The sequence below is a fragment of the Toxorhynchites rutilus genome, chromosome 2 (genome assembly GCF_029784135.1).
Source record: "Toxorhynchites rutilus septentrionalis strain SRP chromosome 2, ASM2978413v1, whole genome shotgun sequence".
Taxonomy (NCBI): domain Eukaryota; kingdom Metazoa; phylum Arthropoda; class Insecta; order Diptera; family Culicidae; genus Toxorhynchites; species Toxorhynchites rutilus.
In genome coordinates, this window is record NC_073745.1 from 263,456,006 (window position 1) to 263,744,363 (window position 288,358).

General features: G+C 39.4%; 3 protein-coding genes and 1 long non-coding RNA gene across 5 annotated transcripts in view; 1 reads left to right on the top strand and 3 right to left on the bottom strand.

The window, feature by feature from the left end:
- The window catches only part of LOC129766859 (uncharacterized protein K02A2.6-like), a 4,236-nt gene extending 281 nt beyond the window's left edge, over positions 1-3,955 (top strand). The window contains exon 1 of the mRNA XM_055767461.1: positions 1-3,955. This exon is cut by the window's left edge and continues 281 nt beyond it. Coding sequence (XP_055623436.1) covers positions 1-3,955 — 3,955 coding nt within the window.
- Positions 3,956-19,033: 15,078 nt separating this feature from the next.
- On the bottom strand, positions 19,034-235,928 carry LOC129768839 (protein rhomboid). 2 transcript variants are annotated; one of them, XM_055770761.1, is made up of 9 exons: positions 235,338-235,928; positions 212,668-213,329; positions 212,432-212,605; positions 27,132-27,244; positions 26,842-26,959; positions 26,406-26,548; positions 26,201-26,322; positions 25,985-26,131; positions 19,034-21,395 (listed from the first exon to the last, which is right to left on the bottom strand). In XM_055770761.1, exons 2-9 carry the CDS (start codon positions 212,917-212,919, stop codon positions 21,085-21,087), a joined length of 1,380 nt encoding a protein of 459 aa, XP_055626736.1. In that variant the 5' UTR covers positions 212,920-213,329; positions 235,338-235,928; the 3' UTR covers positions 19,034-21,084. The 2 variants fall into 2 exon arrangements, with proteins under 2 accessions (XP_055626736.1, XP_055626737.1); XM_055770762.1 differs by lacking the exons at positions 212,432-212,605; positions 212,668-213,329; positions 235,338-235,928 and adding an exon at positions 71,228-71,971.
- A 38,204-nt stretch (positions 235,929-274,132) lies between these two features.
- Positions 274,133-276,205, bottom strand: LOC129766860 (uncharacterized). The gene has a single exon (XM_055767462.1). The coding sequence runs from the start codon at positions 276,203-276,205 to the stop codon at positions 274,133-274,135; it is 2,073 nt and encodes a 690-aa protein (XP_055623437.1).
- A 7,902-nt stretch (positions 276,206-284,107) lies between these two features.
- On the bottom strand, positions 284,108-285,751 carry LOC129768890 (uncharacterized). The gene is made up of 4 exons (XR_008741757.1): positions 285,674-285,751; positions 285,534-285,598; positions 285,402-285,464; positions 284,108-285,335 (listed from the first exon to the last, which is right to left on the bottom strand). It is a non-coding gene; the product is annotated as an uncharacterized LOC129768890 (long non-coding RNA).
- Positions 285,752-288,358: the final 2,607 nt, after the last annotated feature.

The following is a 288,358-nucleotide window of genomic DNA, read 5'->3' on the forward strand; positions in this document are numbered from 1 at the left end:
CAAGTTCCTTGTGAGTCCAAATAACCCGGCAGATGTCCCGTATGATGAGCTCCGAAAGACGTTAGTCGACCACTTTGACCAAGCTAAGGATAAGTACGTAGAAAGCATCAAATTCCGGGAAATCGTACAGCAAAGAGGCGAGTCGATTTCCAGCTTCGTTCTACGACTCAAACAAGGTGCTGCTAATTGCGAGTATGGCGAATTTCTCGATAGGATGCTCATCGAACAGCTGTTGCACGGTCTAGAATCGCGAGAAATGTGTGACGAGATTATTGCCAAGAAACCAGTGACGTTCAAAGACGCTTTTGGAGTTGCACATACCCTTGAAGCTACTCGCAACACAACCAAAGAAGTGCAAATAGCCAGATCATTGTTGACACCAGAAGCAACCAACAAACTTGGCTACGAGCGGCCAAAGACACGGAGAGTACATCCTAGCAGCTCATCCTCGTCGTATCTACAAATGTCACACAAACCGAATTACAACGAAAAAACATCATTCGACCAGAGTGTGTGTGGTGGATGTGGCGGTAACCATCCACGCAACAAGTGTAAGTTCCAGAGTGCGACGTGCTTCAACTGTGGGAAGACAGGCCATATCTCTAAAGTCTGCAGAGCACCAAAGCGGAATTTCCACGATCAATCCACCTCACAGGTACAATCGGAGGAACCTGCCATGCAAGTAGACGTCGTGCAGTCTCTGGACAAAATTCATTCCATCGCCACGTCTGGAAAGCGAGTCATTAACGTCATCATCGACGGACGGATGCTAGAAATGGAAGTGGATACCGGAGCTCCTTGCGGAATCATCAGTGAAGCGAAACTACGGACGCTCAAACCCTCCTTTACATTGTTACGGACAGATCGTCAGTTCTCCAGTTACACTGGTCACCGTATTCAGTGTTTGGGTCGACTACCAGTAAACGTCAGCATCGGGAAAACGACACGAAAGCTGGATTTGTACGTCGTGTCCGGTGACTATGATACGCTGTGTGGAAGAGAGTGGATTGCCAAATTTTCGGGTGAACTGGACCTGAATGAGCTATTCGCCCAAAACGACGCGGTGCATTCACTTGTACCTACCGCTCCTGTGTTACTGAAAAAACAACAACAAGCTCTATCGCAGTTGCTCGCAACTTATGAAGATGTCTTCAGCGAAACTCCCGGTAAGCTAATAGGACCTTCCGCATCAGTGCATCTGAAACCGGGGACAGTTCCAGTCTTTGCCAAAGCTCGTGACGTTCCGCTGGCATTGAGAAGCCAGTATGCCCAAGAAATCGACAAAAAGCTAGCTGCTGGTGTATACGAGAGAGTCGACTATTCTGAATGGGCGTCCCCCACCCACATCGTAGTGAAGAAAAACGGGAAACTACGCATCACCGGTAACTACAAGCCAACAGTAAACCCTCGGATGATCATCGACGAACACCCGATTCCCAAGATAGAATCAATCTTCCACCGAATGAAGGGAGCGAATCTATTCTGTCATCTAGACGTGACGGATGCGTACACTCATCTAACCATCGACGCGGAGTTTCGACATATCCTCACACTGAACACACCAACACATGGGTTGGTCCGTCCGACACGAGCAGTATACGGAGCAGCGAACATCCCAGCGATCTGGCAACGTCGCATGGAAGCTGTGCTTCAAGGTTTGTCCAATGTGATTAATTTCTTTGACGACGTTATAGTCTTTGCAGACAACTTCGAGAACCTGCTAATTGCACTCACAGCAGTTTTCGACAGAATGAGGCACCACGGTTTACGCTTGAACCGATCTAAATGTGTGTTCGGCACCCCAGTCCTTGAGTGTCTGGGTCACAAAATCGACATAAACGGTTTACACAAATCGGACCAACACATCGAAGCCATTCGCAATGCACCCCGCCCGACCAACGCAGATGAGCTACAGCTGTTTTTGGGAAAAGCCACATATTACAACGCTTTCATTCCCAATCTCTCCACCCGATCTCGTTGTTTGCGAGACATGCTGCAAGAGGAATCATTCGTGTGGGAGTCAGAGCGAATTGCCGCTTACGAAGACATCAAAACAGCGCTCATCTCACCGCAGGTCCTAATGCAATATGATCCGGACCTTCCCTTGATATTGGCCACGGACGCCAGTAAAACTGGTTTAGGCGCAGTTCTCTCCCACCGACTGGGAAGTGGCCTGGAACGACCGATCGCTTACGCAAGCTGTGCTATGTCTCACACTGAACAGCGCTACCCACAGATAGATAAAGAGGCTCTAGCCATCGTATGGGCAGTCAAAAAGTTTTTCAATTACCTATACGCTCGCAGATTTACATTGGTCACCGATAACAAACCACTGAGTCAAATTCTACATCCGACGAAGTCGCTTCCAATTATGTGTATAAGCAGAATGGCCAATTATGCGGACTATTTGGCGCACTTCAATTTTGATGTTGTGTTCAAATCTACGAAACAGAACGTTAATGCAGATTACTGCTCTCGAATACCTCAACTACTTCCAAGATGCGAGGTTAACAAAATGTTTTGCTGTGAGGCTAGAGATATTGGCGAAGACGAACTCGATGTTTTTGCTATTCATCAGGTCGAACAACTACCAATTCGCGCCGAGCACATCGCTCGTGAAACGCGCAAGGATCCTAGCCTTGGTAAGATCGTACAGCTGTTGGAAGCCGGCACCGATCTAACCCGATCTGGCTACAAATCACCAGAGTCGAAGTACACACTTGCAGCTAACTGTCTTTTGTTTGAGCACCGAGTAGTTGTACCGTCTGTTCTACGTTCGACAGTGTTAAACGATCTTCACGTCGCACACATTGGTATGGTTAAAATGAAAGGAATCGCTCGTTCTTTTGTTTACTGGCCGGGTATCGATGTGGACATAGAAACAACAGTGAAATCTTGTTTCGTGTGTGCCCGACAAGCGCACGCTCCTCCGAAGTTCAGCGAACACCATTGGCAATATCCCAAAGGCGCATGGGAACGGATTCATATCGACTACGCTGGTCCGGTGGCAGGCTCAATGCTGCTGATTGTAGTCGACGCCTACAGTAAGTGGTTGGAGGTCAAGGTCACCACCTCTACCACTGCAGAAACAACTATTGGAATTATGGACGAGCTGTTTTCCCGATACGGAGCACCAATCACAGTTGTATCTGATAACGGTCCTCAATTTACGGCCGGCGAATTCAAGCTGTTTTTGCAAAAAAGTGGAGTGAAGTTTCATAAGCTGTCGGCCCCGTACCATCCAGCAACAAATGGTCAGGCCGAACGATATGTTCAAACGACGAAAGATGCACTCAAGGCCATGGGAACAACTGCATCTAATTTGCAATCGAACCTGAATAACTTCCTGCAGCAGTATCGTTTGGCTCCACACGCAACCACCGGAGAATCGCCTGCCAAGTTGTTTCTTGGTCGAACCCTCCGCACACGATTAGATCTTCTGAAGCCAGACGGCGTTCACCAGAAAGTTACGATAAAACAACAAGCCAATTTCGAGCGTACTTTTCGGCAATTCTGTGTGGGTCAATCAGTTTACTTTCTGTCTGGAAACTCTCGAATGGACAAATGGATCCGTGGTGTAATTGGGGAACGAATAGGTGATCTGCACTACGAAATCGACTATGCTGGGAAACGGTATAAGCGTCACATCGATCAAATTCGTTCGAGGCTCGATGTAAACGGGCGACTAATGGATGAAGCACCAGGAGCTAAGGAGATTAGCCAGCAAGACACGCCACGAGCAACGGTTGTGTTTTTCGACGATGATAGTACAGGTTCGAGAGATCCATCAACTCCTGTAATTGCGAAAAATTCAAGAAGTGTTCTAGCCGAACCATCTTCTCCAGAATTCCACACACCAACCGGTGGCCCGGTTCATCAAGAGGCAAATTCACCTCCTTTCACCTTACGTCGTTCGACAAGATCTCGCCGCCCTCCCGTGAAGTACACACCGTAGAAGACATTCCGAGAGGAGGGAAGAAATGTTGTGTATTTAATTTTTTACATTCGAATTCTGTTACTTTCTCTGGCAACACTGCCGTTCAGTTTTTTTTAGTAGACTTTAGACTATCGAAAAGAATACCACTTTTTGTCGGTATATGACAATCTGAATTAAGTCTGTTTAGTTATTTGTAATGCAAATAAAAGTTATAAATCGCATCCGTCGTCGTCTCTTCTACCTCTAAAATCCCGAAGATATAAAACAAATAAAAATGAGTCACCAAACAAGTTCAAAACTCGAGAATGGCTTGTCCGATTTAAGTTGTTTCATTTTGTTGTGTTCGTCTCTGCCCGTAGATGCTACGACGAAATGATTGGAAAATTATGAAGGAAAATGGAAAAAATATGATTCCCATATGTTCTACACTGCCCATGATTGCATAGGAGACGTAATCGACAACACCATTAGTGTTGGGAAAACACATTTTTGTTGTTTTTTGGCCTACAAGCATAACCATGCAAATTTCCGATGAAATGATCTGTCCAGTTGAAGGATATTATCGGCAAAAAGAGGGCCTAGGTGATTTTGCGGATTATAACATATTTTTTTCCATTTGGAAAACGCTTGCGTCTGTTTATGTGGACAATCAATCGTTTCAATGAACATTTGTCCGCATAGCTAAACGTAATCACCAGGTTGCTCTGTTTGTAGCGTTAGTATTTACAATTCCGATAATAGTCAAAACATCTCCATCTGTAGTTTCAGCAAAATCACGAAGGCCCTCTTTTTGTCGATAATATCCTTCAACTGGACAGATCATTTCATCGGAAATTTGCATGGTTATGCTTGTAGGCCAAAAAACAACAAAATTGCGTTTTCCCAACACTAATGGTGTTGTCGATTACGTCTCCTATGCAATCATGGGCAGAGCAGGTTCGTGTTTTTTCAACTAATTGTCAAGTCAATCTGCAATGTTGGTAATTTCAGCAACATGATTTACCGATATCACGATCAATCGCATAAAGACTTGACTTACTCCAACGGTATGAGTGAATGCCGAGTATGTGGAATAATTCGATCTCGAATCCGAGGAGTTATAATGCTAAGAACCAATATTATTCTAATTTTACTACTGATCTGACTGTTTCATTGTCTACTTGAAGATTCAAATGCAGAAATTTAGATAATTATAACATTAAAAAACACAATTGTTCCTTTTTGTTCATCGTGTACAGAAAATAGTAATTATATGAGCAGCGTTTCAATGGTTTCTTATATTCATCTATTAGGAAACATTAAGAAATAAGACACTATCGTGACACGCATGTTTGGACTCTACAAAGAATGTGATTCAAATACAGATTTAGCTTATAGCACATAATACAGACAATTGTTGATTTTCGAACGATGTATGAAAGCTGTATGGAACTACGTCTGTTATGCAAACAGCAGTGCTTTCACCATTCATTCAAATTTGAATGAACGAACAGTAAAACAGTTCAGCTGCTCTGAAACTCTCACACTAACACACCGAGCAACTGATGTTTGCGCTGAAGATGCCACGCGAGGGAAAAGAGCGAGAACGAATGTTTCCATGCGTATGTGCTGAAGAACTTGTACTCATAACGTTAAACAGCTGTGAGAATTTTCGGAGAGAGTCTAGCAATACTCTCTTCTCCTCTGAACGTAGCCTGTAAGCTGTATATTTGGTTCGGTAGCATATAAGATTCACGGACCGGTTTGCCGTTGAATCATTCAGATTCAGAGATGGTTACTGAGCAAGGATGGAAAACAAGGGAGCATGATGTGATTAACGATTAATCTCGAACTGCACAGATCGCAATCTGTACAAACTGCGACTAACTTTGAATCGACTCCCATCGTAACAAAATAATGTTGTCTAGGTAACTCTGAGTTCACCAATGCGTTGCTAGACTGAATCTAGATCAGATAATTGAGTTACTCTCCTCGTTCGTTTTGTGTGCACCTTGCAGCAGGGATTTGCTCCACGAGAATGAGTATCTTCATGTTTTACGATTTGAGCACTCTCGCTCTTTCTCCCAGACATTCTATATTCTACCCCGAGTGCATTTGCTTTGACCAGAAAGAAGAAAAACAATATGCGCTTCAGCAGACATTTATTTGTAAATGTAATAATGATTGCATTAGGATTAAACGATTTAATGTTCCATTTGCACTGGCCTCTAATGCGTTTGCAACATCAACAACGACATCGAGTACGTTTTTTGGTCGTGTGAGGCAAATGTTATCGTCAGATCGAATTTAGAAAACTTCCTTGGGCCAGAGGGAACAATCCAATATTCCAGTGGGGGATGTGTTGGCTAGGTAAAATCCGGTCGGATAACAAAAATATTGGTCGGATAGGCCGGATAACTGATAGTTACCGGATATTATTTTTTTCGTGTGAAAGATGTTTTCTTATTTTAAGGGGATGAATCAAAAATTAAATTCATCTTTTATATTCAAAAACAAAACATACATGCATGAAAAACGAATATTTTTTTTTGACTCGATTATATACAGGAATCAATTCAATATAATGAAAATAATGTTCGATAAATATTAAAAAGTGCATACTGCTGCTGGCCACTACGAGCTAGGATCCGACATAGTATGCAAATTTCACAAACATTATTTATAAATATAAAAAATATATAAATCTCGTTATATCTCGAAAATGGTTAGTTCTAGTTAGTAGAATTCAATGTAGACATTTTGTATTAAAAAAATCGCAAAGTATTGAGAATTTGAGGTCATTTGAGAAACACAAGTTTTTTTTATTAAATTCACTTTTCAAAAAAAAACCAACAGTGTATTTTAAAATTTATTTTCACTAAATAGTCATGAATATAGTGGCTGATTTGGCGTAAAATTGCTCTTATTCTATTGAATATTATCATTCTAAATCACTAATTTTATGGTTGTCGTCAATGCTCCAATGTCAATCAATTCCAGTGTTAAAAAAAAGATAGATAAAAGTATGGAACCCTATTTGTATGCAGATATACTTTTCATAGTTTGTCGGGAACAATACTCCTAACACTCGAATGAATAATGACAGGCTTTTATCAAGCAATGTTAAGTTATTCAAAGTTGATATATTCTATAAGGTTATTTTCTACTTTCAACTAATGTCAACTTAATGTTAGTGTTAGTCGATCTCTAGACTAACCAGATTCAACTGCTTATAAAATTGAACGCTAACTCCAAGGACAGCTTTGTTCATTTTTGATGTACAGTCAAATTATAGAGAAAGCAGTTGACCTTTCACTTCTGCCTTGATAAGATTTACTATAGTGTCACTGGTGTTGTTGATCATTGACACTATGTTATGACGATTGACCGTTATTTTCAGCACTTGAAACATTGGATTAATAATGTCACGTAAACCTTCCCACTCCATGGTGGAAAAAGGGCAATTATGCACGGTGCATAACTTTATGAGCCCACCAACTAACTTCTGGCGATAAACACGCACTAAAGCCGAATCATCATGAGCCCCCCCAACCTTAGCCTTTATCTTTTTTGAAATGCCCTCAATTTCTTCATCTGATACCCTCTTTCCCAAATTGAGGATATTATACTTCAGTGGATGTTGGTCCCTCACGTGCCTCACACAGTTCGAAATCATGAGAGATTTCGGGTGGTAACCGCAGCTTTCACCTGCGTTACATCGAAACTCTCCGTTTCGATGTGCGATGAAAATTTGACGGATTGTTTCGGAAACGTTTGATTTATTCATTTTTGAATGATTTTTTTTAAAAATATTTAATTGCACCGATAAACTGCCTGCGGGGCGAGAGCAATACAAAACTGAAACAAACAAAGTTTATTGCACGACACTCACTCCGGTCAAAGCAGAGGCAATGCAAAAGGAGAATTCAAAATCATAGGGCTAACATCCTATGATCACAGTTGTTCGTGAGATGTACATTGTCGGAACAAGTGCTCATCGCAGGCTTTATACTCTGCGATTAATCGTTGGTAGCAATCACTCTCGATAAAGCTTGCATAGTAGAAGCATTGCGCTGGAGAGTACAGGCATCAGCGAATTACTGCTCATACTGCTCTCTTGAGATCTTGGTAGCTCACCGTTCAAAATATACTCTCTGTGGGAGATTGACGAGTGAAAGAGTGTCGCCTGTTGATGGGGATGTCAATAAATCCGATAAGAGAAATATACCTATTCATTGATCGCATGATGCGATTTTTTACCATCACTGTTACTGAGTCTGAATGTAGATATTTTTCTCTGTCCTATCAAGCGCATTCCATTTGAGCCAGCTAGAACTAATATGTTAGAACTACATGCAACCCGTGGGTCGTTTCTTTAAGTTGTGCGTTCGCTAAATGTGCCTATTTTAAATGGCTCTTAAACAGGGCTTGCGTTGACTAGGCTGCAGCCCATTTGTATATCAATAATAGGCGTCATATTCAATTCGTTCTTTTGATTTCGCTGTTCTGCAGCTCACTAAGCGAGTGGAATTCGCTAAGTGGATTGAATTTCCAGCCTAGTTAGCGAACGAGTATTGTATCGTCGACTTTTTTTAAACATGTTCAAAAGGTGTTTCATCATAGGCTGTGAATTTACATAAAGGTGATATGATGCTCCCACTTTTCTTCCTTTGTAGTGTTTATCACTTTTTGTTTAACCGTTTGAGTACGGAGCCATTTTTTTGAGCATGCAGATGAGCTTGGTTATATTTATATGAATTGAAGGATTGGTGCAGAAAAATTCTTAAATCCACCGAAAAATGTATGAGTAATAAGCGATAGAATCAAGATTTGTTCAATTTGTACACCCAATGCATCCGTTCCGCCGTAAACACGTTGAGCCCAGCGTCGGGACTGACAGTTAAAATAAAGAAAAAATAAGAAAATAAAAATACATCTGGTTTGTTTTCGGATGTTTTACAAAATGTGACTACTTTCTAGTCGAATCCCTGACAAATTTCTATTTATACAATAAGTATCTTTGGGAGCTGGGACCGACACTGATATTGTGAAAATGCTCTTGATACAGGCTGAATGGAATGCTCAGCAAGAACAATTCGGGGCTCAACGTGTTAAAAAGTGCCAAGTCTAAAATGTTAACATAAAACGAGTGGAGCGCTATCGCGGTCCACGTCCCAAAACGCTACATATGGTGGGCCCCTCTTTCTTAAACATTCCTATAGGAATTTCGCCGTCTCAACGTGTTACTTGCGTCATTTTTTTTTATCAATACTTGAAATTTCTATGCCAAATAACACGCCTTGAAAGCATTCTGAGTGGTAAGCTCTAGAATACGCATGACCACAGTTGCAAATCGAACGAAATTTCTTTGACGAAAAATTTCTCCGACCAGAACGGGAATTCAGCCCAACCCCCGGCTTGTTAGGTGTGACGCTAACCACTCGACCACGGGTTGGTTCCTCTGAGTATTGAATTTTTCTTTTAGTTGCCATTTTTATCAAATTCCACTAAACACATAGCCCAAACACGTGTCCAACGTTGAATTTTAATATAGAAGAATAAGAAAGTAACACAAGCAATGTAATCTGCTGACAGAGCACAAGTAAACTTGCTTTCCGCGATAAGAGAAAAATGCTTCCGTTCAATTATCGATCCGTGCACCACACATCATGCTTTCATGCACCACAGCTCACCCGATGCCCGCTAAAAGAGCACATGCGACTACATTCTATTTATAGCTGAGAGTGGTGACGTCCACTAGAAGGTATTACACGAAGAGAAGAGAGAATGAGCATTGAATGTTCCCCCTCCACGTTTAGCATTCAAGCTTCGAATGTTGATGGTTCACCGACGTTGGTGGTAGTGAATCAAGGCAGTTCGCCCGGCATCACAGTGTTGGATGGTTCAAAGAGAGTATTGTTCATGAATGAATAAACTAATGAATGGCATTGGTTCATATTCAGTTCATTCAATATCCAAGCACTGGCAAACAGTGATTTTTTGGGAACGTTTTTTTCAAAATTGCTCAAAATGTTTTCGAACAAAAAAATTTTTGTTTGCGTGTTGAGCAAACGTATTACATTGTGTAGAATGTGAAACAGCGAAAAAGTCGATTTTTTTCATTTTGTCGTTTATGTCTCCTATACAAACATGGACAGTACAGTGATACTTTTAGTCTAATTGAAATTCGCGTTGGCGGAATTTAAATTCGTGTTTCGTTGCTATGAATCGAAAATAGTAATGCAACCTCAAGTGGAATAACACATTTCTTTTCATTTATTATTATAGAGACTTTAAACTACAAAATTCATTCGCCTTTAGCCTTGAAAAAGGCCAATTAGATGATCAATCATTGAATAGTTCTGGGATGAAACCCACGAACGATCGTTTAGTTAGAAACGCGAATGGTCAAATGTCTTCATATAAAAGTGGGAGAAAGTTCGCCGGTTTCCAATCATGAACTATTTGGTTCAGTCTATGCACGGCGGATGACGCATGTGTAATTTTTTATGGTTAAGTTTGTGGGAAGATTAAAAATCAAACTAGTGTCGACTACAGATTCTGACACTAGACGAGACTAAAGCGTCGACGAAAGCTCCGTTGGTTCTCTGATTGATGATCAATGTATACACGGACGTACACTGCATTAAGGCTCTCTATTGCTCATTGGTACGCTCGATCCTTGAATATGCATGCGTGGTTTGGTCACCGTATTACCAGAATAATGTTCAGCGAATTGAGTCGATACAGCGAAAATTCGTTCGTTTCACCTTGCGCAATTTACCGTGGAATGATCCAATAAACCTACCTAGATACGAGGATCGCTGCAAATTGATTGGACTGGACTTTTTTTAGCTTCACGCAGGAACGTTGCCAAGGCCCTATTTACCTCCGACTTGATTTTGTCGAACATCGATTGTCCTGAGCTCCTTCGGTTGATTAATTTCAACATAATTTACGATCTCAGAACTATTTATACATCCCATCAACCCGAACAAATTACGGGTATAATGAACCTATATCTAGCATGTGCCGCGTATTTAACCGTTGTAGTGTCTGTTTCGATTTCCATCTGTCTCGTTCGTCCCTCAAAAAAATGTATTCTATTGCTCTTAATTAACTTGATTAGTTACAGTAGTATATATTTACATAGTTGTAGTTTGTAGTGGTAGTATTATAAGTAGTAGAAGTAGTTATGAAGCATTAGGGCATCCATGTATAGCCTGTTGCCTTTGTAAAATAAAAAAATATATATAAAACATACAGGTGCACTACATTTCAATAATAATTAAAAATAAATCCTTGTGAAAACACTCCTAAAACCTTACCGTATTGTGAAAACTTGCACAAAGGATGTTTACAAAAAAGTCCAATTAGATGATCAAATGTTCAGTTATCCGTGTCGCATTACAGGTCTGTCCAATTAGCTAGATGTCCATGCCAAACCGATATAGTAATTCTCAGATTTTCGTGAAAAGTGGCAGTCTTGTTCTTTATCGCAAAATATTAGACCCGTATTGACATAGGATTATGTCTTTGATTTCTATATAGGGGAGTCACTCTACGAAAAATGTAACGATTCATCAAGAGTTTTCAAACGCATATTATGCAAAATCCTTATTGTGATATATGTTATGTTATATACCATTAGATTGGAAATTTATCCAGTAATGCGTGAAACATGAACAGAAAATATAGTAAAAAAGTTAATTAATATGACGATTAAAATGGGTTTGGTTTTTTCGATTGCGCTAACCACTCGCTTTCCTCCCTGACGTACCGAGCATTTCTTTTTGCCTACATTCGGGCGTTAGTTAACAATTTGCCGATAATAGGCATTTATCAGTTGGCAGAATCAATGGTGGAATAATCTTGGAAAATGGTTTTACTCTATTCTCCCCAAAGTTCAGTCAATTCGAGTTCAATTCACGTCTTTGTCGTGTAGATATTGCTACTAACAATTTATGTAATTGTGGTCCAGGATATCATAATATCGAGCATGTTGTTTGGTTATGTGAATAATGCAGTTAATGAATTTAACTGGCTGCTGATTTATAAGTTCGATCTGATATACTTACGTATATCAGATTATGATAGCTTGAGTAGTCGCGATCCTAATATTATGTTCCCCATATATATCTTCCTCAGAAGCCCGCTTCACTTCTTCGCATGCACTTGCCCATTCTCCTGCCCTTTTCCTGTACATAAGCAGAACTAAGCACCCAATGAGATCAATTCACTACAGCAGCTACACGAACTTACGAAGAGAGCACTCATGCCCATAGGATACTCAATATACATCACATGGCTACCCCCTACAAACAATGTTCCGGACAACGTGGCAACGAAGGATATATGATAATTTTGTGTACATTTTTGAACAGAATGTGGCTACCGGTTTCTACCACGTTATCTCATCTATCTTGTTTAAAGGATACCAGTTCATACAGGAACCGATTTTTTTCAGAGCTTCCATATGATATGTCAAAAGAGAAAAAAATACAGATGTTGAACAATGAAAAAACTCAATCCAAATGCTATTACTACAAACAATTACAGTCCTATGTTAAGATCCCGTCCGTGCCCTTAGGCCCAGACACATCAACTTTTTTTTTATTTTTTCGTTAGGCTGATCATTTCTATTTTAGGTTGGTCTTTTTTCCACTTTTTCACAAAAATGACTTTTTTCAAAAATGCATAACTTTTGAACCACTGAACCGATTTAGATTTAGATTTCAATTTAGAAAAATTAAAGCTACCCTTTTATTGAAAAAATATTGGACTTGCAAAAAAATGGATTATATTTTCGTGATTATTGATTGCAGCCGTTTTTTATTGTTTTCATGAATTTGGACTAGAGGACGCTATATTGTTTTATATTTTTTCTTGAAAGCTGATTTTGACGTAGGACTACGTCTTTCATTTCTATACCGGGGTGTAAAATCAAAGTTTCGAAAACGAAAGCGTTACGTCGGAGACCGAGATTTTGAGCGTTAATAGCTCCTAAACAACTGAACGAAATGGTATGATAAACACTTCATTCGATAGATAAAATGTCTACGCGTTCTATACTTGTTACTTTCTGAGCTTGAGCTTGGGTAGACTGTACAATTCGTAGTTGCTCTCCGTGATTGACCTGAACCAACCAAATTGCACAAAGAACACACAGAATGACGCTTGGGACTAGCAAATCATTCTCGTTGTGCAATTTTCGGTGATTCGAGCTTTAAATTGTCAATAACGACGCCGGCCACGTCCTTACAGTCACCAGGGGAAGGGAAGGAATGTTAGTATGATATTCGCCGCCCGAAGGCCAGAAGGGTCGCCTCTATAGCGTGGTTCCCTAGCGCTTATCATGGAAGGGATAGTTGTTAGTGGGAATGGTTAAAAAAAATCAGGATTCACTGCGGTAAGTGATGTGATTATCTAAGCGCAAACTCTTGATCACTCGACGAATTGGAATTCCGAAAATCATCCATTAGTTTTGAGTTATCCAACGCGTGCATTCACTATCCTTGAGCAATTCTGAAAAGGTCCGAGAGGGCTTGTCTAAAATTAATCGGAGCAACGATATCTTATTCAACGCGTGTACCCCTTATATAACTCCAATCACGGCGAAAGAGGTCTATCTTTAGCCAACCTGAGAAGGTCACAGGGAGAACTCTTCTAAAATTGGTCTGATTTCAACGCGCGTACTCCTTATATGAATACAATTGTGACGACAGACAGTCATCTCCGGGAAATCTGAAAAAGTCACCGAGAGAACCCGTCCCAAAAAAACAGGAGCGGCGACCCATCTGCCATTCAACGCGCACTCCCCGCACACATCCAATCGTGGGGAAGATGGACCATCCCTGGGTAATCAAAGAAGGACAGACACACAAAATTTAAAAGTTGAATATCCAAAGCATCGACAAATTGAAGAATGAAAGGACCCAACAATAGAAGAATCAAAAATTGAAGAACTAAGGAACCAAGGAACCAAAGCCACTCAAATCCAACTACCCTCCCAAATACAACAGACAACCAAGACTAACACGGAAACAGAACCGCACCCCCCAAAACACGACAGTGAAAGACATCACTAGACAACCAAAAGGACCAAAAGCCCCCCGATCTCCCGGAAATGCACAAAGACACACAACAAACCAACGGGCAGTCTCCAGGCCACACCCAACCCCCGCACCGCACACACTTAACAGTTAAGTTCTTTATTTCCACAATCCGCGCAACACGAAAACCGAGTGCAATCCAAAAACCATCCGTTGGCCCACTGTACATCTGTATGCACCCCCAAAAGACCGAAAAACCACCAATCCCTCCGGCCATACAGCGACATCCCTCACAATCGTGCCCCGAAAAACACCGCTCCAGCTCCATGACCATCCCAACCATCCGCTGCACTTGAGAAAATAACCGCGCGGGTATACACTAGTACTAGATCAAGCCCTCAACTAGACCTGAGCAGTGTCGGCTCTCCAACTCCCCAACTCCCACTCAACCCCTCCCCACTCTTCAACCCATTAACTCTTCAACCACTCAACCCCTAAACACCACATATCATCGGTCCCTCCCAAAACACCCAAAGACAGTCCTCCTCTCCCTCGACCAGACACATTCAAAGAGCACGCACTAAGCAACAGAAAACCATCGCCTCTACCTATAGAAGACGAGTTCCCTCGGCGGCCCCCCAGGCCCCCCAAAGACAACCACCCGTTGTCACAATTGGATTAGTTAAAGTTATTAATACATTCAAGAATTAAAGAACTAATTTATCAAAGGATTAAAGAAGGAAGCATTAAAAATTTAAATAATTAAAGAAACACGACGTACATTACAATGACGTCACATATCTACACACAAAATACCTGATCATAATCGAGTGAACATTGTCTTGTTTTGTTGCAGTCTGAACAAGATAACGCGGCGCGAAGATGGAACGTAAACGACATGCTCTCTTTCTTCTTTATAACGCCCGTCACTCACTCAGAGAACTGTGCAGCAACAAGCACATACACACTGATGTATCTACGAGTGTCCCGAAACAGGAGCAAACATGAAACGCGCGGAATGGAAACCTATGAGTGAATGATTTTGTATACGTTATAAAAAAATTTAGCACACCTGTCTTCAATTTCAAACAACTTCAGTTGCTCCCCAGAGAGATAATATATGAGAAAGAAGAAAGAGAGAACTTAGCTTGCACTGCTTTTCACTCAGCCATGCCGACGGTCCTACTATGGTGATACACACACTACGACATAGAAACTTCGAACTCGATATGAAGAAAAAAACACACACTCACACCCATTCACAACACATCGATTGAATGAAAATTTCGCTTATACACGCGAAGAAAAAATGGCTTCGCTCGATTTATGGATTTATTTCCAATTTCACAATTTATCCATATTTCAGTGGAATGTAGTTCGGTCAGAACACTGGGTAATATAACACAAGACGTTATTATCATACACACTTGCACTAGAAACACCAGATGAAAAAAAAGCTTATCGCAACACAATCGACGCGGCCACACTTTTATATTTTAAAACAAATTTTCTCAGCCAAACACTCTTTTAAACCACAATTGTGCGTAACTTATTCAAGGAAAATCAACTGTATTCATCTTTTCGGAGCTTGAAAGCATAGTTTCCAATCGAAACACCAAATACACCGACAAAACTTGAAGACGAAGACAGAGCACAAACAAGCACGTCTTGTTCGCACCGTCGATCAACCCGAACTCCCTCCGTTCTATACTTGTTACTTTCTGATCCAAAAACTTGTTTCAATAGTCTTAAAATTGCTTTCAAAACAGGCTATTGAAATCACCAATCGGTATATAAGCGAGCGCCGCTCGGAAATCCACTCAGTTCTAATTGAACAGCGATTGGAGCATGTTGTCGCTGTTGTGGTGAAGCTCTTCGTTTATCATGAAAGCGCGAATGAACGGTGTCACCAAGAGCCTGTTTGTGCACCTTAGGCCAGAAGGGAATCCATCAGGAGGAGAGTGATGCCACAAACTGTTCCCCGGGAAGATCTCGAAGCAGCCGCTACACACACACACACACATACACGCGCGGAATTCCTTCCGTTTGGATGCCATTCAGCATCGAGAAAGATCCGGAAAATAATCTGCCAGTTCCTCTGGGAATTTAAAAATACATTCATGTGAAAGAGTTTATTTGAATGTTTTCTATGCATGTAACACTGTGACCAAATATGTTTCAATCAAGTGATATTAACAGATGGTTATCGAGTTAGCATTAACCACTGGTGGGCTTCCAGTATCAAGGAAAATGTGGAAATATCTAATCGTTACTGAAAATAATCTGCCAGTTCCTCTGGGAATTTAAAATTACATTCATGTGAAAGAGTTTATTTTAATGTTTTCTATCCATGTAACACTGACCAAATACATTTGGTTTTGTGATTTTTCAATCAATCGCAATTAACAGAATAGCTTCTGAAGATTATTCTTCCCCATCAGTAGGATATTTCCGTATCCAATATTGGATGCGCCCGCAATCGACTATTGCTCAGTCGCCGAAAGTTTCGAGCTCAGAGAGTTCATTCCCCTCTAGTTTGCCTTCCAAATTGCCATCGTAAACCACGCCTTCTCACGATTCAATCACGCACAAAAAGCATACTTAAGCGATATTCTTGTGGTGAGACGCATTCATTTTTCGTGAGGACATCGACGAGACAACATCGTTGCTGAGGGTGCTGGACGGCGAAGGATCGAGATCTGCCCTGAAACGCAGGCAGTTTGTTTGAACCTGTGAGGGAGCACAGAGAAGCCGATCCTTCAGGAGAACATTCTTTGTGTGGACACCGACTGGACAACATCGTTGCTGGACGAGCTGGACGGCCAGGGATCGAGTGCCTTTCTCAAGGCAAGAGGGCGGAGGTGGTAGCGCTGGAGTAGAGTAGAGTTTTCAAAGGGCCTTTCTCAAGGCTAGAGACGAATGAACTGCAAAAGTTTAAAGTTTCTATAATACAAGACCTTCCTTCCTTCCTTCAGGAGAAGAGAAGGTGACCATCGAAGCAGCCGCTACACACACACATACACGCACGGAATTCTTTCCGTTTGGATGCCATTCAGCATCGAGAAAGATCCGGAAAATAATCTGCCAGTTCCTCTGGGAATTTAAAAATACATTCATGTGAAAGAGTTTATTTGAATGTTTTCTATCCATGTACCACTGTGACCAAATATGTTTCAATCAAGTGCTATTAACAGATGGTTATCGAGTTAGCATTAACCACTGGTGGGCTTCCAGTATCGAGGAAAATGTGGTAATATCTAATCGTTACTGAAAATAATCTGCCAGTTTCTCTGGGAATTTAAAATTACATTCATGTGAAAGAGTTTATTTTAATGTTTTCTATCCATGTAACACTGTGACCAAATACATTAGGTTTTGTGATTTTTCAATCATTCGCAATCAACAGGATAGCTTCTGAAGATTATTCTTCCCCATCAGTAGGATATTTCCGTATCCAATATTGGATGCATAAAACCTTGTGCCTCCAACGTAACGCTCTCGTTTTCGAAGTTCTCCAAATATTCATTCATTCAGAATGAATTCAGATCCAACTTCAAACAAATGATCTCTAAATCAACGATAGTCCTACGTCACCCTTGCGGTTATACCATAGATATAACCCACTTCCTGTTTTTTTACATGACATATCACGATATCAGAGATGCTATTTTTTCGTTTCAGCTTTCAAGAAAAAATATAAAGAATATGGCGCCCTCTAGTCCAAAGCCATGAAAAAATAGAAAGCGACTACAACCAATAATAAAATAGAGAATCAATAGGCTAGCTCCTTGGTTTCAATTTGATATGTCGATCATCTAAATTGGTTGAGTTGTTCAAATGTTATGGATTTTTGCACAGTCATTTTAGGATAGAAGGAGAAAAAATATTTTTCGGACCACTGGTAAACTTTGAAAAATCATATCTCAAAAACGAGATATGATAAAAAATAAAAAGAATAAAACAAAAAAAAATACGAAAGATACGGGTCTAATGTTTTGCGATAAAGAACAAAATTACCAATTTTGACGAAAGTCTGAGAATCACTATATCGGTTTGGCATGGAATGACTGCAATTAGACTGATGCAATCACTGAATAATCTTTTTCCTAAAAATATATGTATAATCCGATAGTGTACATACATATTCAAAAATCATCAAATTTAGGAAAGAATAATTGGATTTATCATCGTTGCTCATCGATAAGAGATGTAATGACACTACCAATGTCTAGAAAGTCTCCAAGTCGTGGACGATAATATTCATAAACAATGAAATACTTTAAGAGTTAATATATAACTCCATCCATATGATGTCGTCCAGCGTTACGATACGAGTATTCTTCTATACATTTTCGGAGCCAAGAACCTGACCCCACTTTCATCGACGCGGACGTGAGAAAGTTAAACAAATGAATTATCACCACAGCTGGTACAAATGTACACAACCACGAATGAAAGAACGAAGCACGAAAAAAACAGATGATGATAAAAAGAACAATCAGCGCAAAGCGGACCCACAAAACAGCGTGCAATGATAATGCGAGAAGAAAGTGAACGAAGCAAAAAAATAAACGCAAAGAAGGTGCGTCGGCGAAAACCGCGCACCGAACAAAAGCGTGACAGCCTGCGCGATGACTAATGCAGCGCAACACATATCAGCGCGAGCGAACTCTAGCGCGCTCGTAGGAAGGAAGTCGCGCTCAAAGGGAAACGGAATGCGCTGCAATATGCCGCTGCTGCCAGCAGCAGCCAAGGTCCGCAGGAGCCCGGCCAGACATCGGCTGGAACTCTCGCCCACTCGTCCAGACTCAGACTCAGACAACGAAGACGACGACAACGTTCGCGAATCCAGTGTCATCTTCGCCATGATGGCAATGGAAGCGGATATAACCCACACACTTGTGTGTGTGTGTGTGGTGTTATGCTGTGGCTTTCCTCAATCCGCCGCTGCTCGAGGTAATCACCATCTCCGGAAATGGAAAGCGGAAAAGGGGAAGCCAGAGGGCTGTTGTCATCGGTGCCCGGCAGGCAGTGAGAAGAAGCGGAAATTAATTTTTTCAGTGCTTTTATCCATTTTTTCTTCTGGTATGCCTTCTTTTTTCGCGCGTACAATAATTTATTATAAATACATTCTATTAAATTTCCGTGTGTTGTTGTTTTTTTTGGAATTCTTGTCGTGTAAGATAATAATACGTGTTTTTTTTCTTCCCATTGGTTTGCATAAACTTCCGGTCACTTGAGAGAATGAATGCGTTATTTTTATTGTTACTTTTTTCGACGCCAACAGTTAGTTTTGTAAGTTGCTTTTAAAATGGTTTGTTTCAACTCTCTATACTGGCAGTGTTTTCTTAAAAAGTCTAAGAAAGTACAATTTTTCTGAACCGTTTTTTTGTTTGTTTGTTTGTACTTCTTAAAAAGTGGTGTTCTCGTTCGCTTCGATTGTATATGAGTATGCGTGTGTATGTAAGTGTGAGTGTGGGTAATGTCAGTTACCTTTTTGGTTTATTCCTATTTGGTAAGGCATGCGCGATTTTCTGAGTTTCTGAGTCGATTTCACGTAAATTTTTTTCTCTAACCAAACGCAGACATTTCTCGTGGACAGAAAAATTCGAAACACTTTTGCTGGGCGATTTGCTGCTGCTGCTCTTCAAATAATTTACGATATAAAATAAATAAATCTTCTTTGGCTTTTCCTAATAAAACAAAAATAATAATAAAAAGTCACAAAAACAATTAGGATTGTGCTAACAGAATCGACTTATAACAGGTAATTTGCAACGGAAAATGCGGCGCTAGTGGGGGCATCAAGTGCCCCCCGCGCTTGCTCAACTTCTGAGGGGACGAATTTCACTGTAAGATGGCGCGCATGCGCTGCGCCGCGTCGTCACTCAATCGTTAGAGCGAAAACAGAAAATAATAAAAAAAAATAAACACTTAATTCTTTGTGATTAATGACTTGAATAAGTTGTGTGTGTTCTTTCGTTTTTTTTTCTCTTGCAATACTATTCGTTCTATTTTCTCGCCCAAAGGTCGGATCTTTTGTCCCAGGTTGATGAATAATAATTATAATGATAATAGTTTCATAGAAATTTGACTAGAATTATTGATTTCATCTTTTTTAGCAGTAGTGATGCAGTATTAATAGGATTTTTGTTTTAGTATATAATTTATTATTTAGTTCAGAGAGTCTAACTATTTTCATTTCTAGTTTCCAAGGTTCTTGGATCGGTAGAATTTTCGGTTACCGGCGTGCATTTTGAAGTTATCCAGTGTATATACAGTTGCTCTTTCGTTTTCACTTTTGACGATTCCAAACGAGCGCGATTCTCAAATCGATAAATTGCTATAAAAAAACTTCTGACACTTATTTACACATTTCTCCGAGTGGAAGGAACGTACTTTTGTTTCACTTTTTGTTCCTTTTTGCTGACAATTTCACAGGTAAATTTGCAAAAAAATGGAGGGGTTGGGGTGTCGATTCGAAATACGACCCGGTTCGAAAAATTCCTATAAAAGAGACTGACATATTTACAAGTTTCCGTTATTCGCTACCTATGATCATCATCGTGCTTTTTTCAGGTGATTTGCTTAAACGTCATTTACAGTCTTTGGTATCTTGGATCGGAACGAAACGCGCATCACGCGCCCGCTGTTTGCTGACGTGTTACGTATGTTTGTTTGTCTTTTTTTACGTTGTTCGATAGGACGATCCGTTTTCGATCCATGTAAAACATCACACAAGTCTGATCGGCCGCGCGGCCAGACTGTCGAGGTCACTGAGCTAGTATCGCCATCCGACGCACATTCATACATACTTTCTTAAACAATTAAAGGGGGGGGGAGGTCTCTCTCTCTCTATACACAAATCACAACTTTTTTCCGAGGCCATCAAATATTCAATTCCGTGGGCACAGCCTCGATGACGCTACACTACCCTATTCTCTAAACCGCAATCGACTTTCCTCGCGCAGCAATTTGAATTTTAGACTCTTCCGCTGGTGGTGTTGGACGCGCGTTCAGAACGACGCTTTCGGGAGCATCCGAGTTTTTTCGTTTGTTTGTGGTGGAACCCGCTTTCGCACAAATCAAAAGCCGAGTTTGGGAGGGAACCTTTTTTTAAAATCCAAAATTATTGAACAGCCGCTGCTTCAGTACCTGTTCGCCTTCCTCCTCGAGCCTCTGCACGGTAACGGTGTTCAGGAGGTTGAAGACCACGGCGAAAATGGTACACGCCGCATACACACCGAGCGCCACCCACCAGAGCAGCTGTTCGTGCAGTTTCTGCTCGAAGTTTTTCAGCACCAGCAGCCCGATGGTGAGACCGGCCAGTGCTCCCGTCAGGTGGGCCACGTACGATACCGACGGAGCCCCGCTGTCGGGCTCCACCGCGTAGCGAGAGTAGATCGCGAAACCCACGTCACAAGATGCTGTTGTTATAGAGGAGAAAAAGAAGAAAACGTTAGAATTTGTTAAACCCATTTGGGGGGAGATACACTATAGGATTTCAGACGGACAAAAATATGAGATGTGACTGTCACCAATCAATTTTCCTATATTTCCTATAAAAAGTAGACACTTTAATTAAGAAAAGATCAAAATTCCAGGACTGTAGCAGGTACTTTGTGAGGCACTGATATATTGAGAAATGAAGATGAAGAATTGCAAAATTACTCTTCAAAAAAAGTGAATGCAAAAAAAATGTTGATCATAATAACAGAATAAATTATAAGTGCACTAGCTAATCCTGCAAAAGTTGTTCTGCAATATGGATTATTGCTAGTGAATATGTAGGTTGTTAAAACAAAAAAATTATTACTGTGAGCGTGTGATCAAATGTTCAAACGATCTATCTAATTTATCGAATGTGTTTAACAGAGTAGGTTGTATGTTTGATATAACCGCAAGCTGTACGTACGACTACTGTTGGCTCAATAACTTTTGCAGTTCATTCGTCTCTAGCCCAGAGAAGGGCCCTTGTGGAAAGAGACTCTACTCCATTGCTCCTCCTTCACCTGCCTTGAGAAAGACACTTCATTGTTATTCGATGCTCTTAACGTTCTTAAGCAAGATCGGGTATGGTTCCCGTTTTTGTATTGAATTCGCCTCTAGCTCGATAAAGAGCCCTTGTATACAACCTCACTCCAACCTCTCTTCGCGTCTCGAGAAAGACAATTCATTCCCGCTCGACGCTCGCTGGCAAACGTTGTTCAAACAAACTTCAAACGAGATTTCGAAAATATGCCCCATCGAAAAGCAAAGCTCCATCGAAAGCGCAATCATGGCTAAGTGGATTTCCAAGCGGGAACCAACTTATATACAGATTTGTGTGCTTCCAACAGTCTGTTTTGAAAGCAATTTTAAGGCTATTGAAACAAGTTTTTGGATCAAAAAGTAACAAGTATATGAGGCGTAGATATTTTATCTTTCAAATGAAGTGGTAATTAGACCATTTCGCTCAGTTGGTTAGGAGGTATTAACGCTCAAAATCTTGTTGTTCCGGCGTAACGCTCTCGTTTTCAAAACTTTGACCCAGTACAGAAATGAAAGACTTAGTCCTGCGTCAAAAAAGAACGAATGAAAAAACGCAAACCATTTTTTAAATTCAATGTATTTCATTAACGTGACTGACATGTTTGATCCTTTAAAAGTAATATGTAAAGTACATATATTTTTACCTTAAAGTAGAAAAATGAAATAAATCAATATGATTTTGGTCATTTGCTGTCTCGTTTGTGGAAATTACGTGCTCATCGTTTTCAAGATGGATTGACAAATTTATAACTGCTGGGTTCCGGTCATGAACTGGGAAACTAAAGATACGCCAAACAACTTCATTAGAGCTAATGTAGCGGCCAATTTGATATTGCATTACTTATCGGTATTCCGAATTTGAAACACAGCTATATTGCTTCCTCTATTCAAGGATTCACAAACTTATTTATTGCTCTTCATCGAACTGCAGAATTCAACACGAAATTGAGCTTCTTCCTAAGCTTGCGATAAAAGTTTTGGATCACCGTCGTGGGCCACATTTGTGGTAACAATATTGAACAGTCACCTATACTGCGGAGTCCGATTGATTTGAAGCTCGATCAGATCTCACCATTCAATCGAAGTCGACTTTTGCATTTCGAATCTCTTTCGACATAAATACAATCGTGCTATGTGGCAATCTTGCCTTGACACAAGAAAATTGTCAGATAATTCATCCTTATTTGTGGAAAAAAATATATTGAAAATTAATACTCGATGTTGTTTAAATACTTCGAAGGTATAGCCCCAACTATTTTTCTCTAAATCGCCTTGACCCTATTTTCATGCATAATTTTGGTTCCAAAAATGTGTCCATTTCGCCGAGATCTCATTACCGCTTCACAGAATTGGAAAACGAAGCTATGTCGAATTGCGTGGAAAGGTTACATAGTTGCACTCGATTGGACTTGAGTCGCACGGATTACAGAATACTAAATTGCAATCCGTCCTGGTCGCATCTGACTCGATCGGATCCCAGAATACAGAAGAGTAGTTGTAGACTTACTTAGGTGTTGGACCGAATACGTGTAATGTTGTAATGAAGTCAATAAAAGACTCCACGTCATGATAATGCATACGTTTTGACCTGGTAACAGCAAAGGCTGTGTCGGTGTTGCTCATGATAGCGCCTCGCCAGTGAATGTATTCATAAATGTTAATTCAGAATGAGAAATACTGTTCATAATGAATGAAGCATCTATGGGGAGTTGGCATTGAAATTTCAACCAAGTACCAATAAAAATGTCGTGAGATGTCTACGTTGAGAAGGCGAACGATGTGTGAAGATGTGTTTTCATTAACTTTAACTCCCATTCGGTTATACATAACAATCAGAAGCAGATAATGTGGTATAATCCTATGTCTCAAAGTATTCGATTCTGTAGTTCAGTTCAGTTCTATATTTTTAAGAGGCTTTAAACTTTGCAGTTGATGCTCCTCTATCGATTCTGTAGACTGCATCTATCGATTCTGTAGAAAAGCAAAGAGATCATACTTGTACAAAAAAGGGTTAGAAAAATAAATGAATGAGTTGACACCAGTTGAATTAGAACTTGCGAGTGGCAAAATGTATTTTGCCACTCGCAAGTTCACCACTTTTTGGTTTTTTGAATACTTATAAAATGGATGTAAAAAAATGGAGCATTGGGAAACCATTGAGACATTTGTATGACAAAAGAAAAAACCATGTAAAGGCACAACTTTACGAAAAATTTTGAGTGAGGGGAGATCAACCAAGATCGGTGGAGCTAAAACTAGTACTACAGGAAAAAATTAACGACGAGTATTTCCCATTTTCAAACTTTTGAGCTACGTGCTGGACATTCGTGCTAGCACATGTTTTGTTGTTTTTAAGCTCATTTAATGTTATAAATCAGGATGGTAAAACATGTACTAAAAATTAACTATGGGTATATCTTCAAATGTATAGTTGGTATAAAATTCCCGCAGCTATACATAAAGTAGTTTGCTCATGCTGGAGAATTAATTATGCATTCTCCAGCATCACTTGGTACATTAGCAGAAAAGGCAGCAAAACGTCAGCATAAACAATTGAAAAAATATCAAACCTATCATGCTAGGAAACGCTCAAGGACATTTGACTTTTTTTTATTTTTAAACATTTTTAGCAGCAACTCAAAATTTTAAGGATTTCTAACTATGTGATAATACCATTTGCACCGAAGAACGTATGAAAGTTGTGAATTGAAGATTTTGTAGAAGACGTAATTGAAGACAATTATGAAGAAGATGAAACTGTAGCAGAATAAGGAAGAATTTATAACTGTTGCATGACTTGTTTTATGATATTATTTTCAAACAAATAAATGTATTTTTACAATAAAAATAAAAATCTTGGTGCGTTCTATGTTATATCTTCAAAAAATTAAATTGTATCATCTTTATCACATAATTGGAAATCCTTCAAATTTTTAATTGCTGCTAAAATGTTCGAAAATACAAAAAAGTCAAATGTTGCTTATTTCTTGTCCCCATTTTTTAAGACTGGGCACTTTAATGGGCAAATAGACAAATACTTATTTTTTTGGCTGGTGATCAAAATCTGTAATTTTGAGCAAAATTTAAGCACTTAGACAAAAACTATTTTTTGTCTTAGAATCGTTGTATGTATATTAGAGTGCCGATGAAAATGGTCACTCGAATTTTCAAACGGGACTTTCTTAAAAATGTTGAAAATATGAGCTCAATCGGATTTCATTTACTAGTGTGGCACAGCCTTCTAAGTTTGAGGTTTTTGAAAACCGAAAAATCACCCAACGGGAAGAGTACATGAAATCAGGGTTTTCGAAGAAAAAAAAGGTTTTTCACGCGATTTTAAGACATTTGGCATCAGCACATTTTTTGTAAACCTCGATTTCATGTACATGTACTGTAAGCAGCCACAGAAAGGAGGAGGGGCTGAATTCCGAACAAATCCATGTTGAATGTTCTCCTTTTTTATAAAAAAAAAAATACACGTCCCTAACAAAATTTTACCGTAATATAGTCAAAGATGATCTTAACCAACTTGATTCGATCAAAACAAGCAGAAAAAATCTGTCCTTCCTTTGCGGGTAATTCGTCCCCTTGCTATAAATAGTAGAATAAGTTGAAATGTGAATAAACTATAGATATACGAATAGATTTAAGAATTGAGTGCTCATCAACATTGTTACAATTTCCTTATATCCCATCCTTCTCCTAAAAATATGTCACCCTTCTAAACTCGAGTACACCGCGAGTAATCGGTTTTCCACCTTACTAACCATAGATGTAAGAAAATTGTTTATATATATATAGTTTTAAAAATATATTGAAGAATTCGGCTCCTTTAAACTTAAGTAACTGAGCCTGTAAAAATAAACGAATAAAAAAAAAAAAAACAGGAAAAATACCAGAAATGTTCAAAAGATAAAGAAAACATTCTTGTCCGCTTGTGCATGTATGGAAATCCCCCATAGTGCGGATAGTGCCGCGTACTTACCAAACAGAAAGATCGCCAGCAATCGGAAGATGCCGTACTGCATGCTGCGGAAATTGAGCATCACATTCGCTAGATGGGCTGCTAACAAGGCATACACACCGCCACTAGCACCGACTAGATAGACTTCGGGATCGAATACACTTGTACCTGTTTCGAAGAGAACACAAAATCTTAGAATCACGGTTTGAAATATGATTTTTGCGCATTTGAACCTACCCAACGAGCCGGCAAGCACGCCCGCAAGATAAACACAACCGATCCTAGTTGATCCATGTACCATCTCCAATGGTAACCCAACTAAGAGTTGAACGACTAGGTTGAAGCCAAGATGAAACCATCTGCGAGGAAACAAAAAAAATGGAACGAAGAAAGGATGTTGTTAGCTCTGGAGGAAATCATTGCGCGATGGTTGCAAACTTACCCGGCGTGGAGAACCATGTAGAACAGAAACCGCCAGACTTCATGTCGTTTGTCCGGGCGGTAGATAAACATGGAATCGATCGGAACCGGTCCGGCCGGATCCGCTTGGCCCGAGGTAAGTGTGTGATACGTAAAGAAACCCAACTGTGGGACACAACAAGCAGGAAGAAAAAGGGTTTTTGTTGATCAGTGAAATGTGCTGTGCTGTGGATTGAGATATTTTTGAGAGCGGATCGACGACCCGGCGGATGGAGAAGATGGGTTGCGCCCTTTTTGAACGACACACTGTCGCCGAAAGTGCGCCAGCGCTGTGGCCGTGAGAACCAACGCAACGCAGATTCTTCCCATCCCCATCCGCAACAACGGAGAGATTGTCGTCCGCGCGTTTGTATATGATATAATAAAAAAAATGTATAATAAAAAGGAAGGGTACATACCTCAACTAATGTAACTAATATCACAAATAATGGAGGCGGACAGCATGAATAATTGTCTGCATAATATTTTCGATCCCGCTCTTCGGGGAGCACTTCCATTGCAATTACGTGCACCATCCTGGAGGGGGGAGACAGAGAGAGGGACGAAACAAGAAGACAACATTGAACGATAAGTGAAAAGAAAAACGCTTTATTTCGCTCATACACACACACACACACCACAGGTAAGAGAGATGTACAAATTAGCATTCTCGAAACGGGCCGAGGAGATCAGGACCAGCAAAACTTACCTCTTGAATAATGGTGGATCTTCAAATATCAGATGAAAATCGTTCTCCGAACAAACTTCACGATCGCGATGATGTACTGCACACTTGAAGCTACGCGACCGTTTGCCGCTCATCTGGAAGAATAAGCAAAAAGAAAAGGGAATGACGTTGGAGCGATTATGATTTCTGACAACGCTAAGCTACAAAATTGAATGGTTGTGGGGGGAGGCTGGTAAAGCGACAGGTGATGAAAGGAATGGAATCGTTTAACATAAAATTGCGATCAAGCAGTGTAATATTTTTTTCTCCATTATTGCAATTATGGGAAGGAGAAACACTTAGGAGAAAGTATAAATTACAACAATTAAAATATTAGCTATTGTATTCCGAAAAATCGGGGCATTGGAGGGGAGAGCCGAGAAACGACGACCCATTTTCTCTCCGAAACAATTGTACGAGAAATTCCACAACAATCGAAAATTTCCTGAGAAAGCCACACGGCTGCTGGCACACAGAGAGCAACCTTTTGGTGTCGGTCCCCCCATCCGATAAGCGCGGTTGCTTCCTCGTTCAGCGGCAGCTGGATGCCATGAAGTTACCTATTGGAAAATCACAGACTCCCATATTTTTTGTGCTTATAAGAAACACATTATACGGTCGCATTTTTTTTTGGTTCGTACCGTGAGCATTGCACAACCTCTCTGCCAGAATTAAGTCACTTTAGTCGACGGCAAAGTAAGCGAAAAAATCATATCGGTGGGAAACAGTTTCTATTGCAGCCAGTATCCAAAAACGAAATGTTGAAATGATAAAAGCTTCCATTGAGACATCATCGTGAGATTTACCAAAAGCGTTACCTAAAGAGCAGCAGCAATGAAACAATTATATCACAAACAAACAAACGATACTTGCAATGGTTACTTGTGAGTTTACCGTATAATGGTGATATATTACAGTAATTCATAAATTCTCTAATTTCCTCCGACTAGTAATATGTCGATAGTTCAATACATCTTTATTAGGTCAATATATCCCATCCTTCTTCAGAACTGGCCTAAATTGTAATCTGAGCTACGCATTCTAAATTTGCCAGGATACTAGTAGAATTGGCACATTTTAGTACATTTTGATACATTTTAGTACGCTTTAAGTACATTACAAATGCTAGTAGAGCTTATCTGTTATTTAGGTTGCGTGTCAAACTCACACTCACACTCACACCTCACTTTGGTAAAAATGAGTTCAATGAATGTCATTGGGAACATGGGTTGCACAGATATTTTTGACATTTTCATCTGACACTTTTCTTACAAACTGGCCCAAATTATCATCCGCGGAACATAAGGGTAACTTGGAAAAAAAGATGATTGAAATATTCTGACATCGTCATATCAACATTTGATACACATTTATTAGCCCAAGAACATACATCTTCAACATAAATTGACCTAAATTTTAACATAACCAACGAAACCTACAGTCACAAGGGTGTTAGTAGAATGGGTATATTTTTGGTTAATTTTAGTACACTTTTGGTACACTTTTAGTACATTAAAAATGTTTGTAAAACAATTTTTGAGTGCCGTTCACAACACTACGATTGTTTTGTTTTGACATTGCTATATTTATCCTGTTTTCGAAACATTCTTTCTAGTGGTTTTTTTTATTAATTTACTCCGTTCAGTTGCCGAAACGCATTCCTCGTAGTAGTTTCTCTTATTCGAACAGATAAGTTCCGGAGATTTTGATGGACGATAGATATTTTATTATCTATTCTTGGATATAAAACCGCGAAGATTGCGAACTGTTGCGATACAGTTGTATAGCATAAAGCAAGAGTAATTTTCTGTGAAAAAGATAATTCGAATATTTCGAAAGAATTTGATTCCATTGATGGTTTTTACAGTGATTCCTGAATCAACGGAACGAAATGGAAACGGTCTCCTCTTTAGGATTAGTATTTTACGGTTAGAGTAATTTGTGATCCATATTTATTAGGTTAAGAACCCACATCTTTCACACAAAACTTGCCAAAATGGTAATCTAGTCAGCGAAGCCTATGGTCGGCAAGATGTCCGTGGAACGAGCACATCTTTAGTACAACTTTGGTACATTTTAGTACAATTTAGTACATGTTTAGTACATCGGAAATGCTAGTGAAACAAATGTTAGATGTAAATTACATGACCACTAATGCTTATTTTCGACATTTGACCGTGTTTGAAACATTTCTGGTGCTTGATTCCTAGTATGGCAACGGCATTTAAACGCAATCTTTTATCTGCGCTCTGTCTTTCGGTTGCCGAAACGCATTCCTCGTAGTGATTTCTTACCCGAACACACAGAAAGAAGTTCGATAAAATTGATGACTGTTAGAAGTTCTTTGACTTCATTCTCCAAAAAAACCGTGGAAAATAATGACGCTATGGAATTGTGCGTTATTATCACGTCAAATTGACGTGATAATGCTCGAAAAACTATTTCTGTTTTCGTTCAATTGTTTCCCGAAAACGATGGAAAGGCCTACATAAGTATTTAATCACTGTCTTATGTTTTAGCTAAGAAACAACCAATTATACCGTTATAATAGATAAAAATCATGAGTTTTATATGATCTCTCGTCGAAAAATATTCGCAGGTAAATGTTAAAGAGGGGAATAATAAGAGAAAAAGAGGAATAGGCAGGGTTAGAGGAAGAGAGAAAAAGAAAAAATGAAAAAGAGAAAAAGAAAGTGAGAGAGAGAAGAACAAATAAGGAGGGAGAGAAAGATACAAAAAAATGGAAAGTAGAATAAAGTGAGAGAGGGAGAGAGGGAAAGAGAAAGTAGTATAAAGTGAAAGAAGGAGAGAGAGAGCAAGAGGGAAAGAGGACGAAAACTTGATGGAAGTAACAGAAACGTTGAAAAAAAGAAAATAAAGAAGAGAGGTTGCGTGTCGGACTCATAAACCCACAGCTCGTCTCAGTAATACTGAGCTGAATGTTGGGTTGGATTCAGCTTTAGAAATCATGTCATTAGCAATTTGAACGAAGTCTCTTGGGTCCTTTGGCACCCTCTTCACTGCTGTCAACGTTGCGGAATCCCGAGTCCCGAATTACGAACTAGAATGTTTGGAACGGAGCTACGTTATAGCCCTCGGCAATTTGTGCCAAATTTATTTTAAACTTGAATCCCTTACGATGGAGTTGCCTTACAAAACCAGTGGATCATTTGCAATGTTTTCGATTGCTCGTGATAGCCCGGGTTTTCCTCTTCACATTTGAGGGCGCTAGCTTCTCTGCATCAACCTGTAAGTATGGGGTTGCCCTTCAGTTCTGTGCAAATACGCTCCAGATTCCCAAACACATCTCGTCATTGTCACTTTAAAAATTAAACAATGACTCAACAGCAATTTAGCGTCAGGTCAACTATTTTAGCAAGTGACGCAATTTTTGGTGCTGTACAAGAACCCAACCAAAACACGCGCACATTATGATCCGACCAAAGTGTGGGAACGGTTTTAAGAGGTGAAAAATTCTTCCACAAACAAAACAATAAATAAAACTCACTGTGTGAGACTACGGCTGCTGGTGCTGATCCAACCACGATGTCCAATCCTTCACCACCAATCGCTGGAAGGTGTTATTCTGTGGACCCCACCGACAACCGACAACAGCAACTAGGTTGACGACAACGACGACGATGCGGAGGGCGACGTGATGATCCAGAACTCTCGTGGGCGGTCCACCGCGCGCATATTGCAGCACACGCATTGTAGAGAGACGCCGGGAAGACGCAAAAAAAAATGAAAGATAAAACAAAACAACAAGCACACCTATTGTTTTATCAATCTTTGAAGCGTCTTCCCGCGGTGCCCGCGCCCGCAATGAGAGATGTGAGAAGGCGCTGGGGCACATGACATTTTCCGCAGTGCCGGTGAGTAATGGACCGCGCAATGGAAAAGAGCTCTGCAGGAATGATGTTTGCCGTCTCCCAGGGTTCGCGAAGACGACATCAACGGACCGTTGTTAGAAAGGAGGCAGCAGAAGATTGAAATTCCAGCATAAATACCACGTGCTAGCCAGTAATTAAGGTGATACGCGTCAAATACGCTCCCCGGGCCGGAATTCGTTAGCGCACCCAAGCAGCCACCTCTTACGGGAAGGTATTGTACACCCCTCCCCCCATATGCTGCGGTGAGTTGCTCGCTCCGCTCGGTTGACCACCACCAGCACTCGCTCTCGGTGGGTTTGCTTCTGTTTGGACTGGTTAATTAAAATCTTTCCTCTCTCAAATATGCCCGGGGTTTAATTACAGCGAAGGGGTTTATTAGAAGGGTATAACTAGAACATCTATTTTGCTCCGTAATCTTCATAATTGATTATAGTATACAATAAACAATGGATCAGGCTAAAGGCGGATCAGCGTGAGAGCGCAGCGGCGCGTTTCGGAGGAAAAATTGACGTTTTGATGCGTTCTAAAATCTAGATAAGCAAGCGCGGCAACGAACGTGCGGCGGAGAGGGCAACAGGAAAAAAAACTGAGCCCCGCGATACGGCGATACAGTAAAACGGTTCTGCCCCGGCAACGCCGCCGCAATTATATCCCTTCTGTGGGTGCTTTGAAGTTTTTTTTCGTCTAATAACTGGCAATTATGACATCACATAATGTTCTAAGCGGGCGGCGTCCGCGATCCTTATCTGCACACACAAACACGCACCAACAGACACACAGACCGGGAAACAGGTGAGCTCAGGGGGTTATGCTGATGCTGTCAATCGCACGCACGCTATGTGTCGATGGCCGATGGCCCTTCGGGCTCGAAGAAGTGTTAAACAATGTGTACCGGAGTGACACTTTAGTTTTCCCAGATGTCAGCGCTAGTAAACAAGGGAGTCGCAAGAACAATGCTAACCGAAACCTAGCTTACCGTGAAATTACTTCTCTCATTTCGCCTCTGGGGAGGATGATGGTGGGCCTATTGTTTTCACCGTGACTAGAACTTTTTCGACACCCGCGCGCTCGCTGTAAATTAGCCCGACAAAAAATTGAAAACAATATTTTTTTTTCCTATCACGTAAAAAAATAATTCGTTCCCACTCGTTAACCGAAGCAAACCACCGTCCATCACCGTTCTGTTCCACCGCTCATGTTTGAATTACTTCAGCTAGTTAATCGCAATAATGAAGTGGGAGTCAAAATTATTGTCACTCAGTGACAACGTCAAACACCCTGTCAATCTTCGGAACTTCCCTTCCTTTTTTTATTCTACGGTGACTCAAATTACGAGCACGAATCAACGTATCCACGAACTCAATACTCCCATCGTAATATTTGAGAGAATGGACTCGAATCAATTGGATTGCAAAATGCAAAATTTGAGTTCGATCGGATCGTGAAATGCGATCGAATTCCCCAATTAAGGTGAAGCACATAAAATACATAAAGCACATGGTTTATTTTGCGATTGCTCGAAAGTTATTGATAGGGCCCACAATCCACACATGTTTGAAAAGCTTCAGGTGTGTCTAGACAAAAAAATCATTCAAAGTCCTTGATGATCACCATCACCAAAACTCACCAGATCAGAGTTGCCAACTAGAATTTTCAAAAATCAGGAAGAATAAAAATAAAATCAGGATAGCTCATATTGGGTTGTCCGAAAAGTTTGTGTCGATTTTTAGGATTTTGTTTGCATAGTTTTCATAGGCAGAATTACATAAATTCTATTTCATTTTACATTCTACATTCTTATTATTTTGTTCTGTAATTTTTCGCCATTTTTCACGCAGCTCAAAGAATTCTGCAGGGATCTTTTGATTGTTTATATTTATTTCTAAAAACCTACAGAATAAATTCAGAGCATCCCGAGTATACGAGATCCACATCACCGAAACAGCAATAGCTTGTTGTTGACTTTGAGGATTACTTCGAACGCTCTTTCGTAGGACAGCTGATTCTGTGATAGAACAGATTGGAGAGTAGAACAGAAGAAACTCTGAAATGTACCGTCAGCAGAATCGTCAGCTAAACATATGTGTTCGCTTTGAATTTGAATATCTGTTTTTACTGCTAAGTATCCGAAAATAAAGAAAGGTTTCGCGGGAACAACTACAGTGGATTGAAGAGAAAACCATATTTATAATTTCATACTTTGGAATAAATTTTCTATCACCAAATGAGGAAAGCATATCAGCAGTGGATGAATTGTTAAGTTAAATTCAAAAAAGTTTCTCTTGAGTAATCATCAACTCTGGAACGTCAATAACTCTACGGCTATTGAAACACATACATGCACTTCATACATAAGGTAATGTTTCTCCACAAACTTAATCTCGTTATTATTTCTTCAACTCCTTAGATAATCTGGTTTCATGAAATTATAAACATTCTCTCGATGCTAAAATCGGTCTAGATAATAGAGAAAGTCGCAATCTCTATTAGAATATGGTAAGAAAAACTCAATCCAGGTTTTACAGGGAATAGAAACGGCAGATTCAGTTAGTCTAGAATTCAAAAGTGCTCTATGAAATAAAACAGTTCATAAGTTAATCCTTCGTTTAAAATTTTATCGAAGACTTATATTTTCAACCAGAAATGAAGTATAATTCCCTACAAAAATTCTCATGTACGTCTCGTGTTTCGCTTAATTCTGCTGAATTTTACTGAATTTAGCTGAAGACTTCAAAAACCTGCTAGAGTCTGCCGAAATTCATTAGAATCTGCTAAAATTAGAAATCAGAAATCTGAAATCTGAAATCTGGATTCCAAATCTGAATCTGAAATCTAGAATCTGAATCTGAAATCTAGAATCTGAATCTGAAATCTAGAATCTGAATCTGGAATCTTAATCTGAATCTAGAATCTATAATAGGGATCAAGCATTTGAATCTGAATCTTGAGTTGTAGTCTGAATCTAAAATATGAATCAGGAGTCTGGAATATGTAATCCTATTCTAGAATTTGAATGTCAATCTGGAATCTGAATTTGGAGTCTGAAATCTGAATCTGGATTCTGACTCTGGAATCTCAATTTCAGTCCGAATCTGAATCTGATTTTGAAACTGTATCTGAATCTAATGTTGGATCTGGAATCAGAGTTTTAAATCAAAATGTACAATCTGCACCAGAAAATCTAATCTAAAACCCTGGAAAATCTGAATCCCGCATCTTAACATTAGATTTGGAATTGGAATCTGGAATCTAGAATCTGTATCGGGAATACTAATCTGAAATCTGAAATTTGCCATCTGAATCTGAATGTGAATCTGGAATCTGGAATCAAAATCTAGAATCAGGAATCCGGAATTCGAATCGGAGCCTGGAATTCTTCAGCCTGGAATCAGGAAATGTGAACTTGGAATCTAAGTCTGGAGTCTGAAATCTAAATCTGGATTCTGACTCTGGAATCTAAGTTCGAATCTTAATCTGTAATTGAAACTGAATCTGAATCTAAATCTAATTCTAGATCTGAAATCCGAGTTTGAGTCAAAATGTAAAATCTGCGTCAGAAAACCTAACCTAAAATCCCGGAAAATCCGAATCCCGAATCTTAATCAGAGATTTGGAATTTGAATCTGGAATCTAGAATCTGTATCGGGAATTTGATCGAAATCTGGATTCAGAATAAGCAAGAATCTGAATCTGAAATTGAATCTGAAATCAGAATTTGGAATCTGAATCCTGAAATATGAACCTGGATTCTGACTTTGGAATCTCAATATCAGTATAAATCTGAATTTGAATTATGAATCCGAATCTTATACTGGATCTGGAATCAAACTAGTGAGTCTAAATTTAGAATCTGTATCAGAAAACCTAATCTAAAATCCTGTGAATTCTGAATGAGGGAATCTGGAATCTGGAATCTGAACCAGGAATCTGGAATGAAAATTTTGGTATTTGAATTTTTGCTCTCAACACTTTATCGACCGCCATTCACTGAGTACCAACTTGGTTTCGCGCGCATTTACTTCCAGTACCGGCTAATTTTTCGTCACATATCGTATTAGGATTATTCCTTTTGTTTCGATAGAAGGTTTCAGAGGAACATTTATTGAACGTATACTTATACTATGAATCAGAAGCCGCTTAATAGTCCAACAGTCAAGAAGCGTTAGCAGTCGGAAAGCCGATTAAACGACTAGCGGTTGAAAAAATGTTAAGCAGGATCTGGAAAGTATTCAGGTCAAATGTAGAATCAGAATCAGAACACCTATCATATTCAGCGTTTGCATTCAAAATCCAATATTTCGATTTTAAAAACTCAATGCCAAAACCTAGGTCTCGAAGAAGGAATCCGCAAAGATGAAAAGTGGATTTAATTGGAGAATCCTAGCCGTCAATGCACGAGTGCTCGAAATTTTTGTCTTAGAAATGCCTAGGCTAGTGATGAAACGAATTTCACATAGCGGCGGGTCGTTTGGCTGTGTACCGATTTGATTCGGTTCAATTTCCCAACTATTTCTTCACGCCGTCAGGCAATCAGAAGCACCAGCAGGTGTAACGTGACGCCTATCGGTGTGTGTTCACACCGACAACCAGCGCGAGCAAACAATAATTTGAGGTTTCGGTGGTAAATTGCTACAGCCGGACAACCGATTACGACGCCCTTTCGGGGTCGGTCGAAATCTGCAGGTGTAAACGCGAAGGCGTGTGCGGGCTATCATCATCCTATCTTGCTGATGCCTTGGTGGAACCACGGGAGGAAGAAAAAAAGTGCACGATTTCCGCAGGAGATCGGGCGCCTTCGAAGCAAGATTTCTGAATCGGACCTAGCGCGCGTACCCTTCAAGATCTGATCTAATTGCTCCAACACGGAGGAGGAATGACGAGAATGATGTGCGCGCCCCGATGTTGTGGCCTTCGAGGATATGGCCTTTCCGGTCGACCGTGCCCCGCCCCGTGCGATCGCGTGAAACAAGCCCTCAAAACGGGGCGCTAATCCATGGGAGTAACTGCAACAGAGCCGGCGAAATAATGTAATTAATTGATGAGAACGCGTTATTATTATTTCATACTGTTTTATCACTTTTCCGTGGGAGGTAACCCGAGATTGATGAGTTCCTGAAACTTCGTTCACTCTAGAGATGCCGTGCCCTGGGTCAGTTTTACATCGAAACGAACGCAGCTCCTTTCCTTGTCCGATGTGCTGCTGTTGTTGTTTTGTTTTGTTTGATTGTCTATCGCACACCTACAACCGCTGCTTCCTTCTGACCGACAGGTTACGATGGCAGCAGCTCTCGGAATTTACCTCGTCCTGCGTCCTCTCTCTCTCGCATGACCGCCACCGATTAGTGAGCCCGTCTCATACCGGAAACACATATAAAATTCATTGAAATTACAATAACAACATGAATTTAAATTATATTTTCCTTCTGTGCCTCGTTTTATTACGATATTTTTTTCGCTCTCTCTGCTCTGTGCATGTCCAAGGCGATTCGGTGATGGTGATGGAGACCGGCAATGAATTATTTAACAGAGAAAATCAGATTTTATCACCTTGTGAGCCAGCGCTGCTCTTCTAGGCTGCTTCGTGAGATTCTCTCGTGTGACGTCACTCGAATTTGACAGTTAACTCCCAAGCGTGGCCATTGTGTTTCGCTCGAACAATAGAGGGCACAATTGCAGGCTGCGGCAACGGAGGCAGTTGGTTGGGAGAAAAAAGATTGTTTTTCTGGGCTCGAGATTCCACTGCGGCGGCGGTGGAATGTGCCCAGCCAAGTATAACGTTTTGTTTGCTATTTATTATAATAAATATTTCGCAATTTGTATACAATCCCACGCGCTTTTCCTAGCGTTGTAGACCCCCCCCCCCTTTTTTTTCACCATCTCTAGACAACGAACTTGTGGCGGCGTGTGCAGAAGAAAGTGCAACGATGAGCCCTTTTTTTGTTTGGTTAGTTGGTTGGTTGGTGTGCGCTGCAGCAAAACACGTAAGGTGTCTTCGACATCTGCGCTTGTGCCTGCCGTGTTGCCATTTGGAGCGTGAGTAGTGAGTAACTAACGATGAACGCAGGGAATCAGCACGGCTCGAAGGAAAAAAATCCGCCTTGAAGACGATGCAATGTCGAGGGCACCAGCTGAAGCGATTAAAAGTACGACGAAATGTACGAGAAGAAAAAAATACAACAACAACAGTGGGGAATTGCAGACAGGTTCAAGGAACTCTTCCCACTCGCGATCGCACTTGGCACTTGGTGATGGTGGAGGTGGGCCGGATCGCTCCCTCTCGGTGGTGTGTGCCCTTCGATGTGCGTAAATATTATTGTTGCAGCAGCGATGATCCACGTGATACAAACTTGGATTCGTACATGAAGATGGTATGTCCCTACTTTCGGAAATGGTAGAACAGTTTTTGAGACTGTCTAACCTTAAAGTCAAACGCGTGTAAAATGTATGAAATACTTTGATGACAACATTAGGGGAAGTACCATCATGAATGTGAGATACGGTTTTTAGAGCTGTGAATTTGGTCACTTCTAGCACTGTTGGAGGACTTTTGTTGGAGGACTTTTCTCAAAACTCCCGAAAATTCGTTATCAAAACAATGATAAATCACTGAAAAGATGCAAGTATATTTCCAAAGAATTCGGGGACCAATATAGGGGTTATTCATATCCCGGATTGATATTCTAAATTTAGATTTCAGATTTTGATATCCGCTTCCAGTTGATTATTTGGAGTGAAAAATTATAAGGGGTTGTATCAAAGACACGACCAAGACAGACAAAATGGCAATATTTTCAAATATCAAGAGTCGTGCTACATGTTGTCTAGTGTTGTCGCAGTGGTATCGCACCTATAGCCGTCTTTCGTGCATCGCCATTCAACCAGCACCAAACAAGCGTTCCACAGAGAACCGCACACGGTAACATACAGATGCATTGATAAAAAAAACATCGCAAGAAAAATCTGTTCCCGAATTTTCGATGAAAACCGTCAACAAAGGATAACCTTCTAATCCCACAAGAATGGAGCCGATGCGCATGAAAGCAAATACAAATGACAACTAAAATTGGCGAAGCTGCTTTATTCATACGTGCAGGATATAAAAAAAAAAAGTTTCGCGCAACGAAAACAAGCAACTTACACAAAGCCAAACACTGGTGGCTTGGAGCGACTTAATATACACACACCTATAATCATTTTGCAAACTTATCAAAACGCTTTCGTTAGTATTATTGACCTTGAAGAGACGATTGCTGAGTAAGGTGCGGTTGTAGATGTATTGCTAGAAGTCGTCCTTGGTGGAGACAGTTTGGCAACTGGAACGCGAAACTAAATCATATGTAGCATCCCAGCAGAAGAATCATTTTCCTTGTGAGCAGGCGATGGTTATTTCCTACATAATGTACCAAAAACATGATTACGCATGCTTTTCCATGGCTCGGCTCGATGTGTTGATTGCAATGCCAATTGCATAGCGAGTAAAATATTCAGATATTATACATATTTCAAATTTTGATATCCGCTTCCAGTTTAATATTTCGAATGAAAATTTATCGGGGGTTGTATCCAAGACACGACCGCTTAGGACGTGCAGCTCGAGAGGAAACGAAGATGACACAAAATGAGCAAAATGAGATAGATAATTCACTCTCGCTCGACGCTCGCCGACAACGACGTTGCCTCGATGACCGGCAAACGAGCAGTGAAAATTGTTCTCAGAGGAGATGCAATACTTATACGCTAGCGACAGCTTACTTACTATACAAGGGTGGAGTTTACAAGTATTCTCTTTTCGCTATGTCCTTCGTTATTTTTATTCTCGCGGTTGCATAAGTTGCCCGTTATAGACAGCACGGTTCGGTAAGCACACTGTTTTCTGATTTGGCACGAAAGACGTAGTCCTACGTAAAAAAGAGAGCAGCAATATTTGCCATTTGAATGAGCGTGAATAAAATGCAGCACGGAATGCAATACCTTCATCATTATGTGACGATATTTTCAATGAGAGTACCCTTGTAAGGCCCTGAATTCTGGATCCTATGTTCCAGGTACAATGATCGACACGTTCAACGCTTTTCAAAAAAATGATTCTGTGTGATTTCAAAACAAGAAAATGACTCCAATTGACAGTTAGTGCTGTCCAAATTCCGGGTTCTTGTTTACACATCCGATAAACCGCCAAAACGACGACTGTCTCCCACGGCCGAGATGGGTCCCACGATAACCCCGAACATTATTCCCGGCGTAAAGATGCACACAGATAGCACGGAGTTCGCGCCAAAGTAGCCGTCGCGTAACAGCCCGAATCGGGCACTATAATGAAAGCTTGTTTACAGAGATTTTGACACGCGGTATCGCGCGATCTTCCGCGTGCGCCCCTCAGCTATTTGCATACAATTAGAACATCGCTAGGCGCTAGGCGAGATAGCGATTTTCGGAGGGCGAGCGCTTCAGATTTGCGGAATCATTTGCAGCAGCCACTTGAAGGTTAGCCATTACCCCATTAACCAGTGCGCTTCCTGTTCTACTTTTTCTTCGGGGCTCCACAGCACAGACTCACTGCTGCCCAATTAGCGCTTTCTCTCTCGCTCCTGAAACAACCCCGAAATTACCTTAGCCTAGTGAAACAGAAACCCGCCCGAATTAAATCTCGCTAAAAACAACAGTAATAATGACGCCCTCGTGGCCTGCAATGGGGAAGAGAGGTCAGCCGGCGTTGGCGAGGCGCGGATTAATATGTTAAACAGTTTAATTGCAGTTAAATGGCAATATTTCACCCACTTTTCTCTCTTTCGTTCGCCTCATTATTCAATGACCTTTGGCTGGAATGATTCAGCCACAAGCCACACAGAAGAGAAAATCGAATGGAATGCCGAACGATTTGTTGGGTGCTTTTCAATGTTTCAGCGTTCCAACTGTGTGTAATTCAACAGATCCCATAAACTAGAAACCACACACATAAAAAAACGCATTCAACCGGCAACATCTAAATTAGAACCCGCGAAGACAGATGCAAGATGACTTGGATTCTAGGCAAAGTTTATGAGTATTTCGAGAAACTCCCGTAGTTATAGGTTTCTTCTCTTTCAACGCTGTTTAATCGATATCAACGCAACGCACATTCGAGACGCCGCCGCCGCCAAGTCTGATGTAACACGAGAGGCAGTGAAATAATGTGTGCGCCCGTTTACCCTTCTCTCCCAAACGCGCGCGCGTCTCGCGTTCACTTATCGTGTCAATCAACAATTAATCATGTGTGTGAGCAGAAGCCTGCCCCTGGAAGAAAAAACAACAGTTTAAAAAATCACTGCTGCCCGTTTGTTGGCTACGGAGATCACATTTCATCCGTGTGGCTACTGCTTAACATCTGTAGCGCTGCTGTTTGTTTATCCCCGCCGCAAGAGTGCGTGCCTGGCGCGCGTAGTCACTCTGTTGTTGTGTTTACCTCACGTACGCCAGCCAGCCAGAGTCCGAGACGAGGGGCCGCACCGCAGTTGATCTCGTTCGGGAAAAACCAACCCCCCCCCCCCCCGGCAAGAAGATATCACCCCTCTTCAGCTTTTCGTTCGAGGAGTAGGTACACTGTTGTCAATCCAGAAATAGTAGCAAAGTGTGAAATTACTTTGGGATTACACACTTACGAACAGCCAATTATGGTATGGGAGAGTAGCGAGGTCTCCGAGAGGGAGGTCGATGTTTATATTGCACCGAACGAAAGCGCGCGCTGCCCATCAATATTAGCTGCTAGAAAAATAAACGATTAAGTGCGGATAATCGTGTGCGTGGGCAACAGAATGTTTTCGGAAGCGAAAGTTGCTATTTCATCGTTGCTGTCAGAGTCAAGCAGCGAAGTTGCGATTTTCCAATCAACATACCCTTCCCCATGGAAGTATGTGGGGGAGAAATTTGGCGCCTAACCCAAATCGACTCCGTCCTTCGCGGCTGATGACAGAGCACAATTTTCTCAAGGGGTTGAAACCAAGCAGTCGCAAGCAACTTCCAACCGACTTTTGAAGAGTCACTTCGAAGGACGAAAGCGGTAAGAAATCCCCCCTTATTGTTTCTATTGTTTCAGCAAACCGCCATTTTTTTCTGAGACAGTCGTCGCGCGTGCGAAAACAAAACCACCAGATATGAATTCAATTGAATCTCACGGCTCCCGGAGGCGTTTGTCGCTCGGACCCACAGTGGCGGACAAAACATTTGTAACCTATTTTGAATAATAATAATAAAAAAACTGTCCATTCAAATGTTATCATAAATCTTCTTCACCTCTAGAGTTTGATAAGACATATCTAGAACACTTTTTATGAGATACTCTGAAAAGCAAAAACATAAAAAATGGAGAGTTGTGTTGAGACACGGCCGAATAGTTGACGTTAGGCTACACACAAAATTCAATAGTACAAATTTAGAATATAGAATATAGAAGAATATAGAAAACAATATGGAATATTAAGGCTACGCCTCATTTGACTGCTCGCGACGACCGTTGCCGCTGATGACTCTATCCTAGAAATACTAGTGTTACATTATAGAATTTTGAAACTTTTCAGTTCATTCGACTATAGCCTTACTAAAGGCTAATCAAAGGAAAGCCATCTCTTGTCACACGCACCATCAAACTTGTCACTTGGGAAGCACTAGAAAAAATTCTCACTGATCACAGGCTCTTCTATATTCTCTCACCTGGGAACGAGAGCACCTGCAGCTCGATTGATTGATTGATTGATTTTTGCTGTTATAGAGGCTTTGAACTACAATATTCATTCGCCTCTTGTCTTGAAAATGGCCCATTGTAAGATCAATCATTGGAGGCTCCAGGGATTTAACCCACGGTCCTCTGCTACATAATCGTTATAGCTACCAAGAGATGCCTGGTTTTTAAATCCGTGTTAAGAAAACACCTTGCGATCTGCGCAAATATATGGCGTTACTAACAAAAGCGCAACTGATACTATGTGAGTACGTATGACTAAAAACAGATGGTTAGAGTAAAAAAAATTGGAAGACGAGAAAGAGAGAAAAAAAACAAGAGAAAGAGGGACAAAAGAGAAAAGCAACAGAGAGACACAAGAGAGAAAGAGCAAAGAGAACTGGAAAAGAAAGAATAAAGAGAGGTTAAGAGAAGCAAAAAAGAAAAACAATTGGAAGCGAAAATGCAAACATGAGAAAAGCAAAAGCGAGGCGAAAAAGAGAGAGAAAGTGACAGAGAAAGCGGAGCAAGACAAGAGAGAAAAATAGAAAGCGAAGCAAGACAAGAGAGAAAAAAAGAAAGCGAAACAAGAACAAAATAGAGAAAGTGAGCAAGCGAGAGAGAGAGAGAGAGAGAGAGAGAGAAAAGAACCTAAATAAATAGCGAGATAGAGAGATAATCTTAATAAAGGAAAGAAATAGAGAGAAGCAAGAGAGATAGCGAGAAGCAAAAAAGTAACAAGAGCGAGAGGAAGAATGAAAAAGAGAGAAAGAAAGAGAGAAAGAGAGAGAAAAAGAGAAAGAGAGAGAGAGAAAGTAGGGAACTAGGGATTTCTTGTCATTTATGAAACTCAAAAATGAAAACGATTTTTTGACTAGTTCTTTTCTCTTCAGACAGTTATTATCCTTAATAAGTTATAATTCTTTCATGTAAAAACAAAATGCACGAATGAAGAAAAAATATCAATCTCTGAAAATGTCGATTGAAAAGTTCGCTCCGGCGTGAAAAATGAAACCGTGAATGACCGAAAGGGACGCGCTACGACATGAAATGTAGTGCGTGACAAAACACTGAAATTAATTAAGTCTCGTAAAGATTTACCGACGAACCTAAACAAATATTATTGTGGGCTTGTGAAAAGTAAAAAAACGATATATTCAGATATTTATTAAGCACACCCCCAATTGTCGAAGAGGCCGTCCAAAACGAGGTCTTTTGGACAGGAATTCGTGAGTTTTTTCCCACAAAACTGCGATAAGATGTTTCAAATCGCCGAGCAATCACATTTTTTTTTTGTAATTCATTAGCAGAACCGGTTAACTACAGTCCACCTCAAAATTGTGCAATGACAGTTTCCTCGCTGCTTGAGATTGTTTTCCACAAGAAAAAAACTACCCAAAGACGTGAGAGACTGAAATCTCTCGGAAGAAATAACAATCCTCGAGAAATATCACGCAGAACTGTACAATATTCGGAAGCAATTAGATTCGAACTAGTTTTCAGTCACCCCAATGGTTACACCACTGAGGCCAGGAGCAAATGTGTTTCTGAAAGTTCCTCTCATCCCTTGAATTCACGATCTACCCTGTACTCCAGGATTTCTCATAAGTTTTCGAACGGGATGAGTTCCGAACAACGTCATAACATCACATCTTTCAAGATGTTAAAAGCGGTATATTCTCAAACGTAAGTGTTTGACTGCAGTTCAATTGCTCAGAGACTTGAACCACACTAATTTCAAAGGAGCTAGATGTTCTTCTGAAACTGAATCCATTACAGATTGAAACTCAATCCCGTAAAGATATTTGAAGATACGCTAGAACGAGTGAATTCATTCAATCCAATTCAGACGAGGGCTCACGAGTTTGACATGCAACAAACTTCGAAACGAACGTCTTCTAGCTGAACCAAAACGATGAAAACAGTTCAAATTGGATATGTGTACTCGGAAACCTTTTCAAGTGGTGAATGAAAACGTTTAAGACAGCAATTTCAACTATTTCCGTTGAAATTTCTGTCTCATTTCTGTTCGATTTGTGACAAGAAAATTCATGGGATTTGTACCACTATTTTCTGTCTGAAAACAGACGTTATTGAATATTCTAGTTTTCAGTCGCAAATGTTTCGTCCACCACTGTTGACTTTGCCAATGTCGCGGCGATGAAGATTATAGCTCGTTACAGATGTTCGTCGCGCACTTTGGACGACTTCTATCGCGCTCCGGCGATAATTGCATAATTTCCTCATTAAGTCGAGTGGCATCAGCATCAGCAGATTTTAAGCTAAAATGAATCTTCGTCATTCATAATCTTAATTGATCAAAACTCGGTGGTGGCCAACCAGACTCGCCCCGCCGCGGCGGAAGAGAAATTAAGTCATGATGACAAATTGAAAGCTCGCGCGCAAAACTCGCCGGGCGTTTAAGTTATGAGCAAAGGTCTGGTCTGCTGCTGTCGAAACAATAAAGCGACACATTTCATCATATGGCGAAACGACGGAGACGCTGCCACGATTTACGTCCATTCATTAGTAGAGCAAGACTACGACGACGCGCGCGATGGCGATAAATTGTCCTCTCGTGGTTCACGCCGCGTAACGCGGCGCGACCGGATATAGCGACTTACTGCAGGAATTTCGACCAAACCCAATCCGCAACACGATTGCACACGATTAGTCGTGAATTGTTGCCGCTACTGACGGCGACGCGTTCGATGACGACAGAGCGTTACTGCTGCTGCAGCTAGGGGACTGCTGGGGGTGCACAGATCACGTCTAGACACACTTTTCCTTTTAATCTTTTCGCTTTCATTTTGGAAACTCGCCAGCGAAAGCACTTAATCTTATGTTCGCTGGCTGGATTTCCCCACCCCGAGCGCAACAGTGGAAAAACGACTACGGCGACCTCTCGGATGCCTTGTCGGCGCGCAGAACGCCAGCAACAACGGAAAGAATGCCATGGTGAGTAGCAAAAAATTTAATGTCTCATGACAAGACATTTCCTCTCGGGTTGCACCAGACGAAATTCTCCGGAGACTGGCGGCTTGCTGACTGCAGACACTACGCGCCCCACCGAAGTTCCACACAACGAAGTGCGAGGCGACGCGTGCGACTGTTTTTCCGTCGTTTGGTTCCGTCCCGTTCCGTCCCGTTCCGTCCTCGGGTGACGTCATTCCGAAATTTATTTCCTCATCAGAGAGAGGGTACCCTCGCTCCACACTAGCCAAGGCTAGACGCGATTTGTCATTCGATTAAACGAGCCGGAACGGCGCCACAGCCACTGTTGGCTATGGGAGAGACAAGGTCTCGGTCAGCTAATTCACATATATGCATACGGAGCGCGCGCAAGGTGCCAATTATGAAAGAGTAACCTTGGCACTGAATCACGATGACAACGATGGAGTGAGTCAATGCCGCTACCTCCGCCACCGAGCAGGAACTAATCGAAAGTCTTGCTCATCAAAATTCCGACCCACCTTCCTTTTTTCCCGACAATGATTCACTGTCCGTTCGCAGATAAACATAAACTATTTCTCCTTTTGACATTTCTTTCATTTAAAATATTCTCATTTTCGATTTTGTGGGTCCGAAAACAAAACGAACAGTCTGAAAATGCGATATCCCTCGAGTAACACCCACTTTATTATTTTCGGTGTTATTGAATCCGGAACGTGAGATTCTGGTGGATGATCTCGTTTCGGCGGTGGCGGCGGTCGCGATGCAACGTGAATAATTATTCCCCAAGCAGCATATATATATTCTGGGGAAAATAAAAGTTCATTCAAAACAAAACAACAACCGCGGAGAGCCGTACCAATTTATAATTGACTTAATTTATATTCATCAGGTTTATTCTCTGACGCTCTCGGTATCTCTCGTGCCCGGGTCAGAACCCAATCGGGAACAGGGAATGGAGGCGGCGGAATATCGTTCTAAGTGTTCCCATTTCTGGAGAAATCCGAGCGCAAGCTTTTTCTTTTCCAGCCGTACAATATTAAAATTAAACCGCGCGGACAGACCTTGAGAACGGAACAAGGATTCGATGGGGGCATATCCGAAACAAAGCCGAGCGCGCTCATCGCGCGCAAGGAGCGTTAGCACACAAAAACGCACGCAGGCGCGCGTCTGTACAAACCAATTTGCAATTAATTTTGAGAATTCCATTTAGGGAATACCTCCGCGCCACCGTGGTTCCACGTCCGCGTGGTTCGACAGCGACATCCAGGTGCTGCGGGAGGAGGAGGTGCGAGACGAGGATGGAGAATTTTGCAAACATGCAAATAAATTGTGCGATGTAAGTGCACGCGTGTGAAGATGAATACTTTCGTACCGCGGCGGTGGCTGCGGTGACTGCTGTTGCTGTTGCTGCGCTGAAGCGTAAGTGTCGATGGAGACGGATGGGGACGAAAAAGAATGGCCGGTGCGGGGGACACGTCAGACACGTCGAGAACGACAAGCGCGCGGGAGAGTGCACAAACACACAGAGGAAGGGGTGCCGGATTTTTTTTGTGTAGTACTACATTTAACAGTGAATGAAAATATTAAAAATGAATTTGCAACGAAAAAGTGAAAGATTTTAAACCCTTATAACGCGACCATTTCCTGATGGATCATATATATGTTAGCATCCATCGATTGGAAATACTTCTACGCATCTATTGGAATCATCCATAGGCACTAGCTATTTGTGGTCTCGTAGCACGACCGTCTAAAACAAACAGCTAACGTGGCGGCGAGGTACAATTTCAGTTGCACTCGACCCATTCTATTTGTTGTGGCATATGAATAGACCCCATAGATGGTTCCCATGAACGGACAGTACCCTGGCAATGTTTTCATCATTGCAAAGCAATGAACAGCCAAACAGATTGTGAGATGTCATGAAGCCATTATCATGACGACTGAGCTTCTAGCAGAGATATTTAACAGAGGTAACATTCCTCACTGCTCCCGTGGCCGAGTGGTTAGCGTCATAACTAACATGCCGGGTGTTCGGGTTCGATTCCCGTTCTGGTCGGGGGAATTTTTCGTCAAAGAAATTTCCTCCGACTTGCACTGTGATCACGCGTATTCTCTAGAGCTTGCCACTCAGAATGCATTCAAGGCGTGTTATTTGGCATAGAAATCTCAACTAAGTACTAATAAAAATGACGCAAGTAATACTACGTTGAGACGGCGAAGTTCCTCTAGGAACGTTAGTGCCATTGAAGAAGAATAACATTCCTCACTTCATCCGCTCGGAAGAAAAGCGTATTTTGTTCGGTGTTTTTCGAGATGTCACTCGTCCATACTTTCCTGCTCTTAAAAAATTAGTAAGAAAGGCAGAAAAGGAAGTTTTTTCAACTGTTATCAAATAAATCCAGATGAGAAATTTAATTTTGCACCATGTTGTTAGCTCTGTAACGATGAATCATATCAGACAACCAGCTCCAAATGACAATAATACCAAAAATTGAGGAAGAAATTGTTCGCATCAAGATAAAAAATCCGAACATGCCCGAAGGAGACGAGGAAAGCCGTCAGTTCTAAACAGAATCAGAACCAAATGTATCAAAAGTATTGCCTCGTGATAATATTCCAAAGGCTGTCGCCTTCTTTTTCCTATGACGACCTTCCGATCAATCTATCAAAGACAGCCGGATGAATATCTGTTGCGACTACTTTTTCATATACCATTTTGTTCACTCGTCTACGACAGCCTCGGTCGTTATGGTTTTCGTAGACTCGAAATGCAATCTTCTCTCTTACTGCCTGTTCGTGACAGTCTTCTCGCGACAGCCTTCTCACGAAAGCTGGCTCGGGTAAACCGAAAACGTTCATCGCTTTGTTGAAGCTGTCACAGCGACATAATTAACCGAAATAGCAGACACGAAAAAAAGGAAAAAGAACAGACCAAGCCAAAAAAAAAGTTAAGTCTCAATACGTTTGGGTCAAGACAAATTAAACGAATTCGATGAAGAGCTGACTGTGATATTTCATGTACTCGCTCTCTGTTTCCATTACACGTTCGGGAAGTATGTTACGAAAGTGTGGTTGTTAGCCTTGAGTGAAAAGTGTGGTTATTGGAATGCCTGAACAAAACGATAGTGAACAAGGAACGCAAGAACGAGATGGCTAACACCTTCCTTCAAAGAAAGTTGGAAGAACAAGACTCAAGAAAACAGATTGTTTAAAAAAAACTGAAGTAAATAGAAGAACTGAAAGGGATGATAGCAAACTTCGAGGAAAAGAAAAACGAAAGTACAGGAGGAGCCGTGAAATAAGAAAATTTTGAACAATGAAATGGAAGCGAAAGAAAACTAGAAACTCCTCCCAAATGGATGAGGAACCCAATGATCACGTTCACTGTGAATTATCAAAAACAATTTCCGAATATCATAAATACAGTAACGAAAAACTGGTAGCAGCTGCTGGGAGTAGTAGACACAGTATAACAACGATCGTTACTCTCTCCAAACGCAGCCTTTCCGACGAATTTCTCAAGTTGTTGCTCTTCTTCAGTGTGAATTGTCCGCTTCCGCTTTGTTCGCTTCGGAATGCATGCCAACTACAAATAAGTTGAGCACAAGCGTAAAAAATATAGAGAGAGCAATGTGCAGGACACGAACGTATTGTTGGCGTAGGAATGCGAAATTATTTTATTCATTATGCTTGTTTATCACTTCGGGTATTATTTTGGAATGCAGTGAAATTATTTTAAAAATATATAAACTATAAAATTCGGTAAACCTGACCGAAGGTACACAAGGTAGTCATATGTCGTAATCGCGAACGACATGGTGGTGGCGATCCTTTTCGCGATTGACATAATCTTGATCACATGTACCATTATTTCACATTTCTTAACCACTCCAATCTACCCTTGGAAACACACAAGGATAACAACAATGTGTGCGTGTGATGCAAATTTTTTTCTTTGTATCAAGCAAAACATTTTTGTATGATATCAGCATTGGGAAAGACTGTTGTCTGTTGTCTACCTGGTACAAGAGTGTGTTTCTAAATAGAAAGAGATAAATAGAGAGAGAGGAGCGAGAGAGGAGAGAGAAAGAAGTGAGAAAAAGGGGAAAGAGGAAGACAGAGAGACAGAGAGAAGTGAGATAGAGATGAGAGAGATGAGAGGGAGGAGAGAGAAGTGAGAGAGAGAAGAGAGAAATGAGAGAGAAAGAGAGAGGAAGAGAAGTGAGAGAGGATAGTAAGAAGTGAGAGAGAGGGGAGAGAAAAGTGAGAGAGAGAGAGGGGAGAGAAAAGTGAGAGAGAGAGAATTGAGAGGGAAAGAGGAGAGAGAAGTGAGAGAGAAGTGAGAGAGAGGAGAAAAAGAGAAGAAAGAGAAGAAAGAGAAGAAAGAGGAGAAAGAGGCGAAAGAGGAGAAAGAGGAGAGAGAGAGAGAAGTGAGAGAGAGGAGAGAGAAGTGAAGAGAAAGAGAAAGAAAAAAGAAAGAATAAGATACAGAGAGATAAAGAGAAATAGAGAGAGATGCAGAGGGAAATAGAGAGAGAGATACAAAGAGAAATCGAGAGAGAAAGAAAGAGAGAGAATATGATAATAGCCGTTCGAGATAGATATGTAAATTGTAAAATAGAGGAAGATATTTACGTAAAATGTTTTGCCACTCGAAATAGAATTTGTATGCATGAGAATATTTACGATACTTCAGTGTATTTCATAAAACCGATGCTTGTTGTATCGAATTACGACTTGATCTGTCGTGATTCATAACGACGAGGTTTTCGCATTTTGTACGATTTTAGATGTTTGATCGACATCAGAAAATGATAGTTATTCGATCCCACTTCTTATACGACTTAGAATATGCATTATTCGCATATTATTCGATTTAATGCTTGCTGTTTCTATTGTAATGAGAGATAGTTGAAAGTAATGGAACTGTAAAAAAATCAGGTAATATTCGACATGAATAAAAAAAATAAGATCGTAATTGGATAAATATTTGTGCTATCAAAATTCGGCTTCAAGTGTGCTGGAATTGTTGACTATAAAAAAGAAACTTTCAAATAGGGCTGCCTCGAATCCGAGATCGTAGACCCGGAAATCTGGCATCAATGCCCAATGAGAGGAAAATATTTAAATTTAATATTACAAAATTTATGTATGCAGAAACATAAAACAAGAATGCAGCAAGCAGAGCTGCACGAGACGCGCGTGAGAAACGAAGAAAAAAGCTTCCCGGCGAAATGATGGCCGAATTTGGTGTGTGATGGCAGGCGCCAATCGCCTTCAGGATACACACTCACACGCAAGAGATCCTCGCCGTCGCGTAAGGCCACTGACCGCCACTACCGCGGGGCCCCTCCCGAGTAGGGCCCGCTAATTTGGTGGTTCGAAGTGGCCGGGGTACACCTATAAATAGGTGTGTGCGCTGCTCGGTGATGGGTTTCCTACGCTATCGTCCGCCACCGCCGCCTTCGCGCCCACCTTCCACCGGGACCAGGATCGGTGCGCAGTCTAAATTATCGTTATCGCCTCCGGTTGGAAGGCAAGTTTCGCGTGCACAGGTGCAACGAACACCCCGGAGAGCTTAAAAACACTGCAACCGCAACTATTCGTCTTCCACCCTGTTTGTGTGACCACCTGGAATTTCGCAGCACCGCGCGCTCAGTCCGGAGGGTTGTGTCGGGTAGACGACGACACATGCTTTGCATGTTTGGCCGAACCAAACGAATGAGAAATCCAACCAGTAATGGCAGTTTTGCATGTTCGGGCTTTTATTTCTCCGCTGCCGCTCCCCGTGCATATCGGTTTCCCTTTTACGTACGCGACGCAACGCACGGCAACGATAAAATCCTTTAGCGCCCCCGTTTGTTTTCCTCCGGTTGTCCGGCAATCCTTTTAGTGGCTCCGCGTCACGTGATCATTGAATTATTAAATAGGCCTAATTATAGAACACTGTGGGGCACATAAATTGAACTGTCAGTCGTCAGCTCCAGGATTGGCCTTTGCACCAACGAGATCAAAGCATCGATGCATCGAGGTCTTCTTTAAGTACAGGTGTGGAGTACCATCATAATTGAAACACGGTGATGGCTTCGGAGCAGAGGACGACGAACTATTAGAAACCCGTGTTGCTCCTGCAAGTGGACGCAAAATCGATTCCCGCGACGATGATCTCGCGATTGGAGGACACACTGCCGTGGAAGTACACGTCGTACAGAAATACCACAAAAATTAAAGGGGGGCAACTTGTGTGCGCATCATCAATCATTATCTCCCGAACGAGCAAAGCAGAAGGGACACAGACAGGTTAACTGGCCGTTGCTGCCGCCGCCGCCGCCGTTGTGGGGCTGGTGTAATAAACTTTTATGTGCCTCGGGGCATCTCCTCCGCCGCGCATACAGAAGGACCGGCCGCTGTGGGGTTTAAATGCACACATAGGCTGGCTTCCTGCCCGAACCCTAGCATTTAGGGTGAGATGAGATGTAGAGCGCGCTAGCATAAACGATTACGATAACGATGCCATTTCGGGAGGCTGCGTTATAACCACACACCAAACGATAATGTCTACACGGTTGCAGTATGCGAATCGCTGCAAACGGGGTCCCACCACCAGGACTGTATGAATTCCAATACGCACGGTGATGATGATGACGACGACGTCGGAGTCTGTGCTGCGCTGCGCGCCCATCTCGTTCTGACTTTTAATTAAATATTTATGGAAATGCTTTAATTTCGTGAATTCCATAACTCGCCTCTCTCGCGCGCATATATCATTAGCTCCGTAGCTCTCGTTTGCCCGCCGCCACCAGGTTCGATTTGTTGTGTTTTATGTGAGAAGTTATTAATTTTTACAAGTATTCCCTTTGCCAATCTACATAAACGGACGATACGGTTCGGGCACCAACCAACGAGACGACTAAGGGCCCATATCTTGCTGCCATCAACATCAACAACATCTCTCTCTCGGCGAGATCATCATCGAGTCATAACAACCTTCGCTGCTGCTGCTGCTGCGTCTTCGACGCTGGCACGCAAAGGCTGCAGCAGCAGCAAAAAAAACGATTAGATTTTAAACAGCGTTAAAACGTATTTTGCCTAAAGCGCCGACCTGTGCAATAATTTCACCTGGCTCGATCCCCGAGACTCTCTGTGTTTGCCTGATATTATTACTAAAGATATATAATATAACGACGAATGTAATTATGAGAAAAATAAATAATCTGTTTTTTCACGTTCTCTCCGCTTTGCGCTTTCTTTTCGCGTCCATATTTTTTCGGGAGGATGCTGCGTGTGTGTGACGGAATCCCGGGTCATCTTGTTATTATGTGCCTTCTTCAGCAGCAGCAACAGTGGCTGCTGCATCTCTGGCTGCAGTCGGTTATTTTGGCCACATTCCTCGCACCTATTAATCTCTGCTCCCGCGCCGTCCAAGACCATTGTTATCCGCAGCCACTTGATATATTTCTAATAATCATTCTTGCTCCAGCTCGAGCTCTTGCGCGGCGGCGGCGGTTCGTTATTTTTGCCATGACGTCACAATTATGCGAATGACTCACAGCGCACTGCAAAAAGCCAGAACTGAACCTCAACGGTCCAAATTCGGAGGACCCGGCCCAAAATTGAAAGCATTCCCACGCTCCGCGATACCACGAGCAGCAACAACAGCACACCTTTTAATCAAGTAATTAGACGACGGTATGTGTGTGTGTGTGTGTATGTACACATACCTTTTATGTCACGGGCTGGCTGCGAAACGCCAAACGTCACGCGATAAATCTCGCGCGTATCTCGCCCGCCCGCTCGCTCTCGTTATGTGTTTCCTTTCAATGGACATTCATTCCTTGGCCGGGGCTGTGTACGAATCAGTGCGATGAAGGTTATTGAATTTGCTAATTCTACCCAAACACCCGTAACGGGGTGCAATGTACTCTAAAAAGAATCAGTCTATTTTAGGGTCTCGAACCTATTTGTGCGATTTGTCTACAAATCGCTTGATTTAAAAAAATTGCCTTGTTTAGAGCCTATATGTTAGAGCAAATAGTGTGTAGTTCAGAAGTGATATCATAATATAAGAAAATATGGATCTAAATGTCTCGAAAAGGATTAAATAGTAAGCTTTCTGTAAAGTTATTATCATCGAAAAATCGTCACTCAATAATGTGCCTACTTGCACCGTATTCACGCTGATTCAACATATTATTGTTCTCTTTTTCCCGCTCAATAATGAAAGAAATACCACTTCTCCTTCGCGCACGCTCCTTTCACTTCACGTTCATTCGTTTCTTTCTTCACACTGGAGTGAAGTTTTCAATCATCATTTTCAGAACGAATCATTTATCCATTCATTTATTCGAACAGATTATATTCAAATGAAAGTTTCGTTTGGCCAGTGATCATCGCTGATGGTGTAGTGGTGAGCGTAACTGCTATGCTCTCCTAGGCCTCTTTCGATGTGAAAAATCATTTTCAATTTTTAGTTTCGAAAATGACAAGCCCTGATCAATAGACAAGGTTTGAACCAAATCGGAGCAATTATTTCGGTAGGTCTCTTCTTTCGTGGAATTTATGTATACATAAAAACCATTATAACAATAGTGACTCACCAAAACTCAAAATCAAAATCCGCATGACAATGGTTTCGTTGGAGATATTTATTGGTGAAAAAATCTTGTTATCCCTGTTTTGGCGTAGATATTTAGAACTTTACATATCATTTTTGAATACAATGTGGAATTATATTGAAGTATGTGCAGAATATGCGAATAAAAATTTCATACGGAACGATTCAATTGTTCCAGAGAAATCACAGTCACCGACTGAAAAAGGTCGAACGATCGTGAATTCCAAACTCAGGGCCCTCAATTGCCGATCCTTCAGGTTCTATCATAGAATACTGTCCCGCTGTACGGTTCAACGACATTCAAAGAATGAGGAGTCTGCTTAACTAGTAAAAGAAGCAAATCACAAATCACAGAGAATAATATACTAAGATTGAGCAGATTTTCCTGAATAAGTGCATTGACGTTCAGAGATATCATATTAAATAAAAACATTGAAACATAAAACCATCAAAACAAATCATTATCGAACGACAATTTTATCCAATCATCGTGTGTTTACATTGGAAAACTGTGAATTTTTTTTTATCCCATTTATTTATTCAAGGCTCATTAGCATTTTAGATGTAACAGAGCCGAATTTTAATCGTGTACATGTCACATGGTTATCATATCTATAATTAGCACATTACACAGTTGTCATTCGCCAGTATTCCTTCTATACCATTACATATGGTACATTCACACAGTAGCCATTTAGGCGTAAGAATATTCTTTCTGTTCTTCCATTATCCAGTTGGACCACCGGACAGCGGAGACAGTTGATTGATCATTGTTGAGTTATTTATAGAACAGCAGCCCGATGTGTCTTGCAGAGCAGAGCAGTTGTATGGATGAATCGATCTTATTTCGACCGTGGATCGATCTCCATCGCTGATGATTGTTGCGTGGACGTAGCTATTCTGTAACAACACAAAGATGGTCAATGAGGGCCCTGAGTTTTGAACTCACGATCGATCGCTTACTAAGCGAACGCGCAACCAATGTGGCTACGGAGACCCCCCACTGTGAAAATTGAAAAAAAACTAAAAACATAAGTGATGGTTTCTGTCAAATCATTTCCAGCTAGTCGACAATAGCAATTTTTGATATTGAAGCTCATTTTGAAACATTTTTCTCGTGGATCGTCTTCAAGACTCATACGTCTACCGTCAATTTAAAGCAGGTCATTTTTTTACTGTTTCTAAATATGTGAAAAGGAAAAAAAATCTGCAAAAACTCCCGTTGCATCAAGCGCGAAAAAGACACCAGTGGTGGCCGACGCCCCGACCCCCCCGCGGAAGTCGCGTGAAAAGTGTAGTTTCTGGAGATGGTGTGAATACTCAAGTTTATTTACTAATTATCACCTTCACAATTTCTCTTCGTCTTTTGCGCCTCCCTTTCGTAAATATTATTACTGCCCCAAGAGTCCGCGCATCGCTCTGCTTCTGTGTTTTTTCTGCTATCTATATGTTTATTTTCTAAACATATGGGATACTCTCCGATGATCACCCGGGCTGATGCTGTTCTCCACCACACAACACCACGGCGGTCATCTTGTTTATCTTTTTTTACCGCGCTCCTCTGCTGCCGCTGCCAATGCCATGTTTCTGTCAGTGGTTTTCGTTTTCGACTATTAGCAGCAGCGTAAGAAACGTAAGATAGGAACGACCGGGTGATTGAGTCCCGGTGACCCTCTCACCGATCTAGGTGGTAGCAGCAGCCTAGAGAGAGAGAGAAAGAGCGATCCCAAACGACCCCAAATAGTTGGCATTCGCGTTCGGTCCGGACCCCGGGAAAGATGTGATGAGGCGCGCGCGCGTTCGAGAGATGAATGCTTTGCGGCGGTTCATGTCTCTATTACCTCCCCGGCTACATAGCATAGAGGAGTTTCACGGCTGCTGGATGGACCTACCGACAGACCGCGGCCACGCGTAGAATAATTTACGAGACGCTGTTACTGTCACATGCTTTCTGACTTTTATTTATTTGTTTGTGTCTGTCCGGTCTTGGGCGCGCGGGAGCCCAAGAAGATCGTTGCCGTGGTACCTGGGCGCGCTGTTGGGCTGCAGATGACCGTCCGGTGATTGACAGTGGCGTTAGGGTTGTTTATTGGATTAAACGTTCGCGCAACTGGGCTCGAGTGATGGGAAGTATACGTCTCGTAATTATATTGTTTTCCTGCTCCTTCACATTCCTTCTGAGCTTAGGACAAAAAAACGAAACCGCGCGAGGAATCTCCCAGGCAGAACGTGCATAACATCCATAAAAATTCTCGGACACAACTGCGGCGGCGGCGGCAGCGGCAATGTTTGACACGGCGGTTCTTCTCCACCCGAGAGCGAGAACAAACTGAACCGCTAGCGTCAATAAAAAGATACCAGCCATACTTTCGTAACATTAGAGAATTTAGCAATAACAATAAAAATGTTTGTATTAATTTATTCAAAAGACCATCCCTCTCCCCTCGCCTAATCACAGTTGGGAAGTCGTTTATTGCATCCCACCATCATTCAGGAAGGATGGGATGGGAGGGCAGCCTTCCCATCGTTAATTCCCAATCAAACACAGACAACATCCAATTTTTAACAAGGCTATAAAAGTGTGTACCTAACAAACGGGAGTATTTTCTTCTCTCGTCTCCCCCGCGAAGAACAAGGCTCTTCAGAACGACGATTGCATCATGGTCCCCTCCCTCTCTGTCTCTCGCTCTCTTCTCATTTATAATGATAAATGATGATATCGCCGCGAGAGCAACCTTTTTTGAAAAGTGTCGTCTCGGTCCGGCCAAGCGCGCGGGTGTGGGTGTCGCCAGGCAACACCTTCCCGACGCGTTTCTCAACCATTTCGATGGTGGTCTACTAAAAAGCCATAAAATCACGCTCAACGCTCGGCGAGAGCTGCCTTTAAAATCGATTAATGGTCGATTAAGACGTTCCCGGGTAATCCGCGGTTCAAACGCAGACCCATGGCGTTCATTAAAACCCGGGAGGTATGGTCCAGAGGATGCTGACCGCGCCACAGTCAGACAGACAGGTCAGTCAAAGTCAGAGAAAAAGGACGGAAAGAAAAAAAGCGGGAAAATAATGCACTGTCCATGTTCTCGTGATGGTCGATAACTTAGGCGAAAAAGGAGGTAACAACGACACCACACAGGAAAAAAAAAGAAGCCGAGGTCGTCCTCACCACGCTCCGAGTGTGTGTCTCCGCGCAACAACTTAATTAAATTCAAAACCGATGGTCAGTCAAGGACACCCGGATCACACCCGGTTTGGAAAAAAAAGGGGGGGGGAATAAATGACAACACACTGCCAAAGCTGCACACGGGGAATGAATCACACGCTTTGAAGTGGAGCGCGAGTCGGACAATCACAGCGAGAACGACACCCAGAAAGTCGGAATTCCCAACGGTTTTGCCCCCCGTTGTGTTGTTCCCAAACAGCCACCAATACGGGGTCCCGAATCGATCGGGCCGCGCACAGTCAGTCACTAAACACGGGAGGGACAGAGATCTAACCCTATAATAAACAAATAAATAAACTCGTACAAAAGAGATGATACCGTCCAATAATATTATTGGAATAATAAAGAATAATGCCACAATCCCGGAGACCCCGGAGTAGGACCACACCGCTTCATGACTTTTTGAGTGAGCCAATGAGCCAGCAACGACAGCAACAACAACGAGACGAACAAGTTACAAAAGAGAGAAGCGGAAAGAACTTATCCAGACAGCCTCCACGACGCTGCCACCTACCACCACCATCTACCTATGGGTCGGTCTGGACCACGCGAGAAGGACCACCAGGTGATACTCATTAATTCGTTAACACAAAAATACAATACTATGGTGAGAAGGAGGCGACGAGACGATGCCGTGCACAGACACGGACCCACACACGCGCACACCCGCTTGTTCCTCACGGGCGAGGAATGGGTCAAAAGCCGGGGGCCCTTTTGGGCCTAGAAGGAAGGCGCGACACATCGGTTGTACTCACACTTAGCCCATGTCCAGGTCCAGGAGCAGGAGCAGAAGTGCGACAGAAGAAGAAGAACCATCCATAGCAAAGCTGGAAGCTGGAAAACAACGACCTCCGCCGAGCCGAGCTCTGTTAATTAAGAAATATCTACAAGTAATTCCGCCGCCGCGCTCGCGAGAGTTAATTGTTGTGTCACATTCGAGGGGTCGACTACGATGCTTCGTATTAGGCTCACTTTGGGAATCCGTGGAAAAATAGAGATAGTAACGAACAATCGTAAGACGAACAAAAAAAAGAAAGCATGGGAAAATGAACGCGATTTTCGCGTAAAGCTCAAACGTAACGGCGGCTCTTTTGCGTAATCCAGCGTGAGCGCGCGCGCGCTTTACGTAAATTGAATTTTATTACCCTCGCTCTCCACCATCAAGTTGCATAAAGTTATTCCGCGTGGCTAATGAGACGCGCGAGCGCGTAAGCTACATCGATCCAACCTCCAAAGTTCACGGCTCGAGGTCACCCGAAGTCATCGCCTAGAGGAAAACAAAATTCGCCCAGAAATATTGGACAAATGAACCTGCGATACAAACCTTTATTTTAACGTCTTCATTCTATCATAGCTGTCCCGAGGTAGAGCCGACAATCACCTTTCGGGTCGCTAATTGATCGCCCGATGATTTACGTCCCGACCCTCGGAGCGAACCCGGAGAGAACGAGGCAGTGCATTCGTCATTGGATAATTTATAAGAACCATTCTACGTGTCATTTTCAGCGGATTTTCTCGACTTAATCCTATCAGGAATTTCTTTTTTTTCCTCTCAAACTGCACACAAAAGATCCGAGCGCGGGACGAATGCGGTGGTGACTTCTAGGAAGCTTGGGCTCGGGCTCAGGCTCGGATTCTAATTCGATTCCTCAAGCATGTAGAGACAAATTACGCGGGCGCGTTTGGCTTAATGACAAACGGCCCAATGATGATGGTGAGAAAATCAAAATTAGATTCCACTTTCGGGATGAGATTCCAGTTTCCAGGCGCGTTTCGATTAGTCATCGTGGAGCTCTAAATAGACCGTCGTCGGTCGTCGGCATGGGTCTTTGACAGAAACGGAGGCATTGAGACACATATGGTGGGAACTCCCCGCTCGGAGATTGAGTTTTCAGAAGTTTATTGATTCGATACACTTAATATCGATAATTTAATAACAAACCCGGTCGGGCTCAGGGGAGAACAGAAAACGCAGCAAGTGTTAGCAATGAAACATCGGCGACGATTAGTGTGAGTGTGTGTGATGTTAGCCAGAAGATAGGTGGCAAAGCAACAGACCAGCCGCGGGAAGCGGCAGAAAACAAAACAAACAAACACAGCCCTCCAGCGGGACCCTCTTTGGCTGCTGCTGCTGCCTTTTTCCCAATCGGTAATTACACGGTGAAATTATCGTACGAGAGCAGCAAGAGATGAAGGAACCTGTGGGCCGCGCAATGTGATATGTTTGTTTACCGGCTCTATTAGCAGCGGTAGCTGTGGCGTTCTAGCAGGAATCCTAATGTTGTGGTCACAACTCTGTGTGCACCGGTACGGTGCGGCCGCGAAGCCCACAGACCACAGAAGGTCTCTGGCCGACACCGAAGGTGAAAAAGACAATAATGGAACGAAATAAAAACCAATAATAATAAAAATGTTTTAAAATAAACATAAATTATTGCTCGTCTACAGCGCGCGAGGTTCCCGGGTTGTCCAGGTTCTCCGGTCGGGTCTCCTCGCGTTCACGACTATGTATTTTTGTTATAATTTCACAAATATGCCACCCAAAGACGCGCGAGCGCGCGCTGTGATATCATTGTTCTCATTGGCACCTCACGCAGTCCGTGCAGCCTGCCTTTCGTTCCGGACCATGATGGACCCATAGCAATCCTCGGTGTCTCAATTCCCACGCCTTTGAACTGACCGAGAACACACGCGCGCGCCCGCGATCTCGCGCACCTTATGTGTGTGCTTTTATTGTTACACTTTTACGCCTTATCCTGCTTATCCTCTTCGCCTTCCTCTCGCTGTTGTTGCTTATGTCAGAAAGGCGGCGTTCACGACATTGTCACGTTCGCGCAACCTCGCATTCGCGCAAGACCCAGACTTGTTGCGACTCAGACCAAGACCCGAGAGGCTATTTTTGGACGTGAGGAATTGGGATGAGCCATCTCTGCATGGCCCGAGCGCCCTACTGCACCCAAAACCAAATTCATTTCGACCAGGGGTCGTGCTCCATTTTTTTTTTTTTTGAAATTTCCAAAAGTTTCTCACGATTATTTATCCGGCACCGGCACCAAGATGCCCCACACTCTAATGTATCTCGGTTCTAATTTCCACTAATTACTTCCCATGATGGTGGGCGCTGAAACAAAATCAATAAGACAGCAGCAGTACACGCTCGATCGCCCTACTCTCGACGGGGAGAAATGGGAGTGAAAACAATGAAAATTACCCGGAATTAGCCACTTGAAGATAAACTCTTCCTCCCCCGCCGACCGGCCGACAACTACTTTCGGCAGGGTTTTTGGTTCCGTTTTTTGAGCGCACTTTTTGCTCGTTGATTGAAGCTCCGTCGCCGCCACGCGCCAGTTTCTTGGTTCAACCGTGCGCAACGGCTGATTACCGATGGGGTCTTACCACGCGAAACAATAGCTCAAATGCCTTTCATTTCCTACATTTTGCTCACACCAAGCGCAGAGGGCATGGAGAGGAAGCGATGATAAGGGTATGATTAGCCGTTGCGGTGCTCTGTTGATGTTGATTTTTTTGGAAGCTGTTCAAGAATGGGAATTTCTGCTCCCCGAATGGTCATTCTATCAGCTCAGGAGGGACCTGTTTTTGCTTGTCCGCTGCACTCGGTTTTGAAGGCATGCTAACAGGAGGGATTTGCCGTTGAACTTTGAGAATGGACACATTTTTGCGCCTGGGAAAATAAACGATATGCCCTCGGAATGTAGACGCGATACTCGATTGTAAATCGCTGGTCAGCAACAATCTCGTCAGATTTTCCATGATCAGCATAACTTCCAGAGTTTTTCCATTAGGTTTAAGCGTGAAGAAAGCAACCCACGGGGACCAGTTCCAGGTACATTTGCTGAATAGACATTGACACGTTGTGCGGAGACAATGGAAGAGGAAGACGCGGTTAAGGATTGAACGGTTGGATGGATTGGAAGGTTGTTTCGCTGGTCGTTTTTTTCCACTCAGTAGTGGAATTTTCTTTTGAGGAAGTATCTCCTTTTTTGAGAAGTACGTTCGCTTGCATCAAGCTGTTAATGAAGAACCACGACCACTTTTATTCTATTGTGAATGACTTTAAAGCTCTGCTTCCTAAATATTCTGAAGAGTTTCCCAAAGGCCGTAAATCGATTGCAGGAAACACAAATTTTGATAGTAAGTGAGTGAGGCGATTAACTGAGTGAGTGAGTGTGTGTGTAAGTGAAAGATGGTCGCGTTGCAACACTTATTACTCAAAATATATGTATCAAGTATGATGTAGTATGAGGTGACACTTTCCCTAATTTATGCCTTGAACACATCTTGTTTGATTCAACGGTGTTGGTGGAGAATCAATACAAAAATGTTGTTTTAAATTTTAAACTTCTGAGAAAAAATATTTAGAGCATAAAGACTGTATTCAAAAACCGGTTTGACACAATCAATCATTCGTAATTTTTTAACGCTTAGGTATACACTCCAAATCAAAACAACAAAACTTTCAAGTTTAGAATATCAACATTCATGGAGTTTTTCTCTTCTAAGTATGAATTCCAGTTCCGATCAGTTCACACGATAATGTGTTCGGAAATTACCACTCACTGTTTGGCGACTTGAAAACAATCTGAAGACTGTTAATTACCATTAACAAACTAAAAACCTTTTCCTCATGCTTGAAACTTCTCCGATTCAGCCACTCTAATGCACCTGAACTATCAGGATACTCATCTTTCTCTCTATTAGGATGAATGATTACCCTTTGCTTTGCTTTCGGGTTTTGTGCTCTTCCTCCCGCACCGTCGTTGGGCATATTTAAAAAAATTTCTCACGAACAAAGATTTGTGAGTGCGTGTGTGCGTGTGTGCGTCTGTGATGAATTCATTCGATTAATCAAGAAGCAAGCAGTCCTCCATAAATTGACATGTTTATCCGCGGCAATGCGGATTATTAGAGATCCCGAGCGTTAATCAGCAGATTAAGTTTTGACTCTAGCGAGCAAAAACCTTCTTTTTCGTCGTCGTCGTCGTACGTGTGTGTGTGGGACTTGGTCGGTTCACCTCCCACGACAATAACCACAACTCTCTAGGTGAGGAATTCCCCCACTCGATTGCGATTTGCATACAAATAATCAAACTACGAGGACTGCCAATAACGCAATCGATGACCGCGCACCCGCGGAGAGCAGCTTCTGACCAAACAAACCGAGAAGAAAAAAAAACCATGAATCTCCGAATCTGTTTTGGAAACAATATGACCACAAAACCGAGGCGGAGAGAGACAACCGGGCGAGATGCGCGAGATGAAACACAGATATACACTGATGTGAGAGCAGGGGACAGTCAGTCAGTTTTGGAGTGAGTAAAGAGCTTAATTTGTTCCGAGCACGTTATGGGAATGATGGGACTGCGGGGTTTAATAACTCAATCCCGCTTGTAAGAAGGTATGAGCGCGGCTTGTACCGGAATATATGTCCAATTTTAACACGTCAATCATCATCGAGTGGTTGTGTTGTGATCATTTCATTTTCGGGAGGTCAGCCCCTGATGAAGCAAATCCTGTGTTTTAATATCGTCCATAAAGCGCGGACAGTTCCCACCACCTCACGCCAACAAAACAAGTTGCCTCATCTAGGGCGCCGAAAAAAAAATATATAAACTGTTCCCAAGGATGATTCCTCAACGGGGGTGATGATTCGTGTTTTATGTGAGCGCATGAGTTGTATACTAAATTATGATATGAAAATAAAAACCATTGACGGGCGTTGGTGCGACTGGACTGCATGAATCATTCATTCAGCAGTACATTTTGTTCCTTTTTCCGCTATTGTTCCGTTCGCTGCTCCCCATGACCGATCAAGAAAGACTGTTTAGCACCCACACAGGGTGACAAGGAGCCGAACAAGTGGCATCGGGACATCTTTTTTCAGAACCCCAAAATGCTTCCGCTGAAGATATTTAATGACGAATTTCAAATTTACTTTTGATATTAAGCGTGATACAGAGTGGGACAGAGACATCTGTTGATTGAATTAGGCCCTTCAAATTCGACCGGATGAGAGATCAAAAATGAATACACCGAAACTAGCGTTGGCAGAATGAATTGGACTAACAAAAGCACCTTTTTCAAGAAAAAAGAATATTCGTATGTATGGGAGCAAACTTTTCTTTTTCTCAGACTGAACGCCAGCTTGGAATTGTACCCAAAAAAAAGTCCAAACTATGCAAAACAGAGATCGAACACCACATTATATACTAAAGTAGGATCTTAAATGTATAGGGAAGGTTAGGGTAAGACGCCCCTCGTAAGTAAAACAGGATGAAACATGTATTTTTACTACGTATTTAAACGTTTCTTCACATCCACAATGAAGCCACATCTGTTTTCTTTGTAATGAAAATAACTAAAACGATTACGAATAAGAAAACCAACAAAGAATAACGAAGATTCTAAACGTATTCATATTACGCCTTTCTCACATGAGCGCCTTTCTCAGCATGAAGATACCCTTTTGCCTGTCCAAAATGCATCACAACAGTGGGTCAAAATGTCAAACGACATCGAAGCGTTTCTTTTGGATGATCCTTGATTCACTGTTTATACCTTCCGCTTCCGAGGTGTTTCTGCCATTTAGAACCATCAGATGACGTCAAATTTTGGGAGGCATTTTTTTCGTCGAACATTGAAAACGTCGAAGAATATTGAATTTTTGTTTACAAACGTACCGCTGTCAACATATATATTGCTACGTGCCGCTGTTCACAAATGGGCTGCCAGACTTTTGGCCTTTATACTTATGAGTTTTAATTTAGATTTTGAGGTTTGTGTTGTTCGTAATAATAGAATGATTTTAGTAGTCAGAAACATTGAAACCATTTTTGTTCATTTTGGTTTTTATTGCATAATACAAATGCAGATATTTAAAAATGGTTTTATGCTTTTCAGAAACCATCCAGACATAAAACAATTGCAGTAAATATCTGAGTGATTTGGCACTGACTAACTCGGTTTTTAATGTCCAAACTGGGGCGATGTGCTCCATTATGAGACGGATTGGAAAATTGCATTTTAATATAGAAATGATTTTTCAACATTTGTTTATTCTAACTTAATCGATAGCTCCGGTAACATTCAAGAGTGTATTGAAGTTTGATAATTTAAATAAGTTTTATAATGCTTCAAAAGTCTTATAACAGAAGCGGTGCTTGAACATATTACTATTTTATGAAGCTAGACGAGGTTTTCGGTGCTGAACTACTCATGTGACAGAGTATGCGGAAAGCTTTGATGCGTGATTATTTGCAATGTGTCTCTTGTTTCGCTCTCTCATATTGCTCTCATTATCATATATATGATACAAATGCGGTACCGGTATGGGAGGATAGCACATTTTCTGTTATTTTTAAGCCCATTTAATGCTTAAAATCAGGATGTCCAAACATGTGCTAAAATTAATTTTGGGCATAGAATTATTATTACTTAAACATATATGCGATTTACTAAATGGACGAATTACCAAATATGAGGTAACTACTGAAGCTTGAACGGTATCATTTGCACTGAAATGATTGATTGACGGAATAACCGTCGAAATTTACCCAATTTGCCTACATCCGGCAGCGAAACTGTCAAAAAAAAAGCGTCAACATTACCCCCCCAGAATCCACCTGCAATAACGATGAAGCCACCTGTGGTAACCCCTTTCGGGGGGCTGCTGGCTGCAGTTTGCAATCTTTCAGCTAATGAGCGTGAAAATCCGCACCGAGGTTCCCCGCTTCCCTCGGTCGACAGCACAACACCAGCCGAATACAAGCAACGACAATCCGGCAACGGCTTGGCTATGGTTTCTCTTGCATTTCTAACGAGGCTAAAGCCCGTCGCGCTCAAGTGAGCTTAACAGCAAATCGCGGGCGCAAGCGCGCGTGCAAGCCAACTGAATCAGAGCGCGAAGCAAACAGCAACAGCAGCAGCAGGTATGCGCCTCCACCGACACCTGCTTCCGACCACCACTTTTCCGCAGAAATCTGTACCCAAACCGAAAATAAAAACCAATTCACACACACACTCAAGCCGGGCGGCTCGGGAATGATAATCGAAGGCCCCCCTCTCGTGCTGGAATGCGGAGACTGCTAAGCGCCGCGCCACCAGCGAAGCTGTCCGAGGACACCTATCGCCTCGCCACTGCTGCCGAATGGCGCCGCGCGTGGAAATATAATAAATGCATTGCCGTCGCGCGTCCGCGGATATTTACGACTTTCCCGGTGAGTACGTTAATTTCCATCGATTGACCCCCTATGAAACGCCCCTATGAGAAAACCCAGATGTTCGCCATAAAACTAGAATCGGCTCCCGATCTGTCAAAACAACAAACAATAGGGCAAACCGAACCAAAATGGATGATCGCGTTGGGAATTACTGCTCAATCGGTTCTTGTATGTTTTTTCCTGTCGTCCCCCACCCCCGGTTCTTGGTGCCGCGACCCATTGTTCAAAGCCCGATAAAGGCGAACACATATATAAAAATCTTTTATTGATATGTTGATTTCTTTTATCGTCGATTCCCTTCGCCCTTCCGATTTTAATCAACTGTTTGTGTCGTCTCTCTCTCGCTCCCTTTTTATTTAATCCATGAAATTGCAATAATCACATCAGAGGCAAAAAATTCGACCAAGCGACTTTTCAGCGCCAAGTTGACAATTCACTCCGCCGACCGACACAATAGGAGGCTACTGTCGGATCCCCCGTTCGGACGGATCGTGACACAACTCGTGAGAAACTGAGTGACAGCCAAAGGAAAGTGTAAACAAAAGAGGAGATCCCGAAGAAGACAAAGGACGAACCAAAAGCACAGTGGACGACGGATGGCTTCTTCTTCACCTCACCCCCCCTTCCAAATGACAAATATTTGGGATGTGCGTCTCCCACACGTCTTCTGCTGCTCTCCCGTAAAAGGGAGAGCCCATGGAGAGCGCGTTGAGAAATGGCAGCTTCTGCAAAACTGGAAGATAAATAATGGCTCTGCAAATCACGGGAGGAAAATAAATAACACTGCGCAGCGGTGTGACCAGCGGCAGCAGCAGAAGTTTGCCAAGTGCCAAGTGATGTAAATTTTTGGTACAGAAAAAACACGTAAGCGCTTAAGCTTCACACCTAGTGCGGGGCATCGTATCAATAATGTATCAATGGCGACAGCGATTTGTTTACAAAACACCGACACCGTGTGGTTTGCTGCCACATATGACCCATTTGTAAACAAACTCGCGCGGTTGAGAAAATCCCAATTCCCAAGGCGGCGATGATGGTATACCGTGCGATGTAAACAATACACACTCATTACATTGTACGGCATAATTACTGAGCAAACGGTTTAATCTGAGACAAATATTGACAGCTCATTTGATTTCGGTTCCAGGAGGGGTTCTCGCGGCGGAGGTGGGAAGCCAGGCGCAATTGCGACAGCTGTGACCCCCGCTGGAATTTGTCAACACGAGTGTGCTATTTTACGGAACGAGAGTGGTGTGGCGTTGTTAAGGTTGTTCAACCGTTTTCACACGGCTCGCGCCGCATGCGCACCCATGGAGCCCCACTTTGGAACAAACAAACCCATAAACTGTGACCTCTGCGATATCCACACAATAAATTCTCCCATTTAGGTCGTCATTTGTCAGACGACGAAATCCGCCGGCGATGTGTCACGCGATGGTATCTTCCGGTGTCGCGCGTTTTGCGCGGAACTAAACGCGAACTAAATGCTCACCTCTCGCGCGCGGATCTCACATGTGACAAGTGAATTTCGCACTCAGCACAACAGCGGCGGAAAACGGAAATTCCTCCCACGCTAGCTCACACTGGTTCTGCATCGCTGCACACCACCGGGTGGGACACAATTCATTGGAGGTGCATTTACTTCCGTTCCCGCGTGTCTCGGGAGAAAACGCACAACGTATTCACACGAGTGAAATTTCCTGTTGCTATCTCGTGCTCGCGCAGATTGGCACGCTGACGCAAGCGCATCGTGTGAATTACCTGGCAGAAGTCAGCCACGTAATCTTATTTGTTGTTGCAGCAGCAGCAGCAGCGGCAGCAATTGGAATCCAATCAAAACGAGGCCCAAACTCAGCGGCCAATTGGAGCCACCAATAACGATGCTACCTGCGATCGGTGGCGCTGTTAATTCGATCATTTCGACATAATTAACAGACCCCGCGCACGACACGGTATTGGACCCAATAATGCCGCAAGAAATAATGGTGCCGGAATGAAACAAATTTCCACAATTTAATTTTACGCGGATCGAGAGCGCGAGTCGGAATGCAATCTTCAATTTTCCGTTCAAATTGATTAAATGAGATTGCCAATTTTTTGTTTGGGAGCAGAAACTTCTCACGCCTCTTGTAATTATAGCCTCGTGACAGGGTTAATTCGTGCAAATATCGCACCATCACGGTACCACACAATCGAAAAATGTGGTGCCGCAATCTTATCTCTGCATCGGGGGAAGTACCGTCACCGCCAACGCAATCGCATACCTGTGAGCGCGAGAAGGTGTGTCAGCAGCCGCAGCTGCAGCAGCAACAAGTGGATGTTACTCATCAATGATGCAATTGGTCGGCTGGTGAGGGGTCAAAACTAGACCATCGGGACGGGTTCATCAACCGGAACTGACGCGACCGCAAATGGTGACGAAGTGCTGCCCTAACAACCGCAACGGGTCATTTGACCCGTGCAAACATTCATATGATATCAGAAAGATTTGTATGTGTGGTTGTGATACAACACCATTGCATTACACATTTTTGCTATTGCTTTATATATTTTGTTGTGTTTGTGAATAAATAGTGAATGTTTAGAATTAATTGTACTGCTAACTGTCCAAGCGAGCTAACAGTAACCATTCTAAGCTGAAGTGCTATTTTGCGTGTCAAAAATTGTAATTTCATCATTTTGCTAATAATTGTTATCCTAAAAATTTCGAAATATACAGGAGAAATATGGTATGTCACGTTTGTCAACAAAACTATATAAATCGAGCCATTGTTCACTAACTATTCATAAAGGGTCACTTGACCCGCTGTGGTAGGAATAGATATAGATGAAACATCGGTAGGTTTAGTGTTAAATTCAATTGGTATCGTGAGCTATGAGAAGTGTTCTATTCTCCAGAGTAAAGTTTGTTGGCAGCGGTGCACTAAGAAGTGGATTGATTAACAGCGGTACGCAATGTGCAACTGTCAAGTTGGGTAACCAAAGCAGCCGGTGTTGATTACCAAATTGACTATAATTATCGACTTGTGGCCAATTGAGTGTTTTTAATTTCGAGTGCGTTGGTCATTGTTTTCGAACGGATTACGAATATATAACAATCGCGCGTTATGTAAAGGTTGAGTACGAAATTATTGTTACAGTTTCAAATATCTGTTATTGGGTTTCTCAGTCGATATACAGGCGAGTAAACTTCGAACTGTAAAATCTGACTTGTGAGTTCACTTGCTGCCAAAATGAAGAGTGCCTTGGGGTAACTGATGAGTATACATCGTTCGACCGTTTCAAGGGCCCTCTAAAGGTTCCAGAAACGGATGATAGTGGACCACAAGCCAGAAATTGGACGGAAACCGAGAATAACGCGCGAAAAAACGAGAGAGTGATAATTGCCCCTTTCAAGCACAATCCGAACATTTCGATACGGGACTTGGCCAAAGCACTTGATGTTACGCAAAGTTTCATCCAAAGGGCTCGGAAATTATCCGTATTGAAAACGAACAAGGTGCAGAGCTTCCGAAATATTGGCAGACGTGGCAGACGGAATGAACCATTCGTGACCAAAGCCACCATAAACGATGAAATCTACAAATCGGAGTGCCTCCAAAAACGGATTTTGTCGTTTTTGAGACAGCACAATCAGGACATCATTGTTTTGCCCTATTTTGGCTTCATGCCACTACTCCAAACCTTGCAGGAGAGGCATGCTGCTTATTCTGTGGATTTTTTGCCGTAAGATATGAACCCATCGAACTGTTCTGAACTCTGTCTCATCAAAACCTATTGAGTCATGATGAAGTGCAAACTTCGGAGGTCCTAAGTACAGAAAGGAAATGAGTGAACGAAAAAAGAGCACTAACGGATACGTCTACTTGCATGAAACCAAATAACTGATGAGGATTTTGGAGTGCAAATCGTGCTATGGATAGGAAGGTGGAGGGCATGTCAGATCCAAACCTCTCTATTCGAACCATGGATCGGAAAGTAGTCGTGTCGCTAGGTTTCATTCTATAGTCACAGTTACTGATCGGATTCAAATCATGTAAGGCCCGAATTATATATGATTGAAAGCTGTGTTGCGACTTTTTGACGAAATATTCGCGTTTGGAAGTTGAAACTTACTTCTTGGGAGACTTTAAACAATTTTTAGGAACACATGAGTGTTTCAGAACATAAAGGCTGTTGAAGTTCATAGCAAATACCTACAAGCAAATTCATCAGAAGAATGATTTTTTTCCAGAATGATTGTAAAATTTTATCAAGCGTCACGATCAAAAATCTTTCATTTAGGCTCGAAATGACGTCATTTGTTACGCTAAAGACCTTGGTTTTTATACAAGAACACGCAATTTCTCTCAATAATTCCGAGTTAGGCCGAATCGAGTGATATTTAGCTCTGATGGAGCGAGCACTTTTTGGAAAGAAGCAAGGCCTTTTAAATGCGTAAAATTTCCCACCACTTGAAACCAAAACCAGAGCTGCCAGCAAGGTACTATTTGCCCAGTAGTCTGTACAAACCCGCTGGAACTTGTGAAACGAAAAACTCGATATTTTTTACAGCAATGCAGAATGAGAGTTTGAATATGTAAATCATATTCAACAAGTATCACATTATAAATATGATTCTTCACAAGCGTTTTATTACAATTATCCAAATTAACCCCAAAAAAATATACAAACTACTGATATACTTAGCAAAAATCAATAGCTATTTCTAAGTCGCCTTACTCATGTCCGACACTGTAGCTATGACCAGTATCTTTCCCCATGAATCAGCGACCTTGCCGATGTGGGTCTCGCGCGCGCACAAACACGCCGAAGGTAAATTCCAATCAATATTATTCAACTCGGCTCCCGCCGCTGATCCGCGTCGAACGGGTGTTCAAATATCCGCCTAACAAGGTTGTAATTTTATTTCTTTCCCTATGTATATCAATTTCAACCGCTCTAGCCACCGTGTCTCCACCACTAGACTCGACACAGAGACCCGCTGGTTGGCTCCCCCAAAAGCTCGGAAACCCGAAAACCCTCATTTCATTTCCCTTTCGCAGCATCCCAATAAATGAATGAAAGTAAACTTAATAATGGACGCTCTCTTCTTGTCTTGCGTCGTGGTCCACGGGGCTACTAGCCCACAGCATCCAGCATCGCTGGATGAAGGCGGCATGAATTAACAGATCATAGCACCTTTGGGTCAGTTCTGCTGCTGCCGCTCCTGCTCTAGACTTGAGGTTTCCGATTTGTATGTGAGCGCGCGCGCAGCCGGGAAAAAGGGCATCAGCATGTTACAACACGGTGAGTTTCGCGGCTCGCGTGCGCCTCACGCGTGTTCAAACGTGTTCAATAATGAGCCGGGCCGGGAGAGATTGAAGCAGCTCTGCGAACGCTTAACGACAGTCTCCCAGCGGTGGTGATGCAGAGACGAATTGCACAACGAGAGGAAACGAACGGAAGGTGTTTTCTGGTTTTGGTGTGTCTCTAGTTAGGTCTGGCTTTTATGAATGAATTCAGAAGAAATGTGTGTAATTGGCAGATAGGGGCCAAAAAAAAAAATGGTCCAGGAAAGGAAAAGAAATATCTATTCTGTGCAGTGCAACATTGTGGTGTAGGAGCAAACTCGACAGGATCCGCTGATGCTGGCTTGCGTTGCGCACACCTCTTACTGGAGACCCCCGCTGTTGATGGTGGTTTCCAGAGATCTTTTCCCCCGCGACATCGTCATCATCAATCGCTGTCTGAGAGACGGCGAGGAAGCGGGGAAAAATTGACAAGTGCGTGGGAAATAAACAAAATTGATTCAATTATTTATCCATGCAGTTTCAGCGCCGCCGCTGTCTATTGACGGCTCGCGGGGAGGCTGCGCTTTTTTTATTCTGCGCCCTCTCATTTACTGTCTTTTTATGCCCACTAAAGCACCACGGTTTTTTAAAGCACCTACGCGGCATCCGAATCCGAATCAGAAACATTATAGATGGGAATCGCGCGTAACTGCTTCGAAATTTCCAATCTAACACAACAATTTGCATGAATGAAAAGGTTTTTGACAGCTTTACAACCTGTTTACATGAACATCTGTAGTGAAAATAGGAGCGAGCCAATTTCGTGTCGAAACTTTCTAATCGCAAATTAAATTAAAACTTTTGCTAATGTGCCTGTTTTTTTTTCTTTAATTACACCGCCCCGTTTGCTGTAATTTATCACTTTGGAGGGGCGAAAGTCAGTCACCGTCAAGCGAGGCCGAGCTTAATTCGATTTAGGAAAATAGATGGATTTCTGCTCGAGGAGGGCGCCCTCCAAGGTACGACCGAATTAAATGGGATTGTAGAGCTTTCACAGTCCAGTATTTTTGCTTATTTATGCCCACAGAGACTTTACCGCTTTTCAGAATAATTGTCTCTTTTTTTTTCGCCCTTCCCCCGATTTACCCAATAATTCATGGCATAACTAGTGAAAAGATTCGCTAACTCACCCATTGCTACCGTGCGCTGAAGTGGGAGTGAATAAAATTTCTTGTTTCCTAGATTTCCGTTTCCGATAGTTTTTCGTCCCGCTGCTGCTGCTGTTTCCGCTTCGGAAAATTGCTTCTATTAAAATCCTGTTTGTGCTCCCGTTTTCGCTTTTCACTACACTTGTCGTTTTTTTTTCTTTGCTTGCTTTTACTCAGCCCAGATTCATTCCTTTATTGATCAACAACTTTTATTCTCTCTGCCAAGCAAAACACATCGCACAAAAACTATTTCAAGCACTGGTCTTTCTCTTTTTCTGCTGCTCGCCCCACACGTTAGCAGCTATTCAGGATATTGTTCCAATTTCGCAATAAGCACCAACAACAACACTTGCCTTCCCCAGCATGGGAATTCTATAAACTTGGCCTTTCTTCGGTTATTTACATCGATTTATGCCCGCACCGCAAGCTTCTAGCCTTTTCTTTCGTCACCCGAAATTTCCCTAAAATTCGGAATTCCTTCGCAGCACTGACTGATGATTCGCGAAAAAAAAATGATAAACGCCCGACTCGTTGACGCAGAGATACTCCGGAACAAGCGGAACAAACGACGCACCACAGACCACCAGATACAACAATATGAGGGAGACAATTTGTGAGAATGGATCACGCCTAAATACGTTCCACTCCCGACGATGGCTTACGAATAACTGGTTCGGTTTCACGCGATGCACCGAACTAATATCAGCCGCAGGAGTTTTGTGTAACCTGAAAGTACCTTTTTTGAGGAAGTAGCAACAGCAAAAGCAGCAGCAGCTGGCAGAAACTCCGCACAAAAGAAAAACATATACGGCATTACCGGCATGTGCGGTCGCTCTCCGCTCGCACCGGAGCGAGCGAGAGCGAACGGGAAGTGCGATGCGTTCCGGAGAGTCGTCTCTCGCGGAAGAGAGGACAGCTGACACCAACACATGCGTGCTAATGTAAATAAACACACGTGCCATTTAATGGTGTTCGGTGTGTACTTCCGCTCTCTCTCATTTTTGCTCGCTCTTCTCCAACCCCGGGCAGCACTCTCTGTTTATGCTTTTTTGATGTTGTGTGTGGTGCGAATGGTGAGATCCAGCACAGAAGGTGCCCGCAAGTTGGCAGAGCTTTAAGATTGCGGAGCAAGTCGTTTTCGGTTTCGCACTACGCGCTAGGTTGTGTTCGTGGCTGGTGAAACTGAAGTTAGAACGATTGTTCGATCGTCATTCGTCGTATTGATTTCGAACAGGAGTATGATGAACATAACCCCACGAATTTTTGAAAATTTCAAGTTAATAACAGGGTTGCCACATATACAGAATATTCTGTATGTTACAGATTTTCAGATACAAAATCTGTATAGGGAAAATGCGGTTAAAATGAACAGAGTTGGTAAAATGAACCGGTGCTCAAACTTCGATAATTTACCTAAAAACTAATTGATACTTCTTGATTATCCTATTCATAGGACATTTGAAGCTATTTAAGACACTATGTTATGGATGAAACTGTCAAATGTAAAAAATAATAAATAAAACAGAAATTTCTCTCACCATTCGGATGTAATTTTGCGCGCATCGTATTCAAGGAATTTCCTGTGAAATTTAAATTATTTGACCTGATATCTTCGACAAATCATCAGTTTTGACGACTCTTCACATATTCACATATTCTGTCCACATATAGTCTATCGCAAAATTAAGTATACACCTCATGCGGCTTTGTTATTTTCGAATTTTTCGGGGTTAAAAAGTAAACAAATGCGACTCATATTCATCGTGAAATTGATCCATTTTATTCAATTTACTATAAAAAAAAATTGTCATATTTCTACTTCATATTTCATATACAAACAAAAATTCTCCATCTAAGACGTGGCAAAATTTAGTGTACAGTTCAAGTTTTTCTTAAAAAAAAAAATTAAAATCAATCCCCTATCATCTGGCATGGTCCCCCTTTGGTGTCCAGCACTTTCTGCAAACGCTGTGTCGAGATTTCTGAATACTGTCGACGGAAGTGCCTCCCAGATTTCCGTAATCGTCGTTTTAAGTTTCGCTTTGTCCCCTGGATTTTTATTCCTCAGATGGTTCTTTATTGTGCTCCCGTGGCCGAGTGGTTAGCGTCATAACTAACATGCCGGGTGTTCGGGTTCGATTCCCGTTCTGGTCGGGGGAATTATTCGTCAAAGAAATTTCCTCCGACTTGCACTGTGATCACGCGTATTCTAGAGCTTGCCACTCAGAATGCATTCAAGGCGTGTTATTTGGCATAGAAATCTCAACTAAGTACTAATAAGAATGACGCAAGTAATACTACGTTGAGACGGCGAAGTTCCTCTAGGAACGTTAGTGCCATTGAAGAAGAAGAAGATGGTTCTTTATTTCCCACCATAGATACTCAATAGTGTTGAAGTCCGGTGATTGCGGAGGTGTTTTGAGTTGATTGGGACATTAAAGAGCGGGTATTCCGACACGATGAGGTCAGTTTGCTTCAGGTCATTCTGTTGAAAATAGTAATCACGAGGGAGACCTAATTTCAGAAAGGGAGACTGCAGGTTACGTTTCAGGAAGATCAATTAAGCCATTTTGTCCATCGCCGAATCGATAAACTCCATGGTTCCAGATCCAGAAGCCGCCAATGTATCGTACATTATCTGACTTCCGCAGCCGTATTTTACTGTGGGAACCAAATGCTGAACCTAGAGCACCGATACTGGTTTTCTCCACACCATCTCTGCCGTAATCTCGCAAAGTGACGCAAGCGCCAGAGGTAAGAATTTTCAGTACGAGACTTTTAGTAAAATTGCATGTATAATCAGCATACGCGTACATTACGAAAATCTGATCTGTACAAAATGTGTATTGTTGATGGAAAAACATTGCCATCGGCTTGATTTTTGAAAAAATGCAGTTTTATTTAAGCTATGCCACCAACGCCAATTTGTTTTGGAAACAGCAAATTTAAATCGCTGTTTCCACAACCGATTGGCGTTCATCCATCAAAGTATGTGAGAATCTGTTTCCAATTATTTTCTCCAACATGCTGCCGTTGAGCGAAGCATCAGGGAGAAGAATTCACATACTTACCCAACTTTGTAGCATGAGTCGAGCAGGTTAACGTAGTTGAGAACCCGATTGTAATAATTATGGACAGCACCGATATTTTCGAATTCAAAATGCAATTGAAACCATCCGTGTTAAATAACATAATGCCGTCCGAAATTATCCGAAGTAAAACAGATTCAGTTTACGCGAGGATGTTTTGAGTTTTGTTACAAGATGTGTTTCGTTTCGTTTGGAGCATTTAGAAGAGTGCAGCTGTTCACCAAATCCGACATTTATCCTTCAATCAACACTCAGCTTCAATTTATCCGAAAGAGAAATTTAACAGGCGAGGAAAGTAAACATCGTCAAGAAGCTTTGTCCCTTGATGCCTGAAGAAAAAAGACACTACATATTAGGGAATCCTTGTAATCAACAATTAAATTGATGAGTTTAAACTATTTAGTTCTAATCTTTATGAGCTATATGTGAGAACAGCAAATACACTTCAATCTAGGATAACTGTACTTTAAGATGAGTTTGATTTTATGAATATAAAGTACATGGTTTTGTGAGCTTCTTAGTACATGATTTCTAATTCTGAAACAAAATTGCTATTATAAAAGTAACATTACATGGGGATGGACTGTTTTTGATTAAAATACTTGGCATGACAAGCTTCTCAAAAAGGGGTTATTTACCAGAAAGAAGGCATGTGACTTTTAGTATGCTAAACGTTCATTACGGAAGAAGTTGTTATGTGAATATTGCAGTCCCTGCTCGTTCATCGTACACTATCAGAACAGATAAAAAAATCTCATCGCATCACTATCAAATTACATCACAACATATAGAAAATGGCGCTTGCGCCCCATCACAGGGAAATGGCGCTTGCCCCACTCCGTTTTCAAGCTTTCACGGGGTAATTTTTTCACATTTCTGTAAATTTTCACAGTTGTTTGGAAGGATTTGGCAAAAAACGTAAAATGTCAATGTTGGCGCTTGCGTCACTTTTCGAGATTACGGCAGATCTGTCTTCCTTAAGATTCAAAGAGATTGGTTTTCGACTTATCCGTATAAAAGACCTTGTTCCAGAACTCCTTAGGTCTGTTCCCGCATGCATTAGCAAACTATAGCCGTTTTTTTTCATGTTCACCTTTGAGCTGAAATAATTTTCACGGCCAATACGACCTTTCAGATTGTTCCTGTATGCTGCTCTCCGGACAGTATCTGCGCTGACAGGTGTTCTAATGATGCCGGCCACTTCGGTAGTCAATTTAGGAATGTTTGTTATAAGGTTCTTTCGCAGTGTTCGCATAATTACTCGTTCATCATCAGAAGACAGGATACGTTTGTGTTTTCTGCTGGGGAGATTTTCCATGGTTCCTTCGTATTTCCACTTGTTTATGATTTTATTTGCTGTAAAGCGTTCCTGTTTGCTGTAAAGTTCTTCCGACTATATCTGCTATTTCCTGCAATGTATTTCCACGACAGTTCATATTTATTATCCTTGTACGTGTAACAATATCTATTTCTTTTCTCTAACTTGCCATTTTGATAAAAAAAAATACAAACGTCAATAAAAAACAAAAACCAACACTGCCCAAGCAATGGTTAAGCGTTGACACCAATCATTGATGAAAAAAGTACACTAATTCGCAAAGAAACTTACTTACAAGACTAATTTGTTCGGAGAAGTTTATGGTGTACACTCTATTTTGCGATGCCTAGAATAGAGATTGTTTTCAATTTTTAGGAATAAACTTTTCTCGCTTTTCTCGAAATTTTATTGCACGTACAGCTAGGTCAATGTGTGAGTAATAAATATACATCAAAAGAATCAATGTATTCAAAATATTTCATACCAAATAAATGGAGAGTATCGTCAAGTAGCATTTGTACACTCAATTTTGCGATAGACTGTATCACGCGGTAGAGAAATGAGTAGCATGATAAAGCACATGTTTCATTTAATTTTGAAATACTTTTAAGTAAACAAGATTTTATTTGTTTTTCCATTATCAGCGAAGATATGCAGGCTATCTAGTTTGCCAACACGGAAACTCGTAATGTAAAGTTGACCAGGTGAGGAACATTCCGCATCTGAATATAAACTACACAAGTCCAAAGATTGATCTTGAGCTTTACTAATTGTGATTGCAAACGCCCATCGAATAAAAATAAGTAGGTTTCAAATTATTTTCAAATACAATTTTAGTTCAGGATTTTTCCAACACTTGCAATGAAATATGTTAATATCACATATAATACATACATACAATAATGTTAATTTGAGTTCTCAGCTTCATTTCAGAAGTGTACTTATTCCATCTGGAAATCAAATGAAAAATTATCCTTTCATTTTGGATTATGCATATTTCATGACATAACGATCGCATAGCAAATCGACGGGCAGTTTTGAAATGTTCTATACAAGACCCAGTTATTGCTTTGACAAATGCATCGTTTTATGACAGAATTACAGCGTTCCAAAACCCACTCAAAATTTTCGATGCCGCATGCTGGTCCTTTATTTTTTTTTGTTGAGTGCAGATCTTTGCTCACTCCAGAATATGATTGACCACAGCAAATGCCGATACATCTTCATACCAGATCGCCGATTCACCTTTAGTCGGTAGCGCAATACGAAACTTTTTCCGCCATAGTTTGGAGAATTTTCAGAGGGTATTGAAAGCGTATTAAAATATTTTATTATTTTTTAAATCCTTATCGATCATTCTGCAATTCATTAGCCCTTTGCGGTCGTATGTCTGCTCTCAGCCACCACAGCAAGGAATCATACTGAATACTTTATCCAACCACATGCAATAATAAATACACTTCTTTTGTACGAACTTTAATGTCTAGTGAATTTGATCACGAATTAATACGCAGTTTCGATGGATAATAGATAACGGTACTCGATGTAAACAAAAGGTTATTAGCGTGGAGAGATAAGAGGATCATAGGAAATGATAGTGCTCCCATGGCTGAGTGGTTAGCGTCCCACATTATAATACCGGGAGTTAGGCTCAATTCCCGTTCTGGCCGGGGGATTTTTCGTCAAATAAATTTCTTCCGGCTTGCACTGTGGTCACGCGTATTCTAGGGCTTGCCACTCCAGAATACATTGAAGGCGTATTTCTCGGCATAGAAATCTAAACTGAGTACTACTAATAAAATTGACGCAAGTAATACATACGTTGAGAAGGCAAAAGTATCACTGGGAACGTTAGTGCCATCCAAGAAGGAAATTAGGATGGTGGTTCATGGATTATCTTACGCAAATGTAAATATTAAATCCTAGGAATTGATGAAATTCCAATACTTTGAAAAATTGTAACTTTTCGAGAAAAATAATACAAAAAAAATATTTTACACTTAATTCTGCATGCAAAACTAGTGAATCTCAATTTGAAACCTTTCCGACAATTTCACGATGCTTCTGAAAGTGTTTCGTACGATTTCAGTAAAACTGATTTTACCGCGATGAAAAGCGAAATATCTGAAGACGAATGCTGAGTATAAACAGCTCAATAATCGTCTCTACAGTGCTTATCAAGACCGTTCTGCAGTGTCGCCTTAAGGTAAATCCTAAAGAATTTTGGCGTTTCGTCAAAGACCAACGTAAGGAATCCGGTCTACCATCTACGTTGACCAACGGTTTATTGGAAGCTGATACGACTACCGACATCGCTGACCTGTTTCGCTCTCAGTTCAGTAATGTGTTTGTCAATGAACACATCGATCCGCAGGATGTTGCTGCTTCTACCGGAAACGTACCTCGACTTCTTGCTTCTGAGCTGGATTTTGTTATCACTGACGATATGGTAATTGCAGCAACTAAGAACATGAAAACCTCCACAGGATGTGGTCCGGACGGCATTCCATCACTCGTCTTGAAAGGTTGTGTGGACACACTTGCGTCACCTCTAGCGACACTGTTCAATCTGTCCTTATCTTCCGGTGTATTTCCGAGTTCTGGAAACAGTCGTATGTTTTTCCAGTATATAAGAAAGGCTGCAAACGGAGCGTTTCGAACTATCGGGGTATTGCTGCATTATGTGCCACCTCGAAGTTGTTGGAGCTGATCGTGCTTCAGGCGTTAATGCAAAGTTGTTCACAGTATATCTCATTGGAACAACACGGATTTATGCCTAAGCGTTCCACGACCACTAACTTGACGTGCTCCACCTCGTTCATGATACATCAAATTGAAAATGGACTACAAGTAGACGCTATCTACACCGACTTATCCGCAGCGTTTGATAAGATGAATCATCGAATAGCAGTAGCTAAATTTGACAAACCTGGAATGAGTAACCAAATAGTCATCTGGATCCGATCGTGTCTAACTGGTCGTAGCATGTCAGTCAAAATTGGAGATCATGTTTCATCACCGTTCCGGTTTGGTCTGGTGTTCCGCAGGGCAGTCACCTAGGACCATTTTTGTTTCTGCTGTACATGAACGATGTCAACTTCACGATGAAATGTCTGAAACTCTCGTATGCCGATGACCTGAAGCTCTACTACGTGATACAGCAACCGCGAGACCCATTATTCCTGCAACAACAATTGGAAGCTTTTGCCGAATTGTGTCTAAAGAATCGTATGTCGCTTAACGTGTCGAAGTGCTCCGTTATTTCATTAGGGCGGAAATACACACTCTTCAGCTTTGACTATACATTGGCAGGCGTACAACTCAAACGCGAATCAACAGTCAAGGACTTGGGGATTCTGATCGACGCTAAAATGAATTTTAAAGATCACGTCACATATGCTGTATCTAAAGCCACTTCGCAATTGGGGTTTATTTTTCGCTTTGCCGAAAAATTTAAGGACGTTTACTGCATAAAAGCCTTATATTGTTCAATTGTGCGTCCTACCCTGGAATACTCATCTATTGCTTGGTCACCGCACTACCAAAATGGAACATAACGCATTGAATCTGTTCAAAGGAAATTCATTAGGTTTGCACTTCGTCACCTCAGCTGAAGGAATCCTTTGAATTTGCCAAGCTACACAAGCCGATGTAAGCTCATCAACCTGGAACTGTTGGACGCGAGACGCAAGGTAACGAAAGCATGCTTCGTTGCAAATATCTTGCAGGGCAATATCGATTGTCCTATACTGCTCAGTATGCTGCACATTAATACCCGTCGTCGTCATCTACGATCACACTCATTTCTCATCATACCTCATGCTAGAACGAACTATGGCCTACATGAACCAGTGCGGAGTATGTGTCGTGTTTTCAATAAGTGTTACTTTGTGTTTGATTTCAATGTGTCACAAGAATCGAATAAGCGCAAATTTAGACGATTTTTTTGTAAGTTTACGGTGTTGTCAGTTTTAAAAATTTGTGTTTTTAGTTTAATTTAGTTTAAGTACTAATGTCATTGGGATGGAAATCATCTGTTGGCAAATACAAAGAAATGAAATGAAATGAAGTAACAAAGCAGTCAAAACAACACGAAGTCGTACATCGGTCGTTTTGAGTTTTTGTTTCTTTCGGGTGTTGTTATCCATTTCAGTGCAATTCAACGAGTGATAACAATGATAATCTGCCTTTAGAACAAAATGCTGATATTTGGATTGTCGTTTAGTAGTTAGTTTCAATTTTTTGTCGTGCAACGTAATAAGACCAATGTACAAACGAGAGCGGTCAAAATGAGCAATGTAACATTTTTCACTCCGATGGTTCAACTTTATTCTCAAATCACGGAACAACAATTACGATTGGTTTTTCAGAGTTAAGGCCGTTTTATATTATCCAGCACGTAGCGTAAACGGCACGTACCGACACCGGCAGACAAATACATGATGTATTCATATCATCAGGCATAGCAACTTCGGAGCGCAGGCGGAGCGGAGAAATGCTACTGGTGATTGAACCGATGTCGTACCGAAGAGCGACGAAAGCACCCATACCACGAACTTCGACGTTTGATTTGTATGTATGGTGCTACTCGCCCGTGTAGTTCGTGTCCGGCACCGGCAAAATATTCTTTTCGAGAATTCCTTCATGCATTTGTCTGAAACGTGCTGTGTATGTCCGGAGCCATTCCGCTATATATACGCATACACATTTGAAACACACGCAATAATATTTGTCTTGCATGAAACGTGCCGTGCCGGTTACGCTACGTGCCTGATAATATAATATTTTTTAGGATGAGACGAAGGTAATCCCAAAATTAGGAAAAATGACATGCGTACATGAAGAAAATAAAGCGTAAAATTTTAGAAACATATAAAAACAATTTTAAATAGAAATTATGAACGAATATTGAATATACTATTTAACAGTGTATCGAGTTCACGCCATGGAATCTGGAACAGTTTATTTTGCGAAACCTAGCGACGAGCACTTATACTAGTATGACAAATAGTTTAAAACCGCAAGTGTAACGCAATCAAAGCAACCCGTTTTAGCAAGACACACTGATAGCTGTCAAAAGTTGAAAACCGGTGCGACAAAACATAGTACCAGTACCTCGTTTCGGCTGTTTCGAGTGTTGTGTCGACCGATTTTTGAAGATAATTGTTTGTTTCTCGGTGGTATTTAGTGTTTTTCGGATCCTACTAAGTATTTGCCATGTGAAGTAAGAAGTATGTATGGTTTTAATTCTCGAATTCTAGTTGCAGTCAACGAAAAATGGGTAGCACGGAAACACAGCGGATGGTCATCCGCAAAATGTTCAAGGTAGGCAGCAGCCAACGCGAAATCACAGAGTATTTGGGACGATCCAAAATCAAAACGTGTTTAATCCTCTCCACGAAAAATCAGAAACGACTGGACGCCCTAGAAAAACGACCGTGAAGAATTACTCTGCCATAAAGCGAGCCTCCAAGAAAGATCTCCTCAAGGCCTCGAAAAAGATCCGAGACGAACTTAACTTGTCCATTAGTTTCCGGACAATTCAGCGGCGGCTGGTGGTGCAGGGGCTAGGTGGTAAAAGCCCCCGGAAGGTCCCGATGCTGACGCCGAAGCGTCTGATGGTGCGCGAAAGACCACTTCGATTGGATCGGTCCGGAGAATGAAAGACAGTGGCAAAATATACTGCAGTCGGATGACACGAAGGTAATCCCTATTGGATCGGACGGGAAACTTAGGTCCATCGCTCAATAAGCTGCGCTTACATGCCACAGTATACCACAAAGACATTCAAGTATGGAGGAGGGAACATCATGGTGCGGGGGTGCTTCTCCTGGTACGGAGTTGGCCCCCTATACTGGGTGGATAAGATCATGGATCAGTGACTCTGCGCCCAAATCCTAAGTGATGTTATGCTGCCACACGCGGAGAGGAACATGCCCCCGAAATGACAGTTCATGCAGGATAATGATCCGAAACACACCGCCAAGACCGTCCTCAAGTGGTTCCACGTAACAAAGTCGACGTCATGGAGTGGCCACCACGCTCACCGGACCTACGGGAGATCGTGAAAAGGTCGGTGTACACGGTGAAGTCGAAGAATAAGTAGCAACTGTGCCAGAGGCTGGTGAAATCCAAGCCGAACCAGTCGCGTGATGTAATGCGTAACAAAGGTTACACGAACAAGTATTTACCCTAGAAGCTTTTCACGGTATGAATTTTCTTGTTTTTATTTTTTTACCATGAATTTTAAAACCGATCTTAATTTTAGTTGTTAAGTATACTTAAAACGCATTTTTTAGTGAACGACTATTGTTTCAACTACAGATTTTATAAATTTCTTCGAACAATGCAAATAAATTATTATAAACGGATTGAAGCACTGGATTGGATCATTTTTTTCTCAAAGTTTTGTCACTTTCTCTTTTTACTTGAACAATGGTGTTACATCTAGATAAGAAATTTTAATGTTATTAATGTTTGGTCCGACACTGTATGAAATTACAATATTTTGTAAAATCGTAACCTTCTAAGAAAAGTAACATAAAAATGGAATCTACATGCAATACCATATCTCCATTTTTGTAGTTCGACATGGCACCACTATACGTCAAACTGTATTAAATTGGAAGGATTTCCCGATAAAAATACACAAAAAATATCGAATGGAGGATGTTTTGGGATATAAAAGTTTAACGGCAAAATAAAAGGAATGGTACTCGGAAATTTCAAGTTTTAAGCATTTAAGTTTGATAAAGCTAGCCCGTGAATTAAATTTTTCTCACGAGAGCGTTCGTCATATTTTGGGTTGTGTTTTGGGCATAAGAAAAGTCGCAGCACGACTAATGCCAATAGAGCTCAATTTCCTTCAACAGTTCCATCACAATCGATGGGCAAAGACATGCTTGAACAATCGAATTCTAATCCTACATTCATCCAACGTATAAATACTGACGACGAGACATGAGTGTACGAGTATGACATGGAAACGAGTCAACAATCAACCGCTATAAACGAGTCGAAACCGGAGCAACCAATTCAAAGTCGAACAAAAGTGAAGGTAATGCTGACTGTTTTCTTCGATATTGGGGGGGGGGGGTTGAAAAAAAAGAGGTTAGGGTGTTCCAACATCCTTCCATCCTTCTTTTCGTGTCAATATTATGATTTTGAATCACCGTTGAATAAATTTTCATATGGAATTTAATTAAAAATTTGAATTCATCTTGAACTCTAATCTGGAATATAGAATAGATGGAATAATGTAATTCAATTGAATGGCACTAACGTAACAGGTAACAGGAAAGTTGATTTTCTTGCATCTAGAATCTATAGTTTGTAATCTGAGATTTGAGTACAATCGTTGTTGTTGGAATACACATCTACATTCTGAAACCCATTAGTGAATCTGAAATTCAAATATGGAATATATTCTCTAGATCTCGCTCTACGAGAATTATTTTCGATCTACGCCTCGGTTTGGTAATTTTCAGAGGCGTAACAAACTTTCCATACCACATATCAAATAGTAAATTCGAAAACTGATATAATAGATAGAGAATCTCGAGAAGCTCCCCAATTATCATGTTATCTACTGTTCAAAAATAAACAATTTTTTTCCAATTTTCAATTCTATGAGTCGAGTGAGATCGATTTGTTTATTTAAACCACTTAAGATATTGTAAAGTTTGTAAAACTAGTAATTTAAATGTGAAGCACTTCGTGTGTTCGGTGATTTCATTGGGGGAAAAATCGAAGAATTGGATGAAAAGCCGATGGAATGAGAAGCCATACCGAAGAATAACTAATGAAATAGTAGCTGGCAGAAGTCCAGAAGTTCATGTTATTCCCGATATAGACCCCTTAGGAAGAGACCAAATAATACTGACGAAAAAACGAACCCAAAAATCATTCTTATTTTGTGAAATAACGGATGACGTTTCAAAGAAAATCAAGATCAAATATTTTCTTACTGATCTGCCAAAAATATACGAGTTCCGCTTGGAATTAAAAATTTTAATTAAATTCAAAAACGACATCATTGTATAAGTTTTGAAGCGGCCACGAGTGTTAATTTAAATAACCCAACATTCGTTGTTTACATACCCGATCACTTGACACTAGTGCCTTAGTTAGCTAAATTTATGTTAAAATTGAATTAAGCAGCTTTTGACGTATATGAACTACAAATTAAACCACACAACTTCTAGCTCTACCTTAACGCCATACAGAGAGGGGATGCAGGTTGTGCTGTTCCGAATAGCACTAACGGCAATCTTATTACCAAAGTGTAGATTCAATCACTAAAAGTAACTTAAGTTCTGGAAGATATAAACGGCGCAAAAAAACGTATTGCTTTTAACCAGCTACTCTACGAAGCAAAGAATCGATGAACAAATGTGGTATTTTAATGAGTGTATCAACCTTTGACTCCAAATAAAGTACCTGTCGGCATACGGTTTGCATACAACTCTGCACATTACTTTGCATCAGAAACATGATAATTGAGGTATACGAGAGTGTTATCCAAGTGGAAACATGCAGTTCCGGATTCTTCGCGAAAAAATACCTATTCTTGAACTAAACTAGCTTCCGGTACTTATCTGTTCATCTAGCCAGTATCGGGCTAGATTATTTTTTGATGCTGATTTTTTTTCGCGAGCAATTGATCCCCGCCTTGCCGTGTATGAATTTATTTGATCATTTGAGGTGATTTTGAAATTCATTCGTAGCTGTGAAAAAAAAATATATAAACACATACATGCAATTCTAATCGTAATTGATGCGATCTAATAGCCAGTATGGACAAGCGGAGAGCTTCTTGACTCAACTGCGCTAACCCTTGCAGCAAGCTAATCGCGAATCGCATAGCAGGAGTTCACATGCTTATCCAATTTTCCCCCAACAATCACATCATAGTTAAGCTGTCCGTCGGTGCTATAAATGATTGGTGATGGAAGCATAGGAGGAAGGGCGGATGGTGAGAAAAAGAATCTCAAGATGCTGGAAGATGATCATCCGAGTGGTGAGAAGAAGGAGAGACAGAGAGGAAACCGAAGCATGCGCATAAACTCCGCCTTCGATGGACACAAAGCAAAGCACAGCAAGTTGCGTACTATGATTGTCTCGTTCTGCCTCTCCACCCAGAAGGGACCTGGGTATGATCCGTTTCAGCTTTTTTGTTTATATTCTCTTCTCTCCGGCTGTACTTGCGTTTGATATCGCGATTATGGTTTCGAGAGACGCATATATGGCATTCGATTATAGTAAGGTACCCCGGTCAGATTTTCGACAATGTTATGATCATTTCGTCTGATTATCAAAATTTTGCTAGAGTACATTTATACATCTTTTTTCCAATGTATCTGGTATATATGATTGTATTTTATGTTCAGATTACATTTTAGCATAGCCCATTGCCCGAATCATTCACCGAATACGACCCATAATTCTTTTTGCCAGCTTGATTGGCAGGAAAAAAATCAATTTCCGCTAGAACTTTTTCTCGAAGCTTGCAGATTTACCCTACTTCTCCAGTTTGCTCTTCACCAGCTATCAGTGTTCCACAGACGGTAATCATATTTATTCCATTTATTCATATAAATTCGGTTCTTATTTTATTTTATAAAATTCATCTTCCACAAAAAAAAAACCAATTTTGCTCAACAAAATTCAGATTCAAAAATCTAAAATCTAGATAAATATTCGTTGGGCCGCTCATCCAAATTTCAATAAAAAACAAATTTTATACTAGAGATCTCGAACCATTACTGATATCTAGGATTAATGCCTTTTATTTGCATTCGAATACAAAAAATCAACTCAGCATCGATTCTAACAGGTTTCGAATTATTTCCGTCTCTGTCCAACACTTTCAAATTGCTGCCTTTGGACTCTAGATATGGACTAAAGTACATCATGCAAACCATACTAAGCTCAGAAAATTCCAAAGGGCCTGGCCGGGTAAGGGAGTAAAAAGTGCCCGAAGTCACGAAGCTTTTGAGGATGGCGTCAAATAAACGAAAAAGTACGTTTTTCACTATAGATCCCACGTCAAATCACATAGGAGTTCAAATATCCCGCCAAAATTCCTTATTTAATATCCTATACAATATTTGCCATACAGCTGGTGATTTGGTTTGGGGGCACTTTTTACTCCCTTACCCGACCAGGCCCTTCCAAATATAAAAATAAATTACAGATTTATGCGTACAGAATATGCGTACATTTCCATTTACAGTATCGTAAGCTGTCATCCTGAAGTTCCTTCAGTATAATCGAACGCTGTCTCTAAGCGTTTTCGGGATTTATTCTTTTTTTATTCTGTCCAAATAGTCGAAATTCTTGCTCTCAAGATAATTTTGTAGGGACTTTAACCAATGATAATCTGGAGGTAACACATATGTTATGTATGGTGTGGGAATTAGCACATATCAGCAAGGCTCTAAAACACATGTTGCCGGCAGTGTTGCCACACGTATAGATTAATCTGGAAAGGTACAGAAGTTTTCGTTATTTTTGGTACAGATTGTGTACAGATTTTTTCCGCATATTAGGCTGTCAAAAAAGTCTTGCGGTATTTCCGCGAGGTGTCGTTGTAAGCGCGTAGTTCTAGTTGTATTCATTGTATCGAGTCATACTATAGCTTGTTGGAAAGGTATTTTTGCGCTATAATATAGTCCCTGACAGTGTTTTGTTTGATTAAGTCGTTCGTGAGTTATAGTGTCGCAAATATGGAGCAAAATAAATAGAAAATCCCACATATTTTACAGTACTACTATGACAAAGGCAAAAATGCATCTCAAGCTGCCAATAAAATTTGTGCAGTTTATGGATCCGATACAGTTTTCATTTCCACCGCACAACGATGGTTTCAACGTTTTCGTTCTGGTGTAGAGGTCGTCGAAGATGCGCCACGCTCCGGAAGGCCTGTCGTCGAAAATTGCGTCAAAATCGCTGAATTAGCCGAGAAAGACTGGCATAGTAGCAGCCGTAGCATCGGCCAAGAACTGGGGATAAGACATCAAACCGTTATTAACCATTTGAAGAAGCTTGGATTCACAAAGAAGCTCGATGTATGGGTGCCACACACGTTGACACAAAAAAACATCTTTGACCGTATCGACGCATGTGAATCGCTGCTGAATCGCAACAAAATCGACCCGTTTCTGAAACGGATGGTGACTGGCGATGAAAAGTGGGTCACTTACGACAACGTAAAGCGTAAACGGTCGTGGTCGAAGCCCGCTGAAGCGGCTCAGACGGTGGCCAAGCCCTCATTAACGGCCAGGAAGGTTCTGCTGTGTGTTTGGTGGGATTGTCAAGGAATACTCTATTATGAGCTGCTTCCCTATGGCCAAACGCTCAATTCGGACCTGTACTGCCAACAACTGAACCGCTTGAAGATAGCACTCATGAAGAAGAGGCCATCTTTGATAAACAGAGGCCGCAAATTCTTCCATCGGGACAACGCCAGGCCACACACTTCTTTGGTGACGCGCCAGAAGCTCCGGGAGCTCGGATGGGAGGTTCTTTTGCATCCGCCGTATAGTCCGACCTTGCACCAAGTGACTACCACCTGTTTTTGTCCATGGCGAACGAGCTAGGTCAGAAGTTAGCCACAAAAGAGGCCTGTGAAAATTGGCTATCCGAGTTTTTTGCCAATAAGGAAGCGAACTTCTATAACAGGGGTATTATGAAGTTGGCATCTCGTTGGGAACAAGTCATCGAACAAAACGGGGCATATTTGACTTAAAACAGATGATTGTAACTAATTTTATGAACAAATGAAAATTCAAAAAAAATACCGCAGGACTTTTTTGACATTTACAATGCAATAATTGATCAGTTTCATAAGGACGAAATTCCTTACAAAAATCGTCTGAAAGGATTCGCGTCGGACGGTGCGACCATGATGGGAGTTCGAATTTTGGAACTCAAGCCGCTTCGGCTTTCGTTAGAGGCGGTGGAGAAGATGCATTTCACAATTCTCAAAGTTAATTTAGTGTTTCCCCATTTAGTATGGATGTGACAAAAATCAAACTGCTTGCAGAATATTTACTGCCGCCAAAGATTTAATGGCGAAACCTCTGTTGCTTGAAGAAACTATCAGACTAATGGACAGCGAAAAGCAGATAATTCTTGAGGGTATTTGTCACAGTTCTTTCGTTGAGCTGATAAAGCAAATGAGAAAAAGATTCGATTTAGATGATCCGATGCTCAAGGTTGCGGTAATGCTAACTCCCAGAAACTTTTCTAATTTGACAAACATTTGTTAGAGGCGTTTCCAGGCTTCTTGGGCTTCGTTGGGAATATACAGGAACTGTAGAATGAATTTTGTACCCTAAAGGTATAATAACTTCGTAGGGAAATCAAAGTTTCAGAAAACGAATATGTCCATTTTGGTGGACAAAAATTGAATGCCTAGAAAAAATTAAGGGTTCGCTCGCATTTTCTGCGCTTCGATGCATTGTTTGTAACGTTCCCACTATGCCTCACTGCTCGAGCGATTTGAGCGAAATGAGCTTCGAAGTCGGCTCTGCAACGATACGATGAACGCTATTTTGAGGTCAAAAGATTTGATTAAACATCGTGGCGGCAACTAGAAAATTTTAATAAATGATAGTATGCAATCTAGATTCAGTAAAACTATGTATAAACATCATCAAACACACGAATGACTTGCAAATGTAAATGTAGTATTTGTAGTAAATGAATGAGTATTTTTTCATGCTAATGAAATAGATTTATCTCTACAACAAATATTTTCGATGGTACAGATTTTTAATAGAAAAAGTACAGATGAGAAAGATTTTTAACCCCTCTGCCACAGATTAAAATGTGGTAAAACTGGTTGCCGGGTTGCAAAAGAGACATGAGGTCTGGAATTGTTCTGGTGGAAAACGACGGCTTTCCAATTGGCTAATTCTTGATTTTCATCCTGGATTGCTGCCTTTATTCCTCTAGGGGCGAACCGTATTTGCTGGAATGTATGGAAGTAGAATATTTTCATATTACTTTTCTTAAAAGGCTACGATTTCGCATGGTATTTAAATTTTATAACTTTGTTATATTGAGAGGGTTTTCTAGAAAATATGTCACAAATATCAAAGGCGTTAGGTTATAAACATTTTTAATATTGAACTCAATTTTTGAGTAAAATTTCTCATGTTTACATCAGGCATCTATATTTCGGGTTGATTTTTTTTTGTAATTGTAAATTCAGATGAAAATTGTGGCTTTTGGTAACTGCCAAATTATAAATAATGTTTGATAAAATCGGAGAGGGTCGCGTCAAAATTGCTTAGTTTCCGACTGATTTGTCAGTCGGTTGTGATTGGTCTAATTTCAAATTACCAGGTCAATCGATTTGCTTTTTCTTTACGTAAATTAGTTTTAGAGAAAATGAACATATCGGTATGAAACAAAGGGTACACTTCATTTCAAGGAAATCTCAATTTAAATTCCCCTCCGAAGGCAGCAACAACGCAAGGTTTTCCATAAACAAACCATTGCAGTTAAACAAGATCCAATTACGGTATGTACGATACAATTTATAGGTGCATTTATGTATTCCAAATACACAAATTGTCACCTTGCCAGCCGACCAGGGCAACGTGTTAAATGGGAGAAAAATGCAAATAAGCGTCGCACTCTTGAACCTCCGATTAGCGTTCAACACATTTATGGCTGGTCCTGGAATCACGACAGGAATCATGGGATTTCCCCCGCTCAGCCTGGGAAGCAAGTGTGCTCATTTTTTATATCTCACCCACCCCAAAGACTCTCTCTGTCTCTCTTCCCAGCATAGATATGTTTACAGTTTCATCTCGTACATTTGCCATAAATCAAAACGCACGAGGTTATTTATTCAAACGAACGTTCCAAAGTTTTATTGTAATGTTAAAATATATCCTCCCAAGGGCCTGCAAGTAGAAGAAAAAGTGGAAAAACCAAAACCCGGTCCACCTCACGTACCGGAGGCAATTTGCTACTCCTTAAAGCCCGTCCCGTTCGGTTCCGTTTCGCTTGATCAGTGCTCGGTGAGAAAAGATAGCTTCGATAGCGTACGGCTCGAAGAGATGCCGAACAATGGGTGTGAGAGTAAAGGATTCGTTAATCTTTTTTGTTGTCATCACGTCCCGAAATTGCCTGGAACTGGTGGTGATCGTTGTCGGTTTTGAAATGCCTGATTCCTGATTTGTTTTTCTCCTATTTTGCGGCATATTTTCCAGTCCGAGGATGTCTATTTTTTACGGATCAGCAGATCAAATAAAAAGAGAAGCAGAAAAAAATGCACGAAAGCCGATAGCTTACCAAACATTTGCAACTAAGTGGAAAAATAAACAATACTGATTGGAACTGTATACAGCAGTAAGGACATAAGTAATAAAACAGTACAAAGAGCCGTGCCTCTGGATGGACACCGGAGAGATCAGCACAACAAATGGGACAGGCAAATCAATTATCTTCGAACGTGTTTGTTTAAGGTAATTGCAGTTGCCTTTGTTTGATCATGTACAATACGCTTATGGTTGAGTCTATTGACTGTGTGGGAATTATTAAGCCTGCGAGGAGGAGCTCAACCGTTTCAGAAAACATGGCATCAATTTTCTTATTAGCCAATGATAGTAACCACAATGTTTTTGGGAGTTGTTTTTTGAGAAAAAGGTTTAGAAGATACCGTATTTTAATCTTTCCTAATCTAATCTGATTTGAAGGCATACTGGAAAATATTTTTTCTTTGCAAAAACAGGGTTTTGTAAAACAAATTAAACACTGTAAATATTCGGTGCGCAAAAAAGTTCCCGCTATTTGTCAACAGCAGTATGTGCTGGTTGACTTCGATATATCCAAAACGTCATGAATCAAGCTTAGACATACATTCTGTCAAACATACATCAATTCCATGTCAAACCGATATAGTGTTTCTCTGATTTTCGTTAAAAGTTGAACTACTGAACCGAACCGACATATGAAATTAAAGCTAATAAGCTACTTTGAGAAAATATCACACTTTCGGCAAGACTGGATTCTAGTCGCATAGGTCTAGTCTAGTAACATAAGAATACTGAATGAAGACTAAAAACATGTTAAATTTGCAAAATAATAACTCAAAAAAAAAATAACACCTCTCTGATTTTCGATATATTATGTGAAAAACTCAGCTTTCCAGAAAAAATATGAAAAAATATCCGATAGTAATATTTTTTCAAAGAACTAACTCATTAGCTTCAATTTGATATGTCGATCATTTGAATCGGTCCAGTAGTTCAAAAGTTATGTGGACAGTGGGACATGGAAAAAAGGGGGAAGAATTGGTTTTTTCGGTTAACTTTGAAAAATCATATCTCAAAATCGAAAAAAATCTACAATCTACAATCAACCAATTCAATTTCAATAATCAATTTGATAGCTCATTGGCTTCAATTTGATATGTCGCTCATCTAAATCGGTTCAGTAGTTTAAATGCTACGAATTTTTGCAAAAAATCATTTTTGGATAAAAGGGGAAAAATGATTTTTCGGACCACCCTAAAATGAAAATGGGCACCTTATAAAAAAACAATACTAATCTAATGTTTTGTGGTAATGAGCAAAATTACCACCTTTTTAGAAAATCAGAGAACCACTATACACTGAAGTCGCTTTTTACGCGGTTTTATTTTACGCGGCTTTTTCACACTGTTTTTGGAATTTACGCGGTTTTTTTTATACGCGGATTTCGGAATTTACGCGGATTCTGAAATTTACGCGTTTTTTTTCACGCGGCACGCATCAACCACGTAAAAATTCAATATGCTAATTGATGTGACTTTTCACGAAACAAGTTTGTATTATATCACTGATAAGTAGCTAAGAAGATACAGATAACATGATTGTAGCATGTAATAAAATTCAGGTAATCAATTGTTAGAATATGGGTTGCATTTTGAACTAATAATTCACTGTTTGATAAATTTTTACACGAATATTGAAAATTACATGGTTTATTTTTACGCGGATTTTTTTGCGCGGATTTTGGAATTTACGCGGATTTCGGAATTTACGCGGTTTTTATTTACGCGGCACGTATCCCCCGCGTAAAAAGTGACTCCAGTGTATTGGTTTGGCATGGAATCGCTGTTTATGTGTTACAACTATATTGCCCAAAGGCAGTCATTTTGACTGCTTGGGAAATTTTAATAATCAAATGATCAATAATCAATGATCAATTTTTCCCGCTTCATAGCAAATTTTGTTGCCCGCATAGTGAGTGGAGTGCCATGCCCAAGAGTGAAAGGAGGCTTTCATCTTCGGAGAGCCAAAAATCGGTTTTTGTTTTGTCGTGGCATCGCCGACATTTAAATTTTCGCTCAGTCATCGTTTTTCGCATTCACGAACAGTGCCAGTGCGAGTAAGCTTTCACCGACGACAGTGTGTAGTGGTGTCTGAGACATATTTTCACCACCAACGAGCTTCCAACACGCTCCCATTCATCTGCACTGGTGTGCGCATTTAAGCGAATAAGATTAAAAATTTTAAAAAATACTAGGTTTTTTTTGTGAATTTTTATTGTTGTGAAATATTATTTTAAAAAATAATTTCGAATATAAATGCCAATTTTAAAATGGCAGAGGATGGAGGATCTTCAGATGTTGAGGTCTCTGATTCTAGTTCCCTCCTAGTTGTTGCAAAAAAAAGGAAATGTGAAGTCACTCAAATGGGTTCCTGTTTCGATAGATGTTTCTTCCGGGGACGAGTCAGTTAATCCTACCAAGCCTCCCTCCGAAATATTCGCCAACCTCTCATCTATTCCCCCCACCCTTTAACGATCCCACTTTACCTTCAATCTCGTCTTCTTCCTCTGTTCTCTCCGCTCCTACTCAACCTTCGCATTCCCACCCTGTTGTCCCCGTCCCGTCAATCCTCTCCCGGGTCTTCGCTTTCCCCCCTCTGTTGTGTCCACTTCCCGTGTCAATGTCCATCCAGAAGATGCACCTGACACCTGGGTTGTTTTCCTCAGGCCTAAACCCAATGGAAAATCTTTGGAAAAGATGCAGATCGTGAAAGATCTGACAAAGTATACCTCCGTGTCGCAAATTTCGAATGTTAGACCAAACAAATTGCGGAGGCGATCTGGCGTAGTGGTAACATCCATACCTCTCACGCAGAGATCACGAGTTCAGTTCTCACTCCCGACATTCTTCCAAAAATGGAAGTAAAAGTGACGAGCCAGCCGAAATGTGCTGAAAGTCACTATAATAGAGAAAAAAAAACCAAACAAATTGCGAGTTGTCGTGACTGATCGAAAGAACTTAAACAAGATAGCTGTCGACCTGCATTTTACAGTTGAGTATCGGGTTTACATTCCCTCTTAAATTGAAGTTGACCGTGCGACTTTTTATTCAAAAGCCAATGACTTGTTAAAAGTGCAAGTCCGTTGAACATATGGTTTCTTTTTGTGCCAATGAAGAACGCAGTGCCGCTTGCGGAGAGCAACATTTGGGTGAATCCTGCAGTGCGATTGTAAAAAAATTTCCACGTGTTCTCAACTTGTGAAACATACAAGATTCGCTGGGAGAAACAGATGCGCTCTTCGAGAGAACGCCCTAAACGCACTCTCGCGAAAATTTTGAAGGGTGCTTCTCCACTGGCTCAACAACAACGACCATTGACCACAAACAATGTCTTCGCTTCGTTGGCAGTTCACGAAATGGGAGCGGACATAGCTAATGAGGTCACACCGTTTATTTTCAAAGGTTAATCCCTATCGCAAAAATGTGACCCCTCCCAAAGTTCAAGGATAAGTCCCTCCGGTGTTAGCTTACCTAAAAAGTCACAGGAAGGTTGTGTCCGAGACACGACCGCATAGTTGACGTAGGATTCCGTTAGGCTATCTGTTGATTTTGAATATGTTTGAAGAATTACATCGTTAAACTCTTTGATAATGATTTGGTTTTAATGTCTCTGTTAAGGAACACATTTCGGAAGAAACAAAAATTCCTCCTACTTTGTATTTTCAATGTTCTTCATCTTCTTCTTATTTTCCTTTGTTTACCCCCAGGCAGCATCAAAACCAATGTTGTTAGGGACCCGCCGCATGTGTCATCAATTTCGACCGGTCAGAAGTGGTTATTTCCGTTAGGACAGGGGTTGAGATTTTTTAATTGTTCGATAGTTAGTTTCATGACATATATTATTTTCTTCAATACAAAAAATTGTTATGGAGTGCCGAAATCGATTGACGCAAAAATTTCATCAATCCATCATGAAATGACTGAGCAATAAGCGTTTGAAATTGGACAATTTCCACGATGTGCTCGGTATTCGATTTTCAATTTGTACCCCAAAATGTTCCCGAAAGACCTAATCCTACGTCAAAACTCGAGTGCAGCAGACAAGCAAAATCAAATTCCTCCTGGATTCCGTGGGAATAGTTCACCTTCGAACGACCCAGCACTCGAAGGGACATCAATCCCAACTGTCACTATTTTACCGTCAAGTACAACTTCCCAATCGGGATTTATGAAGTTGTCTGACCTGGTGTATCAAATCTCTCCGTGTTTTAATGTTTCCGACTCCATCAGAGCTATTGTCACCGCAATGTTTCCAATGTAAGAGGCAATTTTACAGAAATTGATGCAAAATTTGATCCCTCCTTGCAAATGATTATCTCTCTTGATATCTAACTCAATCCTTTCCCGTACAACATCGAGTTTCACTCGTGATGTACTTTCATAGCATAAGGCACTAGAACGCTCAGCAAAGTAGTGAAATCACTTGATGTGGACGTATTAAATAATACGGGAAGGAGTTAAATAGAGAGGTCGGAACATCAGCGTTTCACAGTGGAATAGTCATAGTCTAATCCCTAAATTGGATACATTCAAATTTTCAATTCATAACTTCAATTGTGATGTTTTCACTCTGTCCGAAACTTTCTTCGCGAGATGATCTCTCATTCCACGATTTCAATATTATACGCTCGGACCGTAATGACAGATGTGGAGGGGTGCTATTGGGGATAAATAAGCGCCACTCATTTTTGACGTGGGACTACGTCTAACCGGAATATATGGGGGTGAAATGAAAACATAAACGCAAAACATGCAGGAAAAAATGAAAGATCTCGAATGCTTATAACTCGAAGATTTCTCAATAGATCAGAAAGATGTTTGTATCACTTGATAGGAAATATTTCTACGCGTCTATCACAATTAATAAAATGTTATCTTTCAAGAGATAAACAATTGAATAATTGTAAAGTGTCAAGCATTATTTTGCAAATACACATGCAAGAAGGAGTTTTTTTGTTTCCACCGAGATGTGTTTCCCTAACACGAATTTCAAAATCAATGTACCTAAGGGAATCCGCTTTGTAAATACATGTAAGTAGGGGGTATTTTTGTTCACACCAAAATTTGTTTCCCTAACACGGACTTCAAAATCAATATGCTTGGGGGAATCCGCTTTGCAAATATATGCAAGTAGGGGGTATTTTTGTTCACACCAAAATGTGTTTCCCTAACAAGGACTTCTAAACTGAGAAGCCTGGGAAAATCAGCATTTCAGACACTAGAGGTGAATGAACTATCGCGGTTCGAAAACTACGTGAACATGATAGATACAATAATTGTGGAGGCGATCTGGCGTAGTGGTAACATCCATGCCTCTCACGCTAAAGGTCACGAGTTCAATTCTCACTCCCGACATTCTTCCAAAAATGGAAGTAAAAGTGACGAACCAGCCTAATGAGTTGAAAATCACTATAATACAGATAAAAAAAAAAAAAAGATACAATAATTTCAGAGGGCAATGTAAAATACCATGATCGTTGGACAATTTTTCCGTTCACATATTTTGGTAGTCCTAGGCATCATATCAAACGTAAAAGGACGGTCATCAAATTTACTTGTAACGAAGAACATAATCTATTACAACCGATGAATTGAACTTACATGGCAACTGTTCACTCTTTTTACTCACAAAGCTAATATGTTGAATTCTTTTGAATTCGAAAGTTGTTTCACTCAATCGATAGTTTAATCAATACAATATAAATGATTACTAAGACAACGGTAGCCTCCCGTCGCCCTTGCGGTTATGTCATATACCCGCCCATTTTTAGCATTGATCTTCCACTTATTGGAGGGATCGAAGCTGTTGCTTGTGCATGTTGCTTATGCAAACATCTGAGGCAGAGACCTCTGTATTGTCAGCTTGTATTGGCCTCCGAGAGTTACAATTAGCCGAAAGCAGCTTGCAGACATGTGCTCACTCCTTCCTCAGCCACGGTTGATCATGGGAGACTTCAACTCTCACGGAACCGCCTGGGGGAAACAGTACGACGACAATCGTTCATTGTTGATATATGTATGACCTTTGTAACAGCTTCAATATTGCCGTTTTGAACACTGGGGAAACAACACGTGTACCGAAACCTCCTGCTAACCCAAGCGCTCTTGACCTTTCGCTTTGCTCGAATTCACTATCGATAGATTGCAAGTGGAATGTAATCCAGGATCCCAACGGTAGTGATCCCTTGCCAATCAAAATTTGCATCACCACTGGGTCAAATGCTTCTGAATCTATAAACATGGCATATCACCTCACAAGACACATTGACTGGAAAAAAATATGCAGACGCGATTGTCCTAGCTATCAATTCCAGAGATGGCTTACCTCCATTGAAGGAGTGTAACTTCCTTTCTCGTTGGAAATTTCGTTCGCGCTCAAACAAAACCCATCCCCGGTTCCACCAATCGCCGACGACCTCCCAATCCATGGTGGGATAGTAGTTCGAGATTTCTTCAAATCAAAATTGGAATATTTTTCCGCTATTTTTTCTTCAAAGTGCAATAAATGACCCTCATTTTGAGTACTCAACATTATATTTCATTAACATGGTACGGAGATACATCCGTTTTTTTGCGTCAAATATCAAATGACATGAGCTTCATTTCAGCAATCTCGAGATAAAACTGTTTTCTTGAGTACAGATTCCAGTAGAGGAAAGTTTCATGTATTATGCATTGGAAAATACTTAGAAAAACGCAATCTTCAAAGCAGAATGCAAATCATCAACCAATTAAGAGTTTGCTCAAGAAAATGAATGCAGTTCTATGCTAACAAAAATAAACATTAATTGCTCATTGCTTCCCATGTATTGTCAATGGGAACTGTCCGCTATCGTGATTGTTCCGTTTCGATCGACACGATAGAACGAAACATTTAATTAATCTACAATGTGATCACGACTACCAAATCTAATGTTTTTCATAACTCGGTGTATCCCATCCCCCTATGTTCACACCAACTGGGGATAAATCAAAAATAGAGGAACCTTGCGCCCCGAAAGCATTATTTTTTTTCCCGGCGTCTTCTATGGAAAACGGAAAACCGTGACGATGATACTCACTTCCGACTAAACGGGTGGAATCATAAGCTATCATTTCACTCCAACAATGACCTTTTGTTTTGTTAATGTGCGTTGCATGATACAATAATTAATCTTTCGCGTCTGTCCGCAACTATTGGCGCTGTTGTATTCAAATTTATGCTCGTCTAGTCAGCCCCCTTTTTTCCTCTATTGTAACGGAGGCATTAAAATATGAACATAAGCATGGTGCATAAACAAATAAGCCGTCTCATTAAAATCGCCTCCGTGACGAACGTGTGCGTTCAGTTAAATAGTTTCTTGAAAATAAAAGAAAAACGAGAGACGGGAAAAACGCGAGATATGAATATCTTTCTTCCCGCAAGCCCCGATCACCGGGGGTAATAAACCTATGGGAGCAAGCGAAACGGTAATGAGGACATACCGGAGAGTTTAAAATAATTTTTCGGCGGAATAAAATTAGCGGTCGGCGGCGTCCACATCAAAGGGCGCGGTTTGCGTTTCGGCGGGGATAATTTCCAAGCTTGGAGTGTTTGCTTTTTATCGGTTTCAAGTCGGAAAAATTTGGTAAGGAGACTTTTCACCGCGGAACAGGTGGTGTTTGATCGCGACAGAAGATGAACGACAGAAAAAAACGTTACTTTTACCTCATATTGCCATGTAAAAAAATAACGGTTCAAATGACCAAATTTTTGTTTGACGCAGTAGAGAAACAGCTCTCCTCCATCATCGTGTTGCGACTGGGAACTTTTTGCGGCCCAAGACATGCCAGAAGGGATTGACTGACCGACCGATGTCCAGTCAATCTTGGAGGAAGAATTCCTCAACTGACCAGTCGGGGTGTGTAATGGCAGCGGGTCATTAAATATTTCAAGCACAAACTGTACCGAGCGAACATGAACGGGTTCCTTTTTTCTTACATCTATAGCTCTCTCTGTTTGATCAAATTAATTTTTAATTTCTCGTGTAATTTCATTTCAATCAAGTTACGTAAATTATTCATGACAACAACGGGACGTTCATTTCTTCATGTTGTACTTTGCTGTGGTGAAGCGTAAATGTTTCTTTTAACCGAACGCGAACGACACGCAGGTAAAAGCGCAGCTGGCGAGACGGGGATGACCGCGTCTTCCCCCGTGGACTGATTGAGCACACGTCAGGTGGACCTGGTGGACCTGGGGCGGCACGAGTCTGGCACAAGCTGCCGGCCATATCCGAATCGATCAACCTCACAAGAATGAGGTTAATTTTATATTCTGGTAATGTTCTTCGTGAGAACCCGAGTGTCGGACGGAGGGTATAAAAATTAACCCCTCTTCCCTGAATCGTGGAGGCACAGGAATCTCTGCATTATTAACGGTTCAAGAAAGTAATAACAGCGTAATCGGTCTCTGGGAAAGTCTGAGAATGGCAAAATGAATTTTCAATATGGGGTTCCGTTTAGCACCACACATTTCTCCAGTTTGTGACATTATTCTGAATGAATAATACACAGTATTATTGAATTCGTCTGGAGGCCGCATTACACGTTGAAGAATTTGTTGTCGCTGTCAGGAACACTATCACTGTATTATTCATACAGAAAAATGGGGGAGTGAAGCTTCACACAATATGTCAACGAGTGTCAACGTAGCGTCAACGTGGAAAAATCGATGGCGCAAGGTTGAAAGAACACATATTTATGAAGTTACTGGCTGACCCGGCAAGCTTCGTCCCGCCCGAAATTTGTTTTCTTGTTATCAATACCTTCAAACATTCACGTTTTCTTACTATGAGCAAGTTCATGGGTCCAATCGCAGTACTTTTCATTGATTGATCTTCTATTCTATTCGACTATTCGTTGAATTTACTTTAAAATTCATAATATTTCTAACAAAATTCATCATTATAATATCAGGTTATTTTCAGACACAATTCTCGTTCAAGATTTTTCAACCACTTGCAAATAACATGTTTCTCCGTTACATGGAATAAATGTTTTATACAGAAAATATAATGTAATAAAGACAGCCCTAAATCGGACAATTCCTTCCTCGAGTTCTGCTCTCATCAACACATCCGGCGATCCTTTTTTTGGTATAGATAGAAGAAGATATAGGAGTTCGTTTCATCACATCAAAATCCATTTCCAGTTTGGAACAAAGATCAATTTCGCTAGCGCAAACATCAAATGGACTAACAGCACTTGTCACTATGTAATTGTAGAACATATGGGAATTTAATTTTCCGAATTTTCCCTTTTTCCTTCAGAGATTTCCGAAAATTTTCAATTGTCATGTTTGGTTAGAATATTTTTGGTTGAAATATGTGTAATACTTTTATGGGACCCCCTCTCCATTCCAGAGGACGGAGGAGTGCTATACCATCGTAGAAACATTTCTCGTACCCAAAAATCCTCACATCCCAAATTGTGCTTGATTAATTCTCGAGTGATGCAAAATTTGTGTTTCATTTGTACGGCAGCCCCCCTTAGAGAGGGGGAGGAGTGTATTCGCCATAGAAAAGTTTTGTGCCCCGTAAAACCTTCACATGCCAAATGTGGCTCCATTTGCTTGATTAGTTTTCGAGTTATGCCGAAAATTGTGTTTCATTTGTGTGACAACCCACCCTTAAAGAGCGGGTGGAGAGTCAAACCACCATAGAATCATTTATTGCACCCTAAAACCTTAATATGCCGCATTTGGTTTGATTTGCTTGATTAATTTCCGGGTCATTTGTGTTTCATTTGTATGGCAGCCTCCCCCCTTAGAGAGGGGGAGTGGTCTCAAACTATCACGAAAACCTTCCCCGGCCCCAAAAACCCCTACACTCCAATTTTTATGTTGATTGGTTCAGTAGTTTCCGAGTCCATAAGAATCAGACAGACCGCCAGACAGCCAGACAGACAGAAATCCATATATATATATATATATATATATATATATATATATATATATATATATATATATATATATATATATATATATATATATATATATATATATATATATATATATATATATATATATATATATATATATATATATATAAGATAAAGAAAGATGTATCCGGTGACCACCGAAGAATTCATCAACACAATTACTAATATGCAAACATAGGCGCATTCCGACAACACCACGGGTGACAACGAGACCGACAGAGAACAACGCAACCGGACATTGGAATTGCCGACGACGCATCATCGACCGATCACAACGTGGACTTCGCACCTGACGACTTAGCAGCAGCGCAGCGTGGCCTGGATCTTGAACTGCAGAGTTAGGCTTTTAGGCATATTTTGGTAGGCTCGAAATTATTGTAATTCACATGAATAATTCAGTCTTAGTTTAAATCGTCCAGAGAACAGTCGCGTTTCCGAAATCCAACGCGATAACTTAATTGGTGCAGTCGGTAGGATTGCTCGTTCAAGTGTTCACGCGTAGATCCAATTCGCGAAAGTGATTTCCCGCGCGAGTGAATATCGAGTGGCTGACGATTGGAGAACTACAACGGACACACGAGTGACCTATTCTTTTATCAAGTAAGCAATTAGATCTTAGTCAATTAACAATAATTTAATCGGAGTGATACAAAGCTTACCTGAAACAAAAAAGACGTGTGGGTAATGTCAGGGACATAACCGGAGTGACGTAGGACTATACAAAGGGGACAGCTTTTGTTAAATATATATTTTAAATATATTGTTTTATTTTCTTCTCCTACGTGAATACCTACCTATCTACCTGAAAAATGGATTAGTTCACTGTTTACTCTTTATGAATATGTTGATGGTTCTGAATAGAACCTTTGGTGTTGTGTTTTTGTTATTACTCGATATTCCCATCTTGTTCGGTTAAACCTTCCTGTTTAGCTATTGCGTTTGCCACTCGCCACAGCTTTCACAGTTGGAAAATTTCTTCCCATCCAGCTTGTGACATGTTGTTCAGTAAATTACAATTTAATGCGACGTGCCGGAGAAACACTTTGCCACTCACTGAAACTAATTGTTGCCTTGATGAGCGCCGAACCGAAGCTGCTCTGTTCTTGATGCGGGTTTTCTGATTGTCGTGAGCAGCTTTGCAAGCCAACTCGAGCACTCCGACGGCCGAAACTCTATAATCGCTGTTAGGTATACTGGTGCTCCGGCACCAATCCGTTCGGCCTAGTTACCCTTGCGGAGCAAACAGTGAATGCGACCAACAGGGAACTGGAGACCTGCACGGTTCGAGTGAGACTTTGCCTTTCCCTTAACTTGTCCTCCTTTGTTACGTCCACGATGCCAATGTCGATACCACACGGGTTTACGGTTTGAAAGAAAATAAGATATTTTTTTGGGGTCCGCGTGTTTTATACCCTAGCGGTACACACTCACAGGATAGAGACAAATCGGCAAACTCAGCCAAAGAGGCGAGTCCAACGAGCCGAACGAATGAGAGTTAAAAGGAAGCGATGGCAAAAAAATACATTCATTACAATTTGTTCGCTCGTTGGATTCACATGCAGGCTAAAAAGGGTCCTTTTCAGGATCACAAAATTATCTTCAATCTAAAGAGTTTATTGTTTTGTTATCACTCGATATCCCCATCTTGTTCGGCTAAACCTTGCTGTTTAGCGATTGCATTTGCCACTCGCCACAGCTTTCACAGTTGGAAAAATTCTTCCCATCCAGCTTGTGACATATTTTACAATAAATTACATTCAATGGCACGTCGCATTACCACCACTCAGTATCGGATTGGAGGTAATTTTAACCTGTAATTGAACATTTGCGATGACAGTGGTACAGTGTCGACTTTCAATGTGGGGTCATAATTTGGACCCCGAACTCTATGTTTACAAAAATGTCCAACTAAATATGTCGCATTACAGGTCCGTCCAATTAGCTAAATGTCGAGATAAGTGTGAACAACTGCCAAATTCACATACTCATCATATCCTGGCAAACAAATTATGAAAAAATCAATTTGTGTTTTATTATTATTTTGGATATTGTTTTAGAAAGCATTGAACTGTATTTCCTAAACTCTTTTTTGGAAGGTTGAATGGCCCTGAAAAGCACCTTGTTTTATGGAATGGTTCCAATTTAGAAAACTTAGTACTCGTGGTTTTGAAAAAAACCATTTCGAACGCCCTCGATGCCGCCTTGTTCTGGATTTGCCATTGAAGCAGTTTGTATAAAGAACAAACTTTTTTCTTCTGCTACCTGCTGCCGTTTTGCGATTGCGTTTGCGTCTGCCTGTTGTTGTCTTGATGTCCACCGAACCAAAGCGCGAGCAGTTTTGCCAGCCAACTCGATCACTTCGGCAGCCGAAGCTCTATAACGGCGGCTAGGTGGACTGGTGCACTGGTACTAACGCGCTCGGCCTAGCTACCCTTGCGGAGAACTCCAGATCAACACGGTTCGAGCGGGATTTTGCCTTTCCCTTCACTTTTCCTCCTTTACCATGTCCAGACATGGCTGCTTGGGTTGGCTTGTTGATGTGTTGTGATGCGAACCGATGTGGTGTACGGTTTGAATGAGAATGATCGTTACGGCAGCGGAGCGGGGATTTTTAAGCTGACTAGCTGGCTCGAGAATTACGCATGTGTGAGACTGCGACCAATGTTTCGTTCATTTTTTTCTTTTTCCTTTCCAATCGTGCTTCATTCTATTTTGCTGCTGCTCTGGTTGCCCGTTTTGGTCGGTACGATTTGAGGAGCACAAAATGGACCAATCAAAAATGGGCACATAGGGCATTTTGACAATGCTTGATATTTCACAATTATTCAATTATTTATCTCAAGAAAAATGAAATGTTATTCGTTATGATAGATGCGTAGATATATTTCCTATCAATTGATGCAAAAACCTTTGCGATCAATTGAGAAATGCTCGAGTTATAAGCGTTCCAAATCTTGCATTTTTTCCTACTTGTTCAGTGCCTAGATTTCCATTTCACCCCCTATATCTTCCGGTTAGACGTAGTCCTACGTCAAAAAGCTGTATCCACATCCATAAAATATAATAAAAAACTACTAATTCAGAGAGACGAGCCCGGGTAACACCGTAAGCGACTCTCTTTATATCACAAAAGTGAACTACTAATCTAAAACAAAAACAAACGTAAAATCAGACAAAAATCTAGCAAATCTAACAAGAGTGATTTAATTTTTTATCTTGAAGTGCTTTGTGAATAATTGCAAAAATAATGAATCCCGAAATTCCCCCGATACTTCCGCGGACGCCTTTCGCCCCGGAAGCAAACTTTGAAAACCACACTCCCGGGGATCAATCAGACCACGAAGAAGCAGCCAGAATTGCACAAACGACCGAGATGTTTTGCAAGGCTGAAAAAATTTTAAAGGCGATGCAAACCTTAATCGATTAGAGAACTGCAACCATTCGACGGAAACCCCGTCAAGTTGCATTCGTTCATCCGGGCGGTAGAAAATCTTTTACCGTTTTTGGATGCCCTAAAAGGCACACCATTCGAGCAGATATGGCTTCAGTCCATACGTGCTAAAATTACAGGCGACGCGGATCAGGTGCTAGAAATATACGGCACCCCACCCGCCTGGGAGAATATAAAGGCAAATTTAATTGCTTATTATAACGACAAGCGTGACGCTGTTACGCTTACTCGCGAGTTGTTCCAGCGGCAACAAGCTGGAACAATCGAAGATTTCTATGGGGATGTACAGCAATTGCTGTCCCTTTTAATTAATCATACAAACCTCACAGCGTCAGAAGCCGCCTTAAGAGCTGACAGGATAAAAACGCATCAAGAAAATGCTTTGCAGGTATTTTTAGCTGGGCTGAAAGAGCCCATCGGCGGAAATGTCCGAGCTCGAAGGCCCACAACAAGAAGCATTTGATGCTGCGGTGGAAGAAAGAAACTTCCAAAATAGGTTTGATTTGAATAGAACAGATTCAGTATTTCGTCCTCCAAAACCCAATATATTAGCACCTCCTCCTCCTCCGAAACCAAGAAGATTTTTTGATCGAGCACAGCCTCAAAATAACATGATGCAACATAATCCCCGATTTCAAACATATCAAAAATACCCACACACACAACAACCACAAACACCATTGAGAAATTTCAATTTCGGTCCTCCGAGAAACTTCAATGTCAGTGCACCTCAAAATCAAAATAGACCAAACTTTCCATCTCGTAATTTCCAACCCCCGAGATCTGCTCAAATGTCGAAACCTGTCCCAATGGAAGTCGATCCTTCCATAAGATCGAGACAAATTAATTATATGAATAGACCGCAAGGTCAAATTCATTATCATGAAGGAACCATAGAACCATACGATCCACAATACATGCCAAATGACTACGAATATCATTATGGTGAAAACCATAATGACCAAGACCAAATCCTTGGCACTACGGTTGAACACGTGGCGCAAGACAATGCTACTGAAGGAGAGCCTGATGGGCTAAATTTTCATTTAGCGGAAGATTCAGCAACGAATCGGTGAACAATTTCCTACCTTTCATCAAAATTTCCACTGACAAAGGGCCCCTCAAATTTTTAATTGATACAGGAGCTAACAAGAACTACATTAGCCCAAGACATGTTAACTTGAGCAAATGTCGTCTTACACAGCCCGTTAAAATTAGAAATGTTAGTGGCTTACACACAGTAAACAGATCCGTTAAATTCAACCCTTTTGGCAACATACCAGACACAATGAAACAAACGTTCCACGTGTATGATTTACATAAATTTTTCGACGGCCTCATTGGGTATGAGACTCTTCGTTCGCATAAAGTGGATATTTTAACTGCAAAAAACGAACTTAGATTCCCCAATGGAGTCATAAAAATGTTTCGTAAATACCCCGTAAGAACAGTTGCCCTGTTGAATTCCAATGAAACCAAGGTAATAAGTTTACCAACGGATTTAAATGACGGAGACTTCTACCTCGAGGATGATATTTTCATATCACCTAACGTAGCAGTACATCGATTACAATCGATTCTCCGCAATAGTAACCAACCTTACAAACGAACCTATAAAAATAGAGATCAATGCCCCTATAGAAACCGAACTTAACAACTTCTATTTAGAAGAGCCAGTTCGTGACGAAGAAAGTGAATCCTACAGGACACATATTTTCGATCAACTAAGGATTGATCATTTAAATAGGGAAGAGAAAAATGACTTATTGAAAATGATTGCGGACTACACAAATATTTTTTATGTGGAAGGACAGAATTTGACTTTCACAAACGCCATCAAACACAATATTACGACACGAGACGATGTGCCAATCCACACGAAATCATATCGCTACCCTTTCTGCCACAGAGAGGAAGTTCAGCGTCAGATTTCTGGCGACTTGTTATAGATTATCGTAAGTTAAATGAGAAAACGATCGATGATCGTTATCCCATCCCTAACATAAACGATATCCTCGACAAGTTAGGCCGTTGTATGTACTTCAGTACACTCGATCTCGCATCTGGTTTTCACCAGATCGAGGTAGACAAGAAGGATGTTGAGAAAACAGCCTTCAGTGTCGAAAACGGGCACTATGAATTTTTGAGGATGCCTTTTGGCCTCAAAAATGCCCCATCGACTTTTCAGCGCGTCATGGATAATGTGCTGCGAGAACATATAGGTGTCAGATGTCTTGTGTATATGGACGACATCATTGTGTTCTCCACTAGCCTTCAGGAACAATTGGGAAATCTACGGAAAATTTTCGATAATCTACGCAAGTACAATATGAAAGTTCAACTCGATAAGAGCGAATTTCTTCATAAGGAAGTCGCCTTCCTTGGCCATATTGTAACATGCGATGGAGTAAGGCCTAATCCAGATAAACTAGAAGTTATCCGTAAGTGGCCTTTACCCAAGAACGAAAAGGAGCTACGTGGGTTCCTTGAAATTCTTGCCTATTATCGCAAGTTCATACGTGATTTCGCGAAAATAGCTGAACCATTGACTCAAGCTTTGAGAAAGGACGAGAAAATAGCTCATACTAAGGATTTTGTAGACGACTTTGAGCGTTGTAGAAATATCCTCACTTCGAGCGCCATTCTCCAATATCCTCAATTTGAGAAACCATTTGTTCTAACGACAGACGCCTCCAATTATGCAGTTGGCGCTGTCTTATTGCAAGGCAAAATCGGCAGTGATAAGCCCATAGCCTTTGCATCCCGGACCCTCAATAAATCGGAGGAAAATTACTCCGCTATTGAGAAAGAACTACTGGCCATTGTGTGGGCTTGTAAATATTTCAGACCATATCTCTATGGACGAAAGTTTACGCTCTACACGGACCATAAACCACTTACCTACAAACTAAACCTAAAAGATACAAATAGCAGACTCATTCATTGGCGCCTCTATTTAGAAGAATTTGATTATGAGATAAAATACAGACCTGGAAAGCAGAACACCGTAGCCGATAGTCTTTCCAGAGTACGAGATGAAATCAACGTCAATGAAGCGGAAGAAAACTCTTCTCCCACATCTGAAAGCGACACTTCGTCAGACGGAGCCGCGGCCCACTCTGCTGATACCGACGATTCTGACTTTATCCCATGCACAGAAAAACCATTGAACGAGTTCTGTAACCAGATTGTTCTAAAAATCGGACCCAACGAAGAAGAAACCTATGAAGAAATATTTCCACGAGTTTTCCGACGAAAAATTACGAAATTGATATTTGGAGTTCCATACCTAATTAAAATGTTTTAAGATTACATTGATCCCAAAAGATCAAACTGCATCCTATGCCCAGAAAAGTTGATACAGACGATTCAAATCGTCTATAGAAACTACTTCAGTAGAGGCAAACCTTTCAAAATTTATTTTTCTCAAAAAATTCTCATAGATCTGAAAACGGCCGAGGAACAAAATATCGTTATGGAACAAACCCACGAAAATGGGCATAGAGGGGTATGGGAAAATAATAGACAAACAGCAAACAAGTACTATTTCCCAGCAATGAAAAGAAAATTACGACAGTTTGTAAGACTCTGTCGCATTTGTAATAAAAATAAGTACGAGAGGCATGCATACAAAATCATGCTCGGATCCACTCCGGACCCAAAAAAAACTTTAGATTTAATACACCTAGATATATTCATAAAACAACCTAATATATTCCTTTCATTTTTAGATAAATTCTCGAGATACGCTACGTTGATTCCCATGAAATCTAGGAACATTCAAGATGTACGTAAAGGATTAACTAAATAATTTTCCATTTATGGTACCCCAAATTTGATCGTTACTGACAATGACCTCTAAATGAAATCTATCGAAATTAAAACTCTTCTGGAAAACTTAAGTATCGACATCCATTTCACTCCTCCGAACCATAGTTCAAGTAATGGTACAGTGGAGAGGTTTCACTCAACTTTGGGCGAAATCTATCGATGTATTAAACCAAATTACCCCGATTTAAACGACAAGGAACTTTTTAGAATCGCTTGTACCTCATACAATAATACAATTCATACTGCTACCAAAGTAAAACCCAGAGAAATCTTTTACGGCATAAGAGACGGCGAAGAAAGGCCTCTTGATATGAGCAAAATTCTAGAAGACAGAAACAAATTTTATGACGAAATTATTTTAGAATCAAAAAAAGCTAAAACAAAGAATTTGGGTTACCATAATAAGAAAAGAGAGCATCCACCGGCCCTCCAGGACAATGAAACTGTGTATAATAAAACACAAGGTGTTAAGAATAAAGGAAAAGAAAAGTATCTCCCCGTCAAAGTTGTCCAAGACAAAGGAAGAACATTCCTAGACCACTCTGGCCGGGAAATACACAAAGAAAATATTCGGCGAAAATGAAACCATACAAATTATTTTTCTAAATTATAGATGTTGCGGAGCCAACTTCTAAAACTAATTACGCTGACGTTCATCACGACCTCATCATCGAGAACGATACAAATACATGACCTGACAAGAAACCCAGGACTAGTGACGTTACAGACCGGAAACGTACTAATTAAGACTGGACGTCACAGGATATATCACACAATAGACTTGGAAGACTATAGACCATTACTAAACAACATCGCTATCACTATTGACGGACTTAAAATATTCACAGTCTTCAGCGACGTTTATATCACATTACAGTCCAAATTTAAGAAAGCCCAAAACACGTATATGAAATTGTTACCAAATAGAAGAAACAAGAGAGGAGCATTCAATTTTCTAGGCTCAGCCATAAAGGCGATTACAGGCAATTTAGATGAAGAAGATCGAATCCAAATAGATAACGATATAAATGACTTAAAACAAGGCAACCAAGAACTTATAAGACAAAATAATATTCAAGTAACTATCAACAAACATCTAGGAAAACGTATAAACAAATTAATAGATTCCGTTAATGAACAACAAAGAATAATCAAGCAACAAATTATATCAGCCAGACAATCTCTTAATCACCAACAAACTTGTCAATCAAAATTTCACAGCAATCCGACAGGCATTTAAAATTTCTTATCATGTCGACCTAATACAAGAACACCTAGACTCAATTTTCCAAGTTATACAACTTGCAAAAATAAATATCATTTCTAAGAATTTTCTCGAAACAGAAGAACTAAAGTTTATCTCAGATAAGTTAGAAGAACAAAATATTACCATTCTACATCCAGACCAAGCATACGATTACCTAGACATCAGAGCCCTCTTCAAGGAATCCATCCTCTACTTCATCATCGGCGTCTCGCAGATTTTACCACATCCATTCACCAGTCTTCTCCTAGAACCACTTCCAATCAACGGTCAAATCATCAAACTCCCTTGGCATAAAGCAGCAATCTACGGAAACTCCACCTATTTCATCAAAGGCAGTTGCCAAAGTATCGGCGAAAACTCCATTTGCGAAGAAGATAAATTAGACGACAGATGCTTCTCCAAAATCATACGAGGTTCCCCAGGTTGTTTTTCGAGAACTGTACAATCTCACTGAACAACAAAACTTTTAGCTCCATTACATTTCCATCGAGAACCATCCCAACAATAGTGCCTCTGGATGGCGTGAAAATTGAACAAAACGAATTCGAGCAGAACCTGGACTTTCACACATTAAAGAAATTACATTTCCAAAACCGAGAACAATTGGAGATAATTAAAACCCGATATTTCATCCAAACATCAACAAGTTTGGGCCTCTCATCTATATGTTTCATTATAGGCTTGATCGTCATAGTTTACCAATGGTACCAGAAGAAAAGGACACCCAATGAAGAAAAACCAAACATCAGTTCAGCAGACAACCATCATCCCAACACAATTGTATCGGGACGATCCAATCTTAAGGGGGAAGCAGTTAAAAAAAGATGTATTCAATTTCCCAAAACATCCGCACCGGTGACCACCGAAGAATTCATCAACACAATTACTAATATGCAAACATAGGCGTATTCCGACAACACCACGGGTGACAACGAGACCGACAGAGAACAACGCAACCGGACATTGGAATTGCCGACGACGCATCATCGACCGATCACAACGTGGACTTCTCACCTGACGACTTAGCAACAGTGCAGCGTGGCCTGGTTCTTGAACTGTAGAGTTAGGCTTTTAGGCATATTTTGGTAGGCTCGATATTTAAAAAAAAAATTGTAATTGACATGAATAAATCAGTCCTAGTTTAAATCGTCCAGATATATATATATATATATATATATATATATATATATATATATATATATATATATATATATATATATATATATATATATATATATATATATATATATATATATATATATATATATATATATATCTATCTATATATATAAAAATGGAGTGATGTCTGTCTGTCTGTCTGATTCTTATAGACTCGGAAACTACTGAACCGATCGACATGAAAATTAGTATGTGGGGGTTTTTGGGGCCGGGGAAGGTTTTCGTGATATTTTGAGACCCTCTCTAAGGGGGGCTGCCATACAAATGAAACACAAATTTCTGCATTACTCGGAAATTAACCAAGCAAACGAAACCAAAGTTGGCATGTGAAAGTTTTAGGGTGCAATAAATGTTTCTATGATGGTTAGACAGTCCTTCCCCCACTCAAAGGGGGGGGCTGCCATACAAATGAAACACAAATTTCTGCATTACTCGAGAATTAATCAAGCAAATGAAACCAAATTTGGCATGTGGAGGTTTTAGGATGCAATAAATGTTTCTATGGTGATAAGATACTCCTTCCCCCTCTCTTAGAGGGGGCTGCCATACAAATGAAACACAATTTTTTGCATTACTCGAGAATTAATCAAGCAAATGAAACCAAAGTTGGCATGTGAAAGTTTTAGGGTGCAATAAATGTTTCTATGATGGTTAGACAGTCCTTCCCCCACTCAAAGGGGGGGCTGCCATACAAATGAAACACAAATTTCTGCATTACTCGAGAATTAATCAAGCAAATGAAACCAAATTTGGCATGTGGAGGTTTCAGGATGCAATAAATGTTTCTATGGTGTTAAGATACTCCTTCCCCCTCTCTTAGAGGGGGCGGCCGTACAAATGAAACACAAATTTTTGCATTACCCGAGAATTAATCAAGCAAATTAAACCAAATTAGACATATGGAAACTTTAGGGTGCAATGAATGTTTCTATGGTGGTTAGATACCCCTCCCCCCTCTCTTAGGGGTGGCTGCCATACAAATAAAACACAAATTTCTGCATTACTCGAGAATTAATCAAGTAAATGGGCGGGACGAAGTTTGCCGGGTTAGCTAGTATATATATATATATATATATATATATATATATATATATATATATATATATATATATATATATATATATATATATATATATATATATATATTTCAATTTTCAAATATATATTTCAATTTTGTTCGGTGGAGGCATCGCGTCAATTTTCATACCGTCTTGTGAGAGTGCTTATCATCTGCATCTGTACTGGAATGCGTTTGGGGTGCAAGGATTTGAGCGAAAATATTTCTTTTCTGGCCGAACGAAGAGGTATGACAGCTGTGATGGCACAATAAATACTGAGCTCACCAACCTGGCCAACCTCACTTTTTTTTGCTACCGTGTTGAACGGGCGTGCAATATTTTTCGTCTCAGAATATGCGCAAAGAAAGCATAATGCAGAGCTTCCACGGACGAACAGAAGCGCGGTGGAAGAAAAATATTTAATATGACGACCGCGTTAGTTTCCAGACCGTTATATGGAGTTATGTGTTGAATGACACGTACGAGTTGTTGATATTATGCGTTATCAAATAAATAACGGTAGTGGAGAAATATACATCTAATCACCTCGAGCCGAACCGTTTCTATCACGAGAAGAATATTCACGATGCGTACAGAGTGTGCTACGCGTATTGACAATGCGGACACCAATCTCGTGCATTGTTACAGCGAGAACAAAATTTAATCATGGATCACCCATCTTCAGCTGCTTCTTCAAAACCACGCAAACAGATCGGTACTTTTCATGACCACGAAAACAAATTTCGCTGCATTTTAAAATGGTATCCGATGTATACAAAAGCTATTTTTAAAATTTTTTGCTGGAAAGTGCTCTGTTAATTTGAGAGTGTGTTCGAATGTATTGGTGTTACGATGATGATGTTTTGAATTGTAAAGGCATCCTAAAACTCTCAGACTTTTTCAGTTCATTCACCTCAAGCCTAAAAAAAAGCCAATTTGGGAAACTAAAATGTTTAACTCGGTCTTGAGAAAGGCCATTTGGAAAGCCTCGCTGCCGGTGCCATCTGATCGCTAGCAGGTTGACTGATAAATCGTGAATGACTAATTAGTGTCTTTTTTCGACTAATCGCATGGTTTTGAATGCTTCCAAGTGCTCGGTAATCACTATTGCCCGCAAACGCTCCGTTGTTCCTTTTGACTATTCAATTTTCGAAACTACATTACGGAAAGATAATACTATTAAAGATTTGGGAGTTATGCTTGATTCTAAGCTTACTTTTAAAGATCACATCGCGTATATCTCAGCAAAAGCGTCAAAAAGCTTAGGATTTCTTTTCCGAGTTACTAAGCATTTCAATGATATATATTGTTTAAAAGCGTTGTATTGCTCCCTTATTCGATGAACACTGGAATATGCTGCCGTTGTATGGTCCTCATACTATCAGAACGAATTGCAACGGATTGAAAATATTCAAAAAAAAATGTGCGATTTGCTCTTCGTAGTGTTTGCACAGTGTTTTTGATTTTAATTTATCTCGCTCAGTCCTCAGTAAATTGTACTATCGTTTATGTTAAATTATTATTTTGGTACTTTGAAGTGCATTGTAATTTGTCATATTATCATTTGGTTTTGTAAACTAGTGTCTAGAGTTAAGATAGAATAAGCTGTTTCTTTGTTGGGATTAAGATTGTGTCATTTGGATTATTGTATTCTGTTGACGCAAAAATAAGCAGGTTTTATGCCCATTTTAGAAAAAAAGCTTTTAACAAACTAAAATGGGCTTTTCCCAGCTCAAAAATAAACAAAATAAACAAAGGGACTTAAATGTACACTGATAGATGTACGATTTAAGCCACCAAAAGACCAGCCAGTTCGGAGATGCTTTATGCTCTGTCCGCGGAGCACACGTCTTGCCCTCACCGCTGACAGAATGCCGAAGTGCGAGAGCTCGTGCTGCGTAATTGGGCTGGGCGATGCAGGGTTGAAGCAAACCGCAAAGCGGGCGAAGTATGGGCGGCAGGGCTGCGTCGCATAGGCGCGGTATGTATAAAAGAGAAAACAACGCATTGCAAGCGAAATACATTGGATGTGATAGGAGGATCACATTCACCCTCCACACAATAGACTAATCTAATAATATGAAAATCTAAGAGTTCAGATACTTCGTTGGAGGCTCGGCAACAAACGTCTAACGGATTGTTTTGTCGAGCGAAACAAGAGACACATTACAAATAAGCACACATTAAACCTTTTCGCATACATTGCTACATACATGGCCCAGACCGAGAAGGATGTAGGATCACGTTCATGCTCTCCTTTTTATTCTTACAAAACATTTTCCAACTCCATTCTATAATGAGGTGTAATATTATCACGTATTTATGCAACAGCACCAGTGACTATGTAGATAGCGTGATCGTGTAAAACAGCCTTGCATTTCTGCCGGCCTTGATTCGATGCCCATTAAAATCGTTTGGAATTTTGATTTGGGTACAATACCAAGCTGGCGTTCAGTCTGAGAGAAAGAGATGACTGCTCCCATACATACAAACATTTCAAAACTTTTAGAAAAGGTACCTTTATTTGTTCATTTCATCCTTCAGAACATGAAAAAGCTTTTTTTTTGTCAAAGATGAAATGTTTTCTGCCAACGCTAGTTTGGGTGTACACAGGACAAATGTATGGAAAAATTGGAATACTTACAATTTTTCAAATTTGAACAATTTACGAGTTGGTGGATCGTAATGTATAGTATTGCAAACAATTCTTAGTGATTGGTAAATACTAATTCGATTGATCAAAATTTGTTCTCAACAATAGGAGTTATTCCACTCAAGATTAATTTTTAGCAAATGTTTTGACATCCTGATTTATTACATTAAATGAGCTTGAAAATAACAGACAATGTACTACTCCCCCATACTGATACAGCATTTGTATAATAATATGCCATAGCAATATAAGAGCAATATCAACGTGCGAGACAAGAGACACATTGCAAATAAGCACGCATTAAACCTTTTCGCATACTTTGTCACATATACGGCCCAGACCGAAAAGGATATAGATTCACGTTTATGGTCTCCTTTTTAGTCTTAGAAAACACTTTCCAACTTCATTTTCTAATGTGGTGTACTTATATCACGCATTTATGCAACAGGACCAGTGGCTATGTGGTTAGCGTGGTCGTGTCAAAAGCCTTGCGTTCCAGCAGGCCTTGGTTCGATCCTCGCTTGACATCATTTGGCCTTTTTCTCCGCCAACGCTAGTTTGGGTGTACATTATTGACCTATCTAAACCTACCACGGCGGGGTCAAATGACCCCTTTTGAGTTTTTTTCAAAATTGCTATGCAAGTAACATTACCTCATCGTCATTTGTCTTTACTACTATTCTTAAAAAAATCATCAGTGTATTCTTCAATATTTACTTCTTATCAAATTATACGAAATAATATATTTTAAGCTTTACATAGTAATATTTCAAATAAGAGTCATTTGCCCCGCTCTGGTAAGAATAGGTATACATTAGAGTGCCAATCAAAATTGCCATCTCGAATGTGAACTTGATTAAAAATGTTGATTCCCACGAAAAACTACCCTATGCAAATAATCAGCTCAATCGGACTTCATTTAATAGTGTCGCACAGCAGTCAAAGTTTGAGTTTTTTGAAAACCGAAAAATCACCCAAGGAAAATCGGGAAATCGGGTTTTTCGAAAAAAAAATTTTGATGCCAAATGTCTTCAAATTGCATGAAACGTTGAGATCTAGTGTCATCTCGAAAAAAATGTTTTGTCAAAAATCGACACTCTGGGACTTAATTTTTTCAGAATACGAGACGAAACGTATGGTTTTAAGTGCCAATAAAAATAATTATCTCGATTTTTCATTCGGAACCTGCTGCGAAATGTTGATTTGCACGATAAAATACCCTCTGCAAAATATTGGCTCATACGGGCTTCATTTACTATTGTCGCAGATCTCAAAATTTTAATTTTCTGCAAATCACCCAAGAGGAATTCAAGGAAATCGGGGATTTCAAAAAAAAAATTTTTGATGCCAAATGTCCCTTGGGTGATTTTACGGTTTTCAAAAAACTCTAACTTAGACCACTGTGCGACACTAGTAAATGAAGTCCTATTGAGCTCATATTTTACATAGGATAGTTTTTCGTGGGAATCAACATTTTTAATCAAGTTCGCTTTGAAAATTCGAGGGTCACTTTTTTCCCATACATCCATTGGCACTCTAGTATACATGAATATCGGTAGTTTTAGTGTTAAAATTTTTTAAAAAAAAGTTGATGGGTCTGAGCCTAGGGGCACGGACGGGATCTTGACTGAGATTGTGTGTAGTAATTACATTCAAATTGAGTTTTTCATTGTTCATAATCTGTATTTTTTTCTCTTTTGATACATCAAATGGATGCCCTGGGAAAACCGTTTCCTGTATGTACTTGTATTCTTTAAACGGGTTAGATGACATAACGTGGTAGAATTCGGTACCGCATTCTGTTCAAAAAGGTACACAAAAATAACATTAAAGCCATTACTACCCTTTTCTTCTGTTTATTCAATCATGCAGAAGAAGACAAAGAGTCATCATGTATCATTTTTAAACACAAGTCTAAAAGTTAAGACCTACATAAATATAAGCCTGAGTCAAATCAATCTATGACTACAAAAATATATTATAGATAAAAATAGCATTATCTACTTCGTTACCACGTTGTTCGGAATATTGTTTGTGATAACTCTATAGCCCTATAAGATCGGGACTACTCAAGTTATCATAATCTGATTTACGTAGGTATACCCTTTCGATCTTCTAAATCAGCAGCCATTGAAATTCATTTATTGCATTTTTACATTTACATTTTTACGTGATCTTCTGCAGTGAAATTTGCCTGTCTCATTCACCTTTGGTTCTGTAAGACGAATGAAAATGCATTCCTGATATTGGTAGCATTGGTTACGTATGAACAAAATGATGCCGATTTCCAACTAGAGAAATCGATTATACCGGAACAAGCTACCCACGCTCGCCATTTGAAATCAATCAAACAAGAAAATAAATAACTCCATTAAACCGAAAAACAGTCTCGCCAAAAAATACTCCACTCCAAAGCAGACGAGCTAACTACTCAAAGGTATTAGTTGAACGAAATCAAATGAAGCCGGTTCAATTAACTGTTATTACGTACTGCGGCTCACATTATACATTTCATACACCTGATCGGAGAGCGTGAGAGCTGCCAGCGGGAATCACACAATCATCGGACAATCAAAAGGAATCCCCGCCCTAACCGCCCATCGATCGACGCGGGCAATTCCGCGTCTGCCCAGGAATTGCTCCCAGAAATTGTTACACTCCTGCGAAGGGCAGGCGCCCTCAACTACCGAAGCCCAAAGTGGCCAACCTACACCAAAAAGGCATTCTTCTTCAGTGATGAAAGATCATGTTGATGATGTTGTCGAATAAAGCTGGATTTCGTCAATTAAATAGCATGAATTCATTCAATATCAGTCAGTCCCGCCGACTGAATCAATGCAGTGTGGTTTCTTTATTTGGATTTTGCAACAACTGTTTTTGGTAGTCCTGGTTGCTGCGGAATGAAAATTATACAGTCAAGGTTCACCCATTCAGCGACGAACAAAAATGTGATGAATAATTAGATCGCTCGAGGATGCTGGGTCTCAGCCGGGTGTTGTTCGTGTGATCTTCACTATCACAAATACCTCAGTGATAATGATGATAGTGATAGTAATTTGGGTTAAAATCTGCTAATCCTTTTTGTCAAATTTCTTAAATCAAATTCAATCGCTGTTCAGGTAATCGAATGTGCGCATGGAACGGAGCCCCGATCTCCTCTACACTGACACGATCAAGCCTAATTGATCCATGTTGCATCACTTCCCGATGCATTTTCATATGTTTGCGGCAGTGGACCTCAATTATCGATCGGCTCCGGGTGCCATTGGACAGTGTGAAATCAGCGCTCAATTATTGGAACCATTTGAATGTCATGCATGCTTTGCCATTAGTGAAATCTGCTCCGCCGTTGCAGGTTTGCCACCATCATTTTCAAACCCCCATCACATTTTTGGACAAATTTCGAGGAAATCTCGATACCCGTCACGCTCTCGCGTGGATCAATTCCAGCAGGGGGACTCGAAATTTATAATGATTAATGACCTTCAATCTGTTCGTCTGACACTACTCACAGGATATTCACCTATGAATGCTTGTGTGCGAACGTCAGCTGAGGGCGACCGGATAATTAAAACCAGCACCTAATTTTGTGTGAACTGGACAGTGTGATGTGGGCCATCAATTCTAATAATGAAACCTTACTTTGATTTTTCTCAAATCGCATTATGCACCGGAATATGAGTTCATTTGTCATTCCGTATGGCTTGTGGAAGTATTTTTCAATGAGATTTATGAAAAGAACGATGAAATTAATCAAATTTACAAATCTCAATATTTAAAGAAGAGTATAATATACTATTATTTTAAAATTAAAAAAAAATCAAATGATATCAAATAATATCAAAGAAAACAGCAAACAAAAAACAAAGATATATTTCAAAATTATATAAATAATTCTAATAAACTATTTATTTTGGAATCTATAATCTCTGAATATGCATAAGGTCGAATCCTTTATGAGATGTGATTTAAAATTCGAAGATGATTATGATTTTTCTCGTTATCTCTCGAATCATCGAACCGAACTGTAATGTAAGCATAATGTAATGTAAGCATCGTGTAAATATCTTTTTTTTATCCACGAGACTTCCAGCTTCGAAGCCTTCAGAACTCAGTCCTCCGAATCACCAACAAGTTCTCTCCTCGCGCAATTCTCTCGCCGTAACACCTTTGCAATACTTAATGACCCATTGGAAGGCTCTGTATAAATATGAAACCTGCTTCGTCGCTTCTGCCAGATGGAATTTTCAAGTTCAGCATAATCATGAGAGGACAGGAAAATAATTCTGGTACTTCGCGTAACGTGTATTGCATCGCTAAAACTCCGCACGCGTGTTCAATACATTTTTTTCTGTTTTGAGTTTGCTAGCTGGATTGCGTAAGTTATGCAGTCCATGCGATCAAACTGTGCGTTCCTTCGACGCTCCAGCTCCCGGTCCCCACTTGTCGCATAAAAAAACTTTTTGCCACACTCTCGATCGCTTATCAGCAAATGTTATTATCATTCGACCAGTGTTGGATACTGGAAGGGCATATTATGTTTTGCATCGCTGATGACATCGGCATAGCACGCGCCCCAATGGAGCTGGAGACGCGACATAAGAACTCGTTTCATGAATGAACAGTAGGGGAGAGGGGGGTAGTTTCGGGCGGAGGCAGTTTCGGACAAGGTTTTAAAAAATAGGTGGTACAATTTTCAATCAAATCAAAAATATAAGTAAGTTGCAGCCCTTCCAAAACAGCAGGCATATAGTTTGACAGCTCCTGGTCGTTTATTACTTACGAAAACATCACAGTGCCCTTTTTGATTCTTGGTCCAGGTCCAATACTACAAAAAGAAAATCGATAGAGCCAGCATCAATGAAGATGAGATGAAAAAAACTATTGAACTAGTTTCGAACGGGACAATGTCTTTCAGACAAGCTGCTGATACCTGTGGAATTAAGAGAAGCACCTTGGTCAGTCGTCTGAAAAATCATAAAAACGAAAAGTTGCTAAAATCAGAAAGCTTCTCGTCCAAATACTCTTCTCAACAAGTTTTTACAAATGTGGAAGAAAATTTGTCAGAGAAATATTTGATTAAAAGCTCCCAAATGAATCATAGATTGACGTCCCGGCAAGCAATAACGTTGGCCTTCAAGTATGCTAAGGTGATTGGAAGATGTCCCCCTACATGGGAAATGCATCAACTTGCCGGAATGGAGTGGATGAAGAACTTCATGAATCGACATAATGCTCTTTCGTTGCCCAAACCAGAAAACACGAGTTTGTCACGAGCCACCAGTTTCAATCGTCATAATTTGACTGAGTTCCAAAATAACTTGGAAAAAGCATTACAGAAAGCAACATTTACTCCGGATCGAATTTACAATCTCGACGAGACCGGTATCACAACTGTGGTTAGATCCCCAAAGGTTATAGCATCTCGTGGACAGAAGCAAATTGGGCAAAATGTTTCCGCTGAAAGCGGACAGCTTATTATCATGTGTGCAATTGTGAATGCTGTTGGAAATTATGTACCACCTGTTTTCATTTACCCAAGAGCACGTTTTCATGATTCTATGCTATTCTATGCACAGGTGGTCCAACTGGGTCCATTGGCTTTGCCAATTGCCCAACCAGCGGCTGGATGACGGGAAAACTGTTTCTCAATGTTCTGGAACATTTAAAAAATATAGCGAAAAGCAGCGTAAGTGAACCAATTTTGGTATTGCTTGACAATCACGAAAGCTATTGTACATTGGAAACAATTAAATATTGCCAAGAAAATGGCATAATTCTTGTATCCTTCCCACCTCATTGCACACATCGCTTACAGCCGCTAGATGTTTCAGTTATGGGCCCTTTCAAGCAAAGGCTTTCAGTTTCCCAGAACGATTGGCTACTGAGCAATGCTGAAAAAACTACCTCAATACACGATCTTGCAGGCATAGTTGCACCGGCTTATAATGCTTCTTTCACTCTGAGTAATATTCTAACTGGATTCAAAAGGACGGGTTGCTATCCATTCTCAAAAAACGTTTTTTCGGACAAGGATTTTGAATGCTCAGAAGGTACTAATCGTACAAAAAAACCTACCTGGAGCAGAAGTAGCAACTGACTAATCGGGCAATATAACAATGCTACAAAACATTGCGTTTACGCCACAGGATAAATTTATTTTGCCAACTTTGTCCCCGGAAAATGTTCAACTTTTTCCAAAAACTTCACCGCTTAAAAACTACCACTCGAGGACGGAAGAGGGGATATCATGTATTTTGACAGACTCTCCACAGCAAGCTCCGTTCAGATGAATATTGATGAACAAAGAAATGCAGAAAATGCTGGAAATAACAGGAAACACCAAACCCTAGAGGCAACCAAATACAAGAGAGCCAAAGTACTGAAGCTCTAAGACTACGGCGAAGCCACGGCGTTTTGATTAATATTCATCTTAATCAATAATTGATCAGTTCTTTATGTTTTGAATTGAATCTAAAAGAAATGGATAAGATTTAAGTTTTGTTAATTCATCTGATCTCAGTCTTTGTTTACACGAAAGAAATTGGTGAAAAACCACAAAATTTTCATTGGGTTAGCTAAGTTTTTTTTCGTTTTCGAAAGTGCCCCAGGGCTGTCCGAAACTGCTCCACACATGAGGCACATTCGGACAAAAAGGCAATTTTCAAAAACTCGAATAATCCATTTGTACACGCTCATTTGATACTTCGACTAGGATGAATTTTATTTGACGTTTATATAAAAATATTAAAAATCAAGGAAAGCAGGTGTCCGAATGTGTCCCCCCTCTCCCCTACAGCTTGTCTCTGGAATTACGAGACCGTGAGGTAAATGCGGTTGGCATTGCTGCGCACAGGTGGTACGGATTGGAATCGTGCATTTATTATTCTCTTGGGAAACATTTTCCGCCTCGGTTCGGTTTATCTCCGGAGAAATGACACGAGTTCATCATCAGATAATAAGAGGTAATGCGACATGAAGTACTAATTTATGTGCGAGGAGCAAGTTTGATCGATTGAACACAGTATAAAACAATGGTCGGGGTTCTGCCAAAATGAACCAAGCGCCAAAAACATTGTTTTGAGATATTTCAATTTGATGTTTGGTCTCCCACTAATCGACGTGTTACAAACAGGATGTCAAACATAGGGCCTGATTCTCAAATACACTTCACGAATGACACGAAATGAAGTGTATCCGCTATGACAACGGTACGGTGTCGACATCTGGTTTCGAGATTACTTTTCCACTAAAACTTATCAAATGCTTCAGATAAAATTTTTGTATAGATTATTTTATCACATGAAGAAAACAAAGTATTCCATTCACTTTGAACACTAATTTGAAACGGAGAAGTTAATTTGCATTGATAATTTTTATTTGAAAAGTGCTCATTCCGCGTGAAATCCATCATTATCTTTGACGCTTCACTAACTCGTAAAACGTAGTTCAATAGCGTGCCGTTTTAATCGTTTTCACCGTGAAGTGTATTCGAGAATCAGGCCCATAACACTCCCTTTCATGCTGTGAGCACACATCTTCGTCAAATTCTGTTTCAGAACCTTAATGAAAATGAAAAAAACAAAATTATGTTGCTGCTAGACACGTAAAACTTCGTTCTTTTTGCAGCCAGAGCGAACCAAGTACATGGTTTTTCAACTTTAAATTCTGAAAGTAAATTGAAATAAAACACACTTAGAATTCGAATTTCGATGAAACTTTCATTTCAAATTAAAGTTTGGTTTATGTTATGTTACCTAGGGCTTCCTCGCACACCTTGATCCGGAACAGGTAATTTTCGATGACTTTTCGGCACATATGGGGCGGTATCTCGGTCATAACTTCACGAATGTTGTCTTTCAAATGTTCAAGAGTTTGCGGAGAGCTGGAATAGACACGGTCTTTCACATAACCCCACAAAAAAAAGTCTAGCGGGTTCAAATCGCATGATCTGGACGGCCAATTGGCCATGTTCGGTCGTGTTGTGTGGCACGTGGCGCCGTCCTGCTGAAACCACATGTCATCCGTATCCATATCTTCAATTTGTGGCAAAAAAATCGGTTAACATGCGGCCATAGCGCTCACCATTCACAGTTACCGTCTCGCCGTCCTCATTTTCAAAGAAATACGGCCCGATGACTCCACCAGACCATAATGTGCACCAAACAGTGACTTTTGGCGGATGCAATGGCCTCTCAACAATCACGTGTGGATTTTCTGAACCATATACGGAAATTTTAGGTGCACATACCCACCGAGCTCGAAATGAGCCTCATCGCTGAAGAAAATTTGATGCGAAAATTCAGCATTTCGCTGCTGTTGTTCGTTCACCCAATCGACGTATGCCCGACGCATTCCATGGTCACCACGCTCTAATTTTTGTACCAGTTGGACTTTATATGGATGTAGGTGCAAGTCCAAATGCAAAATTCGCCACAATGATGTGTTTGACAAGCCCAATTGCTGAGCACGCCGTGGAATTGAAACATTCGGGTCATCCTCTACACTGGCAGCAACAGCAGCAATATTTTCGGCCGAACGCACATTACGATGATGCACAGGTTTCACAATATCCGCTACGGAGCCAGTTTGTTCGAATTTACGCACTACATTAGCAATTGTGTGCTCTGTAGGCCGTTCATGACGACCAAAATCCGTCCGTAATGCTCGAAAAACATTTGCCGGTTTTTCATCATTTTTATAGTATAATTTAACAAAATTAACACGTTGTGCAATGCTAAATATTGTAAAATGGCAGACATTCAACTAACGATATGACGCTTTGGTTGACAGCTATGTCAAACGGTTGTCAGCGCAGGGCTGTATACTTTCGGAAGCCCGAAATGGAAAACCCTGTACATGCTAACTATTAACATAATATCATTTAACAACACATTCGTATTTTGTAACGGTTCTGGACTAATTTCATTTGACTCACTGACCCACTTTTGCTGTTTTTGACAAAATAAAATCTTAATAAATGAAAATAAATTGATTTAAGAATGCATTACACTTGGTTCGTTGTGGTTGACGTAATTCTGAAAAATGCAGATCAGCCCTCTTAACATGCTTCTACACTTCATGGCAGCCCTTTGGCTATCTTACTTACCAGATCCCGACGACAGTTGATTCCAGGAGCTGTCAGAAACAGAAAAATCTGTTGAAGATTAGGATCTGCCTTCTTGGAGAAAACGATCATGGTTCGCTTTGGTTTCACACTCTGCTACTCAGAGTTTTGGCTTTGGAGCTGTTATCAATTGTCCGAATTACATAGTCATGTTACAGTTGATAGATTATTATTTTCTGCATCCAGTGGTATACATTTACATAATATTTTTATGTATAAATTATAACATTACATTTTTATGTATAAATTATCGCGATTTACATGCTCTGCTAACTTTTTTCTATTTAGAAACATGTCAAGAACTTGAACTATATCGTTATCTTCCTTTTAAACAAATAGTTGTAATTTTTCCAAAGAAAACATGAAAAAGTTGTTTATAGTAAAACTTTTTCCTTGTAAAAGTGCCCATCTTCCCATGTACGGACAACTTGTTGGAGATTGTAAGGACTAATCATATATATTTTTTTTTAAATTGAAAAAATACATTTTTGAGAAAAATATTTTTTTTCACGAAATAAAAAAAAAATATGGTAACAAATGGTGAAAATTTAAATAATTTCCTGCATTTCATCTTTCGAGCAGAATTTTGTAGGTATTATAGTTTTTGGGTTATTTTTTTTTTGCAGAAAAATCGAGAGAAAATTTTTGACCCTTTTCAAAAAGTAGTCTGCTTAAAAGTCTCATGTATTTACACCCAAAACGTTTTACTGCCATCTGAGATAGAGATGCCAACGGCCAGTCCGATGTTTTCACTAAAATTGATCTTTACATGATTAATTAAGTGCTCCCGTGGCCGAGTGGTTAGCGTCATAACTAACATGCCGGGTGTTCGGGTTCGATTCCCGTTCTGGTCGGGGGAATTTTTCGTCAAAGAAATTTCCTCCGACTTGCACTGTGATCACGCGTATTCTAGAGCTTGCCACTCAGAATGCATTCAAGGCGTGTTATTTGGCATAGAAATCTCAACTAAGTACTAATAAAAATGACGAAAGTAATACTACGTTGAGACGGTGAAGTTCCTCTAGGAACGTTAGTGCCATTGAAGAAGAAGAAGAAGATGATTAATTAATTGTTAGACACAATTTTCGTTGAATATTTTGTCAGTCACTATTTGCGATCAACATGTTATTCTATTACATTGGATACATATACGCTATTAAAATTTCACTTAGAATATTTATTTTGAAAATGTTCTAATTTCATCAGAAAATTCATTATAATTTTTGCCTCCCAATGCACAATGCACAATGGCAGAGGAGATGCATTTTAGTGGGAATTAGCATTTAGAGCTCGACAGTTATTCTCTAGACAAAAACTGTCTTAGACAAAGTTCTTACTCATCATAGAGCGCTCGTTTTTATTTTGTCAAAAATAGGGTGACCAAAATTATCGATGAAATAAAATACCTATCTTTCTTATCTTTATAGATAGAGGTAAACATAGTTCGACAATGTTGTAGCTCCAATTATTTGAGACATCTTTGTAGAACAAAGTTCTTCTCTATCTCTTGAAATAACCGATATAGCGCCTTTTTTTCTAAGTTACGTTAGGGCCACCATCAAAAAAACTTTTTTTTTTGCTCTAACTTCTATATTTCAAAATTTACATGCAAACTGTCTTCGAACGACTTTTAGAGCTTACTAATATAAACATTTTTCGATGCAGAACTTGTCAATATCTCAATTTTACTCAAAGTTATTGATATTTCTTCCCAAAAAACATGCTCTTTTCTTTTGTTTGTCATTCGTTCTGAGGCAAACATAAAAAATGTTTGTTGACGGAATTTGAAAGAACAGATTTCACTCTATATAATATGTGATTTTCAAAACTATTTTTTTTTGTGTTTGAGTAAATGAAGATTGAAATCATGAGTTTTTGGATGAGAACCCATCAATAACTTTGAGCCGGATTAAGATTTCGACATGTTCTGCATCGCAAAATGTTGGTATTGATAAGCTCTAAAAGTCATACGAAGACCATTTTGATGTAGAATTTTGAATATAAAAGTTAGAGTAAAAAAACCCGTTTTTTCATAGTTACCCCAATGCAACTCAGATAGAAGGCGCTAGGAACAACTTTGTGGAAGATATTTATTGTTTGGACAAAAACTTTCGTAGACAAAGTTGTTACATATGACAGAGCGCTCATTTTTATGTTATCAGAAATAGAGTGACCTAAATTGTCGATGAAATGAAAAATCTAACTGCCTTATCTTTATAGATAAAGATAAACATAGTTGAACAATGTTGTAGCCCCAGTTATTTTAAACAACTTTGTAGATTAAAGCTTATTTCTATCTTTTAAAATAATCGATTTAACGCTATTTTCTAAGTTGCATTAGGGTGACCATGAAAAAACGTGTTTTTCTGCTTTAACTTTTATATTTGAAATTCTACATCAAAACTGTCTTCGTATGACTTTTAGAGCTTCTTCTACTCAAAGTTATTGATGGTTTTTTACCCAAAAACTCATGATTTCAATTTTAATTTACTCAAACACAGAAAATAACATAGTTTTGAAAATCACACATCATGTAGAGTGAAATATGCTCTTTCAAATGCCGCCAATAAACTTTGTTTACGTTTGCCCCAGAAAGAATGACAAACAAATGAAAAGAACATGTTTTTTGGCAAGAAATATCAATAACTTTGAGTAAAGTTGAGATATTGACAAGTTCTGCATCGAAAAATGTTTGTATTAGTAAGCTCTAAAAGTCGTTCGAAGACAGTTTGCATGTAAATTTTGAAATATAGAAGTTAGAGCAAAAAAACAGTTTTTTTTATGGTGACCCTAACGTAACTTAGGAAAAAGGCGCTATAACGGTTATTTCAAGAAATAGAGAGACGGCGCCAGTGGTTGTATGGTTAACGTAACAGCCTCACAATCCGATCGGCCTGGGTTCAATCCCAGCTGGCGTCGTTGGGATTTTCTGAGGCGAAAAATCTCTGGTTACGTCTTCCTTCGGAGCGGAAGTAAAAGAAGTTGGCCCGGCTCATGAGTTGTTGAGTCTGATAGGTAGGAACAGGTGGAGTCGCCTCCCTGATGTCGGTGATTGGCACTAAAGTGGCGGAAATAGGCCGACGAAAAATAAGCGAAGATAAAAAAAAAGAGATAGAGAACACTTTGTTCTACAAAAATGTCTCAATTAATTGGAGCTACAACATTGTCTAACTATGTTTACCTCTATGTATGTTATGTTTCTATGATATGTTTCTCTTTATCGTAGAAGCGTGCATGGCGTTTCCCAATCCTCAAATCTATCGGGGAATGGGGAATCGAAAGTCTTATTTATTTATTCATTTTCGTCAAACAAATGTAGACTAATTACATATGTAATTTGTAATAACTTTATTGTGTATGGGTCTTGGTAGTTTTGTGAGAAGCGTTTGAAAAAGCTTAACACTCTTTTGGTCTTATTTATTACAGAGCTGTAGTGTTCTATAAGTATGAGCTTACAGTCTAGGTCTATTTCAAATTTTCTACATTTCAGTTTCCAAGACGTATTACGTATTAAAACTTTTGCCGTCTCGACGTAAGCATTAACTAGCGTCATTTATTAATACTTAGTTGAGATTTCTTAAGCCAAATAACACACCTTGAATGTATTCCGTGAGGCAAGCTTTAGAACACGCGGGACCACAGTGCAAGTCGAAGGAAATTTCTTTGACGAGAAAATCCTCCGGCCAGAACGGGAGTCGAACCCGGACACCCGGCATGATAATGTGAGACGCTAGCCACTCGGCCACGGGTGCTGACTGACTGGGACTGACAGTTACAGAATAAGAAAACAAAAATAAACATGATTTGTTTTCGGAAGTTTTACAAAATGTGACTACTTTCTAGTCGAATTTCTGACTATAAATATTTCATGGCAATATGATTTTTATACAATAAATATCTTTAGAAGCTGGGAACGACAGTGATATTGAGCAAACGCTCTAAATGCAGGCTGAATGGAATGCGCAGCAAGAAAAATTCGGGGTTAACATGTTAACGTATTAATAAAAGGGAAAAAAACACTGCTTAGTTATAACTTTTTAATTATAAAAACAATAGTTATTCTATATCGTATAGTTTGGGGAAGTAGGGTATGTGTACCAATTATGGAGGAGATATGTCACCATCTTGCAGAAATTTGTGAATAAATACTCTATTTTAGTTTGTGGAGCCGATCTGGCATAGTGGTAACATCCATGCCTCTCACGAGTTCAATTCTCACTCCCGACATTCTTCCAAAAATGGAAGTAATAGTGACGAACCAGCCAAATGAGTTTGAAAGTCACTAAAATACAGATTAAAAAAAACTCTATTTTAGTTCAAAATATATACAAAAGTATACTTTTTCTAGCAGTTTGAACTCTGTTTTTGAAGATTCTCACTGATATATCGATAGTTAATTGACTAAATTGTATAAAAAACATGTTTGAAAATGTCACTTCCATGTATGATAATAGTGTTCCCGGAGTTTCATAATAAGTGTACCTATTATGGTAATAGTCAGTGTCACATGGAAAAAGTGTTAATAGAATTCAAATAATACTTCAATTATAATTTTTAAATAAAACTCTGCCTCTATATCTTATTTCTCGTATGCAATACTATATCGTGAATTCTATACTCGACAAAAATTATAGGAACGGAGCTCGATGTCGAAATTTTTAAGTGATTTTAGAAACGCTGTAACGCTGAAAAGCAACGTATGAAGACAGGATATACATCATTTTAAAGCTTCATGTTTTGAGATGTAAAACTTGAATGCTTCTATCTATAAAATCGATTTTTCTGTAGTTTTAAGGTGGTATTCTAGAATAATGGGATTTTCTATAAATCCTTTCTAGGGTACATTCTTGAATGCCTAATCTACAGAAATATGGAGGAAAAAAATTTGGTTTTTTCAAATTTCTAGACTAGATTACTATGTTGAAGATTTTGAAGATTAACATTGTGTTTTATAACCCAAGTCAATAGTAAATCCAATTAACCTAAACAATCAGCATTCATTTGATTCCAAGAACACTCCTGTAGGTCATTTTACTACAGGAAAAAGTTTGATAGAATGAAAAATTTCCCTTTTTATAATGATTAGTTTTTCAATAATACGATTATTACCAAATCAGAAGGCAGTTGCGAAAATTCCAATCAATTCTGTACAAGACACATTATTTATCATTCATTATTCGGCAATTTTCGCCTTATTTTTGCTTTTGCTTAGATCGATTCTTTTCATTGACTTTCTTTTACGATAACTATAGCCTTCCAGACAGATTTTGTGTCACATACTTGCAGTATGCAAAGTACATCAACCAATTATTTGTATTCAAAATTAAAAAACTAAGAACATTAAGGATGATAATCTGAGAGAGAGTAAACCTAATTAACTACAAATCAAAAAAGAATTAACAAGCATTACAAGTTCCGGTTATGATTTATCTTCTGTTAATGAAAAACTATTGTTTTTTTTTCTAATATCCCGTATCCGGCCGGATACCAAATATTGACCGAATAGGCAGGATACCGAATATCCGTTCCATCTCTAGATTAGACTGCTGTTGAGTGCTTCCCGGTTGGAACATAACTGCCTGCTCCTCGTTGCTAGGGCTATCTACTAGCTGAAAGGAGAATCACATAGATGCTTCTCTTCAGGAACTGAACAAAGAGTAGGGTAACACGGGGTGATTTGGTCATTTGGTGATTTGGTCGCAGACAGATTAGGAACAATTTGATGTAGCGAAACTGTAAGTTTGATAACAATAAATGAAATTAATTGCATTTTAATTTTTGCGTGTTGTGTGGGGTGACATGGACACGTTTCTGTGGGGTGAATTGGTCCTACAGGCTTAAGACTTTTCTTTGGTCTAATTGATTCCAGATGCCGCTGAATTACAAAAAGAGGATGGTCAGACAACGTTGGAAGAAGGAGGAGCTTGAAAGAGCAACGCAGGCCATCGAGAAAGGATTTTCTTTGACCAAGCATCAAAAGTGTTTGAAAATGCTCGACCAACAGTGAAAAGATTCATGCAGGATTCAAGATGGTGTTAATCCAACTTTTCTGGTCTGGAATCTGGCCAAGACACCTGGTATCGATTCCAAAACATTGTTACTGATTGTAACATTATCCCAAAACACTTTACATAAACATAAGTATGTTTTTTTCGATGAAACACACACTGGATCAAATCACCCCACAGATGGTCCAAATCACCCCGCTTCAAATTTTAATGTCCAAAAATCATCTCTTTTATTTTATGATATATTTGGTAGATTGAAGCTTTATATAATGATTAAACATTATTTATTGAGAGAAAACAAGTGTAGCTCAGTATACAATGTGACATTTTTTATTTAGACCGTATTGGTTTGGAAATATTAGGCGATTTGCTTAGGTGGTCCAAATTTCTCTCTTTTCCCGTACTAACCCATTAACCTAAGATTTAATTTTCGACAGAGTGGATCAAACAAATATGCTTCGGTCGGACACGCATAATGCTAATTCACAACACTACTGAGCGTTTGAACGCTCGTGAAGCGCCCTATGATATGCAATTGCACAGCGTGAAACGTAAGGTAAAACCATAATAGCATAACAACCATAACATAACAACGTACAACCATAATAGGATCATAGCGGTAGCTTTCGAAATTGCGATAATTGGCACGTAGATGTAAAATTGTACCAATTATGGTAATGTAGATGTAAAATTGGTCCCATTATGGTAATACAAATACAAGTTTATTTCGATAAAATCGTGTAAATTGGTCGAATCAGAACATCAACAAGGTTGTAATGCATGCGTCTACACTGTGTGTTGCATCAAAACAGCCACTTCACATCATAAAAATCTCTTTGTTTTGATCGCATCTTCCTTAGCAAAATGCTAAGAAGCAAGCATCAATGGGACACACTATTTTGACGTAGGATTACGTCTTTCGGGGAAAAACAATCGAGCACATCGTGAAAATTGTCCAATTTCAAACGGTTATTGCTCAGTCATTTCACGATGGATTGATAAAATTTTTGCGTCAATCGATTTCGGCACTCCATAACATTTTTTTATATTGAAGAAAGTAATATATGTCGTGAAACAAACTATCGAAAAATTGAAAAATCTCAACCTCAATCCTATCGGAAATACCCTCTTTTGATTGGTCGAAATTGACGACACATGCGGCGCACAGTGGTCCCTCAGAAATTCTAAGTGGCATTAAATGAATGGAAATGCCTTGAAATTTGGAATACGGGGCTTTGCGAAGGTGCTGAATCTATTTTTGAGTCATTTTGGTTATGAACTCCAAAACAAGAGCTGGAGGAGGGAGTAAAATTTGGAATTTTCAGAAAAAAACACGTGTGGGGTGTCTAAATATATGTTTTCAATTTCCTGGAAACGTTTTCAATATTCTTTTTACCCAAAACCCAAAAGGGGGTGCAAGGGGAGGGGTAAAATTTAAAAAAAAATCAAAAAACACGTTTGGGGTATCAAAATATTTATGGCATTTTTTCGCAAAGCGGTCGGTTGCGGGCGGAAATCGCATCAAACACTACGTTGCCACGTCGTTAACGCATCGAAAATCGTCACGGACACTGTTGCCATATGTGATACTAGATGCCGTGAAGGTTATAGAACAAAACTAGACCATTCATTCGGTCAGGCATTGTTGTTCATTTTTCCATTTAATGCCACCTAGAGTTTCTGAGGGACCACTGTGCGGCGGTTCCCTAACAGCAACATCGAAACCAAGCAGCCTGGGGTAAATCGGCATTGCAAATACATGAAAGAAGGGGAAGCTTTTGCTCCCACCGAAAAGTGTTCCCTAACAGAGACAAACCAAGGTGCCCGGGTGAACTCGGAATTGCAAATATATGCAAGTCGGAGGTATTTTTATATTGCAAGTAAGGTGAGTGATACGATTAATTCTAGGAAATAAAATATAAATTTGGAACTTTTATGTTGGTTGCTTCGTAAAATTTCATATAAATGACCGATCGTGTAATGTGAAAAATTTCGCATAAGTGTAGGTGTAAAATTGTATATGGTAGCAGTTGTGTTAAAAATGACATGATATATATATATACGATTTCTTTCAATTTTCATAAATAAAAATCAAGGTGTGTTCCACGCTCGAGAACCGGTCATTCGGTTTAAGCTGTCTGTTTTGTTGTGTTCATTTTCACCCAAGGAAAGTTCATACGGTGAGAAAAATTGAAAAAGTAAAGAAATATTAGGAAAAGTGATTTCCCATATGCTCTACATCTAGTATAGTATAGGTGTTGTGAGTCCAATTAAAATTCGCTTTGGGTTGAATAAACACTCAGAAAGTAAAAATTATAAAAGAAAATTGCCTTTACCATTTCAAATATGTTTTCACTATATTAAAGTAACAAGTTTTTACTGATGAGAAAAATTGATAATTGTGTACGGTATTGGTAATTATCTTATATTACATTGATGAGTTATTTTTACTTTATTTCATCCATACATATCACAGAAGGTATCTCGTCTAGGGTCACAGAGGATATCTCATATCTCGTTCCACTTCGACATTTTTTATCTTCGACCATTCAACGACTGTTTACCATCCTTCTATCATCATCACTCGGTAAACACTGGTGGAGTGAATAAACAATACCGAACAACCAAACAAAATGGCCCTTTTCAGGGCAACAAAATCATTATCAAAGAGTTTACCGATGTAATTTTTCCAACATATCTAAAATCAACAGATAGCCTAACGGTCTAAACGGTCGTGAATCGGACACAACCCTTCTGTGATTTTTTAAATTAAATTTTTCAACAAAGAAATATATTTCGCATGGGATCAAGTACCAACATCGACAAAGAAGAGGTTTCTGATGTTTAAAAATCATACTAGGGCCATTGAAAATAAGATATGTTTTCTAAACTTATGAAAAACTCACTCATATTACCGTAATAGGTACTATTGCAATGATAGGTACTTCTACCCTAGTTAATATAATATTTTTGGTTGTTTTGGGTGAGTGAAATTCAGGTGTTTCATACCAAATTATATATATATATATATATATTTATATATATATATATATATATATTTATATATATTTATATATATATATATATATATATATATATAAATATATATATATATATATATATATTTATATATATATATATATATATATATATATATATATATATATATATATATATATATATATATATATATATATATATATATATATATATAAATGCCTAGATATATATATATATATATATATATATATATATATATATATATATATATATATATATATATCACGGTGATTTGTATGCATGACATTGGCCAAAAGTTTATTTTCATAATGAATTCAAAAAGTGCAAACATACCTCATTTGAAAACACCGCGACAACGATTTCAGTAAGAAAATAGTTTGGCTCACCTGAAAAGATAAAATAAATCAATTTTAGTATTTTTCAATACTTAACATGTTTGTCATTTAGCTTCACTTCAATGATAAACGACGCAGTTCTATGCCTCGAAAGTAAGCCTTTGTTCCCAACTACATGAGCAGGCCAACGTTCGGTCCCCCCGCTGAACGTAACGTCGGCGCATCATCTGTTCCCAAACGTTGGCGTCAGCCCAACCAGCAACATTAATAGATGCTTCGCACTTACCGCACTGAAGAAAACAATCCAACATTCTGACATTGCATTTGCTGAATTAAATTTCATATCTGCATCGGGAGATCAGCGCGCAAACAGGCCGAACAACTGGCACTGCCTGCACAAAACAGCCGCTGTCTCACCGCGCGTTGTTCGTGCGCAGTAGTAGTAACTGCTTTTCGGAGCGACCCCTACGCCTTTTTTCCGAAACGACTACGCGATCTTTGATGCGAGAACAAGATCATAAGATACGGTGCGAAAAGGTTCGTCGTTTGTGTCTGTGGTTCGCGCGAAGTCTACCAATTCGGGTGAAAAACGCATTCGCGAAACAGGAATAGTAGGAAGGGGCTGCTGGCGGTGGTGGTTGTGCAAGAATCGCCCGCATGCGCGTATGTGCAATAAAGTAAAAGTGAAATTTTTGTGTGCCCCGCCGGATGGTCACAAGAAGGACCTCTAATCGGGTGTGCGAAAACGGAGCCCACCGCGGCAGAATGAGAACGATCGAAATGATGCCACCGAAAAAATTACGGGAGGCACGTATTTGCACCATAAATTCATGTTTTGAGTTAGCTTTTCTGTACTCAAGGTAGTAATGGTAAATAAATGAAATTCAAATACAAATACAATTTTTCGGAGACATAGATTGCCCTTTCTTCGCATAGTTGTCCCATGTTACTTTTTGACAATTTTCACTTTTCTTCATAAAACGATGTTTTTATGCCTAGTCTTTCGGAAAAACACAAGAAAAGGTTATAGTTTGTTCCCAACTTTTAAAATAACAACATTAAGCTCAATTGTCCCATGTTGGTATTCTATTCATAACTGTCCCACCATCTATTTTTCGTAGATCCATATCACATAAATCGGTTCAAGTACAAGAACTTTATGTCACACTTTCAGCAGAGCTAATGTACTCATTTCTGGTTTGGAAGAACAAACTAATTCTCAAACAAATAAAAAAAAAGTTTAACAGAACACGCGTACAACCCGTATTTGAATGACTCATAACACTTAGATTTTATTCTGCAAAGTATTGCAGACCACTCCCTTCTTCATAAAATGATGTTTTTTTTATGCATAATCTTTCGGGGAACAAAAAAAAACTTATTGTTTGTTCCCAGTATTTCAAAAAACAACATCAAGTTCAATTGTCCCATGTTGATATTCTAGGCATAACAGTCCCACCATGAATTTTGAAGTCCATAACCCAGATTGATTCAAATGAGGAGATCTGTTCACATTTCATTAAACAATAGTTTCCTGCTCATAAAAAAAACCCAGTGATAAGTTGATAAACTGATAAACTGGAATGCTTAAAGCTTCTGGTAGACAAAAATGCTAGAAAACTTTGAATGCGTTTTTCCCAGTTTCTGATTTTGGAACATGGGACATCTATGCGTAGAACGGAAGTAGAACTTTTATTTGAAATAAAACACAATTAAGTAGTGTTAATTGACTCAATAAGAAACATAGCGACAATCGTTCGCAGCGACGTATCGGCTTAGACCAGAGACCTCATAGAGCCACACAAAGTAGTCCAACAGTGTTGAACCGCATGATGTTGGATCTGGGAATCTGGTCATGTGTCCATAATGCGAAATAAAGCTTGACCACGTTAAATTTCGGACACCAAGGTGATGCCAGTAAAACAAAAATTCACGTGATACAACAAAACCGATCGTTCATTTCAGTAAAATAGACTTATATCTAAAACAAGGAAAGCTTACTTCAATGTTAATTACGTTGTCTGTAAAATTTACGAACTTTCTTGAGAAAATCTGTCATTAGGTTCCGTACAGTATCCTCAGATATGCTGGCGGCGGCGCTTTTCCATCTCCTCTTGAAATCTATAATGCCATTCGCTCTTGTCTTAGTTTCGAATAGTTTTCGCTTAATCAGGGCTCAATACTTTTCCACTGGGCGAAGTTCTGGACAGTTCGGTGGATTTGCTGTTTTTGGCACATATTTGACCTCATGTGCATTATACCAATCCAGGATGGATTTTGCATAGTGTCAAGAGGCCAAATCTGGCCAAAACAACGCTGGAGAGTCGTGGCTTCTTATGAATGGTAGCAACCGCTTCTGGAGACATTCCTTCTCGTAGACATCTTTGTTGATAGTGCCGCTAGAGACGAAAGATTGGATTTTCGGCCACAACTGCATATGGCCTGCCAAGTACTTTTTGGGGAATTTAGACTGCTTCTTGGTCCGGAAACACTCGGCTACAGCATTCCTTCGCATTGCAGTATAAAAAGCGAGACCCGGAAGCTGTTTAAAGTCTTCGAGAACACAAGTTTCATCGTCTATTATGGTGCATGAACATTTTTGCAGAAACTGGGTGTAATGCACCTTAGCACGGCTTTTTGCAAAAAAAAATTTTACTTATCATCACGATTGGGTCACCGATTCTGTCAATTTTGATCTGTCCATGCGACAAAAGATCCATGGAATCCCAGATCATCTACGCTCCGATTATATTCCGCCGATATTTTCGGCAGAATATGGGAAAGTTAGATCTGATAAAATGTTCTTTACTGACGGTTCATGCATAAACGGGTCCACTGGCTTCGGCATCTTCAATGAAAATTCCAGTGCCTCTTTCAAACTCAAAGATCCTTGTTCCGTGTATGTCGCTGAAATGGGTGCGATATACTATGCTCTAGGGATCATTGAAACACTGCCCATCGACCATTATTTTATTTTTTCAGACAGTCTTAGCTCAATAGAGGCAATCCGCTCATTGAAAGTTGATAAACGCTCATCTTATTTCCTAACAAGAATAAGACATCTATTGAGTGTTTTGGTCGAAAAATTATTCAAGATTACCTTAGCATGGGTTCCCTCTCATTGCTTGATTCCGGGGAATGAGAAAGCGGACTCGCTAGCTAAGGTGGGCGCTTCAGAAGGCACACTATTTGAAAGGAAAATTGCTTATAACGAATTTTTTCACATTCCTCGTCAGGACATCCTCGTAAGTTGGCAGAGCATGTGGAGTGAAGATGAGTTCGGTCGCTTGTTACACACGATTATCCCTAAGGTTTCGACGAAAGCTTGGTTTAAGGGATTGAATGTAGGTCGTGATTTCATTCGCGTGATATCTCGGCTTATGTCCAATCACTACAACCTAAACGCGCATCTCTATCGCATTGGGCTCGCAGCAAAAAATCTTTGTGATTGTGGCGATGGCTACCTCGACATCGAGCATGTTGTCTGGTCGTGTATCCGGTTCCATGCTGCTCGCTCTCAGCTCTCTAGAGCACTGAGAGCACAAGGCAAACAATCGGAGATCCCCGTCCGGGATATCTTAGGTAGCCGTGATCCTGATCTTCTGCTTCATCTATACCTGTTCCTCAGAAACGCCATTGTCAACGTTTAATGATGTTTCCTTCGTTGTGTTCCTGTTTCATATCCCTCCTATCCGATCTATAAACTTTTACTTAGTCGCGGCAATACATACACACACTCTTTACAGATACACGGGCCAAAGGTTGTGCAGTCCACTGATCATTCAACAAGAGCCAAAGGTTGTACCGCTCATGACAACTCTACACGAGCTGATGTTTGCGCCGGCTAGTGACCATTCTATCCTGGATTCCTCGAGTCAAGAAGACGCACCACGCTAGATATGGGGTACAGACTAGGGGGGCGTTGCTGATTAATGGTCAGCTGCATCCCAATAGGAAGTATCCCGTGTCGGGCACAGGTACAGAGCATTGGAGACAGCAACATCACAATTACGAAAACACTTGTAATACTAACCGAGTAATCGGTTACATTTTTCTAAACATAGTTATAAGGCAAACATTGTCGAAATATTGAACTCCCGGCCCCGTCAGGTTGACGCCATATGAGCCTTAATAAAAATATATATTTTTTATGAAAAAACTGCGCAATTCGCAGCCGTTATTCAGATGTTAGTTTAATCATGATGATGTGGTAAATCAAACTAGACACAAAACAAGTGACAGCTCCCAAAATGACACACATATCTAAAAGTGTTGCCAACTAAAATTCATTATAGGACAGATTTATGAAAAACACATTTTATATACTCATAATAGTGGATTTTGTTATGTTGCTTTACGTGCTTCCTCAGCATTTGCAAATAATGAAACTAACACAATATAAATAAACAAAACAAAAAGAATTATAAATTGGAATTGGAATACAGAATTGTCTATCTTTATCCTATGCAATTTCTAATTTCTTTTCTATGATTTATGAAGAGTCCATGGACTGAAATTATCAACAAACAGTTGATCTTGCATTCTGCCAAATTATCTGACCATGATCGTACAGTACAGAGTAAAAGTGAACAACTAAAAATACACAAAAAAGTATAAATTTTGTGATATTTTCCGGTGCTTCCAACAATTAAATCGAAGTAAATCGTCAGAGGTGCCTAACTACAACAGCAGCAGAGGGCCGCACTCGGTGACGAACAAAAGACGAAGCGCGGGACGTGGTTCGTTTTCGGGACTTGTCCTGCGCCATATGTCGCAGGGCAGCATTAAACAACCGCCCGACGGACCGTTCGCCAGCCGTGCCAAGCCGAGAGCCAAGTGCATACATAGCAAGTCAAAATATTCCAAAGAATGCCAAAATTTTAAAACAATGCAGACGGCAAATCTAACGGTACTTTTTGTCGGGCCGTTTTTGGAGGGTCTTAGAATTTCAATGCCCTATCGCATTCGGCATACAAGCGCGAGAAAAACGGCGGCGTGCGTCTCGATCGTTCGGTTCAAATACGAACGGAAAATTATTTATTGATTAATGGCTGTTTTGATTGTGCAGTTAGAGCTTACGTTTCATTTGGTGGTCACTTTTGTACATAAAAAGTTGTTTATTAGCTGCTGATATCGAGCATAATAATTGTGAAAAATTTTGACAAATATTTCATTTTTTTATTTGCTTTTTGTTCATGTATCACTTAGTAGAAAAATATTTACACTTTGGTGAGGTATTCTGGCAAAATGTTTTAAAATGTTCTAATTTTTACTCAATTTACTTCATTCATTGTATGCAATCGAGATCTCCAAGCACAACTTCTTTTGAAGTCAAAAATAGTCACAGATGATTTAAGAGATTCAGCCAATCCCAACAAATAAAACCTCTCACTAACATAGATTGCCCGTTGTAAACAAATGAATATTCTATACACATAAAATTCAGGAAAACTACATCCTTTTATCGTGAGACACACTAGAATATTTCGATAAGTTTAAAATATGTTAAAAAATATAAAATATATATGTTTGGTGATTTTTCGGTTTTCAAAAAACTTAAACGACTGTGCGATTGCTGAAATTTTACATTATTGTAGTTCTTCGTAGGAATCAAAATTTTAAAGAAAATCTAGTTTGAAAATAACGAAGTTAACTTGTTTCCTATTGGCTCTCTAATATAGGTATCAAATGAAAGTGGCTTGACTAGTAGAACATAGCAGATCAGGGAACATCTGAATCCAAGATGGTCGCAGTCACGAAATGGTCCATCACTTTTTTGTTCATGTAACTCCCATTGGCTGGTCTTTTCGGCTCATCATATCCTCGAGTTGAGGTAGTGGATTCTTCATAAAATGTTAAATGAAATTTTCGTATCGACTACTCATGATAATAGATCCCATTTATAGCGTTCCCATGGCCGAGTAGTTATCGTCACATATATCATGCCGAGTGTTCGGGTTTGATTAAGAAAATGCATTCCAGACTACAAAAATACATGCCGCTACAAGAGTACCCCCGGCTTGCATGAATCAATAACTTCAACTTCAATTTTTTATACTATTGAGCAGGAGTGACCAAGGCGTCACCCGCGTAACTCTTACAGTGTGTGATCGAATGAATGTCAAAATCCTGTTCTGAAGACACTCCTCCTTGTAAACTTTTCCGTTCATTGTTGCCCCAGTAATGAAAACATTTGTCTTCTCTCCTACAGGTCCCTTGTTAAATCATCCACTTACGTGTAAATTCATCTGCGTAAGCAAATTTCAACATACTCGCAACACCCCCTTTACGCTTGGCAAGGTAAAATTTCTTCTTCTTCTTCAATGGCACTAACGTTCCTAGAGGAACTTCGTCGTCTCAACGTAGTATTACTTGCGTCATTTTTATTAGTACTTAGTTGCGATTTCTATACCAAATAATACCCCTTGAATGCATTCTGAGTGACAAGCTCTAGGATACGCGTGGCCGCAGTGCAAGTCGGTGGAAATTTCTTTGACGAAAAATTCCCCCGACCAGAACGGGAATCGAACCCGAACTCCCGGCATGTTAGGTGTGACGCTAACCACACGGCCACGGGAGCACCAAGGTAAAATTTGTTACCGGTTGTTTGTCCGAAATCCTTTTTTATGTATAGCTTCCGTACACGGATTTTAGCAACCAGATTTTGTTTCAGCGTCCTGTTGAGGTGTATGCTGGCAAGATACGACCGCAAGCCCTCTCGCATACAAATTCGCCAAACTGTACTCTGGCTCGCCGTGCACTTCTTCACAAAATACCTAAAGGAGAGCCCAGGATTGTTGTGGACTACTCCAATCAAATTTTCTCGTAAATTCCGGTCATGTGTTCCACCTCTACGCCTGTTTGATTCATCCGATACAACATGAGGGTCTCCCGGTATCGTCTAAGTACGGTATTCGCAGTCGATTTTGGAAATTTCTGGAATTTTGCGATCATTCCTCCTGACCACGTCGGGTTCTCAACGTGAGTGTGTCAAACTTTTTCCCGCTTTTCGCGTTCCATCGTCGATAACTTTTGAATGTGTCCTTCAATCTTGATGAAATTTTTGCTTCTAAAATATAAAATTTTTTTTTCGAGATAACAGTAAATCTTGACGAGTAATGCAATTTTAAGACATTTGACATCAACTTTTATTTTTTTTTTTTTTGAAAACCCCGATTTTCGGCGATTTTTCAGTTTTCATAAAACTCAAATTTTAACGTTTGCAATTCTAATAAATGAAAATTCCAATGAGCTAAAATTTTGCATAGAGTATATTATCGTGCAAATGAACATTTCGCAGCAAGTACCCAAAACCATACGTTTCGTCTCGTATTCGGAAAAAAAACTAAGTCCAAGAGTGTCGATTTTTGACAAAAAAAAATCCTTTGTTTCTTCCTCATAAACTTCATATTCAATTTAATCAATGACGACAATTATTTTTGTTTCCCGATCCACATATACTTCGTCTACTATTCCACTCTGTTATGTATCACCTTGATACTTATTAATCTTTTTCAATTAAACAGTTGAATCTCCTACCAGAAGCTAGTTTTGTTTTATGTACGTTACCATTCCTTTGACGATTATGAGTACATATAACAAACGATCGTTTTCAGAGCCACCATTTGGTGTTTCAAAAGTGTCAAAATAACTGAACAATGAAAATAATTACATAAAAAACAATTGCTCCGAACATTCACAGTTCTACGTCAAACTTACGTCCGTGTCCCTAGGCTCAGATCCTTCTACTTTTTTAAATTCCAAATGTCCCTAACGTTCCCAGAGGAAATTTTGCCTTCTTATCGTAGGTAATACTTGCGTCAAGCATTGATACGACTGGTAAACGATTTTTTTTTCTGCAAAGTATTGTTTTCAAAATATTTTCTCGATATTCAGAAGGTTGAGTTCCAATCAATCTGTTTAAAACTTTCCAACCAACAATAGATACAGGATAAACACGATTATATACAGTCTTCCATTTCTTTTCACCGTATATAATCGAATCATGTATATGATGGGATCAAGTCGAGACGAGTTTTTTTTAATAAAAAAGAAGAATTAATTTTTTGATTTATCCCCTTAAAGTCATAAAATACTTTTCTCATATAAAAGATCCGAATTATTTCAGGAGGTGATAGTGGATTTGGAGGATGATTCGGGCTCTGTTTGCCTTAAACTGACTCTAATTTAAAAAAATAACGCTACGTAGGACCATTCTGTTACTTCCATTTCAAAGATGAGGAAGTTTTATACAGGATACAGTTATGAAACTTCCAAACTAGTGGATTTTAGAAGCGACTCAAAAGTTAGTGGTTTTTGAGGAGTTATTCTTAATTTTATCCAAAAATTCATAATAAACTTAATGTTCCTATCAATCAAATTAAAGTTCTTTAACTGCTCTACGATTGGTCGGTGTTCAATCACACCGATCCATGTGACATTTTTATGATTTCGAGAAAAACGAACTTAAAGTTTAGTGTTTCGCAATTTTAGAAACATTTTTTTTTTTCGTTCAATATTGTCCCCAGAAATGTTAGCTACTTTCCGGCAATACTTAAACGTATGATAATTGTGAAAAACATCAAGTATCATGCCAAAAAAGGCAGTTATTTGGCTTCCTACTCATATATGGTCCACTTTGACTGTACCAATAAAGCACTTTTTAAGACGTGGTTCACTATGACAGTTGTGAGTCAATGTTTGCCATTCTGTTATGAAAATTAGAACGAGAAGGGATGTGAGAAATGTCCTGGAAAAAAAGTAATGAAGTAGTAGAGTTTCTAGCGACATAGCATGCACTGCCATAACCGCTGAATATGAGGCTAATGTGACAGCGCGCAGTGAATACTTTTGAAATCACTTCGTAAAAAACGGATAAAAGTGATATGTCCATGTGCCATTTTCACTCCCCCACGTTCATAGAAACAAGCGATCTTTCATTATTTTCACGTTACGATGTTGATGTTTTGAAGGCTCTCAGTGTCGCTGTATATGTTGTGAAAAAAAATCGCAAATTAATCAAAATTTCACCGAAAATGTTACTGCTTTCGAGAACTAACGACTGCTCTCTGGACGTTTTTACCACATAAATAATCGGAATAAGCCACAATACAATTGTCATCCGTTAAAAACCAAACAGTTGAATGATTTCATGAGAATTTTGGCTCCAATGAGTACTCTGAACATTGTTTTGTTTATTCCATATACATTCCATATTGAACGCAAATAGGGTAAATGATTTTGGTTTTTCCGAATTAGAGTGTTACTACGCAACTGGTAAATGCAAATCGATTTTTCGTAATGAACACATATAATCAAGACGAATTTGGGGTTGTTAAAAAGCTCCAAATCTCTAATTGCTAATAATACCATAAGGCGTTCAAATTATCCATTTTTTATGTTTTTAACGATTATATTGGGCATTTTGGGCATTTTAAAGGTGAACATCACTCAACACAGAGAAACTTTATTTCTGCTACATGAGAAGAATACATAAACAAACTGCAGCGCGCATTGGACAAACCATGATCAGAATTGAGGTAATCGAGATGCATTAATTACATGATTTAGATGTTTAAATCTGATCCAAATGGTGTGCAAGCATGATGTTTATAATATTTATAAATGGTCTGAATACGTACCAAATAATCATTTGGTTGTTGATTACAAGTTAGCTCAAATGATGGGCGCGTTGACAACAATAGAAGATGGACTTTATAAACCTTTAAAACATGTGAATCCGTAAACACAGGTGCGCTGAGCTAGAGCATTAAAAAAAGTGGACAAACCATGATCATATTTCCGACTGGACAAACCAACATCATTTACCTTAATTACGACACGATATTTTGCTTGCCAATACAGATATACTTCGCCTACCGCTCCACCTCGATAAATACCTTATTAGGGTGTGAGGTTTGAACTGCGTAAACATTTGGTTGCGTTCAGCATGATAGTCTCTGTCATATACTACAGGCATGAATTTGATTGCACGGCTTACATGTTAAAGCATATACTCCCCATTTTCATTCATCTCAGGCAGTATTCATCAATAGAATCGTCAAATTCGAATTCATTGTCATCGCTAGAATCTGAATCACACTCTGAAACAGTACAGTTTGCGATCATTCACACTGAAAACCCCCATTTTTCACTGATCCGTCAAGTTCATTAATAAATATACGCGAAATGTGTCCTTATACGCTAACGGATTCAAGGACATTTTAACAAGGTACCTACCTATTGACGAATTTCGTGCCAACTCGTCTTAGGAGTTGGCAACACCACCTCAGATAGTAGTAAAACGTTGTGGGTGTAAAGACATATGTCATTTATGCAACTTTGCATGCTTGAAATATTCGAAAAATAATAAACCTACTTTTTGGGGATAGCCAATTTTTTTTTCTCAATTTTTCACAACCATGTATAACTTAAAAACTATGATACCTACAAAATTCTTGTCAAGGGATGAAATGTAGGAAATTGTTTATATTACCAAAAAAAAAAAATTTGAAAAAAATTTCGCTGACAAAAAAGTTATTTTAAAAATCAAAATTCATTTTTCTCAAAAACTTTTTTTTTTAATTCCCGAAAATATATATATGAATAGCCCTTAAAATTTCCAACAAGTCGTCCATATATCGGAAGATGGGCACTTTTACAGGAAAAAAATGTTTTTCGAACAACAACCTTTTCATGTTTTCTTTGAAAAAAATACAACTTATCCTAATTTTGTTTGAAGTCAAGATAGCGATATAGTGTATTCGACAAAGTTTAAGATATTGTTAAAATATAAACTTTTGTCGAAGACATCAACTTCCTATATTTATAGTTTTTGGAATATATGTCATTTTTGTATGAAGACTCCTGAAAAAAATCATGTTTTGCTCGTAACATTTTTGTGTGTAAATTCTCATGTTTGACATGTTCTTGACATGCTTCCAAATAGAGAAAAGTTATCAGAGCATTTAAAATGCGATAATTTATACAAAAAAAATGTAACGAATTGAACATTCATAGCATTTTTTCAAAGAAAAACATGAAAAAGTTGTTGTTCGTAATTTTTTTTCCATGTAAATTTGCCCATCGTCCGATTTATGGAAAACTTGTTGGAAATTTTAAGGGCTATTTATATATAAATTTTTTTCAGAATTTTGAAAGCATATGTTTTCAAGAAAAAAGAATTTTAGTTTTCAAAATATTTTTTTTCCGAATTTTTTTTGATAATTTTTAATGAATACCAAAATAGGAGGAGTCAGGAGTCTTCATACGAAAATGACTTATATTCCAAAAACTATAACAGATACGAACAGCTTGACGTCTTCGACAAAAGTTCACATTTTAATAAGATCTAAAACCTTGTCGAATACAGTATATCGCTTTCAAAAAAAACTGTTGTTTTTCCCTGTAAAAGTGCCCATTTGGACATGGACGATTTGTTGGAAATTTTAAGGTTTCATTCGTAATATATTTTTAATTTTAACAGTAGCATATTCGCAAACGGAATTGAAATTCTTCTCTTGGAAGGGGTCAAATGTTTTTTTTTTTGTTTTGCCGCTAATAGTATTCACCATGGACGAAACTTGTAGAATACAAACAGCTATACTCGTTCGTAACTCAATCGACAATGTTTTATAAAAAACGAACCTTTTTTTTTGTTTTGAAAAATTGTCCGACACGATGAATTGCCCTCCGAGTACTCATGAATGGAACGAAATGAAGTTTTGAACGAGGACCTCTCCAAAATTGCTCTCAGTGATGATGATTGCGATATACGACCTAATATTATATCTGTTATCTCTGGCCTAGGCCAGTTTGGACGCATTGCCATGATTGCAATCGCTAAAAAAAAGTGAGCAATTATTCTAAGTCAAACCACTTTAGTAAAAATTGGTTGACTGCATTTAGATTCCCTGATATCCATAATCTTATATTGAAACGAAGTCAGCGTTCACTAACGATGGGTTTTCCTAATTGCTGTTCTGGTTCCAGATTTTAGTCGATTTTTTACTCCTGTCGGTACTCCACGGCGAGCAGCCTTGTTCTACGCAGTGTTAACAGTCGGGAACAAAAACGCCGAACCGGTCATTCCCGATGGCACAAAACAAATCATAAAATCAAATCTCTATTTTACCTCTCGTCTCATTATTTGTTTGATTTGTGGTGGCACCGAAACAAATGTTATCCTTTTCAGGAGAACAAAGGACTGCGCATGGATGTTTGGAAAAGAATCGAAAATTGCTTGGGAGCAAAATCCCGGTCTTTAATTTCGGCACTTGCCGATGTGTTGTTCTACATTTGTCCGTAGTCCCGAAACCGTTTCATCCAGTCGATATTGTGTGTCCAGACTGCAAAGCATTAGGACCACTTGCGTATTAATTACCTAATTATCCACGGATGGCTTAAGCCAACAGAAAACGAGGCAAGCTCGGGCACGCATTCACAACTCCGACCCGTCGTTCGTAGGTGATTACGGACGATCATCAGGGTCCGGGTCGCACAGGTCCTCCCAAAACACTGGGCAGGACCAAAGCGGCATTTAGAGTGTAAAACACAAGAAACTCATAAGTCATCCGAAAAACGGACGGATGGAAACGAAGGTGGAATGGGGAAGAAGCGCTAGGAAAGGCCACAAGCAAGCAAGCAAGCAGGGTCCCCTCGTGGATGAGTGGGCGTTCTGGACACACGAATTAGTAGTGCCGATTGAAATAAAGATAACATTTTAACGATCTGTTGAAATTGGCAGGTCGGCCGAGATTTCGCATTTTCTCTGACGGATTTTGTTTTTTTATTGTGGATTTTTTTATATTTCCTCTGTTTGGCTAGCGAAATTGCCAATGACATTGAATTTTTTTACTCTCCCTTTTGGGTTCTGTAGGCGGGTGCGGGTGTAATTGGAAGACCACACATTTGGTGTATCCGATAGTTATTGCCACACATCGGAATCATATAAAATATAAGACGATACGTTATGATGTTCTCTAAGGAAAATCATATCTTTTTTCTTATTATTTGTTAAAACCCCAACGGCTGTCATTCGAATAGTAGTGATTAAAATGAAATTCAAAATTCAATAGAGGCCTTTAGAGAATTGTTTTCAACGTTCATACGAGGACAATCCTAATTAAATTGACCGAATAGTCCATAGCTTCCGAAAAAGTTTTTTTTTTTCAATTTTCAGTTGTGACCATTTTTTAAAACAGATTTTTCACAATTAGGAATGGAAAGGAATTTCAACTTGAAATTAAATTGTCTTTTCAAAATGTAACCATCGACAAGATTGTTGAAAATTCATTCGAATAAACAAAGAAAAATATATTTTATTTTCACAGCTTCAAAAAAGTTATACAAAATTCAGTTATAAAAAAATATTTTTAACTCGAAAAAGGTGACCCAATTTCTCAAATAATTTACAATGAACATACAATGAAGCTGAATCGGTTTTATAAGTACAGTAGAACTCCGATTATTCGCAGAATGAGGTGACGCTGAATGAGGTGGATAGCGAAAAAGGGAATTAAGATCCAAAACACGAAAAACGGTATTTAGTATGAAAACAATGTTTAATTGATGCAGAATAAGATTAAACCTAATGAAATTGTTAAGTCTGAATGTGTCATTGTCAAATGTCATTTTGAGTAGCCAACAGCATATGGCGGATCGTTTCAAACAAATTCGTAGTTTGTCGGCTAACCACGAATCGATCCAATTTTTGACTTCATCAAAATTGGAGAAGTGCTGGTCAACCAGGCCATGTTGCATCGATCGAAAAAGGTAGTAATCGGACCGAGCAATCTTTGGAGAATACGACGGGTAAGATAGGACTTCCCATTTCAGCGTTTCCAAGTATGTTTTGACCGGTTTCGCGACATGCGGCTGAGCATTGTCGTGCTGCAAAATAACTTTACCGTGTCTTTGCTCATATTTTGGCAGTTTTTTCTACAGTGTATGACTCAAACGCATCAATTGTCCATTGTCAATTGTCGGTAGAGGTCACCCGTAATAGTTTCATTCGGTTTTAGCAGCTCATAGTACACCACACCCAGCTGGTCCCTCCAAATAGACAGCATAACCTTCTGGCCCTGAATATTCCGCGCGGTCGCCGATGTTGATGCATGGCCGAGGCATCCATACGTCGATCGACGTTTACGATTGTCGTAATGGTCCACTGTTTCATCGCCAGTAACGATTCGATGCAAAAAACCCTTTCTTTCATGCCGTTGGAGTAGGTGTTCGCACGTGAAAAAACGGCGTTTGACGTCTCGTGGCTTCAATTCATACGGCACCCAATGTCCTATCTTTCGGATCATTCCCATTGCTTTTAAACGATCGGATATGTTTGCTGAGCTACTCCAAGTTTATCTGCTAGTTCTTGTTGCGTTTGTGACGGATCTTTATCGAGTTAAATCTTCAAACTTTTTCGGCGGTCCAGAACGTTCTTCGTCTTCCAAGTCAAAATTACCACTTTTAAATCGTGCAAACCACGTCTGACACGTTCGCGTTGGAGCATGGTCACCATAAACCTTCACCAAAACGCGATGACTTTCTGCAGCTTTTCCTTCATATTGAAGTAATGAAGTAACACTCTCCGCAAAAACACTCTCGTTGGTACGAAATTCGACATATTCGAAGTGGCAAAAAACTATGTTGTTTGCGCTTCAACTTTTTGACATATACTGAAAAAGACGCGCAATGACAGTAGCTTTCCAACGAATGTCTGGAAATTTGATTCACTGGAATAATAATCAACTAAAAAGCAGTCGCATTTCGTAAAACATCCGAAAACAAACTATGTTTATATTTCCTTATTTTGTAACAGTCCCTAGGGACCAACACGGGGCTCAACGTGTTAATTTGGAGAACTGGTTCTTTTCGAATACAAATCCGGAATATCACTGTTTTCAATTTTGGCGATAGGATATCTAAACTGAAGTTCTTTTGTTTCACATTGACACATTGTTCAGAGACCTGACCGATCAACGTTGCAATTATTTTAGTTACACTGTTGTATGAATTTGAAACAAGATTTCAAAAGCTCTATGTTTGTGTTCAATTTTTAACGAACTTACGATTACTAAAAGTTCGTACTTACTTATTACTAAATTTGCGTACATTCAAACACAGAGCCAGATTCTGGACAGATTTGAGTGGATATTCGCAACCCATAATCAAATCGAATCTAATTTGCATACACCTCCGAAAGTTGTTCGCAATAATTGGAGCAGCTCATCAACGAAACAGCCGACTGGGTCACAAAAACACTTTCCTCACGCACAGACATCTGGATTCCACCGCTTAAGCCGCCATAAGAAGCCCAAAAAACTGCTGATTAAAATGCAGCTTCGTATACATTCTATCCTCTAATTTCACCATGCTTGACTCCACCTTATTAACTGAGAGCATTTTTCTTGCTCCTCTCCTACCAAGCAATATCGCATCTGGTTTGCTTTCGGGATGCTTTACCTCGGTCAGCTGGGCCGACGCTGATGATGAGTAGCGGCGTTCCGAAGTCCAGCCTCGCAAAGGCTCGAATCCGCGACTGACTGAATCCAATTAAAAGGCGCACCACAAAAACAAATCCCTCTCGGAGGCCTCTCGCCTTTCGCCCGAGTTCTGCCGCGAATGCTCCAATATACTAAACACTAAATCACAGGTCCTGGCACAGGTCTGGGCCCCAAACTGGTGCACCGCTTTATCAGAGCGAACCAGACCGGCGTGTTCCATTACGATCGCTGGGAAGGTCCCTGCGCATACCTTCAGCTGCTACTCTGGCAGTCAAAATAACAATTTAAATTCCTTTCGCGCTCACCTTCAAAGATCGCGTTTTGGTTGTGCCATAATTTGCGGTACATAAAATTTGGGTCCGAAGCCGGGGTACCTGGGCAAATTTCTGTTTGGGATTTTTTTTTCGTGTTCGCTAAAAACAGAGCCAGTTTCGATCATCAGCCGGCTCTCGAAGGGCAGATAACGATGGTAATATTAACAACTAGCACGAGTTTGGCACGGTTCATCGAAAGAGATTATTGTTTTTTTTTTGTACGAAAATGGTTCGGCGAAATGATTTCTGAAAAAACATGGAACATACGTATGATATTTTTCTTGGTATAATTTTATACATTGGAATCAATAGCTGACGAGCTTAGGTGCAGAATCTATGCAAACATTAATGGACAAAACATTTGAACAGTTATAAACTGGAAAAACACCGTTATTGTCATTAAATAGAATGTTTAGATTAAACACACTTCTAGCATCGCATACACCGACACTGTGAGCCTTGAAAATATCGTCATGTTATCATGGAAGTAATGATTTTTTTGTTGTTGCTATAGAACAGAAAACAAAAAGCACATAAAGAATACAAAATAGAAAAGTCATCAAATATGCTGGAATAGCAGGATATTTCCCAAGAACTAAACTTTGCAATTAAACGTGCACACCAATATTCGAAGGTCGAAGGTCTTCCAGGAAGTATATACCACATTTTCCGAAGAAAATCGCGATCGGGACTACTTTTCATTTTTACCCGAATATACATATCGGTGAACTATCTTTCGCAACACAAGAAATATTCTATGCATTAAATAAATTAGACGGAACGAAAGGAACAGGACCTGACGGAATAGCACCTGTATTCCTGAAGAACCTGGCTGAGGAACTCACCCTTTCCTTACATTGCATTTTCAATATGTCTCTACAAACTGGAATATTCCCAGAAAAATGAAAACAATATTTTTAGGTACCTATATGCTTGATCTACTACTTCTAATATGGGATATTTTGAATCCAGCTCCATAGCTTGTGCTAGCGGACGCGCATTTAACGAAATTTCATCTGGAAACCCATCAGCCGATAACGATAATATTCTGTACCGAGTTAGCCGAAATTGGTTATGTCTCGAGAACGGTTGGTCCTAGGATAAAATGTTATACATGGTTTTTCATGTTGAATCGTATGTAGATTTCTATTTTTTCTATTACTTTTCTGAAATGGTTACGATTTTACAAAGTATTGAAATTTCATGAATTTTCAAAAATTCATATCTCCATTTTGGTGATTGCAAACACGGCACCACTATACGTCAAGCTTTGTTAAATTAGAAGGGATTTCCAATAAAAAAAAATTTCAATTTTTGAATAAGATTTTCAAACAGTGTGTTTTGTGCAATTCCATCGAATTTATATGATTTTTTCGAAACTTCGAATTTTTGTATGTTAACAATCATTTTTAGCCACAAATTATGATTTCTGATGTGATTTAAAACAAAAAAGCTCATTATAAATCTCCTTCTAAATGTAGCCATTCTCGAGATATTTTAAAAAATATTTTTAATTTATTGTCTTTTTATAGTAAATATTCCCTTTTAATATGTTTGTCGTGTTATACCGTCATGTTCATGAAATTATATGAATTTGCTTATAATTTCCAACAACTTTTCCAAATACATCATTATGGTAAAATTATATGTTTAGGAGTTACGTTGAAAAACATTTGAAGACATGTGGGTTAACCAAAACGTAGCGATATTAAAAAAATCTTTTTTTATCTTAATACAAACTTTTAACATATTATTCGTGTTACACAATCAAAACACGAACAGTAGAATTGAAATCCCAACAACAAATACACCTTGTTGATTCAACCGGACGTTATGGGTACAAATATAATTAACTTGTTTACGTTATGCCTAGGTTATACCTGAAGTCAGGTATCTCTAAGCTACCTCTGTATAGGTATATAAAGTCAGGTATCTTTAAGCTACCTCTAAAGGGCGAACACGAAATTATTGCGACACATTCAACAGGGCATAACTTTTTTACCATTGGGTAAAAATCAACCAAATTTTGCACACTTTCTCATTGATGTGTATTGTCTACATGCTGTCAAACTCGAAGTCGTGTTTTTCGATTCAACGAAAATGGAGGTGAACCAACGCGAGTCGAGAGAACAAATTCTTTCCAAACACCTGGAATTTCCTGACCTGTCGCACCGGCAGTTGGGAAAAATATTGAACATTCACCATTCAACCGTCTCCAGACTGTTGAAGCGGTTCCAGGAGCGGTTGACGTTGGACCACGACAAAGGAGCTGGAAGAAAACCGGGACCGGAGAACAAAAAGACGGAGGGAAAGGTGAAGCGGATGATTAAAGCAAATCCCAACGTCTCAAGTCGTGATTTGGCTAAAAAGATCGGCATGTCGCAGAGCTACGTCCAGAATGCAAAGAAGAGAGCTGGACTACATACATACAAGGTACAGAACTTCCCAAACCGCGATGAGCGGCAACAATCGACGGCTAAAACTCGGGCACGGAAGCTCTACGAGAAGATGCTGACAAAATATGGCTGCTGTGTGATGGACGACGAAACGTATATAAAAGCCGATTTTAAGCAAATTCCGGGGTTGGAGTTCTTCACCGGCAAGAGCAAGATCGATGTGGACGACAAATTTAAGAAGAAGAAAATGTCGAAGTTCGCCTCCAAATATCTCGTTTGGCAGGCCATCTGCTCTTGCGGACTGAGGAGTGAGCCTTTCGTGACAAAGGGCACAGTAAATGACGAGATCTACAAATCTGAGTGCCTCGAGAAGCGCCTTTTGCCGTTCTTGCAGCAGCACGACGAAGCTCCGCTATTTTGGCCAGATTTGGCATCATTAGTCATCACTGGAACAATTATCAAGCAACAATCTATCCATTCGTTGTTTATTATAGAGATGAAAAAGGTTCTCTGGCTAATTTAAGCTTTGTAGTTATATCTGAAGTTTTAAGTCATGACACAATAGCTGTGCAAGTATTTATTTCTAAATTGGTAACATTTTTGAAACAACAAATGCAGGTAAAAAGAATAAAATTCATGTCGGATGGTGCTGCATCCCAGTATAAAAATAGGAAAAAATTTGCGAGTTTATGTCAGTTTAAATCGAAATACGACATTGACGCTGAATGGCATTTTTTTGCAACATCACACGTAAAATTATATCCTAATGTATTTGGTCACAGTGTTACATGGATAGAAAACATTCAATTAAACTCTTTCACATGAATATATTTTGAAAATTCCCAAAGGAACTGGCAGATTATTTTCAGTAACGATTAGATATTTCCACATTTTCCTCGATACTGGAAGCCCACCAGTGGTTAATGCCAACTCGATAACCAACTGTTAATAGCCGCGCGTGTATGTGTGTGTAGCGATGTCTTCCCAGGGAACCGTTTGTGGCATCACTCTCCTCCTGATAGATTCCCTTCTGGCCTAGGGTGCACAAACAGGCTCTTGGTGACACCGTTCATCCGCGCTTTCATGATAAATAAAGAGCTTCACCGCAACAGCGACAACATGCTCCAATCGCTGTTCAATTAGAACTGAGTGGATTTCCGAGCGCCGCTCGCTTATATACCGATTGGTGATTTCAATAGCCTGTTTTGAAAGCAATTTTAAGACTATTGAAACAAGTTTTTGGATCAAAAAGTAACAAGTATATAACGCGTAGACATTTTATCTTTCGAATGAAGTGTTTATCATACCATTTCGTTCAGTTGTTTAGGAGCTATTAACGCTAAAAATTTCGGTCTCCGGCGTAACGCTTTCGTTTTCGAAACTTTGATTTTACACCCCGGTATAGAAATGAAAGACGTAGTCCTACGTCAAAAATTGTGATTTCGGGTAGTTTTCATCAAAAATATCAAGTTTCAAAAAAATCGGAGAGGGTTGGGTCAGCGGCCGGACGATTTGGCGTGGAACTACTCATTATAAAAGTTGCTAATTACTTTTCGATACAGTTCTTCTTCCAGCCAAACCCCAGAGATGTTTTCCAGGTTGTCAAACAGTCATTCCATGCCAAACCGATATAGTGGTTCTCAGATTTTGGTGAAAAGTGATAGTTTTGTTCTTTGTCGCAAAATATTAGGCCAGTACTTTTTAGTTTTTCGTTAGGGTGACCATTTCCGTTTTAGGGTGGTCCGAAAAATCATTTTTTCTGGTTTTTTTCCAAAAATGAATTTAGATGATCGACATATCAAATTAAAGCCAATTAATTGGTCTTTTTTTTTTTTTTTTTTTTCATAGTTTTAATGGTCTCCGGGCCAAGGACGCTATATTTTTTCTATTTTTTCTTGAAAGCTGAGGATTTTTTACATCACATATCCAAAAATCAGAGCGTTAATTTTGTTCTTGAGTTATGATTTTTCAAAAATAATCGATGGTTTGAAAAATCAACAAACAAAAATTAATAACTTTTAAACTACTGAACCGCTTCAGATGATCGACATATCAAATTGAAGCCAATGAGCTAGTCTATTACACTTGGAAAAAAATCGAATTCTTTACAATTACAAAAATTACGAAAAAAAAATCGAATTTGTTTTTCGTAATTATTGTTTGTAATTGTTTATCACAGCTTACGTGGTTTCGAGACCAAGGGAGCCATATTTTTTTAGATTTTTTCTTAAAAGCTGAGGTTTTTTGACATAACATATCCGGATATCAGAGAGGCTTTTTTTGACGTGGGACTACGTCTAACCGGAGTATATGGGAGGTAAAATGAAAACCTAAACGCAGAACATGCAGGAAAAAATGAAAGATTCCAAATGCTTATAACTCGAACATTTCTTACTGTATCGGAAAGATATTTGCATCAATTGATAGGGAATATTTCTAAGTATCTATCGCAATTAATAAAATGTTATTTATCATTAGATAAACAATTGAATAACTGTAAAATGTTAAGCGTTATCCAAACGCCCTAACTACTTTGTTTTGATTGGCCCGTTTTACAGTTTCCTCAACACAGCCATCATAACCAAGCAGCCTTGGAGAAATCAGCATTGCAAATACATGAAAGTGTGGGGATTTTTGTTCTTACCGAAATATGTTCCCTAACACAGACTTCAAAACCAAGCAGTGTTGGAGAAATCGACATCGCAAATACATGAAAGTTGGGAGTATTTTTGTTCCTACTGAAATGTGTATGCATAACACAGACTTCTAATCCATGGGAAATTGGCATTGCAAATTCATGCAAGTCGGGGGATTTTTTGTTCCGACTGAAATGTGTTTCCCCAACTAAAATTGGGAAATTGGCATTGCAAATGCATGTAAGTAAGGGATATTTTTGTTCCGACTGAAATGTGTTCCCTAACACAGACTTCAAAACCAAGCAGCGTTAGAGAAATTGGCATTGCAAATACATGCAGGTCGGGGGTATTTTTGTTCCGACTGAAATGTATTCCCTTAACACAGACTTCATACCCATGGAGCGTGGGGAAATTGGCATTGCAAATACATTTAAGTCGGGGGCGTTTTTGTTCCGGCTGAAATTCATTTTCCCCAACACAGACTTCAGAACCAAGGTATCTGAGGAAATTGGCATTCTATATTCATGCAGATCAGAGGTATTTTTGTCCCGACTGAAATGTGTTTCCCTAACACAGACTTCAAATCCATGGAGCGTGGGGAAATTGGCATTGCAAATACATGCAAATCGAGGGCATTTTTGTTCCAACTGAAAAGTATTTCCCCAGCACAGACTTCAGAATCAAGGTGTCTGAGGAAATTGGCATTGCAAACTCATGCAGATCGGGGGTATTTTTCTTCCGACTGAAATGTGTTTCCCTAACACAGACTTCAAATCCATGGAGCGTGGGGAAATTGGCATTGCAAATACATGCAAATCGAGGGCATTTTTGTTCCAACTGAAAAGTATTTCCCCAGCACAGACTTCAGAATCAAGGTGTCTGAGGAAATTGGCATTGCAAACTCATGCAGATCGGGGGTATTTTTCTTCCGACTGAAATGTGTTTCCCTAACACAGACTTTAAATCCTAGGAGCATAGGGAAATTGGCATTGCAAATACATTTAAGTCGGGGGCATTTTTGTTTCGGCTGAAATGTGTTTCCCCCAAGCCAGACTTTAGAACCAAGGTGTCTGAGAAAATTGGCATTGCATATTCATGCAGGTCAGCGGTATTTTTGTTCCGACTGAAATGTGTTTACCTAATAAAGACTCAAATACACGCAAATCGGGGTCATTTTTGTTCTGACTGAAATGTGTTTGCCTAACACAGACATCAAAACCAAAATGTCCTCATACCAAACGTGAAAGGGCTGTCATTAAATTTACTTGTATCGAAGAACATAATCTATTGCATGAATTGATTTTACATAGCATTATACGATCTTTTTACTCACAAAGCAAATATATTGAATCCAATTGAATTTGGAAGTTGTTCCATTCAATCATAATTTTAATCAATACAGACAAATGATTGCTAAGCTAAGGTAGTCCCACGTCAACCTTGCGGTTATATCATAGATATAGCCTACCCATTTTTTTGTTCCGACTGAAATGTGTTTGCCTAACACAGACTTCAAAACCAAAGTGTCTGGGGAAATCGGATTTGCAAATAAATGCAAACTGCGAGTACTTTTGTATTCGCTTGCCTAGCCTAGAATATGTTTCCTGAACACGGTATAAGTTGAAGTTGTTGATTCATGCAAGCCGGAAATACTTCTGCATCCGCATGTTTTTTTGCACTCCGAAAAGTGTTTTCCTAACACGGATTACAAAAACGCGTACGAACACAACGCTTTGGCTCGGTTATTCAAGATTGCATTGAAGGATATGCCTTCATATCTTCTACTCACTGAATATCGGGCACTGAGTACCTATAGTTCATCAAATCAAACAAACTCGCAGTTCGAGAAGTACGTACACTTGAGAGATGCAAACTTCAGAGGGAAATGCAAAATAAAATAATCGTTTGATAATTCTTCCGTTCACATATTTTGTCCTAGGCATCATACCAAACACAAAAGGACCCTCACTAAATTTACTTGTCACGAAGAACATAATCTATCACAATACCTGAATTGAGCATTTATTCAATCTGTTTACTCACAAAGCAAATATATTGATTTCGATTAAATTCGGAAATTGTTTCTTCCAATCAAAAATTTAATCAATACAAACAAATGATTGCTAAGCTAACCTAGTCCAACGTCAACTTTGCGGTTATATCATAGATATAACCCACCCATATTTTTTAGTTTTGAGTTACATTTATACAAAATTAACATGTTTTCAGTTTTCGTTTTATATTCCTATGCGACTGGACTACATCTATGCGACTAGAATCCAATTTTTACGCAAATGTGGAATTTTTTTAAAAAGATTAACTCATTGGCTTCAAATTGGTATATCGATCGTCTGAAGTAAAGTTAATTTTGTCAAATTGAAATTAATTTCAATTTTGAAAAATAATAACTCAAGAACAAAAAATAACTCCTTGCCGAATTTTGAATATGTTATGTAAATGTAAACTATAAAAAATAAATACAATCAATAATTACAAAATCAAGAAACAAAATTTTTGCAAGTATGATATTTTTCCGAAAAATAGCTAATTGGTTTTAATTTGATATATAGAACATCTGAATCGGTCAAGAAGTTCAAAAGTTATGAATTTCTGAATCATTTTTTGGAAAAAAAAAGGGGGCAAAGTCGATTTTTCGAACCCTAAAATGGAAACTGCAACTAAAAATGAATTCTTTCTCTTCCTAACCAAAATCTGTTATCTCGGTGATCAATACATCGCTAGACTGAATATATAATTTGTCAAATATACACCGCGCACTAGTGTGTTTGAAGAACATTCTACATTTATCAACAAAATTCATACTATAGCCTTCAACATAGGCTCCTACTGAAGCAATGCACTTTTTCCAACGAACAATCCTGTCACCGAAATACTTTTTATAGCTGGATTCAAGAATTGCCTTCAGTTTACGCAGCGAATTCGTTTTTATGTCTTCAACGCTGTCAAAACGGGTTCCACGAATTTGAGTTCCGGAAATAGGAAAAAGTCTCTCGAGGCCATATCTGGGGGTGCTTGTTCAATCACAATCGTGGCATTTTTGGTCAAAAATTCGTTGACAATGCTCGATCGATGAGCTGGTGTATTGTGGTGGTGTAGTGCAAAATCCAAGTGTTATCGTTCCGCGGATCTGGTCGTCTGTGGCGAATTTTCTCTCTCAAACTCCTCGAAGCGCCAAGGTGATACCCTTTATTGACCTTTTGGTCCTCGACGAATGGACAAAACCACGAATATTGAACTTCGAATTTGACGTGGTTGTTTCGGTTTCGACTCGTTTGCGGCAGTCTGCATGCTGACGATTGTTGACTCCTTTGCATGTCATACTCGTACACTCATGTCTTATCGGCAGTAATTATGCGTTGGATGAACGTGGGTTCATAATTTGATAATTCAAGCATGTCTTCAGCCACTAGATTGCGATTGCGAACAAAATTGGCATTAGTCGTGCTGCGACTTTTTTTATGTTCAAAATATCAACCATCATATGACGAACGGTCTCGTGAGATATATTACATTCCAGGGCTAGTTCTCTCAAACTTAAATGACGAATTCCTAGCATCATTCCTTCAGTAATTTATCGATGTTTTCATCAGTTGAGGAGGTTGTCCCTGACGGAGCAAATCGTTCCTCTCTCCTCAGTCGTCAGACCAGTCATACACCCGTGTTTTCATTTGAGTCACCAAATGTATTCTGCATTATTTTCAACGTTTCGGCAGAAAAAAAATTGTTTGCAACACAAAATTTCGCACATAATTTTTTGAATGGAAATTATATCTTTGGAAACGCATGTTTCCCAAAACTTTGATGCAGTTTCTTGCAATTAAATATTCTGTTCTCTACCTAATTGGCCAAATATTTTACAAACAAGTGTTTTCCTATGTTTTTTACTGAAATTAAAACAGACCGAAAACATTTCAACAAACAATCACCATTTTTTTCGATGCGGGTAATATGGACATATAGTGGGGGTAATATGGACAGGTTTGTAATATATGAAGCGTTTATCGATCGTGAGAGGAATAATTTCATTCAACCAAGGTCTGAACTCATCACAAATGTCCGTTGAATGATGAAAAAATCGAATTAATCCACCTAAAAGTGATATCGTGCTTTTCAGCAGTATAAACGGACAGACCCTCAACTATTTTGCTTTTGGTTCCAGTCAGCTTCTAAGCAGTCCACATTTGGCGATTTGATTTTCATTTATAGCCGGAACAGATTAAACAGACTTTTCATAGTCCATCTCACTCCCACTGGCAACTGTCCGTTTTACCCCACAAGTTTTACAATTATTTCAATAAATAAAATTTTCCACTCAAAAATGAATTTACTTTTCCGTACATACCTAATATCGCTTCTCTGTTAACTCACAAACCGAAATATAATAATCAGTAAATTGAATGTTGATATTTAATTGAATGTTGATATTTAACTCAAATTTAACCACTCAAAATGCTTAATATCGAAGCAGCTAAAATTACATCCACAAGCGGAATCATGTATACTTTTCGGTTTTTGTTTCCCTTTTCTACTATTGATCAGTATTCATTGCCATAGGGTGGCCTAAATGTTATAGAATAACATGTAGAAGGTGTTCTCATTAACACAAATCTGAAATTCAAAATGTAACTATACAAATCAACCACCTGTCCATATTACCCCCACTGTCCGTATTACCCGCGGTTCCCCTACCAACTTAAAATAAAAAATAAAAAATTTCAGCGGGAAGATTTAAAATTACAAATTCCCGGTATATATTTGATATAATGTTAGTAATAATTTCAAATATTTAGTCGACTTATTGATAGGTACACTTAGGTTCAAGAGTAGTGATCTTCCAGTCAACTAATGTCCCACGATTCTCAGGATCGTCATGCATGACAAAAAACCACAGCAAACAAAGATAGCGCCACATGCGTTATGGTCCCCGTTCGAAAGTTCCGCACCGCACTGTTATTACGGGTATGTTTGTTCTGTGCGCAGAAACCTATCAACACTAGTCGTTCCCGACCAATTATCCTTCGGTCAGATCTTGTTCCCATAGCCGCCCGGGCTATTAAAGAAAACAAACACCGAGCCATGGCACGGAGCAAATTGTTCTGATCGACCGCAGGGGAAGCTTCCCACATGGGACTAATAATCGACCTTCATTTGTGCAGGATCGCTGCTCGCCTGATGAGTTCCGTCATTATTAGCACTTCTATTAGAGAAAGACAGCCCGTTGGTTGTAATTTTCATTTGCTGTTGATATTTTCGGCCCATTAGAACAAACAAAAACCGACTCGACAGTCAAAAAAAGCGCCGCGCAAAGAACCTTGAATTGGCCACCTCAAAGTGTCTTCACAAACGCCGACCGAAAACACCCCGAGCAATAGCCGCTTTTTTTCAAAAACCTCCATGCCTTACCCTTGTCTTCCGACATCAGAGACAAAACAGCGAAAGATTAATTACAGTTTCTCCCACTCTGGTGTAGCTAAATCATCAAAACTGCTTCTTTCCGTTTGAGGGAAAATAAATGTTGGTCCGATCGGTAACAATTCATATAAAAAACTTATAATCCCGTGAACAGATCTCCCTTGGAACACAAGAAAAAAAAATCGAATCTTATTACCAAAACAAGTTCATGACGGATGGTAATCAGATGCCGAAAGGTGGGCTCAACCTCTGATGCTTTTCCGTCCTTGCCGTTCATCGCTTATGTCTTCTCTAGCGCGGTCAATTCCCGCGCGAGTGTGGGGCGGATGGGAAGACCACCCAAACCCCGCGCTCCTTCGCCTATTAATTTTCGCGCCATTCACTGATTTGTTGGGTCCGATTAGAACCTTCGAAACAACGTGCAACAGCGTAGTATGTGTTGCTTCTCGCTCGCTCACTCACCTGCCGATCACACGCCCTCAGGAGGAGAGGAAAAAAAATTGGGATCATTAATGGGAGTTTCTCGGCCGATTGGCTGCGGGAACCGATCTACGAGCCGATGAACGATGAAAGCAGAGCACCGAAACATTATTGGTTGATTAGTCATAGACAAAGGCTCCTGTGATCAGAGATGGTTGGTTATTCAGGGATGGGATGGAAAAGAGCTACCGGACCGATTGATGTTGCTGGGTTACCTTTCTTATCTGTTGCGTGACGTTCGCATTAAATTTTAGTGGGAAATGATGGTAACCGAATTCCCCTTCAGAAGAGACATTTAGTTTAATTGATTTATCGACTCTTTCATTACAACTTAGTTAAATGACATAGAATTTCAACAATGACAGAGATATAGAACTTTTTTTTTTTTTTGTTTCGGACTCTGTTGCCTCAAACTGGCTCTACATTAAAAAGTACGCTACGGAAGACGATTCTGGTGCTTTCACTTGAAAGATGGAAAAATTTAGTACAGGATATAGTAGTGGAACATCTAAATTAGTGGATTTTAATAACATTTTGGAAGTGAAAACCTTATTAAGTTATTAATTTTCAATGTGTTATTATTAATTTTATCCTCAAAAATTGTGTTAAACTAGATTGTTTCTATCAATTAAATTGAAGTTCTTTAACTACTCTACGCCCAACTTCTATCTTTCTTAATTTGGCTGCAATATCGATATAAACAATTCCTGGTGAAAATTCAAGCAAAATGTTCAAAAATTACGATTTTTACCCCACTGTACATGTAATGGCCACTTAAACTTCACCTTAACGTTGAAAGGTTACATTTCTTCTTGAAATAAGCCATATTTGAAATTTAAAAAAAAATCAAACTGTATATAATCCAGTCCAAAATTGTATATAATCGAATCACATATAATCGAGTCTGTATATAATCGAGCCCGACCTGTAATATTCACATATCATTTCATTCAATTTCATAAAAGGGTAATTTATTTATTGATTTATTTTGACTTAACGTCTTCACAACATGGCCTTAACTCGGTTCGTGGCTATCTCTCTCCAATTCCGCGAACAGCCTGTGCTCACCATGTCGTGCTCCAATTGGTCTAACCACCGTTGTGCTTCTCGTCGTCTCGTACCAGCCGGATTCCTGATGAACACAATTTTTGCAGAATAATTCTCCGACATTCTTGCAACATGTCCTGCCCAGCGTATCCTTCCAGCTTTGATTACTTTCTGGATGCTGGGTTCGCCGGTGAGTTGCATGAGCTCGTGGTTCATCCTTCGCCTCCATACGCTGTCCTCCTGTATACCGCCGAAGATAGCTCTTAACACCCGCTATTCAAAGACTCCAAGTGCTCGCAGGTCCTCTTCGAGTATTGTACAAGTTTCATTGCTTCATAAATGTCTAATGGGCTCCTTGTGTTGACCAGAACATTCGTGATCACAGCAGTCCCTTTTGTGCTTCTCTGTCGCAGCATACTTCAAGAAATCCTTCAATTCTCCAAGACACTTTATGTCTTTACAACATACTTTGTAGAAATCGGTGCTTTGAGAAAGACAGCTTAGTCTGACCTCCCAATTTCTTTGGTAAAATTAGTGATGCCATCTTGAATAACTGTTTCAATACAACTAGCACAAACGAGCTTTCCAAACGAACTCAATAAAGTCAAAAAAAATTGATTGCATTTTTTTAAATCTGCAAAAATTGGGCAAAATGAAGAATGTCTGGACTAAACAAATGATGGTCTGGATATCTGGATGCTTTACCAAAGTCTGGAAGATTACAGACAAATCTGGACGAGTACTGTATATGTATTTTTAGATGTAGCTGTGAAATTTCTCTTGGTCATGTATGATCATTCCGAAGTAAATGTTCCTGTCACAGAAAAGATCAAAGTCACTTATGACTGGATCATTCACCTGTAGCTCTAACATTAAGCTATTAAGAACCACGTTTCATTTCATTGATCGTATTGTCAGCGGGAAATTCGGCATCTGATCATCACATCATGATGTTGTTCACCGTCGTTGCTCGTCATCACAGTGCTGGCAACTGCAGGCAACAGGTACTTCGTCGCGAGAAGCCGTTCCCATCAGCGGGAGGTCCGCGTCAAGAGCCCTGTAAAATAACTGGAAGCTGTTTATCCGAAACACCGCCCGGTTCGATACCAATGCTTTATGTTTTCCATCGAATAATGTACCAATTAGTGACGGATATTGTTATTGAGTCCGGATATGAGAACTGCCCATGTTGCAGAGTTAATCAAAACGCGAGCAACGAGGGCAAGGTTTTGTATGAATTCTCGTTTGACCTTTCGGAATTTATGTCCCATTCATTATTTATGCTCAATTTTTATCTTTGCCGGGATAATTCAAATTTCTTCAGAGGCACAAAGAACGCAAGCTGCAAATTCAAGTCAGATCGCAGTTCCCTAAATTTACTCTGCGCCTTGGCACTGTTTACATACCTCTGTTTTATTATTATCCCGAGCGGTGTGCACTCACAAGAGCGCGGGGCTGTCTTTCGGGGCTTCACGTGCCCATGTTTAACTCTCAAACAGCGGCTGTGCCAAACTGTGAACACACAATCATCATAACACAATATTGATGAATAATGTAGCACAATGGCGAACCATATGCCAACTACCTTCCGCTTTCTTTCTGCGCCAGGAAGTGCAAGGAAGTATAATAAATGAAAGGTGGAATTATAATAAGAATATTTAGACACGAGCCACGTCTCGTCCGTTTGGAGGACCAGCTTTCCGTTTTCAGGTTTCACTGCCACTGCAATGATGGGGGAAAAAATCTGCTGTTCGCTGCACAATGCGAACAAGAGAGGCATGTGGTTCAGATTTTTGTGCGTTTTTGTTCAATCTGCCACTTAACTTCCGCCGTTTTTGTTTGGTCCCTGAATCCTTTTTTTTTCGGGAACGCTGACAGTCAATAAAGTACTAATGGAACGGTAATAAGAGGACTCGACCGAGGGTAGATGCCGACAGTGATTTCTAGTTTGTGAAGTTATGACATTTGCTTTGAATATGGATTGAATCGTTATTGCTGTTATTTTCCCTAGGCAAGGAGACTATTGTGCTGGCACTGTGCGTGAGTTCGGGCAGTATCCATTATGAGGGTAGCTGATTTAACCGATTGTTGGTATAATAAATGCTATACAGTCGTAAGTTGATTCCGATGTTTTTCGAGTCAGTCGCAAAAAATTAGTCGTAGATTGAAAAGAAATGACTGCGTTGAGTGTTGATGTTTCAATCATGGAAACCAATTTTTTTTCAAAAAAATTGTTCAAGCGAAGGTAACATAATTATGACTCAAGCGATGAAAATCACCCTTTCAACATGTATACCGTTTCATCATTGATCATTTTGTCAGCTTATGCGTAGAGAAATTTAATGTTATACTTGAGCTTTAGTAATATTGCACATCAAACGGTGAAGGTATGTGTTATTTGAAAATATCTTGTTTTATATTGAGGTTAAGAAACTAATAATCTATGGGATAAGGAATAAGCCGAAGTTCAAAAGGGTAGATCAGTGTTGCCGCACGTACAGATTTATCTGGAATGGTACAGATTTCTTCGTTATTTTTGGTACAGATTATGTAGAGTACAGATTTTTGTCAAAGGGTACAGATTAGAACAGATTTTCATCCACGCGTGAAAATTCTTACATTTGAAAAATGAAAACATTAAGGTACAGGCTCTTTCGGATTAAAAGCTCACGGAACAAATTTTAACAACTTACACAAAAGTGAACCGATTTATATTTTTGAAAAACGAAAATAAAGCTTATTTTAGGACATTTTCGATGTGACCACCCCTTTTTTCGATAACGCGTTTTAAACGACGAACAAAACTCTTCATGCACAACTCTAACATTACGACTTCGATGCTGTTGAAAATCCGAGTTATTTCTTCTTTAAGTTCCTCCAAATTTTGTGGCTTATTAACATAGTAACGGTCCTTCACGTACCCCCAGAGGAAGTAATCGACGACGAGAAATGTTGAAACTCTTACCATAAGTGGACAAAGTTTCATTAAGGCTTCGGTTGCTCGAGTAATACGATTTCACTAAAAATACACGTTCTTGTAAATTGTACATCTTGACACTAAAAACCATCCGATCAGACTCAACGAATATCATCGTCCCGAAGTGGGAAATGCAGTATTACCATCGACGGAGCGAAAAAAAAAAGGAGCTATTCGATTTTTTTGCGTGAGCTCAGTACATGACGACTTTTAAACCGCAGTATCGCTTTTTGTTGCTGATTATACAAGCATTAACAATGCAATGATTGATCAGTTTCATGAGTACGGAATTCCTAACAAGGATCGTATAAAAAGGATTCACGTCGGACGGTGCGACGTATGTTTTGCCCCAGATCAACAGATTGGATCATTTGTTCCAGGCTGAAAAAATTCACGATGCTACATGAAGAGCTGAAAGATTTTTATTTGATCATTATCAGTAATATCTGCGAGGAATCTTACGTCGTTTCAATGTCCAATGCTATTAAATTTGAAGATTATTTGAAAAGCGGCAAGAATTTTTGGGTTGGAATAGCAGCAGGAGAAATTATCAGAACAACGGACAGCGAAAGGCAGATCATTTCAAAGGATATTTGTCGCAGTTTTTTCGTGGAGCTGATCGAGCAAATGAGAAATAGTTCAATGCTGCGGCATTGTTAAATCCCAGAAACTTTTCCAATTTGAAAAGCATTGACGTTGTGTTGGAAGCGTTTCAAGGGTTCTACAATGGGAATGTACAAGATGTGGAGAATTAATTACCCTAAAAATAAAATTACTCCGTAAGGAAATCACAGTTTCAGAAAACGAGCATGTGCAGGGTTTTTAGATAAAAATTGGATGCCTAAAAAGAATTGAAGGTTCACTCGCATTTCGGCGCCGCTGTCTTGTTTGTAACGTTCTCACTATGCCTCACTTCTCAGCAACTGTCGAGCGATTTTTTTTTCTTTTTTTTCTTCGACATTGGCTCAGCAACGATGCGATGAACGCAATTTTGAGATAAAAAAAATATGATCAAACATCGTGGTGGCAACTCGATTTTTTTGACGTAGAACTACGTCTTTCATTAAGGGTGCCAAATCAGAAACAGGTCACGTTTTTATGAAATAAAGTTAACGTTAATAACTAATTTGCCGTGAACGGATTCTGGCGATTTAAATACCAAACGAATCGTAAATGCCCTAAAATTTGTTTGGTATGCTACACACTACAATCCCATAGTTTGTATATGGTTTAAATTGATGAAAATTGGAAGCATTCCCACTTCCTCATACATTTGTTCTGTCCATTTGTGTGCTTTCCCGAACAGAGCTGTCAATAACGAGCAACTTATCGACGTACAACGAAGAGGAAATCGTAAGATGTAAAGTCTCCGTGAACAAAGGAAACGAAGAAGAACGATGGGGAATATTTGCCTACAGTATAAACAGTGGATCTTGCTGAGGCAAACTTCATTCTTCGTAAAGACATCGACTGGACAACACCGTTGCTGGGCGAGCTGGACGGCGAGGGATCGAATGGTTTGCTCAAAGCAATGGAGGTGGAGGAGTAATATGAGGAAAGAGTAGATTTTTCCAAGGGCTTTTTTGAAGGCTAGAGACGAATGAACTGAAGAAGTTTAAAGTTTCTTTAATTCAAAAAGGAAAGAAAGGAAAGGATAATTTTCAGTATTATTCTAAATACGAAACAATGAACATCGGTTGTTCTTCCTTGTTTTGCCCCGTCACATGTCTTCGTTTCGGATTGAGCTGTGGACGCGACCAAATTACTCACTCGCTGATGTTTCTGGCATTGCAATCATTGCATCAAACTGACGCCATTACATTAATGTTTTGAGCTACACAATTGTGTGGGAAATCATCAAACTAGGCTATCATCAGCTCACCAAGAAAATAAATGTTCTGGAATTTTGTCAGTGATTTGGTTTCGCATGACGGTAGGAAAACTCTCTCCACAAAGGATGACAGCTAAGCTAATCTAGACTGGCAATATTAACAGAAAGGGCTTCTGTTATGAAGAACGCAAAACAGAGATAAGTGTGTGTATATTTAGTTGCTTCAAGCCATCGATATAGAGATATTTGTGTGAGTACTTGCGTGCTTCATAACCTGTACGTAAAAAAAAAGTGCATCTTCGCTACGCTGAAACCCCATTTGTAATGATAAATAAAAACAAGGAGGAGAGATAGCGGGAGGGAATTATTTACGCTAGGGTACTAGTAATGAATTTCTGCTGGGGCAAATATTTAGCCTTTTTCCAAGCAGTTAACATTGTTTGTTTATTGTCATCATAAAGCCTTTGTTCGTGCCTTTGACATTGCATCAATGCATAGAACTGACGCTATGTTGAAGCAGGTGTTAAGTTTGTGCACCAAAAAATTATTTAGGGAATAGTTATAATAAGGCAATCATTTATTTGGGTTCGCGTTCAGATAGAGTTTATATCGCTTATTTAGTCACCAAGAAAGTAAATGTTCTGAAATTTTGTATGTCATTTGGTTTCGCTTGCCAGAAGCAGAACTTTCTCCACTAAGGATGACAGCTGCGCTAACTCGAACATGTATTGTTCTGCGAGCAAAATAATGAATCATCAAACAATTATCGTCAAATGATTCTACAATAAAAAATATCTCAGGGCGACCGAACTGGTAGAATTGTTATTTCAAAGTTTTCGTAGCATTACAAAAATAATATTCGCAGTTATAAACAAGCGACTTGAATTAAACTACAGCGTAGTTCTACGTCAACAATGCGGTCGTGTCTTAAACACAACCTCCTATAAAATTTTACAAATGATACACTCAACAAAAAAATTAGAGGAACAGAGTGCGCTGAATAGTCCCGAGATTTTTAATGAAAACAATCGTTTTTTGGGCAAAGCATTTATTATTCTTCAACATAGTTTCCTTCGAGGGCAATACACTTGGTATAGCGAGTTTCAAACATTTCGATTCCCTTTCTGTAGTACAAAACATCTAAGACTTCGAAATATGCTTGTTAGCCACTCTGCAGACTGCCTATTGGACTCAGAAGTGTGGTAAGAAATCAACGTTTCATCCATTGTCACAAAACGTCGAAAGAAGTCCACTCGATTACGCTTCAACAACGCCAAACCGGCTGTTGAATCATGAACGCGCCGCGTAACTTCACTTTACGATCGTTCAAAACGAGTCGATGCACTTGTTTTACGATTTCTGGATTTGTAGCCTCCTTTGGCCTTCCAGGGCGAGGTGCATCTACGTAGCTACGTACTAATAAACAAGCTTGTACGGTCTATTTCAAATTCACTAACCCACTGTTGCTCTCGAAGGAGCAGAAGTGGAATAACTTTTCGGCAACCACTGCATTGATTGTTGAGGAGTTCTTCGCATCAAAAACAATGTTTGATCAAAATACGATATTCTTCTTTTTCAATTTTCTAATGGATGTTCAGCTAGGGACAGTTGAACAACTGTAGTTTGTGAACAAATAAACTAAATGTCATCAAACTCCACGCATAGGCTAATGTCAGATGAACCTCTCGAAATTAATCATGATTATTTTTTAGTGGCGCCATCTGGTGAAACATCCCGGGATTTTTTAGCCCATGTAGTATGTCTTCATTAGAAATTCGTGCGAGATAATTGAGACTAATAATAAAAAACGATACGTAAACACAGATTCAAATTGGGGAAACAATATTTGAGAATTTGCAACATTTACAAAGGAACGGAAATTTCAGGAGGGAAAGCATGAGTTGACTAAGAAACTGCAATGAATGCAAACCAATTTTTTAACTAATAAACAGACATGGAATTGACACGAAACAATGTAACATAAAACATCAAAAATTCAAAAATAATCGTGAAAGCTAATTCGAGAAGGCTTAAAGCAACTAACAGTTCGGCTGAAAAGTTCATAAGGTTGACGTCTAGATGGCACCTCTTGGAAAAATCTACTTGGCTATCACAAAGCACCATCTTTCATTGGATACGTGTCAAAATTCGACAGCAATTCGTTGATTGGTTCGTGAGTTACAGCATTGAGAGTGAAGCAACTTCTGTTTTTGTGAAAAAACAGGAAGTGAGTTATATATATGGTATAACCGCAAGGGTGATGTAGGACTATCGTTGATTTAGAGATCATTTGTTTGAAGTTGAATCTGAATTCATTCTGAAAGAATGAATATTTGGGGGACTTCGAAAACGAGAGCGTTACGTTGGAGGCACAAAGTTTTATGCATCCAATATTGGATACGGAAATATCCTACTGATGGGGAAGAATAATCTTCAGAAGCTATCCTGTTAATTGCGATTGATTGAAAAATCACAAAATCAAATGTATTTGGTCACAGTATTACATGGATAGAAAACATTAAAATAAACTCTTTCACATGAATGTAATTTTAAATTCCCAGAGGAACTGGCAGATTATTTTCAGTAACGATTAGATATTTCCACATTTTCCTCGATACTGGAAGACCACCAGTGGTTTATGCTAACTCGATAACCATCTGTTAATAGCACTTGATTAAAACATATTTAGTCACAGTGTTACATGGATAGAAAACATTCAAATAAACTCTTTCACATGAATGTATTTTTAAATTCCCAGAGGAACTGGCAGATTATTTTCCGGATCTTTCTCGATGCTGAATGGCATCCAAACGGAAAGAATTCCGTGCGTGTATGTGTGTGTAGCGGCTACTTCGATGGTCACCTTCTTCTTCTCCTGAAGGATCGGCTTCTCTGTGCTCCCTCACAGTTTCAAACAAACTGCTTGCGTTTCAGGGCAGATCTCGATCCTTCGCCGTCCAGCACCCTCAGCAACGATGTTGTCTTGTCGATGTCCTCACGGAAAATGAATGCATCTCACCACCAGAATATCGCTTAAGTATGCTTTTTGTGCGTGACTGAATCGAGAGAAGGCGTGGTTTACGATGGCAATTTGGAAGGCAAACTGGAGGGGAATGAACTCTCTGGAGGGGAATGAACTTTCGGCGACTGAGCAATAATCGATTGTGGGCGCATACAATATTGGATACGGAAATATCCTACTGATGGGGAAGAATAATCTTCTGAAGCTATCCTGTTAATTGCGATTGATTGAAAAACCACAAAACCAAATGTATTTGGTCACAGTGTTACATGGATAGAAAACATTCAATTAAACTCTTTCACATGAATACATTTTGAAAATTCCCAGAGGAACTGGCAGATTATTTTCAGTAACGATTAGATATTTCCACATTTTCCTCGATACTGGAAGCCCACCAGTGGTTTATGCTAACTCGATAACCATCTGTTAATAGCACTTGATTGAAACATATTTGGTCACAGTGTTACATGGATAGAAAACATTCAATTAAACTCTTTCACATGAATATATTTTGAAAATTCCCAGAGCAACTAGCAGAATATTTTCAGTAACGATTAGTTATTTCCACATTTTCCTCGATACTGGAAGCCCACCAGTGGTTAATGCCAACTCGATAACCACCTGTTAATAGCACTTGATTGAAACATATTTGGTCACAGTGTTACATGGATAGAAAACATTCAATTAAACTCTTTCACATGAATATATTTTGAAAATTCCCAAAGGAACTGGCAGATTATTTTCCAGCAATGATTAGATCTTTCCGGAACTTTCTCGATGCTGAATGGCATCCTAACGGAAAGAGTTCTGCGCGTGTATGTGTCGATCCTTCGCCGTCCACCTCCTCCAGCACGTTAGGCAACGATGATGTCTTGTCGATGTCCTCACGAAAACTGAATGTGTCTCACTTTTTTTTTAAAGCTTAAAGTTCATTTATTTGAGGATTTTTTAAAATTACAAAATTTGGTTTACAGATCAATTTCTCAGCCTTAGGGGCCCGGCATCTTTGGTACATTTTGGATTTACTAATTGTTTGAAATTTTTGGTTGTGAGCCTAGTTTACATATGTTCCCGTAAAAAGGGATGTATTAATTATTAATTTGAAAAATTTGATAACCTACCTAACTAAAATCTAATTAAAAATTTGAAAACTATGGGACCAGTTCCCGGATGATTGTGTGCGGAGACTGCTGGCAAGACCCCCTGAACCTAGACAGGATTTGAGATTTTCGTTCTTCCAGCACCTGAAGACCAGACAGACAGGATCTCAGTATTTCGGGTCCTTGGTGGACTATCCAGGATCATCCGAAGGATCTTGTTCTGGATGATCTGCAGCTTCTGATGATGGCAATTTGCACATCCCTCCCAGATTGGCAAACCATATTCGATCGCCGGTAGAATGATCTGTTTATGTATCGCAAGCTTGTTTCTTTGCGACAGAGTGGATTTTCGCGTGATGAGCGGGTATAGCGACTTAATGAGTTTGGAACACTTCGTGGATATTTTTTTCACATGGGATGCAAAGTTCAAATTCCTGTCCAGGGTGAGACCAAGGTAGACAACCTCACTCGACCAATTAATGGGAGTGTTGCTGAGGTGGACGTTCACATCATCAGGTGGAACAAGTCGTGGTGATTTTGAGTGCGGAAATATAATGGTCTGTGTTTTCGCCGCGTTGATGCGAATCTTCCAGGATGTTAAGTAGTCGGACAGGACATCCAGGCCTCTCTGTAATCTCCTGACTAGCGGACGTATCACTCGACCCCTGTAGATGATGGCGGTGTCATCAGCGAACATCGACAGCACACCATCATCAGGTAGGGGAGGAACATCCGAAGTGAAGACATTGAACAGGATAAGACCTAGGAGGCTACCCTGAGGAACTCCAGCGATAACGTTGAACGTATCGGAGAGCGCGTTGTTCAGAGAGACCTGAAAAGTTCTATCCGAAAGATAGTTACCGATTATCTTGACTAGAAAGATCGGAAAGTTGAAACGGTGTAGCTTGAACACAAGACCATTGTGCCAGACATTGTCAAACGCCTTTTCGACGTCCAACAATGCCATGGCAGATGTTTTGGATACGGACTTGTTCCGCCTGATGATGTTCGTGACTCGTGCAAGTTGGTGGAGTGTGGAATAACCTTTCCTAAAACCAAACTGTTCACGGAGGAAGATGTTGTTCTGGTTTGCGAAATCCAGCAAACGACTGAGAATCAGCTTTTCAAATAACTTCGAGATGGACGACAAGAGGCTGATGGGGCGATAGCTTTTGGCGCTGGTAGGGTCTTTACCAGGCTTATGTATGGAAATTACTTTGGCCAACTTCCAGCGAGAAGGGAAGTAACCAAGTTCAAAGCATTTGTTAAAAATCGTGGCCAAGTGCGCAAAGAAGCGAACGCTCAAGTTTTTCAACTCGGGGTTGAGCGCACTGTCAAACCCGGCAGCCTTCATATTTCTCGTGTTACGTACCGCAGCTATCGCCTCATCAGCCGTTATTCTAGATTCCTCGGGTAGAACGATGGGGATTTCAGCGACACTAGCCACAACCTCCTCGACGATAGGCTCGTGGGGACTCACCATGGAGCGACCAATATTATGAGATTCCACGAAGTGTTGACCAAGCGCATTCGCCTTTTCGGCAGATGTAATAAGCAGAGATGAAAACGAATCCGATGATCTGAGTGGAGGAACGGGTCGCGGTTTGTTTTTTTAGGATCTTGGCAGTTTTCCAAAAAGGTTTAGCGTAATCTGGGAGGGAGCGAAGATGATTTGAGAAATGTTCGTTTTTGAGATCAACCATCCTGGCATGGATGATTTTCTTGAGACGGTTGCAGTTGGTCTTCAGGTGGGGAAGGCCAGAACGTTGGTACTGGCGTCTGATGGTGTTGCGGAGTCTAATTAAATTTTTAGTTATCCTGTCAAGGTTCAGGGGATTACTCACCAGTCTTAAAGTCGGAACGTGCCGGTCTCTAGCCCTGGAGATTGCCACGTCGATGGTCTGAAGACACTGATCGATGTCGTCAGTTGACTCAGGTACGAAGTCGTAGTCGATCTCGGTGTCCACGCACTGCTGGAACTGTGACCAGTCGACTCGGTGGTAGTTGCGTCGCGAAACCTGGAATCTGTTGGCGGAGGAGCCCACTTCAATCACCACCGGGTAGTGGTCAGAACTGAGTTCTTGATGGACGACAGGCTCCGAGATGTTAATCGTGTTTGTGATGAATATGTCAATGATCGCATGAACACCGGACCGGCTCAGCCGGGTGGGACCGTCCGGACTCAGAATGGTGTACTGTGCTTCTTGTAGATCGTTGTGCAGGATCAAACCGTTCTGGTTACTACGGCTGTTGCCCCACGCATGATGCTTCGCATTTAAGTGGCCACCGATGATGAACTGCTGTCGCCGCCGGGTCAGTTTGATGATGTCACTTCGAAGAATTGCTGCCGAGCCGTCCCGTGCATTTGATTGTCTGGGGCAGTAAGCTGCTACTATGGTGAGGGGACCGACGGGGGTAGAGACTTCCACCCCTACGGCCTCGATGATTTTCAGCTCAAAGGTTGGAAGCAGCTGACAGCAAATATTTCGCCTTAGTGCGATGGCCACGCCACCACCCCTGGAGCTGGTCCTATTAAGCCTCACGAGCCGGAAATCTGGTAGGAAGACGTTTATACCGGGCTTAAGGTGCGTTTCCGTGATAATTATAACGTCTATCTTGTGCTTGTTGAGAAAGTCAACGAGCTCAATGGCTTAGCTATACGTAGGATGTTACGGTCCATACTTGGAGACGAGGGCAAGAACAGCCTCAAGCTGTTCATTCAAAGTATTGCATGTGCGTTGAATCCTGATGACCTCGGAGACTAGCAGAACAAGCTCCTTATCATTCAAAGGTGCGCCCTCAGCGGTCGTGCCGGATGTAACACGCGAGTACGACAGACCCGGGAGGGGGGTTTGATTCTGCTGAGATGCTGCGTCCATGAGCCGATGCTGCACTGAGGAGCCGCTAGGAACCACTTGGTTGCTTGCGGTGGGGGCGGTGGGCTCGCTACGGTTCCGTACATTGTTGAGTGGAAGAGGGGGCAGATTTGGAGCTGCACGGCGTTGTTGAAGTGCGGGAAATTGCGCATCGTTGACTGCTGGTGGACGTGGGTTGCGCTTTCGTCCTGGTTGGTTATTGACGGAGGCACGCTTTCGGATCTCAATATACTCCGCCCTTTTCGGACACGTACTGCTGGTGGGTTTGTGACCGGCTCCGCAGTTCGCGCAGACAGGGACACCGTCCTTCATGTGTTGACAAGCATCAGCATCGTGGGTTTTGCCGCAATTAATGCAGCGGGATGCCATGTGGCAGTTTCGTGTGCCATGCCCAAACATGAAACAATTCGAGCATTGGATAACGTCTCTGTGGACCGGTTTGTAGCGATCCCACACAACTGCGATATAGAAGAGCTCCCGAATATTCTGGAGGTCCTTCAGGCATGTCGAGTTCTTGGCAAAATGAACGAGATAAAGTTGGTCACGGTACGTCCGGGTCTGGTCGTGCCGCTTCATTTTAAAAATATGAACTGGCTTGAGCCCGTTTTTCTCGAGTTCAGCCGATAATTCCTTGGAGTCCATATCGTGGAGACCGCGGAGCACCACCTTGAGCGGTTTCTCAGCCTCGATGTCGTGAGAGAAATATTCACAATTCCGCTGTTTCAGTATCTCCAGCACGGCCTTGTAGTGACTCATGCCAGGGACCATCAACTTGAAGCCCTCCGTGCTACGGCGGATGGTGCACCTCAAACCCTTCTCGATGAAAAAGGCAATTCGAGCATGAAGCCCCTCCGGGAAGCCTTTCACATAGATCGGCGGCAGTTTCTCCTTTTTTTTCAATTTCGGTTCGTCACCATTCTCGAGAACAGCATATCGATTGTTCGCCAGCAGCTTCTTAGCCGACGGATCAGGAGATTCCTCCGATAGTTCGGCTTTTGCCTGCGGCTTGATTCATGGGGACGTCGACGTCCAGCGCGAGGGAACTAACACTTTTACTTTTCTTAGTTTTTTTTTTTTTTTTACTAGACACACGAGCAAGCTAAAACACGTCGTTACTGCTCAACACAACAGCAGAGAGTGAATGCTCCTGAGTGGATTTCCGAGCGGCGCTCGCTTATATACCGATTGGTGATTTCAATAGCCTGTTTTGAAAGCAATTTTAAGACTATTGAAACAAGTTTTTGGATCAGAAAGTAACAAGTATAGAACGCGTAGACATTTTATCTTTCGAATGAAGTGTTTATCATACCATTTCGTTCAGTTGTTTAGGAGCTATTAACGCTCAAAATCTCGGTCTCCGGCGTAACGCTTTCGTTTTCGAAACTTTGATTTTACATCCCGGTATAGAAATGAAAGACGTAGTCCTACGTCAAAAATGGAAAAATCACAAATCAATGAAAACGATGGCGAAATTGCATGAATTGGGCTTCGAATCCGCATCCACCGTATTCTGCAGATCTGGCTCCCAGCGTCTATTTTCTGTTCGCAGACCTGAAGAGAATGCTCGCTGGCAAGAAATTTAAGACCGATAATGAAGTGATTACCGAAACTGAAGCCTATTTTGAGGAAATACCGAAAGAGTACTATAAAAATGGTATCAAGTTGCAAGATCGCTATAATCGCTGTGTCACCCTCGAAGGCAATTGTGTTCAATGATAAAATTGATTTTTGCAAAAAAAAAAAGTGTTACCTTATGAACTTTTCAGCCGAGCTGTTATTTAGAAGTAAAAAACTTTAAAGTTAGTATTCGAGACATACATTTATTTTACATTGAATTCAAAGTTTATAGTAAGATTTTAATGGAGTATTTAGAATGTTGTTTTGACGTAGAATTACGTCTTCCAGGAAGGGTTCCATATCAGAAAACAGGTCACGTTTTTCAGATATAAAGTTAACGCTAATAACTATTTTCACAGCGAACGAATTCTGATGATTCGCATACCAATCGAATCGGGATTTGTTTGATATGCTATACATTACAATTCCCTTATTCCTAAATGGTTGAAATCAATGAAAACTGGAAGCATTCCCATTTTCCATTTCCACTTTTGTTCTGCCGATTCGAGTGCTTACCTTCCCGTACCGTCAAGAACGAGCAACTAATACATTCGTTTCTGTCGGTTTTTAACTCATTTGATATAAACAAGCCATCCGCGATTTGAACCATACACCAAACAAATCCGTGTAACACGTTCGTTGTATGAGCAATGAGAGAAAAAAGAGAAACTACTGCAATTTTAGCTTCGTCATTTTTCGATAGTTCGTACCAGGGCCCGAAATCTTCGAAGGTGAAAAATGAAGACCGACTCTACTCTCCGTAGCTTCGCTTCGACTAGAACTGCTTCGGCAGTCACCCACAACAAAAAGTGACTTGACTAGAAAATGAATTGACTAACGTTGACTAGCGGGGATGACTGGTGAACTTATCCAGTCAGTGGTTTTTTTAACTGAATCGATTAATGAACACAAATCTGCCTCTTCATTCAACTGACTTCAATCCACACTTCCATTTCCTTCTGACCCTAATTTCATACCAGCGTATGCAATCTTATTTTACGTCCATAAAAAGAGGAAAGAAAACATGTTTTCTGATGCAAAAAAGAAGTTACCCCATCAATGGACGGTTTATTGTCTACCCATCGTGAACTCAAACCAACGAACTTAGACATTTATCTAGTATGCCATAAAGGTCCACGCGATAGTATTAGTTAGTATTAGGCGTGCAAAATAGCGCACACATACTGCACGCTATTTTATACGTGTGAGTAACTATCGTGTACGATACGAAAGAATCTAGCTCAGCTGTAGCGTATTTCAAACCACGTTCAACTCAAACATCGATGCATGCACACGTACATGAGAGAGAGAAGGAGAGGGACGAATTCGTTTTGGGGGAAGCCACTTCAAAATGCAATGAGTACAATTGAACTGGGAAGAATGAAATAATATAGTCGAGTCGGTAGAGGGAGATAGCGACTAAACGCCCGACTCACTGTTCAGTCGTTTTGGCGGAGAAACTGCGTGAAGAAGCCAAAAGTCATTACTAACTACGGATATAGTTAGCTGACTATCCTCAGTTGACTATGACTATGCAGAGCCCTGGTTCGTACACCCAAGCTAGTGTTGTCAGAAAGCATTTCATTTTCGGCAGAAACCATGCCATTTCGTGTCTCGAAATACATACGTACATACATACCTGGAATAAATACGTATACTGAACTACTCTAAAAATTTGGTTTTATTTCGACAACTATAGCCGATTTATCAATCAATCTAAAATGTCGCATTAATTATTATTACTAAGTAATCACTCACTCTTTATGTTTGAAAATTCTCAAATTGACATGGATAGCTACATCGGATGAGCCAGTTTAATATTTGACGTACGACCACGTTTCTCGGTAAAGGTGTCAAATCAGAAACATGTCACGTTTTTATAAAAAAGTTTTAATGTTTTCGCAGTATTCTGGGAATGCATTTTTTTTATCTCATTTATTTATTTCTTAGGCTCATTAGCATTTTATCTGTAACAGAGCCGGGTTTTTATCGTGTACATGTACATATGTTTATGTTTCTATAAATTGTAAATTACACAGTAGTAGTAGTAGCCATTAGGCGTTAGGTTTTTCTGTTCCATTACATTATGGTAAATTACACTGTAGTAGCCATTTAGGCGTAAGGGTATTCTATCTGTTCTTCCATTGTTCAGCAGACAGGGCAGTAGAACAGTTGATATTGATCATTGTTGGGTTATTTATTGAACAGCAGCCCGATGTTTCTTGCAGAGCAGAGCAGTTGTATGGATGAATCGATTTTATTTCGACCGTGGATCGTTCTCCTTCGCTAATGATGGTTGCATGGACGTAGTTATTCTATAAAAACACAAAGATGGTCAATTGAGGGCCCTAAGTTTGAACTCACGATCGATCGCTTAGTAAGCGAACGCGTAACCAAGTGGCTGCGAAGAACCCCCTATGGGAATGCATTCTCAACTAAAAAATTTTACACGTTCGTTCAATACGGTAGCAAAATATACCGATGTAAAGGCTTCTAACTACATAGTTCATTCGCTTATAGCCTTGAAAAAGGCATATTAGAACCGTTATGGCTACGGAGACCCCTTGAAGTGAGGTTGACTATACCGAAACTAATATCATATGATGGCCAATTTTTTTTATTTGTTTTTTTTTAAATTTTTTTTATTTTCCTTAAATAGAACGATGATGCACCCGTGGTCGAGTGGTTAGCGTCTCACATTACCATGTCGGGTGTTCGGGTTCAATTCCCGTTCTGGCCGGGGGATTTTTTGTCAGAGAAATTTCCTTCGACTTGCACCGTGCTCACGCGTATTCTAGAGCTTGCCTCTCGGAATACATTCAAGGCGTGTTGGCTTAAGAAATCTCAACTAAGTATTAATAAAAGACGCTAGTTAATGCATACGTTGAGACGTCAAAAGTTCCACAGGGAACGTTAACGCCATTCAAAATGTAGAAATAAAACGATATGATCAGTGCATTGTTACGATTGTTTTCGCAGTAGTATTTATGTATTCAAATTGTATTTCGTTGCTATTTGTCGGTACAATTTGAGGAGCACAAATCCAATCAACCAAAACGCGTTCAGACAACGTAAAATCATTCAAAAGTTTGTTTCAAAAAGTATAAAAGTATAATAGATGCGTCGAAATGTATACAATTTATTGGTACAAACATCTTTGCGATCTGTTAAGAAATAGTCGTGTTATAAGGTTTCTAGATCATTCATGAATTCTTAGGGTTTTTAGATTATCATTTTACACCTTCATGTTAAACCTAATCCAAATCTTCTAACAGGCCTTTTTCGATTGAATAAAATCATTTCGTAGTCCTTCGTCCAAAACGCTGTCTCATTTTGAACACAACCTCCTACATTTTTTTCAAAATCGAAAGTGATTTATCTATCTTTTATCATCAAGCGTACGCACAGTTACTTTTTTATGTATTGAAAATATACTGTTTAAAGGATATCAGTTCATATAACAAAAGACCCTTTTCTGGGTCAGCATTTGGGATATTGAAAATATTAAAGTTACGGATTTTCGAACAATTAAAAGAACTAAATTTAAAAATATTTTTTTCGAACAATCACAGTTATACATCAAGCAGGAGTTCAACTACTACAATATTATATTCCCAAACTCAAAGTTTTATTTAAGAAAACGACAGAGTACTTATCAGGGATGATTGTTAAGTTACACCACTCTCTCGGAGGACAGCTTCAACGATTTTGGGATTATTCTTGATTTGTTAGCAGTGTGTTTGCCAATAAATTTTTGCTATGGGTTGCATTTACTGACTATTACGGACGTTCATCGCCATTCTGACTTCCACCTCTTTAGCATGGCGATAATAGTTTTTCTCTCATGTTCACAATAAATTCTAACATATTATATATATATATATATATATATATATATATATATATATATATATATATAAATACATTATTTTTACATAGACCTCAAAACTTTGGGACTATCACCAGGTTTCTCAAGTTTGTATCTACGCGTTTCATACAAAAAAAAACAGGGTGTACGTAATCCAATTCTGTGTATCAACTGTCAATACTTTTCGATGCACATCCAAACCGTCGTTTTACAGAGCGAAAAAACGTTTTATTAAACGTCGATATAACGAATCAACAATGGAAAACAATTATCATCCACCGAGTGCAACCCGAACACAATTCCCGCAAAGTGCGTTACGGTTTATTGAACAACGGCCAGCCAGTAGCGGACAGAGAAGATCCGCTCAAATCTATTCAATATTTGTACACACTTCACTGGGTAATTTTAGAGCGTGTCCAAACGGAAGGCAGATGTCGTAGCGGTTGCCACCGTTCTTGTGTGAATAATTACTTTTTTACCCACTGATGCGTGCAACGAATTAAACCAATCAACTTTTTTTTCCTCCAAGTTACGGTTTGATCTGCGCCCCCGTCAAAACGGTAACGATCGTGGCGTGCTTGATCGCAGGGCGAAATACCCAAAACCGTCGGAGTGTCGGAGGCCAGTCAAAACTAGCAGAAAAAAAACAAAAGTCCTCCAAATGACGCATTTGGAAGGACGGATGTAGAAGAGACGATCAAAGACGTGATTAGGTCAGCATTCCTCAGACATATTTAGACTTCTGCTGCAGAAGTCGACCGCACTGCCAATTAAGATGGCGCTATTCAGTGTTATGAGTCCACCGTTTTCTGATACCGATCGAGAGATTTCGGGGCACAAAAAATATCCTCGCCAGCAACGAAAGGACGTGATCGTATGTGCAGATGTTGATGGCAAGCAGAACACACACACATTATATGCAAGCAAAACGATCGAAAATCACAGTTTCGTGCGAGATTTATGGATAGCATCGAACCTTCCTGCATCGGGTGACTTGCAATCGGGGATCAAAAGATATCTGCCCAGCATACAAGGATACATTGATGACTGATCGCCCCCGGGTTAGACATTTTAGTGCACCTTCAACTTTGATGGAACCGGCCGGCTGTCTGCCGTGACTGGCACAAACATCGCCGGGAAGCTGTCTTGCTCGCTGCTACACTGCCGAATCGTGCTCTGCAGAAATTATAGATAGGGTGTATTGGGAAATGTTTCTCGGTCAATTATATAATACAAGACGGATTGGGCATTTTTTTCCCTTGCTGCTGCTTCCGACTGCAAGGTCACAAGTAGGGATCGATCAGATTCCTTGTGGTAAACAAAAGTGAGATTATGGCGATTTTATCAGAAGTAGCAGTTGCAAGGATCGGATTGTTATCACATTATATCAGAATTGCATATATTGCACATACAGCGCGAACTCGATTACATACAGTCTTCGATAACTTTTCACTGTATATAATCGAGTCAAAAAAAATTTATTATTCGTTTTTCATGCATATATGTTTCGTTTTTTGAATCTAAAAGAAGAATTTAATTATTGATTCATCCCCTTGAAGTCAGAAAACACCTTTCTCACGTGGAAAAAATAAATTTATCCTGAACCTAGACGATTATATTTCATGGAAAAAATCTTTGTATGCATATGTTCGAATTTCAACAAAGAGAGAGTTATAGAACTTTTTTTCTGTATCGGACTCTGTTGCCTCAAACTGGCTCTACATTAAAAAGTACGCTACAGAAGACGATTCTGTTGCTTCCATTTGAAGGATGAGAAAATTTAGTACAGAATATGGTAGTGGAACATCTAAATTAGTGGATTTAAATAACATTTTGGAAGTGAAAACTTTAAAGTTAGTAATTTTTGACATGTTATTATTAATTTTATTCTAAAAATAAATATTAAACTTGAACGTTTCCATCAATTAAATTAAAACTCTCTAACCGGTCTACAATTTGTTCTTTGACACCAAACTTCTATATTTCTAAGTTTCGCTGCAATATCGATAAAAACAATTCATGGTGAAAATACAAGCAAAATCTTCAAAAATTACGATTTTTAACCCCACTGTACATATAATAGCCACTTAAATGTCATTTTAACGTTGAAAAATTACATTTTTGCTTGAAACATTTCAAACTGAAAAATCTCCCAATTTTTGATACCAAATATCTTCAAATTGCATGAAACGTTGAGATCTACTGTCATCTCGAAAAAAATGTTTGGTCAAAAATTGACTTTTTGGCATTTTGTTTTCGTTTTCGTCTGCAAATTCGATTTTTGAAGATTTTTTTTTCATGATAACAGTAAATCACAACGTTTCATGCGATTTTAAGACATTTGAAATCAATTTTTTTTTGAAAACCCAGATTTCCTTTACTCCTCCTTTAGACTATTTTTCGATTTTCAGAAAACTTAAATATTGAGATTTGCGGCAATAGTAAATAAAGTCCGAATGTGCTAATATTTTGCATAGAGTGTGTTATCGTGCAAATCAACATTTCGCAGGGGGTCCCGTATGAAAAATCGTTATGACGATTTTCATTGGCACCCTAAACCATACGTTTTGCCTCATATTCTGAAAAAACTAAAAGCCCCAGAGTGTCGATTTTTGACCAAAAAAAATCGAGATGACCGTCTGACAACGCATTAAAATTATCAACTTTTAAGTTTTTCACTTCCAAAATGTTATTAAAATCCACTAATTTAGTTGTTCCACTACTGTACTAAACCATATCCTGTACTAAATATTCTTATCTTTCCGATGAAAGCATCAGAATCGTCTTCCGTAACGTACTTTTTAATGTATAGCCAGTTTTAGGCAACAGAGTCCGAAACAAAAAAAAAGTTCTATAACTCTGTCATTGTTGAAATTCGAACACATGCGTAGGAGGATTTTTTTCACCAAATATCCAAATCATTTCATTGATTGATCTTCTAATCGACCCCGTTGAATTTACCTTTTACTATGAAATTCCTAATACTTCTACCAAAACTCATCATTATAATATCAGATTATTTTCAGACACAATCCTCGTTCAAGATTTTTCAACCACTTGCAAATAACATTTCTGTTTCATTTGTATGGCAGCCCCCCTTTAGAGAGGTGGAGAGGTCTCAAACTATCATGAAAACCTTCCCCGGTCCCAAAAACCCCTACATACCTATTTTCATGTCGATCGGTTAAGTAGTTTCCTAGTCCATAAGAATCAGACAGACAGAAATCCATTTATATATATAGAAAAATATATAGATAAAGATTTATATATATAGATAAATAGATATAGATAAACGAAAAATACATGCCAAAAAACAAATTTTTTTGACTCGATTATATGCAGGATTCAATTATATACAGTGAAAATAAATCAAAAACTGTATATAATCGAGTCCGCGCTGTACATGACATAGTTGTGAAACATGTAAAAACAAGTGTCAGTAACATTTTGAAAGTGATGAACCTCAAAGTTTTTAAGGCGTTATTTCTAATTTTATCCCAAAAATGCATAACAAACTTCATTGTTTATATCAACCAAATTGACGCTCTACAATTTGTTCTTTGACACCCAACTTAATTTCGCTGCAATATCATTTTCAACAATTCCTGGTGAGTCTTCCATGAAAACCTTCAAAAATCACGATTTTTACTCCACTGTATTTATTGTAGCAAATTAACGAAATGTCATAATTGAATTTTTTTTCAAACTTTATATAATCGAGTCTTAAATAGTATATAATCGAGTCCAGCTTGTATCACGTCAGTAAGGTTGGTCCGATTACACTTGGTTGGAAAGACTATTTTTTAAAAGAAGAGTCGTAAGCTGAGGAACAGTGTACTGTTTCTTCAGAAAGTTACCGCAATCATTCATGGTTGTTAGCTTTCGGTTACTATTCGCTAAATTTGTATTCAAATTTACAAACTCAAACTCAAGTTTTTTCACGCATCATTCGTGGTTCAGTCCAAGAAAAGTCTGCAGGAGAGACTTTTCTTGGACTGAATCACGAACCGCTTTCTATACGATCATATGCAACAGAAACCGCTATCAAAATTTATTCACAAACATAACCTAAAAGTAAAAATATTATAAAACAAATCACAAAATCAATGTATGGTATCAACGAGATTTACTTTGTTCATAAACCCGACTGCAACACACAGTTCGAATTCTTTATTTTCATCTTTTTTGGCAACGAACCACCTAATAGTGTAACAAACATTCAGATGAGGATGAGCATCGCACGCAGTTTATGGGTCTCGGTCTTGTGCAGCACCTGTGCAATCATCGTCTGAACTCTCTGGTATGCTCGAGAAACACCTCACGCAACGGAGGGATTCCGAAGGCGCATTGCTGCTGCACCCGGTCCTGCTATCACCACCACACCATCATCATCATTATCTTTATCGTCATCGGCATCATGCGGATCAGAAACCGGGCGCATATGCTGGGCTTGTGGCGCATCCAAAATTTACCAACCAATTTTGCAGTCTGATGATACCCAAAAATTGCATCCTCAAGTGTGGAGCGAAAAGCAAACCTGTTGTATGTTGTTCCACTTTTTTTTTTGTTTTTGGCTCACCTCTGCTCTCGATATGCGGCGGCGAAACAATTGGAAAATTTAGAGCAAATGTTTTGGGAACAACATAGAGTAGACCTCCAATTGTTGTTGCACAGTTATTTCTGTCAGTCGCTTGACATCTGTTCGGTACGGATTTCCATAACTCGATTTGGGAGAGAAATTTTTGGTCATAGAAAATTCAATTTTGATTTCCCCGGTCAACGATTGACGCGACGACCTTAGGAAGAAGCAAAAAACAGGGGATATCTTCAAAGTTTGCATGCTTAACGCGCTTGTACTTTCGTTAGTTCTAATGAATAGTAACGTTTTATGGACAATTTATGTTTTTTGTTCTCTCATTGGATTCTTTTTCATTGGGTCGCCCTTGGAAAAACGGCGAGGAGCGGCTTGTAGGCTGGCGGACTCTTCATGTGGATTACCATTTTTAGGATTTTTGCAATTTATTGCAATATTAGTGGTGGAATGTGTACCGGCTTGGATATGGATCAATCTAGTCAAACTTTCGGATGCTTCACCTCCACTTTGCCAGAAAAAAAATTAGAGATCCTTTAGGAATCATCTGTGAGTCGTTCGACGAGTAATGAGATCCATTGCTGGTCGAGTTTATTACAGAGGGTCTACCGCTTGCCTTCTTAGGTTACCCATGGATTACTTCCATCGCCGTGAAACGACACGAGAGAATACTAAGCGCTATAAGTTATGACGATATATGGCTAATTTATCATAGAGGAATAACATCACTAGCAATACCTCAAGTAGCCTTAGAGCGACTAGATAGGGAAACTGTGCAATCGCAAGCCCAGATCGGATGGTCAAATACACATCTGCGGTCTAGTTTGACCGGAAATGAATCAAGAATCATCATTCGATATCACTTTGACTTCGGACATACGGTGAGCGAAGCCATCCCCATGATTCGCAATTGTTATGGGCCAGTTGTTAATATCAAAACATGCACGAAGTGGTATGATAGATTCCGAAGAGATAGGAGTTACATGGATGTGCTGTGGTCAGGTTGCCCACATTTTAGGGATAATTCATAAATGTTAGGGATAATTCAAAGCAGTCAACGAGGTCTTAACCTAGAAGATTTATTGCACGATAAAGCACTCCAAGCAAAGTTCCTCCATTCGGTGACCGCATCGCATGGACCCATCATGCGCACTATCGTGTACACCTCTTCCACCACTCGGTGACCGCTTAGCATGTACCCTTCATGCGCTCCGTCGTGTATATCCCTCTCACGCAGGCTGACGAGACTGTTTTCTGCCTTGCGTTCCTCCAAACATGGTCAACGCTCTGTCTATTGAACAATAACCGTCCTAAGCAGTGGCGTGGACTGGGAGGTAGGTTAGCATCAACATTAGCATCGAACAAGTTGCACAATATCGTAGGCGGTGCGAATTCAGAACTGTTAAGGTAAAAACTAGCCTCCATCCGTTGCTGATGATTAGTAATATCTCTTAGATGAAGACATACTTTCTCCAACAGTTAAGAATTGTCCTGGTCACGTCCTTGCAACTGCATAGGATGCACTCAGTCGGTGTTACTGGCGTAGCTTGTTATTGCTAATAATTTAGCAGTACTCAATAATTTAATTACATTACTTTACATTTTTACTTTACTATTACTATAATTATTACTATTACTATTACTGTGATGGGCACAAAACAAAATCCACCTCCATTTGAAATCAAAGTGTTTCAATAATGACAGTTTTTCCATACTTTTCGGCATTCCAGTCTATACCACGTAAAAATAGGTAATTAATAGATCATTTGGCATTAATTTTTAAGAAAAACAAAAAAATTGTAAGAGATTCTATTTATGACACGACCGCATATTTTCGGCGTAGAACTTCGTAATTATATTATCCAATCCACTTGTTTACCACTTCGAAGATTATTTTAGAATGCATCGAATTTTTGAGATAGATTATATTCTTCGTTACAAATAAATGAACGTCCTTTTACGTTTGATATCATGCCTAGGACTCCCAAAATATCTGAACGGAAGAATTGCCAAACGATCATTATTTGTATTTTACATTTCCCTCTGAAATGATTGCACATTGCACTTTCGTGGTTCGAGAACTACGTAAACGTTCTCGAACCGCGAAAGTTCAATCACCTCTAGTATCTGAAATGACGATTTTCCCAGGATTCTCAGTTTAAAAGGGAAACATATTCCGGTCTGCACAACGACAAGCGAGTACAAAAGTACTCAACACCAAACAATACCCCCGAACTGCATGTATTTGCAAAGCGGATTCCCCCAGACACATTAATTTTGAAGTCCGTGTTAGGGAAACACAGCTCAGTGGGAAAAAAATACTCCGGACTTGCATGTTTTGACAAAGCGGATTCCCCCAAACATATTGATTTTGAAGTCCGTGTTAGGGAAACACAGCTCAGTGGGAACAAAAATACCCCCGACTTACATGTATATTTGCAAATCGGATTTCCACAGGTACATTGGTATGCAAATAATAAGAATTCGTTCACAGTGAAAATAGTTATTAACGTCAACTTTATTTCATAACAACGTGACCAGTTTTCTGATTTGGCCCCCTTCCTGAGAGACGTAGTTCTACGTCAAAAAAAAAATTATAGGAGGTTGTGTCCAAGATACGACCATTGTTGACGTAGAACTACGCTGTTATTTTATATAAGTCGCTTGTTTATACCTTCGGATATTATTCTATAATGCTGTGAAATTTCCGAAACAACTGCTTAGTAGAATAATCTTTGAAATGGTTTTTCATTGTAAAATCAGTTGACGATGTTGGCGAAAAAAGTTGCATTACTTTCTCATGCTCGAGAGAAGCGCAGCTGTCACCCTTAGTGGAGGAATTTTTGCTACTGGTAAGCGAAACCTAATCACATACAAAATTCCAGAACGACATTTACTTTCTTGGTGACTAAACAAGCGAAATAAACTCTCTTTGTTAATATCAACAACCTCGAAAACAGTAGCAATGCTTCATTATGATCAATATTAGCGCAAATGCAATCCTAGTTGAAGGCAGTTTTGCGACCTAAATAACTTATAACATTCCAGTAATACATTCAAGATGCTTGGTATTCCCAAAAAAAATTTTTGGAGCATAACCTTAACGCCTGCTTCGCCATAACTTCAGTTTAATGCATTGATGCATTCTTAAAGGCACCAAAGAAGCCGTTTACATTTTCGACCGACACCGACCGACATTTTCGAAATCGCCACTTCGCTGTCGTTCGATGCGGTGTCACACTCGCGAAGGCTCGGTTCAGTGCGAGCGCTTTTCACTGCACCAACATCGGGTGCATCATTAGATGACGCTTGCCTCGAAATTTTATTGCTCCTGGCAATGCGTTCGTTTTTTGCAGGGCCTGGAGGGAGCCTCCCTTCCTCTTCTTCTTGCACATCACGCGAAGCGTCTAATTTATGACGCGGAAAGAAAAACACACGATACGAATAACGCGAAAAACGAACTGAGAAAACCACACGACGATATCCAAGTTAGATTATCACTGGTGGGGTCCAATCTTAGATCGAAGCGCAGCGAAAGCAAAGTGAACTGGATTGCTCAACAGTCCAATGCCGAATGAAAGTTTGCCTCAGCGAGATCCACTGTTTATACTCAAGGCAAATATTCCCCTTCATTCTCCTACTTTTCCATTGTTCACGGCGACTTCAAATCCTACGATTTCCCCTTCGTTGGTCGTCGATAAGTTGCTCGTTATAGACAGCTCTGTTCGAGAAAACACACAAATGTATGGAAAAATGGAAACGCTTAAAGTTTTCATGAATTTGAACCATTTACAAACCAGGGGATTCTAATGTATAGCATATTAAACAAATCTTAGGGAATTTCCGATTCGTTCAGTATGTAAATCGCTACAATCCGTTCGCGGCAAAAATAGTTATTAACGGTAACTTCATTTCATAAAAACGTGACCTGTTTTCTGTTTTCATAAAAACGTGACCCTTAATGAAAGACGTAGTTCTACGTCAAAAATAATTCTAAATGGGTACCTTTACGGTATGACATAAAGAGAAGCCACGTGCGTTAATTTGTTTTACTGTGAAACGATGTGTTGTTCATCGATGTACCCCTCGGTTTTGACAGCTTTACATCTGACACAAACATAATTTTCGTAGCTGTTTAGTAAATTTTTGGTGTGTAGTGACGTGTTTTGGACGCTATAGAAACTTTCGGTAAATGGTGAAAAAGGGTGAAAAGCAAATCTTAACACAAGTCCGAAATTTGAATGTACGTAACTTCCAGCGTAAGGAGTCTCAACGAAACATTGCAGAGAAGTATGGGGCGGCCGATCGACCGGGAATAGGACCGAAACGTAAGACTGATGCTTTAACGGACACGCTAAACCCCACGAACGACCATTCGGGCGATCAAAGGAAGGCTGGATCTTGACGCCATTCGACGACGCTTGGTGGAACGGGACCTGAAGAGCTACTTCGCTAAAAAGCTTCTCGTGGGCTGGGTGGGAAACTTAGCGCAGGTCAACGGTATCAAGACTGCCGATGGTTACATCGACATTTTGTGCGAAAACCTGGAAGAATCCATGCTGCAAATGGGACTACACCTTCCAGCAAGATAAGAAACAACACCCAAAAACAACGACTAGTATACTATTGAGAATATATGGGCGATTTTGAACAACAAGGTGGACAAAATTGACGTTACGAACAAGTAAAACTATTATGCTACATTGAAGAAGGCTTGGGACAATCCGGATCCCCTACACCTCTGGAACCTGGTGGGGAGTATTCCAAAGCATTGTCAGTTGGTTATTAAGGCCAAAGGGGGTAATATTGACTATTAAGTATTTGGTTTTATTTGTTTTTATTATCGTTTTTTTTTAATAAACCATAAAGTGCATTGTTTTTTATGTCATACCCTAGCAGTGACCATTAAGGAACAAAAATATTTTTTTTTGTTTTTCTAAAAAATAAATCAACGATACCGAAATGACAACATGGTCTACTAATTAGAAGTATTGACTGGAATACTGAAAAGTTTGAAAAAAATTGTAATATTGGGACCCTTTGGTTTAAATGGAGCTGGATTTTTGTTTTACGCTAATCACCGTACCTTTTCTATTAGGGGAAGTGGGGATAAAACGGACATGTTAAGAAGAACTTCAATTTTATCTTTAGAAACTAATGTTTCCTAAAACTTTGATGCAGTTTCTTGCAATTCAACATACTGTTTCTCTACCTAGTTGGCCAAATATTTTACAAAAAAAGTGTTTTTCAATGTTTTTTACTAAAATTAAAACAGACCGAAAGGTTGAACCTTTTTTCGATGCGGGTAATATGGACATTAGGATGGCAGCGAAAATGATCATGTCAAATTTCAAAACCCGACCATATACATTTTGTTCATTGGTCCAAAAAAAAGGTCTGTGCAAAGTTTCAGCTCAAAGGTTTGATTTTTTGATCCTCGAAAATCTTCCAAGGAGGAAGTAAAGGAAATTTGGAAAATCGATTTTTTTGTTCGATGCCAAATGACTTAAGAATGCATGAAACGTCGAGGTCTGGTGTCTGGTGTCTGGTGTCTGTCTTGAAAAAGAATTTTTGGCCGAAAATCGACCTTTTGGGACTGGGACTAAGCCTGAGTGGCCAAAAAATCAAAACTTTGAGGCACCCCTAAATCATGTCCGATTGAGAAGAAATTTTGCACAGGTCATTTTTTGGACCAATAAACAAAATGCACATGGTCGGTTCTTTAAATTCGATATATTTTTCCATACCTTCATTGCCTCTCAGGTATGGAAAAACCTGAGACGCAATGAAGGTAAGTCCCAAAAGGTCGATTTTCGGCAAAAATTTTTTTTTCAAGATGACACCAGATCTCTACGTTTCATGCATTTTTATGTCATTTGGCATCGAAAAAAAAAATCTATTTTCCAAATTTCCTTTACTCCCCCCCTTGGAATATTTTCGAGGATCAAAAAACCAAAACTTTGAGCGCTTAGAGGCACTCCTAAATCATGTCCGATCGAGCTGAAACTTTGCACAGATCATTTTTCTTGGGTCAATAAACAAAATGTACATGGTCGGTTTATGAAATTCCATGATGAATTTTTTCCCATACATCCATTGCTACCCTAATGGACATATAGTGGGGGTAATATGGACAGGTTTGTAATATATGAAGCGTAGAGGTATATCGATCGCTAGAGGAATAATTTTATTCAACCAAGGTCTGAAATTTCCGTTGAGTGATGAAAAAAACGAATTAATCCAGCTGTAAGTGATATCGTGCTTTTCAGCAATATAAATGAACAGACCCTCAACTATTATGCTTTTGGCTCCAGTCAGCTTCTAAACAGTCCATATTTGGCGATTTGATTTCCATTTATAGACGCAGAGCATTCCTTGGGAACAGATTAAACAGACTTTTTACAGTCCATCTCCCTCCCACTGGCAACTGTCCGTTTTACCCCACCAGTACAATTATTTCAAGAATTGAAATTTCCCATTCAACAATGAATTTCATTTTCCGTACATACCTAAAATCGCTTCTTTGTTAACTCACAAACGGAAATATAACCATCAGCGAATTGATTTTTGATATTAAACTACTCAAAATGCTTAATATCGAAGCAGCTGAAATTACATCCACACGCGGAATCATGTATAATTTTCGGTTTTTGTTTCCCTTTTCCACTTTCGATCAGTATTCATATCCGTAGGGTGGCTTAAATATTATAGAATAACATGTAGAAGGTGTTCTCATTAACAGAAATGTGAAATTCAAAATGTAACTATACAAATCAACTACCTGTCCATATTACCCCCATTGTCCGTATTACCCGCGGTTCCCCTACTTTTCTCCGTGACAGAGCAGTGACCAGAATAAACAACCTCCGTCCTCCAAAATTTTTGTGACTTCGAGATTCATGTGAATCTCAGACAGATGAACATACAATTTCATCAGAATAAGTCATTTTCGGTGTTTAATAGTGTAAAAAATTGCTTGAAATGATCTTTGAAAATTTGTATTGGGTTATAAATATTGAAATCCAACTACACTAATTCATTTTGATCGTCAATACTTTTCCACACATATACCATATCTACACAGAAACGAAACGACACGAAAATTTAAATATAAAACTTCTTAGTCAATATTGCAATTGATGATCAAATGTTCAAATTATATTATTCAAAATCGTGAATGTTATAAATACACACCGGACTTTTGCATAGGGTATTTTTCCGCGGGAATCAACATTTTGCAGGAAGTCTTATTTGAAAATTCGAGATGACCATTTTCATTGGCACTCTAATCCATATAATTTGCATACTATTCCTTCTCCGATGCAGCAGAACGCCATAATGGAAGCTATTCTTCACAAAACAATAAGCAAGGGCATTAACTAGCCTGAACCTTCGGTATGTTACACTGTGCGCATTCGTTCCCCGCCAACATGCAACATGCATTTGCCCTTTCGTATGTTCAAACAACCACTAATTAGCTTCTGGCTCAAGTGACACATGTTATTCTCCTCGTCACGGCGCGAATGCCATCGTTCACGACAGGGATCAATGACAGGACGCACACACACACACACACAGAACAGGAAACCTTTCCTAGGTTGGTCCCTTCCATCCCGTCAACAGTCAATTGGTTTAATTGCTGCTTTTGAACCCTTTTTTTCCTGAACCGAAATTCTGACCGGAACCTGCTCTCCGTCAGCTTTGAGCAGGCGCACCATAATTAGAGGTGATTATTTATGTAGACAGATTCATAGAACACATACACAGTTGTCGGCACTGGGACGAAACGCTCCCGGAGGTTGGTCAACCGGTATAGAATTGATATTTCAGTAAGAAAGCGCCCCGACACATGCTGGAGTTCGAAGAAGCACTATGATACGCACCGCCAATGATCAATATATGGCGTTTATATGTTTCCGGAAACTACGGAAAAATGTAACAAAAAATGTGTAATTGTTACCGCAGCACACAAGCGAATGTTTATTTCGTGTTGCAGCTGCAGTAACTGAAGTGCAACTATGTTCCGCAACATTTTTCGATAACAACAAGCTGATATGAATTCCTCATTCTTCTCAGGTTTCAACCAGTGTCATTTTCACAGCTTGGCATATCGGACTAATTTTCTGTATTGTAAGAATCATCCATTTTCTCGGATTTTCACTGGAAGCTGCAAATTCAACAATTTTCGATATGATCACCTCGAACCAACTTCTCCTTTCGGAACAGCAGAAAAGTAGATACAGTTATGTCCATGACCCGCCCGACGAGGTAGGTAACCGTGGCCGAAGAGGCCACCGACTACCGATGTGCAATAGCGCACAGAGACACACGCCGCTTGCAGTAATTCGATCCGAAATGACCCATAAATATCCTATGTATACACAAGCGGCAAAAAGTCCTGAGCAGCTTTGAGCGAAACCCGACTGCCAGTTGTCAGTTTGTGCCACAGGCGCTCATACTTTGGCCCAAACAAAAACAGATGGACAAACTTGCAGACAAATTAACTGCTAAATGATATAAGCGTGTAACAAATTTGGGAAGCCTCCGAGATGGATGACCATGCTGCCATCCCGAATCAACGGTGTGCGAGACGACGAGAAGCTGGAGAACGTTTGAACAGCTGCTGCTAGTTGATTCTAGGGAAGAAGAGCGTTACTTTGCGGGAGATGCCAGCAAAAAAAATCGAGATTTCAGCAGAGCAAGTGACACGTGTTTGAAGAAGATTAGATTTCAACCGTCTCTCGGCGGATTCAGAGGAGATTAAGCCAGAAGGTCCTAGCGTCTGGACGGTTTGCTTTTTTCACTTATTCTATGCAAGTATAATTGGAATACTGACACACACACGCAATGGTGGTACGAAGGAAAAACACAAAATTACAGAAGACATATTGTTTAACCTGTGTACGGTCGGAGTTTTTTTATTCTCCTGCGACGTGGTAAAAAGTCATTCACTTTTTATTGATTTTCTGATTACATTAACACGGCTGGGTCAACAGCATTAATCATCGTCACCACTTGGGCGAGCACACAGCAAACACCTCGGACATCTAGGGAGGTATTATGATTACTCCACCCTTCTGCTAGCTATTATAGTTCAAGAACGGACCACCATTTTAAGCCGCCCTGTTTATTTTTTTCCTGTTCACTTTTATGATAAAATAACAACCCTTCATTTGCATATTCATAACTACATCTATCACGAACGATTTATCAAAGGTTGGCTTTTTTGCGGCTAGATTGTTACTTTCTTTTCCAGTCATCGCATAAGAAGCTAGAAGTGCACGGAATAACGAGCGGATGAAGTTTATAGAAGTTATTTAGCAAACAACTTTCGATCGAGTGGGTTGAAATTCGACGTGTTACAAAATTTATTCAGCAGTGATGAAAGGTATAATATTGCCCCAACTTTCAAGAAAGTTGTGCAAAAATACATAGCAGATCAAATAAAATTCAGAACTACCAGTGGAAAAAAAATTGAAACAATTTATTTCGTTATTTATCGATTTATCATTCAAAGTAACGGGCCTGTCATTGAGACATCATTGTAGTCTAGAAATTTGAAAAAAATCAAAACAAATTTTCTTAACATTACTCAAGTTTAGGCATTCAAGAACATACCCTGGAAAGGGCTTTACGAAAATTGCATTATTTACCGAGTTATAGCAATTTAAGTGATGCAATCAATTGCTTGTTTACGAAGCCATTTAGCACTGAAGATGATTTTCGAGATTCGCTAGAGCCCAATCGGAGAAATTTCGGTGCTTCATATGGTCAAGTAGCTTTAGTTCTTGAGTCAATCTGATCTTATAAGGATGTAGCCCAAGATCTTTCCGCTTACCACAATGAGGATTCGGAGAGGCCCAATTCTTAAGAACGATTGGAATTGAACGATTTGTCATTTCGAATGGATTGACTTGCGGCAGCGATATTTCGTGGCTTCGTGCGAGGCGGCTTCTCGTTAGCACAGGAACATCCAACGGGGAAAAGGACTCAAATTTGGTCACTAAACTATGAACAAACTGCCGGCTGGGACGATTATTACGACCGAAAATTGGAGTAAGCGTTCTCTAAGTTGCAAACACCGACTTCGAATCTCAGTAGTATTTTTTAAATAATTATTAAGCATTACTCGTTCATGTACTTCTACATGATGAAAATGATGATTTTTACTAACGTTTTCACTTTGACAGATCAGCACTTCGGTTGAAGTTGTTTCAATGTAAGGACACCGGCACTGTTGGCAGCAACAGCATTCGATGCGGAACACGTTTTTACCTTCAGTGTTCAACCAAAGAACACATCTCTCACCGCTGTAAAATACTCTCTTCAAATCCGGTTTGAAATGCGGTACTCTTCTATCAAAGAAACAATGCAAACAAAGAATTAATTCTTCGTGAAAATTTGATACTCGATCGGAATACCAACAAGCTCGAAAACACTCTTAAATTCACACAATTGAATTATAAAAGTTAATTGACGAATTTACGTTAGATTTACAACCAGATGGCGCAGCGAGTAAAATGATGATGTTTTTTTTGTATGAAATTCGTTCAAATTTGTTAGAAAAATCCAAATTTTCCTTCAAATTTCTCGGATTCAAATATTCTTTCCACGCTGAAAAAGTTAGAAAAACATCATTTTACAATATGGTATGTATATTATGAGGAATGGCTTAGTATAAGTGTTGTAACTTTGATTCTTTGAACTAGGTAAATTTTACCAAGTAGATTATCAAGTAGATAATGAAACAATCAGATCAGTAGTAAAATTAAAATTATATTGGTTCTTAGAATTATAACTCCACGGATTCTAGATTGAGTAAGTTGGAGTAAGTCACTACACCATCTTTATGCGATTGATCGTGATATCGGTAAATCTTGTTGCTAAAATTACCAACATTGCAGATTGCCTTTACAAATTCAATTAATTGGAAAACACGAACCTGCTGTTCTTATCATATTCCAGGGTATTCTTCAGGAAAAAAAAGTACTATCATAGACTCGCAACAAATCACGAGCACCTTTTCCAGACATTTCACTAAATTTCTTCCAAACCTTTTTTATTTTATCCGATAACAACTGAAACTACCGACGGAGACGTTTTGACTATTATCTATTATTGATTATATTATTATTGACTAATTGTAAATACTAACGCTACAAACAGAGCAACCTGGTGATTAAGTTTAGCTATGCGGACAAATGTTCATTGAAACGATTGATTGTCCGCATAAATCGACGCAAGCGTTTTCCAAATGGAAAAAATAAACACCTAGGCCCTCTTTTTGTCGATAATATCCTTCAACTGGACAGATCATTTTATCGGAAATTTGCATGGTTATGCTTGTAGGCCAAAAAACAACAAAAATACGTTTTCCCAACACTAATGGTGTTGTCGATTTCGTCTCCTATGCAATCATAGGCAGTAGTGTGGATGCATGCTTTTTGAACGGTTTTTTAGCAACAATATTTTTTTAATATCTATTATTCTATTTTTGTTTATTAATCATTTAAGAATACAAAAATTATATAAACGAACGAAAATTATTAAAATTGAAAAAGCTACAAGCGTGTGAAATGGAGACGGCCATGGAACGCTTCTTTACCATTCTTGACTTATTCGCATTAAAATGGAATTAATGAAATTAAAATACTGGAATTAGTAGAACAATTGTTTTTAATAAAAATTCACTGCAAGCGATGAATATCAATATGGTTTCCGTGATAATCGTCTAAAATTATTAACAATAAGGAAGGTGCGCGAATGCAGGTTTATCGAAATTCATTCGTGCTTTTTTCATTCAATATAGTAAACAAAGTTCACGCGCCATTGACATGAATGAAATGACCTCTTGCGTTACACTCACTATGAGAGATATGAACAGCAGAATTCATCAGACACTGGGAAAACCAAAAAGCCTAAACTTCAATTCAATAGAAAATTTGTGGTTCATTTTGGATCAAAATGTCGACAAGGGAGATGTCGCCAACCACGACAAACAAAAACAAAAATCTGAACATTGTCATTTGGTATGTGGGTACAAAAGAGCGTCATTGTGGTCCGAAAATGGTTAATATTACATTCTGTCAAATAATTCGAAATTCGGAATTCGTGTTTTGGAGAAAATACTATTTTTTTCTTAATTCTGAAGGAATACACTTTTCCCAACGAACAATTCAGTCATCGAAACACTATTCATAGCTGTATAATTTAAAATTTTAGAAGGAAATTGAGCTATCTTGGCACTAATCGTGCTAAGGTAAATAATTTTGGTTTGTCCAGTCGAAAATATGATCATGATGATGCCCACTTTTTTGAATGCTCTAATTCAGCGCTCCTGTGTCAAATAAGGTATTCGAATGTTTCAAAACATATAAATGAAATTGTCTTTATCATGATTTACAATAGCTTTATAGTATAATTTTACGGAATCAAATATTTTAAAGGATTATAAAATGAACCTTCTATTTGTGTCAATGCGCCCCTCATTCGAGCTAACTATTAATCGATCACCAGATGATTATTTCGTACGTATTCAGATCTTTCTGGATCATAACACTTACAAATATTGTAAACATCATGCTTGCACACCATTTGTATCAGATTTACATAGCTAAACCATTAAATTAACGAATTTTGATGAACACAATTCTGATCATGAGTTGTCCAATTCAATGATGTTATTTTGTCCACATGATTTTTGTGGCAACCGCTTGGTGCGCTGCAGTTTGTTCATTATGTCCAGCGCGCATAGCAGAAATAAAGTTTCTCTGTGTTGAGTGTGTTGTGGGTAACACTTATAAAATGCCTAAGAAAAGGTTATATTCTGAAGAAAGCCTAATTATGAATGGATCAATATGATGACAGTAAACTCAAGCAATGATAAATGCAACATCTACTTGTGAATTCGAATGTTTTCATTCAAAAATGGTGATTTCTTAAACCGGACAAACCATGATCATTTTTTGGGCAAACCATGATCAGAGGTTATCAAACCATGATCATAATTCCTCTTTAAGGAAAATCGTTAAAAAACATAAAATAATTTCAACAACTTATGGTAGTATTAACAACTAGAGACTTGGGGCTTTTCAACAAACCCAAACTCGTATCCATTATGTGTGATTTTCATGAAGAAAAGTCGATTTGCATTTACTAGTAGCGTAAAAACGCCCCAAATCGGACAAACCAAGATCATTTACCCTACTACTTTTCTCATCCCAAAACAATCTAAATATGGCGAATGGTCTCGTGAAAGATATTTAATTCACGGGCTAGCTCTCTCAAACTTAAATGACGATTTCCGAGCACCATTCCTTTTATTTTGTCGATGTTTTCATCAGTTGAAAAACTTGATGGTCGTCCTTAATGTGGCAAATCGTGTCTGCTCCGGCCGTCTTTGAATGTTTTCAACATAGTTGAGTCACAAAATGCACTTTGCACCATTTTCAACGTTTCGACACAAGAAGTTTGGTTTGCAACACAAAATTACACACAGTATTTTTAACCAATACAATTATTCATATCAAAAATCGTCGAGCAAAAAAAAAGTTAAGTTGTTCTTAATGACGCTGTAGACAAACTAAATGATAGGTCGTGCTCAAAATTGACATTAAAACCCTGACAGTAGTACCAACTTATAAAAAAATTGTATCTTTGGGAACTGGGACCGCCACTGATATTGTGCAAATGCTGTTGATGCGGGTTGAATGGAAAGCGCAGCAAGATCAAATCGGGACTTAACGTGTTAAAGAACCTTGAGTCAGTATTCGTACTCGCATTAGTTATTTATGTGAAAAACACCTTCAGACAAAATCAATCTCATACGCCTAATCTTCCATTGCGAAATGAGATTCGCACACATCCCTCTATCTGCAGTATAAGTCCATAAATTTTCCAAACAGTGAGTTCCGCAAACTCACTCCTCACGCTAACCAAGCCAACGATTAATCCATTTGCTACAGAAACAGAAGTGCTATTTGTTACGAACCAGCCATAAATCAAACTGCCTTATCAATCTATTTACCAAAAGGTGCAATCAATCGCTGTTTTGCGTCAGTTTTCCCCCTACATATGTACCTACCACTCTGCTGGCGATAGCCTTTGTTTCGTAAGTTGCGCCCGAGTGTTATCCAATAGCACGGCAGCAGATGATGTAAAAATTGGTTGAAAAACAAGGAAAGCGAAATCACTCCCGAAATGCAGTGATCATATTTCATCAGACAAACGGTCCGCGGGTGTGTATGTGCTAATGCCTACCTAGAATGTTCATGTTCCGAGAGAGTAGGAATGTACAACACAGGGCACGAGTGCAAGGCACTTCCTTCCAACGTGCATTTTGCTCTCCATACGCTCTTTTCGGTATACGGATTCCCGTAACGTAGGTACACGTGCGATTGGTTACTACTGGTGCAGGGCGAAAGCATGTGCATTTTCGTTACGTATGCAAGTCGGATGCATCAACGGTTATCCTGCCTGCCCGGAATGCCCATACGTTTCCGCTTAGGCACGGCAAAGTAAAGCACATGAGCGTGCGGGGCGCTCTGCGAACGATCTTGTGTGATTAATCTTTAACATCTTACGCGGACAGCAGCACGCCATCCAGCCGCCCCCGTTCACACCATGAAAGCATCGTCGTAAAGGCTAGAATTCCTGACCTGACTGTAATCAGATACACTTTTACTGCAGCGTGGGTGCTACTATTAGATCACCACACGGAAGGCTTTCCATATCGCGCTGTACGTTACGCCCCGACACGCTACATGGCATATATGCATACACATACCTATGTGTTTGGGTAGACGCTACCGCAGCGATATCCAATATGTTACAGCCAGTTTAAGTTATGAGCGTCGAGGGATTTCTTAGCACAGGATCAGCTGCATGCTGGACTGCTGGAAAACTCTTCCGCAGCTGGGGAAAAAGGATAGATAGGAAAAGTTTGTCGGTGAAAAACGACGGCTGAGCCAGGCAATTGATGATGGCTAAAAATATATTTGCCTTGGAGCACCATTTGAGCTCTAAAATGTTCTGTGGAAAATGTGTAGGGGTGTGAAACAAATCGCATGTCATAAAATATTTTCTATCGCATTGTTGAGATGAAGTGGATCTCCAATTTAGAGTCCTGTCGGTAACAAACTTGCACCCGTTTTTCTTAAAAAAAAGATAAATTTGTGAAGTTGTGTGAATATTGATAGTTTACCAAAACTCGACAAGTTGCACAATTTTATTTTAGTCTGATCAATCCCCTAGATTTAAGGAAAGAGTGCTGACAAAATTCAAAGGGTGCTTCCTGTTCTCGTCGGAATTGTCGGCTCGTCAGAGACTCACAAAATTTGGATGGAAAATGCTGTCGCAAAACTCTTCTATGAAAATGATCGATTAATGTTTTTCGAATGCATCGAACGCGTAGTCCTGAATACTACTCAAACATAATGGAGAGAATTCTGAAATATATCAACCAAACTCACGTCATCATCATCATTGTCAGACACAACTATTGCGTAAGGCTTCTTGACCACTTGCAGCAAACTTGATATTATGTAACATTGGAAATTTATTCTACGCGTAGAAGATAATGTTCATTCAATATCTTCATAGTGCTCATTTCCAACGAAAACCTGTCACCATATTTTGCTTCATGTTCACAAGCTGTTTCTCGCTAATTCGATTAAAAACAGACGTCGACGATCTCAGTCTTTCACTATTTATAGGCTCTTCTCGATATTTAGGACAACTCGACTTGACTTCAGTCACTATCAAGTCGAGCTAGATCACACAATACAAAATCCAATTAACGAATTTACGCAAAACTGCATCAGCTCATGCGACACCTACATCGGAGCTCAGAACCACAAAAGTGATGATATTTGTATTTCTACGCGAGATTCGGCCATTATTAGTTATATTTATATTTTTTCAATTTTTCATATAGACTTTGTCTAATTTGGCATTCGCCTCTGTACCCATATTGATTAAGTTTAGTGAGTTATCAATGATTCAAATATGATTGTACAGTTTGAAGTCTTTTAAAAAATTTAGTCCTTTTGCTTCCACTTTGTTACTAAAGATATCCCTAATATTGTTAGGTAATCCGTTTCTTCTCCTTTCAATAGCGTTTTTACAGCAAGCGAGTAGTATATGGTTCACAGTGATTGGACTGATCTGTAGCACACATCGCGGAAGCTTTCCTCTCGTGCAGATGCTTTTTATTGAACCAAGTATGTCTCAGACGCAATCCGGTCAGGACTATTTGCTCTCGCCTAGTTTTTCTATCTTTCCATATCGTAATGGTACCTTTAATGAGTTTTTGGCCTCTCGTATCTGCGTTGTTCCAGATAGTTTGATGATTTCGCCACGAAATCTTCTTACACCAGCTAGCCGCATCTTGTGCGGAAACCGAGTGACAAATCACCTTCGCATTTCGTCCCTCGCGAGCCATGTCATCCGCCTTTTCGTTTCCGTCGATTTCCTGGTGTCCAGGAAACCAGCATAGAATGATTTGTTTATCCTTCGTCTCTTTTACAATTTTTTGAATGAAAGGATGATGATTTCTTTTTCTATTTCCTGTGAGCAGCTTGCAGAATCGGTGAAAATTGCGCTTCTATTTTATATTTACCTTGTAGCTTTTGCAATTGCAAATACTTCCGCGGAATAAACGAAACATTGATTACCAATGCTTCCACTATGCCTACAATTCCAATTTCAACTTTGGATTGTGCTATCGAACCATCTGTGAACCAAAGGTCGTAATCAGCGTACTTTTTTCCACTAGTGATTGAAATAATTTTTAGGCAATAAGACGTCCTTGACCTGCTTTGACCCGCTTTTTAAAAAACCAGTCGATTTCAGGACACGCTTCATACCAGGGTCTACCTAGTTTAGTGTGAATTTTTGTGATCATATTATTTTTAAGAATTTTTATTTAAATTTATTTCAACCATTAAATGTCGTCAGTAAATGGTAAGAAAGTTAGATTTTTTGTATATTTACAATTGTTTTAACATGCGATTTGACAAAAGTCACAGATAATCTTCGAAATTTTTAAGTTTAATAATGCATATAGGTTATGAGTACTAATTTTCGGGCATTTTTCAGAAGCTCATGCTATAAATGATGGCGATGCAATCGATATCAAATGTGGTTGATTGATATCATTGTTTATACAGGGGATTCCGTTTGACCGATAAGAGAAGGATCTGCAGTATTTGAAGCGCAACATATGCCAGCAACTGTTTGCCTAGTAAAAACAATGATTTTCTAAGCTTTTCACCGTATAAAGAATCCTTGAAACCGGGTAATTTGAAAAAAAATCTGATTTTTCTAAAAAGTTCAAGCGAATTTCAAACCAAAAAAAAACCTAGCATTACTTCACTCGCTGCGCCATCTGGTTGTAACTCTAACGTAGATTCGATAATAGGCAGAATTCCGTCGTTTCTCATGAACATTAACATAGATGTCAGAAGTGAAAAAAATTATTCATATCGCGAAGAAATTAGCAGACATTGACAGAAAATCTCGAGAATGAAATTAATCAATCGATATTTCGAATTTAATAAGCCGTTTTTGGAGGCACTCAGCTAGGTAGATCTCACCGATTATGGTGCCTCTGGTAACGAATTGTTCAACTCCATTCGTCACAACATTAGGTACTTCGAAGCGAATATTGACAGCAGCTTCGTGTAAAGTTTGCAGGTGCGCGTTTTGGCAACACTCTGCTGGCGTTCGTCCCGATTTGTGAAGCTCTGAACCTTGTACGTTTTCAATCCGGACCGTTTCATGGCCCTCTGGACGAAACTTTGCGAAACATCAAGTTTGTTGACCAAGTTTCGCGTTAAAATGTTGGGATTCCGCTCGAAATGAGCAATCACATATTCATCTGTACCGGAAGGGGTAAAAATCTTTTTCATCTGTACTTTTTCTTTTAAAAATCTGTACCAAATTTTTTAACACATAAACAACTGTAGTTTGTGAACGAAATGTTATAAAACTTCACACATAAACTAGTGACAGATGAACCTCTTGAAATGAATCTTGTTCATTTTAGTGGCGCCTTCTGTTGAAAAATTCCAGGACTTTTAAGCCCATGTTATAGGCCATCGGACAGCGGAGACAGTTGATATGGTCATGGTTGAGTTATTTATAGCACAACATCCCGATGTTTCTTGCAGAGCAAAGCAGTTGTATGGATGCACATTTCTCATAGTAATTGAAAATTGTAAGAAGCTTCTCGAATTGAACTGACGGTCGAGATCCGTGGATCTGTATTTTCATTACATTTCTCAAGAAATAAAAATATCAGCAGACAACTTCAATAATGTTAACTTCCCGAACTCCTGCCGATCTCCAGTTGATTTTGATCTCACTATAAAGGAAGAAAATCGAGACATTTCAATTTTCACTGTTGGTTCAAGAATCAATGGATCCACTGGTTTTGGTATCTTTAATGAACATCACATTAGCTTCCATAAACTTGAAAACCCATGTTCAGTGTATGTTGCCGAATTGGCTGCAATATATCACGCAATTAAGACCATTGAGTCCTTACCCCCTGATCATTATTTTATTTTCTCGGATAGTTCTGGTTCAAGAATCAACGGATCCACCAGTTTTGGTATCTTTAATGAACATCACATTAGCTTCCATAAATGTACAAGTAGTGTACAAGCCATTCAATCATTGAAACAATAGACGAAAGCATCATATTTTCTTATAAAAATTAGGGATGCATTGAATATTCATGTTGATAAAAGTATCCGAATCACTTTCATTTGAATTTCTTCCCATTGCTCTATTCCTGGTAATTAGAAAGCGGATACGCAGGGCACAGTTTTTGAAAGACAAATAGCGTATCGAAAATTCTTCTCCATTTCCCGACAGCAGTCACTCACCAGTTGGCAAAACCAATGAAACAGATCTTGGAAGATGGTTATACTCTGTTATCTCCAAAGTTTCACCAAAAGCCTAACTTTAGATCTTGACAGAGATTTTATTAGAACTTATTAGAACATGTATGGGAAAAAAAGACCCTCGATATGATTTTACTTTTGGAATTAGAGTCAAGTCAAGGCAAACAGTTTGGGCTCAGGAAGTTTTTTTCCTTCAAATGGGACCCTCCATCACAGCTTAAAATATGAACAAGTGAAAATTGCTCAATGATAATAAAAATTGCTCAATGATAATAAGTACAACAGGTTTTCAGTCGTTTTCTTCAGCAAATTTATGCTAATTTTTGTCCCTTCAATTCTCTAACATTAAGGTTTCATTTGCATCGACTCGATTTCATATATTTTCAACAGGTAACCTTCAACCATCAGACCTTCTGGTTTTTCCAATCATAATAATGTTCAATCTTCACCTGTTTTATTGCGTTTACAGAATTTGAAAGCACAACCGCCTAGCGGCTGCCAATTTTCGAAACAAACAAATACCCAGGTACATTCCGACTTGATTCCGACTGCTCATGTCGTGGGAGAATCACCCAAACTTCCGTTTCCTCAATTGGCGATCAATTCAATTTGTTTGTCGATCGAATTATCCCCAATGATAGATCTCGTTTGTGTGTCGGTTCTATCTTATTCGTTGGCAATTGTTTCATGGTTACGCATTGGTGCATTAATCTAAGGGCCCTTGAGTGATCTCTGTCGATTGACGGAGGACGGTGGATAAACGAGATGCATCCATATGAATGTCAAAGCGGAACCGAACTGTGGCCGGCAATGACAATGCATTTCTCTCCGACCTCGAAGCCGAGGCCGAAGGCGATTAGCTGTCATCCTTTCAATTATGGAAAAAATATTGTGCGGAAAATTTCAAACAAAATACAAGCTGCAGACTTTACCTCGGCTAAACGGGACTAATGTTGGTAAATAGAAGGCAAATAAATAAAAATAGATTGAGACACAAAAGGATATTCTGGAGGTCCAGTTGTGGACACACAGGAATAGAAAATAAGAGGATAAAACGAGCTGCGAGAATTGCTTCTTTTTTTTCTTCCGTCCGCCGCAATGGGCAAGCAGTGAAGAAACCAAGAGGTGATGAGACACAGTCGAAAATATGGATATAGAGAATAAATAGAGGCAGTGATAAATTAACGGCAATTTCCTCCAACAAAGGGACCCCTGGGAGCTAAGCCAAAACCAATCTATCCTGCATCCGCGTGCAGAGCCGACGGCTCGACGAGGATGTGATTGCAGGAGAAAGGTGACAATGCAGCGAAAGTAGCGGGCTTAGCGTGCTGCAGCTGGCCCACAACGTGATCGTGAGTGAGATTTTAACAAAATAAAAATGTTACAAACGATGGAAAAATCAAAGCTTAAAGCACAAGCTCGATATTAATACAATAATTCGCAGCATCAAACCAACAGCAATGGTACAATACAGATGTATCTCACAACGCCTAAAGAAATATAGTGAGACAAGACAATTGGCCCAAATAACTGAGCCCATCCCAAAGCACGGCTTCTGTTGACTTGGAAGCTATGGCCAATTGTGGGATTATTGCTATTTACCGCTTATTTTGTCATGGTTTCGGTCACATTTTCTGCACAGCTTTGTTTTTTTTCTATATCTATCGTACCTCTGTTTTTTTGCTATGCGGATTGGAACGGGTCTGTGTTCGTCGTTGGGGGGTTTTCCGCAGATTGGTTGGTATACACACTGCTGCCTCTCAATAGCTTCATTCATGCGTAAACGGTTCTTAGCTTGAAATAGGATTTCCTGCACGGTTCAGCTGATCCAAGTAGTCGTTTGTTATTGCATTAGGAGAGCGTTTGCTTTTGGTAGTGTCTGTTGTTGCGCCGGTGGATCACAACTGTGGGATTTGGCAGTAAGCTCTTTATTTTACATAGCCCTGACACACTGTTTAACTGTTCAGAGCTGGCAGTGGAATGCAAATTTCCACTATTCCAAGCTTCGAAATTTTCCGCATTTGAGAATTAGTTCAGAAGTTAAACGAATAACGACAGCTATTTTTCACTAAGATAATTTCTCTCGGCTAAATTTGAAGCTGTCGGTCCATAAACTGAAATTATTTCCATAAGAATATAGGAAATAGAAAAAACATCATATTCATACATCTAACTCTAACTGGTAGGAACAAAAACCTAGCAGTGAAAGTATCTTCAATCAATCAATCATCAATCCTCGTTTCACAGTGATTCTACTTCTGTTGCTTGATCCCAATTTAAGTGCAGTCAATTTGTGTCAATTAGATTTCCAGCGGGATGCAAGGGAACAAAAAATATTTTGAACATACAAACTCAACCCAATGATGACAACTTCAAATGCATGCCCCTTCGCCCTGTACTGTGTAAAATGTGTTTATGAGTAAATGAGATGATTAAAAAGGGTTAAAAGCTGTTTGAAAGCGGATCAATCAACACCGCCAATCAACTAGCGCCGAGGGACATCGAAAATTGGAGGAGAAGTAGAACTGGCTAGGGTCCCTTAGAAGATATCACGTCCGCTACCCATCGCTTCTCACTTTTCCCAGCCCTATTTAAACTAATTGTGTTCAGTTTCTCTGGTGTACTCATTACGCGCTTTTTATAGACTAAGTGGTTACATCAATATTTGTTTATTTAAACCCATTTGAACAGGGTCGGCACAAACGGCGTCGGTGGCGACAACGGTGTCATCTGGCGTGTTGCCTTCGGTGTAAGTAATCAAATTACACGATCAAACCTCCCGGAGAGCATCTTCGTCAGCACGTGCGCCTCTCGTTCGTGCCCTAGAGGGCTTCCACCGTAGAAACCGAAATCGGTCGGTCCAACTCTACGACAAAGTGAGTGGTAGTAAACGGATCAGATTACCTAGCAGACCTTGGCAACATGTTTTAATTTGCTTAATTATCAGAACTTAACAGGGATTCTTTTGTAGCTCTGCATCCAAGGGTAACAATGTCGCCACTCCCGCCACTATAAATAAATGGAACACACACAACATGTGCGCACGTCTGCATGTGCAGTCTGCTGCATCCGGTTTTGCTCGCTGCGTACTGTCTGTCCTCGTATTGAGGGGTTTAAGGATTCGGATGCGCTATTTCCATCGCCGTTCGATCCGTCGTTTGTGTGGCTCAGAAAGGGGCGATAATAGGTTTTTGATGTTAGAATTCGCAACGGGATCACTCCTGGGGACAGACATCTGGAAACTACAATTCGAAACACGACAATTTGCCTCGCACCTTTGCTTACAATCATTGGGCAATTTTATTGATGGCTGCATTGAATGATATTTCACCCAATGATTACACAATTTAATGTTGGTTAACGTAAGTACAAATTGGTTGTTCATTTCATGCAACATAATGTTTGCGCTTTTTTTTTGTTTTGCATGCTGTTTTGACAGCCACATACACTTCTTGTTTTGCAGAATTATATTCCAACTAAAAATCAAGCTATTAAGTCATATATTGAAAACTAGTAACTGATCAATGAAAAAGGAGAATCTAATACCTTTGCGATGAATGCTATTACCACTGGCCTCGATGAAAAATATCCTGTATCGGTTTGCTAGTGCTGTCCCAAACTCCCCCATCCTAACTAGTGATGTGTCATCTGCTCATGGGCTGTTCAACTGAACCGCATCATCATAATGAATGGATTCGGATCACCCAACAATCAAAGGAACGCAGCTCTTCAACTCATAGCAGAGCAGCGAAAAATTTCACGTGGACATGTGAAAAAACTGTAAGAAATACATTCACATCTATATTTTAAAATTAAAAAAAAACTTTCACCTCTATATTTTAAAATAAATGAAATCGTTCCCCTCACCATGAGTTCTCCATATTTGTCAATAGAAGGATTGTGCTACCTGATGTTTATTTCAAACACATGCCAAATTGGATAAAAAAGAGTAGAATTCGTGATTTTTGAAAATGTTTGAATGCAATTTCTATGGAAGTAAAAGAGATAGTAATTTCACGTCAGAGAACGAATCATAGATCAGTTTGAGAGAATTAATTTGGTTGATCAAGACAATAAAAGACAATAAAAGTGAAGGCCATACACAATACAATTCATTTATTTTGAATGCGCCAACGCAAATTTAATTTGAACTAACAGCACATACCACGATCTCACGATAGAACATATGGGAGTGCTTCTCGCTGCTAGCCCGCGACTTTTATACATTTCCGATTGGCTAATGCATCACGAAGGGGTGTGGCTTGCAATGTAGTTTTCGCTTCTGCTTTCTAGTTCTAGTTTGGTATCAATCAATGGGTAGGAATCCATACAAAAATGATTTTAAATGATCTATTCATCAAAAAACTTAAAAGCTGTTGGATTTCAGACAAGAAATACGATTTATATCAAAAGTAGTGGTAACATCCATACCACTTCCGACACTCTTCCGAAATGGAAGTAAAGTAACGAAGCAGTCGGAAGTGTTGAATGTCACTATAATATAATGCACAAATGAAAAAAAATATATCACGACCACACTTAACAAACTACCTCTAAGGAGCTGAGACTATCAGAACAAAAATAAAAAATGATCTGGTGGCAAGGTTTGAATATGTAGTAAGGTAATGTATATTGCAGTCAACTCTGAAAAAAAACACCGAACAGGATAAACTGAGCTTTCGGAATGTGAAGAAGCTGATATTGAATACACCAAAGCCTGTAGATCCATTAAGGTTAGACCTTCTTCTTCTTCTTAGATGGTACCAACATTCCTAGAGAAACTTCGCCACCTCATCGTTGTATTACTTACGTTATTATTATTAGACCTTAGGTAAGATTTCTATGCCAAATAACACGCCTTGAATGCATTTTGTCGGAGGTAAATTTCTTTGACGAAAAAATCCCCCCACCAAAACGGAAATCGGACCCGAACATAAACTTGTCATAAACATAAAGCTTGATTCATTTAGAATCCGGAATCTCAAAACCAGTTGTATCTCGGGTTGGTTAAAAGTACAAAAAAATAATATCAAAATGCAGATAATTTATTGTTCTTTTCTTCGAATACCTGGTGACTCTATCAAAGTTTGAACTCTCTGTTGGTCAACCTCAGCGGCCATTTTATTCCACGATCGCTTCATGTTTGCCTCATCCCGAGCCACTTCAGCACCTTTCTTGAAATTCCGCTGGACAATTGCCCAATGTTTTACGTTTGGACGGAATTTGGGGGCAATTGGGAGGATTCAGGTCTTTTTCAATGTAATCAATCCTATAGTTACGCCAAATCCCTTGTTAAATCAACGAATTCCTGGCAAATTTAACAGCGAAAACTAACTTAAATATGCTGGGGATATCTTCTCTGGTAGTGGACTTATAGAATTTCAGGCCTGGGAGTTGTCCAAACCCCATTTTCACGTGAGTTTCGTCATTCATAAACATGTATCCTTCGTACTTCGTCAAAACTCTGTTGTATACAGTGCATTCAAAAAGTTCCGGGACTACAGCGCGCTAAGATCGGACGCGAATTACTTTCCGCTAACTTCTGGCCAGCTACCGTTTCTGCCTTTTCAATAGCTATTTTCTCGATTCAGTAGCTAGTTTTGGCTGATAAAAGTAACGTAGTGATTTTTTGTTGCGTCACAAGTTTAATTATGGAGCAGAGAGCCGTCATCAAATTTTGTGCCTCCAGGACAAACAGTGAATGCGGTTTTCTACAAAAATGTCCTGGAACGATCATTGGCACGGATACGGCACGTGCGGCCCTACCAGTACCGAGAATTTACATTGTGGAGAATGATTTTTGCTTCATGATAATGTGCCCGTGCACACCGCGATTTTGGTAGCGCAGTTTCTAGCTAAACGAAAGGTGACTGTCATCACCCATCCCCCTATTCTCCGGACCTCGCCCCGGCAGACTTTTTCTTATTTCCCAAACTAAAGAACGCTATGAAAGGGGACCGTTTTATGAGCTCCATACCGGCTGAGCAGTTTAAACGCGCCTACCGACACCTCTACGAGCGTTCAAAAATTTGTGTGAAAAGAGAAGGCCTATATGTAGAAAACTAATATCTAATCTTTTGAGTAACTCGTTTTTTTGTTTTGAAAGTCCCGGAACTTTTTGAATGCACTGTGTACATATTTCGAGGGCTTCTTTTCAGATTTTGCTTCAAGCTAATGTTTTTTTATAAATACAACCATCTCTGTTTTTCAGTAGAAAATTCAATATCCAATCTACAGACCCCATGAATCAAATTATCAAGAGAAATATGCACGGAATTATACAGATCATTTTTTCAGGTTAAACAGAAAACTGGAACTTCATTTAGATGGAGTTTTTGAAAAAGAACCTCAATGGAAACAGTATCAAACGCATCTTTGAAATATTGGAACATTGCACAACGGACCAGGAGGTGCATAGCATTAAGAGCTCGACAGTTATTCTCTAGGCAAAAACTGTCTTAGACAAAGTTGTTACATATAATAGAGCGCTCATTCTTATGTTATCAAAAATAGGGTTACCAAAACTGTCCATTAAATAAAAAATCTAACTTTCTTATCTTTATAGATAGAGGTAAACATATTTCGACAATGTTGTAGTCCCAGTTATTTGAGACGTCTTCTTCTGTAGGAACATTGTACCACTGCGACCATTAGTTTGATCTATTGTAGTGACGTCTTTGTGGAACAAATTTTTTTCTATCTCTTGAAATAACCGATATAGCGCCGTTTTTCTATATTGCGTTAGGATCACCATTAAAAACTTTTATATTTCAAATTCTACATACAAACTGTCTTCGAAAGACTGTTAGAAGCGAAACAAGAGACACATTGCAAATGAGCACGCATTAAAGCTTTTCGCATACGCGGCCCGGACCGAGAAGAATATAGATTCACGTTTATGCTCTCTTTTTTACTCTTAGAAAACATTTTCCAACTTCATTTTATGATGAGGTGTAATATTATCACACATTTATGCAACAGCACCAGTAGCAATGTGAATAGAGTGATCGTGTAAAACAGCGTTGCATTCCAAAGCATTTTTTTCTGCCGAAGATGAAATATTTTCTGCCAACATATGATTTGAAGCAGCCTTGAGCATATCAGCGAAGAATCGTTTAGAACGATCCTTAAGTAACTGTTGAGTTTAAACGAACGGGACCGGAATATACACTCGATATTCATCGGTGAACAAAGCACAGGGTGCGGCAGCATAACTTTCTTTTTTAAAATGCGCGCCACTCAGTTTGTTGATGTCATAGCGGAGCACTAGTGGTCTCGGATACTGTAAAGTTTTGTCCCGACACCGTTCAGTCGCCATCATGCGTTGGAATAGTGAGGAGCGTGCCTTTGCCGTTGAGGTTTACTTTTCAAGCGGATGTTCGGAATCGCTTTAATTTAGCCCCGTTGGCTCCCGTCCCAGACCGCAAATCAATTGTTACATGGGTCACTACATTCAGACAAACTGCAAGTGCGACAAAAGGAAGAACTGGAGTCCCTCGGCCCGTTAGATCACCTGAGAACATTGAAGCAGTGAGAGCGTCAATGTTGCGATCGCCACGGCGTTCTGCGCGCAAACACGCATCTGCCCTTGGACTGTCCGATCGTTCTGAGAGAAGAATTCTTCGTGATAATCTTCATTTTCATCCCTATAAGATGGCGATAGTGCAGGAACTATCAGAACGTGACTTCAATTCTCGGATGAACGCGTGTGAGCTTCTTCTTGATGTCGTTCCCGAGGGTGCTATTGTTTTTTTTAGCGATGAAGCCCATTTTCATTTGTGTGGGTCGGTTAACAAACAAAACATGCGCTACTGGGCTGACACCAACCCTCGAGAATTGCATCAAAAGGCTTTGCATTCACCCAAAGTCACAGTGTGGTGTGCAATTTCCTCAGCTGGAATTATTGGTCCCTGGTTTTTTGAGGAAAATGAGGTTACAGTGACAGTGAATTCGGACCGGAATTCGGAATTGCTACAAAATTTTTTTCCCACGGCTAGAAAATTTGGATTTGGGGGACACTTGGTTCCAACAAGACGGTGCAACAGCACACACTTCAAGAGCATCGATGGCTGTTTTGAGGGAACACTTTCCAGAGCGCCTTATCTCAATTAGAGGCGATTTGGAATGGCCGGCACGCTCTCCCGATCTGTTCCCTTGTGATTTTTTTCTATGGGGTTTTTTGAAATCCCGTGTTTATGTGAACCGTTCATGAACCCTACAAGATTTGAAGACCAACATCCAAGAAGACATTGCCAACATAACATCTGCTATGCTAACAAGAGTCATGACAAACGCCAGAAGTCGGTTTACGCAATTTTCAAAACAATTTAAAGAAAAACTTTAGACATGTACCTACATTATAAAAAATAAATAAATATTTTCCGATACATACAATAGTTTTTATTGAGTTTTGAAAAAAGGAAGTTATGCTGCCGCACCCTGTATCATTAACATCAACAAAATGAAGTTTGTTCTTATCCACTTTTGTTATTTGCAAAACACTTGGATATTTAGACTTCAGGTCTTTATAAATTTGGGCCACTCTTGGTTCCACTTTGGGCCGGAAGAATACCAGCCATCGTTTTTTCCGAAGCGCTCTGAACATCCGGGTACTGTTTAATACGAGAAGGGTTCATACACCCAAAATTATTTTTAGCACATTTTTTTGGCATCTTAATTTATTACATTAAATGGGCCTAAAAATAACAGAATATGTCATGTTCCCTAAATACTTGTATAACATTCGTATAATATATGTTATCGCAATATAAGAAAATATGAGCGAGCGAAACAAGATACACATTGCAAATAAACTCGCAATAGAACGCGTACTTTCGCGTACTTTGCCACATACACGGCCTAGACCGAAAAAGATATATATTCAGTTTTTGCTCTCCTTTTTACTCTTAGAAAACACTTTCTAACTTCATTTTATAATGTTGCTATATGGATCGAGGTCTTGTATTCCAGCCGGCCTAGCTTCGATCCTCATTGATATCGTATGAACTTTTTTTTGGTACAATCCCAAAAGAGATGAAAAAAGAAAATACCAAGCGATGTTTGCTCCCATACATACAAACATTTTAAACCTTTTGAGACAGATGTTTTTTTTTTGCTCATTTGACGCTTCAAGACACGAAAAGACATTGTTTCTGCCGAAGATGAAATGTTTTCTGGCAACGCTAGTTCGGGTGTAGGAGGAACACTCACGAGTGCTCTCGTGGCCGAGTGGTTAGCGTCATAACTAACATGCCGGGTGTTCGGGTTCGATTCCCGTTCTGGTCGGGGGAATTTTTGGTCAAAGAAATTTCCTCCGACTTGCACTGTGATCACGCGTATTCTAGAGCTTGCCACTCAGAATGCATTCAAGGCGTGTTATTTGGCATAGAAATCTCAACTAAGTACTAATAAAAATGACGCAAGTAATACTACGTTGAGACGGCGAAGTTCCTCTAGGAACGTTAGTGACATTGAAGAAGAAGAAGAAGAAGGAACACTCACGATATGAAGGTTCTGTGAGGAACTAGATGAAATCTGAACTGAAGGATTCCTTTCCTTCCATTTATGAAAAAAACAATAAACTAATTTGAGAGGAGAGACTATAGATAGAGCGATTAAAAATCAAATCAATATTAAACAATAACAGTAATAATGAAAAAAATGGGTGGGTTATATCTATGATATAACCACAAGATTGACGTGGGACTATCCTTATTTCTCCGCATCAGAAGATTCTTCCCTTTGGCCTTCAGTTAACACGGGAAAGTAACTCGTATTGAAACACAATGTATATGCTTGTTAGACAATTCATAGTTATAGAAAATTTGATCGAATATTTTATTTTATCTTGTTCAGACAGAGTGGACCAAGTGCCAGAGAGTGAAAATTTGTAATTATCAAACTAAATGGTTGATTTCAAATCCAACCGTGGTCTTTCACTGACTACAGGTACCCTTTTTTAAAATCTCGCTAACCCGTTTGTCATTGTAGCATATTTTCAGAAAATCATGAATCGTACTTGAAAAAACATACTAATCGATTATTTTTGGTAAGTAAAATACTGTTTCAAGCCATAAAACCGGTTTGTTTGGGGGAAATTCTACTTAAAAAATTATATGATTTTATCATACCATAGTTCATTCATAGTGAACCAAGTCTCTGAATAATATGATTTTGTTCAGTCAAAGTGGACCAAGTACACATAGCCAGTCGTAAAACCCTCTGGATTGACCTCCTTCATAAGGTCTTTTTTGTCATAATACCATCATACGACCTTGCTAAGAGCTGTAGAAAAACAATTGGGGAGAATAATTGGAACCCGCTAAAACTACACAGATTAAAACTTTGAGAACGATTTACTTCAAATCATAATTATGTTACTTAGTCCGGTTTGACTGAACACCGACCATATATTATATGGCGTATCTTCCAGGTGTTCCTTAAATTTGATTCGATGTATGAAAACTATTCTCCCAACATCGGAATATGTCTACATGCTATCCCATAATTCTACGCTGTTTCAGTATGCAAGATGTATTGACAAGTTCCTGATACCGGAAATAAAAGTTGTCACTATCCTGCCACCACGCAGACGACAATGTTTACACAACAGTGGCGGTGAAACTTTGAACAGCTTTGTAGGTAAAAGCGCACAAACTATGTGCAAACGTCACACACAATGGCGACCTCCCGGAACCAAATCCAACATTCGGCATGTGTGTCCGTATCCGTACAACTCACAAAACTGACCTTCTGCATAACACTAATTGTACCCAAACAGATCCGCTCGTTGTATCTAACTTTTTAATTTTGTTAAATAAATTATCTCGGAATGAGGAGACAGCAAAACAGAACATCGGAGACCTCCAGGTAATCCCGGCCACCTATTGCTGCCGGGGAGCTGTCTCAAGCAGCATTCTCGGGGAACCAGGCGGTCCAGCATAGAGAAGATGGACTTTTTTGATCGCCGCCGACGACAATAGAAATGGCGATCACCGGTGTCAGAAATCCAATATAAATTAATTCGGCTCTATTTATCTGAAAATGGAGGAATTACGAAAAGTAAACATTCAGCGAGAAAGAAAAAAAACTTTCAACAGATCCAGACCGGTTCGGAGAGTGTCCTGCCGTTTCTTTTATTGTATCTTTGTGTGTTACACGTACAGACGTGACGTTTTGTTATCTTAATTTTATAACTTCTCTCCTTCAAAGTTGTAACATATTTTCGATTTTCTTTTCCGTACGATCCTTCCCACATCTTGTCGTCTGTGTGAAACCCGCCACCAGGTCGAAGGGCACTACACAGGCTTGGCGTTTTCATTCAATTTAGCCATGAGTTATTGCAGTCTATACATGGCCTTTCATACGGCTAACTCATCCGACCCAATCTGTTGACTCTAATGAAAACGCAAGTTGCCATCAAACAAACCTCCCATGAGTAACTGACCTACATCAGAAAAAAAATCCTGGGCAATGTAAAAAGTGACCGGGACAGCATCAAGGAATGCCGCGTTTCGATGAGTACCTACATCGTAAATGTAATCTTTAATGTGAGTCACCTTTTTGTAGCTGGTTAGTCGTCTCAATTTAGCTTAATCTTTTGGAAGCGCCAATGCAGTACTAAATTCCTTGTAGGAATTTCGTATAATATGGTGAAGGAATGGAGAAAAATTCTATTAGCTTTTGAAATCATCCAACGAGCGAGAAAGAAGACACTTAAACGACAACAGGTAAGAACCGACGATAAAAAGATCGTAAAAAAGTGGCGTGAGAATCGGTTATATCAACAAATGTCCTGATACTTTCACCTCTCAATCATTTGACCGCTCTTCGCTCCCCGCAAATACCCGTCGGCGTTATTACCTCTCCTTCTCCCGGAGATTCGGTTTTACGACCACACATGACAACTGTGGTGAGACAATAAACAATTTAATATTTTCAAGGCTTCATATCACTTACCACATTCACAAAGTCCTGGAACGAAATGGATTCCGCCTTCGAGGATTTCGCCTTCAGGGCACGATCGTAGAGAATATCGCGCTTGTTGGGTGGAACATTGGCGAGAAAATCCGGCGATTTTAGCGCTTCAATGAAATCGTCCACCGGTATTTCACCGAATCCTTCCGGATCGAACTGGAAGATTTGTTGGTTGATGATGTTAGATTTTTTTTCCGAATAGAGACCCGAGAACTTACCGCATCGAACAGTTGTCGCCATTTGTCTTTCATAAGCTCCCTGCGGATTTCCGCCTCATCGTACTCGGAATTCAAATCGGTGTGGTCCGTCTCGTAAACAGGTTCCCCATCGGCACACTGCGATAACGTTCCAATGCTACCGAGCGAACCGGCAATCGTCGAGATATGCTCGATATCGGCCAAAGTCTCCTGCTGGCTGTGGCTTGCTACATCGACCTTTGCAACACTACCTCTATCAAAGCCGGACCACATCGCTTCCGCTTCTACTCAGCTCACGCATCACGATTCATGTCCCAAACTAGTGTCAACATATAATCACTGTCACCGAGTCCTACGCCGCTGGAGCCTCATCCCGGTTTATAAGCACAAAATTTGTTAAACTAATCGGTGTGTTAATATCGACAACATTAAATTTTAGCACCACTGGCTAGCGCTCTCTGGTAGCCAATTAATTAACTGGCGCACATAATATGATTCACAAACATCGATGGCACGTGTTAGGCAGTGTTGGGTGATTGTTGCGAAAATGCACACTTCGCACGATATAAATTACCACTTGTCACGCAAGTTCTCATGTCCTGTATAATTACTGCGAAAATAAAACCCAATGCGGGAAGGTTTCACGCACTCGGGTCGTCGTAATATCGTCGAGTAGGAGGGTTCTGCGAATCGACAAGAGAAAATTTCGACTAATTAGTTACGCATAACTAGGATGTTTTCAACGGCAGAATCAAATGACTATATTTGTTTTTCTATAGATGTATGGGGATGAAAATAAGCTTTGAAGATTAAAACATTTTGTGGTCGAACTCGGCTATTATTTTGAAATGATTCTAACCTATCGTAAAGCACAAATAATATAGGAAACTAGCTAACCCGGCAAACTTCGTCCCGCCCAACATTTGTTTTTTGTTAATAATACCTTCAAACATTCACGTTTTCTTACTATAAGCAAGTTCATGGGTCCAATCGCAGAACTGTTCATTGATTGATCTTCTAATCGACCCCGTTGAATTTACTTCCTACTACAAAATATCTAGTATTTCTAACAAAACTCATCATTATAATATCAGAATATTTTCAGACACAATTCTCGTTCAAGATTTTTCAACCACTTGCAAATAACATGTTTCTCCGTTACATGGACTAAATGTTTTATACAGAAAATATGATAGAATAAAGACAGCCCTAAATCGAACAATTTTTTCCCCTCAGAAAGGTGGGAGAAGTGTTGAAGCACTTTAGAAATGTTTCTTGCCCTCTAAAACCTCCACATGCCAAATTTGATTCAGTTTGCTTGATTAGTTCTTGAATTATGCAGAAATGTATGCTTCATTTGTATGGCAGTCCCCCTCCTCAGAGAGAGGGGAGGAGTGTCTATTCACCATAGAAACGTTTCGTGTCCCCTAAAATAATCGCATGGCAAATTTGACTTCATTTGCTTGATTAGTTTTCGAATTATGCAGCAATTTGTCTTTTATTTGTATGGCAGCTCCCCCTTAGAGAGGGGGGTGGAGTGTCTAACCACCATGAAAACATTTATTGCGCCCTAAAACATCCACATACCTAATTTGGTTTCGTTTGCTTCATTAATTATCGAGTAATGCAGAGATTTATGTTTCATTTGTATGGCAGCTCATTCTCAGAGAGGGGAGTGGAGAGTCTAAGCACCATAGAAAAATTTATTGCACCCTAAAACTTGCACCTACCAAATTTGGTTTCATTTGCTTGATTAATTTTCGAGTTGAAATGGGGTCAGACCCCCCCCCCCCTTAGAGAGGGGGCTCAAACTATCACGAAAACCTTCTCCGGCCTAAAAAATCCCTGCATACCAATTTTCATGTTGATCAGTTCAGTAGTTTCCGAGTCCATAAGAATCAGACAGACAGACAGACAGACAAACAGAAATCCATTTTTATATATATATAGATTCAAAAATTGAAAAGAAAACAATAAAAACACATAACTGTGTCTGTGTTCATCGATGAAATGCTCAAAGATCGGTTCATCTTGTGAGCTAATAAAAAGAATGTCATTAACTGAAATATAAATTTGTGTTCATACTGATTCATGCAGTGTATGCTAAAATCCTAAAATTTTGTGTTCGAGTTGACAGTATAATTAAAATGAAAATACTCGGAATGATTCCTATCATCAAGGTATACACAGAACGTTGTATTTCTTTTATCAGCAGTTTTAATTTCCTTTCAAGTTTAAAAATTTCATTGAGTCATTGATCTGTTACCCACAACATATATTGGCGTGTTGTTCCAATAATACTGAGTCTGAGCATTGGTGTTATAAAAATAATACAAGGTTTTGCAAAATTACATAAGGTCTGTGATGTCTGTGATGTTGGAATAAATAAATTTCCAAATTCTATGAATTCTATGTTAGAATTTCAATAACAAAATATGTGGAAAAATAAGATAACTGAAAATCGAATCGTGTTCCAATAAATAAAAGAGACAGTATTCTTATAATAGTGGAATATGGGCCCATAAAAGTGGAAATTGAATTCCTTTTAAAATAGTACTTTCCACGCACTGCATTGACCTTAACTACTTATTTCACGTCAACAAATATCCACCAATTCCGTACAGCGTTATGAATGTGTTATGGATGGGCCCGAACAAAAACTCGGCCGAAGGCGATTTTACAAGTGTAATATTTTTCTAAGAAGACTAGTGTAAAATATAATTTATTTTATTTTTATTTTTTATCCAAAATATATATTTTTATTAAGGCTCATATGGCGTCAACCTGACGGGGCCGGGAGTTCAATATTTCGACAATGTTTGCCTTATAACTATGTTAGTAATATGTAACCGATTACTCGCGGTTGGCTCGAGGTTAATATTACAAGTGTTTTCGTAATTGTGATGTTGCTGTCTCCAATGCTCTGTACCTGTGCCCGACACGGGATACTTCCTTTTGGGATGCAGCTGACCATTAATCAGCAACGCCCCCTAGTCTGTACCCCATATCTAACGTGGTGCGTCTTCTCGACTCGAGGAATCCAGGATAGAATGGTCACTAGCCGGCGCAAACATCAGCTCGTGTAGAGTTGTCATGAGCGGTACAACCTTTGGCTCTTGTTGAATGATCAGTGGACTGCACAACCTTTGGCCCGTGTATCTGTAAAGAGTGTGTGTATGTATTGCCGCGACTAAGTAAAAGTTTATAGATCGGTTAGGAGGGATATGAAACAGGGACGCAACGAAGGAAACATCATTAAACGTTGACATCGGCGTTTCTGAGGAACAGGTATAGATGAAGCAGAAGATCAGGATCACGGCTACCTAAGATATCCCGGACGGGGATATCCGATTGTCTGCCTTTTGCTCTCAGTGCTCTAGAGAGCTGAGAGCGAGCAGATGCGCGTTTAAGTTGTAGTGATTGGACATAAGCCGAGATATCACGCGAATGAAATCACGACCTACATTCAATCCCTTAAACCAAGCTTTCGTCGAAACCTTAGGGATAATCGTGTGTAACCAGCGACCGAACTCATCTTCACTCCACATGCGCTGCCAACTAACGAGTGTGTCCTGACGAGGAATGTGAAAAAATTCGTTATAAGCAATTTGCCTTTGAAAAAGTGTGCCTTCTGAAGCGCCCACCTTAGCTAGCGAGTCCGCTTTCTCATTCCCCGGAATCAAGCAATGAGAGGGAACCCATGCTAAGGTAATCTTGAATAATTTTTCGACCAAAACACTCAATAGATGTCTTATTCTTGTTAGGAAATAAGATGAGCGTTTATCAACATTCATTGAACGGATTGCCTCTATTGAGCTGAGACTGTCTGAAAAAATAAAATAATGGTCGATGGGCAATGTTTCAATGATCCCTAGTGCGTAGTATATCGCACCCAGTTCAGCGACATACACGGAACAAGGATCTTTGAGTTTGAAAGAGGCACTGGAATTTTCATTGAAGATGCCGAAGCCAGTGGACCCGTTTATGAATGAACCGTCAGTAAAGAACATTTTATCAGATCTAACTTTCCCATATTCTGCCGAAAATATCGGCGGAATAGAATCGGAGCGTAGATGATCTGGGATTCCATGGATTTTTTGTCGCATGGACAGATCAAAATTGACAGAGGAATTGCAAAAGTATGGGAAGCAAACTTGGTTAGAGATGCCCGGTGAAGGGTGCACTTCATGGGTAAGGAAATCATGGTACAAAGACATAAAACTTGACTGAGGAGTCAGTTGGAGTAGATTTTCGAAGTTATCAATCACCAATGGATTCATGATCTTGCAACGGATGAGAAATCTGTAGGATAATTCTGTGAACCGAAGAGTAAGCGGGGGTACTCCTGCCAAGACTTCGAGACTCATCGTATGTGTCGAATGCAAACACCCCATTGCTATACGCAAGCAACGATATTGTATTCTCTCCAGCTTGAGAATATGAATCCTGGCAGCTGATCGGAAGCAAAAACTGCCATATTCTAACACTGATAATATCGTTGTTTTGTACAACTGAATGAGGTCTCCTGGATGGGCGCCCCACCATGTTCCGGTTATTGTTTGGAGAAAATTGATTCTTTGCTGGCATTTCTGTTTCAAATACGCAATGTGTATTCCCCAGGTACATTTAGAGTCAAAATATACTCCAAGGTATTTGAAAAACATCGAGTGCTTGATCGTTTTGCCGGATAGGTGAAGCTGGAATTGGGCGGGTTCGTGCTTCCTAGAAAAAACGACCATTTCGGTTTTCTCCGTAGAGAATTCGATACCCAGCTTGAGAGCCCACGTGAACAGGTTGTTCAGGGTATCTTGCAAGGATTTTTGCAGAACGGCGGGATTAGTACCCGTGATGGAAATAACTCCATCGTCTGCAAGTTGTCTCAGCGTGCAGTCTCTAGTTAGACAATCATCTATATCATTGACGTAAAAACTGTACAAGAGGGGACTTAGGCAGGAGCCTTGTGGTAGGCCCATAAAACTGTAACGAGAAGATTTCAAGCTGCCATGATTGAAAAACATGTGCTTTTCTGACAGTATATTGTACAGGAAATTATTCAGAATTGGTGAAAGTCCACGATTATGAAGTTTCTCTGAGAGAATATCCATGGAAACTGAATCAAATGCCCCTTTGATATCGAGGAAAACGGAAGCCATTTGTTCTTTGCGAGCAAATGCGATTTGGATTTCAGAAGATAGCAGCGCCAGACAATCGTTCGTCCCTTTACCTCGGCGGAAGCCAAACTGCATATTTCACAGCAAATTGTTCGCTTCAACCCACTTGTCCAAACGAAGTAGAATCATTTTCTCTAACAATTTACGAATACAGGATAACATTGCAATCGGCCTATACGAGTTGTGATCGCAAGCCGGCTTGTTGGGTTTTCGTATGGCTATCACTCTCACTTGCCTCCAGTCACGCGGGACAATATTCAGCTCCAGAAACTTGTTGAACAAGTTCAGCAAACGCTGTTTCGCCAAGTCGGGAAGATTCTTCAACAAGTTGAATTTAATCTTGTCCGACCCCGGAGCTGAATTGTTACATGAGAGGAGGGCAATTGAGAATTCTACCATCGAAAAATTCTCATAATCGCATTGGAGCGGAATGTCGCGTACGACGTTTTGTGCAGGAACGGAATCGGGACAAACCTTTCTTGCAAATTTGAAAATCCAACGGTCAGAGTATTCCTCACTTTCATTTGTATGGTTCCAGCAACGCATTCTCCTAGCCGTATTCCAAAGAGTGCTCATAGCTGTCTCCCTTGACAAACCATTGACGAATTTCCGCCAATATCCACGCTTTTTTGCTTTAATCAGACCTTTTAGTTTGGCTTCTAGAGCTTGGTACTTTAGAAACCATTCCACTAATCCAGTTTTCCTGATTTTTTTTAAAGCGGATGATTTTTCAAGGTAGACCTTTGAACACTCCTTGTCCCACCAAAGTGATGGAGGACGACGTCGGAAAGTGGTAGCAGGAACACGTTTCTTTTGAGCTTGAAGTGCGCTTTCGTAAATCAAACTCGATATAAAGTTATACTCTTCGAGTGGAGGAAGTTCATGCATTGAAACAAGTGCTTCAGATATTGTTTCTGCAAATTTTCTCCAGTCAATATTTTTCGTGAGGTCATACGCAATATCGACTGACTCACGAGAACCTGATTCATTGGCGATCGATAAAATTATTGGCAGGTGATCACTACCGTGGGGATCTTGGATTACCTTCCACGTGCAATCCAGGGATAACGAAGAAGAGCAAAGTGATATGTCTAGCATACTTGCCCGTGCAGGAGGGTTGGCTATCCTAGTTGCTTCCCCTGTATTCAAAACTGTCATGTTGAAGTTGTCGCACAGATCATAAATCAACGTGGCACGGCTGTCATCGTAGTGTGACCCCCATGCTGTTCCATGGGAGTTGAGGTCACCTAAGATTAGACGCGGCTCCGGCAATGCCTCGATGATATCAAAAAACTGATGGCGGCCGACCATGGTTCTTGGAGGAATATATATCGTGGCAATGCAGAAGTCTTTGCCATTGATTTGTGTCTGGCAAGCGACAGCTTCAATGCCTGTCATCGATGGGAGAGTGACTCTATAGAAGGAGTGACATTTTTTGATCCCCAATAGTACGCAACCAAACGAGTCATTTCGATCGAGGCGAATAATGTTGAAATCGTGGAAATTCAGCTCGTCGGCTGAAGAAAGCCATGATTCACAGAGGGAAAATACATCACAGTTGGAACTATGAACTGAAAATTTAAATTGATCTAGTTTAGGGATGATGCTTCTGCAATTCCACTGTATTACAGTGGTCAAATCCTTGACCTCTTGCACTGAATCAGGCATCGAGGGAAATGAACGCTGCTAAAAAACCACATTTTTCTTTCAAAAATGTTCTCACAATCGGAAGCAAACATAATACTATGCTTTTAAGAGGGTCATTTATATTTAAAGCATTTAAAATGTTGTCCACCAGGTCAGAAAGCGCAAGCAAACCAGATTGTGGCTGTTGCCTCGACCGCGAAAATGGAACAGACGGGGTGGGTGCTGCTCCGGGAAGTGCTGAGGACCCCTGGTGCGTAGAAGAACCGCTTAAACCAGGAGGTACTTGCTTCGGTCTATTCTCAGCACGTTCAATTCGAGTTTTCATTTCAACTTGGTAAGTTTCGGTCGTCTTTCTGGAGAGTGATGGAAAAGAAGTAATTTTTCTTTTCCTGACGGCACCTTGCGATGTACCGGAACTTCCTGCATTGGGAGCGTCAGCAACAGGCTCGTCGTTCTGCAGAATGGAATAGGGATTGTCCTGATTCGTTGGTACGGAATTCTTAAGCATTTCTTCATAAGTCCGCTTGGAACGTTCCTTCAAGGAACGCTTGATTTTCTCCCCTCGTTGTTTGTACACCGGGCATTGGATAAGATCATGAGGAGTCCCGCCGCAATGAAGACACTTGTGCTCTTTCGCGCAAGGATTCTCATCATGGCTGTCTCCACAATCTGAGCAACGTTTTTTATTGCAACAATAGGCGGCCGTGTGACCGAGTTGCATACATTTGTTGCATTTCATTACCCGGGGTACAAACAACCGAACAGGTAAACGAAGTGCCCCTATTGCAACGTAGTTTGGAAGGGCGGAACCCTCAATAGTCACACGAAAAGAGTTTGTCCGATTGAGAACCCTTTTGTCATTTTTTTGTGACACAGATTTCAGTCGATCGCATGCAAGAACACACAGTTTTTAGTGTTCACAGTTCACAGTTTTTAGTGAAGAGTTTTTGAAGAGACCGACACCATCGATAATCTCTTTGCGAGTCAAACCCTTTTCGGTTATTACGCCGTCTATTTTGACGTTGCAACAGGGCACGTATACGCGATACTCAATCGCAAAGAGGTCGCAGCGCGTGATTTCGTTCGCTTGGGTCCTGCTTGAGACGACAACTCGTAGTTTGTCTGGCCCCATCCGTGTAATTTCGGTAACTGCAGAAAACTTCTGAGTAAGTTCCTTCGAGATACGAATGACATTGAGAGGTTTAGATTTTCGTCTAAAGTATACAATGAATGGGCCTTTGGAGCCTTCATGGTATTCTTTTGGACGAAAATCCTGTTTTTCGTCAATGTCCTCATCTTCGGAACTTCCAACTTCATATACAGAAGTTTCTTCCTCAACTTCTGCTTCATCTTCCTGCTCTTCAGGAGGAGGATCGGTATCGGAAATATTCAATGGCGTCGAATGATTCAAAATAAATAAATGAGTGAAAAAAAAATATTTTTTTATAAGGTTATGATTTATTTTATGTCAAATAAAATGCTAAAATGAAAAAAAGTTCCAATAAAAATTCAACGGTATATAAGAAATAATGATCACCCCTAATGCCAACGTTTGCCGATTTGGGTAACACAAAGTTGAACAATGGTGTATATCGTGCACAGAAGGTAGAAGGAATGATAGGGAAACAAAAGAAAAATAAATTTCTACTTGCCGCGGCTGTGTGGCGTGTGTGATGAATGTGTCTGATTTGGATCCTCAGCGCGCACCACTTTAAATTTCGCTACACTCGCAAGCGCATCCGATGAAAAAGCACACTATTATTCGATGTGAAAAAAACACCTTTGTTGGATCGATTAATAACTTGTCCGATCTGTTTGCGAGTTGTCGAACCAATGAATTTATTTATAGCAAATAATTTTTTGTGTTGAACCATATTAATTACATGAGCCAGATATGCCATTAGAAATAAACATATTGTATGTCTATTGTTCAAACTAGCAGGTCACCATACAATTGTAATCACAATCAGTAGAAATAAAAATCTCCAGGCATCGGCATCATCTTTCATCTGGTTCTCGATTGAAACCGTTTTCCGCCATTGGAATTTTCGGATTTTCTAATTTTGTCGTTCTTTTGAATTATTGCCCTCTCGTACATCGCAACTTCGCGAATTCCTTAGTGTCGTCTCGAACAACTAGACTGGTTTCAATTTGATCTGTTGATTATCTGAATCGGTCCAGTGATTCAAAAGTTATGAATTTTCGAAAAAAATTCATTTTTAAAAGAGGGAAAAAATTGTAAGGGGTTCTATATAGTACGCATATTTTCGACGTAGAACTACGCAATTACATTATGCAATCCACTTGTTTACCACTTCGAATATTATTTTAGAATGCATCAAAATTGTTGTAATAGATTATGTTCTTCGTTACAAATAAATTTGGTGAACGTCCTTCTACGTTTGTCCTAAGCATCATGACTACCAAAATATGTAAACGTAAAATAATTATGATTTCTTCTTGAATGGCGTTAACGTTCCCTGTGGAACTTTTGCCGTCTCAACGTATGCATTAACTATCGTCATTTGTTAATACTTAGTTGAGATTCCTTAAGCCAAATAACACGCCTTGAATGTATTCCGAGGGGCAAGCTCTAGAATACGCGTGACCACAGTGCAAGTCGAAGGAAATTTCTCTGACAAAAATCCCCCGGCCAGAACGGGAATCGAACCCGAACACCCGGCATGATAATGTGAGACGCTAACCACTCGGCCATGGGTGCACTAATTTATGATTATGATTTGCACTTATTCATTAAAAGGGTTTATTGACCCGTTTGTATGTTTGTGACTTTGCAACTTTGTAACTTTGCAACTTTGTAACTTTGTAACTTTGTAACTTTGTAACTTTGTAACATTGTAACTTTGTAACATTGTAACTTTGTAACTTTGTAACTTTGTAACTTTGTAACTTTGTAACTTTGTAACTTTGTAACTTTGTAACTTTGTAACTTTGTAACTTTGTAACTTTGTAACTTTGTAACTTTGTAACTTTGTAACTTTGTAACTTTGTAACTTTGTAACTTTGTAACTTTGTAACTTTGTAACTTTGTAACTTTGTAACATTGTAACTTTGTAACATTGTAACTTTGTAACATTGTAACTTTGTAACTTTGTAACTTTGTAACTTTGTAACTTTGTAACTTTGTAACTTTGTAACTTTGTAACTTTGTAACTTTGTAACTTTGTAACTTTGTAACTTTGTAACTTTGTAACTTTGTAACTTTGTAACTTTGTAACTTTGTAACATTGTAACTTTGTAACATTGTAACTTTGTAACATTGTAACTTTGTAACTTTGTAACTTTGTAACTTTGTAACTTTGTAACTTTGTAACTTTGTAACTTTGTAACTTTGTAACTTTGTAACTTTGTAACTTTGTAACTTTGTAACTTTGTAACTTTGTAACTTTGTAACTTTGTAACTTTGTAATTATATTAGAATTAATAGAAATTCGACCCCTTTCCTGTTGACCGATTGGTCTGAAATTTGGATCACATCTTTATCTCTGGTGTCATTATAAAACTGCGTATTCCATGATCATGAAAATCCAAGATGGCGGCCGCTACAAAATGGTGGATTATGTACATAATTTCTCAAAATCCCATCAATGTGGGTTTTCCCAAAATCCCAACAATATGGGTATCAAATGAAAGGGCTTGACCAGCAGAACACAATTATTTATGGAAAATGTAATAGGAGTACCGGTAAGTTTCTTCGTTTTCGTTTTTCAAAAATTAATGCTTTTTTCTGCAAAATTGGTTACAAATTTAATTATCAAAGTTTTGCCCATCGCTAGTCACAACTTTTTCCCATCTTTCTGACAATTCACGAATCTCTTTGCGGAAATAATCGACTGGTTTGTCGGCTAACCACGAATCTATCCAATTTTTGACTTTATCAAAATTAGAGAAGTGCTGGTCAACCAGCAACCAGCTGTTGCATCGATCGAAAAAGGTAGCAATCGGACGGAGCAATATCTGGAGAATACGGCGGGTGGGATAAGAGACCAAATAGACAACATAACCTTCTTGCCGTGAATATGCCGCGCGGCCGTCGATGTTGATGCATAGCCTGGGTATACATACGTTGCCCGACGTTCAGGATTGTTGATTTTTCATCCCAGTAACGATTCGATGCAAAAAAAAACCCTTTCTTTTATGCCGTTGGAGCATTTGTTCGCACGTGAAAAAACCGCGTTCGAAGTCTCGTGACTTCAATTCATAAGGCACCCAATGTCCTATCTTTCGGATCATTCCCATTGCTTTTAAAAGATCGGATATGATTTGCTGAACTACTCCAAGTGTATCTGCAAGTACTTGTTGCGTTTGTGACGGATCTTGATCGTGTAAAGCCTCCAATTCTTCATATTCAAACTTTTTTGGCGGTCCGGAACGTTCTTCGTTCTAAGTCAAAATTACCACTTTTAAACCGTGAAAATCACGTCTGACACAAACGCTCAGTTGGAGCATGGTCACCATAAACTTCCACCAAAATGCGATGACTTTCCGCAGCTTTTTTCTTCATATTGAAGTAATCAAGTAACACTCCCCGAAAAAAAACTCTCGTGGGTACGAAATTCGATATTCGAAGTGGTAAAAAACTATTTTGTTTACGCTTCAACTTTTTGACAAACTACTACTGAAAAAGACGCGCAATTACTGTAGCTTTCCAACGAATGTCTGGAAATTTGATTCACTGGAATAATAATCAAGTTACGCCATCTGTTGTAATACCGAAGAAACTTACCGGTACACCTAATAAATCAAAGACGGCGGCCGCTACAAAAAAGGGCTTGACTAGTAGAACACAATTATTTATGAAAAATGCAAATCCAAAATGGCACCCACCACAAAATGGCGCCATATATATTTTTTTCGGCTTAGGCTTAGCAAGTATGATCAATTTCACTGCGTTGATCAGTTTTTCACTATGTTTACGCTAAAAAAAAATATCCAAAAAAAGAAGTTGCCTCATTCATTTTTTTTCTGTCTTGCATGTTTGAGACGTTGGGATAAGCCTTTCCGATTGACCTTCAACCGCAGTTGACGATCAAGGGTTCCACATAGACCCTTGTACAGTTCCTTTGGACATAATCCTGCAGTGTTGTCAGCTCCCGAGTTGCTGATAGCTTTTAGAGGTGACTGTGCGCAATAATGTTATTTATCTACTCCTGCACGATAATATCTCGAAACCACGTTAGTTTCAAACTGCGAAAAAAAAGACCGAGTAGAACATTTTAAAAAGTGCCGCTATCGCCAGAAATAAATGCCACATTTCTAAATTATCTAGGATTTATAAGGTGCACATAAGAGTGCCAATGAAAATGGCGATCTCGAATGTTCAAACGGGACTATCTTAAAAGTGTCAATTCCCACGAAAAACTACCCTATGAGAAATATCTATTCATTCGGACTTCATTTACTATTGTCACGAAGCCGTCAAAGTAAAGAAAAGTAAAAGGAGTAAAGGAAATAGGGGTTTTCAAAAAAGGAGTTAGGGAAATTTCAAAAGAGAAGTAAAGGAAATAGAGGTTTCGAAAATAAAGTATGCCAAATTGCGTGAAACGTCGAGATCTACTGTCATCTCGAAAAAAATTGTCGTTGCGGATCATATTCGTGGAACAGTGGCCTTAAAGCTTTCGCAGACTGCAGACTTTTCATCGTCTAATTGTTTGATCAGTACGTAGAGGTATGCATTCACACACAGTACATCGATTCAGTTTGAGATTCAGTTTTGGACAGCCCAAACTGTCCAAAATTATTGGCCAATGGAAATGCGGAGGCTCTTAGAATATGAGCGTAACCAAATTAAAACACGTTGACCGTTGTCGTTGCAACCACTCCTGCCGCTGCTCCTGTCACATCTGCCACTATATGCTAGAACGATGGCCTTAGCACATCAGCTCTGCTTCGCGGTTCGAAAATGAATGATGTTTTTGGAAGGAAGGAAGGTCTTAAATTATAGAGACTTTAAACTTTTGCAGTTCATTCGTCTCTAATGTTTTTGGAAAGCAACAGCTAAATTTATATCATTCGACAGGCGGTAGAATCATAAGCGGAGTGACTTGCAATATAATTTTTTGCTTGTATCCAAATTATATTCCGCTGATACTCTGGTTGCTCCTTCAGGTCGGACCCATTTGAAGAACACAAATTCAACCAATCAAAACGAGGCACTTAGTGTGAATGCTCGACACTTCACAGTTATTCAATTGTTTATCACAAGAAAAAATTAATGTTGTTCATTGCGATAGATGCAGGGAAATATTCCCAACTGATGTAAACACCTTTGCGATCTATTAAGAAATGCTCGAGTTACAAGCGTTCGAAATCTTTATTTTTTTTCCTACATGTTCGGTGCCTAAATTTTCATTTTACCCCCTATATATATCGGTTAGACGTAGTCCTACGTCAACAAACTGTTAACCCTTGAAAAAGTGTCATAAAGTTGTTATGAAGCCATATACTTATGGTTTGGACAGAATTATATCATTCTGAATAAATTAATTGGGTATGCTGACGTAGGATTACGTCCTTCGGGAACGTATTAGAGTACAAATTGAAAATCGAAAATGGAGCACAGCGTGAAAATTGTCCAATTTCAAACGCTTATTGCTCAGTTTTTTTTTATGATGGATACACCCATACCTCGCTTTACGGCCTAGATACGTTCCACGAAACTTGGCCGCAAAGCGAAAGGTCGTATAAAAAATCAGTTGTATATCGACGTCGAAAATAGTATTTTTGCCGTTATAGCGAAACACATTAGACCGTAAATCGAAAACATGCCATAATTGAAGAGGGCCGTTATAGCGAAATGCCGTATAAAGAGCGGCCGTATAGCGAGGTATGAGTGTATTTGCATCAAGCGATCTGAGCATCTGAGCATAACAATTCATCACAATGGACAAAACAATATATCATACGAAACTAACTATCAAACAATCGAAAAATCTCCAAACGAAAATACCTCGTTCTGATTGGTCGAAATTGAAGATACGGAGAAATAGACATTGTAAATACATCGAAGTAAAGGGAACTTTTGTTCCCATCGAAGTGTGTTCCCTAACAGAGGTATTTTTCCCAAAGAAAGTTCATGCGACGAAAAAAATTGGAAAAATGAAGGAGTTTCATGGAGGGTTTAAAACGAAAATGAAAACAAGTTGAAATCACTCAGAAATTAAAAACTATAAATAAAATTACCTTTTCCATTACAAATATATTTTCTCTATAATAAAGTGATACGTTTTTTTACTGGTGAGAAAAATTCATAATTGCGTTCGATAATGATAATTATCTCATATTACATTGATGAGTTTTGTTTTCTTCTTTTCATCCATACATAACACAGGAGCCATCTCGTTCAGGGCCACAGAGGGCGGCTTTCATCATATCTCATTCCACTTTGGCATCTTCTATCGTGATACGTACAATCCAATGACTAATCACCATCCTTCTACCATCATAACTAGGTTGTGAACACTGGTCGGTCATTTTCCGGGCCGCCAAATCATTATCGAAGAGTTTAACAATGTAATTCTTCATACATATCCAAAACAACAAATAGCCTAACGGAATCCTACGTCAACTATGCGGTCGTGTCTCAGATACAACCCTGACTTTTTTCGACTTTTTTGATTAGAATTTATATATTTTTTTCGATCTTTCGTCATTCAACCATTTGACGATCATTGCTCCAAAAAGTTATTTTCCTGATTTCGCCCTGTTCAGTAGCTGCTGTTTTTACAGATTCAACACCAACGATATATATCTTGCGGATTTTTCAAAAGGTGTTCAAAATATCCAAACTCTGATCCTGCTACATTTGATTTGATATTTGCTCAAGAGAATAAGATGAAGTGTCTTGATTTCCAAATAAAACTATGTGAATAAGGGTGTTGCAGTTTGTTCAGCTCAATAATCAATAGCATAACATAGTTTTAAAAACAGTGCAATAATGTTGAACAGCTCAAATGATTCAAAGTTTGTTTCACTGTTAGGTTTCGGTCGTAGTTGAACCTCTCTAGGTTACGTTTAACGAGAAATTCCAGTGGGAGCCATCTTGTTGCGGACGAATTTAGTATTTTCAGTGGCTTGAACTTCGATATTTCCTGAATTGAATGCATCTTGTTTGTTTACTTTGGGCTGCGCGAAAGAAATGTGTACATCGCAATGTGACTACACCGGTTTTGTAGTACGTGTTAGGGAAACGCTTTGCAGTCTACACTAATATATGAAAAATCAGAAGCTCAATTTGACCATATTAACTATTGGGAATTTGATAATCATATTGCACTAGAATGTTAGGGAGTATTCAAATCGATTAGTGTAAAAATAGGTATAATATAGGTATAGGTAAAAATAGTGAGAAATTAGTGAGAAAAAAATGGGTGGGTTATATCTATGATATAACCGCAAGGTTTACGTGGGACTACCTTATCGTACCAATCATTTGTTTGTATTGATTGAATTTTTGATCGAATGAAACAATTCTCGAATTCAATTGAATTCAATATATTTACTTTATGAGTAAAAAGATTGTATAATTCCATGTAAGGTCAATTCATCCATTGTGATAGATTATGTTCTTCGTTACAAGTAAATTTAATGACAGTCCTTCTACGTTTGGTATGATGTCTAGGACAAAATATGTGAACGGAAGAATTATCAAACGATTATTTCATTTTACGTTTCCTTCTGAAGTTTGCATCTCTCAAGTGTACGTACTTCTCGAACCGCGAATTTGCTTGATTTGATGAACTATCAGGCACTCAGTTTCGATTTTGATAGTATACGTCGAACGCATATTGTTTAATCAATAGGCATCATCGCAGCAATTGCTTATCAACATCTTGCCTAATCATCAAATGGTATGCGTAGGAATTCAGTGAGCAGAAGACATGAAGGCGTATCCTTCAATGCAATCTTGAATAACCGAGCCAAAGCGTGGTGTTCGTACCCGCTTTTGTAATCCGTGTTAGGAAAACACTTTTCGGAGTGCAAAAAAAAACATGCGAGTGCAGAAGTACCTTCGGAAGACCGTTTTAAGGAAAAATATTCCAGTTTACACAAAGGCAAGCGAGTACAAAAGTACTTGCAGTTTGCATTTATTTGCAGAGCCGATTTCCCCAAACATCTTGTTAGGCAAACACATTTCAGTCGGAACAAAAATGCCCCCGGCTTGCATGAATTTGCAATGTCAATTTCCTCAGACACCTTAGTTCTAAAGTCTGTGTTGGGGAAACACATTTCAGTCGGAACAAAAAAGCCCCCGTATTAGGAATGCCAATTTCCCCACGCTCCATGTATTTGAAGTCTGTGTTAGGGAAACACATTTCAGTCGGAAAAAAATACCCCCGACTTTCATGTATTTGCAATTCCGATTTCCACAAAGCAGCTTGGTTTTGATGGCTGTGTTAGGGAAACCGTAGATCGAGCCAATCAAAATGAGTCAGTTAGGGCGTTTAGATAACGCTTAACATTTTACAGTTATTCAATTGTTCATCTAATGACAAAATAACATTTTATTAATTGCGATAGAAGCGTAGAAACATTCCCTATCAATTGATGCAAACATCTTTCCGATCCAGTAAGAAATGTTCAAGTTATAAGCATTCGGAATCTTTTATTTTTTCCTGCTTGTTCTGTGTTTAGGTTTTCATTTTACCCCCCATATACTCCGGTTAGACGTAGTCCCACGTCAAAATATAAACAGTGTTATTTATTTATTGTGACGCTCGGTTCTGGTTTTTTACACACACAAAAAGAAATACATCTAACTAAAGCTGACCAGATTTTGATCGTTCCATCCTTTATGAGCCAATTAGCCAAAGTAATTTCAGGCATGTATGTAATTTTTCAATGTATTGCATCTACAACAAATCTATGAGCCTCGCAAATCGACATGTCGACAAACAATTGCGTAGTTCGCCAAATGTAAACTTCCATTGAAGAGGACAGACAACTCTCAAAACACTATATTCTTTGAGTCATAAATCACGAGAACTTTCCTATTCAAAATTACTGTAATCATCAATCCAAATCGGCGATAATATCATACTTCAAGTATAGGAATATGACCCTCGGTACCAGCTACTTTAATATTCGAACCAATGGCTCCAACCAGGCATTTGAGAAAAACTTTTCCCCTGAACTCACATGCTTTGTTGAATTATTCAAATCAGATTATCGTTTGCCCATATCGATGGAATCGTAATCACACATAACGATGACTTGAGCGATTCCTGAACAATTCCCGTTCGTTAGCAATCGATTTCTAAGCAGCAAAATCTCACCTCCCAAAATCCTATCAGCGAATCGTTCACAGTGTACGGGATGCTGGTAATCAGGATCTACTATTTGGAAAAACTACACGGACACTATCAATCATGCGACAATCTCGGCCATTAATCAGAACCATCATCGTCACCTCAAATTTCTCTTCCAATGTTCCACACGCACGCAAGTTTCATGCTTTCTCTCAGTTCACGCCAAAATGATTTAGGACTTTTAGTTTTCTCTCTCCCCGACTCATTCGTGCGCATAGGCAACCCTCAACCGAGAGGACTTCTGCAGAAGCGCCTCGCATCGATCAAATCCCCGCCAGGCGCTGCGATTCGACCATAAACTAACGGAACCCCTGGAAGAAATTTTCGATCGGCCGGTCGATATCCTTCTGGAAGTCTTCCTACCCTTATCGTGACGGGATGATCTCGATGAAAGTCCGAAGTAATTTATGTTTGCCGTTGTAAGACGTGGCTCTCTCTCACTCGATGGCAGGACCGTATGTTAACATGACTTAATCAAGCTGGCAAACCGGGGGCCGCCGAGGGTTCAACATTTGAACTTGTGCACGCCATTGTGGTGTATATGGTTTATTCCCTTTCGGAGAAAGGCACTGCAGAGAAAAAAATGTCCAATCAAGGTGTAATGAGCCGGCGCCTACGGGTAAGGTTAGCAGGCGTGAAATGGTGAGGGTGGCCTCGCCATAATAATAATTTATGTGGCAAGAAAGCAATAAAATTGTTTTTTTTCCTCTCAGGTTTCTTGGGTGATCATATTTTTTTGATGCCTAATGTCAATGCTGAAAGTTTTAGGATTTTGGTAAAACATAAAATTCATAAGGTGCATTTCCTGTGAGAAAAAATCATCTTACTCGAGCAGAAGTAGAATTACGAGGAAACCGTAAACGAGTTGTTCCTTTTTTCAACTATGCACCGTTATATACCATGAGGAATCTGAAATCTGGGAAATCTATGTTGACAAAATATGTTACGGTGTTCATTGTTTACCCTTATAGATAAGAGGCTGTAAGTAGCCTCACGAAAAGAAGTTTAGAAATGTCAAATCGCATGACCATTGGTCTGGTGCTCAAACTTTTTTTCGAGGGGCTACAAAAACGTGTTAGTCACGGTGTCTCGAGCCCCAAAAAAATAAAGAAGTGTGGTATCCAAGACACGACCACATTGTTTTCGAGGGACTAAGAATTTATAACAAGCGAGAAACCAGCATAAAAAATAATTTCAAGAATGAAACTCTTTAGTTCAAATATTCAACAGCACTGACAATGGTCCGAAGAATGAATGGTCTCACAGATTGAGGGCGCGAACGTTTCGTAACCCAAAAAAAACCAATTCGAGCAAATTTTCAAATTAATTTCTGGAAAACTTCTATAATTCAAAACATCATCATGATTACACCAATACATACAATACTACTGCAAAAACAATCGTAGCTAACCACCGTGCATCTATCTTTTTGTATCCTAATGCTGCGTGTACATACGACGAATTTGCTCAATACAACGGAAACCTGAAGAGAAGCCATTCCATCGCAAGCCCCACCTATGTGTGAATCTGCAACCAGCTTAATCAAACAGATTTCACTCGCTCCGTCCCGAACCGATAATTTATCAAGCAAAAGCACGCTCCAAAGCTCACAGAAGCCCTCTCTGCTAAAAAATATAAAAATCAATTCGCTTCTGATTTCGGGTAATGTCGGGGACATAACCGGAGGTACGTAGGACCACACCAACGGCTGTCTAATTGAATTACTTATCGAACATCAAAGTAGTTTTTCTGTATCTTTTACATCTCCAACGCTCCCAAAAACATCGTTCCCAAAGAAAAAATCGCAAACTGTATAATGCAGCACCTTTCGCAGAACAGCAATAGAAAATCCGAAACGGACTGTGATGGCGGCAACTATAACAACTGCAGTAGAACGGATTTTAACTTTAAGTTTAAAACCGATGAACACAGCTTTCACTGTTGGAAAAATTCTTCTTCCCATCTGGCTTGCAATGTGTTGTACTTTGACGACACTTTTCACCCGAAAACAATACACGAATTCGCCAACAATTGAATGGTATATTATTTTTATATCATTTCAGATATCACTTTAGGATACATCGAACTATTGCATTGAATTGTATTGAAATAACTCTTTAGTGAACGATTCGGTGGCCTTGAAAAGCGCTATATTTTTATGGATTTATTTTTGTGCTCGCGAAAAAAAGCTTGCCATTCGTCGAAATTTATGTTCTTGTTTCCAACCCATTCAATGCACCTCCTCTTTCAGACATACTGAATGAAGCCACAGGGGATTTTCATCTGTACCATCGCCTCCATTACATTACTTTGTGCTGGATCGCTGGTTACGGTTCAACTCTTGATGTCAGGAAAATAGACCGTTCTCTCACGAATCCCAGTCAGTTTGCTGACTCGTCTGACGACATTGATGCTGCTGCTATGTTGTTGTAGTCCTGTTGGATTATATGAGAAAGGCAGATTATGAACCCGCTCGCGCAAACGATAAGCAAACGATGTTGACTCGATGGCCACCAAACGGGAAGTGGCACTTCAGCTATGCTCTCGCTCCTTCAGTTCTTCTTTGCTTTCCGATTGGAAAATAAATTATCGGTTCGAGACGGAGCGAGTGAAATGTATTCGATTAGGCTGGATGCAGATTCACACAGAGGTGGGGCTTGCGATGCAATGTTTCGCATCTCTTTAGGTTTCCATTGCATTGAGCAAATTCGCCTTAAGTATCAGCAGCATTAGGATAGAGAAGTATAGATACACGGTGGCTAGCTACGATTGTTTCCGCAGTCGTATTGTATGTATTCGAAGTGTATTCCGCTGTTACTCTGATTGTCTGTTCTAGTCGGTACAATTTGAGAAGCATAAATTAGACCAATCAAAACGAAGGATTTAGCGCGTTTACATAATGCTTGATATTTTACAATTATTCCATTATTTACCTAAAAATTATGTAATTTTCTTCATTATTTCCAATATGATCAGTGATTAGATTTTCAATTTAGCCACCATATACAGGTAAACTTCGATATAACGTACATTTCACTTTCAAAATTGTACGTTGTATCGAATTGTACGTTATATCGAAGCATAAGAAAGTACTCACAAACGTAGTCTGTAATACATTATTGTGTTGCTGTTTTAGTCAAGTTAATGAATAACTTCAATTAGAAGACGAAGCCAGCCTTTCTCATGATGTTTCCCTTCGTACTGTTGATTAAAGCTTGATTCATTTAGAAACCGGAATCACAAAACCAGCTGTATTTCGAGATTGATTGTAGGTACAAAACTTATTTTAGCATCACAATACAGATAATTCATTGTTCTATCACAAAAAAAATATTGAAAAAAAATTTCCTTTACACTTTGGAAATATGTACGTTATATCGAATGACGTTATATCGAGGGTACGTTATAACGAGGGTACGTTATATCGAAGTTTCCCTGTAGTCGTGTTAGAGGTAGTCCTACGTCAAAAAAAAACTTTAGTCGAATTTTATGATGACTTTGGTGCGTGTGATTCAATCATACACAACCAATCTCCACATAACGGTATGCTTCTGCCCAACAGTGTTAGCTCTGCACTATACTTATTTCGCGCATATCCGGAAAATGAGCAGAATATTTATTTATAGTGCTTTCACAGCAATCCGACGACATGCATCATCCGTTGGCCAATCTTGACTTAGATGGTCTTTCAAGCATATTTATAGATTTTATGTGATTTCACCAATAGTTATATAATTTTTTGTTTCAACAGTTTACTTTCAAAGCAGTTTTAGAGATATGAAAAATAAAATAGGTCAATAAGTAACAAACATTACTCACACACCATTTATGTTTCGGAAGTGATTGTCGTACCACTACATTCATTGCCGCCACGATGTTCAGTAAAATCTATTGATCTAAGAATTAACTGCCTTCGCCATCCATTCTTCTGATAGTTTCTTCTACTGCCATTCCAACATAAATATCATTGCCGTTTTTCAAACGATCTTAGTGAGAATGGCTAGATAAAAATCTTCCAGCTATTCATGTAGCATCGTGAATTCGGGGTTTTCTGCCAGAAACAAACAGAAACAATTCAATCTGTTGATCTGGGGCAAAATATACTCCAAAAACGCAACAAAGGTTTTGTCATTGAATCTTTAAGGGCAGTCAGTATTATGGGAGCAGTCCGATTTTTGTAACAGTTGTACTGAAATCTTTTTCATCTGTACTATTTCTTCATAAACCTGTATTATTTAAAACGTTGATTGCATAGGAAAATTTGTTGAAAAAAAAAATCAAGTCTCGAATTGTTCATTTGTTTGAAGATTGTTGTACACACTCTTGTTAATACTTGACCGCATCGGTTATTAAAAGTTTCGTGCTGCCCTATATTGCAAGTCCCAGCCTCACCAGCTGGGACGTGCTATTGAAAAATCTATACCTATCTATACTTTTGTACAAAAATCTATAATCTGTACCAAAATCGAAAAAAATGTGTACATTTCCAGATAAATCTGTACGTTTGGCAACAGTGGTCGCAGATTGAGTATAGCTGATCTAAACAGACAATTTACAGACTAAAAAACCAACCTTCACCAACCTCGCCTCTCAATTGGTCCATTCGAACCCGAAGTTATCGACATGATATTTGTGATGTTAACCCCTAGGTCGCGGGAGCCCAAATTACACACCCTACTGTTACATTATTCAAATAGGGCGAATGCGGGTAAAATGAACCGGTACTCAAATTTCGATGATTTAATTAAAATTGATACTTTTTGACTACCCCTTTCTTAGAACTTATGAAGCTATTCGAGACACCCTGTTATGAAGAAAACTGATAACGACTGTTCTGTTTACTATGCTGACAGACCCTTATCACATGATACACTTAAATGTGTCTTTTTTGTGTTTTTGACCCTAGAAAAATATTCTACCCAACCAAAAGCCAACATCATCATGCGAAGCGTTATGTGTCTCTTACTACGTTTTTGTACGTATTAGAAAACTTAATTTACGACTCTAAGTGATTAGACCCAGCTACTATTTCAATAATGGTTTAATCAAATTTGGATAAGAAATAACGCAAAAATCTATCCCATGTGCAATTGTTCATTTTACCATCACTAGGTGACCATTTTAACTGAAAAAATGTTCGATTTCATAATTTTTTCTTTTAATGAAAAATGTACCTTTTTTATTTTTTATGATAAAAATCGTTCGATACCCTGAACATTAGTTAGAATACAATATTTTTCGAAAATTTGGGATTGTAGCGATATGTGGACGTAGTAAATGGGCAAATTGCTTAGGGTGTTCATTTTTCCACCCCCACCTCTTCTTTATAAATCAAAGAAAAGCTGATATGAAAGCAAAACACTATAGAAACACCACTTTGATCAAAATCAAGGGCACCATCAAATCATTAAAAAAAAGCGAAGCTTTGTATTATGAGTCACAATTTCTTTAGCAGCCCGTTTCCATTACCAATATCAAGGGAAACTAATAACTACCCATTCAACCATTCATATTTTGGTACACATTACTAGTAAAATTAACTCACCTAGTGGCGCCAGGAATGATGTGTTCGCACGATCCGTTACAAAAGTATCCAATATTTTAAATAGCAATACACTTTCATTCACATCCCTCTTGCTTCCTTTCACCAACACTTGTACATGTTCCGAGGTAACGGAGACACTTCTAATTAGCGAATTATCAACACTAATTTACATTGAGTTATACGGGGGTTTCAGTTATTATTTTTTTCGGCTAGGTTACTTAATAATGGAAAAAATTGTTTGTATAACACAATTTATTTACATTCCAAAACGTAATCTATCCGGCACGAGGTAGCAGCATTTCATCTATCCGATGGAAAACACCCAGCGCACTTCACCCTCCTCCCACACGTCGACATTTTCATCACACAGCGCTTGGTTGAATGAACCTTCCGAATTAGTTCCGTAGACTTCCGTATCTATGACTGATAATGATTGAATTTCAACACAACCACAACACAAACCACAACAAAACATAGACAGTTCCTCAAACACGCTACTGATAGTTACGAAATCACTGAAAAATTGATAGTTTTTCGAAAAAATCTACAACACGGAACACGACGGCACTTTTATTGTTTACGCCATTTGTTTTCATTCTGAGCAGTGGTATATATTGCGGTAGATGTCGGGGCGGAAAAGCGGTCAAGAACACATGAAAATAGCGGTGCGCAAAAATCTTGGCGTTGATAATAATATCACTGCATAGAATAGCGAAGGAACATACAATCAAATATATCAAATATAAGGAAAAATAAAATGAGCAACCCTTCGCGACAGAAGTAAGCAAACGCACCCCGAGAAAATAGGGATGAAATTTCGATGGACTGTAAGGAAATAGCAGGAAACAGCGTAATATTCGCGCTTGCGTACTTAGCGTGTTCCGCTTGAAAACAGTGTGCATGATAAACGTCGCTTCTCCGTTGCCTGCAGTGGCGGCCGATAAGAGTGTACAAACTAAGGAACAAGTGGAAAGTTATTCGTATTTTATATTTTGATATTCGCTTCTTTCCCGCAGCAGCAGAGGCCTCTTCTTCGAATATTCGCGTAGAGGAAGAGTGGTGAAGACGTACACCTTAAGTAAAAGTTTTTTTCGTGAATTCCACAAAAAATATACGCCTATTTCACCACGAATCGATAGTCTAGGTTTCTTTTCATTAAAAAAAATTTTTTTGAGGCAGAAATTTCGAAAAATCAATGTGTCCGGCATCTTTGAAAAAATAAGAAAGTGTCGGGAAAGTCACTTGAAGGTAAAGACGGATACTAACTGAAAATTCTAGTTTATGCACTCGATAAGTTTTGGTGGTCTTCGAATAGGCCTTAAAAATGATCGAGCAAAAAGGCTTGCTAAAATCACCTAGGAGGGGTTGTAATTTTTCTAATTTTTTTATGTCCAAAAAAGCTTCCGGCATTCGGAACGACAAATTTGGATAACGTTCTAAGAACCGCTCTGCTGATTCGCCCATGATTCATGATTGCTCTTGCAAGCGTAGTTAGTAGTCATCTGCTAAAAAAAGAAGGAGGAGATAATCAAATTGTTTCCAATACACAATGTTTGCCTTTCCCTTCGGTAGAGTGTCCGTCTTACCCGAATTGATTAGTATTCTTTTAACATCAATATTTCTGGATATCGTTGATTCGATGAAATGTAAGGAAAGTGATGCTAAAACACTCACGAAACGAAAAATACCCAAAAAACAATAGTTGTTAGCAATGATAACCTTATTTTCTGCAGATGAAAATTTACATCGAACTGTTGTTTGCAGATCATTTTGATGTTTTTATTCACAATTTTTACAGACAGCCAGCTAGGTGTGAACAGTTGGTGTCAAATCAATTGATACACTATATTGCAAGTTAGTACATCATTCAAATTTCAAATAAAAATGTATTTTATCAATTATACATAAGTGGCCATCTTACCCGCGCTGTCCCTCTTTCCCGACCTTTCCCTATATTTTGTAAAGTTTCTACATTTTATGTCTTTGGGATCTGAGCGAAAGTGCCCCATTGCAGAATTCAGATTATAAAAATGTCGGAATTCATTCTATATTTTATATCTGAAATATGTAGTTTGAGTATGATTTTTTACGTAGGATTACGGCTTTCTGGAACATATTGGGGTACAAATTGAAAATCGAAAATCGAGCACATCGTGAAAATTGTCCTATTTCAAACGCTCATTACTCAGTCATTTCATGATGGATTGATGAAACTTTTGCGTCAATCGATTTCGGCACTCCATAACAATTTTTTATATTGAAGAAAATAATGTATTTCATGAAACTAACTATCGAACAATTAAAAAATCTCAACCTATCCTAACGGAAATACCCTCTTTTTATTGGTCGAAATTGACGACACATGCGGCGGTTCCCTAACAGAGACATCAAAACCAAGCGGCCCGGGTGAACTCGGCATGGCAAATATATGCAAGTCGGGGGCATTTTTATATTGCAAGTAAGGTGAGTGATACGATTAATTCTAGCAAATAAAATTTAAATTTGAAACTTTAACGTTGGTTGCTTCGTGAATTTTCATATCAATGACCGATCGTGTATTGTGAAAAAATAGCACAAGTGTAGGTGTAAAATTGTATATGGTAGCAGTTGTGTAAAAAATGACTTGATATATGAAACGACTATATGAATGATATATGAATTTGAAACGAAATATATGAATGATATATGCATTTTCATAAACAAAAACTAAGGTGTGTTCCCGCTCGAGAACGGGTCGTTCGGTTTAAGCTGTCTGTTCTGTTGTGTTCATTTTCACCCAAGAAAAGTTTATACGGCGAAAAAAATTGAAGTGAAGAAATATTGGAAAAAATGATTTCCCATATGTTCTACATATGGTATAGTATGTTGTGTTATTGTTAGTCCAATTAAAATGCACATTGGGTTGAATAAACACTCATAAAGTAAAAATTATAAAAGAAAATTACCTTTCCCACTCCAATTAAGTTTTCTCTATATTAAAGTAACAAGTTTTTACTGATGAGAAAAATTGATAATTGTGTACGGTATTGGTAATTATATTCTTTTTTTTATTTCATCCATATATAAGACAGGAGGCATCTAGTTCCACTTCGGCATCTTTCATCGGATACGCGCCACCCAACGACTGTTTACCATCCTTCTATCATCATCACTCGGTAAACACTGGTGAAGTGAACAAACAATACCGAACAACTAAACAAAACGGCCCTTCTCAGGGCCACCAAATCATTATTATTTCCAAAATCAACAGATAGCCTAACGGAATCTGACGTCAATTATGCGGTCGGATCTCGGATACAACCCTCCTGTGACTTTCTTCAATTTTATTCTCTCTGCATGTACTTTGTATGTTGGATCAATAATGTTTTGTGATCATGTCAATTGATACTTGTAGAAAGTGTAACTGTTAGGTATAAGCTTGTTTACATCATCTATGATTTGAATTTCGGATCTAGTACCTTATTCAGACTCGAATACGAATAGCAGATTCAGTATTTTTTAATTTCATGGTTTTGTTTTGATTATCGATTGACATGCACTATTTACGATGTTTGATTGTCTAAATTACCCTAGCTTTATTTGTATCTAAATATAATGTCTGTCCGATGTTATGGTATTTTAAGTATTTACGTTTATATAAAGTAACCGTGTATTTTGGGGAAAAAAACTGAATTTATCGCCGGTCCGATTGTTTTTAGAGGAGTTCACACGGTTACCTTCTCAGGTTTCCCAACGATAACTCGCGATTGGAGGTCAATAGAGAGCGATAACAGAATATATCGTTGGTCCGATTAAGTTTAGAGAAGTTTTCTCGATTACCTTCAAATAAACTCATCCATCGCCATTGAAGATCGATAAATATGAAATGTATCCAATTGATTACTTTCTCGGATTTCCCAAATACAACTCAACAGTTGCGTTCAGAGTTCGATAGAAAGCATTCGTGATGAATAACAGAATATATCGCCGGTTCGATTGGTTTTAGACGTTCTTCCAAAAATGTAAGTAAAGTCAAAAAAGTGTTGGAAGTCATTACAATACGGAAAAAAGGTTTCCAATGACAACTCTCCGCAGTCGCCATTGGAGGTCGATAAAAAGTACGCGCAACGGAATACATCCGATTGTTTCCTTATCAGGTCTCTCGAAGAGAACTACACAGTCGTGATCAGATTTCGATAAAGCGTACCTACATTATGGCCGTCCGATTGGTTTTAGAGAAGTTTTCTTCATTAACCTCATAGGTTTTCCAAAGATAACTCCGCCGTCCCGATTGGAGTTTGATGAAGAATACTCAGTACTTCTTCTCAGGATACATAAACATAGTTTCTGCCGTGTGTTGTGACACATTAGATTTTCGGAATATCGTTTCGTCGAGTGCTCGATAGTTTGCGTTTACATAATCACATCACTTACATCAGTGAATTCTGATTCGTGCCTCTTCCCACTAACAAATATCTCTTCCATGATAATCGCAAGAGAACCACGCTTGAGAGCTCTGACGGCCAATATCATACTAACATTCCTTCCCTTCCCCTGGTGACTGTGAGGACGTGGCCGAAACTTGCACAATGAGACTGGTTCTTACTCCCAAGTGGCATTCAGTGTGTTCTTTGCGCAATTTCGTAGGTTCAGGTCAGTCACGGAGAGCAACTACGAAGTGTACGGTCTACCCAAGCTAAGCTCGATGTCTTTGGAATCAATCAAATCATGAAAAAAGATATCGAAAATATGCATCGAGTCTGTATCCGCAATAATCTGGACGCTCAATAACCAAGATGCTTCAAATTTTTTTTCATAAGTTTGGGAAATTACAGTCAACCCTCCTAAAACGCGGTACTCTTATAGCGCGGTTCCCGTTCAACAACGTCTCATCAGCTCTTTTCGTGCACCTAATGCATGATTGTAACTGGATATGATTATATAATCATTCAAACTTATCTCTTGGCCGTTCCGGCTTGGAGGATATGATTCACAAGTCAAGATGTGCTGCAAAATAAGCTGTCATTGCCAGACCTATCAAGCTACTCGATAAGCTCGAGGCAGATCTATGGAAGAAGGTGCGCTCGTTTGGTTACTAAGTTGGGTTAGAGGAGCGGCAGAAAACAGTACGGCTGAAAGCGGAAGGGGGATTATCTATCTGAAATGTTAAAGGATGATTCACAAGTGGTTGGATGAATCCTGCACTCTCTCATTTATTTCAATAGTATTCAGCTGCTACTAGTACTTTTTCGAAGATAAACGTTTTGCGTGCAGGAACAATGAAACGTTTACAACATGAACTGTTGTAGAGTTCACAAACCGTGCACAAGCGTACTGTGTTTTGTTTACAAAAAATCAGTATACTTTGAAAATGGTTACAGAAAGAATGTGCAGATTGAGTATGCGAAGCCACTTCTTCAAAGAAGAACACCTGAATGCAGTTTTGAAGTTTTAACATTTGAGTGGAAACTTATTGTTCAATTTTTGTTTTCATTTTTGATCATTTCTTTTCGAGATCTCTTATTGATCTCCATACTACGCGGTACGAATGATGTGATTTGTACTCATTCCGCGTTTCGTATAGCGCGGTTTCCATAAAACGCGGTACGCACTTACCGCGTTTTAGACGGGTTGACTGTATAAAATTTACTTGTTCAAAATATCATCAATCTGCATTCATATAATCTCGAACATTACTTTAGTAGAGGGTCTTCGTATCCGCTTGTTTACGCGTTCGCTTACCCTCAGGGCCCTCAATTGACCATCTTTGTGTTGTTATAGAATAACTACGTCCACGCAACAATCATCAGCGATGGAGGTCGATCCACGGTCGAACCAAGATCGATTCATCCATGCAACTACTCTGCTCTGCAAGAAACATCGGGCTGCTGTTCTATTAATAACCCAACAATGATCAATATCAACTGTCTCCGCTGTCCGGTCTGCTGAACAATGGAAGAACAGAAGGAATACCCTCACTCCTAAATGGCTACTACTACTGTGTAATTTATAATTTGTAGAACCATAAACATATGTACATGTACACGATTAAAAACCGGCTCTGTTACAGCTGAAATGCTAATGAGCCTAATACATAAACAAATGGGATAAAAAAGTTGCTTTAGTACAAGATTGACCTTATTGGCTTCATATCACTCAATCACGGTATGAAACGGTATGGTTTGCCTCCGATCTGACATAATGCCAGATCGGACCAAAATCAAAGATTTTCTTTGTGGCTTTTGATGAGGGGCGGCAACCATTTTTGCAGACACTCATCTTAGTAAATTACCTTGTTAAATAAAAGATAAATTTTCCCTGACACAAGTAAATTGCTGGCCAAACAAATATTTCTTGGAGAATAACTAACTAACTAATAAACTTTGTCGTCAGATAATATTTTGGTGTTGCATTTTTGCACATTGCACCATAACAAGCCAGTCTTGAAAGTTTTAAAGAAATTATAATAAAGAAATTATCGCAACACAGTTTTCGAGTACGTGATCTTCCCGTCGAATTTTGTTCAGCTGTTACGGATGGGGGCTTTTTTGACTTTGTATGACTCTAATCCAGAACGATTCCTTGACTTTTGGACGAATCCTGGCGATGTTCCTATTTTACGTGTCACATTTTTACCTTTTTTCAAAACATAACTTTTTTTGAAAATTCTTTCTTTTCAACTACTGAGACGATTCGAATGATTGATGTATCGAATTGAAGCCAAAAGCTTGATTTTGAAGAAAATGTTGCAATAGTAAAAAAATGAATTTTATTTTAGTGATTATTGATAGTATTTGCTCTTTATAGTTTACATGAGGGTTTCTCAAAGTGGTCGATATCGTCGATTTCGGATTCCAAGGGGTCGACACAAACGAAAACTAATTTCGGGGGTCTACGAGGTCTAAAAATCGATTCCTATTAATTAACACAAGTTCCTATTTGAAACTTTCAAAATACTGTATAGGTTGTATTACGTGAAGCAACTTGTTATGATAATGACTCATATTTTAGTCGAACGAATGAAGTCATGATCAAATTCAAGTCCAAACGAACATAACAGGCTTGCATTCAGGCTGCAAGTTTATTTGCGTTCTGAAATTCGTTGGAGCTTGAATAATAATACACTCATCGACTAATTTAATTCAAGATATTACAACGTGATTACACAGCTGAATAATGTGAGCTAAAATGAATTGATTGAAAAATAATTTAAGAGATATATAGTTACTTACGAGCATAGCGTTTTTTTATTACTTCAGGATACTTGGGCGGTGTTAATTCAGACCGGTTCATGTGACATTTTCATGATATCGGGAAAAATGAGTTTGAAGTGATGTAGTGATGTAAGGGATTTTCATTTATCATTCAAAATAATTTAGATTATTCTTGCTGTACGCTTGATTTTTCAAATCTGATAAATGTGGTATGTGCAATGCAAGCATTAACTCGAAATTTTTAATTTTGCGACTTGGTTTCTTCTGACTTAACACCAACCACTTGTCACCGAAAATTATGAATGTTCTTTTTGCTTTTTTTTTTGTTTTTCATGCTGATTGGTGCCTAATGCAAATTTTCTATACAATAGTGACTATCCATTTTTATCAATGAGTAAACTCGTGAGCATACCTAAAATATCTAGTACTTACACTCACAAAAATGCGTAGAAAAAAAAGCTACAAAATCTTTGGTACGTACTTTCTACTAAAAAAGACATCGTTCAGAGACGGAATGACGAGGTGTTATTACAGACCAACAGATCCTCTCTCCAGTTGGGCGAATCAGCATTACCTGGCAATGGAGCTCTGTTGTTAGGGTATGTTCGATATATTAAAAATGAACAAAGAAACCGTTCAAACGCGAAGATTTAATGCTTCAACTCACCAATATTGAACCGGATTTAGATAGATTTGTAGAAAGTCACCAGGTTCATTCATCACATTAAGGTGAAGTGGAAGGAAGCCACAAATGGCTGCCACAATGGTGTGACAAGTCACTTGTTGGGTCTTGCTGTCTGTTGAAGTTTATCCCGCCCATGGTGTTTATTAAGAACAAAAAAAAAGGAGAAAACACACATCTATAGAAAAATAGCTAAATAGGGTCCTTCGCATAAAATTAAAAAACATATACTTATTTCCTAAACTATATTTCGATAAATAAAACCTAAAATAAAATTGAAATAACAGATTAAAAAAATAGCTATTTAAGGGTTAAAAGAAAGACGGCACATAGTCATACACAACACGAATTAAGGATTATATACAGCACAAACAACATTACACGACACATTAAAACATCGCTGCGGTTGGTAGTGCTGAAGGCGATGAAAACCAACCCGGATTTGGCGGGTCGTAGAGGTTCCGGTTGGAGCGAGTCGGGACTTGTTTGAACCACGCGATAGAGACTAGACGTGTCCTCAACTACCAACGGAAAGTAAATCCGCGACGATTCAGTGGAATTGTAGTTTCTACGAAGTCCTTTCACAAAAAAGGAAGTATCATTCCGCACAAACCTAAACCGAACTAGCGGTTTGTGGCGGTCGCGTACAGTGGCGCACCGTCGTGTCGAAGAGGTTGAGTCGTGAGGGTTGGCATTATCAAAACCCCAGAGCGCGGTGTGGCGTGGCCGAGGATCCGTACCGGCACCCTGAACGACGAACGAGAGGACAAGGCGGCGACGATCCGAATCTCCGCCAAACAGGAGAACCAACGCAGGACCGAGGGAGTATCAGCGGCGGTCAGAACCTACGCCGTCAGGCAACGCTCCTGCGCGGCAGAACCAGCGGCGGGCCCTGACACGACACAATACACACATGTGAGTATTTGTAAATCTGAGTAGGAGTTAGGGAATTAGGGCAGACAATAAATAGAATAAAGACCGTCTCTTTAGGAATCTATAACGTGTTGTTTTCCCTTTTCTGAGAAACCTAATTTGGCTGGAATTGAGCCGACCCTGGGAGGGAAAAGAAGGAGTACATGCGGGCAGCTGGGCGTAGCAAGCCTTTGTTACAATGGCGCTCACTTCTTTCATCTCCCTCGTTCACCCCTCGTGCGAAATAATTTTGCGAAACAGTGTGTAAAGAATGATCGTTTTCGCACACTTCCCATCAAGTAATATCATCTAATCGATTACTCACAAGATATTAAATTTTCATCTGCCGTCGCAATGTATAATGAAAAACATCGGAAAACTCGAGCTAGTGCTCTGAAAGTTGAATTTTCATTTTTCACTTTTCCGCAATGGTTTTGTTTGTATTGGTGGACGCATCGTTATTTTTTCGACACTGATGCCATCCAACATCATCGAAACAGATATGAAAACCACTCAAAAAAAGGTTATTCCTGAGTCATAACGTTTCATGGTACGGTAGTCCTACGTCAACCTTACGATTGTATTTTAGGTATAACCAGTGTTGCCACACGTACAGATTTATATGGAAAGGTACAGATTTTTCCGTTATTTTTGATACAGATTCTGTCAAAAAGGATTTTTCCGCGTGTGAAATTTCTTACATTTGTTCATAGCAACATTGAGGTACATGATGATTTTTGCACCGCAGTATCGCTTGGTGCTTCTGATCATAAAAGCATTTACAATGCAATAATTGCTCAGGATGGAGTTCCTTACTAAAATCGTCTGAAAGGATTCGCGTCGGACGATGCGACCGTAATGACGGTGGTTTCGAATTCCGTAATGTGCTTGATAAAAATCGATCGCCCAGATGTAGTAGTTGTTCAAATGTACATATTATGTTTTTCTCTTCTTTATTTTTATTATTCAAATAAATTCGCTGGCTTTATGTGCTAGTTATGCCTGTGAGAAAATCCCTGACTATCTTGAGCATTTATTGAGGGACATATATGCAGCCATTCCATACCAAACCGATATAGTGGTTCTCAGACTTCCATGAAAAGTTGTAGTTTTGTTCTTTATAGCAATATATTAGACCCGTATTTTTTTTATTTTTTCGTTAGGGTGACCATTTTCATTTTAGGGATGTCCGAAAAATCATTGTTTTCAAATTTGTCCCAAGAATAACTTTTTTCAAAAATTCTAATTCATAACTTTTGAATCACTGAACCGATTTAGATGATCGCTACATCAAACTGAAGCCAATGAGCTAGCCTTTTGTTAAAAAATTTAACTTGCAAAAACAATGGATTTCGTAATCATTGATTGTAGTTGTTTTTTGTTGTTTTCATGGCTTTGGACTACAGGGCACTATATATTTTTTATTTTATCTGAAAAGTTGAGCATTTCTTACACAACATGTTTCGATATCAGAGATGCATTTTTTTGTTTTTGAGATATGATTTCTCAAAGTGATTCTTCTTTTATCCAAAAATAACTTTTTGCAAAAATTCGTAACATCTGAACTACTGAACCGATTTAGATGATCGACATATTAAATTGAAGCCAATAAGCTAACCTTCTTTGAAAAAATATCGCACCTGTGCGAAGACTGGATTCTAGTCGCATAGGTCTAGTCTCGTCAGATAGGAATATTGAACGAAGACTTAAAACATGCAAAATTTGAAAAATCATATCTAAAGAACGTAAAAAATAGCATCTCTGATGTCGAGATATGTTTTCTGAGGAATCATCAACTTTTCAGTAAAAAATATAAAAAATATAGCGCCCTCTATCTTTAACCAAGAAAACTATGAAAAACTGATCCAATCAATAATTACAAAAACGAAAATCAAAAGTTTTCCCAAAAGTAATATTTGTTCAAAGAAAACTAAATCATAAGCTTCAGTTTGATATGTCGATCATCTGAATTAGTCCAGTAGCTCAGAAGTTATGAATTTTTGTAATGAAAAAAGGTGAAAAAAATGTTTTTTTAGAATATTCGGTTAACTTTGGAAAACCCTATCTTAAAAACGAAAAAAATAGCATCTCTGATATTGAGATATGTTATGTTCAAAATCCTCAGATTTCAAGAAAAAATATAAAAAAATATAGCGCCCTCTAGTCCAAAGCCATGAAAACAACAAAAAAACGACTACAACCAATAATTACGAAAACAAAATCCATTTTTTTGCTGGTTCAATATTTTTTAATAAACTCATTGTCTTCAATTTGATTTGTCGATCATTCAAATCAGTTCAGTTCAGAATTTTTGAAAAAAAGTCATTTTTGGAAAAAAGAGGAAAAAGTCTAAAATAAAACAAAAATGTCGTAAATGTGTATTTTTTCATGCAGCTAAAACAGATTTTTCTCTACAATGTATCTTTTCGATGGTACAGATTTTTGAGAGAAAAAGTACAGATGAGAGAGATTCTAACCCCTCTGGAATAGATAAAAATGTGGCAGCACTGAGTATAACCCACCCATAGTTTTTGACGTAGGATTACATCTTTCGGGAACGTATTTTCATCTTTACTTTCCGATTTTGAAGTTAGTTTCAAAAATTAATTATCTACTTTAGTATTTGTGAGTAATTTGTAGAAAAATTATTAATTACGCTTGATAATTACTGAAGTTCATGTATATATTTCTCATTTCATCAACCGCAAAGCTTTTAAATTGGTATGTATTATGTATAAATAAGAGAAAAACCAGATATTTTAAAAGAAATTTGGCTATAGGGGTCTATGGTAGCACTTTATTCTGGAAAAGGGGTCTATTGCCCAAAACAGTTTGAGAACATGAGACCGGTTTACATGGTCTCGGGACCAAGGGCGCTATATTTTTTTATATTTTCTTGAAAGCTGAGGTTTTTCACATAACATGAAATTAGGGAAATCAAAAAAAATTTGTCGGTGCCCAATGACATCAAATTACATAAAACGTCGAGTTTTTGGCCGAAATGAACCTTTTGGGACTTAGCCTTTGTGGCCAAAAAATCAAAACTTCGAGGCACTCCTAATTCATGTCCGATTGAGCTGAAATTTAACACAAGTCAAGCCTTGGGTCAACAAACAAAATGTATATGGTCGGTTCTTTAAATTCGATGATTTTTTTTCCATACCTTCATTGTCACTCAGGCTCAGGCACTCAGGCTAAGAGCGCTTTGAGGCACAAAAATTAACCGGGCAAGCGTAACGCAACATAACGTATGCCGTCCGACGCTCGCTAAACCTCGGTCGGACATAGTTAAAGGATCGTATCCTATGTTTCAAACTAACTAATCAGTGGATCCCAGGTTTGCGTGCGAGACACCGCGGCATCCGACGGCGGGTCGGCGGTGGACTCGGATCGCGTCATCTTGGCGGCTTGACCTCAGAATAAATTTCGAAAAACGAAAACGAGAAAATAAATTTATAAAAGAAACGAGTGAGACTCGATGTTGTACGGGAAAGGGTTAAATTCGACGATGATTTTTTTCCATACATTGATTGCGCATCTATTTTCAATTCTAAGTTTCAAATCAGTACTAAGTTTTGTTGTCATGATATAGTAATTCATGTTATGTTATTCTTTTATAGACATTTAAAACTATGAACCACAAATTCGATGCACCTATGGCGCAGATTTCTTCGAATGACAGGCTGATAGGCCGTGAAATCTATACAACTTTTTTTTGCACATCGCCATGGAAATCATAAGATAACTTTCCATCATTATGATCGATGATGGCCAACTCCCATTCGAGTCTGGTGCTGGCGGAGAAAAAATACCCCTAAATATAATTACAAGTTTGCAGAGAATGCACAGTTCAATGGCTCGCTTCTCGCACCTTATCATTACGCGGAATGCCAGATTTTCTTACACAATCTCTGCGCACCTTTTAAGTGGCGAACGGAACGTGCCTCGGATAACACCGCCGACAATAAGATTTCAAAGTTGCAAACAATAATTAATGATCCGAATGTTCCGTTTCACGCAGAACTAGGTGAAATTTTTTTCACCGTAAAGTGTTGGTACAATTTGCATGATCAATTGATTGGCGGTAAAATTGTTGCAACGGTGGTCAGGCTATGATGGATGATTTCATGGAAATGGTTTCATTATTGCCAACAAGTGCACCAAATAAGCACAATTATTAATTGTTTTTTTTCTGTTCACGGTTTCATAATTGTCATTCAATGTACACCAAACAGCACCCATGGATTGGATTGCGATGCGACATGGTTTGACACAGGTCTCGGCAGTTCCCCGTCCGTAGTTACGATGGATTGTTTGCCCCGTAAAAGTGCTCGTTTTTTCGGTGCGCCAATTATTTTATGATGCTGATTCCCAGACTTTCTTTTCCAGTGGAAAGGTAGCAGCAACGTCTGTGCTAAATAGAGACGGTATGGAATCCCAATTTATACCACATCAAATAAACAACGGATAGGAAGCAATGGCCCAAACCAGACTGTGGGAACGCAACCCACCAGATAATGATGGCAACTAGTGCACTTTCCTCCGCCGGCGCGCATTGTTTTTGGCCATAATTATGAATCATATCGGAAAAAAACAAAAACTGCTATTCTAATGGTGACCGGCAAACAAGAAAGACCATTTCTGTCTGCCCGATTTACAGCAGCAAAGAGGAATTCTTCCATTGGTGTTATTGTTATGCGTTAAATAGTAGTGGATAATCGCACTTCGAAAGTCCGCTTCTTATTGGCTTTCATGGATTAATAAGCGGAAGGTAGTAGCATTGCTTATAACTCAAAATGTAATGCAATAAAAGGAAGAGAGAAAGGGGGAAGCACTCAACTTCCTCATTGTTTAATAGAAATGAGCTTGAGTATGATCAATTAAAAGGTGTTTTTCTTGTAAACAAAGTATTCACTTCAGCAAACGTGTTCAGCCGTTTAAAGCGTAAACTAGAAAAAGAGTCATTTGAGATGTCGAACTTAATTTTTGGTTGTTGAAAAAAAATATTACTGAAAACGCACTTAAAAGGATTTTTATCTCAACGACACTTCTATCTAACTTCTATGAATACATCATCTAAAGTATTGGTTTTCAACCTTTTTTGCTCCATTCCCCCCTTTAAGAAAACTAATCACAGTGCTTCTCCCCTATCAGTATTTCAGAAGAAAATCTGTGGCATATCAGAAGAATACAAACGGTTTTCAAGTTATATTCGTAACAAATGTGATTTTATACTTGTATCTTGTATGTTTTTTTAAAATTTCACTTGCCGCTCGCATTCTCCCACAGCACATCAAGTAACATATTTACATAAAATTCAGGCATTCAATTGCACGGTATGATTTTCTTCTTCGTTCCAACATGCTTTTTTCGGACAAAACGAATCGATGCGTCTTAGGAATCATCATATTGAACTCATTGTAGACTAAGGGTGGGTTTAGACTAGTGATATATTCGTGTGAAGAAATATGATGAGAATTATAGAAATCGCATCAATCGTTTACACTAGTGTGAACTTCTATAATGAATATATCCATATTTTCGGTGAATTTATTCACCTGAAGTAGAACTGCATCCAACTTTAGTGATTTCTCACCAGTGAGAAATTCACAAGCGTTTACATATGCTGAATTTATTCAAGTTGTATATACCTCGAATAAGTGTATCATATTTATTCTCACCCGTTTACACCTATTTTCACGTGAATAAATCCATCTATAGCTATAGATCTCCCTTATGTAAACCCGCCATAAGTGGTGCGGACTCAATCCACTTCATTTTCAAGCAAATTCATGCATTTTTTTCAAGCGATTTCTTGCAATAAATTCTCAGACCAACAGAGATGCCAGATGTACAGATATGTTTGTAAATTTACAGACATATCTGTAAAATACTTTTTATTTTTGCTGCAGAGTTTTTGGATATGACAATATTTCACAGGTTTAGGAAAAATGAGAGGCTCTATTCATCACATCAAAGATATTTGACTCACCGTATGACATTTTCCATAGTTTTAATACATAAAAGTAGATGTCCAATATATCAACAAAGAAATACTGATAATGACGGACAATCATACATAAAAGTTAACAACGCAGACATTGACATGGAAAATCGTTCGGCGGTTCCATATTCGTTCCAACACGTGGAATGGTTTGCGTTTTTTTTTTTTTTGTCGGTGGTCATCGACTTGGCGCTCTATTTCTCGGAATGTAAAACACAAGTATGAACACAAGAGTCACGAACATTTCACGTAGGGTAACACGGGGTGATTTGGTCATATGGGGTGATTTAGACCACCCCTTTATCTCAAAAATTACGGCTCAACTTGGATTTTTTATAATGTCATTTTGCCGCTGAATTACAAGAAGAGGATGTACAGACAACGTTGGAAGAAGGAGGAGCTTAAAAGAGCAACGCAAGCCATCGATAACGGATTTTCATTGACCAAGCATCAAAAGTGTTTGAAAATGCTCGACCAACAGTGAAAAGATTCATGCAGAATTCGAGATGGTGTCAATCCAACTTTTCTGGTCTGGAATCTGGCCAAGACACATGGTATCGATCCCAAAACATTGTTACTGATTGTAACATTATCCAAAAATACTTTACATAAACATAAGTATGTTTTTTTTATGAAACACACACTGGACCAAATCACCCCACAGACGGTTCAAATCACCCCGCATCAAATTTTAATGTCCAAAAATCATCTCTTTTATTTTATGATATATTTGGTAGATTGAAGCTTTATATAATGATTAAACATTATTTATTGAGAGAAAACAAGTGTAGCTCAGTATACAATGTGACATTTTTTATTTAGACCGTATTGGTTTGGAAATATTAGGTGATTTGCTTAGGTGCTCCAAATTCCCCCCATTTTTCCCTATGTGTAGATCCTTGAAACATTTAAACACACATACAACACATTATTTATTTTTGACGTAGGACTACGTCTTTCATTTCTATACCGGGGTGTAAAATCAAAGTTTCGAAAACGAAAACGTTACGCCGGAGACCGAGATTTTGAGTGTTAATAGCTCCTAAACAACTGAACGAAATGGTATGATGAACACTTCATTCGAAAGATAAAATGTCTACGCGTTCTATACTTGTTACTTTCTGATCCAGAAACTTGTTTCAATAGTCTTAAATTTGCTTTCAAAATAGGCTATTGAAATCACCAATCGGTATATAAGCGAGCACCGCTCGGAAATCCACTCAGTTCTAATTGAACAGCGATTGGAGCATGTTGTCGCTGTTGTGGTGAAGCTCTTCATTTATCATGAAAGCGCGGATGAACGGTGTCACCAAGAGCCTGTTTGTGCACCTTAGGCCAGAAGGGAATCTATCAGGAGGAGAGTGATGCTATAAACGGTTCCCCGGGAAGATCTCGAAGCAGCCGCTACACACACACATACACGCACGGAATTCTTTCCGTTTGGATCGAGAAAGATCCGGAAAATAATCTGCCAGTTCCTCTAGGAATTTAAAAATACATTCATGTGAAAGAGTTTATTTGAATGTTTTCTATCCATGTAACACTGTGACCAAATATGTTTCAATCAAGTGCTATTAACAGATGGTTATCGAGTTAGCATAAACCACTGGTGGTCTTCCAGTATCGAGGAAAATGTGGAAATATCTAATCGTTACTGAAAATAATCTGCCAGTTCCTCTGGGAATTTAAAATTACATTCATATGAAAGAGTTTATTTTAATGTTTTCTATCCATGTAACTCTGTGACCAAATACATTAGGTTTTGTGATTTTTCAATCAATCGCAATCAACAGGATAGCTTCTGAAGATTATTCTTCCCCATCAGTAGGATATTTCCGTATCCAATATTGGATGCATAAAACCTTGTGCCTCCAACTTAACGCTCTCGTTTTCGAAGTTCTCCAAATATTCATTCATTCAGAATGAATTCAGATTCAACATCATACAAATGATCTCTAAATCAACGATAGTCCTACGTCACCTTTTCGGTTATACCATAGATATAACCCACTAACCTGTTTTTTATTTTACAACCAACATAATCGTTAGAAATAATTTTTATGGCAGAATAACGTTGCCGGGTCAACTAGTATTAATATACAGCCATTCCATGCCGAACCAATATAGTGGTTCTCAGATTTTCATGAAGGGTGGTATATTTGTTCTTTATCGCAACATATTAGACCCGTATTTTTTTTCATTAAGGTGCTATTTTCATTTTAGAGTGGTGCGATCTATCTAGTATTTTATATAATTACTAGCTGACCCGGCAAACGTTGTTCTGCCATAAAAATTATTTCTAGTGAATATGTTGATTGTAAAATAAAAAATTACTAATGTATTGTAAGTGTGTTTAAATGTTTTAAAGATCTACACATAATTGAAACGTTCGTTACTCTTTCTTTCGTACTTGTGTTTGACATACCGAGGTATAGAGCGCCAAGTCGATGACAAAAATTAAAAAAAAAACACAAAACATTCCTTGTATTCCATTCCCGAATCTGACATGTTTGTTCTCTTGAACGTTATATGTAAATTGAAAAAAGGAATAAATTTCGTTGTTGCAAATTTGTTGCTCTTCATCGAATGTTTTGCTCAGCTGAGGCGAATATGGCACTACTGAACGGTTTTCCATGTCAATGTCTGCGTTGTTAATTTTTATGAATGATTGTCCATCATTATCAGTTTTTATTCGTTGATATATTGGTCATCCACCTAGGCTTGCAGTCGTGTCGTTGGTGAAATCTTTAAGAAAATGCATTGTACAGTTTCCATCTGCCATGCAAGGCTATAAAAAAGGCTATGTTTGTGGTAACAATATCGAACAATCACCCATATTTCGTCATTAGCAGACCCGAAAGCAATTTAAATTGTTGAAATTTGAATGAAAATGTTTATTCGATGTTGTTTGAATACTTAGTAGACATAGCCTTGACCCTAACTCAACTATTTTTCCATAAATCTCCTTGCATTTCAGCCAAAATATTATCCAGAATATAAAATAGTTATCAGAGACTATTTTCGTCCGATATTTTCCCTACCTGTAAATAATGTGTTATTCTGTTACACAGAACACACAATAAAGCCATAGTTCATTTAAATTTTTTGTTTTAAAAGCGTGTTTATTTAACTCGAAATTTCATAACAATTTGCGCTTCACAGAAATGGAACACGAAGCTCAGTGACGTATATACGCATTGCGTTTCAAGGTCGGATGACATTCGTTCTCTTTGAAAAACAATCTACGGGTCGATTATTTGTATGTTATTTATACCAAAATACTAAAATCGCGATTAAAAATAGGAAATGGACGTAAACCTTTGAGGTTATATGTACTTTTATGCCAAATTTATAAAAAAAGAAATAAAAATTATTCAATTTTTTTTTTGCATAGAACCACCCTAATCGGTATAAAACATATGGTAATCGGTACCCTAGCGGTATCATAAATAGTTTACGTCCTATTCTCATGCCCATCATGTTTTCAGTGCATAACTTCATGAAAATCGTTCGAGCCGTTTCGGAGGAGTTCGACTACGAACATCGTGACACGAGAATTTTTTATATATAGATTAAACTTATGACACAAATTAACGTTAAAAGAGATTTCTACAGATCTGCACACTTTTACAGAGTTTTCCACATTTTTAACAGACATTCACATGTTTTTACAGATCTGTTTTTAAAAATCATCTGGCATCTCTTTGTTCCACTTTTTATCGAATATATTCAAATCGCAGGAGTAAACATTTACGTGACTCTGACTTCGTTTGTTTTTCTTTCGGAAAAATATGATATCAAAGAAAGTGGACATTAAAAATTCATTACTCAGTGAAAGGCTGAACGAATACAAGTGAAAATGTTCGCGTAAGCTTTTATCGTTTACCCTCGGAAACGTTTTTACAGACGTGCTGGGTCGATTTTTGCGGAGACGACAAACTAGTTCCGAATAAGGGTTCCCGTATCTGTGGAGTATTTACAATGTTTGAATTATTGAAAACCAAAAGTGTAGCAAAAATATTCAGGATCATTTTGGTAGAAATTCATCGTTTCATTTCAATCGGGAAGGAATCCTCGTGAGAAACCGTAATGCCTTCCCAACAATTAAGCCTGTAGTTGACTCAGAAGATTGCGTCCATCATCAACACGAAGCGCAGATTGCTTCACCGTTATATTGATCACCAGCAATAGCGGATCATAATTACGCGGATTTCATTCGGAAAAATCCTGACAATATTCTATACAATATATAAAAATCCTGAAATATTCTGACAACATCGTAGAATCTTATTGTGGAATTCCGAAAGCATCAAAAAACCATGTAGTTTTTCTGCTTGTATGAAACATATCATTCAGATTATTTTATTTATAAATTGCTTGGTATGTGGCGTCAGAAAGCTTCTACGAAAAATGGAACGTTTATTAAGAGTTTCCAAATGCATATTACGCAGAACCATTCTTCCGATATATGTTATAATATATACCATCAGACGGAAAATTTATCCAGCATAAACATCAACAGTGGAAATAATAAAACAAGTGAGCAATTTAACAAATAGAAGAGGTATGTTTTGCGAGCGGATGCGAAGATAGATCATGTATTGTGCATTCTTTCTTTCAACTTCGTTCCCATGATGTTGTATGAAACACAAAATTGTGTGCAATATTTCGTTCTATGTTGAAGTAATCGGATGCAAGATTTCATGCACCATTCAAATTTCACATAAGATTTCATTAAAGCTACGAGGAAAGTGTCACCCATACAGTGATCGTTCGTTAATTGGGCCGGAAAATCAATACAATTATCGAATTTTACTTCCTAACTGTACTGCAAAACAGCAAAAGTAATACTTCAAATTGAAGATGACATCTATTATTGATACATAACTGCAGCCCAGTTCACGTACGCCCTGTTATAGATAAGTCCAGTTGAAGATAGACTAGACAGCGAATGACTTCTGTGTATGACGGGGTGACGAACATTTTAACATATTAAGGACCGCAAAGAAATCCGTAAAACATACGTTAAGCGAGTGTCTTCCGGGATGCGGTAATTGTGGCAATTGTACAGCGAAAAATGATATCAATACTAGGAGAATGGCAGCGATCATAATGCGAGGACTCATTGAGATCGGCATCACATCGACTCACAAAAATGAAACGAAATGAAATATTAATAATCTTCATGACTCATATTCATAATTCTCAATGACTCAATTCCTTCTATGATAATTGGGGAGGAGAACAAATACGATTCGATTGTGATAGTCTACAAACGAACATTATTTCACCGAAAAGGCTACTGCTTCCGATACCTTAGAATAAAACGAATAATAATAATAACACAATGGAAAGAAATTAAAATGCCATAGATATTCATTCGAAATAAAGCAACTTCACATTCAATGTAATCAATGACAATAAAATATTTTTTCGTTTACCGATCCACATATAGGGGAAAAGGGGGGAATTTGGACGACCTAAGCAAATCGCCTAATATTTCCAAACCAATACGATCTAAATAAAAAATGTCACATTGTATATTAAGCTACACTTGTTTTCTCTCAATAAATAATGTTTAATCATTATATAAAGCTTTAATCTACCAAATATAATAAAATAAAAGAGATGATTGTTGGACATTAATATTTGATGCGGGGTGATTTGGACCGTCTGTGGGGTGATTTGGTCCAGTGTGTGTTTCATCGAAAAAAACATACTTATGTTTATGTAAAGTATTTTGGGATAATGTTACAATCAGTAACCATGTTTTGGAATCGATACCAGGTGTCTTGGCCAAATTCCAGACCAGAAAAGTTGGATTGAGACCATCTCGAATTCTGCATGAATCTTTTCACTGTTGGTCGAGCATTTTCAAACACTTTTGATGCTTGATCAAAGAAAATCCGTTCTCGATGGCCTGCGTTGCTCTTTCAAGCTCCTCCTTCTTCCAACGATGTCTGTATATCCTCTCCTTGTAATTCAGCGGCATCTGGAATCAATTAGACCAAAGAAAAGTCTCAAACCTGTAGGACCAATTCACCCCACAGAAACGTGTCCATGTCACCCCACACAACACGCAAAAATTAAAATGCAATTTATTTCAATTATTGTTATCAAACTTACAGTTTCGCTACATCAAATTGTTCCTCTTCTGTAGGCGAACAGAACTGTACTGCACAATACACGAAAAGTTTGTTTAATTAGCGGGAAAAACCTTAAAACCACTATCGGAAAACTCACATTTTTTGACGATCAAAGTGCTTGCTGTGTTTATGCTACCGTTTCCCTCTACTTGTGAAGTTTTACCAAAGTTTTTTTTACTTTAGGTACATACGGTTCAACAATAGAAGGAAATGACATTATAAAAAATCCAAGTTGAGCCGTAATTTTTGAGATGAAGGGGTGGTCCAAATCACCCCATATGACCAAATCACCCCGTGTTACCCTACTTCGTCTACCATTCCACCCTGTTTTATGTTACACTGATATTCATTATTCATTTTCAGTTAGACAGTTGAACTTTTTTTCAGGGTACTATTTGAAGTTTCAAAAGAGTTAAACTAACCGATTTCTGAACAATGAATTCTTATTTTATTTAAAAAACTATGGATGGGTTATACCTATGATACAATCGCAAGGTTGACGTAGGACTGCCGTTGGCTTAGTAATCATAAATAGTTATCAACATCTGCCTAATCATCAAACGGTATGCGTAGAAGTTCAGTGAGCTGGCGACATGAAGGGACATGCAGTTTTGAATAACCGAGCCAAAGCGTTGCATTTGTACCCGCTTTTGTAGACCGTGTTAGCAAAACGCATTCCGAAGTGTAAAAATGCATGAGGGTATATAAAGTGCTGCCGAGATCTGGAATGCCGATTTTCCCAACTTATTGGTTTCGGAAACTATGTTGAGAAAACACAATCCGGTTTGCAAAAACGCAAACGAGTACAAAAGTACCCGCTGCTTGCATCTATTTTGCCATGCCGATTTCCCTAGGCTCCTGTGTTAGGAAAACAATCCAAGTCTGTGTTAGGAAAACAATCCAATTTGCAAAAGCGCAAACGAGTACAAAAGTACTAGCTGCTTGCATCTATTTTGCAATGCCAGTTTTCACAGACTCCATGATTTTGAAGTGTGTGTTAGGGAAATATTACGATTTGCAAAAGCGCAAACGGGTACAAAAGTATCCGCTGCTTGTATCTATTTTGCAACATCGATTTCCCCTGGCTCCATGGTTTTGAAGTCTGTGTTAGGGAATCTTCCATTCATTCGTGCGATGGTACCTCAATCGCTGTTCAATTATAACTGAGTGGATTTCCAAGCGCTCGCTTATATACCGATTGGAGATTTCAACAGCCTGTTTTGAAAGCAATTTTAAAGCTATTGAAACATGTTTTTGGATCAAAAAGTAACAAGTATATAACGCGTAGAGATCTTATCTTTCGAATGAAGTGTTTATCATACCATTCCGTTCAATTGTTTAGAAGCTATTAACGCTCAAAACCCCGGTCTCCGGCGTAACGCTTTCGTTTTCGAAACTTTGATTTTACACCCCGGTATAGAAATGAAAGACGTAGTCCTACGACAAAAAACAACTGTTCTGAACGATCACAGTCCTACGTCAAACTTTCGTCCGTGCCCCTAGGCTCAGACTCTTCTACTTTTACTACTTCAACCCGTTTGGAGCCATGTAACAAAGGGCTCTTCTCGGGATCACTATTTTGTATATTATATTAGTTAAATTTACGAATTTCTAGACAGTTCGAAGAGCTAAGTTCCTGCAATTTTTGACGTAGGACTACGTCTAACCGGAAGATATAGGGAGTGAAATGGAAATCTAGGCACTGAACAAGTAGGAAAAAATGCAAGATTTGGAACGCTTATAACTCGAGCATTTCTCAATAGATCGCAAAGGTTTTTGCATCAATTGATAGGAAATATATCTACGCATCTATCATAACGAATAACATTTCATTTTTCTTGAGATAAATAATTGAATAATTGTGAAATATCAAGCATTGTCAAAATGCACTATGTGCCCATTTTTGATTGGTCCATTTTGTGCTCCTCAAATCGTACCGACCAAAACGGGCAACCAGAGCAGCAGCGAAATAGAATGAAGCACGATTGGAAAGGAAAAAGAAAAAAAAAATAAACGAAACATTGGTCGCAGTCTCACACATGCGTAATTCTCGAGCCAGCCAGTCAGATTAAAAATTCCCGCTCCGCTGCCGTAACGATCATTCTCATTCAAACCGTACACCACATCGGTTCGTATCACAACACATCAACAAACCAACCCAAGCAGCCATGTCTGGACATGGTAAAGGAGGAAAAGTGAAGGGAAAGGCAAAATCCCGCTCGTACCTTGTTGATCTGGAATTCCCCGCAAGGGTAGCTAGGCCGAGCGCGTTAGTACCAGTGCACCAGTCCACCTAGCCGGCGTTATATAGTTTCGGCCGCCGAAGTGATCGAGTTAGCTGGCAAAGCTGCTCGCGACGATAAGAAAACCCGCATTCGGAACAGAACACATTCGGTTCGGTGAACATCAAGACAACAACAGGCAGTCGCAGCGAGTGGCGAGTGGCAAACGCAATCGCAAAACGGCAGCTGGTAGCAGTAGAAAAAAGTTTGTTCTTTATACAATCTGCTTTGGTGGCAAATCCAGAAGAAGGCGGCATCGAGGGCGTTCGAAATGGTTTTTTTCCAAAACCACGAGTACAAAGTTTTCTAAATTGGAACCATTCCATAAAACAAGGCGCTTATCAGGGCCGTTAAACCTTTCAAAAAAGAGTTTACGAAATACAGTTCAATGCTTTCTAAAACAATATCCAAAATAATAATAAAACACAAATTGATTTTTTCATAATTTGTTTGCCAGGATCTGATGAGTATGTGAATTTGGCAGTTGTTCTGAGGTTATTGATTTTCACCAATTCTTAAATCGCTTCTAGATTGAAAGTACAGTAATTTACACTTATCTCGACATTTAGCTAATTGGACGGACCTGCAATGCGACATATTTAGTTGGACATTTTTGTAAACATAGAGTTCGGGGTCCAAATTATGACCCCACATTGAAAGTCGACACTGTACCACTGTCATTTTTTGACATTGAATGTAATTTACTGTACAATATGTCACAAGCTGGATGGGAAGAAATTTTCCAACTGTGAAAGCTGTGGCGAGTGGCAAACGCAATCGCTAAACAGAAAGGTTTAGCCGAACAAGATGGGGATATCGAGTGATAACAATACAATAAACTCTTTAGATTGAAGATAATTTTGTGATCCTGAAAAGGACCCTTTTTAGCCTGCATGTGAATCCAACGTGCGAACAAATCGTAATGAATGTATTTTTTTGCCATCGCTGCCTTTTAACGCTCATTCGTTCGTCTCGTTGGACTCGCCCCTCTGGCTGAGTCTGCTGATTTGTCTCTATCCTGTGAGCGTGTACCGCTAGAGTATAAAACGCGCGGATCCCAAAAAAATATCTCATTTTCTTTCAAACCGTAAACCAGTGTGGTTGTACGGCATCGTTTAACATCGTATCGCATCACATCATAAAAAGAAAACAAGCTCGTTTATTTCTCGACAGATCGTAGAGTTCGTCTCCAACATCTCAGTTCTTTTTCATTTTTATTTACTTTGTTTGCGGAGACTACAAATCTTACAATTCATTCGTCTCCGAAACCACAGCTTAATGTACGGTAATGTGCTCAATAGTGAAGTATATGATAGTGAATGAGCTGATGACCACCTGTGCATCCCCCATCACAGCCATAATTTTGATTGTACGATATGTGTATACGCCGAAAGATGCCCGACGTTGAACATTTAATAAGTACAAAGCCTTCAGAAAAAAATCAAGAATCAAGTTTGTAAAAAAACGCAAAAACACAACACCAAAGGTTCTTTTCAGAACCCCCAACTTAAGAGTAAGAGTAAACAGTAAACTAATTCATTTTTCAGGTAGATAGGTAGGAATTCACGTAGGAGAAGAAAATAAAACAATATATTCAAAATATATATTTAGCAAAAGCTGTCCCCTTTGTCCTACGTCACTCCGGTTATGTCACCGACATTACCCACCCGTCTTTTTTTCGAACAATCACAGTCCCACGTCAAGCTCCAGTTCGTGCCCTTAGGAACAACCCTTTATAATTTTTTAATACATTATTTAGTACTTCAAGCAGAATTTATTTGAAATCAATTCAATTCGAGAGAATCCTACAGTGCGTTTTGAAACATGAATATATTTATCGCTGCTGTCCAGTTGCTAGAGGTCAATTTTCAACTGTTTAACGCTTTTAACCTCACATGAGTCCCTGGGGACTAATACTGAATTTTCCGTCTGATTCGCGCCAGTCTTATCGAACCGACAGTAAATTTATCTTCTGGAGAACACCGGCACTGGGAAAAATAGGAACAAAGTTAGAAAATGATGCTTAGACAGATCCACTATCGGTTCGCAGGGACCGACGTGGATCAGGCAAAGAGGTCATTATCGGTCCCCTAGTTTGGTCGGGGTTTAACGTGTTAATCAAACAAAACCATTTACCTGACCGATTACGCAGAACCATCCTTCCGATATATGTTATAATATATACCATCAGACGGAAAATTTATCCAGCATAAACATCAACAGTGGAAATAATAAAACAAGTGAGCAATTTAACAAATAGAAGAGGTATGTTTTGCGAGCGGATGCGAAGATAGATCATGTATTGTGCATTCTTTCTTTCAACTTCGTTCCCATGATGTTGTATGAAACACAAAATTGTGTGCAATATTTCGTTCTATGTTGAAGTAATCGGATGCAAGATTTCATGCACCATTCAAATTTCACATAAGATTTCATTAAAGCTACGAGGAAAGTGTCACCCATACAGTGATCGTTCGTTAATTGGGCCGGAAAATCAATACAATTATCGAATTTTACTTCCTAACTGTACTGCAAAACAGCAAAAGTAATACTTCAAATTGAAGATGACATCTATTATTGATACATAACTGCTTTGCAGCCCAGTTCACGTACGCCCTGTTATAGATAAGTCCTGTTGAAGATAGACTAGACAGCGAATGACTTCTGTGTATGACGGGGTGACGAACATTTTAACATATTAAGGACCGCAAAGAAATCCGTAAAACATACGTTAAGCGAGTGTCTTCCGGGATGCGGTAATTGTGGCAATTGTACAGCGAAAAATGATATCAATACTAGGAGAATGGCAGCGACATCGACTCACTCACTCATCGACTCACAAAAATGAAACGAAATGAAATATAAATAATCTTCTTGACTCATATTCATAATTCTCAATGACTCAATTCCTTTTTCCAATTTCCAACAAAGTTAGAAAATGATGCTTAGACAGATCCACTATCGGTTCGCAGGGACCGACGTGGATCAGGCAAAGAGGTCATTATCGGTCCCCTAGTTTGGTCGGGGTTTAACGTGTTAATCAAACAAAACCATTTACCTGACAGTTTCGGTTTATAACTTTAAAAAATTAGGTTCGGTATACTGTTTACCAAATTTTGCTGAACATATTTCTCGATGTTAACCCATTCTGGTGAAGTTGCATTTTTGGGCTCATACAGTAGCATACGGCTCTCCTTATTTTCTCTCCTATAGTAAATCACGCCAGTATCCATTGATTCCATCAGGGTCATCCAGAATGAACTTTTTTCGCCACTGAAAATAACCTGGAACCTGGAATAACCGATACCTAAAATAACGTGTATTGATGTTCATTACATCCCACCGGGGTTCCATCAATTTTTGCCCGGATTTGACCAAAGTAAGAATGCAGTAAGGATACGAAACGAATCTCAATAACGGAGTAGGAATTCCGCCCAATTGGAATTGTTTGGATTATCATCAAAGCTAACCTGAAGAAGAGTCGAAAAATGGCTAAAAATACAACTTCAATGACCACATACTGAAAATAGCCGATGAGATTGTCCAGCGGCTTGTGCAGAATTGATGGTACGTATCAAGTCCAAAATTAGAATTTTCATTCAAGAGGATTAAAATCCCGAAACCCATGTTTTATTTTTGAACATTTTTGACGTGGGACTACGTCTAACCGGAATATACCGGGTGTAAAATGAAAACCTAAACACAGAACATGCAGGAAAAAATGCAAGATTTCGAATGCTTATAACTCGAACATTTCTTACTGGATCGGAGAGATGTTTGCATCAATTGATAGGGAATGTTTCTACGCATCTATCACAATTAATAAAATGTTATTTTTCATTAGATAAACAATTGAATAACTGTGAAATGTTGAGCGTTATCTAAACGCTCTAACTGCCTCGTTTTGATTGGCCCGATTTACGGTTTTCCCAACACGACCATCAAAACCAAGCAGCCTTGTGGAAATCGGCATTGCAAATACATGAAAGTATGGGGACTTTTGTTCTCACTGAAATATGTTCCCTAACACGGACTTCAAAACCAAGCAGCGTTGGAGAAATCGGTATTGAAAATACATGAAAGTTGGGGGAGCTTTTGTTCCCGCCGAAATGTGTTCCCTAACAGAGATTTCAAAACTAATGTGCCTGGGGAAATTGGCATTGCAAATTCATGCAGGTCGGGGGTATTTTTGTTCTATAGAAGTTGAAGTTGTTGATTCATGCAAGCCGGGGGTACTTCTGCACTCGCATTTTTGTTTTACATAGCGGGTACGAACACACATTTTGCTCGGTTATTCAAGATTGCATTGAAGGATATGCCTTCATATGTTCTGCTCATAGAATTTCAACGCAACGCATTTGATGATTAGGCAAAATGTTGATAACCATTTGCTGCGATAACGCCTATTGATTAAATAATATGCGTTTAAGGTACATGTCCGAAACTGAGTGCCTGAATCAAATCAAGCAAATTCGCAGTTCGAAAAGTACATACACTTGAGAGATGCAAACTTCAGGGGTGAAACTAAAATAAATAATCGTTTGATAATTCATCCGTTCACATATTTTGTCCTAGGCATCATACCAAATGTAAAAGAACTGTCATTAAATTTACTTGAAACGAAGAACATAATCTATCACAATGCATGAATCGACCTTACATAGGCTTCGTTCAATCGTTTTACTCACATTTAATTGAGTTGGGAAATTGTTTCATTCAATCAAAAATTTAATCAATATAACAAATGATTGCTAAGCTAAGATAGTCCCACGTCAACCTTGCGGTTATATCATAGATATAACCCACTCATTATTTTTCTGATATGGTTTTACTCTAAATCAGACAGATTCTAAGATAAATCCGATTAAAAGCGTTCCGATTCTAAAAAGGCAGGACTTTGCTGCAAAAAAAACATGTCTTAAGGGCACTTTTAAGTGTTCCATTTTTCACAAACCTAAACAAAATTTGACTACGCAAATAATTGTGTTCGCCTACTTGTTTGTGAATGTTTACTGAAAATTTAAAAGTTAAGAAAATACAGGAAGTGGGTTATATCTGTGGTATAAGCGCAAGGGTGACGTAGGACTATCGTTGATTTAGTGATCATTTGTTTTAGTTGCATCTGAATCAATTCCGAATGAATGAATAAATAAATGTTTGGGGGACTTCGAAAACGAGAGCGTTACGTTGAAGGCACAATATTCAGCAAAAGAAGCAATCACACGAAAGTTGTATAATACATAATACATTGTTTGTATTGTGATATGATTTGTATTCCATTTCCAATAGACAAAATATCTTACGTTGATCGCACTTGATTGAAAAATCACAAAACCAAATGTATTAAAATAAACTCTTTCGCTTGAATGTTTTTTTGACGTAGGACTACGTCTAACCGGAAGATATAGGGGGTGAAATGGAAATCTAGGCACTGAACAAGTAGGAAAAAATGCAAGATTTGGAACGCTTATAACTCGAGCATTTCTCAATAGATCGCAATGGTTTTGGCATCAATTGATAGGAAATATATCTACGCATCTATCATAATGAATAACATTTCATTTTTCTTGAGATAAATAATTGAATAATTGTGAAATATCAAGCATTGTCCAAATGCACTATGTGCCCATTTTTGATTGGTCCATTTTGTGCTCCTCAAATCGTACCGACCAAAACGGGCAACCAGAGCAGCAGCGAAATAGAATGAAGCACCATTGGAAAGGAAAAAGAAAAAAATGAACGAAACATTGGTCGCTGTCTCACACATGCGTAATTCTCGAGCCAGCCAGTCAGCTTAAAAATCCCCGCTCCGCTGCCGTAACGATCATTCTCATTCAAACCGTACACCACATCGGTTCGCATCAAAACACTTCAACAAACCAACCCAAGGCAAAGGAGGAAAAGTGAAGGGAAAGGCAAAATCCCGCTCGAACCGTGTTGATCTGGAGTTCCCCGCAAGGGTAGCTAGGCCGAGCGCGTTAGTACCAGTGCACCAGTCCACCTAGCCGGCGTTATATAGTTTCGGCCGCCGAAGTGATCGAGTTAGCTGGCAAAGCTGCTCGCGACGATAAGAAAACCCGCATTCGGAACAGAACACATTCGGTTCGGTGGACATCAAGACAACAGGCAGTTGCAGCGAGTGGCGAGTGGCAAACGCAATCGCAAAACGGCATCAGGTAGCAGAAGAAAAAAGTTTGTTCTTTATACAATCTGCTTTGGTGCCAAATCCAGAATAAGGCGGCATCGAGGGCGTTCGAAATGGTTTTTGACGTAGGACTACGTCTTTCATTTCTATACCGGGGTGTAAAATCAAAGTTTCGAAAACGAAAGCGTTACGCCGGAGACCGAGATTTTGAGCGTTAATAGCTCCTAAACAACTGAACGAAATGGTATGATAAACACTTCATTCTAAAGATAAAATGTCTACGCGTTCTATACTTGTTACTTTCTGATCCTAAAACTTGTTTCAATAGTCTTAAAATTGCTTTCAAAACAGGCTATTGAAATCACCAATCGGTATATAAGCGAGCGCCGCTCGGAAATCCACTCAGTTCAAATTGAACAGCGATTGGTGCATGTTGTCGCTATTGTGGTGAAGCTCTTCATTTATCATGAAAGCGCGGATGAACGGTGTCACCAAGAGCCTGTTTGTGCACCTTAGGCCAGAAGGGAATCCATCAGGAGGAGAGTGATGCCACAAACGGTTCCCCGGGAAGATCTCGAAGCAGCCGCTACACACACACACACACACACACACACACATACACGCGCGGAATTCTTTCCGTTTGGATGCCATTCAACATCGAGAAAGATCTGGAAAATAATCTCCCAGTTCCTCTGGGAATTTAAAAATACATTCATGTGAAAGAGTTTATTTGAATGTTTTCTATTCATGTAACACTGTGACCAAATATGTTTCAATCAAGTGCTATAACCAGATGGTTATCGAGTTAGCATTAACCACTGGTGGGCTTCCAGTATCAAGGAAAATGTGGAAATATCTAATCGTTACTGAAAATAATCTGCCAGTTCCTCTGGGAATTTAAAATTACATTCATGTGAAAGAGTTTATTTGAATGTTTTCTATCCATGTAACACTGTGACCAAATACATTTGGTTTTGTGATTTTTCAAGCAATCGCAATTAACAGGATAGCTTCTGAAGATTATTCTTCCCCATCAGTAGGATATTTCCGTATCCAATATTGTATGCGCCCGCAATCGATTATTGCTCAGTCGCCGAAAGTTCCGAGCTCAGAGAGTTCATTCCCCTCTAGTTTGCCTTCCAAATTGCCATCGTAAACCACACCTTCTCTCGATTCAATCACACACAAAAAGCATACTTAAACGATATTCTGGTGGTGAGACACATTCATTTTTCGTGAGGACATCGACAAGACAACATCGTTGCCTAACGTGCTGGAGGAGGTGGACGGCGAAGGATCGAGATCTGCCCTGAAACGCAATCAGTTTGTTTGAAACAGTGAGGGAGCACAGAGAAGCCGATCCTTCAGGAGAAGAGAAGATGACCATCGAAGTAGCCGCTACATACACGCACGGAATTCTTTCCGTTTGGATGCCATTCAGCATCGAGAAAGATCCGGAAAATAATCTGCCAGTTCCTCTGGGAATTTAAAAATACATTCATGTGAAAGAGTTTATTTGAATGATTCCATCTATTCATGTAACACTGTGACCAAATATGTCTCAATCAAGTGCTATTAACAGATGGTTATCGAGTTAGCATTAACCACTGGTGGGCTTCCAGTATCGAGGAAAATGTGGAAATATTTAATCGTTACTGAAAATAATCTGCCAGTTCCTCTGGGAATTTAAAATTACATTCATGTGAAAAAGTTTATTTGAATGTTTTCTATCCATGTAACACTGTGACCAAATATATTTGGTTTTGTGATTTTCAATCAATCGCAATTAACAGGATAGCTTCTGAAGATTATTCTTCCCCATCAGTAGGATATTTCCGTATCCAATATTGGATGCATAAAACCTTGTGCCTCCAACGTAACGCTCTCGTTTTCGAAGTCCCCCAAATATTCATTCATTCAGAATGAATTTAGATTCAACTTCAAACAAATGATCTCTAAATCAACGATAGTCCTACGTCACCCTTGCGGTTATACCATAGATATAACCCACTTCCTGTTTTTCAATTCCCAGGGGCACTGGCAGATTATTTTTCAGCAACGATAACATCTTTCCGGAATCTTCTCGACGCTGGATGGCAACCAAACGAAAATAGTTCCGCGCGTGTATGTCTGTGTTTTAGGCGGCTGCTTCGATATCTCCGATGTTTTTCGATGCTGATACTCTCTTGGTCGCCTTCTCTTCTCCTCCTGATGGATCGGTTTTTCTACGCTCTCTCACAGTTTCAAACAAACTGAATGCGTTTTAGGTCAGGTCAGACCAGGTAATGAATCCCTCGATCCCTCGCCGTCCAGCTCGTTCAGTAACGATGTTGTCTTGTCGATGTCCTCACGAAAAATGAATGCATTTCACCACCAGAGTATCGTTTAAGTATGCTTTTTGTCCGTGATTGAATCAAGAGAAGGTATAGTTTACGAAGGCAATTTGGAATGCAAACTAGAGGCGAATGAACGAATGAACTGAGTATGAAACTTTCAGCGACTGAGCCATAATCGATTGAAAATTATATGATATTCGCAATGCGAAACATTTTCCGTTGCGCGCGCATCCAATATTGGATACGAAAATATCCTACTGATGGGGAAGAATAATCTTCAGAAGCTTTCCTGCTAATTGCACTTGACGATAACGATAACATCTTTCCAGATTCTCCTCGATATTCGAAGCCCATCAGTGGTTAATGCTAACTCGATAACCACCTGTTAATTGCACTTGATTGAATAACCACGAAACCAAATGTATTTGGTCGCAGTGTTAAGCCAGCGCTACACGATGCTACGAACACCCTCGAATGCTGGACGCTCGATGATTCGACGCATTGTGTAGTCGACTGACGAGCTACGAACCTCCAATGTCGAGTGTCGAATATTCGCGTTGGAAGGTAATCCGTTCGTTGTGGATTACCTTCCAACGCGAGTGACACGAGTCAAAGGTTTTTTGTCATTCGTTGATTCGACACTCGATGACATTCGATACACCGCTACACGATTCGTCCGAATCTATCTTTGACAGATTGGTTTGTTTACAAGTTTTAGGTGAAGGAACTGTGAAATTGATTCTCAAAGTTCTAAATATTCGACGAAATATTGCATTCTAATAATGTTGATTTGAAGCATTTTTAATTTACAGCCCGATATCAGTACAATTGCTACGGCAGCGATTTGAGTACTCGCATCGTCATTCAGTTTCCTAACGTTTTTGATGGTAGATAAAAACAATAAACATTCGATCCAAATACTCGCCGATTGTTTGGGCCGATTGCTTTGAATCGAACATTCACTTCACCGTGTAGCAGCACATTCGTCACAACATTTGATGATTCATCGAGTCAAATGTTTGAGTCCAACATTCGAGTGAAACGTTGGACGAATCGTGTAGCGCCCGCATTATATGGAGAGAAAACATTAAAATAAACTCTTTCGCATGAATGTATTTTCCAATTCCAAGGGGAACTGGTAGATTATTTTTCAGCAACGATAACATCTTTCCGGAATCTTCTCGATGATGGATGGCAGCCAAATAAAAATAGTTCGGCGCGTGTATGTTTGTGTGGTGGCTGCTCCGATGTCTCAAGTGGAACCGTTTGTGGCATCACTCTCCTCCTGATGGATTCCCTTCTGGCCTAAGGTGCACAAACAGATTCTTGGGGACACCGTTCATCAGCGCTTCCATGATAAACGAAGTTAGCTTCACCACAACAGCGACAACATGCTCCAATCGCTGTTCAATCATAACTGAGTGGATTTCCGAGCGGCGCTCGCTTATATACCGATTGGTGATTTCAATAACCGGTTTTGAAAGCAATTTTAAGGCTATTGAAACAAGTTTTTGGATCAAAAAGTAACAAGTATATAACGCGTAGATATTTTATCTTTCGACTTCATTCGATTTATCATACCATTTCGTTCGGTTGTTTAGGAGTTATTAACGCTCAAAATCTCGGTCTCCGGCGTAACGCTTTCGTTCTCGAAACTTTGATTTCACACCCCGGTATAGAAATGAGAGACGTAGTCCTACGTCAAAGGTACCAGACGCTTTTGTAATGTCAATTTTAAAAAAATGCAAAACAGAACCTTTATAAATCCGTAGAGATTGTGCTAAATTCAGAGGGTCCGACAATTCCGCTAATCTAGGGCTATTTCCATCTTAAACAGGCAACAAAAAAGTCTTGTATCGTTACGAGAGGGTAGCAAACCTTTCAAAGATGATTTTTTATCATGATACTATCTCACTAATCATCGCTTGATCGGTATGACATTGAAACTCTATCAATGCATTATGTCATCGTGTTATCGTTTTACGAATATGAAATATAAACGGAAATTCAATTTCTTTTCTCTGCCTTTGTCCTTCCGTCGAGATATTATTAAATTGTTTCCAATCGTTAATGACATTCGCAAACAGTTTCAGTGTCACTACTGCATCTAAGTTAGAATCACTAATATGTAGTTATTTGTCTGCTCTCAGTTATTAAAAGGATTCTAAGCGCTGTTTTTCCGCAATATGGGCTCTAGCCATCAATCGGATAAATCATCCGCGCGGGAGGGAGGTATATTTTGATGGTGTTTGGCTTGAACTTTTTGATTTCCGAGAAACAGCCACTTTCTGCTACGCGAACCGTGACGTGACTAGGAACTTTTCGCCACTTGCGAACGCACCGCGTTTTGATCTGACCGAAGTGATTCAAACTCGTTACGCTCATCACTGGGAAGAATTTGTGGTCTTTCAGAGCACCCGCCACAGGCCGGCGGTCACAAATAGAACATGAAAAAGAAACCGATGTAATTAAATTGGAAATAGTGAAACGATCTCTTCCTTCTCTAATTTCATTATATACAGATAATTTAAGATGTATAACACCCGGGAAGAATATTTTTCTCACGTTTATCCAGGCCGCTGTCCGCTTCGCTGTCAGTGATTATTGTATGCGCGGCTCCCTGTAATAGAAATGCATTACGGTTCCGAATTTCACGAATCACTTCCCATGGGCGGCCTCTCGAGCTGGACACAAAGCTAAAAACAATGGAAATTATCCGGAATTAACCACTTCAGGAGGTTGTTGGCGATTGTTTTCCGTCTTTTCGGCACTGGTTTGGAAGCGCTTGTTTGCTCCCACATTTGTGTGTGCCTTCCTCCCTATGGCAGTGCTCTCCAGAAAATATGATTGCTCAATTTAATTGCGCTCTATGGTCTAGATTTTCTCAAGTAGTCTCCTAGCGATCTTTGGCGCCTTCTTCGCCAGACTTTGGGTTGCGCTGGTATCGAAAATGAACGAACAAAAAAAACTTATTAAGCGGTGTTTTTGTTGGCCCAACATTCACCGACAGAATAATTTTCACGCTAATCGGCGGCTCGCATCAATGCTTGTTTACTATACTTTCGGGAAGCGCTCGGAACTTGTTGAGGTAATTCCGTCTAGCAACATGTAATTTACCTTCAGAGAACCGATACGTGTGGTTATCCACATTGAATCATAATACCCAAATGAGTCTGTGTATAATAACAATCTGTTTTATGTAATCAGACAAGCATCTAATGCAATACATTAATTATTGTTTATTCAGATAATAATTAAAACGGAAGCAGCATTGAGAAGCGCTACAATATCCATTATGAAGAGCATAAGATTAAATGAATACATGCGGACATATGATTGAGTTGAGTTGTCATAAGGAATTTATGCTGTTCACACGAATACTATGACCCATTCCAGCGTGACGTGACAACGTTTTGACTTACTAAAAACAGGTTTTTTTTTTGAATAATCACACAATTTCCAAATAGTAAACGATGTCAAACTAAAATTGAGAAAATTTCCTACAAGAATCTTCAGTTGGAGAATATTTTACAGTTGAATTCCCTTGTTTCAAGCCCAATACTTTTGTGACGTGACAACACTTGTCTTTTTGCGGTTTCTGACTTTTGGACATTAATGTTCTATTTTCAGTTCCGTTTCAAAACATACAAATAAACTTTGTTCTATGTGCAAAAGCACACTGCTGCAACTGATTATTATCACTACTAACTATTTGTACACAATTGTACAATTGTCCTAATAAAATGAATACAATGAACAAAAGCTTTTCTTTATATTTAGCAATAAACTTACTCAAAATTGATTCGAATAATCGCACAACTCACGATTTTACTATTCTATTTTATTCGAATCACTCCGAAAATTTCTGGAAACAGAAAACTCTTTAGTTTAGAAATCACTTTGTTCCTTCTCAATTATCTACACTGAGAGAAATAATTAGTAAATATAACGATTTTTTTGGTAAATACTACCAATCTATAGTCATTTTCGACCGTACTAATAAACACATATGTCAAGCAGAACCATGATTCGGAAGCCCAATATCGGCTACATTTTCTCGCCGAAAATGCACGTATCAGAATTATATCCTTATTATACCTCCGTATTGCCTTATGGGAACAATGAAAATGGTTAATACGCGCTTTTTTCACCAATTTTCAGATATGACAATATCCAAGCTTACTAATGTTATCGAGTAAAATATACTAATCTCTGGTAGGGATGCGGGTTTGTTGACAATATGTACAAAAAATTTGTACATTCTACTAATTTTGCATTACCAAATGTATTTAGTAGTTTTCGACCGAGGATTTTTCTAAAGCGGACCTTACACGGTCAACTTTATTGACAATATGATGACATTTGAGAGCATAATGACAGCTGAACATGGCCGACGACGCAGAAATCCGGATTTTCTGATTTTCGAGCATCAATATCGTGACATTTCATATGGATGCATGATGTTGACGTTTTACCTCACGGACTTCCAGACTGAGTTGCCAGATATGCAAGCGCACATTTAATTTTTGTTAGTCTTTTTTGCGATTGCAATTAAAATTTATAAACTACTGAAATTGTAGGAATCATAAATGGAAGCTTTTGCTTTAGAAAACCGATACTTTGAATAGCAAAATACGGTACTTTTCACGATACAAATCAAAACTTCAAAGTAAACTGACAATGTGATGGTGAGAGAGTGGATGAAACTTAACAACGTTTTAGGAATTTTTTAACGTTGAACTCGGTCATTCTTTGCGCTAGTGAGCGGGTTGTGTGTTTCTTCACACTCCGCTATAAAATTTGGAGAATGAGAAGATCTGGGAAAATCACAGATGAAAAAACATCATGTGTTAATTCAAGCTACAGTAGAATCCCGATTATCCGCGGAATAGTCGGGCAAACTCACCGCGATTAACGAAAATCGCGGATGACCCATTAAAGGACAAAAAAATGCAAACACGAAAAGAGATGTTTCAACATAAAAACTATGTTCTATCAATACAGAAATCAATCAACTATCCATCTATAAGGTCGTGTACACCAGTAGCTAAATAATGTAAAAGCCATGACCACAACAAAAGAGCATGGGCCTACCTCTCACTAACAAATTCCGGAAAGGCCTATTGATTTACAATGGAACTCGCAGTCACGAATAATCCGCAGGGCGGATCACCCGCTCGCGGATAATCGGGGTTCTACTGTCATAGTCTCATTTATGGAATAAAAACATTTGCTTGCAGATAAAATAACTTGCATATATTTTCGCAAACTAAAATAATCTGGCATCTCTGAAACTGAAACGAACAGTCTGTATTTGTGAAACGAGTATTATGATGTATTTTTGGGAAGAAAAACCGAATTCTAAAGTGTAAATTTTGAATGAAAATTAACTTTACTGCATTACTCGAGAATTAATCAAGTAAATGGGCGGGACGAAGATTGCCGGGTTAGCTAGTACCTCAATAAAAATATTTAAATCGCACTTTTCACTTCTTGATTTGTATCGCTCGACGGCTCAGAATGGAATGATCGATTATGGTATTGGTATGGTATTCTTCCCGATTGCGAAACCTTTCGAATCTTCTAGAAAAATTCTCATTAATCCTGTTTCTACTGACGGTTCTGACTTTATCCTTTGGGTATCCGTTAATCTAGAATCTTCGTCGAGGACTACCAAGATCTTGATCGATTATACTGAGCGTCTGATTCTATTCGTGGTCTGGTATCTATCTTTTTAAACTCGCCTCACTCGGAGGTTGGTGCATAAAAATCAAATTCATTTCAAAGAATTTATGATAATATAGTTTACAATTTTCTCCTAAAACTAGATTTGAAACTTGGTTCACTGGTACATTACCTCATGGAATGGGTCCTATGCTTAACATAATTTCACATGGGAATTTCTAACTGGAGAAAAAGAGCTTGAACTTGAGCTTGGGTAGACTGTACAATTCGTAGTTGCCCTCCGTGATTCCGGGAATTTCTAACAGGAGAAATAGAATTTAAAAAACCGGATCGGACCTTGGAACTTGAGAAATGTTACTGTAAGCCGTTTAGCTTTCTTTTAAGTATTGTAAGTACTTTGAGAATTGTATCGGTGGACCGCAGTTTCAAGAATCATCACATCACAAAAATTTATAATCTGTTCATCCTTTCGCCGTGACTTGCAGAAAAATTCTCTCGAAAGCTACAATAACTAATCTCTAGTAGTAGTCCTTTTTTTAGTATTATCTTATATAATATTAATTAATGCATTACACTGTGTACGAAACGAACAATGTTCACGCTGCTCTCGCAGTTTTGTGTTCATGCACAAACATTTTTTTTTCGTACGTCTGTGTTTGAAAATGTGACATGTTTGTATTCGAAGTATGCTGGGATACGATAATTATCATTGTCGAACACGCCGCATACCAATCGAATCGAAATTGTCTAAGATTTGTTTGATATGCTATAAATTACAATCCCATAGTGTTGATCACAGCGACAATGAAACAAAATTCGATGAACTTCTATCTCTAGGTGGTTTATTTCAATGAACAGAAGTTATAAAATTCCTGTGTATAAATTAAGATAGTTAAGCTAGGCTAATTAATTATAATTTCAAATTTACTTTTAGTGTTTTTCGCTGGATTAACCTTGTATATAAATGTGCGTTTTGTGATTTTGTGAGCGGTTTCGGTACAGGAGAACTTGTTTGTCTACATATATCTGTTTAGTTGTAGGAATATATCATAAATTACGTTTAGGATTATGCTTTAGTTTCACGTATTTCTCACCTTTCTAGTCTTAGTATAGCAAATAAGATATATAATAAGATAAATTGTATATAAATTCACTAATTTCAAGAAGTAGTTTCAATGTAGTTTTAAGGAGTTAGCTATTTCGATTGTTTCCTGATGTTTACTTTTTACTTTCTTTGTGTTTTTATATGTGTTTGTAAATCGGGCTTCATTGCACAATAGTCGCGTGAGATCCCTCGCGTGTGAATAGGTGTGGTACGTTCAGCGGTCGATAGTGTAGATTGGCGTAGGGTGCAGCCGGAGCACTTTCCGACGTGGCGTAAATAACACTCCCCCCCGGAATACGCGAAGACTACTTCTGAAGCGTGTTCGTCTCAGCGCCTACGTCGACTACTGCTAAGGACACCGCAGGCCGCTCGTAGATGCCACCTGAAGCAGTCTGCACAGTGGCCCATCTTACCTGACCGTCTGGGGCCTGACACGTAGCAATCACTCGGCCTTTCGGCCAGCAATTTCGAGGAAACTTTGGATCAACGATGATTACCACATCTCCAACTGTAATCGGTTTTACTGGTGTGAGCCATTTGGTCCTACGAGTTATCGTAGGCAGATAGTCGCGAACCCACTGCTTCCAGAATAAGTCCGCTAGAAATTGTGATTGCTTCCAGCTGTTCCTAAGCAAGACAGGGCTGTCATTCAGAGGAACCCAAGATCTCAGGCCATTAGCTGACCCCACTAGGAAGTGGTTGGGCGTCAACACCGGCGAATCGTCGCCATCAATTGGAATGTTGGTCAGAGGACGAGAATTGATAATATTTTCGATTTCCAGCAATGCGTTTTCCAGTACTTCGTGTGTCAACAGCCTGCTAGACTTTAATCGACCAAGGTTCTGCTTGACACTCCGGATCAGACGCTCCCACGCTCCACCCATGTGGGGCGTGACAGGAGGGTTGAAAAACCACTCGGTGTGACTCGAGGTGAACTCCTCCAATAGTGCATCGTGATCAAGGTTTTCTATTGCACTCTGCAACTCTTTGCTTGCAGCTCGGAAATTAGTTCCACGGTCGCTGTAGATCGCCGCCGGAATACCCCTCCTAGCCATGATGTTGCGAATGGCCATTATGCAGGAATCAGTAGTCAGTGTATGAGCGATCTGCAGGTGAATGGCACGAGTGGTTAAGCAGGTGGCGAGAACCCCCCACCGTTTCTCGGTTCGTCTTCCAATCGACACCAATATTGGACCGAAATAGTCCACACCCGTGTGAGTGAATGGACGAGCGAAGGCAGCTAGACGAGCAGGAGGAAGATTGCCCATTTCTGGAGGTTGTGGTTTTGCGAGAAGGATCTTACACTGTTGGCAGTCTTTCCGCATTTTTCGGTATGTTGTCTTCAGATGAGGAATACGGTAGCGTTGGAGTATTTCGTTCATCGCTGTCTCGTGATTCTGATGGTTGAATCGCTCATGTATGGCGGAGATGACGAGGCGGGTTACAGGATGGTCGCGGGGAAGTATCACCGGTTCAAATGCATCTCGATCGACGAACGCACAGGCCTTCGTTCGGCCTTTGACTCTAAGAACATCATTCTCATCCAGAAAGGCACACCACTGGTAGAGCAGGCTAGATCTGGGAATGCTTTTAGCTGAACTCTTCAGCAAACGGTTCTTCTCGAAGATAGCTATTTCCTCTGCGAAAACGGCGGACTGAGCACAGCGAAACAGATGGTTTTCCGCGTCTATAAAGTCTTGCCGTTGCAGTGGCCCGAGTACTCGTTGTTTTCCGTAGCAACTAAGCTTTAGGTTGCGAATGTAGCGCATCACATAGGCCGTTACGCGTAGAAGAATGATCCATTTGGAATAATTCTGGGGACAAATTGGCGAACCCCTGGGTCGAGTATGAACGAGGAGATGCGGTCGAAGCTCCTCATTGGTGGTTCTTCCAGGAAATGGATTCTCAGGCCAGTTTTCTTTTTTGAGCAAAAGGAACTCCGGTCCACGGAACCAGCGACTGTTACTAGCCAAGTTAGGCGCTCGCTTCCACTTCGTTCCTTCATCAGCTACGTTGTGTTTTGTCGGAACCCATCGCCACTCGAATATCTCTGTCGTTTCGAGTATCTCGCTGACCCGAAATGCAACGAACTGAGTGTATCGTCTGTGATCCGAACGGAGCCAACAGAGTACGTCTTTGGAATCTGTCCAGAACGTCCGCTGCGTAACGTGGATTGAGAGCGATTTTGAAATAGTATCTGCAAGCCGCACGCCTATAACTGCCGCTTGCAATTCGGATCGAGGAATCGATAAAAATTTGAGTGGAGAAACTCTTGTTTTGGCACTTACTAGCGAACATTCAACAGTATCGCCATTCTCGAATCGTAAATATACCGCCGCAGCAAAGCCGTTCTCACTTGCATCAACGAATGTATGCATTTATACATCGGTACCGGCTTCTGCGGGTGTTAGCACTCGGTAGCAGCGTGGTATTTCAACGGTTGTTATCTGCGGAAAAATTGCCAACCAAGACAGCCACTTGTCGTACTGCAAGTCCTCGATCGGATCATCCCACCCAACAGACGTTCTCCAGATCTCCTGCAGTAAAACTTTCAGGAACATCATAACGTGTGCAATGAGTCCCAATGGATCGAAAACCATCATTAGGGTGCGTAACACTTCTCTTTTCGTTGGTCGACGGTGTCCTGAGATGAGTTCTCTATCATATCGTGCGGATACCTTATAGGTGAAGCAGTCTTTCGAAGTATCCCACCACATACCAAGGACTTTTTCGGTTACGCATTCGTCTCCGATAGCAAGGTTCTTCTCATTCGTTATTTCCTCACTAACCGCTGCCAGAACGCTACTAGAATTAGATATCCAGTTCCGCATTTCGAACCCAGCTGCTGCGTGGATCTTTTTGACGTCCTGTACAAGCTGGATTCCTTTCTCCACAGACTCCACGCTCACAAGCATATCGTCCACATAATGTCGGTTGACTATAGCGTCGACAGCTTCGGGATGATCTCGTTCGAAGCTCTTGGCATTTCTGTTCTTTACATATTGTGCGGTACTCGGCGAGCAGCAGGCACCGAAGGTCATCACCTGTACTACGTAGATGTTCGGCTCCGTAGCATGATCATTGTCTTTCCAGAAGAAGCGTAAGCAGTGCTGGTCCTCAATTCTCATCATCACCTGGTGAAACATCTCGCGGATGTCACCACACACTGCTATCCGAAACTCTCGGAACTGCACCAACACGGATAGAAGAGATGTCAGCTGGTCAGGACCTTTCAGCAAGAAACTATTGAGGGACAATCCGTGGACGGTGGCTGCTGCGTCCCAAACGAGCCTAATCTTACCCGGTTTGTTTGGGTTGACGACCGGGAAAATCGGAAGGTACCACACACGAGGCCTTGGCGATTGCAACTCTTCAACGGTTAACTTCCTTACGTAGCCTTTGCTAACGTGGTCATCAATTTTTGCCTTTATCATCTCGGCTAGAACAGGATCCTTCCTCATACGATTGTCTAGACACCTCCACCGCTTCAGCGCCATCGATTCACTATCCGGAAGTCGGACGTCATCATACTTCCAGAGGAGCCCGGATTCATAGCGGCCAGCTATACGTCGAGTAAGCGTATCCAGGAGCATTTGTGCTCGTTGGTCTTGATGTGACACCAGCAATTTGTCTGGTTTTATGAGTCCAAGACTGTCGAGTGAGAAGTACGTTTTCACCATCTTATGTAGGTCATCGTCTGGATGCCGGTTGCACTCGCACGTTTGTACGCTGTGGTAGTTCACGTACTGCTCAGCCTTCTCTTTGGCGGTACAATTACCAAAGAGCATCCACCCTAACCTTGTTTTGACAGCGATTGGCTCGTTGTCGCCTCCTTCTCGACTTTTGATGGCATGTCCCAGTCTAGCATGGTCCAGACCGATAAGGATACGAGGACTGACATCGTAGTACGACTCGAGAGGTAATTTTGCCAGATATGGGTACTTTCTCTGGATCTCCGCAAGCAGTAATGTTTGAGGACGAATTTGCAAAGAGGACATAGTGTAGACACCAGACAGATCATATTTTTTCGAACTATGCACGCCTGATATCTGCAGGTTTATCTTCTGCGACTCTTTCTCCATTTTCTGCGTACCGCCGGTCCACTTCAAGCATAACGATTTTGTCGGTCCTTGCACACCCAACTCATCGGACAGACTCTGCTCCACTAGCGTGAGCTCGGACCCATCATCAACGAACGCGTATGTGCGTATCGTCTTCTTTGGTCCATACAGCATGACAGGAACAATTCTGAATAGTATGTCCGACTGACCTTGGTGAACATTACAACTTTGATCGGTTCTCCTCGTTTCTGTTTGTGCGGTACTAGGAGGTGTTGGCTTCGACGCTATACTTCTTGAGATTTCATGTTTTTGCATATTATGAAGCAGCGGATGATGCAGGAATTCGCATCCGTTCATTCCACACGGTTTGGACTGTTTACAAGACCCATTATGTTTTCTCAAGCATTTTCGGCACAACTTGCACTCCTTGATGGTTGCCCACTTGGAATCGTAGCTAAATTCCTGGAATCTCTTGCACTTTGCTACAGAGGGGCAAGTAGCTTTGCAAACTGTACATTGATCCCTAACGACTACACCAGATGATTTCGTTTTGAACGAAGCTTCGGTAGATCTTGTACTGGGGGATCCCTCCTCGGAATGAAAATTCAGAAAGCCATCCTTCTTGCCTCCCCGAACACGCTGCTCGCTACTGCTACTGATCATGACGGCGCTGGCATCTTCCGCGGTTGTATATAGCCACGCGCTGAAATCGATGAGCGTTGGACTCTGTTTCCCACGAGAATATCTTGCCCAGTCCATCTTGAGTGACGATGGGAGCCGTTCTACCAGCTCGTACCTGAGTGATGAATTGTACACAAAGTCGCCAACTTCACATGCCTGAATCGTGGCAACGAGATTTTCTACCGTGAGCGCGAAATTCACAACTGTTTCCAGTTTATCCATGTTCGGTGGAGGTAGTGAACGAACCTTCAGAATTATTGCTTGAACAATAGCCTCCGGTCTCCCGTAGAGCATCTTCAGCGTCGATATCACCCCGGCTACGTTAGTTGGGTGGAGTAGTCGACACCTCACTGCCTCCAGCGCCTTTCCCTTCAAGCATTTCCGCAGGCGTAACATGTTCTCTTCGTTCGAGAACCCACACATTTGGGTTGAGGAGTTAAACATCGAAAAGAACAGTGGCCAGTCTTCTGGATTCCCACTGAACTCTGGTAAGTCCTTGGAAACAGCTTGGCGTGCGGCAAGTTGACTTCGATTCAATACACACACCGTTTCGTCATTAACTGTCGCTGCGGGTGGTGCAGCCAGAGATGGTCGATGAACTGGAGTTGAACGCTGTGCGGGAATGAAATCGTTGCCATCTACCAATGTGCCTGGATTCATCGAAGGAATGATCGATGGTCGGTTTCCAGTGGAACTAATGTGGTGCGTGTGTGTACGCTGCGACGGTTGATCCTGTTGACCCAGAGGAATCGATGGTCGGATATTGGGCTGAGTGATATTTGGAGCGGGGTGCTCCTGTGACTGCTTCGCGTTGTTCGATGCATGTCCATTCGTCTCCTCTTCCACTAAACCGGAATCGTCCTCCTCACCATGGCGTTCGGTTTCTTCGACCCATTCCTGAATCTTAGACATTTTTTCCAAATCACTGACGACAGTTGACGTATCGTTAACGCAATCCTTCAGGATCACATACTTTTTCTCCAAATACTTTTTCTCCAATTGAAACTCGTCATTGAGTTTTTGAAGCTCCAACTCTCTCAATCTCTTTGCTTCACTCCTGCCTGAACATGCCTTACTCTTTGGACATTCCAAGGGCACATCCTTTGTAGCCGGCTCGGTTTGTCCTTGCTGCTGCTCTTCTGGAGTGTTATGAGTGCTCTGCTCTGTGTTGATACTAGTGGGGGGATTAGTCACTACTGGCCCTGAATCCTTCGCTGTATTGCAGATGGGACAGATCCAGGTAACGTTCGCAATATCATCTGTAACTTCCACACATTCGTAGTGGAACCACTGTTCACAACCATCACACTGTACCATCTTATCGTTATCCCGCTCATTACATAATCGACAATGAAAATCTTGTTTCTTTCGGACAACGCGTATGGGGTTTCGCCTCGTGTCGGACACTGACGGAGCTGACTTTGAGCTTCCACCAATAACAATGGAACTTAGCACTTTCGGTTTGGTTCCGGTATTCTGGCCTGGATGTACCAATTGAGCCTTAATTACTTTAGAATTTACCTGCGTTCCGCTAGGAGGGGGAACTATGCTGACGGAGTTTTTGGTTGCTAACGTTTCAACGACACCTGCGTTACCTGAGGCTACGTCATCCGTCGTAGGTAATGCGACGCTTACCCGTCCAGAGTTGGTTGATTTCTTCGACATCTCGGGGTTGATGTAAAAGAATTTTATAAGATGTTGATCACAGCGACAATGAAACAAAATTCGATGAACTTCTATCTCTAGGTGGTTTATTTCAATGAACAGAAGTTATAAAATTCCTGTGTATAAATTAAGATAGTTAAGCTAGGCTAATTAATTATAATTTCAAATTTACTTTTAGTGTTTTTCGCTGGATTAACCTTGTATATAAATGTGCGTTTTGTGATTTTGTGAGCGGTTTCGGTACAGGAGAACTTGTTTGTCTACATATATCTGTTTAGTTGTAGGAATATATCATAAATTACGTTTAGGATTATGCTTTAGTTTCACGTATTTCTCACCTTTCTAGTCTTAGTATAGCAAATAAGATATATAATAAGATAAATTGTATATAAATTCACTAATTTCAAGAAGTAGTTTCAATGTAGTTTTAAGGAGTTAGCTATTTCGATTGTTTCCTGATGTTTACTTTTTACTTTCTTTGTGTTTTTATATGTGTTTGTAAATCGGGCTTCATTGCACAATAGTCGCGTGAGATCCCTCGCGTGTGAATAGGTGTGGTACGTTCAGCGGTCGATAGTGTAGATTGGCGTAGGGTGCAGCCGGAGCACTTTCCGACGTGGCGTAAATAACACATAGTCTGTATATTGTTTAAGTTGATGAAAATTGGAAGCATCCCCATTTCCCCATACATTTGTTCTGTCCATTTGTGTGCTTTCCCGAACAGAGCTGTCAATAGCGGGCAACTTATGAAGCCGCCAGAATAGAAACAACGACGAGGGATAGCGAAATGGCATTGCATTGCAATTAATGGCATTGCAATTAACACAACTAGGGGTGGGAAAACAGTTCACTTTGATGAACGGTTCAATCACTAACCGTTCACTAAAGTGAACTGGTTCTTTCAAACAGTTCACTCACTCTTTCGTATGACGCAGGGAAATGTGATGGTAAAATGAAAAATAAGTGTTACCTAGGACAATTTTGTTTATTCAATTGTTTGTTAATGAATGATCACAACAATTTGTTGAAAATAGTTCAACACAATATAAAATTCAACTATCGAGCTACTTCATTTTTTGTTTGTTTTTTGGCGTATGACTACGTCTAACCTTTCAATATAGGGGCCCATTTCAATATTTCGGTGTGAAAAAGTGTTCAGTTTTTGAACGCTAATACCTCCTCAATTAATGAATGGATTTTGGTTTCAAATACACACATTGATAGGAAATATCCTCAGCAATTTTTTCTATGCTGCACATTACGGGTTTTCAGCTCATATAAAGTTCAAATTGATGAAAAATTGGAAGAGAGAATTCCCTACTTTCCCATACATTTTGTCTGCGCTCCCACAGCAAACAGCTATTCATTACAAGCAATCACGGGTACAGGCGAAACGTATAGACAAAGCGAAGGAGGGAGACAAAAAAAGAGATTATAAATAAATATAGGCGGTCGCTACAACGTTAACTATATGGCTATATAAAGTGAGCGATGGTGGGGCTTGGCCACATTCTATCATCGGACGCCAAGCAGGAAAGCCGCTATCTTGGAATTGATTTTCAGCATAAGAGATTGCTGCATTAGTCGGGGATGCGGGGATGCGGGGATGCGGTGCGATACCGCAAGAGTGAGAGACAGGAGTTTCAATGGAATGTGGAGCAGGAGAGCCTATCGAAGTTTAATAAAAGCGGTGGAAGCGTCGCGCCGGGTGAATGAGTGGCTAATCGCGCTCGATTGATAGAATGCTGGAGTTTTTATATGGTTTTATTTAGCTGTGACATATTTGTATGTTTGTATGTGCCATGTATGTCTATGGCGCTGTACCACATTAATTGAAATTTGACCCCTTTCCTGTTGACCGGTTGATCTGAAATTTGGAACACACCTTTATCTCTGCAGTCATTATAAAACTGCATATTTCATTATATTGAAAATCCAAGATGACGACCGCTACAAAATGGCGGATTACATTACATATTACAGAACACAATTATTTATGAAAAATGCAATACCAAAATGGCCGCCACCACAAAATGGCGGATTATATATTTTCTCTAAACCCCATCAATATGGGTATCAAATGAAGGACTTGACTAGTAGAACTAGTTATTCATGAGGAGTGCAAAGCCCAATCATATCACGATACCAGACAGTAAATTCCTATTACGATATGCTTGCCATCGAGTATGTGTTCGTTGCCGGCTGAACAATAACCCCTGCAACATTTGCACGACAAATTTTGATTTTTTCGTATTTGAATCTAAACGTTTGAGTGTTTGCTGAGTGCTGAGTTTTATTTTATCCTTTGATTTTTTTTCTGTAATTTTGTACATGAAAAGGGATCTGTGCTCCATGATATTCGAATAATGGACAGTCCTACGTCTCTCCGGTTATGTCCCCGACATTACCCACGCGTCTTTTTTATTTTGTTATTTTCAAATTACATCCCATCTGTCAAAATATCACACTTCTTCAAAACAATTTCCCCAAATAGATCGTTAACTAGTTGGAAACTGACTAAAAATTTCTGAAAATAATAGAATGATAATCTAATTATTACTTTTTTGTCAGTTGGTCATAACTCTCAGCTGTTTGATGCTATTGTTCGATTGTTTCTGGATATCACAGTAATCAGTTTCAACTGTTTTGCTGAATTTGTGCTTTTTGAATAAAATAATATAATAAATTTATAATATAGTCCACTATATCCAATCATAGCTGATGAACAGAAAGAGGACTGGGCATATGGAATTTTTTTTTTCTTAGTTAGGAATTTCCTAGCTTATGAATAATTAAATTCCAAGTTCTTACATTTTATGATTTTAAATAAAATAAATTATTGATTATATCATCGACTAGTCCAGGCTGGGGAGAGATAAAATGTGATCTTTCCAACAAAATCAACAACCCGCCTTCGCAACGAAAAGAAAATATAAGTATACAAAAAAATATAATAAATAGTTAAAAACCGCTTTGTCTATTCGAATTCAACGAAAAACATAATACACTGACTGGAATCAATTTTGCTGCAATAGTAGAAAATAGCAACCACATAGCGTAAGAACAACTCAATCCTGAAAGAATGAATAAAGAGAAGTGACAGAACATAACGATAAGCATGACTAACAATAAAGTTCAACACCGACACCATCGTGGACAACAGGAAGTGACATCACACTACCAATCAGATCGATATGATGAATCAGTACTATGCAGAACAACACATTATACTCCAAAGTAGACTACACTGCAACATGATAAATGGATTCGAGTCAAAAATTGTGGACTAATAAACTCTTCGATTTCGTTATATTTTCTTTTTAATATGTATTTCTTTTAATTTATATGGAAAAATTAAAAATATACCAGGTTAAACAATCACGTTCGCATGGAACAGATATAACTGTGATACAAAGTCTTTTTCGCATGAGCGCATATAAATTGGGATAAATACTCCTCCTTTCTTCCCACCACACCAACAAATCATTCGTTCTAGCTAGAAGCGGTTCAGCTAGATATTTATCAATTTCTACTATCGAAGCAGCCAGTGCATCATGTCTGGCTTGTAGCCTGCTGACAGCAACGTCGAACTCTTCCCACAGTGTTGAATTGTCAGTCTCTTCCGTACTGGAACGGTAGAAGTGGACGTTATTCTTATCTTCCGGGTTATCGCCTGATACGTTGCTCGGAATTGGCCATCATCCTGGAATCCTTGTCGCTTGAATCGCGGATCTAGAACTATCGACTGCGTTACTAGCTCATTAGAATCCCAGATAGAAAAACGCTTTGATAGCTCATTTGTAAGCTCGTCCGCTAATTTTTTTACTGTTATCGGTAGGTTTGAGTTAGCTGCATATTGATTTACTTTTTTCTTCAAGACTTTGGAAAGCATCGCACATTTTGAAAGCGAAACTTTTTTCTCCCTTGAAATTTCTACGGTCACTTCATCTAATACCTTCAATAATTTTATACTGTGTTCGATAATCTCCCAATCTCCGCTTCCAGGTTTAGTTCGGAATTAAGTATCGCCAACGTTGATATTATAGCTTCTTTATTAACAAGAACGCGGTCCAGCATATCATACGTTGAGTTCCAACGCGTGGGAACATCTTGATTCAGTTTCAAACTCCTCATGTTCATTTCATTTTGTATATCATGCAGCTTCGAGAGAGCATACGAGCTTTTTTTGAAGTATTGTACTATGTCGTTGGTCTTGTCATCCACATATCTAATTGATTTAGAAATTGAAACTTGAACGTCCAAATTAATCGTATGGGCAAAACACGGAAGGTGTCTTATTTTAAGAGTTGATGATGCGGATTTCATGTTTGCGGCGTTGTCGGTTACGATAGATGTGATTTTATTTTGTATGTTTTTAGAGGCGAATGAACTGAAAAGTTTAAAGCCTCTTTAATCCAACATCATCATTTTGTATGCCGTATTTTCCTATAACAGTATTTGTCCACTGGGCGATATTCTCCCGGGTATGTCGTTCTTCAAACTCCGAACACTCGAGTAAATATGCCTTCAGTTCGGTATTCGTTCCGAAGAAATGTGCAGTGACAGCATTAAACCCGATGTTGTTGATGTTTGTCCACCCATCACAGGTAAGACAAACAGCAGGCTTCCAGCTCCAACTTCACCTATCTTGTCAAATCTTCATGTACAGCCGTCAACAAGCTGTTTGAAAGGGTCTTTCTACTCGGCAGTGAGTATGAAGGACAAAGACGATTTTTTTAAATTCCTCATCTTCTACTAAAGAGAACGGGTGGTATTCCCGACAGATCATTTTGAGGGTTCATTCCGACAGGAACAGGCATCGGAGTAGATGACTCTACAGACGAAACATTATCACTTAATTTAATTGATGCAGATGTTCCAGGTCTATTCCCATCGAATGTTTCGGATGCTGCTTTCGAAGCTCGTTGTCCAACTCGTTCGTAGAGACAAACGGATGTTTGCTCTTCAAATGCCGCTTTGAGTTCGCTGTTGATCCTGCAGATATCGCCAATACAGCTTGGCAATATCTGCATTTTCCCTTTTTGTACTGTTTTTCGAAGTGATACCAAATTTCACTTCCGATTCTATTATTTCCAGACATCTTTGCAAAGAGAAGTGGTTAAAAGAGTTGAATTAGTTTGTTCATTTAAATAATTTGCCATCTTACCGTTCTATGGAATTTGGTTTTATCCCGTACAAATAATTCGTCACAAAAAGCAGAGTATCAACACTGTGAATATATACCATAATAATATAATGAGTGATAATATTTGATTAATAAATAATGAATGTTAATTACCGTCAAATAAATTAGTAGGCTATAGCTTTACAGCTGTTCAGCAGCAACAAAATGCAAACGTTAGTCTGAAAGTTATCGAACACAATATTATAATATGAAAAAATATATCAAATCAACAATGGAAATAACTGCTTGCTCACCGTTTGTCAAGACTGTCTAAATAGTTTTCGTCTTTCAAGCTCTTTCTCCTAGCAAAGATTGGAAGATTTGAATTAATTTGTTTTTTTTTTTAATAATCTGACATCTGACCGTTCTATAGAATTTTGTTTTATACCACACAGATGATTCGCCCCAAAAGGCAAACAAAGTATCAACATTGTGAATATATACTATATTATGAGTCATGTTATTCCATTAATGAATAATGATTGTAATTACCGTCAGAAAACGCAGAAATAATGAATGTAAATTACCGTCCGATGAGACTATAGCTTTACAGCTGTTTAGCAGCAACAAAACGTGAGCGTTAGTCTGAAAATTGTCGAACACAATATTATATAATACGAAAAATAATTCAAATCAACGACACAAAAAAGTATTCACTCACCGTTTAACGAAACTGTCCAAATTATTTTCGTCTTCCAAAGTCTTTTCCTAGCGAAGGAGAGAAATATTGATTAACAAATCAACTTAATGAATTGTTGTAAGCTTCAGAATATAAAAATAAAATTTGTAAGAAATAACAATCCAAATGAACAATTTGAAAATCAGCGTATCCTCAAACAGCCAATCAACACGAGTTTTAATTTGAAAATGGCAATATCGGCTTCTTAGTTTTGTTTTGTTTTTTCATAGCGCTATCGTTTGTTTTCATTTGTTTATTTAAGCACTATTCACCTTTTAGCACAGTTCAGCTACCGTTCGTTCGTTCACTTTCCACTTGTACTGCGGTAATCACACACAGTTCGTTCTGAACTGTATGCACAGTTCAGCCAGCGGTCATCTACACAGTTCGTTCTGAACTGTAAACACAGTTCATCGTTCATCGTTCACAGTTCGTTCTGAACTATTCGCACAGTTCCGCCGGCGGTCAACTGAACAGTTCGTTCTGAACTGTGTAAACAGCTCATATGAACTGTTGCGCAGTAAAAAAGAACGACCGTTCGTTCACTCGTTTTGGTGAACTAGTTTCTTTTGAACAGTTCATGAACGGTTTGCCCATCTCTAAACACAACCATCGTTGTGCGAAACTTAGAACTTGTTCATTTTCTGTACATGTGAATAGCACACCTTCGATACTTTTAGTAACAATCAAACTTGCACAGAAGAACAGAGGCCCTGATTCTCGAATACACTTCACGGTGGAAACGAAGCGAGATGGAAAATGAAAGGTGGGAAGATTTTTAAATCTGTGACGTCACAGATTTTGTTTATGTATGTTACTTTTTTTATAATAGTCCACTACATAGGAAAAGTGTTGTTATTAAAAGTAAAAATAAGCAGATGAAATGAACAAATTAGTATTTTTTCTTAAATCAATGCTAGCGTTCAAAATCATAGGGGCCCAACTGAAATTTTAGCAGAAACTGAAATTTCAGTATTGTTGAGGTGTTCTAAACTTTATTTCAATCTTATTTTACTTCTCGTTACATCGACCAAAAACGTAAATGAACAAAGTCAGAGTTACAAAATCGTTTTTTCCTTTGGCGGAAAACATTTTACAGCGCATGAGAAAAAAGTAGCAAGTTTTTTTTCCGCGTAAAATGCACTTGAAAAATAAATTGAATAGACTCCATATGACCTAAATTGAGACGAAAAGTTTTCTGCTTCCGTCCTAGTTTTAGACGAATGAAGTGTTCAGCACCCTAATTGTGGAAAAAGGAATTACAATTGCTAACAACAGATAAACTACTATGAAGATGCTCTAAAATCCAAACATAGTAAAAATTAGAATACTAATTCTGATATAAGAAGAAATAACAAAAATGAAACATTTTGGTTCGTGACATGTTCTGTTTATTTTTTAAATGATGAATGTAACGCGAAAAATATTTTTTTGGAAATATGTAATTATTTTCTCTTCTATCCTCTTTCAACGTTATTCGTTGACACATTCAATTTTGTACCATTTGAGTAACTGACTGTTATGCCTGATATGTGAACTTCTTATCTTCCTGACTACTAATACTATCAAAGTTTAACACAAGCAAAACCCGTGAATCTTCCCACCTTCTATTTTTCATCTCGGAAACGAAGGGCCTAAGGCCCTGATTCTCGAATACACTTCACGGTGGAAAAGAAAAGAACGGCACGCCATTGAACTACGTTTTACGAGTTAAGGTGGCCGTTCACTGTTTGCCCGGAGGTCAAATATTTGTTATTTTTTGACAGATAAGGTTTGATTTGATATTTGTACAAACACTATTTTGTTTGCCACTCTTCAATTTTCAACAGTAGTAAACAATATCAAACACCGAACATGGAAAAAATCAACTGAAATATTCAAGGTAACCTAACCATGTACCGACAGGTTCGAAGAACAGACTGAAAAAATATTTTAGGCATCCAATAATTGAATATTTGCTTGTCGTGTTTTGTGTAGAATATATTTGATCAGTACACGTTAACCAAATTTTATCTGTCAAAAAGAGTAAATATTTGGCTTCGGTCAAACAGTGTATGAGCACCCTTAGTGAAGTGTCGAAGATAATGATGAGTTTTCAGGCAGAATGAGCACTTTTCAAATAAAAAATCATTAATGAAATTTACCTTCTTCGTATCAAACTGGTATTCAATGTGAGTGGGAAACTTTGTTTTCTTCATGTGGCATAATAATCTCATACAAAAATTTCATCTGAAGATAATTTGATATTGGGCCTGATTCT

What these genes read in the sequence shown, in the direction of transcription:
- LOC129768839 (XM_055770761.1), bottom strand. Translation starts at nt 212,919, where the DNA reads ATGTGGTCCGGCTTTGATAGAGGTAGTGTTGCAAAGGTCGATGTAGCA. An exon ending in TATTAGTTACATTAGTTGAG is followed by an intron (nt 26,549 to 26,841) that starts GTATGTACCCTT and finishes TGTGTCCCACAG; the next exon opens with TTGGGTTTCTTTACGTATCA. An exon ending in GCTGGCGATCTTTCTGTTTG is followed by an intron (nt 21,396 to 25,984) that starts GTAAGTACGCGG and finishes CTATAACAACAG; the next exon opens with CATCTTGTGACGTGGGTTTC.
- LOC129766860 (XM_055767462.1), bottom strand. Translation starts at nt 276,205, where the DNA reads ATGCATACATTCGTTGATGCAAGTGAGAACGGCTTTGCTGCGGCGGTA.